Below are 288358 nucleotides of genomic sequence, written 5' to 3' on the forward strand. Positions count from 1 at the left end.
ATGAGCCGCACAATCGCGCTCTGCTGTGACTACAGGATGACTCAAGCACTAATTTGATTTTAATAAGGGTCATTTTGTGGGACGGTGGGTTGCGTCTGTTCACTTTACCATAGCGTGTATTTATCCCGCGATCCATTGAGATAATGCGTGTCTTACAGTAATGCGTCCCTATGCGGTGTAATGCGCTCTGGCACAGAGCGGGCGCAATACAGCAAGAGTTGGGATTTAAAAGCCCCTGTGTGATCGTCAGTGATGGCAAAAACATTTTTCATATTTCTTCCAGAAACTTAAGAAATGTTCTCAAGACTGATAATCACTTTTAGCACTGTCTTCTTAGAATTAGATGCGCAAAATAACCGATACAAACATCACAATGAACAAAACACTAACCGATATATTATTATCTGAATATTACGCACACCAGATGATGGTTAAGTTGCGTTATTAAAGATATCTTAACTGTTTTGCACAGAGCACAAACCAACGCGTTCAGACACCAGCTCCAGCTCCAGCGCAGTGGCGGGCGTCATGGAGAGAAAAATGGTTTTCGCCAAACTTACCAGAACAAGAAATGATGAAGAGTCCGATAATGAGCTTGTAAATCCACATCGCCACGTCACGCACAACAACACTTTCAAAGAACCAAGTGTGGGAAAACAAACGCTGCTTGCTGTGCTGTCAGACTGCGACCAGGAGATGTTGCTTCCACCACTGCACAGATGATGCGTCTCCTCTCTAAGTACTTCCTCGCTTCCCTCCCTCCCTCCCTCCCTCTCTCCCTCCCTCTCTCCTTCTCTCCTTCCCTCCCTCCCTCTCTGTGCGTACGACTTTATCTCCCTCTCCCTCTCTCTCGCCTCATCTCTTTCTCCTTGCAATTAAGTGTTTTTGGATTGGCCTGAATGGCACAAACAATACAGCAGTGACAGTGCTGAATATGTCAGGTTTCATGCCCTGATCTTTATGTCACTGTGTGAGTGTGTGTGTGTGTGTGTGTGTGTGTGTGTGTGTGTGTGTGTGTGTGTCATTAGGGTATAACCACGTGTTACCATTTGTTCCCACTCAATAATCAAGACTTCCTATTTTTTAAAAAAATATGACATTATCAGCATATTTTGGTTCTTTTTCTTTCAGTTTCTTTGCTGAACTTTGTCCCCCACCATCCTGTCTTCTCATTTAAAGCAGTGGTTCCCAACTGGTGGGTTGTGGTCCAAAAGTCGGTCGCAGGTCCTTTCCGATTGGACCGCAAGTTACTTGCAAATGTGTAGTTTGTAAAAACATTTTACTTTCCAGCACAGAGCCTTTATTTTAAAATGCCATTTCCTGCTGTAGAGGTAGCGACTAATGGACAGCTACTTACAAAAGGACAGTGAACTAGCGTGACGACACAACACATGCTCACTCCGACCTTGACATTTATTGACATTTGGGTCATGGACTTTCCACGCCTGCTTATAATGTGCAAGGTACCCCGGGTGTGTTGGTTGTTAGCATTCGGGAACACCATGTCAAGTTCCGCCTGTTACGTGCATTGTCTTCTTTCAAGATACACTTCCGTTTTTAGAGGAAATTTAACGTTTACATACAGTTCCTTTCAAAATAAAAGCAGTACATTGGTACAGCACCCCAAATTGAAGTTTTATTCCTTCAACAACAAACACACATGGTTGGGTCTAGGAAAAAAAAGAACAGGGTTTGGCTTTAGAATCTTACGTGAACTCCGCCCTCTCAGGTGGAAGTCGTGGTTTGTTGGACCCATCCACTTCTTGCGGTGTTTCCACCTGACGCAGCTGGGCGCCGGTAGACCATAATGGCAACCGGCTGGGTATCACGCTGACGTTAAAGGATGCCTTTTTCCGTTGGTTTCTGACGCCGCAAGTCACTGCCCAAGCACCGGATTTCGACGACAGGACAGCAAACTAGCTTGACGACATGGCCAAAAGCAAGTATGTCACCGAATGTGGAATGTGGACCCTGTGACTGGACCAGCTGGGAACCACTGACTTGGAGAACCTATAAAACAGCATGCCATGTAAATATACAAATAAAGGTCCTCCTCAGAATGTGCAGGAATGTGTATTTATTGAGTAAATTCCTCAGTGAGATTTAAAACTCCCATGAAGCATGATGATGTCTGACAGAAACACACTATAAATCCCTGCTGAAAAACTGAAGCAATATAATAATAATTGTATTTATTCAACAGATTCTGTGTCCGTCCCTCCCTGTCACACAGCAGCATCAATCATCTTCTTGTATCTTGTTTTTCCCCCCCAAGATAACCGAGCAGCACAGTGTGCACAATGTAACAGATATTGGCAGGCACTTGTCAGCGCAGGGAAACTCAGTGGGGATGTAAAAAGAGGAGGGGGAGGAGTGTGTGTGTGTGTGTGTGTGTGTGTGTGTGTGTGGTTGTTTATGCTACTTTCCTTCTTCCCCCCTGTGTCAGATAAGAAGTGAAGTTACTGGTGGGAGGTTGATGAGGACAAGACATCCCAATCCATCTCCTGAGTGTCATCTCTATTCGCAGCGATGACAGCAGGAGATAGGAGATGTGACACTTAGCCGGCCTTTTGCGTTTTCTCTAAACACACGGCAGCAGCAGCAGAGCAGCGCTCCCGTCCTCTGGTGACAGTCCGATGAGGGTGCACGGTAAATAGGAATCACATTAGTTATCACGGTGCAGATTGAGAGTTAATGCATTGTGGGAATTCCCGGTATTTTCTTTAAACAGAGGGATAGATGGGTAAATCTGTAGGAGGAGACAGACTCCATCTCTATCTCCTCTCTGGTTCAATGAGTAATACTCCTGCGGCTTCCTGAGAGGACCACAGAGCCATTCGCAATAATAAACAATCAGCCATGAGTCAGATACTTTCACTGGAGCGGAGCACAAGTCTCATTTTCTCTCTCTTCCTCTACCTTCCTCTCCATACGTACACATGCAACGCAACCACACATGCTCTCTGTTGCAGGCAAACATGCATTCAGTCTGTCTTTTCTTGTGTTACACTCACAAACACGCATGCTCGTACATAACCAGCAGCAGATGACTGCTCAAACCTTCGACCAGTTTGAGCCCTCATCACCACAATCTCATTACTGACTCTCCTAGCAAGAATCCAGTGGGTGTTTTCGCTGCGTCTGCACTAGAGGATGGAAATTAGAGAGACCCGGTAGCCCACTGCTCACCATTCAAGACGCCTCACATCTGTGGCTGGTTATTGCCAGAAACTTCATATCTCCATGCAGCTGGTAATGGAGGGAGGAAGTTCAGTGGGAGATGGAGATGATATGGAGAATGAAGAAGTTGATACTGAGATAGTGTAGATGAAGAGCAATGTGAGTAGAATGGATGGACTGTAGCGGGGAGGTACAATGCAGACCAGTGTGCTGATGGCTGGGCTGTCGGAGTGCATATTTGTGGAGTGTGTGGAGTATTAATAGACTTCCTGCAGATTTGTTTGGAAGTTTTTGTGTGCATTGTGTGAGTCAGATGTTGTATACCGGTATTCCTTATGTGTCTATGTATGTGTCCATGTGTGTTTTCATCTGCAGCAAATTAGTCAGACCTCATTGTGACCTCTAAACGCCCCAGCCTCTGTTCAAGATTTCAGCCGTGTGACCTTATGTACAAAAAATGGAGTGGGATGGAAAACTGAAAGAAGGGATGACAGGGGACGGACAGTGTGATAGTTTGAGTGAGACGGGGACAGATAAGAAAGTGGAGAGAGACTCAGACAGAGGAAGTGTGGGAGTGCGGAGCAGTTGTGGCTCAGGTATTTCACTCTAATGAGAAACCAAAGACGTTTAGGGGTTGTGTGTGTGTGTGTTGGGGGTTAGTGATGACAGTGGTGGGCCTAGATGCTGTAAACACAGATACTCTGTCAAGACATCCTCCTTTAAACAAACACACACTTCCTGTTGTCAGTACATGCGACTGTAGTCACTGCTTGTAATTGAGGTCTGCTGACAGTTCGGGTAACACAAATAAACTACGCACACGCATCTGTCCACACAAACAGTTAAAAAATATGGCTTCTCAGATGTGTAACACAGCACTTTTTTTTTTCATTCAGCCCTGTGGTCTGCCTTCAAGTTGCATTTCCATTTGATTTTTTAGATTGCGACGACGAACAAAAGGCTGGAGAGTGGGCAGCAGACAAATGCAAAACCGGAGTTTTAACACATCAGTTCATTATAATGCACATTAGCAGAGTGAGTCACCAACACATCCCCCAAAATAGCTTGAAAGAGGATCAGAGGACTATAACAGATATACAGTAAAACACTCAATATGCCATTGATTTTTCTTCACTCTCTAACACAGAACAACTGCTTTTGTCATTGTCACCGACACACTGAAACTTACACTATCAATCACGGAAAGTGGAGCGCAAAGTTTTGCAAATGACTCATGATGCGCTGAATCATTCAAAATTTGACAGCGATGTCATGTCTGCAGATGTGCCTTGGAAATTGCATGGATTTTTCTTCTTTTTTTGGCAGAAGCGATTTTACTGTCAGCAAAAGAACCTTTTGTGAGTAAAATTTACAAGTTTCTCATGAGACAGCAACCTTTGAAACCCACAAACTTATGTTGAGAGATACAGAGTCTTAAGACACTATTCAACCCTGTCTCCTAGAAATTACATTTGTATGTTACTAAACTACCTTCTAATTACGCTGTTTTGGCAACGTATTCGCCTCCTGGATTATGTTCAGACACAATGTTTCTGTCAAGTAATGAAACACTACATTCATAGGCCTTGCAAGGAGGTGGTTGTCGAGGATGGCGGGCCTACAAAGTGCAGAACCTTGACACCAGAACCCCGAGTTTGCATCCAGACTCCTGTCTTCAGTTTAGACAGGAAATGCACTCTGGTTCAAGTTAGGGAAAGATCGTGATTTCAGTTAAATGTCAAAAAAAAAAGATGCTGGATTGCATGATTGCCTATTTTAGAGGAAAACAAAACACCTTTTCATTGAACATTTAGCTAATATGGTCAATTACAACATTTTTACAACCGCAACATTACCTCATTATGTTAATACAGAACTTAATACGCTTGGCATTTCTTTTCCTCAAAACCTATTTTCTGCTTTGAATTAATCATACATAAACAGAATATCTAGGGGACAGAGCTGAACCATTTCAACTCAACAGAACACGTCCCGCTCACAGTGCACAGTCCTTATTCAGTCTTTTGTCTGTCCCTCCTCCTGTGTTTATGGGTGTTGATGTGAATGCTTGAGACACGGCCTCGAAACAATTCATCAGCAAAATGGCCTTGTGAGTTTGTATATCCACGCAAGCCATAACTGTTTAAATGACACATCCTTTAGCATCGTACACACGAAGCTTGTCGCACAAACACATCAACATCCCACACACACCCTTTTGTGCCCTTTGACAGCAGATGTCACTCAAAAGTGCCCAGCGCTGACAGAAACTGGAAAACACACAAATAGGTCACGTTTACATACACTAGCTGTATGGTAAAGGAAGGACTATTTGGCGCTATTGTCCTGCTTTAAGATATAAATGTTTATTTTTCAAACCACATTCATGGATTCAGTGGTTTATACCTATACTTTCTCTTAGGATCTGTTAATTAGAGCTGGATATTTAAGTAGAATTACTAAAAATCTATGTTAATACCATAAAACCAGTGTGACCACAGGAGATATTTAGAACAGTGACATTTTTTAACATGTCACTTGCACACAAAGAGGCCTATTGTAATTATCCAAAACCTATTATTTAGCTTCAAGTGAAAGACTTTGCAAAATTCCAAACATCTATCCCTTCAAAAGAATAACTACTACTACTAACTACTAACAGCCAAGATAGGAAACCAAACACAGCCTGAGGACAAGGGGAAAGGGGAGAGCAGGTCTTAAAATAGAGGCTAAACCTGTGTTTCCTCATTTCTTACACATCTGCTAACAGTCAGCTTGTCTTGTCTGCTGCTTACTGCTAATTTACCCCCGCATGACTCATGTAGAACTGGAGACACACATGGGAGGGAGGGTGGTCGGCAAAATTAAAGAACAGAGGAGAAAAAAAAGCAGCTCTGGGGCGGCAGGTACATTTCATCCCACATGTGTCTGTGTCAGACCTCATATGTGTAATTAACATGTTGATGGTGAACATGGCGCGAGGCAAGCGGGGCAGCGTGCAGCCTGGGTCTTCAGAGCCCACCTGAGTGATTCACCAGACATGCACACAGGTAACTTGAAGCATGAAAACACATAAATATGTTCTGTGGGGTCTTTAGAAGCCAGCTGCAAAAGTTTTACCACTCCACTTTCTCTTAGTGGAGCAAAGATGCCAGTGCCACAACACGATAACAACCATGTGACCTTTTGCCCCCCCCATCCAACCTATGCTGCTGCAGCAGAGAGGCAAGGGGCCCAGCCAACCCAGGTGGTATGCAACCAAACTGGGTGGAACTATGGCCTAACCCTGCAGGCGTTGAGAGACAAGCAATAGACACCCTGCATACCACATCTACCGGGTCATCAAAGAGCAAGGGAACACGTAGGTGTATTATGCCCAGAGGGAAGTCAGGTGCAACACAACTGGCACACACCCAACCCTTTTTTAACCATCCCTGTGACATTTTCAGCGAGCACCACCCTGGAAAGAAGGCTGGCATTTCCAAGAGTCTAAACTTGGGCATTGTTTGGCAGGCCTTGCAGGCTGTGTAGCTGTTGAACACCAGTCTCTGCATGGTCTGCGCCAGGACACTGATGAGGCTCCTGAAGCGGTGACTTCATCCCTGGAGGACTCTGAGCAGTGGGCAGATCATTGCTTAAGAGGAAAGAGACAGTGTCATGGAAATCCTTTCTATCCTGTATGATTGACCAGCTCATTTATGCAAATCACAAGCACGCATTCACTTACCGGAGATTGGAGGTGTGTATAACCTTTAGAGTCCAGCAGTGGGCGGAGCCTGTGTGAGGTAGACCTAACAAGAACAGGTTTGGCCCAAGTATCTCTTGTTTTTATTAAGGCATACTTAATGGTCCCTTTATTATTCAATAAAACGTTATTTGTTTTGCACATAAGCAGCAAAGTGCTTTACAGATGACTGACAAGCTTATATTTATGTTAATAAATACATTTTTAATGCTATATGACTCAGTAATAATACATTAACAGCAGCATTTTAGTTTCCAGGTGTCAAAAATCCCTTTGATTTGTGAATATCCTACTCCAGTACAACTTTAATATTGGAGCCTGCAATATAACTTTATGAAATATTATAGCAATACCAAGACATCTACCAGATGCACTAGGTTAAAGGTGGAACATTCATTTGCCCGAGAGGATGAATCTTTGGTGATGCTTTGACTTTTAATCCAGCACCATCACGGTGCTCAGAGGTAGAGCGAGCCACCCACTAATTAGAAGATCTGTGGTTCGATCCCTGGCTCCTCCCGTCCGCATGTTGAAGGATCCTTGGGTAAGATTCTGAACCCCAAATTGCTCCTGATGGCTGTTCCATCAGTGTGAAAGCGAGTGTGAATGGTTACTGCGTAGCAGGTGGCACCATGTGTGGTAGCTTCGGCCACCAGTGTTTGAATGGATGAATGTGGCCGGTAGTGTAAAAGTGCTTTGAGCGATCGGAAGGCTAGAAAAGCGCTCTACAAGTGCAGTCCATTTTCCATCACCAGGTCACTGTTTCAATTGTGGTCAATTTGTCCAGTACTTCAGTTTATGACCAAAACCTTCAAATATAATGACATTCCCATCAGTGTTTGTTGTGCTTTGTGTTAAGTGCTAGCTGACAAAAATTAGCATGTTAGCATGGATGTATTAAGGAAAAGTAAAGCCTCACAGGTTTAATAGTATAGCTGTAGACTCTTAAGACTCTTAAGTCCTTTGAACACTAAGTCCATATTTTTTCGTAGACGTATTTGTACTCAATCATCCGATAAAAATCCATCCGCACAGAAACCTTGCACACGGAGTCTGACGCATTTTATTGTTCAATGAAATAATACTGCGCAGCTGCTTAATTGCACTCTGCTCATTGTGTATTTCTGGATAATGTTACATTCTCTTTGTCATGGAAGATTTCAAGAAGGACATTGCTTATATATATTTTTACTTGTAGAACTTGCTGACTCGCTGTCCACTTCTGCCCCGTTCCTCTCTCATATTGCGGATGCATATATCGTGCAGGTTATGCCACAATTTCTTGACTGCTTCTTGGTCAAATAACTCTCTAAAGGCTGTCGCTGGATGCAAAAAACGCAAAACTTAACAATATGGGCATTGTGAAAATATACCTTTGTTGACACTTTTGACCAATAACAATGGATTACTTTGAAGTTTATATGTTTTTATGACATATAAAAACATCATTGCTGTAGATGTACAGTGTGTGCTATCCTGGTTTACATTATTTTTAGAATCTGAGAAGTGCATTGGGTCCAGTACTTATCCTGATACTATAGGTTTGTGTTGTACTGAATGGAACATAAACTATCTGAAGCACTATTGTTATCCATGGAATGTGACACATTAAATAAAGTATGCATCCTCAAGTGTGCGCACAATACAAACAACACAGTAACCCAGTTGTAAGAGCATTACTACATAGCGCTACTATGGTATGTTTAAAACACCTTACAGTTTGAATGTAATGTACACACAAAAAGTACTAATAAAGAGACTTAACAAAATACCTGACCCCATAGGGAGTGACATATACCCTCTAACCTTGGTGGATGTGCGTGCCCCCTGCAAATCTAACACCTCATGTTACCGGTTAATGTATGTTAGGCCCCACTCTAAACACAGAGAAAATCCACAAATCAATCTCCAATCTGCGCTGGAATGGAATGTGTCCCGTTGAGACTGTTCACCTGGACAGAGTTTTCCAGTGTTATGCCTGCCAATCACTTCGAGCGCGCACACTCAGACACACGCAAAGCATGCTTACAATCTGAGAGAAGAGGAAAAGAGAGGGAAAAAAAAGAAACCAAGGTAGTGAGAACAGACAAGTGTGTGGTCATGTTTATGGGTTTGGAAAAAGCCTGTGGCATTTCCTGATAATCCATGCCAAGTGTGTGTTTGGTGTTCTTTCCAACTTCAGTTTGTCTAACACCAGTCCTTCTCTCCCTCCCCATTTTGCAAATATATTTTAAGGTTTTCTTTGGCTTGCGTTGTTGCCAGATAATGTGGAGGTTTGTAAGAACAGGTGCCAAAAAGTTTGAACAATCGCAGGAAAATATCTGAAGCCTATTTAGGATCCTTTTCTATGATTAAGAACTTATTTGACACTATCTGTATTTTCCTTTTGCGACAAACAAAACCCATTTGGAGTTCCATAATAGTTAGTAAAAACATTAAGATTTATCTGCTGACACTGTTTGATCCAAGTCTGGGGAGAAAGAGTTTGTCTCATACAGGAAAACACCCAGCATAAGTCAGGTAGAAGTCACTGACAATACTGGAGGACTTCAATGCACAGTAAAGGATAAGTTTAGCTTTTTTATGGGATGTCAGGGCTGCAGAACCTGAGTGACCCTGATGCCCTTTCCCCGTTGTGTTTTATTGTGATGGAAAAACTGTGACCTTTCAGTTGCTGCTTACAGGAAGTGTACTCTTTTTCAGTATTAGAAAAAAACAAATGGTGCCAATTAAAAATTTCTCAGCTGATGTAAACCACATTATAGCTGCCAGATTGAGGGAAGTTTATTCTGACTTGGGTTGATTGCCCCGGGGGTGTCATGACCCAGAGCCTGCTGAGAGTGTTGAGACTAAATTTAATGCTAATGGTACAATCAGAGTGTCATTGAGCCGCAAAACGCTTCCAAAAATAGCATTCGCTGGTAGAACTCTACGCAAATGGATGTTGTATTACTATCAAATGAACTTTAGAGGGGCTTACTAATGACATGCTGATCCTTGGAGCTCCAGTCACGGGTCATGTTGTTGATGCAGCATCAATCTCATGTGTCACTTCCTGCAATTAGTGGAACAAACTCAAAAAGGCACTCTCCGACTTTAACGTAACCACCAGTGAGTCATGCAGTCTCAGCTCTGAAATGGCCCTTTCTTAAGGAACCAAACACTGCTGGTGTTCTGCAGAAATATCTGTGTTGAATCAGCGGGTAAAAAGGAAAAGCTGATGGGTAGAAAAACAGCAAAACTATTCTTGAGAAGAGGGTATTTGGTAATGAAGGGGGGAAAATGAAAGGAAAATACCCATTACTCAAATTAAAATATGTCTGTTGTATGAATCATTGTTCTGTTTGACATCATAACAATACCAGAACAATTGCATCAATATCTTTATGGAAAAGAACAAGTCAGAATGGAGTTTTCTGATCAGGGAAGATTTAAACAAATCCCCCAATTTGCCCCAGCTTTCGAAACCATTTATTTGAACAAGTGTGCATTATAATCATCTTTGAATTGTAAATCCACATGTGCACATATTTACTACACTGCAAGTACAGTGGGCCAAAGTTAAATCAGAAAATAAAGACTTTTACAGACAGATAAGGTCACTATTTTAATGCTCAACTCTATTTTCTCTCCAAACAAACAGTTAAAATACCACGGTAAAAATATGGACTTGTTTTGTGTTTGGCCAGCGGTCTAAGACTCATGCCATAACTGCGATCCCACGGTTTGATTCTGGCCTGCAATCTTTATTGCATTTCATCCCCATTTGCTCTCTTACCACGACTCTGGTCACATTAGACCATCAACCATCCAATAAAAGAAAAAATAAGAGGTAGAACAGAGAGAAAGGGAAGCTGCTGCATGTACAGAATTGACTCAGTTAAGCAGTGATTAGCACAGTCACTTTGATACCATATGTCAGCAGTGAAGTTGGGAAGTTGTCACAATGAAAAGGATCCATGCCCAGAGCCACAAATAAACAGACACAAGTTCTAAGAAATCAACAGCAAAAAACATCCGTTGATTCACTCTCTTATTGTGGGTTTTTGATTTGAATTTGAGTTACAAATTACAAATTGAAAAGAGATGTCGAGCTTGTCCCTGCCTTCCCTGCGTCTGTAACTTCTTAAGCCAGGCATGTTAAAGGCTACGACCTCGTCCCCACTTACAAGAGTATCCTGTTACAACCTCCCTTCTACATATCGCTGTATAGCACACATACAGAGACCTCCCAGTCCGACACATCTCCAAGAAAAACAAACGCCTTTATACTTCTCCGCTCCAAACTGCGGCCGTATTGATTCTTAGATTACCATCAGATAAACACAAATACCATCAAGTGAAGCGTTTGTAATTTACAACTACTTTGTAACGCTGGTGTTAGCATCTGGCTTTCTGCTGCAGCTCTAGGCAGGAGATGGCTGAGCTGTCTGTGTCAGTAATGTTGGCAGAGGCGTCATAAAATTAGAAACACAGATATAAGACCTCAGTCGGAGCTCATGGGGACACACTCTGCTATCCTGTGTCATTATGCATACAGTCAAGCTTTTCATTTGGAGGGAGCTTCTGTCGTCCTGTTCAGTGTGGTGTTCATGTGGAAATGCACGTGTGTGTGTGTCTGGGTTTGTACCGCTTTGTACTCGGGGATGGAGGAGGAAGAACTCAGTAAACAGGAAATAACTAGTTCATGCAATTTTTTTTCTTTTTTTTTTCCTTTTTTTTTTTTTCAAAAGAGCAATTAGGTAATTTCTGGGTCGGTCATTTCTACTTAAAATTGATGATCTCTACCAAGTGTGTTTTTATGCTGAAATAAACAACTTTATTAAGTAAGATCAAATCAATAAATACATTTTAATAATTTTTTATTATGTGAGGTTGAGCTTTTTTGATGCCGCAAACATGTCTACCAGTCCATTTAATTTAACTAGCCTTCAGTTGTTAGCACATTAAGTATATGAATACTTCACTTGTATTTTGGATTTCTATAAGAACATTGTTTTTCCATACTGTCTGCACTGAACACCTGTTATCGTGCTCTGTCTAAAATGCTCCAATTTAGCGACTATCTCTTTAAGCCTGATCTGCTTTGATTGGTCAGCACCTGCACTCTTAGTGTCTCTGCACCATCACTGCTGATGGGCAATGACTGTGAGCGACACTTAAATCTTCAGAACCAGACATGCTCCAACACGAACATCATTTGAAATCAAGGATTAACGATGAAGAACATCAGCAACCAAGATTACATGTTTCCCTGACATTAGCGTGTAGCTACATGTAGCATTGTATGTAACATAAACACTTGCAGTTGTATGCCCGGAACAGATGAACATATAAAAAAATATATCATAAGGGTTGCCTCTAGCTCACTGACAGAGTGTGTGCCCCATATAGGCTGAGTCCTTTGCAGTGGCCTGGGTTCGAGTCCAACCTGTGGCCTTTTACTGTGTGTCATCCCCCCGTCTCATGTTTCCTGTCTATCTTTAGCTATCGTCAAACTATCAATACTACCAAAAGCAAAAATGCCCCCCCCCCTTCCAAAAAATATATATGTAGACCCTTTTAGTGTAACAGTATGACATTTTTTTGGTGGGCAAGGCTTAGCTGGAGGCAAAACAACTCTCCACAGACATTAGTTAGCCGAATCTAACAAGTTCTGTCGGCTTTTTTTAGACAATGGAAGAAGATGATGCTAGTGGTGCATTCAGAAATACTCATTCTGAGTGCTGTAGCACACTCTGGCACAAACTTTTTTTAAATTCAGAGTGCTCTCAAAATGTACTGTTCAGTTTTCCAGAGCACCGCACTGTGGGCACTTTGTCTGAGGAGTGCCCACAGAGTTAGCATTATGGAGAAATCCAGTATTCCTCTCTATACCTCCCCAGTTTCTGATTAGGTGGACATGATAACCCTTAATACACATAACATTACAACAACCCTTTCCCTAACCTGGTATAGTGTGCTCTGCACACATTAGGATTTTTAATGATCGTCTCGGTGCAGTCCTTTCGTCTCATTTAACCAGAAATGTCTTTGTTTTTGTTGAGGGGCAGTCCTTCTCCTATTCTGGCATCCAATAACAAAACAAGATGCCATTTTAAGACTCCTGTGCAGCCTACAGCCATGTGGTGGTGAGTCAAGTTTTGCCTCCAGCTAATAAAATGACCTCATTGTGACATCGTCCTCAAAAGGGTCTATAAAAAAAAAAAAAGAATTTTGTCACAAGATGACATCAGCTCATCTCAAAAGTGCAAAAAAACAGTTGGAAATAGTATAGTAGAGCTTGAGGTATTCAATCACACAGACTTTTACACAAGTTTACCTAATTATTTGAAACTTTGGCCAAGTTTCATATGAGCAATTGACACTGTAACATTATATACATGACAGAAAATAATCAAAAGCGTAATAGGCCGTCTTTAACAGCCACTGAAAATCTTGTTTTTGCTGACTCTCACTGAAATAGCTGACACCGTATGTACACCATTACATCACTGTTTGTTGGCCGTAATTACAAGTGCAACATAGCACTGTTCTGACTACACCCAGCGACCAATCTCACCCATCAGTCACGCTCTGTCAGAGATAAAACAGACTTGAGACTTTCAACCAGAGAGGTCAGTGAAACATTGTTTTTCAGTCTGGTGTTTAATTATTCCTTTATCCTAGTTTCTTAAAATTATTTGACATTGCTAAGTTTAGAAATTATCTGCAGAGGGCGATTTGACAAAGCAGCAATCACCGACATGTGCCTCACACACAGACAGAGACAGTGAAACACAGATGCGGATGCGTTTCCCTTTTTCAGCAGCTGTCTCTTTTTCCAGGAAGTATGACATGTTTGGTCTTCTCCTCGCGGAGCCAAAGCACCCCGCCAGATGTGACAATAAAAAAAGAAGCACATCGGGTCATAACAATACAACACTTTTATTGTGAATATATTATATTTGCACAATAATTAACACCATATTATAAACATTTTTTCTTCTCTTTCATTTTCTCTTTTATACAGTAAATAGTATTAGTGTACAAATGTATACAAAATTTATTCAGGCTAGTCAAGTTCCACAAAAGAGTAATTCATGTACAGTATTAAAGCACAATCAGATATCGGAGGGACACGCACATGCCTGCACATAGACACCCCCGGGGTAAAACACAAGTCAACACGCGACTTTGATAGACAGGCATAACCTGAACACTCAACAAGGTCAGCATGAAGGCTAGCTGGAGAGAACTTTAATTGTTCAAATAGCTAAAAAAAGGAAAACTTAAATACCTAAGTGATCTTCATGACTTATGGTAATGTAAGGCAATGCAAAATTACCACTGGTAGTAGTGTACTCGCAAAGTTCTCTCCAACAGGCCCTGATGCTGACCGTAGGCATAGACAGCGTTCAAACACAGAACAAGCTCATCCCATGACATTGCAGCGTTTCGACACTGAGCCCTCAGCGTCTGCTTCACAGCACTTATAGAGCAAAAAACAAAGAGGAAACAAGCATAAGGAGAAGAACAGCAAGGAGAAGAAAACAAAGAAACAGTCATTTTGATATGCTGATCTCATTCACAAGTCATCTTGGCTCCTGAGTCTGGTGATCCAGAAAGGGAACAGAAACAGGACTAATAAAGAGAGGTGCTGGAACGCTAAACTCAAGTCTGGTTTAGGTTTGTTTTGACCATGAAGGAAAACGATATTCCTCTCCCATAATCAAAATCACGGGTTGTTTCTGCTGCTGTCGGGGCCAAATAAATTAGTACAACTGCAGCAGATCTGGCCCATTTCACGACATATTACTGCAAGGGCTCCCCTCTCTGCTGTACCGCAGCAAGCATTAGCATAGAAGCATACATGGTGAGAATACAACTCTGATCCCTTGTTTCATTCAGATAACAGACTGTCTGAGCTACTATGTAGGCACTGGGAATTTGATGCATCAAATTGAAGACAACCAGAGCTGTCAGACCAAGTACAAACATATCTGAAATCGTAATATCCTAGCAGATTTTCACATGATCTCACTTATCTCTCAAAGAGGCATCTAAGATATCTATCTATCTATCTATCTAGCTAACTTGAATACTGATCTACACCCACGTCTGAGGAATCTCTTAAAATAAACCAGCCTGCAGATTCTCTGTAGTAGGTTTTTGTATATCTGTGGTCCTGTGTGGAGCTTTGGTGTCAGAGTACTGGTGTTGTCTTTAGCTCTGTACTGAGCACATGCTGCTACAATACAACACCTAGCTAGTCACGAAATGCGAGTTGATTCTGAGTGCAAAAAAAAGGAAATGGAACAGATAAATAGATAGGTACAGTACATTTAAAAAACACTCAAACAAAAGGGATATTCTTCATAGTTGCACTGGTTGCCGGAAATAAACAATCATTACAGCATAATGATTCATACGCAATAAGTAGAATAAGCAACAAACAATATCGACGACTACACAAATCAACGCTGTCAGTGAACATACAGTCTTTGAATGATATTCAGTTGGCATAGTGGGACTCTTCAACCTCCGCTAAATAAATCAGAGAAACAAATGAGGCAGAATTAAAGGGTTTGGTTAGCTCTTACTCTTGCACCATAGGAGAGTATTAAGGAGTATATCATGGACGTGAGTGCAGCCGAGCACAGTAAATGTGTCTCTATTTTTGAAAATGACTTGGAGGAAATGAATGAGCACCCTTTGGCATTGGAGAATGGAAATGCTGATACTGCCGTCAGAAAACAAGATGTCTTGCTGCGGATTTTCCGCACACATCCCGGATGGTGTAACTGGAGTGTCCTCTGAACTCGTGTGGGATGAGATGATAATCAGTGTGTAAGTGTGTGAGTGTGTGTGTAGGGGTCATGAGTGTTGTAAAGATGTAATGAGCCACAGCAGCAGTAGTTGGAGCCCAAGCATCGGCCAAAGACACGGGCTTAGGCAGGTCCCTCCTCCACAGTCAGAGTCATCTTCCTATGGGACAAAGCAGTTGTAAATCAATCAGATAAACAGTCTTCTTCTACATCCAGTAGCTCAACTACGACTACCAACAACATTACTACGTCTGCTACTGATAATAATGAGTTCATAATTGAATTGTATCTTGTCCTATGGAATTCTATCATATTATATCCTACTGTGTTGCATCGTATCGTATAACGAAGCCTAACTTTGCTATTAAAGGCACAGTTACACATTTTAGGAAACATGTTTATTGGCTTTTTTTTTTTTTTTTTTATCCGAGCAACTGCTGGAGAAAAAAGTGTGAGAAAGTCCTAACACAGTGTGTGGGAGGGGTGGTGGACGGGTCAAATAAACTCCAGACTGTCACCCGGGACAGTGTAGTTGGCTGGTTTTGAGGCTCATGTAACCTCTGTTCATACTGTGGAGTTTTAAATACATTAGTAAACTGTAACTATGAAATGAAAGGATGTTTTGCTGCCTCTTGCAGCAGCTGGAGTCTGAGAAAAAATAAGTTAATTCACTGGGCCGACTGCTGGCAACTTTTAAGATGGAACGTTGACTAGTTATGTTACTCAATGTACGAGTTGATGACATAAATCAATCAGCACACCTTAAATTTCACTGTGACAACTCGGACAAAAAAAGGAGAATTATAAAGTAAAAAAAACTGGCTTATGCACACCTTTGAAGAGTCTCCTGAACAGGTGCGTAGGAAAAAACTTCAGCAGGTCAAGAAAGAAAAAAGATTCCCGCACACTGTTGCCAAACTTGCAAAATATTTAATGGGACAAGGCAGCTACGTTTCGGTCATTACAACCTTCGTCAGGCAGAGTCCTGTGACAACTCAGACCATTACTTTAGTTTTTATTGTCTCTCTTGGATGACATACAGTTTTAGTAATGAGTGGATCTTCAAGTGTTTAGAAATATATATTAATTTCGACCAAATTATGTGAACTGCATATATCCCAATCCTCACTCTGAGAGAAAAAAAAAGCATCATGGAGTGTTGTTCCTATGGGCTCCAGCAACACTAAACCCCTGAACTTGCCTGAGAAGGACTGAATGCACAAACCAGCTGTTTTTTTTTTAATATCCCATGGAGAGAGACTCTCACTGCAGCCTGTTCCATTTTGTTCTGAAAATTTCAGTGAGCAACCTCATTCTGTGGACGATAAACGAGGTGCTGGACGAAGCAGTGAGTGACAATAACCCCGCCCACATGAGAGAGTACCATTTTCGGTGGAAAAGCTAGGCGGACCTAGGGTCTAGGTACCATGTCTGAAGGGTTACTTTTGGTCCCAAATGTACCATGCCGAAAGTGTTTGGTGGAAATGGGGCTTTAGATGCACTGAGTACTCCGTTCAAAAACAACAGCTTTTTATCTATTTTTACCTATGTACCAAGTTTATGTTTAAAAGAGACTATATTTAAAAGCTGACACTGTATATTTCCTGTGAAAATTGAAGTTTATTTGAAAAGAACAAATGCATGTAGAGAGGGTACATTGACACACTCCCCCTAAGCAACCAAAACTGATGCTGGAGGGGTAGGCAGAGCATCCTTAGTTTGATGTATACGGCTACTGACCAAGCATCAGTATTTGATGGGTTGGGAGTGAGAATGTGTTGTTCTTGCTAAGAGTTAGTTGAGGAGATCGGTATCACTGTCTTTGCAGATAGTGGTATTAATCTTCTCATCTAACTCTGCAAGAAAGCAAACTAACATGTTTCCTTGAACTTTTCATTTAAAAGCTGTGCTGCAGTTACAGAGGTGTTCCGCACCTCACTCTGCTTTTTGTGCATGTGTGTGTAGGTGCATGCCCCTGCCTGTGACAGTGTGTGGCTTTTTTTGTATTTGATGGGAGTATTCAGGATATCCGTGCATGCCAAAGACCTGGGAGAAAGAGGTGGGAGTAGTCTGTATTCAAAGGGCAGGAAAGCCACGTGGAGCTTCCTCTGTTTACTCCAGTGGCAAATGGACTGGCCTAGACATAAACTGTCTTCCTATGAGAAGCTGAGCCAAACCTAATGGGACTGATGGAAAGAGGAAAAGGGTCGCAGCCTACTTTTACTCTGTTCATCTACTTCCTCAGCCATTCCTACCCTTCCCTTTGCTTCCCAGCACAGCCTCGCCACAATACAAAAATGCAGACACATGAATTAGTGGCCCGTTATGTATGTGATCTACGCCTTCACAACACAATGAAAGGCTGAGTTCACAAAGATATGGGAAATATTTTTTCCAAATATTTAGACGTCTTATAAACTGTTGAAAGTTGGGTGAGGATGCAGTGATCTCACACATGAGTTACCCACCTTGCTCCTTTGTTTCACTGATTTACTTCAAACGGTACAATACATGAACTTCCATCACATCTCTTCAAGGGTATCTATAGTCTGAATATTGCATTGCATTCTCTGAAACCCTTTAATGCAGACAAAATGCATCCAAAGGTACTTACACCTATTTAGTTGACAAAGCGTTTACCAATGCTAAATACAAGTGTAATTGCTGCGGATATATTTAAACATAGTTTAGTGCTGCTATTATCGTATAGTGGTTGTGTGATGCTATTATATAGAGTTAATCAACACTTTTAACTGCCAAGATTCAATCTGCTCTCCATCTGTTGAGGTAAAAAACAGCGGAAAAAAGCAAGATGCCAAAGAAAGATGTAGCATTCTGTTAGGGAGTGAGGCATGCAACAAAGAAATAAATGTATCTGCTGCAGTTTGTAAGAGTTGATTCTAATGGATTGTGTCCCTTACAAATTATTTATAGTGTGTACAAAAAACAAAAATGCTAAATGCAAATAAAATATATGGTAACACTTTACTTGAAAGTATCTACATAGGGGGGTGTGACACTGTCATAACTATGACATGACACTGTCATGAACATTATGTACATGTCATAAACGTTTATGACGGCTGTCATTAAGTGTCATTCGTTTTTTTAAATAACAAGTTGACATTGTTTGGGTTGTCTTGATTATGACAACTTGACATTAACCAGGATGACATTACCGGAAGATGTGTTTGTATCAATCATTATGTCAACTTGTCATAAACATAAAAAGAGGTGCATTTCTTGTTAATGTCAAGTTGTCATGACAAAGACATCTTCTGGTAATGTCATCCTGGTTATTGTCAAATTGTCATTATAAGGACATCCCAAACAAATTTAATGTCAACTTGTCATGACAAAGACAACTTCTGGTAATGTTGCTTTAATTAACAACCCAAACAATGTCAACTTGTTATTAGAAAAACCGAATGACACTTAATGACAGCAGTCATAAACGTTTATGACATTTACATAATGTTTATGACAAGTTCATGACAGTGTCACGTCATAGTTATGACAGTGTCATGTCACCCTTATGTAGATACCTTCAGGTAAAGTGTTACCAAATATATATAAACAATAACGAAATAATGTATAAATGTACATATTGTTGAGAGAGAGTTGTCTAGGTGATTAAACAACCATAACATTGGTATGTTTTAAGTTGGTTAGAGTCTGGAATCCATGTTACTGGGATGGGTAGTACTTGAATGGTTGTAAACAGGAGCGTAAATTCAGACAGTGCAGGTAGTGAGGTTGCACTAGGGCCCGTCGGGTGGGGGGACCCAGAGAGAGTGGGCCCTCCAGCAATGTGTTGAGTATGGGCCCTTATTAGTGACTGCCACCTTTAAAATATGCCTATGTTCGAAGAAGAACTCTGATTAAATTAAAAAATATTTCCTATATACACCATAAAAAAAGGCAAACCCACCTCCGTCATGTTTATTTTTCTTTTTTTTTTATAAAATCGTCAGTAACATCTATACCAAAATTACATGCTTATTCTATAACTATAAATAAACTATTAAAAAATGTTTAAAAAAATATATATTTAAAAAAGAAAAAATTAAATTAATAATTTGTTATTTTCTTTGGTAGTTTTTGTTATATACAGATGAGTCATGATGATTAGGACTGGGAAATATGTTGACATTATTTAACATCAAGTCTCTGATCATGTGACGAGACGATATATGCACAATAGCATGCACTAGTGCCCGTCATAATAGCGTGCACTGGGGCTCACTGTAACTACCTTACGCCACTGGTTGTAAAATAGGTTAAACCAGTAATGACCCAGCAAATACTACATAAAAATATTTTAAAAATAAAGTTTAGATTTAAGTGACATCAAACCAATCACTGTAGTGTCTGATTTGTCCTTGCCAAGCACTTTGGGATGGCCCGTAAAACAATAAAAATCATAGTGGTTAATAAGTCTGCAAGACGCTTTGTGAGGACACTGACCCTGAACAAGAACCAGAAACAACAAGAGAGGTGCGGGGCTCAATGAAGAACCTCTGCTGATTGGACACAAGGGCTCATCCTACCAGACAGGAGCAGCAGCCATCAGAATGCAGAATGATAAAACAAAAATGACAGATGATGAGTGAAAAGATCATATGAAGCAAGATAAATAAAACTAAGAGTGAAAATGGCATGCAAAGCTCACACAATAAAAACACGTATAAACAGATGAATATAAAAGAATTAACTGAATGAATAAATCAAGCATGGATCAGAGGGAAAGAGCAGGCAGTGCTTTGAATCTCTGCAGAACTCTGATGAAAACCAGACAAAATTGACAGAGGCCAACTGTGAAGCCGAGCAAATAGAGCTGTTTCCGGCAGTGTTCCCTGCACGGAGACACGTGTGTGATTGTGTCTTACGTTTTCATTGTTGTCGAAACACACGTCCGGCCCTTTGCGGTGTCTGGGGTTCTGAGCCAGCTCGCATGGATCTGGACCTTCAGCTGAACACGCTCTCTCTCAGGAAAAAGTGATTTACCGTCAGCAGTACCCATTTACCACTTTAAACAGCAACAATTAAATGATGTGCTGACTCTTAATTTGTCTGCCAAAAAGCCTCGTGCAGTTCCAACTCATCAGCCTTGGCTGGAGACGCCCTGATTTATTCCCCCAGATATTTGCTGATCTTCTATTTAATGAAGCATCGAAGAGAGATTAAAATAAGAGAAGTCAGAATTCAACCTTATCATGATGTCATGCCACATGTATGTGTGTTACGGCAGCATGTGTGTGTCACGTGCATGTCAGTGAGTTCTTATTAGCAACTGGAGGCCCTTGTTGTGACCCCATGGTGGTGACCCCTGACGACATCTGCACTGACACAGCCAGTAGGAAGCTCCATTCAAGAGACAAATATACACACTTATATTGTACATACACATACACACTCCTGCTCTTAACCTTAATTCATCCTGATGGCAGCGTGCACCCCAGATGAATTAAAACAAAGAATCTGGGGGTAACGTGAGACAGGCTTTCATATGCTGTGCATCTGGTTTACTGTTCACCCGTGAACACTCAGAGGGGACCTACTGCAAACTCCTTAGGTGTGTGTCCTTGTATTGAGAGTTTAAAGCCCCCCCTGTCATATGGGTGATGGATAGAGGGGGCTGGAGAGTAAAAAGGAAGTGTAATTCTGTGTTCGATTTTTACGAGTTGAGTGAGTGAAAGGATACAGGGTTGTTCAGCCTGTCGTAGCGGCCTGGGGTCACAGGACAAACACGTTGCCTTGGCATCGGTGATCAGGAACACTAGGTTGGTGTTTGGCAGCTTCTCAGCGCGATACATCCTAGAAAGCACACACAGTGTATACAGCATTTATACAGTAATATACCTGTGGTGTAAGGACATCATGCACCAATTTACATGCAGTGACTTCTCTACTGCATTTGCATAGAGTTTACACTGCATACACACACATATGTTGCGCACATACACACCCATACCTCTTCTCTCCTCTTGGGATTGCCTTTTTATGGCCGTCATGAAAGTTTCTGTGTCTACAGTCGTTAACGTTGGGGGGTAAAGCACCAGACACGTGGGACTCATAACACCCAGTAATTACAGCCATATTTAACCCCCTCCGACAGCCCAAATTGACAAAAAAAAGGAGGTGAGAGCAAAGTGGATGTGCAGTGGTCCGCGAATGTGTGTCTTAGCCAGTTTGAAGTATCGCCAGAGAGCGAAGGAAGAAAAACAGATAAAAGAGCTTTTGTGCTTCCCTCTGCAATTCCGGTCACTGACAGATCAAGGTAATCTGCGTATGATCAGAACTCATCAGAAAACAGCTGCCTGAAATCAGGCTGGAAAACAGAGAGAGAGAGAGAGAGAGAGAGAGAGAGAGAGAGAGAGAGAGAGAGAGACACCAGGGAACTAACACCATCCTACGTAGACTCATCCCTGCAGACCATTAAACAGAAGGATGTCCAGGAAGAAGATAGAGCAAGAAGTGGAAAATCTTTTGCAGAATGAACATCGGAGCACATGCAGATTTGTACACACATGACGAAAACACCCACATACCTGGAGCAGTTTCCACAGTCCAGGACACCTGAGTAGGATCTTTCATCATTGTCAAAGAAGTACTGAGTCTGCTCTGTGATGCAGCTTTCCTTAAACATGGCATCTGGTATTTCATCATCTGCTGACTCCGCTGGAAACAAGAGGCAGGTTTAATAAAGAAAAACACCAGGAAGGATTAGTGAGAAAGTGGAGGGGATTAGAGTATCGCAAATGAAGATCGGTTGCCAAATATCTCATCTACACAACGCTGACAGTCACTTTTTACACAAACACAGCTTTTGTTGCTCACCTGCTTCTAGAAGGTCGGGGAACATGAGACTAAAGAAGAGCTGCTGGAGTATCGACCTAGGCGTGGAGAATGAAAAAAACAAAGTGAGTCACACGGATGAGTCAAGACACCATCTTTAACTTATTTACATTTAACAACCAAACACTGTTTAATAACAGCCACACATCTGTTCAACACCGGAGTCACGGCTGATGTAAATGTCAAGGGAAGTATCACTCATACCATTTTAAAAGCTGGTTATATTGCAGTTGGACAGTCATACAGATTGCGGTGCAGTGTAATGTTGTGTAACTGCCCTTGTCCTACACTGACCTAGCCAGCTTCATCCCTCAGCAACATACAAGCCCTCTCCCATACAAACTCCTACCCTACAGTACAAATGTACTCCCACTCTAACACGCACACAAACACAGAAGGTGGAAAGAAACAAAACACAGAAACACAAACACAACCTGTGCACTCACCAGGCAGCACTGGAGGCCCACCAGCCAATACTGAGTAGGTCTGCAATGGTAGGCTGGAGGACGACAGGAAAAGAAAGTCATGCAGAGTAAATTCCAAAATAAAGCAGGTAAGGATGAAGAAGAAAAACTATTTAGTTATGTGTAAGAGCCACTTAAGCACATATTTCTTACATAAATCTGATATTATTTAAGTTTGCACAACCGTTTATGTATATATTCTGGATATATAGAAACAGGACATCAAGTCGGTAGTGGACTATACAGGATGTCATTTTGGGAGGACTTGGCCTGCCATTTTGTTTTCTTTTTTTGTGTGTGTTCTCAGTAAACCTCATTCAACTTTTTCCCTGCCTCATGAGGGTACTGTGGATCTCCATTAAAGGAACAGGAACACAAGTCAAAACTGAGACACCTCACAGAGTAAGTGGCCTATGAACTTTGGCATGTTGAAACAGCCACTATATTTTTTCATTTGGCTGTTTTATATCAGTGCTTGTCCTGTTGATGCGCCAGAGTCAGGTGTTTTAGGATCATAGACTGTATAAAATAATTGCTACTGTGATGTCACCCATTGGTTTGTAGACTGCTGTTTTGAAGCCTCTGGTTTGGCATGTTGGCCGTCACCATCTTGTTTCTTGGAGCCAGAAGTGACCATATTTGGAGGAGAGGGCGCAGCTGTGGATGATTAAGAGGTGGATCTGACTCATAGGCTGTAGCGACACCTCACAGAGAGCCTGTTACTCAGTTGGCCCAACCCTTCAATATGCATAACTTTGGGACTTGATAAAATGTAAATGAGTGAGTTATAAAAAACATCACCACCCATACAGCTGTCATAAATGTTTAAATTAGCTATAGAAATCAAAACTGTTTTGCACCAGGCTCTAAACATGTTTATTTCTACTGTACAGTTGGGCATTTTAACATTAGCATCTATTAGGATTGACTCTGTTTTGGAGCCAGCCTCAAGTGGCCACTCAATGAACTGCAGTTTCTGGCACTTCCGCACCGTCTTTTATTTTTCAGCCTGGGAGTTTGCCGCTTGGTAAGGATAAGGGCAAAGAGGTCATAGTAAGGTCTAGCACTAGCCAAAACCTTAGATATTTATGAGAATAAAGTGGTAAATGTATGTGAGAAAATTCACAAATGTACTTTTTGAAAGTCAGGTGATGAAGCAAAAATAGCAACACAGTCCATGGAGGGATTAAAATGTTATGGGTGATTTGGTCAAGCACAGAGCTTTTACAAAGGAGACTAGGGTTTGAGTCCTGTGTGAGTCAGTGTTGACTTCGCTGACATATTATTTCCAGTTTTTGGGATGTATTAAGCTGGTGAATGCACACTTTATACATACACTTTATCAGAATAGCTGAATAGTGGGAGCATACACCTCAGGTCTACATGGCAATCTTGGCTACGGACACCTGGGTGCAAGTAGTATCGGCTTTTATATTAGTATGATCAAGAATCACTATAGTTTTGTATCAACAAACAGTACCTACCAGCATGTCAGAATAAGGCTGTAAATGCATAGATGTGTACACTGTAATTAGCTAAGAGAGTGACTGCTGACTGACAGCTCGTGTGAGTGAGTATCTAACCACAAAGACGGAGCGTGGTCCTGCTGCAGCCTTGCTGTCTTTTTCTGGGTCACAGACTGACTGGTAGTCATAGGTCTTGTTGAAGGAGTACAGGGAGGTGTTGACCAGGTTGATCATCAGCACGGGATCCACCTCGCCAAAGAACTGACCTATCTAGACGAGTTCACACACACACACACACACACACACAAATACAGTCAATAAAAGTGTAGTGTAAGACTCTGCTTGTACAAACATAATCTCTCAAGACAGATTCTGCAAGTTACATTGTAGACGTGCAGGTGTATCCAGGAAATGTGTAGCTACAGAAACAACAAGTTCCGCATCCATAGCGACCACTCCACCCAAAACGCCGTCTCGTCAACGTGAAAAAAAAATTTTTTTCAAGTGGATGTCTGAGTTACAACATGATTGAGCTAACTGGAGTAGTTCCATGTCATATCCGACAACGGGAGGCTTTAACAGATGACGTCCTGATGTTGGCTTTGCTAACTGTCCCTGTCAGCTGCAGCCACTAATGCTTTCTAGACATTGTGATTTCCCATAACTGAATAAATACCACACATAGCAACACAAAACTGCTTTGCTAGCTCAAGATATCCGCTGGAAAAAATATTTTATTCACGGACCGTTTATTGAGTTATTACCTTATTTTTATACAGTCTGTGGTTATTACAGACACTGCTAATGGCTAACGTTAACAGCTAACGGTTAGCCCAGCTAATCTACGATAACCATGTTATTATTTACAAAATGTGGACACAGAAAACGTTTGTTCAATCATTGTGTTTATAGACTTTACAAACATCAGATTAGTCTACACGGTGATAAAGTGACGTGAAAAATGTGATATATAGCTAAACTCTGCTGGTTTTCTACCCAAAGTATTTGTAAACAACACGGCGATTCCCTGGGGGCACCGCCGGAAGTGAAGGGCATGAGCGATCACCGAGGCCCCTGCACTTCCATTAGTCGAAAAACTCCGGGCTGTGCCTCCAGAGGTAAAGGAAGAAAAAAAAAAAGGGTTTTTTTTGTTGTTTTTTGGTTTTTTTTGGTACAAACACAACATACAGCTGTGAACTATCTCCTCTGACAGGTCTTTGCCATTCACAGCTGCGCGTCAGTGCGCTGAAAATGTGCATTTACGTGCTCAGCCAATCAGGATGAGCCATTCAACCGCTCTAGGGTAGCTCAAGTAAACAGATGGCAGTCAACCTGTCACTCTTCCACTTTGCTTCTAATGCCATGCCCTTTCACCCTCTGATAACGCAGTCTGAATAGGTGGAGAGTGGCGGTACTCTCCAGTAACAGTGCAACAGTAGTTAGAATTTCCACCCTGAACCATGTTTTAAAGGCAAATCATGTGTAACATAAAATGAAGATTATTTGTAATCCTATGATTATAGTCAGAACTCCATAGTTTCAGGAGTAGCTCAACACACCTGGTGAATGAGCAATCATCAGGAGCAGACAAAGACAAGTGAAGGGCTGAGGCACATAAGACAGTCAAAAAAATTATACATCCCTGTGGACACTAAATGTATCACAAGATGAGAAGAAGAGATCGGAGGGTGCTTATTCAAATGCTTGAAGACCATAAACTATATGCCAGACACTGTGATGGTAATGGATCAAAGACAGCAGATGTCCTGTCTTAGCTGACATGAAATGTTTCCAGACCCACTGCATGTCCTACCACGGACACACAGGGGCTTTAAGAGTGGAGTTAACACAGCAGAGCTGACTCCTTGCATACACAGGAGACTCACTTCACTACGGCTTCCATGACAGACTAAAACCCATCAGAACCTTCCCTTTGATCCTCCTCCAGTGGCCAGTGCTTTACTTTACTGAAGACGTGGATGTACTGCTGTCCTACAGGAGCTTTCAAACAGCTCACAGCTAACAGGCCATTCTCATAACTTAGCTGAGTCATGAACCCTTTATTTGACCTCAATATGAGATTGATGGATCCCTGTGACAAAGAGGAGCTAGGTTTGTCTAGAGTAAGAGTAACATAAGAAATATGAATCCTGACAGTCTTTGATTAAAACCTTTCTGACTATGTGACTACAGATGGTTTTTTTTTTTTGTTGTGTGACGGATCATTTGAAGAAAGACAGCAGCTAAGTGAAGCATACATGGTCATGACAATGTGAAGAAGCTGGTTGTAACTCACCAGGGTGAGATACTCTTCTTGGTTGGACATGAGAAGAAATCCGCCATCGTCAAGGATCACACAGTCTACATGCTGCAGGGTAAAAAGATAAACACAATAAACACATATATATAGCAATGTAAAATGTACGCAAATATAAAACAGAATAACACCGGTAAGAACAATTCCATCCATAATTTTTTTTTATAAAATACTAAAATATTAAAACCACTACAAACAACCAAAGACCATTGAAAACATGTATGTTTTAAGATTTGTCTTAAAACTGTCAGTGGAGGGGGAGCATTTGATTGAGAGCTAAGGCTATTCCAAAGCTTTGGAGCAGCTACCACAAACGCACAATCTCCCCACCAGCCTCGATTGTGGGACAGTTAAAAGACATTGCTCTGAGGGGGTAAGAGGTCAGGAGTTGGAGAAGGGGCAGAGAAGTTCAGCAATACACTGGGGTGCTAGCCCATGTGTGGCTTTAAAAACAAACAACAGAACCTTAAATTCAATTCTGTATTTGATCAGTAGCCAGTGCAGGGATATTACCACTGGTGTAATGCTGTCTTGGCACCAGTGAGGAATCTCACTTCAGGCGAGACAAAGATGACTGGCCGACACCCAGGTACAAAGTGTTGCAATAGTAGCCTGGGGGAGATTAATGCAGTGGTTACAGTTTTCATATCATTGTTAGAGACGATGGGCTTGTGTTTTGCAATGTTTCGTAGTTGAAAATAACAGCCTTTCACCACAGAGTCGATTTGTTTGTCAAATTTGAGAGCGGAGTCAAAATGACACCAAGGTTCCTGGCATGGGTACGAACTTATGATGTGAGTGGCCCTAAGTGGCTGACTGCTGTCTGTGGTGTTGGGGGGGGGGGGGGGCAAAAACAATAGCCTCTGTTTTGTTATCATTTAACTGAAGATAGTTTTTTGCCCTCCAAGATTTCACATCCGGGAGGCAGTTCAGGATGGATGTGATGGAGCTGGAACGTAAATTTGTGTGTCGTCGGCATAACGGTGAAAGGAGACGCTGTGCTGGTGGAAAATGGAGCCTAATGGAAGCATGTACAGCGTACCTTGTCGTTCCTCAGACAGCCACAGATCTCGTCCTTACACTAAAAGCACAAAAAGTGAGCCAGACAAAAAGTTTGTGCTGTACATCCACAGATAAAGCTGTCAAAGATTATGTATACAATGCAAATAAACCTTTATTTTAAAACACAACTTACGTTGAGTTTAAGTGTAGCATTTATGAAACTGTTCATCCAGAATGAGACATTCAGTTTCACTCCCACCACTATACAAAACAGACCACAAAACAGGCAGATGCAAAACAACTGAGTCTTTTTATTCATGTTGCATCACAGGACAGAATCAATCTGGGATTAGCGAGACTGACCTGCTGGTTTGAGCGTGACTTCATCAATCGTGAGGTCCACTGCTTTGCTCACTAGAATCCCTGACTCAGAAACAGGCTCCCTGCCCTCTGCTGCAATCGAGAAGTGATACACAAGGGAAGAGAAACAATAATCATGGCAATTTAACTTAAATCACATTTAAAAAAGCTTGGCAGGGAGTATTTCAGAACGGGAATCACGGCAAAATGGGAGTAATTGCTGTCCATTGAGGGGAATTCCATACATTTTTAGCTGCTTGTAATTTATGTGAGTGGAGTGGAGTCTGTGAGGCCAGTACATGTGTTAATCCAGTCAAGTGTAGCTGAAAGCGCAGCTACATTACACTGACGTTTGCCTGTCCTGATGTCTGTTAGAGAGATCAGTGGAGATAACAGGAAGTATACAGGGCAGGAGGGAGGGAGGGTATGAGCGCTGAAAGACACAGCGGGAAAAGGAGAAGGATAAAGAGAGTGATATCAGAGGCCCGAGAGTGTGATCTTTGCCAGTAGGATTGGGATGATGTCCAAAGGCAGAGAGCAGGATAGGCTCAGTGCCAGACCACATTGAAGATCCTCATACACACTCATACACATATCCCAACCACTCAGCAAACTTACGGTTGAAATATGGAGCTGTGAAAATATAAATTTCATTGTCCAGGGTCCTTTTGTAGAAGCTGGACTCGTATGTCTCAAGATTCTCAGTCCACTCTTCCCCAGCACTGAAAACATTAATAAAGTCACATGATATTATATATGGACCATTACAGGCACAGAATACCAAGGAAATGTGTTTGATCTATCAGAGAAATGTCTATTTTATTCTATAGCCAAATGTTTGTCATCGAAATAAGAGTCACACCCAGTGCACTTGATATATGTCAAGGGCATGATCCTGTAAAAGCAATAACTGATTGTATTTCATGTTTTATAGGCAGGAGAAATATGCATTCATCTTTGGCTGGATATTATATTCTGACCAAGCGCAGCCCCCAAATTTAGTTCAGACAAAAGTAGCAGCAAGGAAATTGAGGGAAATGAGCTGCATTTGGCTGCTGGATGTGCAGATTTGACCCATGTCCTGCACTGGCTTGGCGAGCTTTGGGAGTTCAGCTGAAAAGTGTCTAATCCTCTGTGTTCTGGAAAAGAACCCAGTGGAGCAGGTGAGTAAAGCAGCCAAAAGCGCTCAACCTAAGAGCATTACAGTCTGTATCCATTTTCATCTCTCACATTTACACCACCAGATTTTTGGACAAAGCCTGCCGTGCTGTTACAACGACGCCAGCGCTGATGCTTCGAAGTGAAACTGAGAAGAAAGAGGGGAGAGTACCTTCTTGGGAGGACTCTTGTGATTCCTCCATCTGTGGCTACAAACCTGGCCACTATCCCATCCCTGAGAACATGGAAAACAACAGCTCCGTCAAACATCAAAGCCAATTGCACTGACAAATATTAGAGAAAGTATTTGTGAATTGTAAAACCAAGCTGCAGACATGACACAAATTGTTTTACAGCCGCAGTCACTTGTCTCTATATGCCCTAATGTTAAACAGATACCCTACAGTGTGTGTGTAAGTGTGTGTCCAGATTATTTCAGACAAGTGGGCATACCATGAAAGCAAACACAGTGATGTAATTATTTTATTTTCCTCTGAAAACAGCATGTCTTGGCAGAACTTAATATGGCTGGGTGTGATGTGCATTTTGCACTTTGCTTTCATCATGTTTCACTAGTTAGACGTGATCAAATCAGAGTAGAGAAGAAAGAAAGAAAACTGGCTCAGTTGGTCAGTAAATTGCGCATGAAATAAGTGTCAGCTTTGGTAGTAGAGAGCAATAGTGTGCACACGCAATGCAGATTTCCACATAAGAAGAAACACTTATTTTTAACAAGTACACATAAATACTGCAAGGTAAAAAAAAAACCCAGCAGAAATATTTGGCACTCACACTGTCTGCTCGTTCCAAAGTTTAACCAGTTCAGCTGTCAGACCTGCATCCAGGATTAGTCGATTCACCAGGGACACATTACCTGTGGATGAAAGACAAGATATATTCCACATATTGCGGACATTACATCTCCACAATAACAGTGCTTAGTAGGGAAATACGGCAGTGGAAGCAATGCCAGCCTATTGTTTACGAATCTTGGCAGGGGAGATGAATATATTATGATTTTGGCTCGAGCAACAGTCACTTCTGATGTGCCACTGAGCAAAACACTTGGCCCAGCATTTTTTTTTTGAGGAGATCTGTTTACTGGCTAACAGTAAGAATACTGAGAAGACATGCGATTAAGTGTCTGAAGGTGGAAGTCAGGCTGAAAAAGAGCAGGTGTGTTCAGCCAAATCTTCTCCCTGGATAAATGAAGGGAAAAATATTGATCTCATGGCACTTGTTAGGAAATCATCCAGCAGGGAGACGTGTTTTCGTCGGTTTTCTCTGAGTGATTATTAGACAGTCAGACAGCAGGAAGTAACTTTGTGAAGGATTAGCTGTTGCAGCTTTAGGAGAGAGATGGTGCCAAGGTATTGAGTTTGAACCCTGTTGTCTAGAAAAGTTCTTTCAGAAAACGTTCCACTTCCTTCGAGTGTTGTTTTAAATCTTGTCCATAACTTTTTATATATACTCAAGAATACATTGTGAGATCATACTGCGCCAACAGCAACAATAAAGGCAGTAATGCATATTTATATGGCTTGACCTTGGGTTGAAATGGATCAAGGATACCTCGATCCATTAGCTGGATGATGGTGGTAAGCCATACCAGGGGGGTAGATCCATTAGATGATGACAAATCAAACATCATGAGTCACTGTGAAGCATGACAACATCAGGCTTCTAGGAAACTCAGTCGATCAGGCTGATGTCACTCTGCTTAGTCCACACTAATCTAATGACCACAGTTAAGCTCTGACCTTCAGATGCTGACCACCGTGATATCGGAGTGGAAAGTTACACCACGACTAACAGCAAAACACACCACGCATGTATACATACGCACAAACTTCTACTCTCTTCACTGCCCACATAGCGATGCAACTCTGTATATTGATTTAGGTGACATGAATGTGGGTCAGCGGTATCATAATACTCAAGAATACAAACAATGCAGCACAATGACATCACCGCCAGAACAAATGTGTCGAGTAATAACAGTGGAAAAAGATGCATGACTTACATGCATCTGGAGCATTCCTATCAAGATACTGGCTGAAGTCGAGGGCAAACTGGGTGTTGTTGAGTGACAGCTTCAGGTCTTTGCAGTAATCCCTGAAGGAACAGTATTGATCAGTTTCAATCTCAGCCCTGCATTTGTTCCTGTGAAGTGAAAATGGGTTGTGCAGTGGTGTCGAGATCACTCACCTTGGAGCGATGAAGGTGTAACCAAACTCATCAAACCTCTCCTGCTGTAGGGTTTCCATGGCTTTTGAAAACAGAAAAACAACTGATTTACACAGATTAAAGCTGTGGTGCAGAATTTATGTCCCCCCCCTCTGGTAATGAGAGTAATAACACAAACAATGCAGACATGCTTATGATGTAAGCCTGCAGGTGAGCTTGCTGCATCTGCCCCACCCCCAAAAGCACTATCTGTTAGTCTTTTTTTTTTTTAAACCCTCTCTCTGAATGGCGTGTTTCATTTTTATCCGGAACGTCCTCTCCAGAAACTTTTCTTGGACATTTCTTAAGACGTGTTCTCTCCATGCTTCCCCCTTTAGCTCTGGCTATTTGATGTTAAATGCATCAACTCCATTGTGTGGACGCTTATGCCTCATTTCCACCAATCCATGTGACTGCCGTCCATAGATCCATAAATATACAGATGATGCCTGTAGTGTCCAAGGCAAGGAAGTGCATTTCTTCACAGATTGATAGAAACCTGATAGAAACTACCTGTAGCCGTGTCAGAGAGGCCAATTTTGTCCATTTTTCACCGTTCACTTGTTTGGAAAATGTGCTTGGAACATTACCAGGATAAAAACAGGACCTGCCAGGTACGTGGCATGTTTTGTGAAATATTTAATTAAAAAGGCGTATGAATGGCTGAACCAGTCATAATCACAATCAGACTGTAGATACTGTATAAGCATATTTTAGCAGAATAACATTACTCAGATTTGCAATGAGTTAAAACCAAATTAACAAGTTCTTTTTAATCATACAAACTCACTTGACAATCAACATAAGCAACTGAATTCAAGGAAATAGCCTGTTAGCTTGTTAGCAGCCTGTTAGCTAAGCTAGTGCACTGTTATACGGTCTCTCTGAAATCCACCACAAAAATGCTTTTTAACATACTCACAGCAAATTCGGGATCAAATTATTACAGAGGGGAGTTTCGCAGGCACATTGGATATCACAGAGATTCCCATAGGAATGAATGGACTTCCAGTTGCCTTGTCTCTGTACGCATACGCATCCATGTAGGTGGAAACGAAGCATAAGGGGTGGTGGGTCAATTTATGCTTGATATATACATTATTTCTTTTAAAAAATAAATAAATAAAAAAATTAAAACTAAAAACTACAGTTTTTGATCACTAATTATGTACAGTCTGTTTTCAAAATGAACTTCATTTTTGGGTTTACTTCCTTAGGGATTAGGCAACAAAAGGACGTGGTTAAGTTTAGACAAAAATACTTCTCATCACTAGCATTGTGAGCTATATACGATATACTGGCATACAATGTTTTTATTAAAATGACTCAATTGAATTTTTTTGGTTTCACACAGGAAACGAACAACAGACTCCTGGGTGAAAGTCTGTAGTTTGATTGACCCACCCTCCTCCCTTCCCTCCCACCCTATCCAGACTTTCGCACTCATTATACTTCGGTAGTTACCGGGAGCGTAAAAATATGGTGCGTCTTGTGCATCTCATACATCTGCTTTGGTGCAATGGTGTCTGATGCTGAGCACCACTGACCAAGTGTCTGTATTTAACAATTTGGGATTACAGAGAGCTTTCTCTGGCAGTGATGGGCTTAATTAGCATTGCACAAACTTGTTGGGCAAGGGCTTGAATGTAAAGGACATCATTTATATGTAAAAGACCTGTATTGCGGCTTTCAAATTGTGAACTCAGTTTATAAAATGTACTGGTATTTGTAGTGTGCGATGACTGCATTAATCCAGAAACTCCTGACAAGCGGATGGTCATAACATACTTTAAGAAATGGACACAGAAGTGCACATACTCAAGCTGAAAGCCCCCCATCCACACACACATACATACACACACACAGACACATAAAATATTGGACAGATATGAGGTGATGGATTAAGGTAGAGAGCGTGGATGGAGGTACAGTGGGGAGGCATGAGAGAATAACTGAGTGAGAAATACTTGCCTTCTTGCCCTGCAGTGACCCCAGAGAGACGGAGATGAGGAGAGGAGAACGTAGGGAAGACAAAAGGTGAAACAAAAATACATTCATCATCTGACAAATGAAGTCATACCTTGGAAAATATGCTAAAAAATTGCGAATATTTCCCACAGTAGGTAATAAAATACTACAGTGAAAGTATCTTGGATCTAATAGGCAAACACGAGATGGACTGAGTGGACTTTCTACAAACAGAACAGTAAATGAACAAAAGAGGGATTACAGCGAGAGAACAACATGTAAACATACAGTAGTAATAAAGACAATTGCTTCCACTCTGTGCTTTGTCTGCCCTGGCTCTGGATTTCATTTAAAATAGTGTCTGGTAATTCTTATCTCATAAATGACATGACAGGCATGGATGGCCATCATTCACTGGTCTCTTAAAATGAAGACATTTTGGACATTGCCTTTAAAATATATTGAGTCGTGTGGTGCAGTCTGCGAAAAAAATTACTGAGGCGCTGAGTTTCCTCTGGGTCATGGAAATCTGGTGCAGGATGAAACAATGTCCTTCACATAAAACATAACAGGCAGATTCATTGTCCCTCTGTCTCTATAGGCTGAGCAGGGTGTCGCTATGTCCAATTTCTTTCCACATCATGCATTCTTCCTCATCTTGCTCTTTACTCCTCTGTCACCATCTCTTCAACCCCAGCATTAGGTCATGTGCTCAATGCATGCAGCGTTTTGCTATACGGATGAAAAATTTTCATCTATCGCACCCTTGACTGGGATAATGTATTAGGAGGACAAGTGGCTGCAGGAACCACCTACTGCAGCCACCGCGGTAAGATGGATCGAGGTATTGGTGGTCTGGCTCCAGCGTGAAACTCTATATGGCTGTACAGAGAACTTTAGAGTCCCAGGCTCCCTATTGGAGTGGTCTGTGGCAGCAAGGCATGGTGTGTTACTTTCTTTAACAGGCCTGTAAACGTTCTGACAGTCTTTATGGCACAGTGACAGACTCGTTATGGCAGAGAGGGAGTGATACAGAGGCCGAAACACTCAGTCAAAATCTCATCTGTTGGAATAACTGCACCATTAGCCGTTTATGCTTTGTGGTGTCACATCAAAGTTCTGAAAAATCCACTAAAGCCAGATGGTTATGTGCTGATTCTGGTGTTTTTCCTTCTAATCATATCCCTTGATCAAAGCGACTATCCGCTCATGCATCTATAAAGTCATGATTAAGCTTTCATACTTCAGAGTCCATCTATTGATCCATCCATCCGTGTAAACATGTGAATATATAGTGGAAAAACATGGAAGAGCATCACATGGCAAGAGGAAAACATATCTCACAGTATAGAGCACGGGTGTCAAACATATGGCTCATGGGCTAGAACCAGCCCGCCAAACGGCCCAATCCGGCCCACTAGATGACTATAGATGACTACATTAAGGGTACTTTCACACCTGCTCTGTTTGGTTCCGCTCAGTCGAACTCAAATTCGTTGCCCCCTAAGTGTGGTTCGTTTGGGCAGGTGTGAACACAGCAATCACACTCTGGTGCGCACCAAAACAACCGGACCAAGACCTTCTTGAAGAGGTGGTCTCGGTCTGTTTACAAACCGACTTGTGGTGAGAACGTGTTCGGACCTCGGTCAGAACCAACTGCAGTCCCATTACGCATTGTTTAGGTTAAACATGAGCATGTTACTGTCCCAGAGGATTATTAATGTGCACTGTACTGCCTTAATATGCACATTCAGTACATCCAATGCATCAAAACATTGTTTTCTAGTTGGAGCTGCGCCTCGTTTTCAAACTATATGGTTTGACTAAAATGAGCAATGCAAGCAATAAAAGTTGCACAATGTCCAGCACTAAAATCAACCCACATAGTTGTCCCTCCATTGTGACATTAGAAAGTGTTGTATTTATCTTGCAAGTGTACTCTTCTTCAACGTCCTGTTTACTTCCTGGATTTTTCCTGCATGGAAATTCTGACCAACTTTCTCATGCAAGACATTTGATCTGGTCCGCTTGTAAATGTTGCACGAACCAACTCTAGGAAATTAGGCAGCTTTGAAACAAGATTAGTCCCTGATTCAGACCAAAGCAAGCAAACTCTAGGTCTGAAAGCACCCTAAGAGGTGCCAGGTTGCAAAATATTGTCAATCAGCAGCTTCAGTTCAAAAGAATCTGTTACAGGAAATGTGTGACTAAATGCACATGTAATGACAGTGAGAAGTAGACTGACTGAATGTGGAAAAACTGAGGCATACTGTTTAAACTGCACTTATTTTTCTTAAGACATCTCAGACTGTTCAACTGTTATGTAAACGGATGAACGTCTACAGAATGTACTTGCAATTCTTTACAAAAAAAGGGAAATATTGGAGCTGATTGTACTTATAATTATTGTGGGATGGTTTTATTGGTCCTGCCATCTGAGATCAAATTGGGCTGCAAGTGGCCCATGAACTAAAAAGAGTTTGACACCCCTGGTATAGAGAATACTTGCCCCAAGAAGAAGCTGTACGATTCCAGTGTAGATGCAGGTCAGGAGAGGACACAGGAGAGAAAAACTTGCATTAGAATCAAATGCAAAAACTTGTATCAAGAGTGACAGTTGCACATACAGTATGCGTGAAAGAGATTCAAAGAGTAAAAGCATGAAAGAGCTTTGTCCTTGTGATTATTAGCTATATTCTGAGCTGTTGGGAGAAGCAGCCAGAGTGTATCATACAGCAAGACGGCCTTGAGAGCGCAAACAGAGCAAAAGAAAAAAAAAAGAAAAGGGAGGAGGGGAGAGGGATGTAGGAGGAATAAAGAGAACGAGGTGAGGACAGGTTTACAGATTAGATAGAGAGACAGATGAAAACAGAGAGACAGACAGTAAAAAAGTCTGTCTGCTTGGGTAGCCTGTTACCCCTTGAAACATTTAAGAAAGAATAGATGGGCTTAAGCACAGTGAGGTAAAGAGATGGGTTTGAAACATAGCAAAAAAGGGTGGAGTGCAGAAAAAAGAAAAAAAAGCTTGGAGGAGAGGCGGTGATGAGCAGGGAGAAGAGGTGAGGGAGGTTTGTCTCCTCCTAAGACAGGAGGAGGGCCAACGGAGGGGAGAAAAGAGCAAAATGTAGACAAGATCAAAAGAGCTGGTGCTTGGTCTGGGTGTGGGAGAAGGAAAGCATGTGGACGAGTGTGTGTGGGAGTGCGGTGCGACTGACCAGTGGGTTACACTACAAAAGAAAAGCACCATGGGGATCCGCTGATCTGAGCAGCACATACAAAGGAGTGGTTGTGGTCTCAGCCAGGAGCGAGTCATACAGAGCCAGAGGAGATACTCAAGAGTACGCCCCATAGAAAGTATGCATGGGAGTTGGTTGTGAGGCACCAGCATAATCAGATATGACTGATTTGTTTGCACACTATTTATCATGTGATATACTTACACATAGCTTTCTGAATGTCATCCCCCAGTTTAGCCTGAATGAAGTGTTCACTGTATTTCGGCAGAACAAGAGCCAGGCTGCAGAAAAGACAATGGCAGTCACACTGATGATAACATTTTGTAGCTGGAGATCATTTTAGTGAGTTATTTGTTTTAGGAAAGGTCATTCAAACATAAAATGTTTTCCAAAATGCTCTGTAAAGTGCTTTTAAATGTCTGATTTGCATGTGATTACAGGGAATTCATATCGATTAGGCAAAAAATTCACAACTACTTAAGGTTTACGTGTTTTATTTATTTATTTTTTAAATGAGGTGCTTTTCTGCATGTTCACTAAAAAGCAAAAACACTCTCCTAAATGTATCCCCCATCAACTAAGCAGAGCCAGCTGTTAGAAACAAGAGAGTGACCCCTGTTGGCTTGAGTAGTGTCCTCCATCAGCTGGAGTGCTCTCAGCAGTTAGTGGCAGTGAATTGTCTTAAGTGACACACAGACAGCTTAATGAACCGTAAAGAAATATTACAGAATTGCTGAGACGGCTCACCTGTAATCTGTTCCATTGACCAGCGCGAAAGTGTAGGTCCTGACTCCTCTGTCGATGTACCTCTGCCAAAGATGATTTACACAGGAAGTGGCATTCAGAACTGCTTCATAATGCAAATGTAAGTACTTCACATTTTTTTTTAAAGTGTTCAAAAATACGCCAGGACACAATCAATATGTAAAAACCACATCTGCATGACCTGAAGGTACAAATGAGATTTTTTGTTTTCGCTCAAACAAGGAAGTCTGGCAGCTCATTTGTGCTTCCTCTCTTCACTTTATATTAGCGGATGAATATTCTGGGTTAACCTCAGCGCAAGATGATGTTAATGACTGCGAACAATAGTGAACAATGTCTTCTTTTAGCTGAGTACATGACAACTTTGATGATGTAGGAGCATAAATTGCAATTAAAAAGTGTAAGGTTTGCATCTTTTAGAAATGTTTTAATAAAATCTGTGAAAACAAAAGCAATGAGCCTGAAAAATGACAAAAAATAAAAACTCAAACTAACTGCTGCCGTAATATCTGAATAAATTAGCTGAAATAATTATAGTGACAACAGTTTGTTTGTATTCATTATAAAAGTCTCACATTTTCATCTGGATAATGGATAAAATGTTCTGAAAACGTATTGTTAGTATATCAGTTTTACAATGTCTGTCCTGCAGACTGTGCAGCTGCGGAGCAGAAGCATGATAGGAACCCTCTACAAAAGCATCCAAACAAATTTAAAGCTCGCCAGCATACTCCTGTGTAACATATTAAGGACCTTTCAGTATTTTCTCTCACCTCATCCTGAGTTTTCACCAGAGTGTTGATGGTGCGTTCGCCTGTCTCACCATCGATCATCATTCTCCTGATCTATGGGGAGAGACGAAGAAACAGTGCGTGTAGTTCCAGAGTCACCAGTTGTGTTTCGATGAGTTGGAAACACTCTGTCTCACATCCTCATGCTAACGAGTTAGGGACACTGGGTAAATCACTTGCTCATGATGGCTTTATGAGGAGACAAGAGACATCTGGCACCTGCCTGGATGCATATCCACCTCTGAGCCTTTGCTTGAGTGTGTGTGAGGATGTGTGTGTGTGTATGGCGGTGGGGATTTCCATGTATCTGCACACTCTACTGTACCTCCACTTTGATGTCATTCTCCAGCTCAGCATCCAGGAAGTCTAGCGTCACAGGTTCCTGGAATTTAGGATTCTGTGGAAAGGGATATTTCAGTATGAGGTGTGACATAATTTACGAAAACTACACACACACACACACGCCTAATGGGATGAAACAAAAAAAGAACTTTTACATTTGGCTGGAAGCAAAGTTTATTACATAAGAACCCACTTTGATATCAGTCTATCTAAAGCTTGCTGAGTAGATAGAACCAAATGTTATAAAATCAAGTGGACCACTTTACAACTGTTATTCAGAGATTGGCTCTTACTATGGCAATCAGCCACAGAGAGGAATGTTCCTGTGCATTTTAGTACTGGAATTACACTGAATAACATATAGCGGACTTTAATTATGTGAGCCACAGTGTTCTTTTGTACTCAATTCAGGAGCAATGCCAACCATTAACCCTAACACATGATTCCAATCAAATCCATGGGATAAAAAAAAATAGAAAGTACCATATGGCATCGTTTTGACAACATATCTGTGACACCAGACACAGCTGAGTCAGATTTGATACAAAGTGACAGTGGACCCTATTAATGTCCTCTCTTAAAAACCCTATACGTCTGAGTGGCTTTATGGTGGTATAAAATAGTAGCAGTAATCTAGTGCTTCTCTATAAAACAGCAGTACATGGAATCTGATACCAGTCTGTCCTGCGCAGCTTTTGTTCACTCTGTGACTCAAAATGTGGGGTGATGGGGTCTTGTTTTTATGTTGGAATATGCATGGTGAAACCGAAAATAAAAAATAAACTGCTATTAGAGAAAGTGTGAATCAGTACATGGAGAAGAAAGCAATAAATGAAACAAACAATTAAAAAGCAAACCGAGTTCCTTACATTTGATGGAAAGTTAAATGAAATGAAGCAGCAAAGGAAGATGATGAAGACGAAGCATCTCGACATGAAAATGAGAAAAGAAAGAATAAAAGATCAAGAGGTACAACGCTGGGCGATACAGAATGAAACATCAAACATACACAAGAAAGACAGGAGAGGATATGAAAAGGGCGGAAATGGGAGCGCTGGATGGTGTGAACAGCAACAGTGAAGAAGATCAAATGGGAAATGAGTGAGAAAAGAAGAGCGATAAGATTAAAAGGCAGAATGAAAGAAGGACAGAATATTGTTAATGTCAGCAAGAGATTTGTCGAGGTGAGCTGGGGTGTGAGATCAAAATAAAATCGCTACTGCGATTGGGGAAGGTTTGTGTGATGAATATGAAGTATGTACAAATATAATCAAATACAGAGAAAGCCACTGCTGAGACAGAGAGGGAGACGAGGGAAATGTTCAAAGGGCCAAAGGTCACCATCTGTATTCACACGTTCTCCCATTTGGCTGATTCAATGAGACAATGGGTGATTGACAGGCAGCCCTCCAAGCTTTACACACACACACAAAATGTCAAAGAGTTGAAGTGAAAAAGTAATAATAACAATGCTGTCTTGTTTGAATGTTACATTGAATTGACCTTTGACTAAGCCCCGCCTGTTTGTGAGGGTCCATCAAACTGTCAGAGTAAGCTTGGAGCCCACACTGTAACTAACTGCACTACCTGAAGAAATATTATCATATTTTTGGAGGAATGAAACAGTGATTCCAGAGAGAAGCAGACAGAGGGGTCTACAGTCTGTGTTTGAAGGATATATCCAGGATATCAAACTGACTCAGCAGCAACAACAGGTTAAAAAGACAAAGATAGTTAGAAGCTAAAGCCGAACTATAGGCTACAGATCACAGTGTAAAAGTGAGCCACCACATCACTACTGATCGTCACAGAAGACAATGAATATAAAGGGAAACTTTGCTGATATTGAACCAGCTGTGTGGCATCACAGTGTGTGCAGATGAACAGTGTTTGGCTTCTCCCTCGTGCTGCTCCAGGGAAAGTCAAACAACGTTCATCTGCACACACTGTGATGACACACAGCTGGTTCAATATCAGCAAAGTTTCCCTGCTTCCCTTCACTGGTTCCTGTACAGCAGGGTCGGTCTTTTTGCCACTTATAATCATTAAAAAGCAAAAGCAGCATGTGTATACATTCAGTAGGCTATATCTTCAGTAGCTAGCTAGCTAGCCCTACACTTTTTTAGGGTTTGTTTTGCTACGTTATGATTGGCCAGTCTGCATCCGGGGGTGGGATTTAGCGAGGGGTAATAATTGATATCATTCTGACAGAGACAGTGCCTTTGTGTTTTATAACAGTAAGGTTGCTCTCAGTGGACACTGCTTCGGCCACAAATCACAATCTCAATACCACCCAGTCCTCTTTCCACTGTGTTTTCGTTTGTACTCATATTTGCAAGCTGAACTTCGAAAATGAAAACTGCAACAGAGAAGGTGTCCATGGAAAAGGAAGTGAATGCTAAGCTAAATAGCCAACAACACTACTGAACAACTTTTGTGAAAACCAACAAAAACCTCTTGATTTGCCAAAAGTTGCTCTCTCCAAACTGCACCTACAAACAAGTACTTTTTTTTTAGGTTGGTCACATCCTTTCTATTAACGTAACCATTTCTAGTTACGTAATGCTCAATCATTCAGTGTCACAGACCATTGAGAACAATTTTCCCCCTCATTTAGGTACGACGAGGACAGATATATCAACAGAATTGATGCTTGTATAAACATGAGCACGATTACAAAACATACTTGCTCATTTGTGAAATGATTTCCATGACCAAAGCGATCATTATAAGCGACAATAGAATGTACCATCCCTCCACTTAGGGGGAGTTCATACATAGGGTTGTAGATCACATAACAGAGAACATAATATCCCCTGCAAAAAGAAATGACAACAACTGCTACTGCATCTACTGAAAGCCCTATCTATGGGATTACAGTACAGAAAACTCTACTGCTGCAACCTAGGGTACTTCTACTTCGTCTCACCTCATGAAAAGTGACAGCGTACTTATTAGTGAGCCTGAGCTTCCTGTTACGAATCCTTTTCTAGGAAAGTGATGAAAAGATGCACAGTGATGCATTTTGGTGTTTCAAACATGTCACAGTAAAGGGAGGAGGGGGTTTTCAAAGTCCAAAAAACAAACAACCTAATGTCAGATACATAGACTGTGTCACTCCCAGCTGCAACTCAGTAACCATTTTGAAAAAGTATTCCTACACACACGCAGCTTTGACCAGAGTTAAGTGTTTCAGTCTGGGTGAAATAATTGTGAGGGGACAAAAAACAGAGGGAAATCCCCTTTATACCAGACAGAGAGAGACAAAATGCAGTCCTGCAGTACCTCTCATCACTGCATTAAAAGGAAAAATCAGAGGGATATAAACATATAAACATATAGACATTTATAAATATCCTGCATGCCTAGTTACCATCAAACTACTTTTGTTTTTTCCCGTTGTTTACTCCTAGTATGTGGGCTTAACATCTGTTTTCTTATTGTACTTTGAAAACATGTGAACCACCCCCTCAATAAAATCTATGAAACTCTAGAAATAAAGGTATACTACGCAGGAAAGTAGTAGGAAGAAGTAATACCTTCCAATTTGATCCAGTAAAGGTGTGGTATTATCTGTACAGACTCTGCTCTCTGCCTGTATCGTCTAATTTTGCGTTGTTCAGCCAAAAGCAGTGCACATGTGAGGTCGGGACGTTATAAAAAGGTAGCAACCATGTTGCAGACTGTAGGCAGCCTGCATCCAAGAGACAAGCTACCAAAATCACAGACACAGTACTGAAAAATGTACATATAGTGAGGCAAAAAGCCAAGCAAACAAAGCTCGTAGCAAACTTAGAGTGAATCGGGATTGGTTTTCAGTTTGACTATCACTACAGAGCACTGAAGGAGAGGATGGGCATGAAGAGCGATGCAGTGTTGGCCTCTTTTCTTCTGACCAGGTTAGCTTGCTAAAGTATCGGACTTTCCATTACAACAAATGTAACTTTCCTTGTAGCTTGCAGGGAATGTACAAGTAGTGTATGGAGGAGGGGCCAAGTTTGCTGTATTTGCAACGTATACCTTAAAAAAACTGATGCACAGCTGTTTGTCTTGATGGATTAGATTGTTGAGAGTTGTGGATTGATCGACAGGATGTAAAAGTGTCCCCTCAAGGATCCACTTTTTCAGATCCAGGAAGGGGCCCCTCTGAACATCGTGACCCTAAATACAGAACTCAGTTTTGGGCAACTACTATGCAGCCTGTCAGAAAATGCTTACCTCAGGCTCCTCTTTTGGGGTCATGGCTAATTTCTACCATGTTGCATCTTAATACCTGCCAGTGGCTACAAGTTCAGCTGCATATTTTTTGAGGACTTGTCAGACTCCTGGAAGACTAGAGGCATGTTCATGTGCTGCTAATAGGGATCCTTGAATAAACAACAACAATAAACTACTTAGGGCCTTTGGCTGGTCAAGTCAGGCAGCATAAAACTGATATGGTGAGTGACATTTTACCACTTGAACTTTTGTTGGAATGGCTGGATTCATTCATTCATTTTCAGTAACCAATAATTCTGTTAGGGGTTGCAGGTGTGCTGGAGCCTATTCCAGCTGACAGTGAGTACGCCCTGGACAGGTCACCAGACTATCACAGGGCTGACACATAGAGACAGACAACCATTCACGCTCACATTCACACCTACAGTCAATTTAGAGTCACCAATTAACCTGCATGTCTGGACTGTGGGAGGAAGCCGGAGTAGCCAGAGAAAACCCACGCCGACATGCGGGTAACATGCAAACTCCACAATCCTCTTGCTAACCACTGCACCACTATGCCCGGACTGGCTGGATATTTCTTTCACAATCTAGCAAAAGATTGTAAAAGTAAGCTAAAAGTACAGTAACTTAATCTACATAAATAAGAAAATACAAACAGAAGTAGCTTAATATATTCCCACAGTGGAGCAAATTAAATTATATTCTGGGCTGTACTACTCTCGCACATTATCTCTATTATACGCCACACAGCCTCTTTTCATCCTTCATTTTTAAACATATATGCCAGTTCACTGCCAAGTCCACATATCTATTTTATCTCCCATGGTAATGAGTGACCTTCTAGCTGACATCTGAGAACTGATGATGTTAAGCCATACTCTAACTGGAGAATGAGTTCCCTTTATGAAGATTGATGAGGTGACGGCACACGAAAAAGTTTGAAAGGAACCCGCACCATCTGCTAGCCTGCGTATTATTCACTGAGTGCAAGCACTTACTATGTAACCATGTGGAATAGTCAGAATATAATGTAATGCTTGGAGACATGGGCCTGCTGAGCCACATGAAGTGAAGCATAGGCCCAGATGTCGTACCTTTGGTTGGAGATTGGGGTGCAGCAGGACGTAGCCATTGGGATCAATGGCAAAGTAGTATCCATTTGGACCGATCTGATGGGAAAAATGAAAAGAGGATGGGAAAATTAAATAGTTGTGTGTCCAGAAAAGCACATAAAGTTAGTACATGTACAGTGTAATGACAAAACAACTGGTACTGGCTGTTAGGAAGTGTGTAAAAGAAGGGCCTCGGTGAGTACAACATGCAACAGAGGGGCTGTAATTAAAGACGGTAACATTTTTCATTTGTGGATGATTTTATTAGAGGCTACAAAAGAACAACACATCTAATAGAATCACATCATTTACTAATTGCACCAGAGGGAAAACTGTGCAAATTCAACCCCACAAGAGTCGGCTTGATAAATGTGTTAGTCCGCGTGCATGTGATCACATATGGGTGTTACACTCACTGTGAAGCGTGGTGTGAGCTTCTTGATGTCATCCAGAGACACGTCGATCCCCATTACGCCAAGAATCAACTGATTCTGGTGCTGAGAGACAGTGTGACAGAGAAAAGGATGAGAAAAGGAAAACTGTATTCATCAGGTCCTGCTACTGCTGACTCCACTCATCATTTATTTACCGCACCTCGCCATTCCTGTCATCTTTGGTCTTCGTTTTATTGAATACAGGTAGGGTTCCAGTGATGACCAGACCCAGTTCCTGGTGGGAAAGTCGAGCAAACACACTGTTCAATTCAGAATCTTATCATGTTAGAGTTATCACAGCAGGGACGATATTTATGAACTTTTAAACTGAATTATAGGACAAAAAAAGTGTCATACCAGAGCATCAAGGTAGACGTTAGTCCACTGGACTTGTTTGGCCTGCTTGTCTGCCAGAACCATCGGTCTTCCCAGAACATCCAGATACTCCTACATTGGACAAACAACACATTTTCCACATTAATGCTTCTATAAATATGAAGTGCTTTATGAATTGTACAATAATATATAAGATGCTCTAACCTGTGTGTTTATTCTGATGGCTCCAATGGACGGAATCTCATAGAAGTAACCTGGATAAAACAGCAGACACAATTGTTTGACGATTGTGATAGTGCTGTTTATGAATCTGGATTATTTTGATGCGAGTTGCCAAGTGTTGGAGATATCGGCCGTAGAGATGTTTGCTTTCTCTCAAACTTCATAGAGCTAGATAGCACTTGGCTTGTGCGGTTCAAAGCACCAAAAAAAAAAAAAAAAAAAAAAAATACATTTGACGATCTCAACAGCAATGTCTCTTTCTAGAAATCATGATCAGGTTACTCAAGATAATCCACAGACCTTGTTATGTGCAGTGTCATGTAGGAACTATTTTCCTTCTACCAAACTACACCTGTCAGCCATATCACTATGCAGAAGGAAGCGTGCATCCACTCATGGACAAGAGGTTCTTGACAGTGTGAGATGTAAACATTTATGATGTCCTACCTAGCTCAGTGGTGCTAGGTGAGCTGGCAGTAAATGCACACTTTCTTCTGACTGTCACACAGTTGGCAGATTTAGTTTGGTAAAAAGAAAAAAAAGTTCCTACATGAAACTGCTCACAACAAGGTCTGTGGATTATCTTGAGTAACTAGTCATGATTTTTGGAAAGAGACATTGCTGCTGAGTTTTTTTTTTTTTTAATTTTTAAAGTTTTTTTTGGCACATTGAGCACCACAGGCTGAGTGCCATCTAGTTCCAATATATTCGAGGGAAGGCAGACGTCTCTATGACTGATATCTCCAACACATGACAACTTACACCAAAACAATCTAGTTTGATAAATAGCACTACAGGAAAGAGGAAATATATGTGTTTTTGATTTTGGTGTGAACTGTCCCTTTAATGCCACCATCACACAGCAACAGGACAAACAGACACTAACTGTACATAACAGTAACCCCAAAAGAAGGAGCACAGTAAACAGTGCACAGTGTAGTCTATTACAAAATGTTTTGCTTAATGTCAGGTGAGTTATCAGACCCAGAAATACAAAGTAATCCAGATTTTCGCTTCTGTGCTGTGTGATGGGATTATTTGCTGATTCCCTTATGAAACGTTTCCATCCGGTTGCATTGCCTACGGCAGCTCCTCTGTTTCTGAAATGATGTTCATTATCGCTTTACCACCTCGTCTTCTTTAGACATTACATTACCTTTATATCACCCAAAGATCACCTGAGCAGGTTGAATGAGAGCATAACATGTATTTTAAATCACTACCAAGAGCTGGTGTACTATTGAGTGCAACTTAATCTAACACCAGGATTGTAATAATTTCATAACAGTACTCAGTACTGATATGTCTTATGATCTGTGCTGTACCTTTGTTGGAACAGGCCATCCACTGAATGGGTCCTTTATCATAGTTGTGCTGTCCGACTGAGAAGGTGAAGATCCTCACCTGCAGCACAAGATTCACACAATGTTAAGAAAAGTCTTTAAATATCAGATTTTCTTTCTAATTTCTTATCATGTAATGTAAATATTTAATTGATTGTTTTGTCCATAATATAATTATACTGTGTTGAGCAGACAAATACTTTAAAGGTGTTAGATTATTTACATATCATTCACATAAAAACAAAGCGCAATACAGAATATATGCAATCTATTTCCTTAGAAAGGATTTCAGCATGTTTTAAGATGTTACCTTGCTGTCATAATTCTTCAGCTCAACTAGAATTAATATCAAGTCATAAATGAAATATGAGACACACTTCTAGACTGAAAAATAGCTGAACTGTATGTGCTGTTTTGACAGTGATGTTGAAGCGTGTGTGCAACCTGCTCTTATCTTTAACCTTGTGCATGTGCACATCTGTGGGTGTTTATGCGCATGAGTGTGTATATGTGTGATTTTGTGTATGTGTGTGTGCGCATGTGTGTGAGAAGATTTTTTTTTTTTTTTTTTACACAATATGCAGAGAAACCTCGTCTGCCTCTTGCATAAACTTTTGGGTAGGAAGGATGTGCACACGGAAGTTTGGACCCAAAGGGAGCTCCAAAAAGCTGAGTCTAATAAAAACAACAACGGGAGCACATCCACACAGATAAAAGCAAACAATTCACACTGCAGTATCATACGCCCAGTGTGTGTGTGTGTGTGTGTGTGTGTGTGCAATGTACCTTTTTGTCAGCATTGTACTTCTCCAGTATGGCCTGAGCTCTTTCCTCTCCTCCGTCAGTAAACAGCATGATGATCTTGTTGCAGTTTGCTCTGCTCACATTAGTCTAGTCAAAGGAAAACATAACAGGTTAATTATTTTTTACCCCGATAGTAGCAAGGTTCGATCAGTCCGCTTATCCATCTCATTCTGGCCAGAGAAAAATATCTGTTCACACTGTAACATCGGAGTATAAACTCCACTTAATCAACACCCAGTGTATCTTAAAAAAAATAATGATGCACAGCAATATTCTGCTGTGAATATGCAGCACCTCTGATCCCCAGAGGATAAATCCAATCATCTTTGCTGACCTCAAGAACTTACCTTTCTATTTTAGACACATTCCCATGGGATACAACCTTTTGATTTGGTTGAGCCAATGGTCTTTCCCCTTGTGCCACCCTTGTTTGTTCAACCCAAAACAATCAAACTGTGCTCTGCTTCTAGGAACTGCTGACAGAGGCTTCAGACTTGTTAACAGTTCTTATAAAATCGTCATTAAGCCACATATTAACCTAGTGTATCTGTGTAATTGTGTGGAAGACTGAGTTCAGAGTTGATCATACGTTATACTTTAGGCAGTTATGTTGATTAACACCATGTGAGGATAATGCTTTGCTATTTCAGGACTGTCATCCATCTGTAATAATCTAATATTTTATTGTTGCACAGTTGAGTCGAGGTAACGCTTTCATCCAGCAGATGGCAGTGAAAGACAATGCTCTGCTGCTGCTGATACCATGGTTTCATCACAGGTAACCTTCATTCAAATCATTCAGTTTTGTGCTTCCAGTTACACTTAAATGAGACAAAATGACGTTTTTTTTTCCCCCAGAACAAACAGAAAAACTTGAAAGCCTTACCGCAGAGAGCTGCTTGAAAGCAAACTCAAAGCCTTTTGTGTAGTTTGTGATTCCTTTAGCTGTGATGTTCTGAACAGCATCCTTCAGCAGCTTCTTGTTCCTCACGTTGGCTTGAACCAGATGGTCAAAGCAGGCCGTCTTCTTCACTCGGGTGTTAAACTAGGAAGCAAAGACAAGGAGTTATGACCTGCAAATTATTCACACAATTACAACATGTGTGCGTAATGTAATAAATGATACAAATGCAACACACACACGCGTGCACACACACAAAGACTCCCACCTGGCCTTGGCTGTTATCAGGCAGTGGTAAACAGACACATTCATCAAGCCCCACTAATTGCTTCACATCCTCGGAGCTCAAAGATTTGGTACCCATGGAAACAAGATTCTGCTACATAAGAACGAGGTTAGGCAGCAACACCATCTCCTCTTTTTTTTTGTAAGGTGAGACCTTCTCATTCACACCCCACAGCACACATATGCACACACTCCACCCAACACTAACCACAAGTCTGCCTCCTTCTGCACTGAGCTGTGCTCCAAGTCTAACTGATGGTCTATATTTTCATTGTTAAATATCTGAACAGATTGTCCACCAGGGAACAGAGAGGACGGATTCAAAGAGCTCACAATGACTATAAGTACAGATGACAGAATAAATTATACAATAGAATATATAATGGTGTTGTATGAAGGACACGGGACAGCAGCGTGGTAAACCAGCACATCTATTGTGTTGCAGAACTCTTCTAAAACAATACTGCACCCCATCGATCTTAACTAATCAATGTGTCTCTGTGAGATGGCCAACAGGGAGGCTGGAAACACTGATCTACACAGACAAGCAAGGAGGCAAAAAGAGCCCTGACCGTATGGGTGCGTGGGTGTGTATGAGTGTGTTTCCAATGAGCCTGACAGCCTTGAAGTTCCTTTTAGATTGACAATAACAGAAGAACACATCTCCATTGGACTGAAAGGCAATATCACGACGGCTGCGGTTTGACAAAAAGGACTGAATCAAGGCGACAGCACATAAACACGCGCGGACTCGTGCGCGCACACAAACACAATGCGAGTTCACATAATTGCCCCCATGGAGCAGACAGGGATCTTTTATCACATAATCTATTAAAAGGAGAAGTGAGGAAGGTGAGATGGGAATGTGGGAGGGTGAGGAGCAGGAAGTGACAGGAAGAGGACATAAAAAGAGAAGGGGGAGGGTGTGAATATGGGATTTTAAAAGCTGGAAAGTGAGACGGTGTGTCTCGTATAGAAAATAATGAGCTCGCGTAGTGTTTGTGACACATCAATCATTATCTGATTAGAAAGATATTATTTTTGTCGAGAGGAAAACGATGTCAAAAAACGCAGAAAAGACCCATTGTGCGTTTATTGAAAAACTCATCCCTGCTTTGTGAGATAGTGTTATTGGCCTCGCACACAAATGTGAACACCATCTACTACAAATTCCTCTGTTCCCTTGTGATCCTATTACAACAGCTCTTGTGTGTGTGTGTGATGGTTCAGGCCTTGGGAATGGATTAGTGATGACACAAGAGAGAAAGCTAATCTTCAAGCCCTAATCCCGCTGGACTCTCTGCTACTCCGGTTTGGTAGTCTGGCTTGCCCACTGGACTGACGCTGGCTAACAGCGTTGACACCAGCTAACACGGCTGAACAAGCCGGATGAAAGTAACGGAGGCTCGCTGAGGTGGGAGGGCGAGGGAAAGCGAGAACATAAGCGTGAAAAAAGAAACGCAGAGGATGTGGACAAAGAGGGAAAGAATGAGCGGAGAGGAAGAGCCATCAGCATTCTTCTGACCTACTGCAGCTGTTCAGGAAGTGTGTGAGCATCTTTCATGACCAAATGCCAACTTAGTCCCTGGGCTAATGTTAATGAGGAGGGATTTATGGATAATATCAGAGATTAATGATTTAGTGTCAGGTTACAACACCCCAAGGGCCAGGCACAGGGCGCTGTGCATGTGTAGGTGTGTATGAGTCAATGACAGAGAGAAACAGATAGAGAAAGGAGGTGGCAGAGAGAAAGAATAATGAGTTTTGGCAAAGCAATTAAGGGATGACTCTGGTTTATTATAATGTATTGTTGTCTTATTTTTGTAGCCCTGGAAAGGCCTCCTATTGGTAATAATAATGTTGCGCTTATTGAGTTACATTGCTGGAATCTGGAAACTTGGCACCGAAGTGGCAACCTCCAGGGCTGGGAAATGAAGCCAATACAGATCCTTGAATGGCCACTTGAGGCTGGCTCCAGAAGACAGTCAGTCCCCATAGAGCCCCATGTTAAAATGACCAACTGTAAGGCAGAAATAAACATGTTCACAGCCTGGTACAGAAAACAGTTTTGATGTCTGCAGCTGATTTCAACATTCATGACAACTGCACAGGGGTTGAATTTTTATCGACATAATTTCATTTACATTTAATTGAGGTTTGAAATGGCCACTTTGAGTGTTAGGAAGTCTGCAAGGTCTCCAACATCCGAATGAAGCTTGCAAGTTTTTTTTTTCCTTGGATGGCGAAGGCCTTACTCTGCCTCCGACTGACTTACCCTGACATTCTAACACTAACCCAAACCAATCTCATTCCTCATGCCTACACCTAACCAATCCAGCCAAAAAAGGCAATGACTACTAGCCAATCAGAGGGAGAGTAGGGTGAGCCATGCCTTTGCCATCCTAGGAAAAAAAAATTGTATGAAGCTCAGGATAAGTTCAGTCAGGAAGACTTCCTTTATCCTATATCCATTCACAATTCTCTCCCCATCCCACTCCCACCTTAGCTGACTGTGGGTGTTCCCTCTCCTAGTTAGCCAATCAAATTTTGCCACAGTCTCCTTGAGCCATTCATGTTGCTGCTGCCAGACTTTAAATCTGTCCTCCTTTCTGCTCCTGTCACCTGTAATTTTAGGTGAAATCACTGCGCCCTCCTCCACCCCATTCACCTCCATTCACCTTATCCAGAGCCCAGGACAAGCTCATCAAAAGCCCATTCCTCTTCACACACATACACATCCTCAGCTCACTCTTTATATCATCTCAACACCACCATTACCACAACCAGCATCTAGACCCCATAGGGAGGGTTCTTTAATCTACTACATCTTTACCACCTTCCTGGAATAGATGGCATCACTAATCACCGAAGACTTTTCACATTTCTCATACTCATGCGCACAAGTACATAAATATTCTTTTCTCTCAGCATGAGTCTCTCCTGAGATTGCAACAGCAGAAGTGACAAACTTGAGGTTTCAAAATGGGACTCCACAAGTGAGTGGGTGTCAAGGTGGCTGCATACATTGTTTTTTACAGTCTGCGGTGGTACATTGCAAAAAGTAAAGTCAAGCTGGAGCAAGACTGTAAACAAACCCCCGTGTAAACCAAAGTTATCCGAAGAAAACAAACAAGTGAACATTTCAGTCAGGATCCAATATGTCTGTTGTGAAAATCCATTACAGTTTAAAGACCTCCTTGGATAAACTGTGACCTTCTGTTGCCGTAGTTGTGCACACATGTAGTTTTCCTAGTTTTCTAGTGCAGTAAAAGATCAACATTTCAGGTGCACTCACTCTCAGCTTTACCTCCAGCTAAAGCACTTTGGATAATCTTGCTTAAAGGTATACCATGCAGGATTGTTGGTTACTGTTTGGGAACATGCTCGCCAGCAACCCCAGGTTCACTCTCCTTTGGCGTTTTGCCTCACTGTGTTTGCTTTTTCCAACACTGTGTCTCTTGGATGCCTGCTGCTTACAGTCTGGCATCTGGTCGCTACCTTTTTATAAAGCTCTGACCTCACCTGAGCGCTGTGGGGGTACACACTCTAAACACCCTGAACAGACAACATAAGAAAAAAAAAATACAAGCAGAGGGTTGAGTTCCTGCAGAAAAATACACTGCCACACTCTTCTAGTGGGTTATAATTGATGATTGAGAGGGTTTACTTGTGTATGAGTCGGTGCATTGTTTTTTGGGAAAATCCTGCATAGTATATCTTTAACTATTGTTTTTTTTTTGACTTACTCTTCAGAAACTGCCTGGGTAAGGTCAGGGTTATTGCAACCAATAGAAATGCTTGCCAAAGCTAAACATAAAGGGCCCAAACTGTAAAAATGATCCTTTTACCACCTTAAATCATCTATGGGTGCCTTCCATCTTCCTCTGACCACTAACAGTAGTTGCTGTAGTGTACTTTTAGAAGCTAGTAGGAAATCAATTGAAACCCAAAAAGTTCTAAGTCAAAACTGAGTTGGGCTTCACTCTTTGAACCAATCTCTGTCATTCTGTCTCACTTTCTTGGACGCACGCAGACACACACACGTACGCGCGCACTGAGCTCCCCGACAGATTCCGATAATTGCACATCTTTGCAGAATCACAAGTCCACCGTGAAACAGAATACATTGTGTCCAAGACAAAGGGTCCCTGGAGAGAGGAAACAGAGTCTGAATGGCTGTCTTTGTGCAAGGAGAAAGAAGACAGCTCCAATCTCTATAAAGACCCATCTCAATAAACACCTCCACAGGCACCCATCTAAGCATCACACAGTCTTCTGATTGGCTCTTTCGGAGTGTAATCACAACCATGGAAAGGCCTAGAATAGATGGTCAGAGAATGAAAGGGGGGGGGGGGGGGGGCTATGGAAGTGATTGGTGGGTGAGAAAAGTAAAAATGAAGGAAAAGAAAGTGGAGGCAGAGAAAGGAGGAAAGTTGTGATATTGTATATAGAAAAGGAGGCGCGTACATTGTACAAGGGAGATCATTGACACAAAGAGATGAATGGAGGTGTATGGTGAAATGCTGAGAGGAATTGCATGACTCCATGATGAAAGGAAAGAGAGATGGAGAGATCAAGAAGGTGATGAATGAGTGTTTCCTAGGGTTCACTCCTGTCAGAGGTGCAGCTTTAATTCCTTTAGGAGAAGTGGGACTGTACACACACACACACACACACACACACACACACACACACACACACACACACACACACACGGTTAAAGAGGTGGGGCAGGGGCATGTAGTGCAGAGTTTTAATCCTGTACACCAAATAGAGCAGTGGGTATTTCATTAAAGGTCTGTTTCAGGGTGGCCAGACCTGAGAGAAATCCATATTTCATTACTTGTCATCCATCTTTCTGTCTCTCTTGTGTGTGTGTGTGCGGGCATGTGTTGTGTATGTGTGGACATGGTCTCAATGTCTCCATGTGTGTAACTCCATTCAAATGTGCAGTAGCCCATTCCTGTCACTCTGCCCCTTTTCTCAGCGTGCAGCGCGCACCCCGTCGCCTCGAACAAACAGACCACCCAGCGCTCAGCGAGTGATGGGGGTATTAATACTCACATAAACTACATTGACGTAGTCGTCATCAGACAGAGTCTCCAGCATCTCGCTGACAGAGGTCCTGATCAGTTTGAGAGTCAAGCCAGACACACTCCCACTTCTGCAAAAACAACAACAACAACAAAATACCTGACAGATCCTCACTGCAATCTGTCTGCTCGGTTCTTAGTGAGATTCCACTCAATATAATTAGAAATGCGTCTGCCTTGGGAAATGCATCACAATATGTGGTAAATCCAGGAAGGCATGCATTATAATCAGGGGAAATCATGAGTGATGTGAGAAGGTTATGGATCAATGAGGTTATAAAGTAACTCACGCATCCACGAGGATTAGCATATCTTTGGGTGAGGCAGCTCCTTGAATGTACCTAGATGGATATCAATAAATGAGAGATGAGCTGGTCTGAGACACACACACTCTGAGCAGCTTAAAATATGCCAAAGGCCAACAATGCATACTCTATAATACTTTACTTTAAACAAAACTGGTCTCATTCATGAAATGTCAGTAAATCTGTGCATAGATTTGATAGAAAACCTTGGTGCTCAAAATCTACACTATGAACGCTGCGGAAAACTTGGATTTAATCATGTGTATGTTCATGCATGCCAATCAACTGTAAATTGACAGTGCGCTCCCGCTAGTCAGCAATTAGCATACATTTGTGACAGTTTACAAAACAGCTCACATATAACACTAGACACTAGACAATAAGATTAGACTAAACATTGACATAGACAAACAAGACAGCTCCTGGTAAAACAATAATTAAGATAAATGCTTTTCCGTGACTTCATTTGGAAAGTAACCGCCATTTTGGGGCTTAATTTTTCTCTGATTACCTGATGATGCTCCATTATTGTAATAGTATGCAACACAATACTATACGTTCACATTTGAATGTTTCCATACACATGTTACATGACATTAAAAGGAATAATTCCCAGGAAAAAACATATTTTATCCTGCATGAAGTTCATTACAGTGAATGAATCATATTATATAGGTCACCCTGTAGTCCATATGATAAGAATAGCAACAGAAAACAATCACTAATTAAATGTCCCTGCACCACAAACAAAGACTAATAGCCAGCATATTATACCACCATATATAGAGGTGATAATTACTATGGATAGGTGCATCCTGTTGATCTGCAAACACGGAGCAAACAAAGATAGAGCAAGAGAGAAGAAAGAAAAAGAGAGAAAGAAAACGCTTTCAGGTGGTTAGACTTAAGTCATTTTGGGTCAAGTGGATGTGCATATACACATCTCATTATTTTATTAGCAGTGGTGTGACAGGGACAGGTAGATCAAAGGCTTAAAAGGAGGTAACTGATGCCATTAACTGTGTGTCCTCTGTTGATATGAAACTTGATCCCAAAAAATGCATAAGTACACATTCGGAGAGACTTCAGTGTCAGGATTTTTTTCTGACAAAGACAGCGACATGCCTCCACTGGAGCAGTCAATAGCCATCTCAGATGGTACAGTAATATATGTGTTATGTTAAGTGTTAAAGCCCTATACATTCTGACAGCTTAGTGTTCAGTATGAGTCAGTAAGGTGGGTCTCACAGTCTTGGTACTCAAACAGAAGATACATTTATGGAGTTCTCTCTCCTGATTGTTTCAAGTGGGAACAGGATGCCAGAAATGTAGAAAACACATGAATTAAGTCGATTTAATTAACCCATTCATATTTTTAAGAAACTTAATTTGAAGTTTAAATCTGCAAATTGCCAACTAATTTAGCTAAATGTGTTACATTATCTAATATCATGTTTAACCTACTTTTTTCAAAGGCATCTGCACATAACAGAGTACAATACCAATTAAAATTGTAATTTCTAAAAATGACAAAGAATATTTATTTGCATTTCTTATTTAGACAAGCACTACGGGCAGTCAAAAGCAGGTGTAGATTTTGTTAGTACATGCAAAAACATTGGAGCAACTAACACTGATGAATGGTGAAATACACACAAATTCATTCTGCTCACGTTTCATGAATGAGACCAAATCTGTCTTATATATACTTTGAGTCATATGAGTGTTACATATATTTAGGGCTAGGGAATATTGATGAAATTAACATACCCATGTTAACAAGAATACTTTTCAGACACTGATGCATATTATGATATATGATATATGTTATATATATGTAATGATATGCATTACATCACAACAAACTGTCAACTCAAGCCCATTTGGTATCTTCATCAGAGCTTTAAACCAAATTTTATAAACATTACAATTTACTTGTTTCACTACAAATTAAACAACAGCATTTTGTAAAGGAAGTACACAATATAATTCATTATTTATTTCTGATCACCTACCTCCAAAAATGACACTACATAAAAGTAAACAATCATATCTACACCTGAAAACATACAATCAGACATTTCAAGCTTGAATTCTGGCCAACATTGATTAAAGGAGCAGAGTATGAGATTTAAGAGGATTTAGTGACATCTAGTGGTGAGGACTGCAGACTGCAATCAGCTGAAACTTTTCCTGTTTAGAATTCCTTCAGTGTTCATTGTTCATGAGGTCTTTACCAGGAGCTGAATTATGCACAGAGGTCTGTTCCTCTCAAAAACAAACAGACCAGGTGTATAAAACTGGTAAAAATGCTGAATAAAGTAGTTTTATGTTACAAATCACTGTTTCTCTGTTGCTGTTTGGCTCATTGTAGAAGGTAGCCCAGGACCTGCTAATGTGTGCTCACTTTTTTTCTCTGATAACTTCAGATCCAGAAGTTCAGGAGGTTTTTACCATGGGCCGAGTTATCTGCACAGGTCTCTTCTTCTCCAAAATAAACACACTCTGTGATTTATAACACTAAATAAAGCAGTTTAACATTTAAAGAATCTCTGTTTTTCTGATGCTGCTCGTAGCGGACTGGCTGCTAGCTACAGTGGCTGATGCGAAAATGTGAACATGGCCCTGTCCAGAGCCAGTGTTTGGTTTGTCCATTCTGGGCTATTGTACTGTAGAAACATGGCAGCGCAACATGTCGTACTCTGTACTTTTGTGTCTAAATTATATTCTATTTCTGCCAGTATATCCAGCTAAATCCTACACACTGGACCTTTAAACATTTTGCTTCTTTTAAGTTTTCTACCAAGTTTCTTACCACGGCCTCCTGCGGACATCATACAGGTCAATTTTACTGGGGGTCTTGCGAGCATCCATCCAGGGGGAAGCTGTCAGGGAGATTAGATACATGATGATTAACTCTTCCTAATAGCAGGAATAAAACACTAATTGCTATTTTGGTTCTATTCCTGACACCTCTGACTATCAGAGTGAAGTGTTAATCTGCAAATATCTGGCAATATGCAGTGTCACAATCAGCCCAGCAGTGTCTACATTCTGTCAGTCATTTAATGGAGGATATAAAAAAAATGTACATTTGTGCCATAATGACAGTTGGCTCGTTGGATGGAATCCTACTTGTTTTTTTGTTTTTTTTTTATACAATCGACATAATAACATGTTTTATGCTCCCTAAATTTTTCCACAAAGCGGTAAACAGCAGGGAAATAAGATAAAATATTCATCTTTGATGCAAAACGCGGAGCACTGAATCCACTTGCTTTGACAGTAATCAGCTGCTTTCTATCTGAATGCTATTAGTGAGGAGCACCATGAAAACAAGCCAGAATGAGAGAGTGTGACTGCCTATCATGCATGCTAAGAGGTAAAAGAAAAAAAAAGAAATAGAACAAAGACGAATAAATTCAGGGCCAATGGAAATTCATGAATATTAGACATAAACTTTTCCCATAAAGCTATATAGTGTCTATGATGACAGGGAATCTCATGAATAGAAATAGCTTGGTGATAGCGGGCAGCTTTATACTAATGCAGTTAAAGATAGTATGACACTCTCTATGGCACCACGTATAAAATCAATGCAAGTTGAGCAGTAGAGATTATTTATTGAGCTTATTTGCCCAGTGATGTGTGAACAAAGCAAACTCATGAATATATTCCCTGGCTGTTTGTAGTTATGATGAAAAGCCACATGCTGCACTTTACTGTAGGTCAACCAAATAATCATCGGCTGATGAGTGCACCACAGCTTCAGCGTCATATGAACAGATAAACAATTTAGGGGGCCAAATAATCCAAAAGGGTGTTTCATCTGTATTAAATGTCAGCCAAAGACAATGGCACGTTTCTTTTTGTGTTGTTGTTTGTTGTTGTTTTTACCTGGATAGTAGCGAGCCAGTCCCGTAGCGCTACCAAACACCTGCCACAGAAGGGTCGGGTCATCCTCTCTGTTCTTTCTAAACACGTCCTCCAGCGCCTCCGACCAGTTTAGCTCATTCAGCACAATGGTGGCTAGAAATTCACACAGAAACACAGATTTCAAAAAGCAGCAGATGCCAGAAAGATGGACATGCTAACACAAAATATACAAGACTGTATTCAGATTTGAGTGTGCATATCTGTGTGTGTGTTTGTATGCTACAATAACGACCAGCAGACATAGCTGTGCACGTGAGCTTTCCATTGTAGACGATCCAAGACATGGACATCCCAGAGATTAACACATTCATTAAAATTCACACACACAGGCCTGCTCACTGTCTGCCCACTCGCTCAGCAGGACGCATGAGCAAATATTAGGCCAGCACACCCAGACGGTGCCGGCATTTAGTAACAGATACTGAGGACTGGTTTTCTAGTAAGTGATGATTTTGCGGTGAACTTTGTTTAATTCTACCCGAAACACCCGGTAACCGGTGCATGTGTGTGATTGATAGTGTGTGCTGTGAGAGGCAACAGGCATTATGGATGTAATGACACAGCACCCAGACAGCTCAGAGCCACATAGCACTCACTATGATGGATGGAGACACAGCACATGCTGCCCCAACTCCATGTTTGCACTGTCTGTCTCTCCACTGCTCTTCTTTATTTCCTTCCCTCCTTCCATCTTTTTTCTTTCTTTCTGCTTATGTGGTTCATGTACATGTGCTTTTATGTGGCTCTGTGCATTTCTACATGTACGTGAGTGTGTGTGTGTGTGATAGATTGGTACCCCGTATTGAGTGTGACGTGGCTCATTGATGTGCAAAGCAAACACTGTTCATTTGCATGCATGCCTCTAGAGGGGAGAGTTAATGAAGCCTCGGTTGCCAGGAGTGCATGTTTTTTATTATAGAAGGAGAGAGAGGGAGCATGCAGTGTGTGTGCTCAGTAATGTATCCCCCTCATTAAGGGTCGAATTTTGAAGAGGAAACTAGAAAATGCATTTCTTGCAGAAAATGCATTGTGTATTCTGACACCTCAAATGCTTGTAATTGCTGGAAATGCAGAAATGCTGAATGAATTGTTTGAGAAAATAGTAATCTGTGTTACTACTCTGCCACTGAACATCCTGCTGGTGTTGAAAGCCACTTTACCACTGTCATAGTAAAGCAAAGTAGATATAACCAAGTAACATTTAAGACCTTTTAAGACCTTTGTAATACCACCTGTTCAACTTGTTAACACAAATAGCTAACCAGCCAATCAAGTGGCAGCGACTCAATGCAGTTAGACATGTAGACATGATCAAGACGACCAGCTGAAGTTCAAACTGAGCATCAGAATGGAGAAGAAAGGTGATTTAAGTGACTCTGAACGTGGCATGGTTGTTGGTGCCAGATGGGCTGGTCTGTCAGAAACTGCTGATTTACTGGGATTTTCACACACAACCATCTCTAGGGTTTACAGAGGATGGTCCCAAAAAGAGAAAGTACCCAGTGAGCAGCAGTTCTCTGGGTGAAAATGCCTTGTTGATGCCAGAGGTCAGAGGAGAATGGCCAGACTAGTTCAAGATGATAGAAAGGCAACAGTAACTCAAATAACCACTCGTTATAACCAAGGTCTGCAGAAGACCACATCGGGTGCCACTCCTGTCAGCTAAGAGCAAGAAACTGAGGTTACAGTTTGCACAGGCTCACCGAAATTGGACAATAGAAGACTGGAAAATGTTGCCTGGTCTGATGAGTCTGGATTTCTGCTGCCACATTCAGATGGTAGGGTCAGAATTTGGCGTAAACAACATGAAAGCATGGATCCATCCTGCCTTGTATCAACGGTTCAGGCTGGTGGTGGTGGTGTAATGGTGTGGGGGATATTTTCTTGGCACACTTTGGGCCCCTTAGTACCAACTGAGCATGGTTTAAACACCACAGCCTACCTGAGTATTGTTGCTGACCGTGTCCATCCCTTTATGACCACAGTGTACCCATCTTCTGATGGCTACTTCCAGCAGGATAACGCACCATGTCACAACACTCAGATCATCAAACTGGTTTCTTGAGCATGACAATGAGTTCACCGTACTCCAACGGCCTCCACAGTCACCAGATCTCAATCCAATAGAGCACCTTTGGGATGTGTAGCCGACAAATCTGCCACATGGCAATATGGACCAAAATCTCTGAGAAATGTTTCCAGCACCTTGTTTAATCTATGCTACAAAGAATTAAGGCAGTTCTGAAGGTATAAGCAGTCCAACCAGGTACAAGCAAGGTGTACCTAATAAAGTGGCCAATGAGTGTATATATAAGGTATATAGTAAGGCACTTTAAGACATTTTAAGGACCTGTAGACACCCTGTAAAAGCTGTAGCAGAACTACTTTTAGCGACCTACACACAGGCCCGCCAAATAGTAAAATACACACAGGAGATATTCACATAAGTACTTACTCTATGCAAACAAACCAAAACATAGTGCTAAACAAGCAAACCAAAAATATCTCACCCAGTGGTAATATGTTGCTTTTTAATGCTGCCATTGGTTTTGAGTATTCCTGAGTTAGTCATAATATTTAATAATCTAAACTCCACTGCTGCTTCATAAGGGATACAGTATCCTCCAGTCGCCCATATTGCCACTGACACTAATGAATTCCCTGGCTGCACTCGGCATGGCTTTGATGCCACACTGAATCTGCACCCTATGATGACTTCATCCCAGTGATCGGGGGTGCAATATAATTCCCTAACATAACATGGATTTGTTTATTTTGAACATAAAAGGGGACATTATTTTTCACAGCTTTAAATAAGGTCGTCCCTCCCCCATACACTCATTATATACTTGATGTCTAGAAGACTGCTCCACTGAGGTAAAACTCTGATACAGTGATGTTTCTTACAGAGGTGACGGTGAGTTCAACAACAGGAGGTGTCAGTTAATAGATCATTGAAATTCAATGTATAAAGGAGTAGCTGACATGTTGGGAAATACCTTTTATCCCTTTTTTGTTGAGTGTTAGATGATAAGCTTGATGCTACTCTTACAGAGACAGTGCTGTTAGCTTAGCTTAGCACAAAGACTGGAAACAGGGGGAAACAGCTAGCCTGGCTTTTTCTAAATGTAACAAAATCTGCCTGACAGCACCTCCTAAAGCTGTAGTTTGTAGCGTTTCTAAAAATAACTTAGTGTCATATTTCCTGAAACTGTCATATATCCACACAGCAGCACATGACACAGATAATCTGTGAAAAAAAATCACATTCCTCTGTCTTCTCTGTTGCCGTGTTGTGCTTCTATAATGGCCTTACCGCAAGTGAACAAAAACAACCAATCAGCGCAGAGGAGTCTCTAATGCAGCTGTCAATCATGTCAATTACTGCTCCTGAACTGCGGTCAAACTGTCAAAGCAGACAGCGCTCATCAAATACGAGTCAAGATTCTGTTACCGCGTCGCCTATTTCTCGCCTCAAATGTTTTAGAAACTTTTTTGTTTATTTTTCAGCTGCGAAATGAAAAAGTTTGTGAACCTGCCACCATGCTGGAGACAGTCACAACAAAACAAAACACCAACATAGTTGATCAGCGCTGTCTAGTTTGACAGTTTGACCACAGTTCACAAGCAGTGATTGACATGATGAGCAGCTGCGGTGGGGACTCCTCTGCTCTGATTGGTTGTTTTCTGTGAGCCGCTGCATGCTCTACAGGGAGGAGGGAACCTCTTTTTTTTTTTTTACAGACAATCTGTGACATATACATGCGTGTGGATGAATCTGAGGCGGCACTAGTACATTTGGTGCCCTATAGGTGAGTTGTTTGCTGCAGCTCAGCAGTCAGACAAACTGCATGCTCATTACCAAAATGCAAATAAACAACCTAGCTAACAATAAAAAAAAAGCTTAAAAATATTTGCTTTTAGTAACATGTTGTACACGTGTCACACGAATTAATAATCCATAAAAAAAATACTAATTAACTTTAAGAATAAACAATAAAATAATATATGACATTGTTAAATTATAATAAAATGTACAAATTAACTTTCTAATTGAACCAGGGATGCACCAATTTTGAAATTCTGGGCCGATACTGATACCAATGTTTGAAATAATTTAAAAATAATCAAATAAAAATTAAAGATTAAAATATATATATATGTATATATATATATAGATAGATAGATAGATAGATAGATAGATAGATAGATAGATAGATAGATATTTATTCATTTTTTGTTGTAGTGAAACACAGAAATCTACACTGACAAAAAGTGAACAGTTTTGAAGTCATTCAGTCCTTCATTACACTACCTTTGTCACCAAAAGCTACATTTTACAAGATTACATTGAACGCATCATGAGAACGTTATAATTTACCTTCGTCCAATGCTCATTTTTATGAATGCCTCTGTGAGCTGTTTGTTGCAGCCATAGACTGTAAAAATAATAACATGCAGAAATTTAAGACTTAGTAACATTTAAAGGGGATTGTTCTAAAAAATAATTCAACCCCCCATACAGTTACAGAATGATGAAATAAGCCAAAGAGACAAAAAACGTTTTTTTTGACGCAGGCTGTAAACATGTTTATTTTAGCTGTAAAGTTGGGCATTGTAACGTGAGAGTCTATGGGGATTTGCTCTGTTTTGCAGCCAGCCTCAAGTGGCCAGTCGATGAATTGCAGTTTTTGGCGCTTCCGCATTGGCTTCACTCACTCGCCCTGGAGGTTGTGACATTTTAACATGGGAGTCTATGGGGATTTGTTGTGGCCACCGGCTGCTGAGAGGTCACTATTACTAGCTCTCCTCCTGCTGATTTCAACATGGATTTGTTGGTTATTTATTTATTGATTTCTCTCTATATCCACTCCTCTCAGTAGTGTAGTAGTAGCTGAGTGGGCACCAGAGAGCTTTTGTCGTTTTGACATGATGACGATACAGCATGCTTCAGGGTTTATGTGACGCCGAATAACCCGCCCATCTCCTCCAGAGAGCAGGTGAAGGAGGGGGCGGCAGGAGCCAAGAAAAAATAGGCCTGCGCTGGGATGAAACGACAGTTCTAGCAAATATGACAAGAAGTTATTTTTATAGAAGTTATCAACTACAGCTTTAAGCTCACAATAAATATCTTTAAATATAATCTCATTTGTTGAAAACACCAAAGTGTAAGATGATTGTGGAAACCAAAGAGGAGTGGAGCCTGGGTGATGTGATGTTACAGGCAATGTAGTAGTGGTAGAATGTAGGACTGGGCCCCAGACTGGAGGTGAAGGGCTGTCAATAATGGGGGAAGATATGAAAGAGAAAAGATTAGATTAAAAAAAAGGAAAGTATGGGGGAATGTCCAAGTGTATTTGCATTTCAGGATCCATGTATGTATCCGTGTCCATCTTTTCGCTCTCTGTTGTCTCCTTTTTGGTTTGTTCTCCTCAAAGAGAAGAAACTGCTAGCTTGCATGCCATATCCTGAAGGTTAGGAATTTAATATACACTCTTCAAAATGATTTTTCCACTAGCCTTAGGGTGTCATATATATTGTATACCTACATTTTCTGCTTGTGCATCTAAAAGCCAGACCTCTGAATTCAACCTTTTCCTTTTCTTCTCTGTCACACCGTGACCATGTCCTGACCTGGACCAACAGAAGTGGCTTTTGTGATCTTTCTGTCATCTGAACACCTGCTTCCTATCGTACACTCGTCTCACACATGTGACACGCCGCTGCCTATAGAAGGCGATTTCATAAACTTGCCTCCCACTTTACCCAGAAAATCCAATTTTCTCCAGCTGAGCAAAGGCTATTCCTGGAACATTTATAGGGTGGAGATCAAATTGGAGAGTTGAAACCTCAATAACGTATGAATCCGCTGTCTCTTTTTTCTCTAGGCATACAACATACATATGATATAGCGTATGAGTGTGTCCGCATTGACACACACACTTTCCTTGCTACTCATGTGGGGGCTCTTCTTTGAATATAACCCATTCCTATCCCATTTTTTATCAGCATACCATGCCCAATATTAACCCTTACTCTTGGGCTTTTTTGGCCTTTATTTGACAGGGCAGATATGTGAATAGGGGAGAAAGAGAGGGGATGACATGCAGCAAAGGGCTATGGCATGGCATTGAACCCACAGCCACTGTGGCAAGGACACAGCCTTTGTACATGGGGTACCAGGTGACCTAGTGGGCACCCCAAGCCTGACTAATTCTAACCTAAATCCTAAAATCTTGTCTCAACCACAAAATAAAGTTGTGGAGACTGGCTTTTTAGTCCACAGAATGGAAATTGTTCCCCACTACGCAAGTGTGCCACCAGCTTTGGGTCCCCACACTCACATATAGTTTCTTTCATCTCACTAAAATCTGACTTCAGCCCTGGATAGGTCCCAGCAGCTCAGCGAATCTATGCATACTCATTACAGGCTACCAATAAACAGCATCCTTGAAAGAGAAAGAGTGTGAGGAGTCATGGCACCCGGCCCAGATTACGGCCAGAGAGATGTCTCGGGAAAAAATGACAAAGTCACATCGAGTTCAAAAGCATGTTAATAAACCCAGCTTGCACTTTTGCTGATAACAGACACGGACAACACTGTGTGCCCATCCCTATCCCTCACTCCTGCCCCTGTGTTTGGGGTCAGCGGAAAGGTGAAGTGTGTAACCTTGGGGCCAGACGGTTCCCCAGCAGGCTGAGGGCCATGCTGAGGAAGTCACTCCATTCTGCTGTCCCTCCAAGTCACTGCTGACGCAACACATCCCACTGCACACTAATTACTGAATATCTAAACACATACACACGGGTGCACGGACGCTTGAGTCTCACACAGCCGCAGATAAAAATACACACGCACAGGCCAAGCAGCAACAGTGCAGCCTGGTGTTTAGAGAAATTCTCCTTTAATTGGATTCATGTTCAAACTCATCATGAACCGTGTGTCCTGGTGGAGTATCCTTGTGCAAGGCACCCAGCACTTTATTGCTCATTGTGAGTGACACTATGATAAGAGCACCACCCAGGTGCTGAAAATGTAAAAATAGAAGAAAAGAAAGTTGTTCAAATATAATGCATAATTCAGACCACAGTTAAGATATTCAACAGACCAACCTTAAGTCATTGACATTCAACTTGAGCTGTGCTAATGTCACAGGGACTCTGGAGAATCAAATTACTCTGAACCACTCAAGGTAAATGTCACCACATGATGATGAAATGATCAGCAATGTACTTTTTTTCACAAACAGGGCAAATGCACTCTGTAACAGATGCACATGTGTTACATTGTAATCTGAAATTGTTTCACACAGAACATGAATTACAACACCAGGCAACATCAAATGCAACTGACAACAAGAAGCACACACAGGGCTGTCAAACAGATCCTGGCCCAGAGTTTGTAAAGGCACACTGAGTAGATGCTTTCTTGGTTGTAAAAATGCTAATGAAGCAAGCACGCTGATTTATTTCAGCATTAATATTACTGATATTATCACAAGAAGGGATGTAAAATAGAGAAAACGTTCAGCCACCTTGTCTGATTTCACAGTGTAAAGTCTAAGCAGTAAGTATAACTAATTAGACAATTATAAAGCAGCAGCCAACAATGGAAGACGACACAAAAGGACTAAATTACAGTGCACACGTTAAAGGAGCTGATGGAATCATATTTGACTGGAGTTGTACCTTGTGTAATTCCATATGACAAATAAATAATTGAACGATTGATCGATATGTACAGGTAACAAGTACGTACGGATACACTTTGCAGCACTCAGGTGAGGTCAGGGCTTCATAAGAAGGACGTGACCTGGTGCCAGACTGTAAGCAGCAGGCATCCAAGAGACACACTGTGCATTCCAATCCCCATACTGCCACACTATATAGTATGCCAGAAAAAGATTTAGTATGTCCAAATCCATAGTGTGTCAAATGCAGTATGCCAAAAATACCGATTTTGCAGTGTACAAGCCAGCATGCTCCTCTGGCCATTCTGACCCACCCGCAGCAGAAGCTACGTCACATTGTTTGAACCATGGAGAGATGACAGCTGATTGACAGCTGTTAATAGTTGCCTTGATGGATGACAGCGCATTCAAGTTGCTGATGACCAGTTGAATAGTAATAATAGGAATATTGATTGTTAGGTGAACCAAAATAATCATGAATATTAAAAACAATAATAGGACATAACTATAAAAATGTAATGTATTTTCATTGTTGCGGCACGGTGGTGCAGTGGTTAGCATTGTCGCCTCATAGCAAGAGGGTTCTTTGATCGAACTGGGGTGAGGGAGTCCCTGTATGTGGAGTTTGCATGTTCTCCCCGTGCCAGTGTGGTTTTTTCTCTGGGTGCTCCGGCTTCCTGTCAGGTTAATTGGTGACTCTAAACTGGCCGTAGGTGTGAATGTGAGTGTGAATGGTTGTCTGTCTCTATTAGTGTGTCTCAAATCACATACTTCCGTTAGTACACGCCCATGTAGTATACTATATGCACTGTGTACTCATTGGCATAGTGCGCAAATTCTGACAGGGTAGTGTTGTTTCAAACCAAACACGGCCGTTGTTTACTTACCGGGAATGACGACCGCAAATTAGCTTGTTAGCAAACTAGCATTTGCATTTGCGTTATCATTCGCGGTACTAAATCATTACAGACTGCTACATTAACCCAATAAACATACTGCTGGCTTATATCCGACAACAGTATAATGGTACTTAGTGCAAAAAACACATGTATAATCTATATATTGTTGCTGTCCGATGGAAAGCATGTATCTCCACTTTTGACGATTTTGGCTTTCTATGCGCTTTGATGGACACTTCTGACACCCAATAAAGTAACAAGTAATAAGTAATAAAACGTCTTTCCATTGGTCATCTCGATACCCAGCGCTAACGGTTGCTAGGGAATATTATGGACACTCCATGCACTGTAGAAATGCAGCGACGTTCACGGTCGCACAGTCCTCGGCCGCCATTCCCAGTTTGAAAAGTGGTCCCTCCTCTTCCGCTATGTGGCCAAGATGGCGACCATTGAGGATGAGAAATGTCCATAGTTCCACACTCAACCTCTTGACCGTTTTGGGTGCACCATCCGGGTACTCATAGTGCACTGCATTTTTCCATACTTCTCAGTGTGAACTCACTCATGCACTCAAAATATTAAGTGTAAGTACAGAAGTACGCAATTTGAGACAGCATATGTGTCAGCCCTGCAATAGTCTGGCGACCTGTCCAGGGTGTACCCCACCTCTCGCCCAATGTCAGCTGGGATAGACTCCAGCAACCCCGCTACCCCTAACAGGATAAGCGGTTACAGAAAATGAATTAAATTACATAAATTGCGAAGTAACAAGAGCTGTCTCCGGGTTGATCTCCCTGTCTGGCAAACTTGGTAAGCGACATTTGTTTTATCTCCAAGGTAACGGATATAGAAGGAAGAGGGTCAGGGATTCATGTTATGAGACAGTGGTATGGTACCTTGGTCGGCGAGCATGTTTACAGATAGTAACTGACAATCCTGAATAGTATACCTTTGATAATTATCATACTGTGAAAAGACACATTTCCAAATAAACCTTCCAATTTGGTAAGATACACAACAGCTAGAGATATAAAGTAAATCCATGTGTAATGCATATTAAGTAGGATCCCTCAGTCAGACTTTTACATTAATGATTATACTTCAAAGCTATTAATTCGGAGCCTTGGGACACATGAACTGGTTAAATCAAAAGACTGATTATCAAAACCTTGATAGGTTTGTTCAGACATAAAAAGAAAAGCATCAATTCATTTCATTTAGAGGTCCCTCTATTCATTTACATCCCAAGGACACATGGCTCAGCCAAGGGACAGTAGACTACAGGACTAGAGCCCATTATTCTGTATCCATCTTTTTTTAAAACCCATCATTTAACCATGGGCAAATTTGCTGGAGGCACAATCTGTAAACAACATTTCATAATGGGTTGGTGTGTCACTTGTATCCATGGTTACCACTTGGGTTTGTGTGTTGGTGTGTGTGTGTGTGTGTGTGTGTGTGTACTCACAGCCATCATAGATGTCAGTGGGGATGTGGACAGCCGTGTGGTTGTGATCAGTCAAACGTTTAAATGACAGGTCCTCTTTAAAGTCTGGTCGAATCCTGTATTTCCTTCCTTCTGTCTCATTTGCATCCAGCTGAGGGGGAAAACAATCAGGATGCAGACAGTAATGCTGATTGTAAGATACCATACAAAGCCCCTTTAATCAATCTGCTGAAGCATCGTTGCATGCAAGAAAGTGTTTGAAAGGGTTTGTTTAAAGGCACGTGATAATGTCATCGCTGCACTTTTTCACAGCGTCCCAGCTCGTTTAAGAATATATGGCATCATCAAATGTATCCGTAATGATATCCTGCTTTTTCTCCGTCTTATCATCTTCACTTGGGAGGAGTAGCAGGAGACAGCCAAACAGTCTATACCCCTTGTGATTTATAACTCTTAGCTTGCATTCAGCAATTTACATCAATGAGAGCAGTACAGTCAGTTGGATATATGAAGAAAAGCATGATGAGATATGGAGGGAAGAACGCAGGGTAGGGAAGGAGTGAGGTGGTGGCGTGGAGGGAGGGAGGGAGGGAGGGAGAAAACGCAAGGGGGGGGGGAGGGAGAGAGAATGCGAACAGTTGCTTCCTAATAAAGCAACAGTGTAGCCAGCTCATACATCTCATCTGTCAATTAGAGGAGAAACATGGCAGAAACCTCTTCACCTGAGAGAGGGTGGGAGGAGGGATGACGGAGAGGAAGCTACGCTGGAAGAAAAGCCTGGAGAAGAGGCAAAAGAGGGGAGGGATTGCAGTAAAAGGCTGAGGCAATGATAGAAAGCGAGGGTGAAAAAATAAGATAGGAATGTGGTGAATAGGAGAGCGAAAATGGAGGAGAGGAGGGACGATAAGGAGGTGAAAGGGAGGACAAAAGAGAGACGGTGTGGCGTAGCAAAACCGTATTACCGGCCCATGTCTGAGTGTGACCTGTGTGTTTACAGGGGCTAAAATGGAAGGAGAGCAAATAGGCGGAAGGGAGAAAAAGCACTCTCACATTGTCCTTCGCGTTGTAGTAGGAGATTTCATCACCCTGTAAACAAGTCACACAGAAGCACAAATATCACTTTGTGGCTGCTTTAGGATGTTGCACAAAGAAGCGTAACATTTACGCAATCATGAAACGCCTAATCCATTTCTAAACAGTCTTTATTTTGTAGGCAGGCAACTCCATTAGTAAAATCATCCAGTTTTATGTTAATGAAGACTCCAGACTGTGCTACCAATCAAATGAATACTGTATGAGTTAAGCTGAGTATGCAGTGTTTCTCTTTTTACATCTGTGTCTGTGTGCCTACAGCCATTTGCAATGCTCCAGGGAAGCATTTTCCTGCCATTGAGAAAGCAATATGGTAATTCACATCTTAGACACATCTATAACTGTCTCTGTGACAAGTATTTTTTCCTGACCACCGCTTCACTCTGCGTTATAATTGCGTGCCACTGTGGTTCTTAGAAAGCCGAGTATCTGTCATCTAAAATGAGAGGCATGATGCGTCACAGCACAGTGTATAAAATGCAATAAACCAATTTAGTAATGGAGCTGTAATCACTGCTAACGACACACAGATGCAAACAGATAAAACCTATTCAGACAATGAAAGGAAGTTAAGGCCAGTAAATCCAGACTAAGTGTATGACCATTAATGTTTGTGTGTCTCCCTGTGTTTTACCCACATACAATAATGGTATACACACATACACAGGTATTCCTATAAGCGTGCGTGTTTGTATTGTTGTGTCCCTCCGTTACCTCAAACTCGTCTTTCCACTGATGCGCCATCTGGAAGTTCTCAGCAGCTGTGGCCAGTTTCTGGGGAGTGAAATATGACAAGGATTTAGATTGGAAACTGCACAAGGTATGCCTCCTTCACAGCGTCAGTCTAATTATAGAAAACCTGAGCAAAAGAGAGCACGTTCGAAAAGCACGATGGAGACCATCCCAGAGACAGAGAGGTGATTATGATCTCACTCTCGCGGAGCTCAAACCACAGGGCTATCACGGTCTTACAGCACTGTCCGCTAAAGGCCACACCACGGAGTGTCGTACTGTCAGAATGAAAAGGTTGTACTGTAAGGGAGCGGTGTGTTTGTGTGTGTGTGTGAGGGAGACAGGGAGCGTGGAAGAGAGAGAAATGTAGAGAAAGGGGAGGTCAGCAGTGTGAGAAACAGCAGATCACTGCATAAAGTCAAGTACAAATGGATAACCAACCCAGAGGCTGTCAATCACATTGAACAGTCCTGAATAACAGCAGGATATAAATGTAATTAACCTCACCTTTGCTCCACACATCTCTCTCACATGCACACGCGCTCACAACGAGAAGTGATAGAGAAAAAGAGAATAGTGGTAAGAGTAGTTCATTTATCGTACTAAATCATGTCTTACACAGTACAAGCAATAAAAAGGGCAAACTAAACAGCACATATTTATCACTCTGGGAACAAACGACTGCCTTAAGTGCTCTGAAAGCATCCAGGGAAGTATTTATTCATAACGCAGACATCATGAGTTTGGAATTGCACTTAAAATCATGCGAGGATGCTGCGATATTGAGACATATGGAGACATTGCTTTGCAATTGCATGATGCATTCAACGCTTTAACTGGCTTTTTTTTTATGATCTTTCACAGTTTGATTCTGTCTTCATCTCTTGCTTTGAAGGGGAATGAGGGCAAAACCGAGAACACTAACAAGAAAACAATGACACATAAAAGGAGGGAAGCAAGAGATCTGATTTCTGCATTTTATAGTTGATGTGTGAAGTAATTTCACTTTTATTGCGTGTATTTTTAAAGATTTTTTCGAAATGTCACTACTAATGCCCGGCTCATTGAAATGCACTGCAAAAATGCCCCATCAAAATGAAGTGAACATTCAAGATGTGAGCTTTCTTTTGCTTGTTTGACAGTTTTCAGGAAGTGATTGACATGACTGACAGCTGTGTTAGAGACTCCTCAGCTCTGACTGGTTGTTTTTGGTGTGCTGTCATTGAGCATATGCCAATAGAGGCAGTATGAAGAGGAAGGACATGATTTTTTTTTTTTTGGCTTTTTCTTATTTGATATGATAGGTTCAGAGTGAAAGGGGGGGAAGGAGGTGATGACATACAGCAAAGGGCTGCTGCGGCAAGGACAAAGCCTTAATACACGGGGTGCCTGCTCTACCAGGTGAGCTACTGGGTACCCAGGACATGATTTTTTTAACAGATGATCTGTCATGTACTCATAAAAGGTACCAGCTGTAGCTTTAAGTGATTTTCACTTGACACAGTTTCTTAAAATAAGCCAGGATGTCCAACAACCAGAAGTCTTAAAACAAGACCAAGTTGCCTGAAATACAAGTAGTACCTGTACATAGCCTTGAACAGCCAGGATTTTTACCTACAATCTTTAGGCTGCAAGACATGTGCTAACCAATGAGCCACTATGCCAAAAGCCAACTGGTGCTGTGGCTCTAACCATAGCAATGTCCATCAACGGGTCCACCATCAGATTGCTCAGAAATTTTGTACATGTCATTGTTCCATAATGATGTATCCGAACGACTTCAGTGATCCCCTGGATTTTCCTCTAAAGCCACCATCGGGTTGGCCTTTTCATTTTGGACTGGATAGATTGCCATCAAGTCTGGTAAAGATTTGACCCTCAGAGGATGAGTCTTACAACTGTTGTGAGCTGGCTGACTTTTCTTCCAGTGTTGCTAGCAGGACAAAGTTTTGACATATACCATAAACTTTCTCAACATGCGCTGCATGGGTTGGGACTAAATTTGGTACAGACATCCATGATCCTAAGATACATTGTAATGATTTAGTTATTTTTCCTCTAGCGCCAGCAGCTGGCCAAATTTTTCACTTAACCAAGAGCAAATTGCCCTAAAAAAAAGTTAAGTGCTAATCTTGTCTTAATAACTAAACTTAAAAAAGGCAGCACCTGTACAGAGCCTTGCCCAGCTAGGTTTTGGATATGGGTGTAACAATCCATCGATCTGGATATCAATTCATTGATCAACTATCCAATATCATCGATATTTTGAAAACCGGTGTCACCGTCCAACACCAGCAGGCAGATGGCAAGCAGTCAAGTGAGAGATGATGAGGATAACGTTATTTACTTGGGAATAAATCAGCAGTGTGGAAATATTTTGGATTTTGGAGAAAAGGTCAACAGACAAAGTACATTGTGTTATATGGGCATATAATATCGTCTCATATCAATCGCAGGCTCCTGAATCGCATCGAATCAAAATTGTATTCTAGCAGACTTTGTGATATCTGCAAATATCGTATCGTTGTCCAAAGAATCAATATAATATAGTATCATGATGAAACTGGTGATTTATACCCCTATAGCTTTGGACCTACAATCTTTAGGTTAAAAGAGTGTGCTAACAAACTAGCTAACATGCCACCACATGTTACCACAACTGGTGCTGTGACTCTAACCACGGCAATGTCAATCAGTGGGCCCACCATGTTGGTCAGACTGAAATATCTTAAGTCTAATATCGAAAAAATGCTTGCATCTTAAGGGTGCTAACATAGCATTTAGCTCAAAGCAACACTGGACCTACATCCTCACAGGTCTGCTAGCAAGGCTGTGAGCTCTTAGTCTGATTTAGTAACAATGAGTGTTGTGAAAAGTCATCTTTGACAACATATGTGACCAATAATGATGCAGTTAATTCAAAGTTAGTATGCTGTCATGAAGTGATATAATTTACATGTCTCATGATTGCTGTAAATATACAATACATGCTGGTTTCTGTTATTTTGATCATAAGAGAAAGATCGAATGAATATTCTGAGACTATAGGCTTGTATAATATTTAATGGGATGTAAACCATCTGACACAAAACTTCAAGTGAACTAATGCCTAAACCTCGAAAGCAGATATGTTGTCCTAAGATAAAGTTGACAGTAAACCGTCATGCAAACCAAAACGCTACAACTTGATGATGGTTTTGTCTTGAGAATAAGTGTCAAAGCATACCTAAGATCCTGCAACAGATATGTCACATGTAGTTAAACATAATCCCAAATAAGACAGAGCTATAGTTCGGTCAGGACATGTGACATTTACTTGAATGAAGCCAAACAGCCTTGCTTAGTGAGCGCTTAATAATCCAATCCACAATTAAAATAAGTCGTATTAGATTTTGAATCTAAAAATCAGACTACCTCACTAAGAGACAGAGTTTTTGCAGTGTGGAAGAGTTAAATGGTTTCCATAAAAGAACAGTGAGAACACAGAGCAGACAGCAGGCAAGGAAACAAACAGAAACTGACACTATTGCACAAGGCTGTGTAAGTTCACCCAGGCAAATCCACACAGATCAAACCTTTGCCTGACTCCAGTCTGCCCTTCTCCAACTGTACAAGGTAATGACAACCCTGTGGAGGAAAGCATTACCCTTAAATAAACCCACCTGTCTGACACACTAACTTCCTTCACAACAGCAAAGTTATCATAGCCTCAGAGAAAATCCACTCTTGGATGTATTTTTAGTTAATAGACGCAATTAGAACTGATGACGGTAAATTGTATTTATAGCTGAATCTCTGTCTGACACCCATCTGCTGGACTCTGCAAGCAGGAGAGTTTAACAAAGGCCATGTCTGATCTGTGCGTGAGCAATAACTGGACGAGATGCTTATAGTATATGTCACTCTGTGCTTTTACTGAGTGTGGGTATGAATGTGTATATGTGTGTCTGTGGCCATGTGTCTGCTGTCGGCAATGATTCCATTCTTGATCAACAGTCCCATCCCTTTGGCCTCCAGTCCTGGGCTCTGTTCCAGACCTGTCTCCACCTCCTCTGCACTGGCTGTCAGCGGCTAAATATACACCCCGTTCGAGCCATAAACACACATACACACACACACATGCACACACACACACACACACACACACTAGTGATCATGAAGTTATTACGCACCATCTTCACCATGTACAGAATTAGCAGCTTCGTCACTGAAGTACCAAAGCATGTTTTCAATTTATAAATTGTGCCCATCAAATACTTAGAGTTGACATTTGCTTTCACCAGATTTTGACTGTGTTTCAACTCTTCCAGTGATTCCATCTGCAGACTTGCATCTGAATCAATAGCTCTTATTAAAGAATAACAATTTTTATGAGTAAGCTGAAAACAGATGAGATTCAAAGCCATTAAATGCCAACAGATATTTGGTGTCTTGTTATCCACTCTAAGAATCTCCACATGGTGACGGGACAGGAGCTCATTTCTACTTTAAACTGTGTGAGCCTGATCCAAACCCATACAAGCTGCCTGTACCTTCATACATACATGATCTATCTTGCTGCTTACTTGCTTTAAACTGTATTAAGAGGTTTTAACAAGATAATATGTAAAGAAAACACAGGTAGAACTAGGTGGGTGTATATCTTGACTATATCGTTATATGAGACTAGATATTGATACTTCAAAATTGGCCCTAGCCCTTGTTTTTGCGCGTTCCCGTGAAGGCCTAGGGTGTCCCAAACTTTAGGGAAGTGCTTTTCAGTCCTTAAAATGTCCACTTAATTTGAAGGGCCCTTACGAACCCATCTCAGCTGAGGGGAAGATTGAATTTCCCAGGATGCATTGTGAAACTATCCAGCCAGACAAGTTTTCCAAGAAGATGGCAGCCTCCATGAGAAAGCCATCGCACAACTGTAAGTACTATTTTCGCAAATAAGCATGCAAAATTCCAAAATATGTGAGAATGTGTTATGGCTTACTATATAATGACAAAAACTCTGTGGGTGTGTCTGTGTCTCTGTTCCAAGTTTTTCTCCTCACTGACTTGGTCAATCCATGTGAAATTTGGCACAGTGGTAGAGGGTCATGGGAGGATGTGAATGAAGCAATGTTACATCAAATGGCCAAAGGGGGGCGCTATAGCAACCGATTGAAATTGCAAACTTTGAATGGGCATATCTCATGCCCCGTATGTCATAGAGACATGAAACTTTGCACAGAGATGCCTCTCCTCATGAGGAACAAATTTGCCTCAAGAACCCATAACTTCCGCTTATATAGATTTTCCACCATTTTGAATTTTTTGAAAAACACTTAAAATCGATCTCTTTCTAGGAAGTTTGACCGATCTGCATGAAACTCTGTGACCATAATCTAGGGACCAATATCTAAAGTTCCCTCTTGGCAAAAGTTGGAAAACTTAATAAAACTGAGCTTCTATAAGGCAATGAATATTGCGGAGGGCGTGGCCTAATCGCCATATCGATTTTTACTAAACTTGGTAGATATGTAGAACAGGATGCCTCAAGGTGACTGGAGGAATTTAACTCTAATTGGCAACTGGGTGGCGCTATAACAACATATTTTTGATATGACTAAAGGCCCAAACATACTCAGGCGGAACGTACGCGGAACAGACTCCGCGGAGGTCCGCACGGACTCAAAGCGGACGTCCGCAAGCCCTGTGCGCGCAAAGCTCAGATTTTACGACCGCATGGATTCCGCTCCGCGCACCAGTGACTGCTCGGCATGTATTTTTCACATCACAGGGATTTTTCACGGACATTTTTACAGGAAACTACAACGCGGAAGTGCGCTTGACTACGAAAGCCCGAATGACTGCGGACATTCCTCGCGGAGTCCGTTCAGCATACGTTCCGCCCGAGTATGTTCGGGCCTTAAGTCATGGTATGGTATGCTGTACATAATCACGGAAACTGTCAGTGTGTCATTCTGTCAGTCAGTCATTCTGTCTGTCCCACGTTTTTCTACTCACTGACGTGGTCAATCTATGTGAAACTGCACATAGGGATTGAGGACTGGCATAGGTAGAAGGTGACAAAGCTACCAGTGACTATGGACTAGTTTCTGCATAATGTATTGTTATCTGTAAGCGTTGAGCTAAATTATGAATGCTTGAAAACTGCTAATTCACAATGTAGCCGACATGAACGTCTACAGAGTTCTCTGTGCAAGAAGCCTACGTCGACGATACACCTTATGTTGGTGAACACGTCTGTTACCCCAATTTGCATGAAGTGGCGTCCCAGTTCGTAGGTAAAATTCCCTACCCCTCAACACTACCCTTTGGTCGCTGAGGGGACTCTATCTGGCGAGTGCACTTGAAACCGAGGGGTAAGGTTAAGGGAAGAGAATTGGGATTGGCCCTTACTAGTCTTCAGCTGTGGATATCCGAAGTGTTGTCCTTTCCTGGCTTCTTATAGGGATCTAGCTGTTCTAATATATGCCTTTAGTCACTTAGTCATCATATCCTACATTATTGATGATTATCTATCAAAAACCTTATTGTGTAAGAAAAAATAGTCAACAATACGATACCATCACAATATCAATATGAAGGTATTTGGTCAAAAATATTGTGACATTTGATTTTCTCCATATCACCCAGCCCTAGGTGGTCATATAAAATCCCATTTGTTTCTCATTAATAGTTAAAATCAGAGACACTCGCTGCAAAAACATCCAAGCTTTGACAACATTCAAAACAAAAATCTGCTTCTCCATATTTTCATTGTATAAGTGTCTCAGGAACAAAAAGAAAAGCCAAGATTTAAGACTGTAATAATGTGCCACCTGAGAGAAAGCGGGGGCAGCAGTTCATATCCATGCTGAAAAGGCCAAGTGCAAAACGCCTTATTAGGTTAATGTCAGCTAATGTCAATGTAACATCACATCATGTTAATGTCACACCATTGAGCTAACGGAGTATCATCACTTAGGCAGCGTTCCAGACTAAAATATGTTTCATAATGCATACACATAGTTACCAAACCGATGCAAATGCATGCAGAAACACACACATACATCAGTGCATGAACATCTGGATATTGATTACCGATCACTTCATGATGTTGTATGTGATATGATACATGAGAATGACCAACAGATGGTCAATACTTGATACATTATGAGTCATGCTGTTGCAATTTGTTCTGCATTAATGGAGAATATATAGTAGGACCACAGGATTATGGGTCAATATACCCCTCTCCCTCACACACATGAACATGCAAATCTACACACACATATACACACACACACCTCCTAAGAGAGCAGACCGACAGGGTTGTTAAAAATTCATGACAGGGCTTTGACGAGGCTCCTCTCCCCTCTGGGAGATATGGGGGAGGGCGAGGAGGGTTGTGTGAGGAAAGATACCTAATTACCCTTCTCTTTTTTTGCTCTCTTTCTCTCTGTATCCTCTCCTATCTCTTGCTCTTTGTCAAACACGTACACACAGCGAGGTTATCAGGCTACCCAAAGAAAGCAAAGCCACAATCAAATGCGCTCTAAACTACAGACCCTTGATTTGATGAGACCGCTCCCTGAGTGACAGCTAACCTCTCTAAACTGGCATAACAGTTCATTACAGAGCCACTGCAAGTTGCCGTCTTGCCAATTGATTAGAAGCCGGCGTTTCTCTCTTGAAACACACAAATTTAGCACTACAACGGTTCAGTTAATGGGAGTGAATAACACACTCCCTGTAGCGTGCTTGATCTAACCGCTCATTAGTCTCCCTCTCACTTATTGTGGTATAGATATCCCAGCTCCACACCGTAATGAGTCCACTCTGTCACTGGATGACCACTGGAGACCGGAGGAGACTCGCCGCTCCCCTGCAGCTTTAATGGGGGGAGGAGGAATACGTGGATACGAGGACACTGGGAATTGGATCCATGGATGCAGGGAAGTGGAGTCGTTTAAGGAATGAGGTGCTTCAGTGAGAAAAGAGAGCAAAGAAGAGAAGGAATTAATAAGAATCATGACACCTAATACTAAGAGGCGAAAACATCCACTACTACCTGCAGGCAGAATTGCTGATACATGTTGTTTGGCTATATTTTGCTCCCAGATGAACATAGGAATGGTCTAATGATGACCGCAACAACTGTTGTGCCTATCTATGCTCTAACAGTCTAATAGGGCACATAATATTTCTCATTTCATACACCTTCCAGTGTTCATGCACGCTGATGTATGAGATCATTACACCGCAGCCACAGAGAGCACAGAAATGTTTGGAGCTGGAGTGTTGGATGGCACTGGACTCGTACCTGCTAGCCCCACTGAGGGATATTTCTGCCCTGCTCTCACCAGTCTTAGTTGTCATTCTGCCAGGGCAGCACAGCAGCCCACCATGCATTTAGTGAGAAAGCAGAGCACAGCTTAAAGGATAGACAGGGAAGATGAGACAGGCTCTGCTAAACCTCACAGAGCCTCCCAGACTCCCCGTATGTGTGTGTGTATATGCACGTGTGTGTGCGCGCGTGTGTCTAAAGTCTCCACACGCCTGAAATCAATGGGCCATTCAGAGCACACTGCCTTCTCCCCCACACAACAAAGCAATACTCACAAGAGTAGTAACAGTCTAAAAGATCATTAACACCCACATCCAGACTCATCTTTCCCATCCTCGTATCTGACAATGTGTCCACATTCATGAAAGCTGGTTATCTCTCCAACATAATGAGTCCCAGCTCAAAGGGATGACAAGAAAGTAAAAATGTGGGAGATGTGAAGGGTCAGTGGGAGAAGCAGAAAAAAGAGAGAAGTCTGAAAATGGAAGAGGAAAAGACATAAATTATGAGCAGATGGATTAACGGAAAGGACAGTCCAAAGAGAGGAAAACAATACTCCGACTCAGCATGATCACAGTGGTCGTACTTCTCATTAAAATTTAGCTTATGAGAGTGAACAGTGGGGTGATAAAGAGAGAGATATATACAAGGGTGGGTGGAGGTTGTTCAGTAAAGAATGATGGGAGCTTTTTCCAGCAATGCTTTAGTTTGTTTCCTGGGAAAAGTGTGTGTGCAAGGAGTAATAAGAGAAGAGTGGGAGATTAAAAGAAAGAGTAGGAAACAAGAGGAGACTTGGGAGAAACAAGAGTTGGAGAATAAGGGAGATGGATAGACATGGTCGAATGGAAGAAACAGAGGTGAAAGAGAAGAATGACACAAAAAAGTAAAGAGGAGAGTTGGATGGAGAGAGAAGAGATATGCAGAGGGAGCATGATGAAAGAGAGACAAAGGCCAGAAGTGATAAAGAAAAGGTTGATTTCATGTATTTCATGAATTCCAGTTTGACAGAGGACTGTGGCAAAAGGCCAGGAGCTGGACACAGGAGAGATACAGTAGACTGGAGAAAGAGAGGGATGCAAGAATCCAAGAGAAAGGAGGGGAGATGACTAAAAGGAGAAAAGGAGCGTGAGACTGAACAAAAGTGCAGAGGAATCTGCAGCTGTGAGAGCCCATGGGGAGAGCCGTGCTGCTCCACATGACTTCTCTCAGAGGCCAAAGCCTCCGATGGGAACAGTAAATCTACAGCTGCCTCCAGTCTCATTGGCTCTCTTTGGCTCTTTGGCTCTCGTCTCAAAGATGCGTGTGTCTCTTCTGTCCACTTCAGAGAATTTATTTATTGTTTGTCACCTGATCACAGATGCAAAATTTACGGTGTGGGGGGAGACAGGGGACACATCCCCCTGCACTTTATCAGAAGGCAGTATTGGACGCTTCCACTTTTTACAGTCCAAAACTATATTTTATATTACATGATATTATATATTTTTACATTAAATACTATTATGTTATATTAAAAAAAAGCATGGAAGTTGGAATGATGTTTTTGTCTTATAAGTTGTCAGAAATGACATCATGAATGAATGGAGGGAAGGAAAATGACAGTAACTTAAAAACTAAAAAGAATTTCATAAGTTGAATCTTCAAACGTATGACAGTATCTATAGATGTTCTGATACTGCTATCAGTGTCAGAAATGCCTTCCAATACTGCATAAAATGCTGGATTACCATGTAATTTATCAATAAACTTTAAAGCATTTTTACATGAATCAAGTCTCCCTTGCCGCTCTACAACAGTAGCCTACGCAGGACACGCATACAGTGCCTCTGACCTCTTGACAGCTACAGCTGCAACTGAGAATTCAACCCTAGTCATCAGAGTAAGCTTGCTAGTATTACTGTTAACATTAGAAGTCAGCTAACGTGAGGCTGTTTGTTGTTAATGTTAACGAGTCAGCAGCCAACATTTGCATGAATGAGCTGACAATATGTTAACATTAACTATGAGGAGTCAAAACTCTACAACAAATCATGTCCCTAATATTGACCACTTACTTACTCCTCTTCACCCCCCTGTGGGACTTGAGTCTGCAATGAGATCTCTCCATCACATTTTATCCTTGGCATCATGCTGCACCGCTCCCCATGACTGCTGCATCTCGTCCTGTAGATACATCAGCTAGCAGGGCCGTTTCTAGCTTTGTGGGGCCCTTTTTCAATCACTCATGAATAGGCCTACACACCAAATCTGCATCATATTCCATATGCACAAAACAAAGTGTGTCACTGGCCCCCATCAAGAAATGCTTGGCCGCGGGCCTGTGCTGTGCTTCTGGCCCCATGAGATACTTGCCACCTGGCCTAACAGACCTATATATATATTAACATGAAAAAATGCCTTTTACTACTCACTCACAGCTTTACTTTTTTTATGCAAAATTTCTTAATCCATGTAATGGACTGAGCTGTGCCAACATACCATCATATACTGTATTACCTTAAATAAAAACAACTTTCTTTGAAAAGTTTTCTGTATGAGACTGACACTTTTGACAACTTTGTATATAACAGTCTCTCGGCTCTAGTTTTATAATAAATGCATATTTTGATAATTATACTGCTGTGAAGTGTAGGGCAGATATCAGGGCACTATTAGTGCAAATGTGAAATAAATTCTAGCAATAGGAGAAAAATTACATGAGATTGTAGATAATTATAGATAATAATATCATTTGAAATGTTGGTAATCCATTAAAATGCTTATTGGTTTTTCACCTTTATTAGTAATAATTTTTAAAGCCATTATTAAAAAAAATAAAACTCCTTTACACTGAGTGCCCTTTCAGAAAGTGGTATCAAGGCAAATTGATAATAAAAGTGGAACTAATAAATTCTAAAAAGCTGCAATTTCCTGTGAGGTCAAAAGTCAAAAAAATGTAGTGGCAACAGTGTCAGAGAGCAACAATGTGCACGTGGACTGTGGATGAGAAGAATCATCTCACAGAGTGAGAGAGAGGCCACTAATTATCTTGTCACATCTCGATTACTGCAATTACAACAAAATATTAACATTTTTATTCTGAAAAATACTTCATGTCACATTTAATCACTGTTGATTTTTATTGGATTTGAAACAACTCTATCTCTTGACAGTGGAAGGTTGTAACTGTGTCCAAATCACGTACTCAAATGTAACCTCGAGCATGTTGTGATCCACCAACGCAGTTTGGATTTCTTCTCGACGAATGCATTAGACACTTGTCCCTGGCCTACCATAAGTCTAGTTAGAATTCCCCATCTGCACGGTTCCCTCCCACTCCCTCTCTCTCGCTTTCTGTCTATCACACTCACACATAAACACAACTGCGAGCGCACAGACAGACACGCATGCAGACACCTCTTGTCTGCTTAATATGATCAGCGCAGAGCGGAGATGGGAGGTTGAGTAACATCTGCTCTGGAGACTGGAATATCTCTGATCGTATCATAGCCTCTGTTCATTACTGCGTTACGTTGGCACACACGCATTTACACACACATTCACACACACGAAAACATCATAATGTCACATCTTGTGCTCATTATTATAACATTGTGACAGCAGGCAACAGATTAATAAAAATATGGTCCAACACCTGGGGCCCAAAGACTCAAACACATCCACAAAGAACACACACAAATAAAAACACTTAACACACACTTCTAAATGAGGGAAACTGGATAACTGAACTGAACTACATTACATAAGGAACCTTGAGAACATTATATATGCATCAATTAGAGGATCTAGTTGTATACTTTGTTATATTTTTGTTATCTTGTTTACAATATTGCTCTGATCTGCAGACATGAAAGAGTTGCCATATTTTCTTTTGTTTTTTAACATAAAACCACAAAACAACTTTTTTTTCATGTAAATGTTTGCAAAATGCTGGGAGCACATTTCCCACCATATGTTCCTCTTTAATGCAGACTTCAAGGTGAAATTATAAATAGAAAGCCCAGTACTTGTACAGTCCAATGAATACTTTCATTGCTGCTGCTACTATATCTCAGAAAATGAAGTATAATCACATTGTTAACATCGTAAGATTGAATGTTAATAGGGGTATTTGGCATTGAGATTATCTGTACCAATAGGTAATTTGATGGACCAACTTTTATTGACTCATTCATTAAGAACAAATCTTTGTAATGAAATGGAGGACTTTAATGTAGATATTTCAGACACTAATTGTTTTTGTATGCTATTTTTGAGTCATAATAATATGTCCCTATCCAGTGAAATGATGCCTGTAAACAGATTTACATTCAGTATATTACCAAAGCCTGTAAGACATATCAAGGTTTTATCATTGTATCTGTACAACATACATGAATATATTATACCAATTACGATTGCATCTACTGAACGTGACTATATCAACAGGGGTTGATGTAAGCAATGTAATAATAGCAAAAGAGAGTATGCCATCCATACCGACCTTTTGAATAGCACGGATATTCATAGAGATGTCATCTAATATGAATATGTAATATAAATATGTATGTATATAAATATTTAACATACGATTTCAAGGTCAGTGGATTCATATGTGACTATAACCACACATCATCTCAGAGAGGACTGATGACTGCTGTCTCACGCACACCAGAGCAGTGCATGGAAGTCACATTGCAGACCTCCTGCAAAATGCAGCACAAGAATGAGGGATTATTAACCTGGAAATCGAGATGCCCCGCCCCTAGCAAATTCACATTTGCACTGCAAGGGAATCTGGCCCCGACGAGCAGAGCCCGTTGAATCGCCAGTCGGACCAATCAGATCAGTCTATCTGACAGAGGCGGGCACTGGGCAGGCGTAACATGACAACGACAGCGCTGCGCTGTAGGCGTCAAAAAGTAAACAGCCAAGATGGCAGCTGCCGAAGGCCCGCGTCCATTCAATTTAATTTTGGAAGAAACGCTAAACCAACTACACTTGTCTTTTAACTTGAGAGAGAAACAGAAGACTGCCCTAGAAGCCTTCAATTACAGGAAGGACATTTTTGCTGTTTTGCCGACAGGATACGACAAAAGCATAATATATCAGTTAGCCCCACTGGTCGGCAAACAAATGGGGCTTAGTGCAATGAATACGCCACCTTGTTTTTTTCTCCGATTGGCCATCGTGCTATCCAGTTGCGTGCGGCGGCATTTGAAATGCCTCAGTTAGTACCGCCCCTTGGGTAGGAAGGGTGTATCAGTGAGGGCCAGACTCAAAATCTTTCTAGATTTGAGTCTGGATTTCCAGGCTAAGGGATTATGGTTGTTACAGTAAATGCTGTTGCAGGTATCCCACTAACTGAATGGCAACACCCATGTTGCCATTCAGTTATAGCGGGATACCTGCATGTGAAGCCATTTGCTCAATCTTAATGTGGCCTAGCGGAGGGCGTTAAATCTGCCAACAGTTCAATTTGTCAGGTGTAAGCAGCATTTCTGACAGGTTTTATGACAGAGTTGGTCAGTCTGTTTGATTTGCGTCACATTTTGCCACACTAAAATGATTAAAGTCAGATGAACAGACTGAAAACTTTATTTACTTAATTAGCAGTTGGGAAAAAAAGGTAATAAATCACAATATATCACAATATATTGTATCGCAATACTCAGCAAATCGCAATATTGTGATAATATCGTATCGTGAGTCTTCTGGTGATTCCCACCCCCATTTTTTAAATGTAAAACCAATATTATTATACTGTAAAGATATAATATACTATAATATTCATTCATTCATTCATTCATTTTCCATAACCACTTATCCTGGTAGGGGTTGTGGAGGGACTGGAGCCTATCCCAGCTGACGTTGGGTGAGAGGCGGGGTAGACCCTGGACAGGTCGTCAGAGTATCACAGGGCTGACACATAGAGACAGACAACTATTTATGCTCACATTCACACCTACAGCCAATTTAGAGTCACCAATTAAACGGTATGTAACAGGTTTAAATATGCTCCCTGCTTCAGTTCAATAAATGAAAGGACAATCAATTTTGGAAAGAGGTCAAACATATGACTGGTTGAGCCATCTATCACTCATGGATACACTACGTACTGTATAGAAGAGCATCACGGAAAGCAGCACAGATGCTGTGTATTTAGCCCTGTTCAGGTGACTACTGTAAGAGTGTTTGATACATACTGATTTCATCAAGAGCAGAGAAATAGACTCCGCTGCAGCTCAGGTTTGAGAATTTCAATGGACATTTTGAAATATTTATTCTGCAGTGAAAAGGGATCATCTTTGGAGGCATGAATTCAAGCTACGCACGATGCAAACTGACAACGTACAAATTCAACAGTAACAATTACCAAGATATTGCTGCTGAAGCCTGGCATTATTAAATAATAGTAATCACTTCACGCCCATTTTTAATATGCGGATGATTGAATCCAGTAAAATGTTCCCAGTTCATAAATGACAGCTTGAAGCCCATCATTCCAATGCTTTTCAATAATGAACTAAACTTGCATGCCAGTAATCGTGATGCCAGCACTGGAAAGGAAGATTTCATTTTGAAAACACACACTAATGCTCACACTCTTGCACACACACAGTGCTGGGCCACCTGTGTCCTGTTGAGTTTTAGTGGTGCTGGTTGAGGTATTACTCTAAGTAATGTTGTAGACTGGCTCATTAGTCACCGGACAGAGCCCTTCACCCCAGGAGAAGGGAGGAAATTGCACAGACACACACATACTGTATACACACACGCACGCACACCTCATGCGGATTGTTCCAACAAAAGCAAACACATGGCTGCTGGTTGTTAGCAAGAGAGAGTGGTGGACTGTGGACAACAGCTTGATGTGTGTGCGTGGATGTCTGTCTTCAGTGTTTTATCAGTTTGCCTTTCGCCATAACAGTTCTGCAGCATCAATAATTAAGTGTTTAATTACAGTGCACTTAGACAGCAAGACCAAGAGAGAACAGGCTGTGGATGGAGGAGGGAGAGATGTGTTGAAGTAATTGGATCTTGCCTCCGGCACATCACAGATTTTCACTGTGTGGTCAACAGCTTTTGACAAACCTTTCCAGAGTGGTAGATGTAAGCTTGACTCAAATGACCCCTGTGAACTTTCATACTTTTTAAAGTAAATATATCTTTGTTAATGTATTCATGCGTATGTGTGCAGGGGTGTCTGCTGTCAGTGCCTACTGACATGGTATTTTACTTTAATAGCAGTTGCAACACTGGCCTTTCAAAATGTGGAGTGAGTTGACAGATGTAAATGTGACGCTGATCTGAGAGGACACTCAATGGACTTCATTTCAGGAAGGTAGAGTAGATATGCATATACCTTATGTGGCCTACAATGAAAATTACTCAATATGCAAACTAATTTTCTAACTGCTTATCCTCTTGAGGGTCGCGGGGGGGCTGGAGCCTATCCCAGCTGACATTGGGCGAGAGGCAGGGTACACCTTGGACAGGTCGCCAGACTATCGCAGGGCTGACACATAGAGACAAATAACCATTCACACTCACATTCACACCTACGGACAATTTAGTGTCACCAATTAACTGTCCCCAGTCTACATGTCTTTGGACTGTGGGAGCAAGCTGGAGTACCCGGAAAATCCCACACTGACACGGGGAGAACATGCAAACTCCGCACAGAAGGGCTCCCACACCCGGGATCAAACCAGGAACCCTTTTGCTGTGAGGCGACAGTGCTAACCACCACAATACCGTGCCGCTCCTGTCCTAATACTCAATCTTGCTTAACCTAGAACTAAGTAGTTTAAAACTTATGCCTAAAACGATACCTGCATCTGATCATTTTTGTACCCAGATCTGGACAAGAAAGTCTCTATATGTCTTTTTATGCAGCCAATCACCACAAGCATCCTTTGTTTCAGTACGATGTGTGATTGACCCCTACCACAGCAGCTAGAACCCATATAGTCTCAAGTGTAGTGAAGTTGAGTGCAGTGTACTTGATGAGTTGGCAGTTCAGGGTGGAGAGATACCACCAGAACATTTGATAGTATGGCTATACTACACGCCTGTGGCATCTTGTAGAATATACACAACTGAAAGCTTTCATTTACAAGATGGGTATCGGATGAGGTAGACCAATAGGTGTCAAAGGTACTCTGTCGGTATTGGTATCACTTTAAGGGCCCTGATACACCAAGCCAACAATCAGCCACTGGTCAACATTAATGCCACTGGTGAGCATCTGTCATGCTAGTTCTTGTGGTGTGTCCAGCACATTGGAACTAGTCGGCCCTTGTCGATTTTTTTTCGGCTGATTGAGTATGCTGAATTGGCATCAGAGACCGTGGAGCCTGTTAGTGAATGAAATTTACTCTGATTGGCAGTTCAGCCAAGTGCACGAGAAGAGAAACAGAAGTAAGGAAAGCAAACAATGGCTAAAGTCAAGAGGGCTTGCAATCAAAACAAATGTGTTAATTTCAGGTAAGATCATGTTTTAAGCCATTAAGCTCTTTAGCAGAAACAGTTCATATTTGTTCGTGCTGTTGTTCGGTATTGCATGGTATATATCAATTGTTCTTTCAACATGTGTGCTAACTGGCTAACTAGCAACTTGAGTTTGTTACATTGGTCTTCGAGTTTCCCATTTTGAATGTCGAATACAGACTATTGCCGCCGGCTGGTATGGAGAGTTTTTTACTCTCACACGGGCACAAGCATGTACATCCTAGTTGGCCGTTGGCTGTAGTCTTTGCAGTGTGTTCAGTACAACTTTTTGGCTGAGACAAAGGTGATGTGAGGCGATGCAACAGTCAGCCTTCATCGCCGCTAGTTCTTTGATGCTGGTTTGGTGTGTCTGGCCCTTGAGGGTACTGGTATTGGTACTAGTATTGGAATTTTCTAACAATACCCAGCCCTGGAAGCAACAGAGCTATTTGAACCCTTACACCTTTTTTGAACCACTCTATAAATCGTCACTCTCCTTACCATAAAGTCATATTAACCTTAGCTTACCACAGGCAACAGTCAAGTGATTATACTGATTATTTGGTCAGGAAGGGCAAGTCAGAGAGGGAAAATGGGAATTGGCTCGAGCCACTCTTGCTGCTATGTGTGTACTTCCTAGTAGGTGTGAGTGCTTGTGTGTAGGTGTGTGAGTGTTTCCTGTTGAGATCAAACCCCAGTATACATTGTAAAACCTTTGATAAAGCGATCTCTCCTAACAGTGTGCAGCCGAGTACTCATTAATAATGCATGCTACACTCTGCCACACACTTATTTATGGAAGCACGAGCAGACACACTTCGACACACACTTGTTTCACACACACCTGTGGCTAGGTAAACTGTGGCCTTTCAAAGGTCATCCATCATGCAGAGTTAGAGATCAGAGACGGAAAGACAGGGAGGAAGAGGGAGAGAAAGATGGAGAGGCAAAGTGAGGATGAAAGTTTGAAAGCAGTTGACAACTAAGCGAAAGTGGCTCAAGTGCCTTGGGCTATCTCCAATTATATTGACACTGAGAGTCACTCCCAACCTTATATCAAAGGAACTCAACAAGAAAGGATCTCCCAACTGCAACGAAGAATCTCTTCCTGTATTCTGTCTGATAAACAGCCAAATCCCTTCATTTAACTTGGATGATTGGTCAGCAAATTCAGCTCAAAGCACAAGTGTGAAATCTACAGGGACTCTGTCTATAGAAGTTCTGACTGGAGCTTAGTGTCACTACTATGTTATGTACTCTAGAAGTCTTGGAAAGACTCCAAAAAAACACCCAAAATAGACAACCCCCTCTCAATCTGACTCTTCCCTCACTTTACCACCCATCCTCTTTTGTTTAGTCTATCCGTCCATCACACCATACATCCATCACATTCATGTATTTGCTCCTCGCTCACATCATCCCGTCATCCGTTTATCCCCCCCATCCATACATTTCAAGACAGAGAATTCAATATCAGTGTGCCTTGAGGTTACTCGTCGGAGAGGATGAGACACAAAGATGCAATAAAGAGTGAGAACTGATCGATGTCCGGAGGTTGGACGGACTGTCAGCATCAGGCGAGTTGACCCTCCCACCCACCATCGACCACCTACCCTCGACACACACAAACACACACCCAACCCTCGCAACCATCTCTCGGATAATACACTGAAGCCAGTTTTCTCTTTGCTGCTTACACATCTTATGGCACCAGCACTCGGAAAAATGATAAGGACACCAGGGTGTTTACTTAACATACACAAGACAGACACTTGGCAGGAGATGTGTTTATGGACATTCATAAATACTCTCTCTCTCCATTACTAATAAGACAACAATGGTGATGCCTTATAAAGGCAGAGTAAAGGTTCAGTGAACTCCTCCTGAATGTATGAAAAACAGTTCAGACTCCTGATATGGATGAGAATCTCTGACCCACTTCTAAGCAAAAAGAAAAAGAAAAAGGAGGGAAAAGAGGGGGAGAAAGAGAGAACATCCCCAGGGTCAAAGCTCTCATTATCACGTTGGATAGTGCAGAGGAAAGATCTCAGTCCTTGCTTTCTACTCTTTTGTGGTTATGCTTTGCCCACTGTTGTTACTGCATACAGTCTATCATCCACTAAGTCACACAATTACATGATCTGTACCACACATATCACCTTGCCACTGAAGTATTAATGTGCTTGACCAAAATATTAAGGCACAGAATTGTTAACTAGGTTGTTGCCTGTTCTTATTTACCTCACAAGAAGCCTTTAGTTATGGAAAAGGTTCAGGGATGCTGCCTCCATGTGATCACTAATCAGCTCAAAAATTGCTGTATCTGAATATAGCAATGATTAGTCCAAAGGGGTGGTAAATTTCCCATCTAAATACAAATTAAAAAACAGAGGTATGAAATAGAAAACATGTTGTATAGAATCTTCATGTTTTGACTAGATTTCAGGATTTCAGCATTTCTTCCACTAGATGTTCTCACCAACACTGCACCATCAGAGCTGTGGTGCTCTGCAGCTGAAGCCCTCAGGCTCAGTGTTGTGGGTTCAGTCCAGGTCAGTTCTTTTTTTTTTTTTTTTTTGAAGTCAAACTGCCAAGAACAACAGGAACATTTTCCAGTGGAAAGTTTAAACATTGAAATCTCTTTTCTCAGTTTGCCCTATCTGTCCAGGATTCTGGTGGGTGTACTGTCACATGTAAGCCAAAGGCACTCGGCTTGTTTATTTAAATGAAGAATTTGCCTTGGTGAATTATAATAGTTTATTTTGATTATTATATTTGTATAATTAAATGTCACAAACGTTACCATGTCACAAAAACCTACATCACAACATTTCCCCCCTTATTTTTTTTTGCCTTTTTAGTATGATTACAAACAGTGATGGCTGCCCCCTGATAGTCGACCAAACATATCGACCAGAAAGGTCATTAGTTGGCAAGATTTCATTGGTCGCGTAGTCGCAGAAAAAAAAAAGTGACACTTCATAAGGAGCTGTGCCTTGTCATAATAAATCAAACCTATAAGACTGGACCATGTGGGAATTCAATTTGAAAGGACAGACGCAGGAAGAGGCCACGCCCAGCAGTCAGATAGGAATCACGTTACAAACCAATCACAGCCAACAGATATCTTTCCCTTCTTCTGTAAATATTCAGTCTGTGATAAATATAGAAGAGCTTTACATCTGTCCCACGGACAACAGGCCTACACACTTATAAACAGCGCCTGAAAGAAGATCAGCTCTGCACTCAGGATTTCAGGTAAACAGACAATACGATGCCCGATAAGGTTGCTTAGCAACCTTAGACACAACCTGCCACCGCATTAATTTCCAGGGTTGGTACCTGTGGTTATTCCACAGGCTAGTTAATAACATGTCGGGCAGGAAATCCAAAGTGTGGGATCATTTTGAGAAGGTGAAGGACGAACCCAAGGTGATATGTAAACTCATCTTCATTGGTTGACTACAAACATGACGTATCATGTGAAACATGTCAGCAGCTACATGCCCGTTAGCCACTTAGCACAATCATTACTGCTTTGATGACAGTGTCATTAACAGGCGGCTTGCTCAGTGTGTGACGTGCACTTGTAGATAAAATATAGGCCTATATTAATGAAGGTTCATTAGTACGGTTTTGTATTTCTCTGTAATGTAGCACAGTGTTAACAATGTTACTGATACTATTCTTTCTCACACCTTCAACTCAAACCATTGTGTTGCCCCGCCCAAAATATATATCATTTAATAATCAAAATAATATCGGAAACACGTGGGCGACTAGTCAACTAATGGCCCTATATGACGATTGGTCGATTAGGAAAGTTCTTAGCCTGGGGCAGCCCTACCAAAGTGGATTAAATATATGCTTCCTTTCATTGGGGGTGTAGGAAAATATTAATACACTTGAGTATTGGTTATAACCTCTAGATCCTTTTATTTTGTAATCTATCTTCAGCCATTTGACACGTCCACAACATAACAACTTAAGCAAGCATAAACACAAAGAACACGGGGCTGTGAAACAGGCACAGTCAAAAAGGGCACACCGCTACATCCTTAAATTAGATATTAAAAAGTATCGAAATATATCACCTGTATTGAATTGTAATCCCATATTGTGATGTGAATCGTATCTCCAGATTCTTGCCAGTACACAGCTGTATCTAATATACATATTCAAGTCTACAACGTCTTGACAAGAAGCAGATGGAAAACATCTTATCTTAGCAATGCTTAATGAAGATCTCATCCTGTACAGCCTTCAAACCAAAGTAAAATTGCAAACTGACAGTTGGTTCCTCTAAGTAGAGTGAGTCTTACCTCCAAGGCAGCAGACCTCTTCCGCAGCAGCTGTTCAATTTTCCTGGCTGCTCTGGCCACAAGCTCCTCTGCGTCGTTTTGCTCCACAGAGTACAGGTGTTGGTTTCTCAGAAAAATCTAGACACAAAGAGAAAGCAGTGGGCGTGTAAAATCACACATATAATTGATGATTTAACAAATACTCTGTCAGAAATGTTATAGTCAACAAAAAGTAGGACAGAACTTTTGAACAAGAACTCTGCAACTTCACTGATAAATGTGGTAAGACCATGGCAGTATTACATTTGGTTTCTGTACTCTCTTTATGCTCTGTGTGTGTGTGTATAGTGTGTGGATGTTTATACCTGAGTGAGGCTTTTCCCAGCTGTGGCCGTGTCTGCCAGGGTGACAAGCTCTTTCTGCATCTGATCAACCCATTCTTTAATCCTACGGGACAAAGCAATGCACACAGCCAATCTTAATCGTGACTCAGAAGTAACCAGTTTAGAAGAGACATCACAGACATTTCACAGCGCAATTAAACTGTCAGTCAAGTGATCTTACATCTATCATCTAACAAGACCATCTGGACACACACCCTAAAAACAAACAAGGCCAAAGAGAGACACCCTGACGGGTCAAGCAAAATGTCAACCAATCAAACTCGAATCACTGGGAACAAATCCAATGTCATCTAATCAAACACGTGTCATTGGGTGTCAACCAATACGATTACTTTTTTAAAGTTCAAACATGAAGTCAACCAATCAGATAAGTGTCAGCCAGTGTTGTGACCGGTGACAGTGATGTTAGCGGACAGGCGAGAAGCGGGAGGTGGGATGTGGCCAGGACCGACGTGCTTCTCTGTATATCAAAGAGCTCCGGGGACATCAGATCCAGCCTGCTGGTGCCCCACACTGGATTATGCCTTCCTCTCATCCTCCTCCAATCATCTTGTCAAACCACAATAAGCTCACAGCATGCATTATAATATACTGACATAGTAAATCACTCCGTGCCTCCTGAGCAGAGTGGCCACGGATTGAGATGGGTGAGAGAAGAATGTCAAAGACCTACCACATTGTGCATTAAGACACGGTGACTTGTTAGAATTATTGGACTCATCTAGAGGTGCACCTGGTGTGAGAGGTTTGCAGGAGCAAAATACTTGTGTGCATGTGGACGCATTAATTCACCATATATACTGCCATGCACACACACACACACACACACACACACACACACACATACAGGCACACTGAGACAATGCCATTAATATTGTATGAGAATGATAACAAGTTGGCATGGGATACAGATGCTCTCATTGCAATGCATTCACACTAACACAGACTCAGCTGCGATCATGGCAAAGAGACATATCATGGCCTACTCACATGTACACACTGAGATACACATAGAAAAGCAGACATGCATACCCAGAAAATATTCCCCCAAATCTGTCATTGCAGCAGAATAATGAGAGTCATCTAGGTTACTGTATGTGCGCAAAACATCTACACTGACGCACAATACAGAGGTGATGAGGTGCAAACAAAGACAGAAAGGTACAGAAGATCAAGAAGCCAGAAAAGAAAGGGGATGATGCATCAGGGACACAGAATCCACAATGGATGGGGAAAATTCTGAGCGAGTACGCTGGTGGAGAAAGATGAGACACTTTGCAAGAGCAGGAATACCAGGGGGGATAGCACTGTGTGAAATTGTTAAGGAAAAGGAGAGGGCAGGTGGAGATATTAGAGCAGGGTCAGCCATAATTCAGATGCTATCCCTTAATTCCCAAAGCCAGATGGTTTAGGGTTTGTGGACAACACTGCAGGCTGAGGCTTGGCAGAGCTTTATGGCGACATGAAGGAGAGCTGACATCGATGTCCAGCTACTGTACTGTGTTAGGGTGATTTAGAGCTGTATGTGAGGGTGTTAAGAGCCACCAAATGGTGTTTGGGTACTCATCTTTCTGCTGTCAACAGGTGCAAAGGGACCAGTGGTGCTGGATACAGTCAGGTGATCCGCAACCACAAAAGAAGCATAAAATATGTTTTTCATTCTGTTTGTCAGTTCTAAGACACTAAAAAAAAAACAAGAGTGGAGAATATTGTTTGATGATGCTGTATCTTTGAATGAATTCAGTCTTGACCTTGGAAACAGTTGAGAAACCCTCAGTTTTACTAAACAGATTTAGAAGCAGTTCTGGAGCTTTTGAGTATACCCATAGATTGTATAAAATAACAGACACAGCCACTGGGCTGTCACCCATTGGTTTGTTGACTCTTGAGGTTGGAGCTCACTCTGATGCTAGCTGCTAGCTTGGCTAGCATGGTGAAGTATGGTTAACTTTGACAATGCTAATGGTTATTTTCACTAGCAAAAAACAAACAAACAAACAAACAAACAAAAAACAGGCTGCTTAAAACTATTAAAAAGGAAGGTCTGCTTACCAGAAAAAAATGAACATCTGACTCCTTACAGGTTTTTTTTTTCTCTGTGTTTTAGGCCAGTGTTTCTTAGATGGTGCCATGGAATTTTGTGATAATCACACATTATTACTGCAATATTTGAGTGGGCCTATACAAAAAGTTATGACTGAATTTTTAATTGACTGTATCAGTATATTGTGCACATCCATTTCCCAAAAAAGAGGTAAAGTCTGGCTAAAAAATGTAATTTAATTTAATTAAAAAAAAAAAAAAAACCTTCACAGGGAACCCATTTGTCGCCATTCACACGTGGAAATGATAAATGTGTGACTCATTAAAAGCTCTGATTGGCAGCCAGTGTGAGGGATGATAACAAGACAGCCTACCACCAAAAGAAAAGAAGAAAAACTATCAGTAGACTATCAAAAGCTACCTGTCTTATTTTTTGTTATATTTATTGTCTTATGTCGTGATAAGAGTGAAAACACACATTATAGAAGCTGTTGTGCACAGATATAAATACAGGCGAACCTTAAGATTTTGGCTTGCCCTACGGTTTGCCTTGGGCACAAAAAGTTTTAAAACCACTGTTATAGGTGACCAAAACACTACAATTAACTGTCATGAACTGAACACACATACTCCGTGAATGTGGGGTTACACTGGTTACATTACCCAACCAGTGTTGTCATCATGGAAGTGTCCTGTCAATTAACGCACCCATCTGTTACTCAAAATGGCCACACACTTAATTATGTGTAACTTTAAGCCTTATTATTATTTAAATGCCTGAGTCATATAGAAATTCATCCCATTGTTATGAAGGGGGGAAATTAGCTACAAAGACCTTAACTATTTTTTGTATCAGGCTGTAAACTCCTGCTAAGTTTGGCATTTTAACATTGGTTTCTTTGGGGATTGACTTGCTTTGGAGGCCAGCCTCAAGTGGCCATTTGAGGAACTGCAGTTTTTTAAGCTTGTGCACTGGCTGACTTTTTTAGCCCTGCAGGTTGCAGCTTTATCATATGACATGACCATCATCAGTGGATGATAGGATGTATAGATTTTCAACGTTCTACTTCTTCAAATGCATGTTGGCATGCAAAGTCCATTATGGGAACTTTTATCTGCTAATGAACATGATTTGATATGATCAAACGCTCCACAACAGACCAAGTAGACCTTGTGGCTGGATTGTTTTCTCGTGTGTCACCGGCTAAGTTGCACTACTTATACTTACACTCTAATAATGCTAAAACTTGCATTTATTTTACTTTATCTTTCATCTTTTTTATATGATATATTAACCTTGTGTTTAATCTGTTGATTTACTGTTTTCTCTTATACCCCTGGGGATACAGGTACTGTATGTGAATATGCAATGTTTTTTAAGAGCGGCACAAGTCAGGTTCCTCATATGTGAATATTTATAATAAATAGAATTCTTTATGATTCTTGCTCCATATAGTAGTCATGCTTACAACAACTGTGCATCAGATGTTAAGAAATTGCCACTCCCTGTTTCTCCTCTTCTCACCTCTGTTTCACTCTCTTCTCACCACCTCAGTTCTCTTCTCCTGATCCGCCTCGCTCCTCTCCTCTGCCCCACCCTTCCTTGTCCCCAAATCTACTAACAGCAAACTGATTGTAAGGTATTTTAGTGGACCTTGGACCCCTAAGCTCTTAAAGCCTGAAGCATTGACAAGTCAATTGTGAGTTAGAGTTTATGTGTGTGTCTGTGCATCAGTGCGTGCGTGTGTTTGTTGGTGTGTGTGTGTGTGTGTGTGTGTGTGTGTGTGTGTGTGTATGTTTGTGCTTCCAGGGACTTGACATTCAGAGAAGCAGAGGGCCGTCTCTCCAGAGTTTAGCTTCTGTGAAATCTACTGCTACCAGTGCAAATCTCTATAACAAAAACTCCCAGGTGCTGACAAATGGATGAGACAACCCAGGCTGTGGTGCAGAATGTGGACAGTGTGTTCCTCTGCACGTCCAATATGGATGACATGGACTCTTTCTTCCTCAAAATCTATTAAGAATATTTTGGAATAGCTCATCCCAATGCTCACGACACCAAATCCCTTGTATGTGTATTTGCTTTGTCTGTGTGTGTGTGTGTGTGTGTGTGTGTAAATACCAGACACTGCAGTGTGCACACAAATAAGTCCTGACTGTAAAGCACTTGCTTGGCTCATTATATACAGTAACGGACCATAAAATAGAAAGTTATGCTACCACTCCCCAAAGCCTTTTGCCTGTTGCTTTATATGAATATTTGCAGTCAAATCCCCTGGTTAAATTGGCCTTAAACATTCAGATGTGTTATCCGTAGGCATGGAAAATCTCTGCACATTATCTCCTCATCCTTAAATCATGCATTTGCAGCCATCACTTGAGGTCCCAACCTAGTTTAATGGCGATGCTCCATAAATGCCATAAGGTGGGGCCTGCTCTCAGCCCGTCATGGCTGATCTATGTGAAGAGATCACTGCCTGAATGTAATCAATCTCATTCCAGCTCCAACAGGGCGAAGCCATTATCCTATCGTCATCGCGCTGTTAGCACACGCATAACGTCAGCTCATTTAAATGGCTAAAATAACATGGTGATTCAGAGAAGCCTTAACGCTAATAAAGTCGTTGTTGTTGAGCTGAGGTGGCTAAATTTTTTCTGCTCTGGTTGCTGGGCTTTGATTACTGCAGCCTCTGGTACAACGCTGGATAATTAAACACGCACACACTAACGCACATACAAATGGCAACTGGGTCAGACACTGCCCTACATTGTTTTTCAGACACAGGAAGAGCAAATGAGAGCGAACCAGAAAGAGAGGCGGAGAGACAATACAAGAAAGAGAGAGGCAGATGTTGTGATGCCATCACTTTGGCACTGGATAGAGTAATGAGCTGGCCCATAGTGTGTATCTCAGTGGGAGGCTGTGTTAAACTACAGTCTAATTACACATCATTACAGAGGCAAAGACAGAAGTCTGGACAGCAAAGCAGACTGAGGCATGGAAACACTGCAAACACTGGAAACAATGTTGCACCAAAACAACCCGCTGTGCACTGCTCACTCTCTGTAGCCTATACCCCAACACTCAAGTGGCCAATTCAGCCGTTCTCCAGCCCAAAAAGTACGTTGATATAAAGTGGAGGGATTTTTGGATCAAGCTCTGACCAGCCCAGCACCCCCTGTCTTTCTCACAATTACCAGTGTAGATTTGCAATGCCCGTGGGCTTGTTGGTGATCTGATTTTGAAATACTGGCACAGTCAACATGTGTTTATTGGAACAAACTCTAAAAAAAAAAAAAAAAAATCCCTCATGATGTGGTATTTGTCCCCGTCTTGTTTTTATTCACTTTGAAATGTTGCTCTTGACGTCTAAGGCAGTGCAAAATGTTCAGTCTCCAGAGTGGTTACTTGAACAACACAGCTATGTACTGTGGGATCATAAAGAGGCACCGAACCAGCTGGTTACAGCTTGGAAAACTACCTTTACATGATCAGTGTTCTTCTCTCCATCCATGTGATCAGTGTAATCCAGGAGAGTACACTTGATGAATAGAGCTACTTTAATATCTTTTGGCTCATTCTGCCGATGTTCAAGAACTCTATTGCATCTTATCATCATGCAATCTCCAAAAAACACCTCTTCATGCAGACATGAATTGATATCTTCCTCTGATATCCCTATAGTGGTACCTCGCCATCAGATAGACTTGATCATACATATTTACTGATTCCATTCATATTTACTTAGTTACAGTTTCCTTGTTTTGTTTCATTGATGAGCTTAACAGCAGGCTATGCAAAAATAGCCTTTCTTTTTTATTTCTTTATTTTAGACTGCAGCAGTGAAGATAGAAAAAGGACTATGTGGTAGATGATCCAGGCTGTGTATTTTCCTCTGCAGGGGATTCAAAAGAAGAGCCCTTCACAACCTCCTCTGCTTCTAATAGAAATTGAATTTAGCAACCATTCAAAACAAGACGGAAGGTCACGGAAATGTAAAGATTGTGATATTGAATGGTCACCATCACCATGGCAAACTCAGGGCCGACTGTCAGCTTCCAGTGAAATGTGCATTTAGAAAAGATGCTCAGTGTTTTTTGCACTTTAATCAGAAATATGCATTTGAGGTCTTTAGGCTAGAACCTTTTACGAACATGACACCAGGCATGAGCGAAGTGGGTGAAAGGAACATTTGAATGTTGTTTTTTTAACTGTATATATATCTTTTACGAATCAATTTTACCTGCAAGATGATGGAGGCGTTTTGTAAATACAAAGCACCTTATGGAATCCACTCTGACACTTGGTAACACCAAGCATCCAACACACAAAATACAGCTATTTTTGCTGACTCTAACTGTGAATTACGAATGCCAAAGGGTTGCCAAAAAAATGTATATTTCAGCTACAGCAGTCGAATCTGACTCTAATTGGTGACATTGTGGTTCAAATGAGTGCTGTCAGGACACTGGAAGTTCAATCCTCTGTGCAATTTTTGATACCGGAGGGAAAATTTGACACTGCAGGCACACAAGGTAAACATTTGATTTAAAGATAAATATAACAAGGTCATATAACATGACAACAACAACAACAACAACAACAACAACAACTATACTTTAGCAGCAGAGAACAGCAAAACAACTGTAGTAACAATAACAGTAAGAGAGCGAGTGAGCACAGCGGGTGTATCGGTATTATGGAAAGTGAGTATTGATCAAAGTGTATCAAAAAAATCCATATTTGTGACAACACCAGTTCACATATAAGCAAGAGTGTTGTGTAACTTTCTGTTGGTGCTGAAGAATTGTATGATACTAAGAGGCAATTCTAATATTTACACGATTTTGGCATACATAGGATGAACAGATGCCGAAATTCTGGTCTAGTCTGGTGACCAAACTTCTAATTCAAGTAAATAAGATAAAAGAAAAAAGCTGTGGTATATTGTGTTAAATGTAATTCATTCTGAACACTTACATGTGAATTTTCACTATTTTACTCTGCTACTGTCTCTTGTGAAAGAAATAATGCATCTAAAGTAATGTCTTAAATACTTAAAAACAAAGTAAGTATCGATTTGTGGTAATCTGCATTAACCCCACCAAAACTATTAACATAGTGTGCAAGTTAAACATTTTTACTAAAAGATAAATATAACAAGGCTATGGCATGACAGCAACAACTATTCTGATGCCTCCTGCTGCTGCTGTTATTGTCAGTCACACTTCTACTGTTATTATTCACATATGATTATTGGCACATATGTAAACTATCAGATATTAAAATATACTTTCAACGTGTTGTACCACAGTAGCCAGAATTATTATTAGAATATTATTACTTTCATTAATGTTGTTGTAAGCTACTGTCATTACCGTCTGTCCTGCATCTGTCTCTGTCTCTCTTTCTGTCTCATTGTGTTATATGGATTACTGTTAATTTATTATGCTGATCTGTTCTGTACAACATCTATTGCATGTCTGTCCGTCCTGGAAGAGGGATCCCTCCTCAGTTGCTCTTCCTTTGGTTTCTACTGTTTTTTCCCCCCGTTAAAGGGGTTTTTTGGGGAGTTTTTCCTTATCCGCTGTGAGGGTCCTAGGGACAGAGGGATGTCGTATGCTGTAAAGCCCTGTGAGGCAAATTGTGATTTGTGATATTAGGCTTTATAAATAAAATTGATTGATTGATTGATTGATTGATTGATATTATTTTCTTGGTTAGTAGCAAAGAACAGCAAGATGACTGACAGTAACTATGTAAAAGCAAAACAGTACAGCTGGTGTAGCTGTATTATGGATAGTGAGTATTAAAACCTTTCAAGTACTCCCAATCAAAATGTATGAATTAATTGATATGTTTGACATCACTAGTTAAAATACAAGCAAGAGTGCCTCTGTAACTTCCTGTTGGTGATGTAGAATTGTAATGTATCAAACAGAGAGGCAATTCTAACATTTAGTCAACCTTAATACTAATAGGGTGAACAGATGCTGCTGGTCTGGTCTGGCGACCAAACTTTGAATTCAAATAGAATAAATGAAAAAGAATTATAGGTATATTGTGTTAAATGTGATTCACGCAGACTCAAATTCAAAGATTCAAAGTAATGTCCTACATAAAAAAATAAGTATTTATTTGTGGTTATCTGCATTAAATCCCACCAAAACTATTAACACAGAATTCAAATCTGCAACCCGCCCCCCCAACAGGCTAATGAATCTTAAAAGACAGTCAGATCTGTTCTGATGCTGTTAAAGTTTTGTTAATAGTTGTAAACACAGCAAGCTCATCTGCCATCAATCTCTTAAATGATGACTGAATTTGATGTGGCCATATATTCAGTTATATGGCCACGCAATGGCTGATTGGGTGGCTCTTAATGAGGTGAATAATGCAAACATCCTGACTGAAGATTGTATGGAGGGACCCATCTAAATGCAAGCCAATATATAAAAGTCCAATCTCTCTGGTTTGTGAATAAATAATAGGACTGTTATTTGTGCAGAACAGTTTTATTATAACAGAGCACTGAATAAACTATAAGACTAGATGAAGTCGTGAGGGCCACAGACAAGGACCAACTTTTGTCATTTTGCATAAAGGCACCAGGACCAGGCGACGCCACTGTAACTCCTCCACAACTTCATAGAGGAGCTGTCACGGAGCTCCGTGGGTACAGACATCCACCGGCGACAAACTGCTGATTACGGTCACCAACATTAATCACAGCCCGGAGGCGAGCAGCCAGAGGAGAGCTGAAATATTGTCTCCCTCCAAGAAGACCACTGGTGCATGAATGAAACGACCTGCCCAGCCTACTCTCACACCCCCCAGCGCCAACACACCGTGAGTGGCTCATTAAATGTAATACTTGTCCCCAAACGACGAGCACTTGAACCAAAGCGAGTCTGCAAACCAGAACAGGGGATTATAGAAGCTGTACTTACATGAGCTGTGTCGGAAACTGCGATGCCAAAGACCCGTCCTGCCATAACAGGACCAGAAACAGCCAGACTCGTACCCTGCAGGTATCCATTGTAAAAAATAAAAAAAGCGGTGGGGGAAATTCCCCGACGCGCGTCAACACCAAATGTGCTCCGGCTCCCCGTCACCGCCGATGAATGGTTAACGGTGTTGAGAGGCAGCGTGAGTGGCAGACTGTCGCTCCCTCACAGATTAACGAACCCTGACACCTCTAATCTGATCACCCGGCCATCCGGCGCTCTAACAGGTACAGAAACTGGAGCTCTCTCTGTCTCTCTCCGTCTCTCCCTCCCTTTCTCTCTTTCTCCCACACACACACACTCACACACACACACACACACACGCTTGTCCCCCCACTCCCTTTCAATCTAGCGAAAAAATCACATATGGTGCTTTTTCTCTTCTCATATATATTTTTAGAAGTGACACTTTGCTGTGACTTCACCTAATTCAGTTTACACATGCACCCATTTTTTTTTTTTGTATATTAGAAAATCTAACAGTTTCAAAAAATAACCAAAACATTAATATCATCAATATTTCAAAACAAATTCGTTTTGATCTTAAAAGCATCTCCCTCCCCTCCCATGCTGTGCAGCAATCCTCATCTGGAGCAACAAATTGTTCTTGCTTTGCACACCCTTTTGCACAGAAACACCTGCTAAAAGGAGGGTCTGACCACAGGTACCACACACATGCAAGGGACGCACACTGAATACAGATGCAGCTTTGCCTCTTTAAAATGCCCTACAACCTTTCAGTCCCTACAACCTGAAGGGGATGGAGGGGATTTACAGGCTTTGATAACACAATCTTAGCCAGTTTCGCCATCAGTCACCCTGGTTACATGAGTGGCAGCGAGCACAGAAACTGTCCCACATGGGAATCAGTTGCTCGTGTGACAGATGTATTGATTTCACACATATAGTGTAAAATCTTATGTACAGTAGGAGCACAGTAAATCTCAGTGCCATCAATCATACCTGGTTTATAAGATTGGATTCGAGGCTGTGTGCTGTGCTGCACATCCTGACACGTGTGTGTGTGTGTGTGTGTGTGTATGTGCATGTGTGTGTATAAATTACAGAATATATAAAATATATAAAAGCTCCAGCACAGCCGCGGTATATAAAATCACACTGTCTGTCATGCTTTTAAATAAAGAGGGCATCAAGGCTTTGATTAAATTATTCAATAAAAAGCAAGAACATAAACCTAGTGTGTGTGTGTGTGTGTGTGTGTGTGTGTGCGTGTGTGAGTGAGCGAGAGAGAGATTCAGGCCTGGAGGGAGGGCAGGGCAGCACAAGCAGGATGCTTGGGGATTTGGTTATCAATCGTTGCTTGGCAACCACACACCATCTCTGGTGTCCTCTCACCCTCCCCTCCTCCCTTCCCCCCCTTTCTCTCTCTTTGTCTCTCCATCCCAACCTCTCCCATCTCCCCCTGCTCTCACTGTACTGCACTGTTGCCCCCCACCACCACCTCCCCACCTCCCCACCCTGTCTCTCTCTCTCTCTCTCTCTCTCTCTCTCTCTCTCTCTCTCTCTCTCTCTCTCTCTCACACACACTCATTTCTCCCAGCAGAGGAACAGATGCACCTGCTGATGGGATGGAGGAAAGTCAGTGAATGGGGAGCACTGGAGAGGTAGGGTGGAGTGGACGAACATAATAGGAAAGAGCACCGTGGAGAGGATGGAGGCCTCCTCTGCAGACATCCCCATTCAATAATTTTTTTTTTTTTTTTATCAACAAAGAACATCTCACACTACATCCTGAATAGGAAGAGGTGTCAGATTGGCGCTGCTACACCTCTCCTCATGTCTAGTCTAAGAAATAGATATTAGAAGAAAGACCTTAATAAAAACTAATGGCATCATTACAGACAGTGTATCCAAGTCTAAAGCCTCCACTCGACAACACCAGTATATTCCTGTATGGAGTCTGTACAGCTACATAACTCAAATCACCAACTATTTTAATTTCACCTGTATAAACCAATGCAACAGTTTTGCATTACATGTAAGGCTAATAAACTGGTTTGCCTCATGGTCCTGTATTTCCTTTACTCCACACAAAGTCTAAATTCCTAAATTACATAAAATTACTGTTTGTTAATATAGAGTTCACACTGAATAAGCGCGTGATATCATTTTTAATAACTGCCTAATAGGCTAATCCTGACTTCAGAAGAGTGAACCACCTGTAGAAGTAGACTTCTCTTGTAATGATGCAAGCATGACTTGTGAGAGCACCACTGGTAAGGGATCAGTTACACTGCACAGTGAGGGTTGTATTTACTTGGTAGAGGATACTGCTCTCTGGTGGTCATTTATCAAAATCACAAGAGTCAGTTGTAGAGATATGTTCTAAACCAGGTGCTCTATGACAGTAAATTGGAACAAAATAGCTTTACCTTGTTCTGTCCCTTTTCTCTCTCTCTGTATATATGTGTTTATACACTCACTGGCCACTTTATTAGGTACACCTTGCTAGTACCAGGTTGGACCCCTTTTGCCTTCAGAAATGCTTTAATTCTTGGTGGCACAGATTCAACAAGGTGCTGGAAACACTCTTCAGAGATTTTGGTCCATATCGACATGATAGCATCACACAGTCGCTGCAGATTTGTCGGCTGCACATCCCAAAGGTGCTCTATTGGATTGAGATCTGGTGACTGTGGAGGCCATTGGAGTACAGTGAACTCATTGTCATGCTCAAGAAACCAGTTTGAGATGAGCTTTGTGACATGGTGCGTTATCCTGCTGGAAGTAGCCATCAGAAGATGGGTACACCGTGGTCATAAAGGGATGGACATGGTCAGCAACAATACTCAGGTAGGCTGTGGGGTTTAAACCATGCTCAGTTGGTACTAAGGGGCCCAAAGTGTGCCAAGAAAATATCCCCACACCATTACACCACCACCACCAGCCTGAACTGTTGATACAAGGCAGAATGGATCCATGCTTTATGTTGTTTACGCCAAATTCTGACCCTACCACTCTGGCCATTCTCCTCTGACCTCTGGCATCAACAAGGCATTTTCACTGAGAGAACTGCTGCTCACGGGATACTTTCTCTTTTTCGGACCATCCTCTGTAAACCCTAGAGATGGTTGTGCGTGAAAATCCCAGTAGATCAGCAGTTTCTGACAGACCAGCCCATCTGGCACCAACAACCATGCCACGTTCAGAGTCACATAAATTATCGGTTTATACTTCAGCAGGTCGTCTTGACCATGTCTACGTGCCTAAATGCATTGAGACGCTGCCATGTGGTCAGACAGACTCAGCTAAATTAATATAAATAAATAAGTTAATACAATTTAGTCTAAAATAACAGGATCTATAGCCTCCTGTATAAATCAAAGCTAAAAACAATGCAATTTTTATAAATGAAAATTATTACCAGACACCTGCTAGTTTATTCCTCTGTATCTATTTAACCAGGATAGTGTTTATGATACATGTAATAATTAATTGCATTTAAAGATGTCCAATATTTGATAGCAGAAAGCAGGATGTCAAGATTAATTGGTGTGATCTTGTAACAGATAATATATTAAGAGGTAGCATGTCTGCATTAAATAAAATTGAGCCCACCTGTCACAGGCCAACACTACATGAGCAGGAGAAGAGACATCCTCACCAACAGACACACTGGACAGCCTATTTGACGAATATAAGGAATCCAATTCAGGGCGGTTTCATTAACGCAGAATCAATTTTCTGTGAGTCGTTCCTGTAAGATGAATGATAGATAGTATCGAAGGTGGCAGTCATGTTGAACAATACTACAAGAGACGACTAAAGTCAACACTTACCTTAGAATACCAGTTATTATCCTCAGATCACTTGTGGACAGTTGGAAAAAGTCAGACTGATGGGACAGCTTTATAAATTACCCTTGATTATAGCAGTTAGTTGTTTTGCAATAAGAGTTTTAATAAATTCTGAAGCTAAGGTTAAGTAAGTATTCAAGAAATTGGTGGCTTACCCCTGTAGCATAACATATGTTTCTGAAATGTATTCAGAAACAAATTTTGACTTACTGTTTAACTGTAATTATTACCAGCAGGCCGCCAAATTGTTTCCAGATGAGGAACCAAACTCGCATTATGTAATCCACCAACCCCCTGGTGCAGCGCATTGCATTCTGGTAGGTGTAGGTTTTCTACCTCTTGAGCAATACCAAATCCATTTCCTGTATTTTCACTGGTTAGTTAACACCAGTTACTGTATAGGCAGCCCAGTTTTGCGAAACGACCATCTTTCCAGCGGTGAAATACTTTTCTAATGAAAATACAATTTTACATTGACCTGTGCAGGGACAGAGGCTTTGGATTTAGTTTCAGCGCTGACAAAAGTTAACATTAAAAGTTCAGTGTGTAGGATTTAGGGGGCTATATTGGCAGAAATTGAACATAATATAATAAATACGTTTTCTTTAGTGTATATCCACCTGAAAATAATACTTGTTTCAGTGTTTTCTTTATGCTAGAATGAGTAGTTTATATCTACTTAAGGAGCTGGTCCTCATTCATGGAGATCGCCATGCTGTACCGCCATGTTTCTACAATAGCCCAGAATGGACAAACCTAACACTCACTCGAGACAGGGCCATTGACATTTTTATGTTTTCACATTAGCCCTCATAGTTAGATGACCATCTGCAATCAGCAGCATCGGAGTTACACTAGTTTGTGGCGTAAAACTGCTTTATTCCGTGCCTTTAGTGGATTAAATCTGTTTGCTTTGGAGAAGAAGAAGCATCTGCAGATAATTCGGCTCCAAATAAAAACCCTCTCAACATCTGGATCTTAAGTTATTGGGTGAGGATACGTCAGCAGTTGGTTAACAAGCCGCCCACACCAACATGCCAAACAGCATGAGAGAAACACTGATTTGCAACATGAAACTGATTTATTCAGTGTTTTTACCAGTTTAATTCACTGGTTATATTTGTTTTGGAGAGGAAGAGACCTCTGCAGATAATGCAGCTCATGGTAACTCCTGAATGTCTGTGTCAGATAAAGTGCGCACACATTTGGTTATCAGAGAAAAAGGGTGAGCACAAAACAGCCTGTGGTGGGTGAGCAGTCTGTCTCTGAGATGCCAAACAGCATCAGAGAACTGGTTTTAATCACCTGGTGTGTTTGTTTTGGAGAGGAAGAGACGTCTGTGGATAATTGGGCTTGTGGTAAACACCTCCTGAACAATGAACACACATGGAATTCTAGGTGGGAGAAGTTTTAATTGGTTGCAATCTGCAATTCACCACTAGATGCCACCAAATCCCCCTAAATCTTACACACATTGCCTTTATGCTCTTTATTGGTTGCATGGCCTTAGCATCCTTAGAAACACTGATGTTAGAGTAAGTTTAAAAAGACTTACACATATCCTTTGTTGGCCTTCAGCTCATACTTGGATCAAATATATCCATTCTTCAGCTGTCACATCAAGATGACAAATAAAAACTTGAACTTTTAACTTTTACTTAATGATGTTGACTAAACCAATCCTTACTCCATCGGTCCATGTGCTGTTGTATAACACAAAAGTTACTGCGTGAAAATATGTTTTGGTGGTATATCCCGATTAAAGAAGCCCTGAGATTCATATAAGTGTTATTTTGTGATCTGTGTTGCTCCAACACCATCAGCTTCTTTTAGAGCCTGGAGGCTCTGCTACAGTCTAACATTTTAGCTTGAGTCAACTCTGCCCCAGAGTGGCCATGTCTTCACATTACAGCTAAATATAAAGCATAATAGGCATGACCAAGCATGGATATGTTGTTGTATAAATGAAGTCGGTGGCATTTTAGTTCCAGCTTCTGATTTACAGTTGTAAATGAACTGATTTAAAGTCAATAAAAATAAAGGCAAACCCAGATTGTTCATTCTGTGTAATTAAACTTAAAGCTGATAGAGATGGTGCTGTGAATGATAAACCCCAAAAAAGATAATTCGATGAGAAAATGGGCCATTTAATAATTAAATAAATACAATCACTGATTGTATAAATAAAATAAATCATATTACAATGTTTAATTTTAAGTGTCTTAGAGTGCTCCCCAAAATGGCAGTGAGGTCATGGGTGTGCCGCTCTGTTGATGCATTTTCGTAGCTGCTGGCATTTAATTGTCAACATTTGCATACCTCATTTAAATGGCTATTTGCAAAACAAGAGGGCAGAGGATCCAAATATAAGTGCACCTGCCCTTGAGCAGACCTAATTAAATTAAACTACTCAACAAAAAAATGGAATAAAGTGCTGTGGAAGGGTTACTTTCTTAAATGCATATGGTGGATAATTGTAATTAAAAACCTCAATGGGCATTGCTTTGGCGCCATCAGGTGGTGACATTAAGAATGACACTGTGTTAGACAGTGCAGACTGCCTTGTTCAGTCTACTCCAATAATCATTATTAACACATGGTAAATTGACTGCACTTGTACAGCACTTTTCTAGTCTTCTGACCACTCAAAGCGCTTTAACACTGCATGTCACGTTCACCCACGCACACAGTCACACACTAATGGCTGAGGATACTGTGCTGTACATGGGGCCACCTGCTACTCAGTAACCATTCACACACACTCACACACTGAAGGAGCAGCCATCAGCAGATTGGGGTTCAGTATCTTGCCCAAGGATACCTGACATGGAGGAGCTGAGAATCGGACGACCGGCTCTACCAAAAAGAAGTTTGGTCTTTATGTGAGAATAAAAATGTTGCTTTACATTCTTCAAAATTCATTTTCACAATTCACAACAAAGCAAGCTCCACTCTGTGTGTGTAATATAGCTCTTCTTAATATTTATTCTTTAGACTCAGGGGAAACAGCTGATTTTTTACAGCACAATTTGCATAATATCTCAACACATCCTGTGTACAACCACAAAACCATAACATGTTAGATTCTTTGTTTTTGCACTGAGTGAAAAACAAGACAATTTTACAAGCATATTTCTTTACAGTCAGCATACAGATAAATCTATACATATTCTGTCTCTTTTTAAACATAATCTGTAGGCAAAATATACAGACAAACCATCAACAAAACATGCAACATCCAAAACATAAAGTCTCAGACAACTATTGAAGTTGAATAGATTTTTTTACCCTTTGTGTTGTTTCAGCCGTTTACGGGACGTGGTTGCACAGATAGTCATTGGTTGACAGCACATGTTTTGATTACACAGTCAACTCCCCTTATACAACTATAGACACGCATTGCTGTACAGTTATAAGTCTTTTGTGTTTTTTTTTTTTCTCAACACTCACATGCTCAAACTTCGGACAATATAAACATTCAATCTTTGTAGAAAATAAACACTTTATGTACACATGTCAAAGGACTTGAGTCACATTCACACCCCTCAGAACAACAACACATGGATGGTTTCACAATTACAGGCAACAGCTGATCTGAACAAACAGTAATTAGCTTGGGGGAAGTCTAATGAAACACGAGGGGTTAAACAGTCATGACGGAGCATTTAGGGAATATGTCTTATTTACTGTACTTTGTACACAGACTGGTAAGTAGACTATGAGCGTGATGTAGTGAGGGTGATTTCTCCCCGGATTGTGCATCGTTTTCAGGAACCCCAACGTGTCTGCGTGTTTTTCTTTTTTGCCACATAGATACAAAATGCACACCACGATATTTTCTGCCACCACGTACACCATGTTTCAGTTCATTTCAGTGCAGAAACACAAAACACATAACCTTGTATGTCATGACAGTTAAAACTGAGACGAGAAAATAAACAATGTCATAATAAAGTGCACAAGCTCCATGTAGACGTTAACGGCTGTTAACATCAATTCATATTAAAATCAGTAAAAAATCAATATATTTAATATTTTCTGTCAGTGATGTACAAATTAAAGATATTTTCCTATAAGACATTTTTTATGTTCACAGATATAACATTTAGTTCAAAAAAACAAATGCATTCAAACACATCTATGTTGCATAGAATTAAGAACCAATGGGTCTGGAATTAAAAAAAAAAAAAGGTTGGCACAGCAAAATAATAATCTGAGAAATCAACCACATTCCCTTCCTTATTATATTCTCTTTTTTTACCATTTGCTATAAGATTTAAGTGACATCTTGCTCTAAGTGTGTCTGTCGTTTCCTCTGGTATATTTAATTCTTTAAAAAATTGCATCAGCCCTGTGATATGCCTAAATACACCGACAGTAGGTCTGAGTGTCACTTGATAGATTTTTTTTTTTTTTAAATTCTGTAGATATGGTGGCAAAACATTACAAGATAAATGCATGGGTCACCTGCTCCACGTTCATTCTGAGACTTGGCCCCATCGGACTTGTGTATGACTGAACCCCAGCGGGCCTGAGTGAGTGTTTTGGTCACAGGCAGTGAAAGAGGCTGGTTCACTGTGTTGCAACGGGAGTCACTGACACAAAACAGCATAGTGAGTTTTACAGCACAGCCGGACACACAGAGGAACCTTGACATATGACTGGTAAGAATTTTTTTTTTTTTGGTCATTTTGAAGTTATTTTCAGGTAAAACTCAGACTGGGAGGGAGCAGAGAGCAGAGAGCAGAGAGCAGAGCTGTCACACTGAGGTGGTGACAGTTGCAGATCTACGTATGGTTTTGACACAGTGTAATTACATGATGGGTTACAGGGAAAGAAATATTAGCATACTATGAGCAACTACGACAGCCTTAAATTAAAACGTCGTACAGATGACACAGATGTGATCTTGTCATCCTTTACAGTTGGCTTGTAACTTTCCACTTGGTATTATTGTAACTCTGCCTGGCAAGAAAGCATGCCAGTGAAATAGCAATGCCACTGCATGTTGACCTTGAACTTTAAAATCTATCACAGCCCTGTTGAATGGTGCATCAGTGTGATCAGAGGACCGGCGGAGCTATTATTCATAAACATCCTTGAGCTCGCATAGGTCCACATTCACGTTACAGCTAGTTAGACTGCCTACACCATAGACTAAAGTAGCCTACTGGATTGTCAGTGCGTCACCCACAGCCTCAACCTAACAGATCATATGTCTATAGTTTATTATATATACTCTAATGACAAGAGAACAGCTCTTTTACTGTATATTGTATTTAGATATATTCTGCATCTGATATCTTTGTATATTATATAAACATCACGCTGTACAATGTGGTTCTCTGATATGCTCTGTAATCTGCATGTGATATCTACAGTCTGTAGTGCTGTACATTTTTATCTTCAACCCATAGCAAAACTGTCTGGCTCTTTTTTTTTCTTTTTACATGAAACTGAATCATAGAAAACATTTAGCATTCCTTCATTGTTAAACATTTCAAGACCACTGATGTCCACACACATTACAACCATCATTTCAGCATCACAACAATGACTCTCGTATGAAGAATACACTAATTCAGCTGATGTCTTTTTTTTTTTTTCATCTTCCCCCCTCTCATAGATATGTTAGCTCAGTTGCGCAGCACCAAAACAAGAAAGTCTCATGTGGATGATGGAATCGGGGACTATGGTAAGAAAGACGTCGCTGCTCTCAAAGCCATATTGCTGCTGAGTGTGTTTCAGTGCCTGCTGTGGTATTTGCATGTTTGCATCCTTACAAGCAAAGTCCACAGCCAGCACAGACTCGATGTGGGAAGAGGTGGACATGTGTGCTGGCAGTGTTGGACTGATAAAGTTGTCATGGTATTAGCACGTAATTCCCTCCTTCTTATAACGTATGAACTGAGGAAGTGAATTAAATGGATCTTTTTCATTCCTCTATTTGATTTTATTTTTTTTTTGGTCTCGTATTCGTCTTTTTGTCAAATCAGATCTCCAAACTACTACATTCTGGCTTCACCTGTCGTCAGTCTATCGCATCTCCGTCTTGTTTGACGTGGCGCTCAGGGGTTGGTCTGAGTGGAGCTGACGAATAACTTGTGCCAGCTGACCACTCTCTTCCTCATGTCCACCTTGTCCAGCCAGATGTAGGCTTCACCGATCAGAGTCTTCTTCATGAACTTGCCTCCGTTGGACACCAAGAAAAGCTGGAAACACATTACAGAGAGAAACAGATTTGTCACGGCTGTTGTTGTTCTGTCTTGGAAAGTGCACGAGTAAAAGCATGTTATTCGGCATGAATAATGCAAACACCATTTGGCAAAGTGGTTACAAGACGACAAACCTGATCTGGCGATCAATACTTACTTATGCAAGTGTAACCTTTAAATCAGGATGCAAAATGGACATAATGGGATTATCCTTTTCTTTTTAAAGATTATTTTGCGGGTGTTTTTTGCCTTTAATGACAGTACAGCTAGAAACAGACAGGAAAGGTTAGAGGGGGGGGGGGGGGGGGGTTACATGCAGAAAAGGGCTGCAAGTTGGTGTTAAACCCAGGCCACTAGGAACACACTCTCTACCAGGTGAGCAAGCGGTCATCCCTCATATTTGTTGTGTAGGACTAGATGTTGATATCCCTTTCTGCACACTTGAGACACTGCTAGACTCTGTGGGATGGTCAAGTGAGAGATGGTATCCTCTAGGTTATCAAGTGGGCGCCCTACTTCCTGGGTGTTTCACTGATTGGTCCACGACACCTCCAGAAGGTTCAGCAGTGAATCCCAGCGTCCCAGGTTCACCCCCTAGATGCCTAGATGCCTTGGGTGAGGCTAGTCTTGCAGCCCACCAAGATGTGCTTAAGTGTTGCTGGACTTGGACAGAATGGGCATGTGGGGTCTTCACCATACCACTGGCTGAGGTTTTTGGGAGATGGAAGGACATCGTAGGCAGCCCTGATGTTAAAGCTTGCCCTGAATGCCTCCATCTCCCACAGCTCTTGCCAGGAGATCTTCCTCTTCTCCACTCCTTCCCATGTCATCCACTGCCCTTGCTTTGCCTGTGCCACGGCCTTTGTGCACCTTCGTGCTTCCTCTTCCCGACGCACCTCCTGAACCACGAGCTTGTGTCTCTGGGACGGAGTGGCCTTGTTCCAGGCTGGTGTGCTGTCCCCAAGACCAAGACCACTCCTCCCATGCTGCACTCGGCCAACGATGTCTTTGTGTTTTAGTGCTGCCTTTGCCTGCTCAGTTGCAGCCAGTAGAGTCCACTTCCTCCTCCATATTAGTATTGTAAGATCCTGTTATGCCTGTTTCACGCTACACAAGATTTTTGTCCGTTCCGACGGTCACTATGTCAGATTACACGATTGTGGAGTCATAAAATCGTGCTGTGACTTGGCTGGCAGACATGACAGACTACACCATCACACCAATCGTCCCCGGTCGTCTTTCAAAATGTATGTGATGTCATCGGGTCGTTCTTGTCCTACTTTTATTATTATTACGAGTATTTCAGTCACACTGTCTGTTCATGTCCCAGCTGAAATATTACTGTAGTAACACAAAAATGGCCAATTTGCAACTCACTAAATCCTCCACAAGTTCCTGCAAATGTTTCACAACAATATTACTTTATATCCTCCAGTCTGATGCTAATGGCAGTACTCAGTGGGTTGCTAAAGTGCCTCTGCTGTTTCAACCCATCATTTTTCCCTTTTTACTCAATTGTGGTAACATCCCTCAAGACATATCCAAAAGGCTGGGGTGTTGTTGTCATACAGTTCTACGGCAGCAGATTGTCTTTGTATGGGTCAAAGTGACGGCTGTGACGGGAGCAGTTGTGAACAACAAAAAGAAAATTAAACATGCTAGACTTTCTGTAGGAAAGTTGTGAGGTGTCCCAGTTGTGGCATTGGATAAAGTATTTCTGATTCTGACTGTCGTCTACTATGACACACTACACGAGATGAAACCTTGGAATATCTCGTTCGACACTCGTTGTCATTCACGATCCATGCCAACACTGTACGTTGCTGCATCAGGCTATAATCGGGCTGATATTGTGTGGTGTGAACCAGGCATTATTTTCATCTTATCTGATGAACAGGAGGTTCTGTGTCTCTGTCAACACACACTTCTCATCAGTTTTCACCTCTTAAGTATGGTGTGCCTCAAGGGTCGGTCCCGGGACCTGTTTTATTCTCTATATAAATGCTTCCCCTTGGGCACATTATTCAGAGACATGGTGTCTCTTTTCATTTTTATGCTGATGATACACAGATGTACCTGATCCACAGACCCTGGAATGATGTGTTCACTCAGTGAGTACCTTACTGATGTTAAAAGCTGGATATCAAAAATTTTTTTCTTCAGCTGAACTCAGACTAAACAGACATTGTTGTCATCGGGCCCCAGCATGTTACTCAGCAAATTCTGCCTTTGGCTGGTCCCCTGTTGGATAACATCAATCTTGGTGCAACAAATCTTAGAGTCTGGTTTGACAGTAATTTAAGTTTTGAGCCGATGTTTTTGCCATCTCAGAAATATTTCAAAAATGCAATCCATTTTAACTCACTTAAGACACTGAGACAATTTTACATGCCTTCATCTGTTCACGCCTGGAATACTGCAACAGCCTCTTCTCTTGCCTGAATCAAAAATCTATTAATCGACTCCAGACTATTATTATTGTAACGTGAGGGTTCAATGTGTAGTGGTTGGATCACATGCCCCTTAGTTAACCAGTGAGAAGCTAGAAGGACTTAGACTGAGGTAAATTTGTGTGAGAATTACTGTGGCAGATTCAGCAAATAAAGTCAATAATAATTGTGAACATAAATGTGTGAACAGTTAACTGTACAAACACTGTAAATGTAATTTTTTAGCAAATTACTGTAACACATGAATTAACATAACGTGTAAACCTTACAGTATTATCCTTAAATTCAGAGCAAAAGAAGACTATAAATGAATGTGTTTATAATTTCCATCCATTTCCATTCATCTTCCTTAAGGGCATGCACGCTCCCCTAAATCTACTCCTATGTTTTTCCTTTATTTTCTCAGAGTCAGTGAGCATGAGATCTGTCAGTTTTTATTAAACTGCACCAGTCTGTGCAGAATTTACCTTTTATAGTTTACCAGCTACTTTTAGATGCTCATATCCTGCAGCCCACCAGGAGGAGGTTCATTCTCCCAGCTGCTGCATGAGGCAGCAGACCACTTTATAAAACTTCCCATAATGAAGTTTAAGACTTGTATTGTCAGACGTTACGAGCCTCCAGTTTTAATTAGCTGCAATAAAGCATTTTGGAGATGCTACATGCAAACTGAACTGGAACAATTGGATGAGTACACCACAAATTACTGCAAATCTATACATGGAATTCATTTTCTATGATTATTCAGCCAACCAGGCATGGACAAATGTATTACACCTGATATAACTGGAGCAGTATTGTGTGACACATCATGCTTGAACGGTAGAGAGAGCCTGATCTGTATCTGTCAGTCTGCAGTGTCTCATTATGTGGCATGTTGTACCTGTATGGAGTGTCCTGTTGGGTTCAGAGGGAATCTGAAGGTCTCGTTGAAAGAGGGCTCTCTGTCGTGTCGGCAAACTCTGGTTTTCTTCTTGATGATCCTCTTCTGAGTGGCTACATTGACCACATACAGCTTCACATACAGGTCTGAAGGCAAATAGGATAAAACATGAATATGTATTAGTCCCCTGCCAAAAAACTGTGAGCATTTAACATTTAATTTCCTGTGTGCTGGGGATTTTTTTTGCACCAATTTGTGCCTTTTCTGTATCAATTTATGGTGTAAAAGTGCTTAATTTTGTCAAAATAAAAGTCATCTGCTTGTGCACAAATACACACTACTTCCTGACCTGGTAGGTGGTCGGGGCTTTTGAACTTGTAAGTGATGTTTCTGCATTGAAGGATCTCCAAGACCAGTTGATCCCCTTCTGTCTTCACCTCCTTCTTGAGAGCAACCTTGATCTCTCCCATCACTTGTGTTTTGCCGCCTGAAAATAAGAATGAAAAAGAGATGTGGGTTATCAGTTTTCAGAATAAAATCGAGATAACTATATGTCTTTATTTGAATAGCCCTGGCTGAACCCTAGACTAAGAAACTGCAGGCAGATTCCTACAGCTGCACAGAAAATTGTGTTCTCCTAGTGTCACTAAGGATTATTTAAATTATTTAATAATTCTGCATCACTAAACCTGGGCTCACAGCAGAATGAAAGCGGGTCAGGGAACATCCTCGCAGTATCACATGGGTCTTATCACTGTCATGTATCTCCACTGATACCTGAGGGTTTCACCAAGACGGAGTTAACTGTGTTAAATGAATCATCAGGCGCCATGGAAATGACCGCCTGACCCTCATCTGTGTAACAGCTGCCAGGCTACAGCCTAAGATGACCTTGGGCTCTTTGTTACAAATTGAAACGAGAGATGGAAGGGAGGCACCATGACACCCGAGCTACATGAAACGTAGATATAGTTATGACAGTGGGTAGGATAGTGTGACATCCATTTCTCTACCGCCATCCCAAGCCATGCATTAAGTCATTAGGCTGGGTAAATATTGTTTCATGACAATGAGCACTTAACTGAGCTTTTGACTCCACAATTAAATGGAGTCATCATTAAAAGACAATTTAGAGGTGGCTAAAAGTGTCTGGGTAAATAAATAAATAAATAAAATAAAGTGTTGTTATACAAAATAACCAGCAGGTGGAGACCTATATCCAAAAAACAACCAAACAGAGGCCATTTCTGGAACTTGCCTTCATTTTCTGGGGTCCCTAGTTGGTTTTTGTCGGTGCCGTTAGGAATAGTCTTACCGCTGTGGGGAGAAAAAAATCAGACATATTATGACAGTGCAAAACTTGGCATTAGTGTCAGCTGTGAGCATTATGGTGCTGAATGTGCTGAAAAACACTGAGTCACAAATGGTCTTACATGCGTGGCACTTGAAAAATGGCACTGTCCACTCCAGTGTCCGCCCCCTCTTCACCTTCCAGACCTCCATAGGCGTCTCCAACAAGACTCGGGGCAGACAACACCACTGACCCTGAGACATCTGCCAGTCGGTGTCCTGGTCCTGAGGGTGGAAAGTGCAAGCATGATGGTGAGGAACTGATCTACCTCTCTATCTATTTCTGGTTTTCTTAACAGGAAGTCATTTGTACACAGAGCGTCTTCACTGACTCAGATTTTACCACACATGCATGTCCAACAGAAACACTTCACGCCCCCAGCTATAGCTCACTGACAGGGATGCTGTCTGTCACATACAACTTTAAGTGAGCATCACAGAACAGCTTATGCAGGGAGGGACACATCAGCAGAGACGACAGCTTGTCCTTGTATTTAGCAGTGCAGCGTGAATTACCTCGCTTCACTCATCGAGATCACAGCACTAGAAATAAATGAAGGTTGCAAAGTTTAACTCACACATGAAAATGAATTTTGCGTGAGAAAATGTGGATGTTCTTTCATAGTTGTAATCATTTGCTCGTGGCAGCTGGCTGCTGCTGAGTTACATGCTCATACAGTACGACAGACTGTGATTAGTTCGGGGAATATGTCAAGTGTTTCTGTCTAGACAAGGGGTGGATACATCCTTGGCCTTTGTGATCTCTTTGCTTTAAAGCGATGACTAATAGAAGTTAGATTATGTTTGAAACACAATCTGTGGTACAAAGGCAATAGCTGGAAGTCACTTTCTCAATGAAAAAACATATTAGCAAAATTACAACAGCAAAAAAAGACACGCGCATGCACACTCACACAGTCACAAAGATACATGAAAATCATTAAATGAGACTTATGTTGTTACTTTAATTATTCAGACATTTGGTTATATGGATTTATTTTGTTTATTTTCTTTAGGTTTAGTGTTGTTATGGTTAAGGTTATGTTAGGCTTAATAATATTTAGCAGTACATTTTTCCTATGTTGTCTCACCTTCCCTTGACACTCATGGTTCCTCTCATGGTTAGCTGACCGCTTTACTCTCATTGGCCGGTGAGTGAGCCTCCTGATGCCTTTTGAACCTCTTGGTGTGTCTGTTTCCTGGTTTGACTGCTTCAGTCTCACATTTGTGTCCACTTAGTTTTAGGAGCGGCAGGTTTGGGGAGAGGAACGGGAAGGGAGGGGAGCCTTGTGGGCCATACCTGTGTGTGTGTCTGTGTGTGTGTGTGTGTGTGTGTGTGTGTGTGTGTTTTGTGACTAAGGGTTCATTCATATGGTACACGCATGCACACACACAGAGAGGCTGCAGCATCACAAAGTCCTCAGTGGCCGGAGAACAGTAGCCAGGGAAGCTGCAACTGCATGCGTAAATCGTTCTGACACTGGGCTAACTTATCTCAGAGAGGGGTGACAACATACAGTAGTTCGTCATTTTAAGGACATCACACTTAAGACTATGCATGAACATGAATGGATATTGTTGTTCATTAAGTTGTGTTAATATGGTACAAGACATGTGAGGGATTGCAATCCCAGTTTGGTTTCTATACTGGGGTTGGAGATCTCCACACTGGGGTTCTGTAGAAACCATATACTTGGGATTGGCACATGCACAATTCACGTAGAAACAGAGGGGTCTGGGCTCTTATTTTGAAGCTAATAAATATTCTTCTTTGGGTTTTCTTTTTATAAGTTGTTAAAACTCCTCTACTGTTTTAATAACTCATAGTAAAATATCAACTTTATGTCCTACTTAAGAGACCAAAATATGCAGCAAAATATTAAAAAGGTGGGAAATGTCAAATACTGTATTTGGAATATTTAGTGCACTAACTGTGCCAGATTTATAAATATTTAATTTCAGATTTAAAGGTTTAATAAAATAAGATTTTTACAGCAAGTTTAGGTTTCGCTATATCTCAGTTATTTGTCTTTTTTATCTGCCTCGGATTTTGTTTGGTGACTATAATTTTATCTAACTCAAAAGAGTCAGAGATGAATTAAGATTATTGATCAAAGCAAATCACTTTGTGTTCAGAGAAAATAGATAAGAAGAACAGACGGCAAAGGTCAAATGTTAAGGAGGTGAACGCACAGCGGTTCAGGTTCTAATCAAACGTTCTCGACAAAGCTTGCATGCGCAGGAAAAAAGGAAGCATGTCACAGGAAGTGTATCACGGGTAGGGAAGGGAATTACTTGGTTGCAGGCGGGACTGTTGCACGGCAGCCTCGGCGGCAGCGATGGCTATCCCAGCATCCTCAAGGTGGGCCTGAGTGACGCTGCTCTTGCTTTGGCTGCGGGAGGGGCCGTGGGAGCGCAGTTGGCCATCGGAGGAAGACTTGGAGCTGCCCGGGCTGCTGTGTGACTTTTCCAAAGGTAGCATCTGCATGTCTGGAGGAAGGTGAGACAAAGTGTTGTCACTGCTAACAGGACGTGAGACATGAGATGAATAGACGGATCCATGCTGTTAACAGTATTTAATATTTCCCGCTCTGCTGTGTGTGTCATGTAGCAGTTGTCAAGCACATGTGTAATTACAGCTGTCAAGAAACTATTAGCATTTTTGTTTCTATGGTAACAGCCTCTATCTCTATGACAACTGAGGGAGCACTTTATGAATTATAGCTTTTGTCGTAAACGGACACCTGCCAAGGATTCTTTTACCTTTGGATGGATCAGGGAAGATTCCATGGCTTCTGCTCTTGATTACAGAGTTTTTAGGTGAGTCATGACCCCCGTCTGGTCCTTGACCCTGTCCCATACCATGCCCAGGCCCCAACCCAGGCCCTGACATATGGCCAAGGCTGTGTCCGTGACCATGACCCTGACCTGGCCCAGACCCTGGCGGTCCTTGAGCAGCGTGGTGGGCTTTGCTGTGCTCGATGCTCTCGCTCTGCTCCTTCAGAGGCAGCCAGCGAGGAGTGTTGTCCAGCTGGGCTGTGTTCGACAAGTCAATCAACACCTGAGACACAATTAACACACATACACACAGTGACAGTTTGAGAAAGACAATCTTAAACAAGCCGAACATATAGAAAAACTGATACAATAAGGAGAGGAATTTGCATGAGGGTAGATAACAACGTAGTGTGTGGAAACAGTCTATTTGCAAAAGCATTGAAATGCACACTGCATTTAGCACGAGATGAATAGCACCACTCACTATACAGATTTACAGGCATGAAGCAAAGCTTGACTTGGGAGCTTGTGAGAGGAGGGAGATAAGGCTAATAATATTAGGTTGTTTAAAAAAAGCTGGTCCATCGCAACAAAAAATAAATAAATAAATAAAGCAACAGAAACCTTTTGTGTGAGGTAAACACTAAATGCATTTGACATTTTCAGACATTTTTATTCAGATTCCAAAAGCACTCACTTCTCCAAGGAAGTCATTGGAGGAGGATCTGTCATAGTCCCACACTGTCACCTCCAGCGTCTTCTTCTTTAACTGGATAGAAAGAGTGAAGGAGAGGAGACAGGGGTAAAGATTATGACGAGGGATCTTGTGTGCATATGTATGTGTGCGGGAGAGGAATGTGTCTGAGCGCCTGTGTTTGTGTGCATGTGGGTGGTGGGAGCGTGAAAGAAAACAGGAACACTGTATGTGCTGCGCATGAATGAATGCACTGCGTTTACTGTAATAAGCAAAGAAGCGGGGAGTTAGATTAGATTTGGTTTGTTTCAGTATACGTACATGCATGTGTGCATAGACTGGTGCATGTGCATGTGTAGAAAGGAACATGTGGGAGGAGATGGAAACATATCTCAGAGGAGGAGGAGGAGGAGGAGGAGGAGGAGGAGTGGGCGAACGAGAGATGCAGCAGCATTTTTAGGGCCGGCAGGCTCCGGCCAGCAATGAGACGTGATTAACAGAAGGCAGCCCCGGAGGAGCCGGTGGAGGCCTCTATTCTCTGACCACTAAAGCTACCGCATCTGCACTCATCCCTCACTGTTGTTGTTGTTGTTATTACAGTCTGGGTGGTGTCTGTGTCGCAAACAACACATGCTCCTAGCAAACACAGATATCCAAGAATAAACAGCCATACACACAGCGACACTTGCCCGGTGACAGACAAGCACACAAGCGCACAGTTACCAAGTTTCTATACTCTTTTTGTTAAAATGACACGCGGCTAGGCTGCCTGTGTCGAGGCTGCGTGAGAGCAGAAATGATGGTTGTTAACTTGAGTCTTGGGAGTGCTGATAAGAGGTTGCACAGGGATACGGAGGACAGCCCTGGGGACAAGGCATGAGGACAGAATCCTAATAAGAGTGTAAGACATCCACTTCACCTAAAGTGGCCCACAGCACATACAGTAACTGCACTGAGTGAAGGCTTTGTGTGTGTGTGTGTGTGTGTGTGTGTGTGTGTGTGTGTGTGTGTGTGTGTGTGTGTGTGTAGGTGTGTAGGTGTAAGTGTGTGTGCGTGTTATTGTCATTCTGCACAGTACCTGCTCCAAATGAATGTTCTTGTAGATGACAGTCTGGTTCCATTCTGGGTTCATGGTCTTCTGAGCATACTTGGTCCTTCTCTTGTTATCAGCACTGATAAGTCATGATATTCAGAATGATAGGTTGTCAGTTAATAATTAAAAAAAGTTTTCCCCTGCCTGAACCCATGGCAAACATTCACCAAACTGTGATATACTCAGTAAATGTGGATTCAATAGACGCTTGTAAAATAGTCAATCTCCTGCCGTGGAGACATGAGAAACAAACCCAGATATAAATGCTCTTTAAATTACCTAAGATGCTTTTAAAAAAATCACAGAGTACTTCAGAGATAGGAGCTGAGGAGAGTTAAAAGTGAGAGGCATGGAGAGAAAAAAGCAATGACAGGAGTGCTCTTAAACACCATGAAATAGAGCAGATAATTGGACGAACAACAGAGGCCACAACAAAAGGATGGAGAACCACTTTGGAGACGTAATTTACAGAAAGAGAGGACATAACACCAAACGAAAAAGCAAAGATCAGCACCACGCTACCTTGCATTCTGGACAACCATGACTTGGCTGAGGCAGTCCAGAAGAGGAAGAGGAGGGCAGATATCACAAACAAGAAAAGCAAAAACACAAAAAACAGTCAGAGAAGCCCAGAGAGCTCAAAGAAAAGGCAGTAAAGGATAGAGAGCTGAGGCAATCAATATTCACTGCAGGGTGTATCGCTGTTTTTGTGCCCGAGCCATGTTTGTGACGCGAGACAAAAAAAAAAACTCACAATGATTACATCTGGCTCATGGGTGACTGACTAATTCACTCTTCTGAACTGTTGTTGTTGTACCACGGTTGTGCACTCTGCCGCTAATGTCTGACAAATACATTTGAAAATACTCTTCAAATGAAACAGCAGGGGAACAAAAGTGCTGTCCTACAGAGCTTTCAGTTGTAACCTATACAGCGTGTAGTAGAGAGGGCTTATAATCTCATAAACAGGTCTGATGGGGTCATTATCTAAGAGCAGATACTGTTACAGAGCAGATAAAGGCTGGATCGATCCTTTCTCCTGCTATCCACAGGCTCTTGGGAAAGACAGTGGATCAGGCAGGAGGAGGAAACCTGGGCATAATACTGAGGGACAATACTAAAATTCTGATTCAGTAAAAAGAAGGCAGAGTAAGAATTCAACATAGAGTATGTTTGCACACATGTATGCTGCCTACGCTTAGATAATTGAACATATTGTAATCTTGTAGTGTGCCAAATGACCTCACCTCGTGGATTTGTTTCAATTCTAAAACACCCATCCATTGATTCACAAAATCTGAATCAAATTGAATCGAATTGCACTGCAAATGACTGCCTCATATCATCATGTCCAGGCTCATTCTCTCACACAAACTCAAGTAGTTAGTCAATTCCGTACAGGACATCCAATATAAAAGTCAGAAAGAAATAGGGGGAGAGAAAACAAGACAGACACAGAAGCAGAAAGGCAGACACAGACCAGACACTCGTGAGCACTCAAACACACGCGCAGAGCTCACCCTCTCCCCGGCAAGAGGTAGACCTTGACAAAAGGGTCAGAGTAGCCGTCGTTGTCCCTCGGGGCCAGGTTTCTAGCCTGCAGGACGTGGACGATCAGGTTTCCCAAGTTCCTGTCATAGTTGATCTGGAGCTGAAGGGAAAACAGAGGCTGTGTGAGAAAGACCAAACAGCTGAAAGACACCGATTTTCACCGACACAGTGATTTTTATAAGTGTTTTAGTACCTGAATGTCTCCAGTGATGGCATGAGGTGTCCTCATTGCCTCCATTGGCTACACAAAAAAGTGGGGAAATGCACACAGTGGTTGTAAAACAATTGTCTCATGATCTGACCCACAAAGAAAAGTTCATGCCAGATTTAAGCCTTTACCCTGGTGTTAGGTTGCAGTAAACGGTGCTCTGACTTCACTCTCGAAATATATATTGTCAGCTTACAGATGAATGGGCTGTCCTTGTAGAAAAGATGCAGAGTAAAGATTTCTCACTGAATCTATAGGCCTCAGGAGGGATTTGACCATCTGAGCTGTGTAATTGACTGGAAAAGTCCTCCAGTGAAGTTTGGGAAGGTTAATCAATTATTTGAGGTACTTAGACATTAATGAAAAAATCTGTTTCAGTGCAGACGATTTCTAAATATATTTCTACTCTTTGTTTTATATTCTGTTCCTAATAATGCCTTTATATATTTAAACATCTGCTTATAATGAAGCACTTATGCTTATATTGCCCATTTCATGTGTAAAGGCCACCCGCAGCCAGGGTCATGCACTGTGCCACACTATTTCTTGTTCCGCTATAATTGGCCTGTCACAGTGATGAACACAGTCACACTCTTTGACCTTCACATGCAAGCTCCCCTTTGTAGTGTTATGTACATATGATGTAATACTAATGGAGGTGCATGATGGATCGCACAGGGGACCCAGAGTCTGCGGCTTAAAACGGATTCACACACTATTATAAATTCAAACTAGATTTATATTTTGCAGCATGTTTCAGGCGCTGATATATTGTTCACTGTCTATATTCTGCCTCGTCATCACATTGTGAGCTGAACTCTTCACAACTGAAGAGCGTGTCTGAGACGAGGCAGCAGAAAGCGTGCTAACAAGTCAAATCCACAACCTTGTGTCGTTGTTTCTTGTTTATGGCTGGGGATGCGGGCTGGCCGGGGCTTGGCACACCACTGGAGGCAGCCGATCCAGGACCTGAGTGGAGGAGGGCTGAGCGCTCAAGTGCAGAGAGGACCCCCAAACCCCCGGGCCCGAGCCCTGTTCCAGCCATACCAGGAGCCAGCTGCTGGGACACTTTCTGCAGCTCGGCAGCCAACTGCTTAGGATCCACACCAGGGGAACGCTGCCCACCTACTGAGACAAATGCATATAGTAATTCACTTTGTATTTATGTGAAATAGGTACACAGATACATGCATGCATGCAGACATATCAACAAATCCTTGTACATACCAGCCTTAAGCTGGACATGGTGCTCCAGGGCTTGTGGGTGCTCAGGGTCAGACAGCATATTAAGGTCGCTGTTTGGATCCATACAGGAAATTTATAATGGAATATCAACCGGTGTATCTTAGCAGTAATCAGTCATAGAGTGAGTATTTGTCAGATGAAGGGGTGTGGGATGAAGAGGAGGGAAAGGAGGGAGGAGAGAAGGTGTACATGGGTGCAGAGCTGCCATATTGCGACTAAACATGTCGGAGTCTTAGTGGGATAGATGGGTAAATGATGACAGATGTAACTCACAGTCTCACACAGAGCTCCGCCTCTGCACATGGCTGGCCCATGATGCACTGTACTTCTTCATAAGTCTTTCCCGTCAGAGGGACTCCATTCCACTCCAACACCTGCATTCCTGTGGTGTGATAAAGGCAAGCAGGCGGAGTCAGAGACAAAAAGGTGCTATCAATTCCCACACAAGATGTTATAGCCTGTCGGCAAATGCACTGCACCCCCACTCCGTATATGAAACATGATTCAGTGTGGGTAGTGCAGCCTACATGCTCACACAGCAGAAGTAAGGCTTTTATTTGTAGTATACCCAGTGGAAAAGTTTAATAATTTCATTTTCAATTTGTGTTTTTGTGTTGACTTTGACATTGCATCACTATAGCATTACACACACACAGCACAGCGAGAGGAAACAGAAGTTTTGCACACAATCTCATTTGTTTAAACTCAAGAGAATGGCATGTCAGATGCAAGAGCAGTGGGAAGTCAGGGCACAGCAAACTCAAACTTCCAACTCAATGCCAGAGCTGCAGAAGGCCTCACTTACACAACTGAAATCTGGTCCTCAGATTAGACTTCTGCTTACGAGGCAACTTACCAGCTGCTGTGACAATAAAGACTTGAATTAATATTCCCACATCCTTCTGCATGAGCCAGTGCTCATTTCGATTATTCCCTCTGCTCCCTCTATATATAATCCACCGTATCCTCCCCCACCTTATTTCTCTTTGCACCTGAAGGCATGTTGCGCTGCCATTCTCTTTCAGTGGAACACAAACATCACATTTGCATAGTTACAATTCAGCATACGCTACAAAGTAAACATTGCCATTCTGACCACTATTCCTATTTCGTTATTACAACGGATAATGCCATGAAAATGGGAGCCCAGTCTAACCTTTTCAATCTCATTATTTCCAAAGCAAAACAATGAATGAAAGCATTAGACCAAGCAGAAATCCACTAGCTGATCCGTCCTTCACCCTCTCTCTTGTGTAATAGCAAAGTCGTGGCAGTCCCCATGGCAGAGCTCTCTTCAAAAGGAGAAACTAGAACCAATTTTGTCCTAAAATATCTTCAAACGTCAGAAATGACCATTAATATCCAGGCTCCTCTCTGTCCAAACAATAAACATTAAGATCAACCATTTGAAAAATCCTAATGACTTAATGAACAAATTGAGTAGGGATTTCGGAAGGTTTATAAAGCTAATTATTGTGTGTGTGTGTGTGTGTGTGTGTGTGTGTGTGTGTGTGTGTATGCCTGGGTGTGTGTATTTGTGTGTCTATAATGATGCTAAATATAGCCTAATGACTAACACAGCCCAGTGCTGTGGAGGGTGAGTTGACAGGCTCTTTCTGTGTTTGGATGTGATGTGTCGGGGAATGAGACATGACAGACCACAACACAGAAGGCTACAGCAGCCTCTCACATCTCCATCTGGAATTCACTGATTCAGGCAGGGATTTTTTTTGGCTGAGGGCTTATAGACTGCCCTAAAAATAATAACACTTGGAAGATTTGCATTTACACTGTTTATCTCTTGGGTCCCAGAAATGATGTTTTTTTTTTTTTTTTTTACCATGTATAAAGTCAAATGAATGCACAGGAAATACCTTAATTTCAGCAGCACATCTTCTCTTGTGGGATGGAAATATGTGTATGAGTTTTTCTTACTATTCAAAACTTAACAAAACTTAGTGCCACCTCCTTACTCAATCTCCTCTTACCTTCTACAACTTTTCCTGTTTGCTCTGCCACACCACCAGGGATAACCTTGGCAATGTATGCTCCAATCTCTCCTCGGCTCCCCGGAATCTCCTTCCCACCTACCACGCGGATCCCTAGTCCGTTACCTGAGGGAAAAATAAACATGCAAATTCTAGTGAGCAAAGAGAGATAGAAAATGATTGTATGCACAATGCTTTGTTCTATGTTCGCCTTGTACCTGACACACTGGTATCCTTGGGGTCTCTCTTAAGCTTGATGCGAGTGTGAGGGAAAGCATAAGGGACCAGTTTCATCTGAAAGTAATTTTTGAGAAATTACAGCATGAAAAATAGGCCTCCTCACAGAAAACATGCCAGGTTTACAGACTGAAATTTAACCAAGGAAACAGCACAATGTGAAGCTGAATGTTGGCCCTCACCTGTCTCCTGTCTGACATGCTTCCGCTCTGCGGATGCCCTTCTCTTGGCTTATCAAACCAATCTGTGTCCTCTCTCCTCAGGTGGTAGGCTAGGCAGGGAGAGATATTGGTCAACAGCCATGTACACACAAACACAAGCCCACTGTATCCCCAATAGCTTTAAAAAATATCTGCTGTAAACATGGTTACGACTACTTTGGGCAGAGATAAATCTTGCAATCATGCTTTGGAAACAGTTTCTAGCCTGCATCACAAAATTTGAAACACATCCATCCCCATTTGTACAAATGCAGGAAGATCTCTGATCTGTCCTGACCGGATAGGTGAAAGCAAAGAAGTATAAACTCTGGTCCATCCTATCCATGCCAACTGTGAGTTCAGATGATTACTGCAAGCACTGAATGAAGGATGAATACATTTCAAGAGCATTATACATTTCGCATGCTTTTGATACCATGCAGTGCTCCCCGTCTCAGTGTGAGGGCACATTCTTGTCCACATTTTCATAGCTGCTGTATATGAAACATTGTTGTTGAAAGAAGCCCTTGGACATGATGTATTGTATTTAATAATTTCAGACAAAACACTGTGGGTTGGAGTTGTCCCATTGTGTGTTTTAATTCTAATAATAATAATGATAATAACATATCTTGTTTATAGAAATTATGTTAAGAGCATTGTTGTTTGCATGAAGGGGGAGAAGTATCTACGCAGTCTGTAAGTCACAACCTCCAGCTGTAGCTTACATATAGGATCAATAACCATATACCTGTCAAGTGGTACTGTACAATGCTAATGTATGTATGATGTATTTTAAGTTCTGTGTGCTGTGAAACCAGCCAGAGATCATCACACAGGCATCTACCACCTTTTAAGCATGATATGTAACATCTGAAAGACTTCAGATGCCTCATGTTACATTTAGCATCGTTACTGCAGAGCTCACAATTCATCTAAAGCCATGGTAACGAGACAGATTGGTGGAGAACGTTCTACATAAGAAATGTGAGTCATCATTTTGGTGCTCGATGCTGTACATGGTCACTAAGGATAGAATGTGCACACATCTGCCAAATGTCTCTTTGTATTATCAGTGATCTAATTCCACCAAGGAGATGCACCAATAATGATGAAGAGTATGGCCTGATGACTGTATTTGCTGAAGGTAAATGTTGCCTGTTAGCTAAATCTCTTGGATTAGACAGCACTAATCAGTTCTTATCGCTACAGGAGTTTTCTGATCTACAATGAGAACACAGCGGCAACATCGACCTTCAGAATTCTATAAAGCAACTGGATAAAATGCACTGCCATAGCAATTCGGATTTTGTTGGCAACACTTATGCATGATCACACAATATACACGTGATTTTATTTGCAGAAGTGCATGAACATGAATACTGGAAATGGGTCTGATATGCTTACAGAAGCACCGTGATGTTCAATCATTCCAGAATGATGTATAGCTAAAGTCACTTTGGGTAAAACATTATCTAGTGCCATTACGATGGGGTTCATTGCAGAATGGATTTGACATGTCAGCTACTACAGATCTGCTACATGACATGTATTGTATACTACTGAGATGTGGGTCATTCCAGAATGAGTCTGGTATGTTTGCAAAATCAACCAGAGAAGTGGATCATTCAGAACCATGATGTGCGGCATGGAGGCAAACAGTCTCTATGTATCTACATGGAATTGTGATGCTGTCTCACCTTCTATATTCCAGTTTGGGCCTCCAGCTGGGGTACAAAGTTATATGTTTTTTTCAGAAATGCGTCCAACACATGTTCAGTAATCTTAACAAACTACAGGAACTGTGCTAACACTACTTAGATATGTATTGTGAGTATACTTCAGCACATGAAATCAGTAGTCAATGTAAGATGCATGCTTGAAATTAGCCTGGCAAAGAGTTTACAAATTTAAGCAGTAGCATTAAGGAAAACATAAAATACATTTTAGGGAAAAAGTCATCCATCAATGAATGTAAGATTGAGCTATAGCAGTACCAGGAAAGTAAGGGTTTTTAACTAATACTGTAAGATACTCTACCGTGTCTGATACTTTCATGAAAGATTCTGGCATCATCTCTGTTCAGAGCCAGCATGGACTCACTTAGTGCTGTAATCAAGGCAGATGGACACTCTTATGTGGGGTCAGGACAAATATCACCTTCTTATCAAGAATTTAATCATACAGACTCTTTGCAAATGGTCCAGAAACAAAGCTAAAGTTGCTAAACATATTTATTACTCATAATCTCATAATTAATATGGACATTAAACCCTCTTAACCTTAACTCTAATCAGGCAAGTGTTTTTAAAAGTCATTGGCCTTTTTTTTGCAATGTCTAATTATACTTGTATCTAATAAATGCATAACATACTGTGTCTAATTAAATCTCAAAAATAACTTTACATATCATACAGTATGATATGTTGACATCTACAGAAATTGATTTTACCTAACCTAATGGAACACTACCAATCCCACACTTAGGAAAATGGAGATAGCACATGTCAATATTTTGCTGTCAATAGGGGACATGGACATCTCACATTGCAATGAGACATCCACAGCAACAACCGACAAGCAGAAAACATTCACTTTATTAAAATGGAAATGGAAAACATATATTATTGCACAACATGCAAGGATGCAAAATCAGATACAGATAGAAAATTAAAGACATAGAAACATAGACGTACAGTTACATACAAGAAAAATGAGACAGAATACTATTGTGCTTAATGTATTATGTTTTAACAATACACATAACTGCATGGTAGTCCTTGAGAGAAAGTCATTGCATCGCAGTATAGGTTTACGAGTACAAAAACTCGGATTACTCTTGGTAACTACACAAAGTGAATGCCTCGACTGCACCTGCAGAACACTTGAGTGCATCTAGACACTGTGATTCATCAGTATTCCTTCAACCTCACTGCTGCTAGTTGTTTTCCAAAATAGCTGAAAGGGTGTCTAAGAAAAGTAAATATACTTTTTTTCTGAGGCGATGACCTACTTTTCACAAAGACACTATTTTGCTCTGCAGATTGGTGGGGGAGGGCTGGGAAAAAGACAGAGAGAATCCCTAGACACTCCTTGTCATACCTTCATGTGAAAGTCCTCTACAACAGGTTTCTGCAGCTTCCAGGTGGTCTGAACAGCATTTCAAACACTCTTAATGCCATTCAGCGAACATTTTTTAACACACCGATCAGGCAAAACATTAAAACACTTGCAGGTGAAGTGAATAACATTGATCACCTCGTTAAAATGCAGTGTTCTGATGGGAAACTATTGGTCCCGTTAAGTAAAAGGGACAAGGGAATTTGGAGGTTAGGTCAATGCCTTGAGCTCTTTGTCGTGTTCCTTGGGCCAGTCCTGAACAGTGTTGTGACATGGTGCTTTGTCCTGCTGGGGAGGGGGGCACTGCTATCAGGGTGTGCTGGTGCCATAAGGGAGGTTGCATGGTTTGTAATTACGTTTGGTTAGAGCATGTTAAGTGGCATCCACATGCTAGGACCAAAAGTTTCCCAGCAAATATAGCATTGTAACCGGATGATCAAGGTTATTCATTTCATCTGTCACTGGTTTTAATGTTTTGGCTGATCGATGTCTGTATAGATATAAATATAGACATAGGTCATGTATAAGTTAGCATTATTAACATTTATGAGGCACTTTACACATGAGAAAATGATGATTACATTGTTCTATTCAAACATACTTTTTGTTGTTTAAAAAGGACTTGCACATTACACATTTTAGAACTTTTTCATACCACAAAGCTTACTACTACTACAATTGTTTCGTGGTACCTCACTTTTAAAGATTAAAAAAATACTCTGTCCCTATCAGTACAATTCTGAACAGCCACTCATGTCTGCCATTATGTGTCACACCCTCTCTTAACATAAGTATTTATGCAGGAATGAATTCTCAGTAGCTGCATTATATCCACCATGCATTCACTGAATGTGCCCCAAGCAGATACCTAGTTAGGGTGACTGTAAAATATGTCATGCTTGGTATAACAATAACAAAGTTTAGGCTTTCACTAAGAATAAGGATAAGGCAGCCGTAATGTGGACAACATGTATGAATAACTTCAAGCCTATAGATTTTTGTGCAGTTGCGTTACCACTGAGTTTTAGGAGTAAGGATGATCATTAAACTGTGAAGAAGTAAAGCTGTTGAAAAATAAAAAGCCAAAGCATGCTAATGAAATCACAGAACAAACATGGATAGAACTGATTAGTGACATACATAAACTCATGCCAAGAGTGTTATGTATCGGTGAGTGAGATAATAAAAAGAAAGGAAACAGCATGCACACATCTATTGTGACATTTACTGTGACAGAGGAAAATATAGTAACAAACAAACAACACTAATTAACTGGAGCACTGATGATTGAGAAAGAACCAGTTAATGCACAAACTCAGTAAGACCACTCAGCATTAGCATGCATGACAAGCAAGTCCACACAGTCGAGTTGCTGCAACAGTCTCAGGCTCCATTTACCTTCGCTGTCAGACATGGCGCCTTGCAAATCATCCATGATGAATGCGATGTCTCGATCATAGCCTCGCGTACGAGATTCCTCCCTCATGTGTTGCTGTACCTCTGGCAGGGAATGGCTGGAACCAAATTGGTCCCTGGAGTCAGCAGAGATGGGAGGGAGAGGTCCAGCTGAGGCCCTAGCCATACCCATAGGCTGCCCCACTGGGCTTAGAGGGCTCTCTTCCTCTGAGTTCTGAGCCACAATGGGGATACGGCCCCTACTTTGGCTGATAGGTAGACTGGTGGGCTTTGCTCTTGCCACCCCAGGAGCAAATGCTGCATCCAGGACTTCTCCCTCTGTTTTAAGTCTGAGTGAGGAGCTGGATAGGTCCCTTTTGATAGATAGATCCAAACCATAGACAGATGAGGGACGGGAAGAGGGGCGTGATGAGGGGCGGGAACGGGTGCCACTTGGGTAGGTGCCATCATCGTGGGCAGTGGCCCTGATAGTAGATCCAAGTCCGAGGGACTGCCCAATATTTAGAGAACCAGCTAAGTTGGCCCCCAAGGAGGAGCCTAAATATTTTTGCTGCTCAGACAAGTTCTTTCTTAGCCCAAATGTAATCTCATCCTGAAGCAACCTAGCTGTAGCAGCCAGATTGGTCACAGAGGAGGCCCCAGATCCCATGTAGCTGCCAAAGTCAGGCTCCAAGTCCCTACTCTCCTGAATTGGGGAGAATTTCGTGATGGCCTTAGGGTCTATTAGGGCCTTTTTGTTCTTCATCTGTTTCTGGTAAAGCACAGCTGCTGGGAGTTGCTTTGCAGCCTGTTTTTCAAGGGTGAGCCTGCCGATGCTATATTTCTCTCCTTTAGGGAAGTGGCGAAAACTACCATCACTGGGGAGATACTGGGGCAGGCCCAAGCCTGTTAAATGTTCTAGTCCCTCAGTTCCTCGCCTGAACTCCTGCTTGATCTGCTGCTTCAGTAGCTTCAGCTCATAAGGCTCCTCCATGGTGTCATCTTCTCCTTTACCATAACCCTGAAGTCGAGATGAGCCTAAAAATTCTGCCACCTAAAAGGAGAAAATAATATGCCACACATTAGATGCTTTCTCAGCAGCACTGTGAATAAGACTTGCACACGAACAAATGCATTTTATGTGTGTTACATATACCTCAAAAATAATTGATCAATGACATAAATAGAGAAGTGGCTAGACTGATACATTGTGGATACTGTCTAGTCCATTGTGGCTACTTATCTAGTCAATCTCCCCTAAATGTGTGTCCCCATTGACATATACAAGGTTGAACCTTCAGGAACAGACAGATACTTTTCACAGACATTGACATATGTTTGGCCAAGACACTGTAGTATCAGCCCAACAGCTAAAGCCTTGTTTTGCTGACATGTGTTTTGCTGCATCTTGAACAACGGCAGCCAACAAGGGCAAACGTGCTGCAACGGTCCAAAACATATCCATTAGGAGAAACATGCTGCAGCTTCAGAAACGATGCCAATTCTAAAACATACACAAAAATCCACAACAGATACAACAATGGAAACTTGCTGCAAAAAGCAGCTGCAGAAAGCCAAAGCAGATACATTAACAGCAAATACAAATGCAGGAACAATGGTGCCAAAAACACACACGCCAGGGAAAAAACTGCATATTAAGTCAACACAATTGAGGCATTCAAGGCCTCTAGGTGGAGCACCAAATGTACAAGAGAATACGTACCATTTTATGTCCCCTCTTAACTCCACTTTAACAGTCTCACCCCTGGTCTCCCTTTCTCTTTTGGGTCAAAACTCAAGCTGTTCCATTTAGCGCTCCCCCTAGAGGCCTGAAGAACTTCCATTGTGTTGACTGGACATGAAACATTTTTTTATTGCACTTGTTTCCGGAGGTTGTGTCTTTTTGACTTTGCATCATATCTGTATTTGCTGTTAATACAATAGATTGTTTTCTGCCGCACCTTTTCTTATTTTGCAGCACATTCCTGTTGTTGTATTTGTTTTGGATTATCATATATGTTTTTGACTTGGCATAATTTCTGAAGCTGCAGCAAGTTTCTCCTAAAAGAAATGTTTTGGGCTGTTGTAGCATTTTTGCCCTTTTCAGCCATCATATTAAACAGGCTATAAAAATTGCATGATAGGAATAAAAGAAAGATATTGCAATACTGTCAAATTTCAAAAGTATGTTTATCCAGAGATGGATTGGTAAAACTACACCCTAAAAAGCAAATTAAAAATATAGCTATGTACATGAAGAGATGAAAAAGGTGAAAATGAGGATAATAAAAGACTGTGCATTTACCTCTGCTGTTCGCCTGACTTCTGCTGCCCTGAGGAGTCTGTCTGCCTTGGACAACTCCTTATCAGGCATGTTGAATCCAGAGCCCAAGCCGGTGTTGCTCAGCCCTGTTGAGGCCTTGGTGAGCTCTCCTATGTCCTCTATCAGTACATAGTTCCTGGCATTGTGGTGGTCAATATCGGCATAGAAGGAATCAGCAGAAATGCTAGACATGGGACTAGAGGCCATGCTCCTTTCCTCCAGCCCTAGCCTCAAGTCCAGGCTGCCATACTTGCCTCCGAGGTGAGCAACCCCATAACCACTTTCTGTGGAGGTTGGCACAATGAGCAAAGGCTGGTTGCGTATCACTTCATAGTTGGTGGAGATCTTAGGCTCTAAATCAGACAGGGTGGTTTGCCGCTGCTTTCCCTGCTGCAGGAGCAAAGCATGTTGGTAGTTGCTAGACTGTGCCTGGGCATGGGAGAGGGATAGGGTTGGGTAAGGAGACACCTGTTGGTGGTAGAGGGACTGCTGCTGATATAGGTTCTGTTGGGTGTAGTGGCTGGTGGTTTGGGTCTGGGGAACATACTGGGCATAGTGAGAGTAGGGACTAGTTAGTGTGTTGTACTGGGAATCAGCTTCCGTCTGTGGGGGGATGAATTGGTCAAACTCTGACTGGGGTGCTGTCCGTGGTCTCTCCAGGCCGTCACCCCTGGCCTCTCTGATGTTGCTAACTTCACTGTCAGACATGTAGTCTCTTTCCTCTGCCACCCCCTGGAGATAGGCCCTCTCTCTCTTCTCTCTCTCCTTCAGCAAGGCCTCCTTCCGCCGGTTGATACCCATCTCCAGGTACCTACAGTAATGGGCACATACTGTTTTACAATTTGAGCACAAAAAATTCTATTATCATTACAACCAAAGAGGCAAATATTGTTCTGGGTTCTCACACAGTAGTACCTTTCGTACGAGTGTGACATGTGTGAGTGTGGAGAGGTCTCACTGAGTGGTGTCAAGGCAGCCTTTTAGCCCATAAGCTATCAAGGTAAGAGGGGAATCATGCAGATGAATTAGGAATGATGATTGGATGAGAGGGACACACGCAGTGATATTAGTTTACAATCAACACAACTTACTCAGTGGTTAGTAACATTATTTGTTAATGATGTAATGTTACAGGGTCTGACAAAAAGTGCAAGCCCATATCCTAAATTGTGTTGATGTTACATCTGTGGTATCTCACCGTAGCTTGGCGTCAATCTCCTTTTCCTCTTCGTCTAGCTCAGCTTGTTTCTTGCGAAGTTTAGAAGATTCTCTCTCCACAAGATCAAGCTCCTTGTCAATGTCCTGAAGGATCTTTGCCCGGGCCATTGTTGTACTGCGGGCAAGACGGCGACGAGCAGAGTTGGTGCTGTAGCCTGTCCGTCCTGTCAGAGTGTCATCCTCAGGAGGAGGGTCTGGTAGCGTACGCTTCACCTTCTTACCTGTACCAGAGGGAGAGCTTCGGCTCTAGGACACAAAAACAAATGAAACATCACACAATTGTAATTCACTGCATGCTTCACTAAAATGTCATCATTCTGACACAATCATGAGTATGGTCTTATTTTTGCCAATTATATTTTTGCTTTGACTTACATTATAGCTGTCTGCATAGTATCCACCCACTCTGTCTTCTGCGGCAGGACTAAGGGATTTCGGATCAGACAGAGACTTCTGACCAGCCTTCAATATTCGAGGACCAGAGGAAAACCTGGTTGGGTCAGCAGTCAGCATTCTCTGCCCTCCAAGTGACTTTTCCGGGGACAGCGGGGAGACTGAGGTGTAGAAGACTTTAGACTTAGAGGGGACATCTGCTGTTAAGTGTGTGCTGTAACCAACCTCTATGGGTGTGTGTCTTCTGTCTGTGTCTGTCTGACAGCTCAGACTGCCACCTCTCTGAGAGTTCTCTGGAGCTGAGATATGCTTGATGATTTCCACCTTCGTGTCCATCTGGACATTGGGACGTTTGATAGTTCCAGAGTGGTCAGTCTGGACAGATATCTCGGCCACTGTCTGGATAGCAATGCTAGAGACCTTGGAGCCATGTTTCCCCTCACTGCTATGTTTTCGAGACCGTCGCCGAGCTTTTGTAGGAGCATCCCATTCGTCTTGGTCCTCATCATCAGTCTGAGCTGAGCTATCAATATTTCTCTTATTCTTCTTTCTCCTTCCTACATGCTGCTTCTCTGCTGAATCTTCATCATCTGTCTGCACTCCACTATCAATTATTTTTTTCCCTGTGTCCTGATCAGCTTGAAGCTTCTTTACTAAATTAAGTTGATCCTGACTTTCCTCTAACTGTGTCCCAATAGATGGAGTTGAAGACTCATCTTTGACAGGCCAGTACTGGCCACTGTCCCCTACCCCTGCATATTTAGCATCTAGGAGGTTTCCTGTGGTGCCAGTGCTACCATAGTGCTCATCAAGCTGGCGCTGGAGTTGCAATTGCAGTTGTTGAATTTGTTGCAACTGCTCTTTTTGCTGGGCATATGTCTCCTGCTGGGCCACCATGTGGGCATGGTGCTCTTCCTCTTGCTGCAAGAGAAGCTGCTGTTTCAGTGCCTGAAGCTCCTCAAGCTCCCTTTGGACCATAAGCTGCTCCTGTTCACGGTAACGCTGGATCTCCTGCCTCTCCCACTCCAGCTCCTCTGCAAGACATAGCTGCTTAAGCTTCTCTAGCTCTAGAAACTCCCTCTCCATCTGATATTGGGCCATCTTGGTGTTGTCTAAGCCAGGGAATATTGGGGAAGAGGCTAAGGCATCCAGAGATGCAGCAATTGCTTCCAGGGTGGTGTCTGAGTACATGTCTGGATAGCCTGTTATGATGTCAGCCAAAGCTGTGGGTAGAAGCTCCTTAGGTAGCCCTGTGTCATAAGGAATTATCTGTCCTGGGTCTGTACTGGGAATGAAGCCATACGGATGCGGCAATGACTGGTTCTGGACTGTTGATGTAGGTGTTAAGGTAGTGCTAAAGACGGAGCCTGGTTGAGTTGTAATTGCATATGTGGACGGAACTGGGGCAGCAACAGAAGAGTAAACTATTCCATCTGAAGTTTTTAGAACACCGGTTACACCAAACCCAGCTGCAGGAACCTGGGAGTATGGAGCAGTAGTCATCCCAGGGTAGACTCCAGTTTTGCTAGTGTAGTCTAGAGCTTTACCTGCCATAATAAGCCCAAAGATGTAGGTTTTACTTCATCAAATATATTATTATTTTGGAAACAAACACACTGTTCTCTACACTAAATGAAGGTCATGCAATTTGTATTTACAAGGATTTTCATTTCACATGCATATCTGCAGTCATTTTGGCTAGCAAGATGCAAAACCAAAATATTGAGGGAGCACACGCAGGCAAACACATGCATCTGTATGAAGACAAAAGAAAACAAAAACAAGCAGGTGTTAATATTTAATGAAAGCATGCATATAAAACCAAAGCAAATTGAAGGATAATCAAAAGCACGAGTTACTAAACTTAAAGGGGACACAACCACAAATGCCTCAAGTAAGCAAAGTATTGAACTGTACAATCCACGTTAAAGAGCAAAAGGGCTTTGTAAATAAAAGTTTCAAGTTTAATAAAGCAATCAAATGCAAGCCCATAAAGCAAGCACAGAGCATGGTAATAAAACCTGCATGCATGCAGAAAAAAAACCCATACTCACCAGCAGAAAGTTTAGCAGCAGTGAGGTCTATAGCGCCATCTGCAGATCCACTGAGATAGTCATAGTCATTCTTGCTGTCATAAGGGAACAGTCCTGCCTCTGTCAGGTTGGTCTCAGACATTGAAGCTTTAATGCCATTCATGCCTTTGATACCATACAGTCCAGCATTATCATATTGGTAGTGGTCATCCCTATAGCCAAAGCGGTTGTCAGGCTGGGTTGTAACCGGGGGCTGTGTTCTGCAGCTTCCTGTAAATGGTAGCTTGTAAAGGACATCACAGCACACGCTCCTCCTGCCAGCTGTAAGGTCGACTGGAGTCCCATCATCCTCTACAACAGTGGTCACCACTCCTGGGCTTGTGTCAGACAAAGCTACCATAGCTCTCACTGGTCTGTAGTTTGACAGATCCATGGCCCCTGTGGCCTCTAGAGAAAGAACAGGACCTCCATTGCTGATAGCTGTTGGGGAAGTCATTGGCTGTTTCCCTCCTGGGGTGACTAGAGCTCCAAAGGAAAGATTAATGGGTATGTCTTGAGCTGTGGATGCTACAGCACTTACAATGGGCTGGGAATTCACAGGTCTGTATACAATCTGAGCAAGTGGTTCAAATGGTTTGTATGTAGTGAGCGCCAGAGGCAATGAAGTAACAGGGCCCTGCAAATCCAGTGGTTTTTCTGCTGGAGTGTTGTTATATGAGGCAATGGTGGCTGTGCATGTGACTATTGTGATGCTGTCTGTGACCACAGACAATGTGGTCGTAGGAGTGATCTCCACACTAAGATTTACAATTTCAGGCTGCACAGCTGTGATTTGACGCCCACTAGAGTCACTTGAAAAAGACTGTCGACATGACTCAGGTGGTGTTAGGTCCATGCCTTGTTCAGTCATCTTTACGCCAACCTTCATTGTACGTAAATCGATAACATCACCAGGGTAGATTATTTTGCCATTCTGTTTTGGCAGAGATTGGACTTTAGCTATGTCTGGTTGAATAGTGATTGCTACACTTGGCTGAGGGACTTGTGGAAGTCTTTCATGGACAACAGAGACAGTGGTCCTTTGGACCTCCGTGGTAACCACCTGAGTGACCAGGTTAGGCAGGTTTTCAGGAGGCTGGCCTGAGGTGGAAATTGAAGAAGAATACATGTGACTCATACTGGAGACCACCTTTTCTGGTCCTCGAATCTCTTGGCTCTCAATAGACTCTTGCTGAATTTTAGTGATGGTGACTGGGGCCACAGGTACACCTTGTGGAATGTCCTGTGCTGTAGGAATTGAGGTTCTCCTGGTGTATGCCTCAGTGGTTATTATCTCTAGAGGGTGATCATATTCTGAAGAATATGTTAATACCTGGGGTCTTTGTTCTATTGAATGAATAGATCCTCTTCTGTAGGGGTCCTGAACATTATAACCATCAATAGAAACATCTTTTTCAGCAGGCATATTTACTATATGTGCCATTGGTATTGGCTGCTGCATGGTTATGGATTCTCTCCTGGTGGTAGCAAAGGCCTCAGTTGTAACCACCTGTGTGGGTGTTTCATACTCTGCAGGATAAATAAATGTCTCATTTGTTGTGTATGTTGGCTGTACTATTGAAGATATAGATGTTCTCCTCCTACTGGTGGTTTCCTCAGTTGAAATAACTCCAACTGGCATCCCAGCCAGTGCCTGGGGCTGCAACACTGATGATGGTATTGAAGCTCTTACATCAACTTCCTTTGTTGTAATCTCTGTGGGTGTCTCACGTTCAGGCTGCAATGCTATGACTTCCAGTGGTGGCATTGAATGTGGCATGACTGAGGAAGTAATCATGTCATAGACCTGTGGAATGTAGGGGACTTCTGGCTGCACTGCCATTGGTTGGACTTCCATGACAGGAGGTGATGGTGTTACTTTACCAATTGTAGGAGTTATCTCAGCAACTGTAGTTGGTATAAACTTAGGTACTTCTGGTGTTGGAGTTACTTCAGCAACTAGAGGTAAAGGATAAGGTACTGGAGATATGGTTGCTACTCCTGGCAATCTAACAGCAGTATCAGTTGTAATAACTTCTGTAGGCATTTCAAACTCTGTCCGGAGGGTCGACACTTCAGCTACAAGAGATGGCTGCTGCGAAGACAGCTGCTCTGTCATGAAAGGCTGAACAGCGTGTGGCACTGATGGGAGTTCAGCAGAGTAAGTCACTGCTTCAACTACGGTAATTTGCTGTTGAGCAGGAATTTGCTGGATCTCTCCCTGTACCATATCTGTCTCGGTGACTGTGACATGAGAAGGTATATCCTGTTGTTTCTGCAGCATTTCTATTTGAGCTGTAACTAGTGGATAAGAGACATCAGGGGACACTGTAGCTGGTCTAACTTGGGGAACTAGTGCATCTAAAGGTATCTCAGGCTGCAGAGGTACAGCAACAACTTCTGTTAGAGCCTGTGGCTGTACAGGTACAATTGGTATTGGGGCCTGAGGAACTAATGCTTCAGCTGAAACCTCTGATGGAACTGTTATGACCTCTGTGGCTGTGCTTGGTTGTTGAGCAAGTGGTACAGACGGGGCTCTTGCTGTGGCTTGGATTGTTTGTGGTTGAATAACAACCATTGGCTCTGGGGGCATTGTGATAACCTCAAAGCTTGTTTTAGGTGGTGGCAGTGGCTGAGTAATTGGTTGTTGCTGTTGCATATATGGTTTCTTAATTGGAGGAGGTACACTAATTGCCTGAATAGATGTTTCCTGAGCTGATGACACTACCATGACATCAGCTACAGGTGGTGGTGTTGGTGGTGGTAACACTTCAGAAGGCACAGAGTCTCTCCTGGCTTGCATTGTGGCAACCACTTCCTCAGAAGATGTCACTTGCTCTATTGCCACAGTTGGAGCTATGGCTATTGGAGGTGGGTGCCTTACAGTGGGGACAGAGGCTCTCCTAACTGTAGCCTGTGCTGAGAATGCCTCAGTAGGTGTTTTCTGTTCTAAGGGCGTGGTCCGTACACCTGACACTTTTGTAGATGGGATGGAGCCTCGTCTTACAGGCGCTTGGACTGTTATGGCCTCTGTTGGTGAGCCAGGCTCAGATGGAAGGGTTATCACTACATAGGTTTGCAAACATTTGGCATGCTTAGGAGACAAAGGTGACTTAGGAGATGTTGCACCCAACTTAGATTCCACGGGTCGTGTCAGGCTAAGTGACAGAGCATTTGGAGGTTCTTTGGTCCTGGGTAGTGTTGCAGCTTTGGGCATCACATGAGGGGGAGGTGGTTTGACACTCTCTCCTGGCTTGTGGCTGAAAACCAGTCCAGCAGGAATTGATATAGGCTTAGGTGGTATGGGTGGAGGAGGCTTTGTGGTTTGACTGGGGCCAGTTGTTGTGTCAGAAACTTGTGTTACTGCTGCTGTAGCAATAGTGACTGCAATGGGAGCCGCTGTTTTTGAATAAACTGTTGGCTTTGGTGAAGTAGTTGAGGGTGGCGGAGGTGTATCTGCTACAGGTATTTCTACTGTGTCTACAACTGTTGTACCTGCCATAGGTTTAGGGGGAAGTGGTGGAGCTGAAGCTACTGGCACTGCTGACACCTTTGTGGATAGTGAAGTTGTAACTGTGCTGGGTATATCTGAGGCTATTGGACCACTTAGTGGCAGAGAAGCGGTGGAAGCTATTGACCCTGTGCTAGCTTTATCTTGTGGGGTTTGTCCATGCAGAGACATGTTTTCCACACTTGGCACTATAATTACAACATGTCCTTGTCTGGTTGGGGTCACTACTTGAGGAACAGCCATGTTATCAGGTTGCATGTCTTCCATTCTTGGCTGTATATCCACAACTACAGACTGCATTTGCTGGCCAGCCGCTGTGGTTCCCCTAGCTACAGTGGTGGTCATAATTGGGGTGACCTGCTGAATAGTTCTTACAGGCTGCAGCTCTGTGTTAGGCTCAGGTAATGACACTGAAGTAGACCGAGGGGGAGGAGGTGGTGGAACCTTCTTTTTGATTATAGTAGTTGATGCTGGAGTAGGCACGTGGGCTGTTTGAGCTGGGATTGGTCCTGGGCTCACTGATGGGACTGTTGCTTGTACAGGGACTGCATGCACCACTTTGGCTTGGGCTTGAGCTGGGGTAGTTATGAGTGATGAGATTGGTAGTGGGGCTTGTGCAGAGATTGGAGACGTTGTTGAAACCAAGTCAGGCATTTGTACTATGACTGGCCCAGGGCATGAATCCAGAGTGAAAGGAGCAACATGGGCTGAAGCTGGAGTGGAGACTGCAGCAGGTGTAGCAACTGCAGCAGGTGTAGCTGTAACTAAAGTTTTAGGTTGAGCTGACACAACAGCAGGTGCTGGACTCTGTGCTGAGACAAGTATAACAGCTGGAGCCTCAATAGGCACCTGAGATGGAGATGAAACCAAGTCTGGCATTTGAACTATAACAGGTACAGGAGTAGATGTCCCATGTGGGGCTGGAGTTGAAGCTTCAGCTGTAGGAGCCTTAACTTGAATTACTGCAGTTGTTTGAGCTTTGGAAGGATCAGACACCACATCTGGTATTGTAACTATGACTGTGGCTGGAGCAGGGTGAGAGACTGAGCCCTGACTAGACGGTCCTACTGCAATTGTGGCAGCTGATGGTGGTGAAATCTCTGGAGGTGACTGTGTTACAAATGAAGTTGGAGGTGTTGGTGTAGACAGTGGAGTTGAATCTGCTGAAAGTGGTGTTTGAGCTTGGAATGAGGATGAAGATGTAGCATTAGAAGCCAAACTGGAATCTGGAGTGGCTGGTGAAGTTGGAGGTGACATTGGTGATACAGGCGAGGGTGTAGTGGTTAGTTCTGGGGCCGATATTGGTGTTGGAATAGGTTTTGGCTCTGGGATTTCACAGACCACACAGATGGGTTCCATCTCAGCGGTTTCAGACAAAGGTGGGCTTATGGATTGATCTTCTTTAGTGTCAGATTCATCACTGGGGGTAATGTCAGAGGAAATACCAACACCATACTCATCTGCAAGACTGTCATCCTCTTCCTCCCCAGATGAACACTGGGTAATCTTAAGGTCTGGTATGGGGAACAATGCCTTCATGAGTACAGGATCTTGAGGAACCATAGGCCTAACAAAACCTATAGATCCACCAGTAGTGCTAGGAACAACAGTCCCCTCTGAGCGCTTAGGAGGTTCAGAGGGGCGTGGTGGAGCTGGCCTTTTCTTTTTCTTCACTGGCACTTCACCAGAATTTTCAGTGCCTGTAAGAGGCATATCAGTTTGCTCAGTGAGGGATGTCTCTTCCATCGGTATGGTCACCACACAGGTCTCAGCAACTGAGGGAGGCTCAGTGACTGAAGCCACTAATAAAGAAGATTCCATGGCAGTCTGAGCCTGTTGAAACTCTTGCTCTATCATCATCAGTTCTCTCTTTTTTTGCATCATCTCCTCATAAACTTCCTCCGGAGACCTGAGTTTTTTGAGACTCTCTGCGCTAGTATCCTGTTTGAGTTCTTCCTCTGGAGATTCACCTATCCTAAATTCAGGCTCCTCTACTAAGGATTCATAAAGGTAGTCCTCTATTGCCATTCCTCCATAGAGAGGCTCAATATCAGGGGGGCTCTCCCCTGGAATAGCTTTTGTCTTCTGAATAATTTCCTCATATGCTTCTTCGGCACTCTTCAATGATTTTGTCACAGTATCCTTCTCTTTAAATGGATCAGAAGAAAGGTATGGTATCACTGTCGACGAAGGCTTGCGTCCTCTCTGGACAGCTCGCCTAGCCTCTGATTCTGAGTCTATACTTACAGAGGGCTCAGAGCCAGATGTTCTACTGGTTTCAGTCGTTACCTGTTTCAGATTCTCTGTAGATGAAGCATCTTCAGTTGGAGACAGTGGTTGGCCATGGGCTCTAAATTCATCTTTGTCTTTCCTAGACTTCTCTTCTCCCCTCATCTTCTCTTCCTCAGAGGAGTCTTCAATAGTGGGGAGAGGCTGGGTTGGCTGCCTGTGCCTACCTTTGCGATGCTGTTTGTCCCCACTGACTTTCCTGTGACTGGGGCTGCTATCACTGTCCTCCTCCAGAGATGAGGCAGATGTGGGCGAAGATCCTGGGGTAAAGCTTGATACCTGAACACTAGACGATCCCTTTGACAGGGATTCTGTGATGCTCTCTACTTCTTCATCAGTGCTTTGCCTCTGTCTCATGGCTGGAATAGCTTTCTTGAAAGTACTGCTGGGCATTGTTTCAGGAACATCTTGAGTGGTTTCAGTTTCAGTTTTTGGGAGGGATTTTTTCCTGGCTGGGCTTTCTTCATTCTCTGTGCTACTTTTTGTGGCTGTCATTGAAGCATTATCAAGCTCAATCTCTTTGATAGCATCCTCATCTGCCAAATTATTGTCTTTCTCATCTTCTGAAACAGACATTTCTTCTTCATCACCCATACCCATTATCTGCTTGCGGATGAATTCTTCATCTTCCATAGAGGAGTCAGCGCTTTCAGTTTTAATGTCCTCACTGCTGGATGAAAGATTGCTGACCTTCAGCCTTCTCCTCTGGACTTGAGGTGAGGGTGTGAGTTCACTTTCGCTGCTCTCATCCATTGCTTGGAAACTTAGGCGCCTTCTTTCAGCCTTGACCTCCTCCTTTACTGGAGTGGATATATCTGTATTTATTTCATTTTTATTTGTATCATCAACCACCTGCCCATCCTTCAATTCCTGTGTTATGGGTAAAATCTGTGGTTGATCTTCTTCAAGCTCCTCTGCTTTGGATTCAGGCGTTTTAGCTGTCGTAGCAGCAACTGTGCTTTCCAGTTTAGCCTGCCCAGTAGGTAGGGAGACCTCTCTCTCTTTCACTGGCTCTGCTTTGATTTCATCCTGCTTCTAAAAATTGAAAAAACAAGATAACAGTAAATACATTTCCTTGATAAAAGAACCAGACATTCTGGGACAAACATGACCAGATATATTGCCTGATTTTTACTTCTAACTGCAGCGTGTTAGTAAGAGTTGTTCTGAAAATGGTCCAATGCAGTGGAACGATGCATTATTCACCCAAGTTTTGTCCATTTTAGACAAGCAGTAAGAAATAACAGCAGAAGTTGCAGAAGTTACAAACAAGCTAAGCAGAATTTAGGCACCTCTTGAGTTAATCAGTGTAATTGGAACCCCAGAGTGTAGTTGTAAAATGCATCTTTCCAAAACAGTCATAAAAAGTTCATCCCTAGTTTTTGGTGTCACATTAGTCATAATAAAAATGAAAAATGAGGGACAAAGTATACTAACAAATGAGAGGTGAGCAAATAAAGTGACTTGCAGTAAGAACGCAGTAAGATGGTAATGACCAAAACAATGCTTGATGCACAACTTACTAACCTGCTGTTAGGGAAAACATTTTATAGGCTGCACATAGGTTGTCAGTATTGTCCCCAAACGTGGAATTTTGAAGCCAACATTTTTGTTTAATCTCAATAATTAATATTGAACAGTAGCTCTCCACAGTATGTAATTATTTGCTTTAATACAATGTTGATGTTATTATGTTTAATTGAACATTTGTCAATAGAGTTAATTATCTTAAAATCAAGGGAACCCATTCTTACTTTTGTGGTGATCTTTGTAGAGACTGGTTGTGTCTCTGGAGTTGAGGTGACGTCAGTAGTCTTTTTAACTGTCTTATCAGCCACTTCCTTGCTGTCAGCTGCTACGTCTGGTTCTACTTTCAGTGCCAGCTGTGGTTCTTGTGACTTTGGTTGCACCTCAACTTGCTGTAATGGTTTTGTTGGCTCTGTCAGTTTGATATGATCATCAGGCTGCACTTCCTTAATAATCCTCTCTGGAGTAGAGAATTCTGGCCTTGTTTCAGTCCTTGGAACAGCTCCAGCCACAGCAACCTCTGCAGCAATAGGGGGAGTGGGTGCAACTGTAGCTTCAGTCACTGGCAAAGAGAAAGCTGCAGCTACACCTGCTTCTGCCTTGACTTTTGGAAGGTCAGGTTTAGACTCCTCAGCTTTTGGACGTTCTGCTTCACCAGGCTCCACTTTCAATACCTCTTCTTTAGCTTCCACTGTCACAGTCTTTGGAACATCTTCAACCTTTGCTGTTACTGCTTTCTGTTGCACAGCGGCCATAGCAGGTAGAATGGCTTCTGCTGTGGATGCTGTTAAAGGCTGTTTTTCTGCTGTAACAGGTGAAATCTTTGCTGTTGAAGGTATGCGTGTGGTCTCTATCTCGATTTTTGCAGAAACTGCTGTAGCTGTGGGTTCCATTTTGACAGATGGAGGTTCCACCTTTGCTTTTAGGGTTGGAACTGCTGGCACTGCCGCAATGGAGGCAGGTGAAGGCTGTGATTTTGTAGCCGTAGGAGCAGGCTCTGCCTTTGTAGGGGAAATTTTGGGCTCTGCCTTTTTGGCTGTAGGTGTGGCCAGGTTCTCTGGTTTGGCAGATACAGGTGAAGGCTGGGGCATTTTTCCTGAGTCTCCCAGCTGCCCAGACAAAGCCCTCTGAGTCTGGCAGTTCAGACACAGCCATTCCTTCTGTAATCAAACAAACACAAAACAAACATATGATTAGGAGAGACACTATACCAAGATTTACATAAAAAAAAAACCCTAAAGGCCCAATTAGTTAGGTTTTCTTTTCACCCATGGTACATCACATATGTAATTAAAGCGTTTTAGTTCTTTATTCAGTCGATGTTAAAGCAGCATTTTGTAGGGATGGGCATTTAAAGTAAATTCTAGAATGTTAGAATGGTTATGTAAATTAGCCAACAACGGAAAACAAGTGCTATTTGAAATTCATTTATTGAACAACCAGGCCTCAATTTGCCTAATAAACCATAAATTGAAAGTTAACATGAGAAAAATCAATGTTACATAGGTTAGACATAGTGCTAAGGACCACCTCTCCAGCCGCTCCCCCCGTGGTCAGTTCAACTTCTGCCCATTAGGCATGAGCTAGCACAGCAGCAGTGGCTAACATCCTACACTAAGCCGTTTAATGTCCCAACAAACTCAAACAGACACTGCAACGGCTCAACTTTATCGTTAAGCTGGTTAATAACCATAAAGTAAAATTAGCGATGTTGCTAATAGTTCGCCCCATCACTATGTGTGTGTGTGTATGTGTGTGCACATACATATAAAACATGTAACATAATGTAAATGTAAATGTAAAAGTCATGTTCATATGCAGGAGAGGCAGCATCGAGTACTCTATATGTTGAACCAATGCTGAGGTCCAAAAAGTACTCGATTACTCATGCCCATCCCTAGCATTTTCCAGATTTCTCATCAAATCACCATTCAAGGTGTAGGCCTAGAGGGGTATTTTATAAAGAAAGATAAGAGAAGGAGGGTTACTGTGAAATATCTGACTTGGGTGAAGCTAACAGATGAGTGAACAACACGGCTGCAGCTTTTGCAACCTGCTACCTTTCACTATTACTCACTATTACTAATGACTCCTGCCAGTGCTGTTTTCGGCTGCAACTCTCACCACCACTACAACTTCTTCCTCTTATGCTAAGTTTTGTTTTGTATTGTTGACTTCAACCTGATGTTCTGATATGTGTTTATTAAGGATGGATTAGTTATCGCAAAAGCACAGCCTTTTTTTTTTTTTTTTTTTTTGCCAAATCCAACAGTAAAATGCATTTGCCATTAATGGTAATCTCCTTGATGTAAGCTCTGACTGAATTAGCGTTTCTAAAAACTAACAAAAACAAGCAGTATGCTGTTTGGTTTGTGGTGGTAAATCTGTCTACACGGTGCAACTGTATGTACTTTCTTTTGCACATTTTTTAAAAAACTGAAATACATAAAAGCAACGCTGTGTATTTTTTCCAATGCATTAAATGCACGTGTTTTGTGCAGAGACATTACAATAATGCAGGGCTGGCATTCTATATTTAAAAAAAAAGGTAAGAAAGAAAAGTAACAACAAGCAGCTACATATTTTGATTGAATCCTGTTTCTAACTTTCTTCAGATTTATGGGCACAATGACTAGCTTTTTGGTCATTTTTTGTTACAATGCTTTAGTCTGAGTTAAAGTAAACCCTGAAAAGTAGCCTGGCCAGGAGCTGAATTACACTGTGTTTCTTCCATTGTAACATATAGCTCCAGAGACTTTGCTGAAAAGTAGCCTAATTTGCATATGAATGAGACTGCCTCAACTCTTTACTTTGTGAAAGACCTTTACATTTTACTCCAGTTTTTAATAAGCCAAACAAAACAAATATGCAACAGATAAACAGATAATTAAAGAATAATGCAAAATGTATAGCACGTTGTCTGGTGTCTAGTCTTAGTATTGATATACCTGTTACTGAACTGATACTGATAGCAGTTTCAAATAGGGATACATTTAGCTTTTAGACTGTACCTTTAAAGTTTAATCATATGAAAGCTAAATACTTGTTAAAAATAACACACTAACTGTTTAATATCATATCTACCTAGGCTATCTAGGCAATCAGTTATTTCGGCATTATAGCATCTTACTTGTTATCGATATGAACGCGATACAGTACAACACAGTCTCTTATGCTGAGTAATACCCTGACACTCAAAGTAATATAAATTCAATCTTCCCCCGGCACTCGTTTTGCTTTACAATTCAAACAACCAAAGCATCCACACAGACTAATCACCAATAAATAACATGTTCAATAGAAGCTTGCGCTCCCCAGTATGAATATACTTGCTGCTATTACACTAAAACTTACGACACTTGTAAGACAGCAATAAAAATGCTTACCTTGCAAAAGAGCTAATCACATTTTATAAGCAATGCTATTACTTTGAAAATATAATCCTCTGAAGACACATTTCTTATCACATCTAAGCTCCATTAATGGGCAGCTGAGGAGGAGAGGAAGGCTTAAGCTGTCAATAGATAAAGCAGTGTGTCTGTAGCAACCTAGCAGACCAAATCACAGCAATGCGCCTGCCTCTGCAGAGCCAGGCAGAGCAGTCCTGATACACAGGACAGAGGAGGAGATTACATCACACACACATCCTGTTTGTGGAACACCATTAAGTTTTAATTGCTCTATCCACAAGATAACATATTAGAATCTATCCACTTTTCACACATCTTAATTAAGGAACCACAACGGCCACATGTGCACACTAATGCCCATGCACTTCAGAAATCTGGAGAAGGATCTGGATGTGTCTTTAAACACACACATTCTGTCTTGGAGATTAGCACTGGTTCAGGATGCAGTGAATTAATAACATAGTTCACAGGCTCATGTGCCGAGTTGGGCTTTAGTAAGTGATGTAATCTACCCTCTGTCATACCCTGGCTTAGGCCTGCTCTTACACTCCAGCTGTGTTGGGCATTTCATCTGTGTTCCCATAAACAAGCCGAAAATATCACACTGCTAAGACCTTACTCCTAAACAGAAAGACAAGTCTGGAGGGATCATTTAAAAATGATTGGTCAACGCTGGCAAAATATCACTTGGAGTCATTTTTTGTCCTACTTAGGGTTATTATTATTGTTCCACTGAATACAATAAATCCACTGCGACTAGAGCATAGCTGAAAACATAAATGCACATATTCTACCCTGAGACTGTGTGCAGCAGCAACACTGCAAGAAAAGCATGATTAGCTGCATTGCTGTAAAATGCTTGCTCCGACTAAAGACATTCATGGCAAACAGAATTACAGCTAATATACCGTATAATATATACAGTCTGTGATAAATAAAATCATAATGCAAAACACTGCTTGCCTCAGGAGAAACCTGATATCGATGCATCCACTTTGATTGATACTGGGATGCTTTTGTTCTGTCAGTTGTGGCTCAGTGAGGAATATGATAATCCTATTGGCCCCCAACAGTCACAAACAAAGCCTCATCAGCATATTGCATGATGCTCATAATCGTGTTAACCAATAAATCATTTCAACCTCTATTTCATGTGATTCGATGCGAGCTCAGCCTCACTAATGTTTACCTTTGAAGTTGGACAAACACTAGGGTTCACAAAAAAGCTAAATCCTACCAAAGGTAATTTATTTTTCTTTGTAAACTGTTGCACACATTGCAGTTTGTTCATGTACAATACAGAGTAGCTCATGAATCAGTGCTTTTTAAACAGAGTTCATTATTAAAACCTATCTTTTGTTAAATGTTAAAGATATGTTATATATGATATGATTCCCACACATCCCTCCACGTCTCCTCCTCCTCCTCTATCACATTTGCAGGATGTAATCACAGCTAACAAGGAGTGTGCTCCTGTCACATACATACGCTAATCAGCAAAATCATGTCCCTACTAAGGTCATTCACATGATTAGCAATCATGAACTCCAGCTCTTCCTACATTTCTGATCATCTTACAGATCCACCATAATGGCCTTATCAGAGGCAGCTCATATGCACTGATGCTATCCTTATAGCTACGGAAATGAATGTAATTATATCAATATATAACTGCCATTTTGGAAGAAAATATATATCAAAATCTATTCTTTCTTTGTAGATCAAATCCTGAGCTGTTAAAATACATAATTTTAGACAATATGATATACACAAAAGCACAAAAAGAATAACTCATTGTTCAATTTTAGATAGAGGTGCACTTGGATGAAAAATCAGATCAATTTCATAATTCCTCGAGAGAGACTTATGAGTAAATAGACAGCTCATTCACGTTCCCAGCTCGTCAAATATCATCACTTTGTCACTGATCTCAGCGTAAGATACTGACACAAAAGGCACCTTTCGCACAATATAAAAAAGAATCCACTGGTTCAACTTAAAAAAAAATGAAGGTAACAATTGGCATTCATCTTTTAAGTAGTTCCAACTCTGGCATTATTGAGTCAGTTCTTTGAGACTTTTATAGTCTGACAAACTCAATTAGTTTAGGGTTTGCTTTGACCTCAAAAAGCTTAATGAAGTTGACTCAACTTAACATGTATTCAAAATTCTGTTGATATTTAGTGGTGACATCATTTTATTTAAGATATTCTAACTTATTTATTTTAATTACATCCTACTCAAATGTCAAAATTGTTTTGATTTTGACTAACTTCTTAATAACAGTCATTTTTTAATGCTAAAAACTTCTTTATGTTAAGCATTATCCACTAACCCCATGGAGTGCAGCAGTGAACTGCACACTGGGTGGTGGCAGTCATTGACGCAGCAGGCAGCAAATGAATTTGTCAAATGCGGTAGCTATGTCAGTGGACATCTGCATGAGTTACCGACACACAAAGGCACCTTACATACTGTTATGAAACACACTGGCAGCAACAGTATGTAATGCTGCAAGCAACTACATAGTATTAAGAGTTAAAAGTCCTTACAGGGCAGACAGGAGGGGTAGTGGGTGGGTCAAACAAACACTGAACTTTCACCCGTGAGTCCACTGCTCATTTCCCATGTGAAACCAAAAGGCGATGATGTTATTTTTAATAACAGTAAGTAAGTAAGTAAGTTGGGTGCTAATATCTATAGCATGCTAAGACACTGACGGATCTACCCATCCATCCATTTTCAACCACTTATCCGAAGTCGGGTTGTGGGGGCTGCAGGCCGAGCAAAGTATACCAGTCATTCCTCTCCCCATCAGCACTTTCCAGCTCCTCCTGGGGGACCCCGAGGCGTTCCCAGGCCAGACAAAATATGTAATCCCTCCAGCATGTTCTAGGTCTGCCCTGGGGCCTCCTACCAGTGAGACATGCCCAGAACACCCCCAATGGGAGATGCCCAGGAGGCATCCTGATCAGACGCCTGTACCACCTCAACTGACCCCTTTTGACGCGAAGGAGTGGTGGCTCTGTTCTGAGCTCCCTGCGGATGTCCAAGCTCCCTACCCTATCTGAGGAAACTCAGTGGTGACATATGTCAAGTGATATCACATGATGTTAGTAACAACCGTACTTATTTTAAGCCAAACCATGATGTTTTTTTTTCTAACTATATGTTTTTGTTGCCTAAACTTAAGGAAATAAACATAAAATCAAGGTGTTTTAGCAGCATGGTAAATTCATTTGTTAAAGACCGTATGCTTCTAACGAGCAGAAACTGTACGTGTCCTGTGAAAACGGAAATGTATTTTAAAAAGAAACAATACATTAAACAACCGTAAACTTACATGTTGTCCCAGAACATCCATAACTGACACAGGAGGGTATCTAGTGCATCATATTTTGACTGTTATGTCCACTGACAAAGTGGCAGTACTTAACAAGATGGGACAGCAACACACTGAAAAGACATAATTACTGTAGATTGTGACTTTCTTAACATCTATCATTGATCAGCATCTATCACTGCCATTCCACTGATTGGTTGCGTCATTGCACTGACTTTATGGAAAACTGGGTAACCTAAATTCAGCCACTGAGGATAATTGCACACTGGAATTAACACATATTAACAATACACAGGTTGTTAAGAAGCCGCAGGATTGTCAAAACCCACATTTGCATAACTCATTAAAATCCTACATTGTGGCCTATTCCCCATTCTGCCTCTGCCTCCCTGTAACAGGACAAACTTGAAAAGAGCTATCAGGAAAGACTGATAGAGAAGGATCAAACAGCAGTGTTCGCAGATGGCTGAGCCATGGCCGTGCATTCCTGAGTCTTTCTGCTGGTCTACTGTATTCTCCCTCTTCTGCAAGCTAAATAAGGCCCTGCCTCTCACACCTCTCCAGGTGCTGGTATTGCAAAGGTCCAAGCCTCAGCATGATCGCTGACCTCTGTGGTGAACAGATGGACAGCGCAGTTACAAAAAAATTCAAATGAATTTGCATTATGTGTCATATACCAAATTAATATTAAACCAATCAGCAAAGATAAGCATTTACACACCACCACTGCACCAACCTTGCATCTGATAACTCATTTAACCTTACCCTAATTCTAAAACACCCTGCAATAATAATAATAATAAAAAACATCCCAGTCAACAAAAAGACCTAATCCCATCACATTCCCCTCCAGCGCCAGTCACTGCCTCACAGCCACACAGTCTCAGAGCCATGCATCAGAGCCACAGGCTTTGGAAAGTCGCCATCATCCTTTTGTCTAATTAAATCTGTTTTATGAGTAAAGAGCAGGAGCCCCAAGCAGAGAGCTGTGGGAGAGGCTGCTCCCCACGATTAGCCTGTGAGCTGGATTACCAAACCTTCACAATGACAGCAGTCAGGAAATTATGCTCTTGACACACAGGCGTGCTGCATTAGGCTGGATCTGCTGAGCTTTATAAAGAAATGCCCACTTCACTTTATCCACAGCAAGAGACACTCTGCATTTATGCAACACCTCAGGAAAACATATTACCTTTAAACTGTGATATTTTAACACACCGAAATATTTTATACCTTCACACAAACAATAACAGTGTGTTAATTGATATTCAAATCCTGCATACACATTCGGCACATTCCATCATGCAGTATGGATAAATGGATCACTAACAAGGGAAATAAATCTTGTTCGCTACCAGCGTCGGGAAAGACACGTGTGGTTCAACAAAGACACTGTAAATCAAATGTAAAATTCAAATGCCCAAACATCTATCAGACTGCTCTTAACAGGAAAGCCTGCCACTCTTTTCCAAACTAATAAATCAATCCCATAGTTTGAGTCTGTACCCACTGCTCCCTATGGCACACCAGTCACCAAGTATCAAAGTGCTCCTGAAATTTACATTTTATAATAGCCAGACTGAAGGGATGGCCTTTGGGCTGTGGACTACACCACTATTTCTCAGCCTCTCTTGATGTTGATTCTGGAGCTGGTAAGTTTCTTATTGATTTTCTGGCAGAGGCCTTTGGCACAAGCTGTAGCTGGCTAATATACTTGGCTTTCAGCAGCCCCCGCAGAGCAGAACTCCTCATAAATCAAGCCCTCTGATAATAGAGAACGTTGACCTACTAATCTGTAATAAGCAGAGTGCTTCAATCTAAAGACAAGGAAATACACCCCCTGCTTTTTCCAATCTGACAAATGGCGCATCAGCAGACTTCCTGTTGGTGGCAGGATGCAATGAGGTGAAGATTAAAAGAGGGTAAAAGGGGGAGTGAGAGGGTGTGGCATAAATAGAATGTATGCACCGATTGATCGGCCGAAGATCGGCATTAGCCGATATTCACCTTGTTGACTCCTATGGATCTATCAGCAAACAAAATGCGATTTACCAGTGGCAGTGGTTGATGTTTTTCTGTTGTGTCATCTATTTTGTGCAGACTAAAAAGAAGGGCTTGAGAAAACGGTACCCTGTCGAAAAATAGAAAACGTGTTTGGGACGAAGAGAGATCTACCTTCGGATGCTTTCGGAATGACAGGATGCAGTAAACTTAATACTGACGTGTCAAGACACACACCCTACTTTCCTTTGATAATGCTGCAGTGTGATCAGTAAATCCCTGTTGAAATTGGCAGAAGAGAAGGAGGACTAATTAACATTAGCTGTTAGCAGCCTGCAACCCCAACAAACAGTTACAGAGGTTGCAGTGAGTTACATTGTGATACCATAGTGGGTGAGTCCTTCCCTTTAAGATTCCCCCTTCTTGTAATCACTCTGATTGGGAACCGTTGACAATTCCACTCTAGCATGCCCCTTTAAAGGTAGCTGTGTGCAGCTAACTGCACACTTGCCATACTCTTCCCTCCCTGTTACCGCTGTTGTGGGCTATGAAAGTGAGACTAAGGTGCCGTTTGTAGTCAGGCTGGAGCTAACCAAAGGTGGCATTAGCTTCCCCTGCTACACCTGCACAGCACTATGTGATGAGCATAGAGTACAGCAGTGTTGTCTCCCTGCCTGACCTAGCTCAGCTACACTTTGTGAAGGAGGAGCACCTTTGCCACTGCTATTTGTGTTTCCTAGTCTGCTCCCCTATCTAATTTCTTACCCTTTTGACTGCTATGTGTTTTGTTTTTTGTTAACTAGATCTTTTTTATTTCCACTAACTGATGATTTTCTTTGGTTCCTTTCTTTTTTGGTTAAAGTGGCTTAAATGAGGTCATTGGGTAGAGGTTCTTTTCTTCTTTTCCTTGGGGATGTACTGCATGTTCTCTCGTTGTTTGTGCCTTTCCTGTAGCTAACTGTATTTAAGTGAGTCCTTAATTGCATGTGACTTTGCTGTGGTATTAACTCCTGTGTGGTTCTTTGTTCTTGCAGTGAGTATAGACAACCTGTGCAGGGTATTTTGGTGGTGAAGCACTCTGGAGCATCCCCCTCACTTTCCTCCCCCTGTGGGTTCCCTGGCACCTTTCCCCCCGTGTACTGGTAGTACTGTTGTAGAAGTATTTTTAGACTTTTGAATTGAGTGTTGCAATAAAGGCATCTGTTTTTCTATCCTGGTCTCTTTTGCAGCTTTTAGCAAAGCAATAATTACTCTTTTAGATTTAAATAAAATGTATGCGGTTTAAACTTGAAAGTCACATCTCTGCTTCCTCTCTGTGTAAAAGAACTTGTGTATTCTGTCAGTATTCTCTGGGTGAAACTCCCAGAGTGGCTTTGTCAGACCTTGGTATTCAGGGGCCTTTTAGTGCCCAGATTACAATACGCTCAAACTCTATTCAGTAAAAATGAGTATTGGGTGAAAGTAACTTATTTTGTTATCATATTATCAAATGTAATCTTGTAACGTTGAGTTTTTGCGAGAAGCTTGAAAAAAATAGCTGTTTGAAGGAGAAATTTGTTGATGTTTTCACAGCAATCTAAAAAAGATAAAAGGGAATTTTATATACCGGTCTTATAAAATGGCTTTTGAAGCACTTACATATTTCAAGCACATTTTTCATGTGAAAAGAGACCATATTAAAGGTTGTTTCATAAATTTGTATGATTGAATTTAAGCTCTTTCAAAGGTAGTGTAATGAAGGGCTCAATTACTTTAAAGCATTCAAGTTATTTTATATAATGAGGATTTTTTGTTTACCTGGCACAAAAGGGGGAATAAATAACAACAAAAACACAAACCAACAATGACAGCAAAACATTGCTATCAGCTATTAGCTAAAATGTTATTTTATACATCGGCATTGGCCCAGATTTTTACCATTGGTGCATCCCCAAAAGACACTACCAAAACATTAAGAAAGCCTAAACCTCTTAGGTGAGGTCCTGTTCCTTCTCCTCTGGCAAAAAGCCACAGCATGTCTTTTAATAGCAACATCTTTTTCCCTTATTCAGGGAAATCATTGCAGCTTGAGGGGTAAGTGTCACAGCCTCCAAAATGTCATGAAACGTCAAACATACGCCGTCCTCTAAAAAGCAAATAGAGTAATACAGTAATCTGAATTGAAAAACATCCGAGAGCATTGGGAATAAATAAATACTACAATAATTTCAATGTTCACATTGATATAAGATTATTTCAATAATGTTCTAAAGCAGCATCACGTTTAAAGCATGAGTCCATGCAATTCTAGGATCGATTTTTGCCTAAGTGCACCTTCCAAAAAAGGCTGTAAAAAGGAGTGAGGATGCAGCAGGTAAACCGTGCTTGGTTTCTCTTCAGAGTGACTATTTTTAACGCTGTCACTAGGTGCATCACGGGTGTCTTCTCCTTATCATGGGGCCAAGGTGTCTGGCCTACAGCAGCAAACATCTTGCAAATAGACATGTGTGAAAATATAAAAACTTTGGCACTAATAAAAAGACTTTAGAAGTGTTACCTTAAGGGTGCTGGGCCTGTGCGTCAGAGATATTGTCACGAATCAGTCTCTCATGGAAGCTTTTACCTTTGATGGCACAATTCCTTTAAAGGATCTTACAATATATTCATATTTATATGCAATATAAGGTGAAGACTTTGTTTTGGAAACTAAACAAAACAAATCTATTTCAAGTGAGAGTTGAGAAACTATCATTCATGCTGTCTCATCTGTCACACACAAAGCTTTAGCTGGCAGAGCGCGACACACGTGTGTCCTACTTATCAGACAACAGTTACTCCCAGGCTTTTGATGGCATCAGCTGAAGCAGAAAAGGCAAAAGGAAAAATGGATAGTCTCGCTGCCAGCACTCACTTTGCCTCTCATCTTTCCAACCCTACAAGTCCTTTTCATATTTTAAAAGGAGGCATTTCTACGAAAAAGCCACACACATCCATGATAGAGAACTGGCAGGGACAGCCCCCTTCGGATGAAGCAGGTCATAGGACAGCAATAAGTATGGCAGCTCATCCTGTCCAGTGGCGTTAAGGCCAAGCTATTTCTGTTTTCCACAGCTATTAAGAGGAATGAATCTATGTTGTACACACAGCAGCAATCATCCACACTTGTCCCTTCCCCCCGTCCAACCTCTACCCTCAGGCTCTTCCCCCTCTCTGGTGTCCACGAAATATGTGAGAAGTGGCCATTACATAAGAGGCACATCACTCCTATGTCTATTTGTATTCTATTTTCCTACAATAACGCACCATTTGGGCCGAGCGTGTGGTAATCTGTGTCTGGGAGACCAAATTGAGGGGAGAAATAAAGAGAAAGAGAAAAAAATAATGCCCACAGCCACTCAATCACGACAGAGATGAGTTGTGTTGTTTACTGAGAGTCAACAGAACGCATAAACACTGTCCCCATTCTCATGCAAACAACTGTCAGCCGGAAACACTTTGTCTTTCATAGAGAGTAGGAATTCACTATTGACAAAAATTGAATAAAAGGTCACATTATTTAAATAAATGTCCTGTTACGTATTTTTCAGATTCAATGTAACTGACTCCTGTTTAATAGGACCTCACATTATGAAATATCAGCATCAAACATGGCCTGTGTGAAAGCCTCAGGTAAAATGACAAGCATGACTGACATGGCACATTACTAATTTGTACCCACATTGTAAATATTAGCACGGCGTTGTATCATTTGAGCCCCATTTAACTGAAGTAACTACGAGAGAAGAATAGAAAGCCTCTCTAGTTTTCACCATATCACAGATGGGTCTAACAAAACCCTTCGAACAAATTATTAAAGGCATTAACAGCTCAAACTGTTTGCCAGAAAACCACACCAACCACACAGGGGAATGCGAGCTGCTCAGAGAGACAAGTGTTACTGCACCTAACATATAGAAAATGAAAAGGCTACACAGGGTATGCAGCCACGCATTCAGCTATGACCTGCAGGGCTGCACAGAGCACACACAGACGTGCTGCTGCCACCCACATAAAATAAAGGGGGAATTGTTGAATTATATGGAGCCACAGATCTGTGAGAGAGCAGATGGCCTGAAAGGAAATGTCTGCTGCTCTAATGTACTGCACCGTGTTGTGTTGGACTTAATCCGTTTCACCTCTGCTTATTGGCATATCACAGGGCTTTGCCATCTCAGATCTCTCACGGGGGCTGGAGATTCCCTGGTCCCTGTTCTGTTATGGCAGCAGATCCCATCTCACTAATGCTGTTGCACAACCCTCAATCACGTTAATACATTTTCAGTGCTGCCGGTCTGCTGAAGCCGACTTCTCATGAGGCGTTATGTAATAACTCAGGCCACTCCGGTGGACGGATAGCAGCCACCACAAAGCTTGCGTTTGAGCATGTTTTTAATTTTGTGTGAGACCTCTCAAAGTAGGTCAATAATTCAAATAGATTACATTAATTAACAGCACAAAGACCTCTCTTAAGAGTCACAGTTTAAAAAACCAATTCGAGCAAGCTGCCCGTATATATTTTTTCTTCTGTGGGCACCTTCATCCATTATTCCACCACACTTTTAACTCATGTTCTTTGCCAAGAAATTAAATCAACAATGGAGTAAAAATTCAGCCTTTTGTGTACCACATTATTAATCGAAATAAAAGGAGAGATGACAGCCTATTTTAAAAGCGAGATGACAGCCAATCTCCAAGTTTTCTCCACCCTGGAACACTACACAAGAATATTCCACAAAGCAAAAACACAAGAAAGTACTAAAAATCAATGGCATTGCTTGCACACTCCAAGCCAAAAAGGTGCCCTTGACTGTGCAAGAATTAACAACAAACAGCAAGGACAAGTACATTAACTTTATAACACAAATAAAAGTGATTTCCAATAAACAATGACAGGCAAATAAACTGTTTCATAAACTATAATACTACAATGTCATCGATATGCTCAGATGTCCATGTGGCATCGCTAACTGAAGGGCAAACAAAGACATTTCTGACATGTATGTTACATATTACAGAATATAAGGCAGCTATTTATAATACATAGAGCTATGCTGTGCTCTACAATTAACATAAAAGCAAACCATGTACCAACCTTTACTAAAAAAACAAAAGCAGTGTGGAGCATATTAAACACTATGAAACCTTGATTCATTAACCTCAAGTCCCATATTTTTCTTCAGCTGCATTTTTATAAATTTGCCCATTCATTTTACTCTACTTTGACTGCACCACCAATCACCATATCTACATAATTTGTGCGGTCTGCTCTCTGCCCTGTGTATTTCATTACAGTTTCAAGTTTGTTACACATGATTAATGTACAATACAGCGTATTTTGCGATACTTAAGCTCTAAATGGTGTTGAAACATGTGCACGTGGATTAAAGAGTGCTGCCTCTCTGTCATTCTGAAGTGCCCTTACAAGTATTTTGCTGCTCAGTATCAGACATGAATAATAAAAACTGGCGCGCCCTCATCGCGGTCCAGCAAAACATAAAACACCAAGTCATAATAATCACTCCTGTCAATTGAACATGAGGCAACCCAGTGGATAAAATTGCAAGACTTGAGCTGGAAATCATAAGGGAAAACGTTTCAAGGCCATAACTAAAAAATCTCATTACAACTGATGTGAAAATGACATGTAAAATGAAACTGATTGCACTTACCGCTCCTGTGTGAGGCATGGGATTAAATCCACAAAGGTTGCAGACAGTGTTCTTGCATTCAGTGCAGGTGTTGTAATTGGGAGGATCCTTGGAGCCCACGTTGAGTTCGACCTTACATAGTGGACAGGTGGACGGGCCTGCTTTAGGAGCAACTGGGGTCACCTCTTTGGGTTTTGGAGGCTCTGGTGGAGCTGCTTTGGCCTGTGCTGATGGAGCTGGCTTGGCCTGTTGAGGTGGCTCAGCTTTCTGTGCAGCAGCAGGGGGTTTGGTGTCCTTTGGAAGAGGCATCTTAGGAGAGACTGGAGGTGTAGCTTTAGGAGAGACTGTAGTGGACATCTTACGTGGAGTAGGTGGTGTAGTTTTAGGTTCATCCTGGACAGCTGATGTTATCAAAGTTGATGCAGAGCTTAAGAAGGATGACCCAAAGCCAAACATCTTCCCAGTCACTGACTCAGCAGGCTTTGCAGCAGCAGGCTGTGTTTTTGGACCACCAAAACCAAAGAAGCCTCCTGACTCCTGTTTAGCAGGCTGAGCTGGTGGTGGTGCAGATTTGGCAGGAGGGGGCGCAGCTTTTGCAGGCTGTTGTGGTGGCTTTCCAGCTTCTTGTTTTGGAGGACCTGCCTTGACGTCTGGCTTTGTAGCTTGAGAAGGCTGCACTTGTGGGGTTTTTCCAACAGGCTGCTGCACACCAGCCAAATCCTGGTCTTGTCCTTTTTCGGTACCCGGAGGGACCTGTGTCTTTTGAACAGAACCTCGTCGTGGTGCCTCTGTCTGTGGCGTTGCTTGAGTGACTTCTTTTTTGACTGCTGCTGATTCTGTGGACTTGTCCTTCTGGACTAATGTCTGTACATCCTTCTTTTCAGAGCCAGGAGGTGCAGTGACCTTGCTTGGGGAGGGCTGAGGTTTTACTACAGGAGGTCCAGTTGGCTCGGATGCTCCAAGGGCTCTCTGCATCTGGCAGTTCAGACAAAGCCATTCCTTTACCTGGAAAAAGTGCAATAGAATGTGTAAGTCATTGCTGAAAAACAGGGAACAGCACCTTGTTTTGACAAATTACAGAGCAAATTTCAAGTGATTTCATCACACACAATACATTATTACTTCAAACAAACATCTTCATGTCACGTGTATTGATTCACAGATCTATCAACTATAATCACGCCTTTTGGAAAGATTAATTCTGTTGAAATTAAATTAAGTCCTGTGTGTCCGGCATTTATACTGTAATTACTGACAGGATGAACCTCTTAAACAAACCATGAGGTTACCAAACCAATGAATGTCCAGGAGTTATAATCAGTGGCGATGAGCAATTATGTGGCACTAGCCGTTAAAAGGCTCCTATAAACATCAACATCAAATGAACATCAACCATTTAAACCTTGCAACCTATTGATCATTAAACAATGTTAAAATGTTATATCAAATCATGAATTACCACTACCAGGGCCATAAACATTGTTGAACAAATCAGTTAAATGCTCATTTAAATAAATCAATAAATAAAATGAGATTAAAGCGAAGACAACACTTTGGGGAATAGTGATTTACCTCTGCCACCGTTGGCATTGTACTAAATCCACACTGGTTGCAGACGGTAGTCTTGCACTCTGTGCAAGTATTGTAGTTGGGCGGTTCTTTGGAGCCCATGTTGAGGTTGGCCTTACAGAGTGGACAGATGGATGGAACCGCCTTTGGAGCACCTTGGATGTCTGATGGTGCCTTGGGGGTCTCTGATGGAGCTTTGTCCACTTTGGCTTGAATTGTTGAAGGAGTCTTTTCCTGCTGTGGTTTGTCTGGTTTCTTTTCCTCTGTTTTCTGGACAGCAGGTGGCTTGGTGTCCTTTGCAGATACAGTTTTAGGAGAGGCTGGTGGTGTAGTTCTAGGAGAGACATTGGCTGTAGTGGACATCTTTCGTGGAGTTGGTGGTGTAGGGGTAGGTGATGGAGCTGGCTTGGCCTGTTGAGATGGCTCAGCTTTCTGTGCAGCAGCAGGGGGTTTGGTGTCCTTTGGAAGAGGCATCTTAGGAGAGACTGGTGGTGTAGCTTTAGGAGAGACTGTGGCGGACATCTTGCGTGGAGTAGGTGGTGTAGTTTTAGGTTCATCCTGGACAGCTGAGGTTATCAAAGTTGATGCAGAGCTTAAGAAAGATGACCCAAAGCCAAACATCTTCCCAGTCACTGACTCAGCAGGCTTTGCAGCAGCAGGCTGGGTTTTAGGTCCACCAAAACCAAAGAAGCCTCCTGATGCCTGTTTAGCAGGCTGAGCTGCTGGCGGTGCAGATTTGGCTGGGGAGGTACCAGCTTTTGGAGGCTGTTGTGGGGGTGGCTTTCCCACTTCTTGACCTGGTGGAGGAGCAGACTTAACAGTAGAAGTCGCAGTTTTTGGAGGCTGTTGTTGGGGTGACATTCCTGCTTCTCGGTCTGATAGAGGAGCAGACTTAGCAACAGAAGTCACGGTTTTTGGAGGCTGCTCTAAAGGTGGCTTCCCTGCCTCTGGGCCTGGTGGAGGAGCAGGCTTAGGGGTAGATGTCACAGCTTTTGGAGGCTGTGGTGGGGATGGCTTTCCTGCCTCTGAGCCTGGTGGAGGAGCAGACACTGGAGGCTGTTGTGGAGGTGTATTTGGTTGTCCTTTAGGTGTCTCTCCAGAAGGCTTTGGTGAAGTGGATGGAACAGTTTTGTCAGGCAATGAAGCAGCTGCAGGGGTAACTTTCTTCACTGGTGCACCAACAGCTGGGGATTCAGTTTCTTTGGTTGTGGCAACATCAACAAGCTCATTTTTGGGTGCGGCTGGTTTAGGGATGTCTTCCTGAGAAGTTGACAACGGGGTCTCTTTATTTTTCTGTATGGTAGCAGGGACCTCTTTGCTTGGAGAAGGTGTGGGTTTTATCATGGGAAGGCCCAGAGGTTCAGAAGCTCCAAGTGCTCTTTGCATCTGGCAACTGAGACAAAGCCATTCCTTTGTCTGAAAACAAAAACAGAATATGAGTAACATTATTTGCATCTCTTAACTCTCAAAACAGCAATTGACTTGGTCCAATTAATTACTTTGTTTTCCTGGAAATGACAACAGAGATTGGAAAAACAAATTTCAATTTCCACTAAAGCTAATTAAAAGGATGTGGGGACAAGAAAAAGTCAGCTTACAACCAACAATTTTACAGTGAAAATTATCATCTAAAAATAAACCTGGGACTCAATTGCTGATGTATGGAGATAAAGCAAAACAATTTACTAAACTCTCAGCTGACCAAAACTGCTGAATGAGGAAATTCATTCTACATGAAGTTAGACATTCACCTCCTTTAGACTTGGCATAGGACTAAATCCACATTTGTTGCAGACAGTGGTTTTGCATTCAGTGCAGGTGTTGTAGTTGGGAGGATCTTTGGAGCCCATATTAAGTTCCATCTTACAGAGTGGACAAGTAGACTGGACCACTTTGGGAGCAGCTTGAGGGGCTTCTGGTTTTGCAGGCTCTGATAGACCTTTGTCCACTTTGTTCTGTTCTGATGGAGGAGCCTTGGCCTGTTGAGGTTGGTCTGGTATCTTTTCCGCAAGTGGTGTCTGAGCAGCAGGTGGTTTGGCCTCCTTTGCTGAAGTCATCTTTGGAGAAACTGGGGGGCTGGACTTTGGAGAAATCTTGCCAGAGACTTGTGCTGGGGCAGACATTTTGCGAGAACTTGGTGGTGTTGTGCGGGACTCCTCCTTAGCTGCAGATGATATCAAGGTGGATGCTGAGCTGAAGAGGGATGAACCAAATCCCATCATCTTCCCAGTGACAGCTTCGGGTGTTATTGAGGCAGCACGCTGTGATTTAGGACTACCAAAGCTGAAGAAACCTCCTGATTCTTTACTTGTTTGCTGTGCTGCTGGAGGAACAGATTTGGCAGGCGATGTTTCAACAGCGTTTGAGTCTTTGTTTAAAGCTGTTGGTGGCTGTACTTTATCAGAGGGTTTCACTGGCTCGTCAGCTGGTTTCATAACTATTTCTGCCTTCTCCTCTTTCTTTTCTGATACTTCTTTAGGTTTAGGAGAACTTGGTGGAGTTATAACTTTTTTCTGCTGGAGAGAAGTTGCAACATCGGTGTTGACAGGAGGAGCTTGAGCAGGAAGTGGTTTGTTGAGGTCTGAAACTACAGCTGTCTTCTCTTTGGCTGGAGGTGCAGTGGGGATGGGAGCCTTCTTGGTGGGTGGTGAAGCAGTTTTCTCCTCTTCTCCTGTTGGGGCTGAAACAGGACCCATGATCTCTTTTGCAGATGGTGTGGCAGTGGTTGATGTTTTGGTAATGTCCATTTGTAATGAGGGTTTAGCATCTTCTTTCTTTTGTGGTGCACCTGGTGATGGAATGCCCTTCTGATCTTTTTCTGGCACTTCTGCCTTTTCTGTGGAAACAATGTCTTTCTTTTGATTGGCAGCAGCATCTTTCTGGGCAGCAGCAGGTGTGGGCACTTTGCTGGGTGATGCCTGGGGTTTCTTCAGTGGAGGCTCTACTGATTCAGCAGCTTTGAGAGCTCTTTGCATCTGACAAGTCAGACACAACCACTCCTTCATCTAAGAGGAAAAACATATTTGTTTTACGTGTGTAAGCACAACAAAAGGCAGTATGTATGAATTTCTATATTTTGTTAAGGTACACCACATCATCATTTTTAAAGTGTCATTATATATTTTAAATGTAAATGTAACCAACATAATATTGTCAATATCATATGGGCTACGCATCATTAATACACGACTTTACTTACTTCTGACACATTTGGCATGGGGTTAAATCCACACTGGTTACAGACAGTGCTATTGCATTCAGTGCAGGTGTTGTAGTTCGGTGGATCTTTGGATCCCATGTTGAGTTCCACCTTACAGAGTGGACAGGTAGACTGGCCTGGTTTGACAGCAGCTTGGGAGACTGTTGCAGCCTTTGGAGGCTCTGATGGAGCTTTGTCCACTTTTGCCTGTACCGAAGGAGATGTCTTGGTCTGTTGGGGTTGATCTGGCTTTGTCTGCAGTTCTTTCTTCTGGGCAGCAGGGGACTTAATCTCTTTTGCTGGGGACAACTTGGGAGAAACTGGTGGAGTAGCCTTGGGCTGGTCCTGAACAGCTGAGGTAATCAAAGTGGATGCAGAACTGAAGATGGAAGAACCAAAGCCGAACATTTTCCCAGCTGCTGAATCTGCCGGCTTTGCAGCATCGGGTTGAGTTTTACCACCTCCAAAACCAAAGAAGCCTCCTGACTGTTGCTGTGTTGCTGCTGTGGCATTACTCTGCTTACGTTCAGTTTGCCTCGTCTGGTCTGGTGTTTTAGGACCTGGTGATTTCTGCGGTTCCTGTGGCTTCTTCTGAGCAGGAACTGGGCTGGGTTGCTTTTGACCTTCTGGCTTAGTAGAAGCCTCAGCTGTAGCTGGCTGTGCTGTTACAGATGGTTTCCTCTGGGGTGAGACTGTCTTTTCAGGTTCAGCTGGGCTGATGATGTCTTTCTTTTGAGGCTTTGCAGGTATCTGAGAGTTGACAGAGGCCACTCCTTGGGGCTGTGTTGCTCCTAGAGCCCGCTGCATCTGGCAGGTGAGACACAGCCACTCTTTCACCTAAAAAAACAAAAAACAAACATAAGAAAAGGTTAAATTATAAATTGTTTAGTAATTAGCATACTGTAATTATATTTTAATTTATGTAAGGCAATGAGTATTTTTCTGTTATATTTGAGCAATTGTTATAAATCTAGTAACAAAGAGTAAATGGGGATTTCAGTGTTTAATGTTCCAAGAAAATAATGAATGTAGACATGCATAATTTCAGCGCAATGAAGAGCCAGCAAGGGACACTTTCAAATAAAAGTGAATGTGCTGTAATTCTTTACAGTCTATCTGCAGTCAACTGTGAAAGAAACTGTTGTAAGTAATATATGTTTTCTGAAGTCTTACCGCTGTTTCATTTGGCATAGGGTTAAATCCACACTGGTTACAGACAGTGTTCTTGCATTCAGTGCAGGTATTGTGGTTAGGTGGATCCTTTGAACCCACATTGAGTTCAACCTTACAGAGTGGACAGGTAGACTGGCCTGGTTTGACAGTGGCTTGGGAGACTGCTGCAGCCTTTGGAGGCTCTGATGGGGGTTTGTCAATTTTGGCCTGTCCTGGTGGAGGTGTCTTGGTCTGCTGGGATGGCTCTGTTTTCTTCTGCTGTTCCAGCTGTTGTGCACTAGGCGACTTGACCGTTTTTGCAGGAGACATCTTGGGAGAAACTGGTGGAGTAGTCTTGGGCTGGTCCTGAACAGCTGAGGTAATCAAAGTTGATGCAGAACTGAAGATGGAGGAACCAAAGCCAAACATTTTCCCAGCCGCTGAATCTGCCGGCTTTGCAGCATCGGGTTGAGTTTTACCACCTCCAAAACCAAAGAAGCCTCCTGACTGTTGCTGTGTTGCTGCTGTGGCATTACTCTGCTTACGTTCAGTTTGCCTATTTGTCACGGACACTGCAGGCTTTGCAGTATCGGGTTGCTTATCTCCAGGTTGGCCTGCCTGATCTGGTGGCTTCTTTGGAACTGCCTTCTGTCCTTCCTGTGGAGTTTTACGATCAGGTGCTGGACTGGCCTGTTTCAATGGTGCAGTAGCAGCTTCAGGTTTGCCTGACTGCACAGATGGTGCTGATGGTTTTCTCTGTGGTGAGGCTGCTCCTGGGGGCTCCTTCTTTTGTACAGCAGGGCTTGGACTGTCCTTGCTTTGTGGTGTAGTTGGTTTGGAAGAATCCTTCAACTGGGCTGCAGCAGGTGAAGGAACTTTACTTGGTGATGTTTGGGACTTAAGTTTAGGAGGCCCTGGTGGCTCAGATGCTCCAACTGCTCTTTTCATCTGGCAGTTAAGACATAGCCACTCTTTTACCTAAAATACAGTAGACACCGGTTATGTGCTGCTTTGGAATTAGGAATTGCAGTAATTCACAACAACCTGTTTAGACAAACAGACTCCTCAAAACTGCACTACAGCTCAATGAGGTTTTGTAAAAAGGTCACAGATCATAGATCAATAAACAAATGTAATTTCAAATATGCTGACTGCAAATACAGTGTAAATGCATACAATGTGTAAGAAATAATTTCTTGGTTGTGTATTCCTTTGCTTACCTCTCCAATAGGCATTGGGTTAAATCCACATTGGGTACAGACGGTGGTCTTGCACTCAGTGCAGGTGTTGTAGTTTGGAACATCCTTAGAGCCAATGTTAAGCTCGACCTTACACAGGGGGCAGGTGGTCTGGCCTGCATTAGGAGATGTTTGGGGGACTGATGCTGCCTTAGGAGGCTGTGATGGAGCTTTGTCCTCTTTGCTCTGGCGGGATTCTTCTGGTTTCTTCTCCTGCTCTGGTTTCTGAACAGGAGTTTTGGGCTCTCTTGCTGGCGACATTTTGGGAGAAACTGTCGGTGTACTTTTTGGAGAAACCTTGGGAGCAGCAGACATCTTGGGAGAGACTTGTGCTGGCGCAGACATCTTACGAGAGCTTGGTGGGGTAGTACGTGATTCATCCTGAACAGCAGATGATATCAACGTGGATGCTGAGCTGAAAATGGAGGAACCAAAGCCAAACATCTTCCCAGTGACGGACTCTGTTGTTTTGGACTCATCAGGCCCTTTTTTAGAACCACTCGAGCCAAATAGATTTCCTGACTCCTGCTTTGTATCTGGGGTGACCTTACTCTGTTTTAGTCCAGGTTGACTTGCCTGGTCAGTTGGTTTCTGAGAACCTGGTGCCTCCTGGATATCCAGAGGAGTTTTCTGACCAGGAGTTGGGCTAGCCTGTGTGTTAGGTTCTGGTCCTTTAGCAGCCTTAGTTGCCTGTGTCTTCTGAGGAGAACCCGGTGTAGGACTCCCCTTCTTTTGAAGTGTATCAGGCACTGGAGTCTCCTTCTTTAAAGGTGCATCAGATTTCAATGACTCCTTCTTTTGAGTTTCCACTTGGTTCGGACCTGTTAACTTCTGATGTACAGCAGATGGGGACATTTTGTTAGCTGCATTTTGAGGTTTCATTGAAGGTCCTGTGAGTTCAGATGCACTAAGAGCTCTCTTCATCTGACAGTTCAGGCATAACCATTCTTTAACCTGCAAAAAGAAAATTCATCAAATTAAAATATGAAACATTAACAACACCTCCACACAATCACATTACATTTCAAAATATGTAATTTATAGAGTTAATGGTGTATTCCTGTTCAATTATTGGCTGTCATATGTTACTTTTACCCTTTATAAGTTTGCATCAAATTGTAATTTGATCATCTTTGCTCTTATTACCTCTGATACGTTTGGCATTGGATTAAATCCACATTGGTTACAGACAGTGTTCTTGCATTCAGTGCAGCTGTTGTAGTTGGGAGGTTCCTTGGAGCCAATGTTGAGATCCACCTTACAGAGTGGACAGGTAGATTTGCCTGCCTTGTGAACAGCTGGGGAAGGATGTGATGGAGAGGTCTTGGGCTCTAGTTTCTTCTCTTGCTCTTGTTTCTGAGAAACTGGAGATTTAGGTGCCTTTGCGGCTGCCATCTTGGGAGAAACTGGTGGTGTCATTTTGGACTCATCTTGCACAGCTGTGTTTATTAAATTGGATGCAGAACTGAAGATGGAGGAACCAAAGCCAAACATTTTTCCACCCAGGGATTCAGCAGGCTTTGCAGCATCAGGCTGAGGTTTAGTACCACCAAATCCAAAGAACCCCCCAGATTCCTCTTGTGTAGTTGAGGTAGTATTACTCTGCTTACGTCCAGTTTGACTTGTCTGGTCTGGTGGTTTCTGAGGACCTGTCTTTCGACTCTCCTGTGGAGTTTTCTGACCAGGAGCTGGGCTGACCTGTTTCTGACTTTCTGGTCCTTTCACGACTTCAGCCTTTGCTGGCTGCCCTGCTGCTGGTGTTGATGGTTTTCTCTGAGGAGATCCTGGTACAGATGTCTCCTTTGCTTTAGATTCAGCAGGTGTTTGAATGTCTTTCTTTTGGGGTTTATCTAGTGGGGGAGTTTCCTTATTTATGGCATTGGCAGGAACAGGGACTTTATTTGGTGAGGCCTGTAGTTTCATCATGGGAGTTCCCGGAGGCTCAGATGCTCCTAGTGCTCTCTGCATCTGGCAGTTAAGACATAACCACTCGTTTACCTATAATAGAGCAAACAGATCATTAGTGACATTTAGATTGGTGTTGTTTTATCGTGAAGGTGTTTTAACTCTAACAATATATTACGTTGATGCAAAAATCATTGTTAAAGTAATGTTTCTGTAATCTACAGTGTTCTTTTCTTACCTCTTTAACATTTGGCATGGGGTTAAATCCACATTGTTTGCAGACAGTGTTTTTGCACTCTGTACAGGTGTTGTAGTTGGGAGGATCTTTAGAGCCCACATTGAGTTTGAGTTTACAGAGAGGACAGGTAGACTGGCCTGCTTTGGAAACTACTGGGGAAGCTGATGCTTTCTTTGGCGGCTCTGATGGAGGACCCTTGGCCTGCTGGGGTTGTTCTGGTTTCTTCTCCTGTTCTGGTTTTTTGGCAGTGGGTGGTGTGGAGTCCTTTGCAGCAGGCATTTTCGGAGAAACTGGTGGTGTAGTTTTGGGTTCAACTGAGGTGATCAAAGTAGATGCAGAACTCAAGATGGAAGAACCGAAACCAAACATTTTCCCAGCTGCTGATTCTGCAGGCTTTGCAGCATCGGGCTGACTTTTAGGACCCCCGAAACCAAAGAACCCTCCTGACTCTTGCTTTGTAGCTGTTGTGGCATTTCCCTGCTTTTGTGCAGTTTGGCTTGTCTGGTCTGGTGGTTTCTGAGGACCTGTCTTCCGGGTCTCCTGAGGTGTTTTCTGACCCGGAGCTGGGCTGGCCTGTTTACTGTCTGGTCCTTTAGCAGCTCCAGCCTTGGCTGGTTGTGCTGCAGGTGTAGATACTTTCCTCTGAGGCGAACCTGGTGCAGAAGTCTTTTGTAGCACATTAAACGCAGACGTGTCCTTTTGAGGTTCAATTCCACCAGCAGCTCGTTTCACCTGACAGTTTAGGCAAAGCCACTCCTTTCCCTAAAAAAACACAACAAAGAAACAAATTATGCAGGTACATATTTTAATAATAACAAATCACAATGAAAGCACTAAACTTAAAAATGCTAGGAGCTCAGGTGCCCTATTCTGAACAGAAACACACACAAACAACACACACAAAATCATGGGATACAAAAACCAGATTCTGTGGGTGACTACAGCAATTTAGATGAAAACAGGACTGGGTAACTCCAAATACTGGGACTAATGAGGCATGTGTAATCTTGATAAGCTGTATGATGTGAGAAACACACCACACACTCCTTGTTTATGCTTTTGGTAACACCCACTCTTTACTACAGTATTTAAGAAAAGTGCATATCCGATGTTTGTATTTAATTAAATGTCTTTAATTTAATCAACTAATTCATTCACCACAAAAATGCCAGCTTATAAAAAAGTAAGCCAAGTGACAGCCCTGCCAATGTTTTAGTGGTTCAGACTACACATGTTAAAACATCCACTTTCACAGAGTGCTCGCAATATGCACAAAAGCATCTCTCCATCCTGATCTTGGTTCACTACTATTTTAGCCATTAGTTTAAGCAGTATCACAAGATCAAGTAGCCTTGGAATGTCCTTGGCAAGGTAGCCTACTAACTGTGCATTGAATTACAGAGTCATGTGTTAAGTTCTCGGGTCTGCATACAGCCTGCATACAGCTTTTAAACTGATGCTCTTCTGTCACTAATCTCCAGAAACAGTATTTAACATGGTCAACAAAAGCTGATAAACTCTTTTCTAAGAATCATGGATCAGTTCTCTAAAAACCAACCAAGCCCCCCACCCCCAATAGAACATGTGATTCACAGCACTCCTTTTTTACAATGAGCTATAAGACTATAGGGGAAAAACAGGTGTGTGAAGTTACTTTTGTATGCGAGTGTGGCCCTCATCTGCCAAAGGGTCTGACACATAGCCGTGTCACTGTTTAGTGACTAGAGGCACTGTGTGTGCAGAATATAGGGGTGGGAATCACCAGAGGCTACACAATACGGTATTATCATGATACTTTAGTCACCATACAATATTATTGAGTTTTTAAATATGTTGCGATATTCTGAGTGTTGCTATAAAATATATTGTGATATATTGTGATTAGGGCTGGGCGGTATGACCTAAAATTCATATCACGGTATAAATCGAATCCCTTCATGGTAATGGTATATATCGCGGTATAAATTTAAGTGTAAAAGTTATAATAGAAGTGTTTCTGAATGGGTTTTGTAGTCCCTTAGCAAAGCTAAATTGATAAAAAAAAAAACAACAACAACAACAACAAAAGCAAAGATATAATGTATTTTTTAGAGCATTTATTGTGCAGAATGCAGATCTCAAAACTCAAAATTAAAACCCAGCACTCTATGGTGCAAAATGTCCCCTGGGATCTATATCAAAAGGTAATTTCCTTCTTTTAGCAAAATCCTAAATGACTGAGTTGTGTTTTTACCACCTGGACCTTTATGCTCTGCCATTTCTCCTCTAATCATCACGCTGTAACCTGTAACAGGCTGTTAAGATACCACAACTATCACACATTCACATATGGAGTTTTTTGTGGAGCCACTAGCGTCACATAGGTTTACATTACCGAAGGTTTATGACAAACTCTCTTGCCGAAAACCAACTCCCGTGTGCGCACGGCGAGAGAGGAGAGGGAGAGATGCTGTGCTGCTGCCAGAGGAGACACTAAATGAGTTCCCTCTGAGCGGTAAGTCGCTAAAAGAGTCTGAGAAGTCCGGGGCTGTTCATAAAACATTAACTCACTCACTCACAAGTTCTCCAGCAACACATGTTGCACGTGCTACGCTAAATCACGGGCGTGAACCAGCTCCTCTTGCTTCCCTGTCTCTGTGCTCGCAGCCATTTTCACACTGAGGCAGGTGCGATGACGTCATCGACGATAGGACAGTAGAGCGCAAATCTCTACCGTGGGCCAAATTTATATCATTTCTACTGTCTACCGCATATACCGTGCAGCCCTAATTGTGATTTATTACCTGTTTTCGACTGCAAATAATGTCCCCAAAGTAAAACTTTGTCAACATCTGGTTTATCTAATAAGACAACATTTCAGTCCGTCTATCTCACTTAAGTCATTTTGCAGCAAAATGTATCTAGTGGACTAAAAAAGCAACTGATATTATTATCAAATTAGGCTACCTAAAGTTTAATTTGTAAAATTAAGAATTTATATAATAAAAAAAATCGATACTTGGCACTGTGTCACAATATTGCCACACAAAAATATCGCAATACTTTGCTGTATTGATTTTTTCCCCACCCCTAGTAGGATATGAAATTAAAATAGCTTCACAGCTTTGCCAATTTAGTCTGAGGATTGGACATTCACAGCATTAACAGGTCTGACCAGACAGGCAAATACAACTCTTATTTCATGAGAAATGTTTTTTTTTTTTTTTTACTACATGCCTCCGCCATTAGCTAGACTTGAACTCTGTAACCTTAAAATGACTGCTGCCGTGTCGTCTGTTCATGTAAATGAGTTATGACATTGGGGAATAACACTCCAAACAACCACTCTAAACATCAAAAGGAAACTTAACAGCTTCAAGGAGCTTAAGTCACAAATATTATGAACAGACTGCAGTTCTGAATCTAAGTAATGAACACAGATATTTTTGGCCATACTGTAACTGAACTGAATCAGGGAACAGGAACTATATCAGGAAACAGAAGCACTTGGCTTCCAAATTTATAAATTGGTATGGTGGTGTATTTAATCACTGAGATCTCTTCTTTATTCATTCATTACTTAATTCAATCAATATAACGTGTGTCTTACCTCATTGACATTTGGCATGGGGTTAAATCCACATTGGTTGCAGACAATGCTTTTGCATTCAGTACAGGTGTTGTAGTTGGGAGGATCCTTTGAGCCCATATTGAGCGCCACCTTACACAGCGGACAAGTGGATTGACCTCCTTTAGGAACGTTGTGGGAGGCTGTTGCTGCCTTTTGAGTTTCCGATGGTGCTTTGTCCACTTTGACCTGTCCTGGTGGATTCGCCTTTGCCTGCTGGGGTTGCTCTTGTTTCTTGTCTTGCGCTGGCTTTTGGACAGGAGCTGGTTTGGTCTCCTTTGCAGACTGCATTTTGGGAGAAACTGGTGGTGTGGTTTTAGGCTCATTCTGAACAGCTGAAGCCATTAAAGTAGATGCAGAACTGAAAATGGAAGAGCCAAAACCAAACATCTTCCCAGTCACCGAATCTTCGGGCTTCGCAGGTTCAGTTTTAGCACCACCAAAGCCAAATAATCCCCCTGACTCCTGCTGGGCGCTGCTTTGCTTGCGTCCACTTTGACTAGTCTGGTCTGGTTTTTGAGACCCTGATGTTTGCTGGGTCACGGGTGTCATTTTCTGAACAGGAGCTGGACTGGCCTGTTTTTGACTTTCTGGTCCTTTGGCAGCTTCACCCGTGGCTGGCACTTTTGCTGATGTAGACTGCATTTTCTGAGGTGAACCTGGCGCTGACGTCTCTTTTTTGACAGGTGCAGCAGGAGATGGTGTCCGGTTTTGAGGAGCAGGAGCTTTGTTGGGTGTCGGCTTCTTCATGGAAGGTCCCGATGGTTCAGGGGCTCCTTGGGCTCTGTGTATCTGGCAGGTGAGACAAAGCCACTCACGCCCCTGTTCAAAAATAAAAAGATACAGACATTTTCACAATGATTACATATTAATGCACAAAATTAGTTGTGTGGCATTGCAAATAAATTTTATAACCTATAACAATGAACTTCAAGGTATACTATGCAGGATTTTCCCTACAAACCAATGTCTATACAACATTTATTCATACAAAAGTCACTTGCAACCCACTAGAAGCGTGTGATGGGGTGTGTAGCCCCACAGTGCGCAGGTGAGGTCGGAGTGAATTTGGGATTTGTTTTTACTTTCACTTTCACTTTGGCTAATGTGTCCTACATAGTATGACTTTAAACACAAATCTAGCCATGCCAATGCAAAACAACCATTGTTATTTTATCTTAATTCAAGACAGCCTGAGCGAGATGATGCTATTGTATAATTTGCATATATCTTAGATAATATGCAGTGCGTAATTGCAAATCTAAATTATATATGCAGTAAAGCGTCATGGATAATGAACTTTCATCAGTTAAGACTGCACTACTGTGACTGCGCTGAATAGCAAAATAATTTTCAGTTGTCAAAGAGAACTGTAGTAATAGCATTCATACTTCATAGACTTATAATAGCATAAGAATACATAAGAGAAATGATACATTGGCAAAATTCTAAGCCACTACTTACGTCAGAATCTGGCGGACTGAAGCCACACAAGCTGCACACTTGGGTTTTACACTGTGTGCAGGTTTTATGATTCGGTGGTTCCTTGGTGTGCATATTAAGTTCTGTTGTTTTACACACTGGGCAAAGGGACTTAGCTGCTGCTTTTGCCTGAGATCCAGCTTTAGTTGGTCCCGGTGATGAGGACCCCGCCCGTGACAGGTCAGGTGTACCAGGTCCCTTAGGCCCTTGTTTCTGAGGTGCAGGTTTATCAGACGACTGCTGCTGGGGTGCAGTCCTGATGCCTTGCTGTTGTTGCCCCACCTTAGATGAGCCCTGTTGTTGCTGTGAAAGTTTTGGTGAGCCCTGTTGTTGCTGTTGCTGTCCAATTCTTGGTGACCCCTGTTGTTGCTGTCCTAATTTAGGTGACCCTTGCTGTGAGCCTTGCAATCCAGTCTTTGCAGGTTGTTGCTGCTGTGCACCAGTCTTAGCAGGCCCTTGTTGTTGCATCCCTGTCTTAGGTGGAGCCTGTTGTTGTGACGCTGCCTTTGGAGACCCTGGCTGTGCTCCACTCTTGGTCACAGTCGGTTGTTGAGCTCCAGGTTTAGGTGAGCCTTGTTGTGGTGGGCCCTTAGGTTGATTTTTCTGTGGCTCTCCTTTAAGCTGGCCTCCAGGCTGTGTCCCTGCCTTTGGAGCAGCTTGTTGCCCACCAGGTTTGTTTGGGGGTCCAGCCTGTCCATTCCCTTGCAGCTGTGGTGATCCTTGTTTCGGGGGAGGCTGGCCCTTTTGCACAGGGGGGCCCTGGCCTGATTTCTGGGCTCCCTGCTGCTGTTGGGGGCCCTTGCCAAGGCCTGCTCCTGGCTGCTGTTCTCCAGATGGCTTCACCCCCTGCTGGGAAGGTGCTTTCTTATCCCCCTCGCCTTCATCTCCGAATAACCCAAACTTATTCACAGCAGAGGACACAGCATTGAGGGGGTTGGCCCCGCTAAGGAATTTGGAGGAGAACATAGTGGGGTCTTCGTCCTCCTCCTCTTCCTCCTCCTCCTCGTCCTCCTCGTCCTCCTCGCAGGAGCTGGATTCTACAGGACTGTCGGAGTCAGAGCAGGAGCTGTCTCCTCTCTGTCCTGGCTCTCCCGCAGAGGCCTGGAGAGGGGCTGGGGCCGGAGCTGTGGAGAGGGCATCTACAGCCCCGATGCTGCTACTGCTGCTGCTGCTGCTGCTGCTCCCTGGGCTCTCCTCTGGCTCAGCATCTACATCAGACTTCCTAAATGCACAAGAAACAGACAAAAGAGGAAGTGTGAGATAACAGGGAACAAGAAAAGAGGGAGGGATAATGAAAGAGAGCATGAGAATCTGTGAAGCACATTCGCAGTCGTGTCTGAGCTAACATGCTGTCTGGTACACAAAATAAAAACCTGCTGCTGCAACACTGTGCTAAAGTGTAATGGTTGCAGAGGAATCATGATATCACTCAGCCACTATGGTGGGGTTTGGATGGAGGAACTTACATTAGAAAACACTGTAAATGTTAATAAACTGCGTCTTTGACACAGCACGGTGCTTGATAAATAAAATTTATTCCCACCCCGGATGAAACGATGATCATTTGCATAGCAATCGTCACCTCTATATGGAGAAAGCCATTAATGATTCAGCCACACTTTGATTTACTCCGCTCCGACTGTTGCTTTCAGGACCATGGAGAGGGTCAGAGCCGCTCTGTTGATCACAGCGTACACAAACCTCACAGATCCCTTTCAGCAGGCAATACAATACAGAGCAATGTGCAACACAGGAGGCGGATATCGCTCTCAATGCACCCGGCTACTATAAATCCCAATTCAAATGACCATTCAAGGTGGACTTACTATTTTTCTTCCACAGTAAAAGAATTCGACTTTCTCTGCTAACCGCATCCTCGGGGTTTCCGTGTCATTCATCACCCAAATGGCACCGAGTGTCGGGGAGTGGGAAATCTCATGCAGGACATGTTTTACAGCAGCGAGACGAGTAAACACAGGAAATCTAGCGCGCTCTCTGGAGAAACTGCAGGCACATCCGGGTAGGGGCCCATCAAATAACGCATGGGAAGTGAATACTGATACTTTTCCTTTATAAAAAGCAACATAAAGGGCTGTGCAGCTCTGTGATCAGCTGTTATTTTTATACATAACAGATGAAGGATACTACGCTCAGCCCACTGGCAGCACCCATAGGCGGTTAAGTGGGATGTATCCACAGCGGGTTTTTTTTTTTTTTTTACCGTAATGAAAAAGCAGCATGCATTACCACTGTAACACGTTAGTCCGCAAAGGGTACGAGGTGATGACAGCTCCGTGCACACTGGTGAGCGGAGATAGACAACAGATTAACACCTATTTGTGTGCCCTTGACCAGGAGTCTGTTCAGAAATCGCAAAAGTCTAAATGTTGTACGATCCGGAATGATTTGAACGCATCATAAATCAGCTTGGACACCCGTCAAAAGCCATGTCATCAGTGGCATCTCCCGAAATACCATCTGTTCTCCGCGCCGTGTCCCCCCTTACTCATCTCCTCCCATCCTGCAGCCGAGCATCCTTCACCCTCCACGGTCACAATGTCAAACGCCGAGGCGCGGCATTCCAGTGAAAGCGAATGGGGAAACCGTACCTTCAACAACAGCAGATCTGCCTCCCTGTCCTCGCCCCAAAGCTCCCTCGGATATCCCCCTCTCGTCCGTGACTGTCTGATCGCCGAGGGATGGAGGGCACAGGGCAGCAGATAGAGAGCGATCAGCATCCACTCCGCCTCCCGCAGCAGTGCGCAGGCGCCGCATCTGACAGGTGATCACAATATATATCACGCACGGAAATTGAAATTAAAGGGGACAGGGCGATTTATTAACCCCGGAGTCACGTGTTATCGGCGTCGAGGACCTTAAGATTTACCATCCTGCGTGATAGGTTGCACATTTTCTCAGCGTCGGTGACATATTTGAAATGTCACCGCAGTGATCATAAGGAGTATAGAGGGCTAATGTGAGTTTAGCCCCAAGTGTGCTGAGCCATAAGAGGGATATCACTTTGAATTCCATTTCACATGATAGCCTATAAAACACCACAATCTATTGTGATTTTTTCTGTTCTATAATGTACACTGGAAATACACTCTCTGGCCACTTTATTAGGTACACCTGTTCAAGACGACCTGCTGAAGTTCAAACTGAGCATCAGAATGGGGGAGAAAGGTGATTTAAGTGACCTTGAACGTGGCATGGTTGTTGGTGCCAGATGGGCTGGTCTGTCAGAAACTGCTGATCTACTGGGATTTTCACACACAACCATCTCTAGGGTTTACAGAGGATGGTCCCAAAAAGAGAAAATATTCAGTGAGCAGCAGTTCTCTGGGTGAAAATGCCTTGTTGATGCCAGAGGTCAGAGGAGAATGGCCAGACTGGTTCAAGAGGATAAGCAACTGTAACCTCTCGTTACAACCAAGGTATGCAGAAGACCATCTCTGAACCAACAACATGTCAAACCATGAAGCAGATGGGCTACAGCAGCAGAAGACCACACCAGGTGCCACTCCTGTCAGCTGAGAACAGGAAACTGAGGCTACAGTTCACACTGGCTCATCAAAACTGGACAATAGAAGATTAGAAAACGTTGCCTGGTCTGATGAGTCTCGTTTTCTGCTGCGACATTCAGATGGTAGGGTCAGAATTTGGTGTAAACAGCATGAAAGCTTTGGGCCCCTTAGTACCAATTGAGCATGGTTTAAACACCACAGCCTACCTGAGTATTGTTGCTGACCGTGTCCATCCCTTTATGACCACAGTGTACCCATCTTCTGATGGCTACTTCCAGCAGGATAATGCACCATGTCACAAGGCTCAGATCATCTCAAACTGGTTTCTTGAGCATGACAATGAGTTCACTGTACTCCAATGGCCTCCACAGTCACCAGATCTCAATCCAATAGAGCACCTTTGGGATGTGCAGCCGACAAATCTGCAGCAATTGTGTGATGCTATCATGTCGATATGGACCAAAATCTCTGAAGAGTGTTTCCAGCACCTTGTTGAATCTGTGCCACCAAGAATTAAAGCATTTCTGAAGGCAAAAGGGGTCCAACCTGGTACTAGCAAGGTGTACCTAATAAAGTGGCCAGTGAGGCATATATTGACACATTGCACAAGTAAGGAAAAAATTCATCATGGATTGTTTGCAGGCACTTCTGTCTTTTTATAGTGTATTCCAAATTAGAGCTGCAGCGATTAATTGATTTGTCGAGTCATTGTCAACTATTAAAATATCAGCAACTAATTTGATTATCCATTATCTATCAGTTTGAATCATTTTTTGAAAGAAAAACAGCCAAAATTCTCTGATTCCAGCTTTTAAATGTGGATGGATTCTTCATTCCTCTATGACAGTTAACTAACTATCATTGGGGCATTTGAGGACGTCATTTTGCACTTTGGGAAACAGTGATGAACATTTCTCACCATTTTCTGACATTTCATAGACCAAACAAATAATCTAATAATCAAGGAAACAAGCGACAAATCAATCAAAAGTAAAAAATTATCATTAGTTGCAGCTCTATTCCAAATACACACCCATATGCGTATGTGTGTGTGTTCATTTCATCTCTCAGAATGAGCTGGCCATGTGCCCGCTTTGTCTTTATGAATACATTCGTCTATACCTGATACGATCGAACAAGAAATATTGTCATCCAGACAATGGTAGATCATCCATCTCCATTTTACATATCTTAAACATCATCCATCTGTCAACCCTGTCTAAGTGCGAGCGCGCACAGTAACACAACCCATTTCAGCAGAAATCAATACATCTCAGAACTATCACTGAAATTCCCTTTTCATATTTCTTTCTCTTTGTCAGTTTAGCAAACCTAATTGCTCCCTCCACACAGACTTGCCTCCAGATCTGCTCCGCCTGGCACACAATGCTGGATTTAATCCACACAGCTCCCAGATTTGGATATCAGTTGATAGGATTGTAAAGCAAAATGTCTACAGGTAATGCCATAATTTATTTACTTTACTCAGCATAAACACATTTTGGGCCAGACACCTTTCTCCAGCAATTCCCTCACTTTGCATACACCGTCTAGACATGTCCTCTTGGGCCGGAGTTAATTGTTGCTGTTGGTTGCATTTTAGTTTATAGAAAACCTAATAGAGATGTACGTAATAGGAAGTGAACACCCATGGGCACAGAGCACCTCTTTAGTCCGTGTAACCTGTCTCTTCTTCCTGTGCTGGCCTCCTTATCCTGGCATTGCTCCCACAAGAGTTTTTCTACAAAGCAGATGTGATGTGAAGAGACAATCTGGGCAATCTTATCCTGTGCCGCTGTCAGAGTGATAAAAAACTAGCTGGCTCTCTTCTCTCCTTCTTCAAGCTCAAGGCCAGATGAATAGACATGCTGGGACTTCTGTCCAACCGTTAACTGACCACGATCTCTGCAAAGCATTTGTCTGTGTTTATGCAACTTTGTAAAATATCACAAAAAAACTTTAAACAGGACAAAGTGAAAGTTTGCTGTTGCAGAATACAATCTGGAGGTTTAGAAAACTTGATTTTATAGCAAGAAGAAGGAGGAGAATGGGAAAAAAAAAAACACCTCCATAGATGTCACCCTCCTGTTATAAAAAAAGATAATTCACGAGCTGTGATTACTAATCATCGAAGGAAAGGCTTTATCTAGAATTTCTTAATGGACACATGGCCTCCCACAACCCACCCCGCCCCCACATTCGCATGCAAATCCACACACATGACATACAGTAGATGAAGCCCTATTCAGTATGTGGTAAGCGTGAGTGTGGGAAGGATGGAGAGCAAGTGGTGTGTGGGCGTGTGGAAGAGTTACGTCATGCGTGATGTGTGAGCGGCATGAATCGCCATGGTCTCTCTTTGGAAAGCGCCAGATTTGGCTTCACTGCAGACACACACATACACACACACACACACACACAGGAAACATTCATCAGCACAATCTCCATCTGGGGATATAGGCTGTAGCTTTGCAGTGGGCTCATACGTGATCCGGAAATCCTTTAAGTAATGTTAGACTGCTTATATCTACCTCATCCTCACAATCTGGTGCTTGGAAATGTTTTTTGGTAGACATAATACGCGACGATCCTCTTCCTGTTTCTGTGGTGTATCAAAAAAGAACGAAAGTCAAAGCAGGCCTTGTGTCCTTACAGTACATGCCACTTCTTATTACGCAGTGGGAGATGTAATTGTATGTTTTCTCTAACACAAACAAGCACTATTTATCCTGAGAGGAATGAGTAAGTGCTGTTTCTTTGGCCTGTTATTTTAAAGCACATGACAGTAAACAAACAGCTGCCTTAAAAAAATCTGAGTTTATCACTAATGTTTTTGGTGTTGTTTAACTGCTTTCATCCTGCTCCACAAGTGAGTCGTGTTTGTCAGTCAACAATATTATGTAAGACTGTAAGACAGCAGGCAATCACCAGATGCGGCACCATCATGTTCTTTTCTTTTGATCTCCCCCCCCGCTTGTCAGTTTAAATGCAATAACTACAATCTCCTCTGTCACCATCCTTTTTCTCCCACGCACACTCTGATAACGCCAGGACAGACTTAAATCCCGCGCTCACACAGCTGAAGCATCATAGACTTTAACAACACCGCTCAGTCGTACAGAGGGACCCCAACATGAATTGTGTGCTCTCGTGTGTATTGAGGGGTGAAAAGAATTCAACCTGCTCATGGGGAACAATTTAAAAAGCTTGGATATTAAAACATGTTTCACCTGCAGATTCCTTTTGTCTGTCTTTACCACGTGTGAGTAAATTCACTTCAAGAGACTGAGATAAAATTCCCATCAAAGGCCTTTTTAATATCAGGTTTTTCAATTCCTTTCCAGGCAGATTCCCTCAGGTGACAGACAGAATTCCCCACAGGAACCTCGAGAGATGATTAGCATCAGCCACTCTGCTTTCTTCTCTCTGGTGTGAGTTAACAGTTCACATAGAGACACGAAGCCTATATTAATCTACCAGAAGCTTTTAGTTTCTTAGTCTCCACATTCAAACCTTCAAGTGACAAGATTTCTGAAGCTACGGTGCCGGTATACAATCTAACATCTACATCTAGAAAAGGCTAGGCTAATATTTGATATAAACTTTTATGGTAAAGAGCATTTAAAAAGACTTTTACCTCATTGTTGAGAGGCCTTAAAGTGATACTTCGTCTATTTCAATCAGATTTCTATCATAACAATGTGGATAGTATGTGTAAATGAATTGTGGCAAACTTCCCTCCTTCTTACCAGTGCCCAGATCCCCCTGCTCATCTCCCAGCTAAAACCTACCAGATATTCGCTGGCTCTGGGGCTGTTACTTGAGGTACAGATTGTACTTCCACATTTTTGTATGCCCACAACCTTGGACACAAAGGGTACAGTCCGAAATACTAACTCCTAGTGAGCAGAGAACACTCTGGCACAAACTGGACTGTTTGTTAATTTGGACTGTTTGGACACACTGTGCAGCAGAGCACCAAACGGAGTGAATGTGTGAGTAACTTCAATGGTCGTTCATTTATGAAGAAACTGAATGTTCTGTTTTGTTGAACCACGCTCTCTTTTAAGTGTAGACTGTCAGTTTGGATTTATGAGCGCGCCCAAAGTGAAGAGAAATGGATTGAGAAAGTGGTTTGCCCCGCTTGCTTGCCTTCTTTCCCTCTCAAACACAAACAAAATTCAAATCAAACTGTAAAACTATGCAGTGGTGATCAAATACAAACAAAGATTCTGTTACTGTATTGCCTATTTCAAGCCTAAAATGTTTCCAGAAACATATTTTAGTGCTGACAAAAGTGATCAAATATGAATCAAGATTCTGTAACTGTGCGGCCTAGTCCTTACAAAAAATGTTTTCAGAAACATATTTTAGCTTGCCGTTTAACTATAATTTGAGATTGTTTATTAGCAGCCAGCCACCATTTTGTGTCCTACTTCAAAACGGACATGCTTGCGTTATGTCACCTCAACGTGTTCTGATCCCAACTCATCAAATATTGCCTTCTGTCAGTGGACTTTCATGTCTACATATGATGTGCTTGGTATCTTCCTGTGTTGTAGTTGACATTCTGGGATGCCATGTAAATTCAGACTTGTAACATGCACTGGGTCTTTTCAAAATACACTTCTCTAATCACAGGAAATGTACAGTTTCTACTTGTTAGATGCATACAGTCTTTTTTCTAAATAAACCTTCAAAGTTGGTAAAACACCTTGTTTATTTCCTTGAGCAGCAAAAGCATGTGGTTAGATTTAGAAAAAAAACACCATGAGTTGGCTCAATATTCACACAGGGAAGCAAACAACAGGCTCCTGGGTGAAAGTCCATGGTTTGTTGGACCCAAATACACCACCCCTCCCGCCAACCCTATGGGCACCTTTCAGCTCTTTATGTAACATTCAGTACGTTTACATGGACAGTTTAATTCCACTTTTAATCAGAATGAACGGCCATTCCGATTAAAAGTGGTCATGTAAACGGTCATTCCGATTGAAAATTAAATCCAATTAAAGGGGGTGGTTTATTCCGTTTGTCACTGAAAGAGTTTTGTGTGCATGTATATACTCATTCCTCTTTGAGTTCATTCCGGTCTTTCTGCGCATGCTCGTTTCCTTGCCCCTCTGATGCGATGACGTATATAGCGCGCATAGCAACGGGCTGCATAGCAACGGGCTGAGCTAGAGCAGTCAGACTCGTTGGACTCACCGGTTTCCATTCGCCACAGCACGGTCTTCTGCCTCCCTTCTCCTGCTCAACAGATGAAGCATTAGCAGAACAAGGTTGTTGTCGTACTGCTGCTTCAAGAATATAAGCAAAACACGCCCGAAAAAGGCACTAATAATGGCGTCGTCAAGCATCTTGTTATCCGGAGCGAGGACTACAGTGTTTTCTTCCGGTAAACGTAAACACGTAACATCCGCCCCGCCCCCTATTCAATCAGAAACCTTCCCTGCCCCAAACCTTGCGCAGACCTGAATAAAGGCGATTGAACTGATCTCCCATGTAAACCCTTATTCGGAATTAATATTTCCCATGTAAACTACCTGGAAACACTTTAATTCCGAATGATTTCATTCAGATTCATTTCATTCCGAATGAGAAGACATCATGTAACCGTAGCCATTGTTACCAGCAGTGTTTCAAGCTGATGCTGTCCGGTGGCATTATAATCTGTTACACTTTTCCCTGCAGTAGACCTTTGATAAACTGTCACCGCCTGGCAGCGTATCATACAGCAGCAAAAGGTGCCTTTTCACATTGGTGTCTGATGCCAAAATCACAAACAAAGCTGCGGTATTTATCAAGTTCTGGATGAGAACAGGCTGGACACCCACCAGTAAGAACGTTCATTGGTCCGTTGTGATGCAGTGTATTTTGGTAGTTGTAGGCTTTCTACGTCTTGAGCAAAAGCAAATGCCGCAGCCCTTATCCTCTGTTTTCCTGTCTGCATAGACAGCCCAGTGTTATAAACAAGATCATCTTTTCAGCAGTGGAATATTTCTCTAAGGCTGGTCTAAAACTTTGTGTGCTTCTAGTTTACATTTAAAAGAAGCACAAACTCACTCCAGTAGCCCACATACTGTACACCTGAAACTTAAAGCCGATCTCCATGAGAAGAAACCTCAAGGTTCAGGTGTCTGAATCCTCGGGAGAGAGGTGGGCTACATCCTGAACAGGTCACCGGTCCATCACAGGGCCCTAAAGACAAATAGATTCACGCCTACAAGCCTTTTAGTAGTTGAGTTTGTACTGCACCTAACCTGGAAGTCTTTCGTCCGTGGGAGGAAACCCACGCGGGTTTGAATTCAGGACCTGCTTACTAAGAGGCAACAGCGCATACCATCAAAAGCCACCTGGGAAAAACCCAGACTCCATTAATGCTAACTATTAATGTACTTATCCTCGAATTCCATTTTCCGAACATTAATATAGACATGAGGGCATGTCCCACCTGACAGCTGACCAGGTGCCTCTGTGGTTTTCCTTTCTGCAGCATTGCTTTTCTGCTCACTCAGGCGTACACCATTAGAAATACATCACATTTAGAAAGCATTTGTATTCTTCTCTGCACGGTCGAGCCCGTTCCCACACACCCGTCTTTCTCTCTCTCCCTCTCTCTTTCTCTATCCAGCTCTCTCATACACAAACACACTCAAACAAACAGAGCTCAGAAGCAGTACTTATCTCTCTCTCTCATTTTAATTAAGCCGACACACTGGAGCATAATGCTGCCCAGCAGTTTCAAACTCCCTGAGCTGTAATTCTCATGGATGAGACTGCAACTTCCACATCAACATGACAGTCACTTACAAATGCCTTTTTTTTCTTTTTTTTTCTTTTTTTAAGTAAAAGCAAAAAAAATAACCCACACACCTCTGACGTTGACCCTTGAGGAAGGCAAAGCAGTTTTTTCCCGGCATGGTTTTCTCTGGAGCAGAGCCGGAGTGGTGTGGAGCAGTAACCTGCATGGAGGTGTATTGTTGTCCTCTCTAGGTCTCTAGGTCTCTGTGCCTGTGTGTTTTGCAGGGTCACCATGTAATCTATACAGTAACCTGATCACACACACTTTGCCAGTGTCATTAAATTTACATATCTGCCCCGAGGAGGGGAAAATATGCACTCACGATACTACGCTTTAGATGGAACCAAAAGACCGGTGGAATGCACCAAAACGACCAGTAGAAAATTAAAGCTGACAGCTCATGAATTGGTTTTCAAGTATGTTATTTAAAACTATTTATAATTTGTGTCATGTGAGCAAGTATGCTGTTTGTATCATAATTATAAGCCAATGAAGCCAATAATTGAGCCAATAATTTGTAATAATAAACATATTTATATCAGTAAAATGGACAAGAAAATGGAGTTGGTTCATGTAGGTTTCTTTTCCTCTTGAGCACCTTGTTATTCATGGACGCATTGAAGCCAGGACTGTCACACATTATAAACGTTCTAACAATGTAATTGACTGACTGATAACTTGATTGTGTTAGAATGCTCATGATACGCAGGTTGGGTTACCACGCCTTGGCAGTCTGCTGTGTGTCACTAGGGAGCATGGTCTGTGCTCTGCCTTCTCCCTTCCTCCCACTGCATCATGCCAGAACACTGCACAAGTCTCTAAAGCCACCCAGTCCTTTTTCCTGACGAGTGACCACTGCTATCTGCCATACTAAAAATACTCTTAAAGGAGCAGCGTCCGCAAGGCATCGGTGCACCGTTATCGCCACTTCCCCTTTTCTTATCTCGCTTTTCCCACCAGCCCCTCCCTCAGCTGCCATGTCATGGGAGAATTCTCAGGATAACACAGTTCACGCCCCCAAATCCTACAAATCAGTGAGCAGGAAATCACTGCTGATCAGATTCAGACTGGCAAAGGAGAGAAGGGTGGGAGAGAATGAAAATGAGGGGGGGAAGACTGGGTAGGATAAAAATACATCTGATAAAGGAAATGAAGATGCTAAATTGATAAATACCATAAAGATAAGGAGAAAAAGTCATTGGTGGATGTGAGGACAGGAACTGAGTGGAGAAGGAGTCTCAGTGATGCTTTAAATAGAAAAGGAAGGAAGATGTGACAGAGCTGCAGATGCTTCAGTGCTAATGTAGGGCTTTATTGAAACTGGCAAATGCCTTGAGTTGGACGTCCTTCTTGGATCAGACATATCTTGTAGCCATTAGTAATCTCTAATCTAACAAGCCGATGGAAAGTGCATACATCTGCATTGTGCTCTTCCCTTGTAATGTCAGAGGAGACAAGCCTTTGAAATACAAATTTCAGCCACGTAACAGAAAAAGTATTCATCCTACTGCTGAAAAGGCAAAGCTGTGATGGTTATGCACTCTGAGATATATTGTAGCTTGGTGAACGGTGTTGTTTGCTGTTCAGCAGATGGACATCAGAATGTTTGTAGAGGTGCTGTGATAAGGTCTAGACAGCAGGCTGTATATAATTGACGAGGTGTAAAAGAAGATGGGGTTTTAGACTACCTGAAGACTCCTGCCTCCAGTGTACAGTGTCAGAGGCAAACCTTGCTCAGTTAACAGGCAGGGACTGTACCGATGATAAGAAATCCAAAATGATTCAAAAGCGTTGATACTAAAGCTCTACAGGAGTTCACTTTATAAATATTCAAATATGAAGCTCTGTCTCATCGTACATATGATTTATGAATCAGTTCGTTTAGGCTTTCCATCATATTTCATATTGTTCATGCCTCTCAAGTCTATTTAACACAGGGGTGTAAGAATATATCAGTACACTTGAGTATTGCAGTATTATGTTTTGTAATACTGTATCGAACCCTCGAGTGTCCTGCTCAACCGTTTGGTCAAGCACATTTTGAGTCATTCATTCATTCATTCATTCATTTTCTGTGACTGTTTGTCCTGGCTGATGTTGTCACTTTTTGTTAATGAAAAGTTCACCTCCTACAAAACAATAAAACAACAACAAAAAAAGACACTCCAGACATGAGGGCTGTGTGTGGTGGAATTTTCAAAGGTCGGCATATTTTTCAACATATTATAGTTACAGATTTATGTAACTTAATACAAAAATATAGTATATATACTATACTATACTATATATATATATATACTTATATATAAGTATGATACGGGTCAAATAATTTTTTAAAAACATGCGCTACCAAAAGGTTCATTTGTCCTCCCATGGTAAAGGTAGTGATGCTAAGCTAATGTAATTAAATTCGACTATTTGCTTAGAAATGATAACGTCTTCTGATTATTCATCGTTGTTAAATGATACATTTAATGATATCCAATACAAATATGCTGAAATAATTTCATAAGTATGATTTTTTATTGTCTGAAGCCACATTCAACCAAATGGTTGAATTTTTATGAAATAAAAAATGATGACTAATCACTGTTATTAATAACATAGCCTATATTTAATGTTATTCCATAAAATACTTGGGAAAAAGAATAATATCAATATGATTTTTCCCCATCTCTAAGATGTTTTTAAAGTACTGTAATGGTAAATATTTAGAATAAATACATGGAAATAATACTAGTCCTTTTAATACAACTTATTCCATGGTAACAAATTGATACATACTGGTATACTAAAGCATGCAAAGGAAAAAGTGTTTCCACTGATTTTCTCTTAGTGTAGAAATGAATGGTTTTCATGCAAAGATTTGCGGCAATGCTTCATTTTGTGTCATTTTTAAACTCCCAACTGCTAGATCTTCAGCCTTTAGCTGTGGTGTGGTTTCATTTCTTCTCTTATTGTAAGGCAGTAATACTTGTGCAGCTCCTGAGTCCAAGACAAATTTCCCTATGGAGACAATAAAGTATATCGTATCGTATCGTATCGTATCGTATCGTATTGTGTTTTGACTCTTCTAATCCAGTGGAAAAACTTTTCCTGAAATTGCCTTGCTTACAATATGGCAGTATATTGCAATATAATGAATTGTAATCCCTGTATCATGATTCATATTGTATCAGCAGATTTTTGCCAATACACAACCCTAATTTAACATTTAGGAAATACACATCACACACACTTGACGTTACTGCTCACCACTTTTTAATGTAAGCTATGGTGTTTCAGATTTTTGACTTGTGTTTGGGGTCAGGCTGCTTTTCATTCCTTTCACAACAGTATGAAAAACAACTTGAAACGTGCTTGTTTAGTCCATCAGAGTGAGCACCATGTTGGATTGTTTTGTTGTCAGAGATGCATTAACCTCTCTATGCTAAACTATGCTAATGCAGTTATAAGTGCACATCTATTTGAAAAGTCTGCAGTGCAGTGCCACACAGAGAAAAAAACAACAATCAAGCCTCTAAAAAGGCCTGTAATGCACGGGCTAAAACATTCAGATATACTGGTGTGATCCTCTCAGAGCAGAATGGTACAAACAGTGGCAACGTTGAATATGAAGCAATGAATGAGTGCACTTATGATTGCTCGATTTCTAGGCATCCTTGTCTTTGACTCTCTCTTAGTATTCCTCTCTTGCCACTTGAAAGCTACTGGTGAAAAGGGGAGGATGACCTTGCATTTGTGCGTGAGCGTGTGCCCCAATGATTTCTAAGATGGAGACCATGGAGAATAAGAGGCATCACTTTCTGGTGTGCTTTTCATCAGCAGTTATGCGGCGTACTCTAATATCACCTTCACTGGCACCTGCTTGGCGTAAGACTGTGGAACAGCAGAGAAACCGTACCACCCCATGTGTGCGTACACATGTGTATGCCTTTGTGTGCGTTTGTGCGTGTGTGTCTGTGTGTGCTCATGTGTGCGATTGAGTATGCACACTGTACTCAACCTGCCCAGGGAGAGGATCCATTCTCTCATCAAATATTCACCAGCAACCACAGGCTCCCAGCTGCCTGCTGCTGTAATGCACACACATTGCTGTGTTATTGGTTCCTGATGTATTCACTAGGAAAAAGTGCCTTATAAAATGTTCCAACAGTCCATTTCGAGGATCATTTTTCAAGTTTATGCAGCTCAGCTTCAGATGTAACTGCCATACACCTACACCTGGATACAGCAAATCCCCTACTTGAATGCAAGCTGGCTGGTTCACTAGATTGTGAGTAAAATTTCAATTCACACTCAAAAACATGTGCTCATTGCTTCCAGACACCTTGCAACTGTTTGTTTAACATCCCGCCTCAATGCGGATGCTGTGTTTGTCTAATACTATCGATCAACGCTAATGAAGCCAAGGTAGATGTAAGATTTAGAGAGCTAAACTAGGGAGGAACATACACATCTTTGCATTTACCACTCTGCCTGTGTTGCCTTATTTATTTACATTGCTGGTATGTATTCAGCACCGTGACATGATCTACTCCCATCTAATTCATGCATTTATACATGACAGCCTTTGAAAGGAAAAAAAAATATTCTGTGACTGGAAACTGATAAGACTCAAATGTGAAGCTATAAATTATAAATGTCTAGAACTCCATAACCAAAACTGGAGACTTGTGCTGGAGTGAGAAAAGATAGACAGGTAGTGTGGATTTGGGCGGACATATTTGGAACATGTGAATTTGCACCTCCTCCTCAAATTACTTATTTTGTCTGTCAAACACTCCATCAACCAAATTTATTTAGATCACGGTCACATAAGACAAAAAAGTGTCAAATCCTCACACTGAGAAGCTAAACTGATTTGAGGAAGATTTGGCTTGAAAAATCACTCAAATTATTATTATGTAATATTTTTCTTTTCCTCATTGATCAACTAATCATTTCAGTTTTGAAGTTGAATATCGTTGGTCTGTTCCTTAAGCATGTAAAGATGTCGCCTTAGGCTGTTTTTGCATAGTCACTAATGGAGTGACGTCTGTGAGCTGGTTGAAGCAGTCAGCTGGAGCTGCACTGATTCATACACCTACGTCATATGGAATCAGTGCTGCCGCTTGCTCTTTCAGCCCCATCTCCACCCCAGCATCCACCTGCAGGCTCTGGCTAAGGGGGAAATATTTTATCATCATTCCCCAATATCTTACATAGACATATCTGCGTGGAGCAATGAGACCAGTCTGGACACCAAACTCTCAGTATGTTCTGCTGTTGAAATAAACATTTAAACTTGAGTTGTCTGACTGAACTGTCTATGAAAGGAGGTTTTCACATCCAAAGGATCTGGTTGCAAAGCTCATATGCTCCCATAGCTGTAGATTTTGGGGAACACAGGGGACACGTCAACCCCCACTCCCCCAGTTAAACCTAAAAGTAGCAAAGGACTATTATTTTGACAAAATTAAAAACATTCACACCATAAACTGATGCAGAAAAGGTACAAATTGGTGCATACAAATTCACCAGACTGCATAAAATTCAGTGTTTCATGCTCAATTTTTTTTTTTTGCCGGAGGACCCCTACATCCTGTTTCATATGTGTCCCCTCCCCAATGTTGAAACAAAAGCTATGCCTTGATCTTGTAAATGACCAATACAGATACTGTGGATCACATTCAAAATTTAAATATATTTCCAAAATTACGCCCTAAGATCCTAGTTCCAATAAAACACCCAGTCTCTTTTACTAGCCTGATGTGGCTACATATTTTGACTAATAAACACCTGTCTCAATTTGACGCCTGCTTCTTCAGATGTGTAAAACAGTTGGCTACCTCAAAGTATGTATCCATTCCTCGATTACCTATTAAGTATTCATATTTCTTTAGTCCGTAAGGGTCCTCAGATCAAAAGAATCAAAAGTGTTTTTCATGAAAATGAATCCAAGTTGTGAGCATTGTTTTAACAGGACAAAGTGGTGTTGTGTCGGTATGCTGGGGGCAGTAATCCATGAGTGCCGTAAGTCAGTAACTTAACCGACTTAAACAAATAATATGCATACTGGTTTGAATAAACTATTTGACTATATTTCCTCATCTTTGCTAAGAAACAGTTTTGTGTGAAAGGAATTAAAGGTCTGTCTCAAATATTCAGTTGATTCAGTGATTTAAGCAGATAATAGCCCAGGCTACTGATTGAAGTTTTACAGTCTTAGATTGGTCAGAATGATTCCCTCACAACAAATGATGTGGTTGCAAAGCTCAAATGCTCCCATAGCCGTAGACTGACTAAGATGATTTTTTTGGCGGATGACCCCTACACCCTGTTTCATATGTGTCCCCTCCCCAGTGTTGAAATGTAACCTATGCTTTGATCTTGTATATGAATAATACAGACAACAGTCATGCCTGAGTGTAATAAACATACCATGGGTCACATTCTAAATTTAAATATTTCCAAAATTATAAATACATTGTCTAAGATTGGTCAGAATTATTCCCTCAGAATAATTTTTAGTCTTTTCTGACTATATAATGACAAAAACTCTGTCTGTGTCTCTGTTCCACGTTTTTCTCCTCACTGACTTGGTCAATCCATGTGAAATTTGGCACAGTGGTAGAGGGTCATGGGAGGATGCGAATGAAGCAATATTACATCAGTTGGCCAAAGGGGGGCGCTATAGCAACCGATTGACATAGCAAACTTTGAATGGGCATATCTCGTGCCACGTATGATGTAGAGACATGAAACTTTGCACGGAGATGCCTCTCCTCACGAGGAACAAATTTGCCTCAAGAACCCATAACTTGCGGTTATATAGATTTTCTGCCATTTTGAATTTTTTGAAAAACACTTAAAATCGATCTCTTCCTAGAAAGTTTGACCGATCTAAATGAAACTCGGTGAACATAATCTAGGGACCAATATCTAAAGTTCCCTCTTGGCAGAAGTTGAAAAACTTAATAAAACTGAGCTTCTATAAGGCAATGAATATTGTGGAGGGCGTGGCTCATCACATAAAGGTGTATAACATCTCAAGGGTTTCATCGATCACCACGCAACTTTGTAGGCATATGACCACACATAATCTGAGGGGACCCCTCCTTTATTGACCCCATCAAACAAAATGGGGGCGCTAGAGAGATAATTTCTTATCTAGGCCTAACCGCCATATCAATTTTTACTAAACTTGGTAGATATGTAGAACAGGACGCCTCAAGATGACTGGAGGAATTTAACTCTAATTGGCAACTGGGTGGAAACTGTCAGTGTGTCATTCTGTCTGTCCCACGTTTTTCAAACTCTGTCTGAATACATTGCTCTTCTTAATAGGTTCAGCTGACTATTTAATCTGCAATTTACTATGACCTGTATCCCAAACATTCACCATGTGAAACTCTGCGTGGGCAACTGTGCACTCAATGGGTATGGGCTAGTAGTATAATAATACTGAGAGAACACAGAAATCATATCCTCCTGTACAGACACTGAGCCATAATTCATAATTCAATCCAGATATAAAAAAGCATGCAGCCGCACTGAAAGTCTGTTTATTGTCAGTGTCAAATGATTCTGTAATAGGCCACAGATAAAGACACACAGTACGGTACCTTTGTAATAGTCATATTCTATTGGGGGGAATTAGTTTCATAGCTGACTTGTTTCTTGTTATCTTGAAACGCTGTCAGCTCAGACTGGCGCTGCAAATACAGCTGCTTTGGTTGAGGGACAGTGTGAGAAATTAATTCAAGCGAATCTCCAACACACTTTAATACATACCAGTGTTACCAATTTGCGAGGATATTATATGCAAATATGGATATTTGATAAAGCGACTGTTGAAGCAAATTTGCAAAATTAGATTGCCAATCTTTTCTACTGTATGAGTCCAAGTAGGTGGCAGAAGTAAGGTAGAGCTGAGAGTTAATCAGTGATGTATTACATTTGAGACTAATCTCATTAATCACTTACAAAGTGTAAGTGTACTGCAAGAAGCTTTGATAAATGTTTCTGAAAATGTCATACGGGGAGGGCAATCTGCTTAATACTTTTAATTAGATCACTCATATAAATCCGTTTTTCTGTTGGTACCTTCCAGCCTAAAGCAGCATCTCTAAATGCAGCTATGAGTAAAACATCGTCCTTAGCTTTGTTTCCCTTGTCTCTTATCTCCTTGTGACAGTGAGGGACAGCTACACGTTTCGTCTTCATCAAAATATCACAGTTGTTTTCCTCTGACTAAGCTATTTGTCATTTAGAAAGAGTGATTCAGGGATTATATCAGAGAAAAGCGATGAGTTTTTGTCGTGCGGCAGACTCGGGCGATTCTTATTTCAAATCGATTTTGATTTTCTGAGGTTAACTTTATAAAGCGTGACCTTTTTGAGGATAGGCAGACACACTTTATAAACACATCCAAACATTTTTTGATATTCTCTTTGGCTTTCTCATGGTTAGTTATGTTTATTGACTTTGAAAAATACAGACAGGCAAAGACAAAGATGAGAGATCAGGGTAGTCATATTGATTAGACAAGCAGAGCAGTTCAGTCAACACCCAACTCGCTCCACTGCAAGGTTGCCTGCAATGTACTGTATGCTTACTTAATCACATACAAGGCCTTGAATATTCAGTACATGCATTTCTTCAGCTATACAAATCTATTGGGATTCCTAGCATTAACTATAAAGAAATTCCCAGCATTCACATTTAATATCTCTGTATTTATAGTACAGCCTTTGTAACTGATCCTCGAGTTGAAACCACAGTGTCTTACTGTATGTGTGTGGTGGTATAGCTTTCACTTTCTGACTTCCTCAGAGTCAATATGGTGTGTTGATTGACTGCGCGTGTTGTTTGTTGTTTAACAGCCTTGGCCAGCTGTTGGGGCTGCCACAGTGCAGAGGTCAGAGTGATGTAATGAGAGAGATGCAGGGATAAAGAGATGGATTAGAGGAGAGAGCAGCCCCCACAGGGACACAGATGTAGTGATTACACCCAGATTAATGACACAGCACTCACTGCGTCACACACATGCACACACATCCGCGGCATGTGCCTCGCTTTCACTGAACATAATGTACTCCGGTGCGTGCAGACACGCGCCCAAACAAAGTTGCACAGATGGGTTTATATATGCAGACATTCTGCTGGAGATGCGTTCCAAAAATAAAAAACGCATGAGAAAGAATTGTTATTTTTCAGCAGTGCTAACCAGCATTACTAATTTATACCTGTCAGACGTGTTCACTTTAGTTTTAGGGCATCTGTGTTTCTTACTTGCATCAGGTACACGTCCCACTTCTCTTGGCAGCCTTAAAGTTCAGGTTGCCAGATCAGGCAGCAGTATAATTCAAAAACTTGTTGGTCTCATGAGAGGGAAAGCCCCAAGGTGTGGAGAGCACAGAGCTTCGCATCACACACCTCCCCAAGTGCACGTCTCCTCTGTTTTCTCTTTTCTTTTCCTCTCCTTTTTTCCTTTTCACCACTCCGCTCACTTCACACTTCCTCTCACTGATTCACTCTCCCTTCTCTGCTTTCCCTTGGCTATCAGCAGTAGGAAAAAGCCAGATGATCCACGCCTCCCATCTTTCTCACTCCCTCGGCTCTCCTCTCTGGGGTATGCGAGCTGTGGGAAACATCGCAGGTTTATGGGTGGTAGGCATCTTTTATACATAGGAACTCCTCCTGGGCTTCATGGAGAGGCACACCTCGGCCCAGTGAATCACTTTGAATAAATGGATTCAATTTTTTATTAGCCTGTATGTTGCACATGCTTTTGGACGCAGTGTTTGGAGGAGAAAAACAAAGCACATGGACACAGACAGATTTCTAAATGCAAAAAATAAATTCAGCAGGGTCAGTCCAACCTCTCCTGGTGCTGGTTATTTAATGTACTAACTGCTGAGGGGGAATACTGTTCCCTGAGACAGCTGTGTCAGCGAGATAACACACAGTACATGTTGACACGCTGCTTGTGTGTACAGCGTGCTCATGTCTATGTTATTTCAGATTCAGTTTATGTATTCCGTGTGCTGCCATCGCATCTGCTGGTGACAAATATACACCTTACTTCAAAACTGGAGTATCTTCTGTCCTAACCTGATACGCAGGGCAAGTTAGTGCTTGTGCGTCTACTGATAGTAGTCCTCCTTCGCTTATCTGATCCCTTATCGATGCGGAGAGTATTGTATTTGATGTTTAACCTTCACTTTGTGCACCAATGTGCCGAGAACATCTAGAGATAAAACAAAGGCCTGCTTTGTCTGGAGTCTAAACACGTAAACAAATACTAAAAAAATGATAATATAATGGCCATAGATGGGAGCATTCCAACCAGGTAGATCTTTTGGAAATATCAAATGTGCTGTGGTGCGACGGAGCGCTGTAATAAGAACCTAAATGAAGGCTGAGGAACTAGATCCAGGATGTGAACAACTGTTTAGTTCTCAGAGGCTTTAATCTGTAGCTTACAGGTCAGGATGAAAGAGACTTCATGACGTGAACAGTATGAAAGTGAGAGACATTTTTTCCATGGTGGTGTGAGGTTTGCCTTGCATATTACTGATAACACCGAATCAAAGGAAGGAGAGACCGGGAGGAGAGAGACATCTATCTGTTCATATCTGCTGGGCTTTCATTCCTACACAGACGCCAAAAAAACATTCCACATATATACAATATACTGTACACACTGACTGTGTCGAGTGTTACTGGCTGTAGAGGCCTCATTTACTGTTTGTCCTCCAGTTTTCATTTCCCGCTGCCTCATAACCTCTTCTTCCCTCTGACATTTTCACTTGTAATAAAGCGTTCTGGTGCATTGGCTCCTGATAGAAACAGCACTGCGTGGGGACAACAAAGACGACAGGAAAAACGGGTGCCAACAGAGGAACAGGATAAGCACTGTCATCTTCACACAGTGACAGAAACATGTACAGCAGTCTGATTATTGTAGCGGCCTTTGACCTTTTGATCCCTCCGTAGATCAATAAATGGATTTATGCCACAGCATTTCATTACATGAAATTGGCCTCTTCATCCTTGAAATGCACGATGTCTAGAAGAAGCTACACACAGCTCCAGATTCAAGATCTATTTTCTGCATCTGGTCCCAGCTGTCATCTATCTATGGGGTCAGAAGCTCCATCCAGCAGGCAAATGCCAGCCTCAGTCCCGGAAGAAAAGACAGCACTTTTAAGTTTAACTAAGGGGACCGGTCTCATACATTAGAGTGTGATCTATAAGTGGCTACAGGGAAGGGAGCATTGGCTAGAGGGTGCCCAGGGGCCAGGGTAACAGTGTTAAAACTTGACAGAGGGAGAGCACAGAGCTTTGATGAGGAGGGGAGCTGAACTGGTTCAGAGCCTGTTGCTATGGTAGCCATGTGGAATAAATCAGCAGCATGAATTCCATTCTCAAATGCCTTCAGCACCCCACCGACTCAGGTACTGTAGACCCAGACAGAATTTGAATGAGTGCGGTGTCCTAGTGCACAGCTTACCATGAGAAAAAAAAAATCATATACCAGTCCTTATCGTCATGGAACATGTAACACGTTGTGATCTATTTCACCATTTTATGGGACATTTAACATTAATTAGGAAACGTGACGCTTGAGCTACTTGAGCGATCACATAAAATATAGCATTGCATAAAGATGAAATGTATATTTTAATTTAAATATCCAGTGTCTACTATTATGGGGGATATACTTGCAGAAATGGAATATGACACCTTAGAATGAGCCGTTTATATCTACACAGAAGCAGGTCCTCGTCTACAGAGATCGCCATGTTGCACTGCCATGTTTCTATAGTAGCTCTGGATGGACAAACCAAATGCTGGCTCTAGATAAGGCCATTTGTGTTTTTGTGTCAGCCACTGTAGTTAGCGGCCTCTGCGCAGCAAGAGTGTTGGTTTTGGAGAGGAAAAGACATCTGCAGATATAAAACTTCCAGGAGTCTGGATCCTATTTATCAGAGGAAAAAGGTAAGCACACATTAGCAGGTGCTAAGCTAACAGCCATCTCTAACATGCCAAATAGCATCAGAGAAACACTGATTTGCAATTCATTCATTTATTCATTTTCCATAACCGCTTGTTAGAGGTCGTGGGTGTGCTGGATTCTATCCCAGCTGACACTGGGTGAGAGGCAGGGTACACCCTGGACAGGTCACCAGACTATCACAGGGTTGACACATAGAGACAGACAACCATTGATTCCCATGGACAATTTGGAGTCACCAGTTAATCTAACCTGCATGTCTTTGGACCGTTGGAGGAAGCCGGAGCAGATGGAGAAAACCCACGCTGACACGTGGAGAACATGCAAACTCCGCACTGAAGGGCTCCAGAAACCCTCTTGCTGTGAGGCGACAATGCTACTGCAGCACTGTGCTGCCTGATTTACAATGTGATGTTTTAATCACTGGGTCCGGTTGTTTTGGAGGGGAAGAGACATCTGCAGATAATTTGGCTCCTGATAAAAATCTCCTGAACAATGAACACTGAAGGAATTATGATCTGGTAAAAATTTCAGATGGTTGCAATTTGCAGTCCTCGTCATCAGATGCCACTAAGGGTGCTTTCACACCTGCCCTGTTTGGTTTGGTTCAATCGCACTCAAGTTCATTTGCCCTCTAAGTGTGGTTTGTTTAGGCAGGTGTGAGCACAACAATCCCACTTGGGTTTGCACCAAAACAACCGCACCAAGACCTTCTTGAAGAGGTGGTCTCAGTCTGATTACAAATGAACTCTGGTGCGGTTCATTTGTAGTGAGAACGTGTTCCGACCACGATCCGAACCAACTGCAGTCACATGACACATTGTTTGGGTTAAACATGAGCATGTTACAGTCCCAGAGGATTATTAATGTGCACCTCCTGCTGTACTGCCTTTATATGCACATTTGGCGCATGCAATGCATCAAAACATTGTTTTCTAGTTGGAGCCGCGCCTTGTTTTCAAACTGTATGCTTTGCCTCTAGTGAACAATGCAAGCAATATAGTACATGATGACCAGCGCTAAAATAAACCCATGTAGTTGTCCCTCCATTGTGACATTAGAAAGTGTCACATTTATCTTGCAAGTGTACTCTTCTTCAATGTTTTGTTTACTTCCTGGATTTTTCCTACATGGAAATTCTGACCAATCAAGAGCAGCTTTCTCGTGCAAGGCATTTGATCTGGTCCGCTTGTAAATGCTGCCATGAGAGCATGAATGCAAATTTGTAACAAAATTAGTCCCTGATTCGGACCAAAGCGAGTGAACTCTAGGTCTGAAAGCACCCTAAATCTTGCTAAATCTTACACACTGCTCCTTTAAGTGACTACTGCACACATCTCTCTCTCTCTCTACCACTGTCTTTATGCTTCATTGGCTGCAGTCTCTTAATGTGTGTGTGTGAGTGTGTGTGTGTGTGCGGATGTGGACTCAGTATATTTCGTCATTATTGATGGCTAAAGCACAGAGGTGACACCAAGGGAAGGATGGTCCATCTTTTTTTAATGGCAGGTATTTATAAGGGGTATAGCAGACACATCATTTTCAATCTACGTCAAACTCTTAGTTGAGGAATATTCAAGGAGAATGATGAGTGACGATATAAGGCCTTGACATAGACCAAGCGTTTGTTTTTACCCCGTCATGAATACGGGGTAATACAGCAAGGTCAAAACTCTAAAGTGACAAAATTAAGAGATAAATAAGGCACGACATGGAAAAAGAGGTGATCCTCCAGACTCTGTTGTTAGCACAGCCCACTACAATGCATTTCCCTGGTACATTAGATTGTTCGATGTCATCTCAGGATGAAGTGAATATTCATGAGGCTGATTCATCAGTTTTGCTAATGGCATACTTGGATGGTCACCCTAACATTTATTTGTCTTTTTTTGTTTTTGCTTCTGAAGGAAATGTAGTGTTCTACATTGTTGTTTCATGGTGGTAATTATGAATCCCATCTGCACCATCGTTACAGATGAACACATGGGGGGAGATGAAGGGGTGATGGAGGGAAAGAGGAGGGAACAGCCAGCAGAGAAGGATGACTTTTTGAATACACAGTTAGTTACCAGATGTGCACACAAAGACCACCCTGAATGTTCGATAAATACAATATACAATACACACAATACTGTTGGTACATTTGATCACAAATGTACATGTAAATGTAGACACTTAGAATAACAATAACATCCAACGATAGGACCACTTTTATCGACTGTAACAGTTTCCACAAGTGCTTAAATAGGAATTATTTCCATTGAAGGCATAATTATAACTGAAACATGCCTCAAATATTCATAATAGTGGCATTGCAACATCTTTGTCAACATCTGTGTTTTTTTTTTCACTGTACAAAAACAACAACACTACATATGTTCCAGTTTATGACATCTAAAAACAACTACAGAACTCAAAGTAGAAAGGAAATAAGTTATCATAGTACAAAAAAAGATTAGAAGGCCATTACCTTTTACATAGTTTTCTCTTATAATAGATACAGTTACAGTTTGTCATAGTGATTTTCTGAATGAGAGGCGGGGCAGAGGTTTTAGTGTAGCAGTCTCTGTGTGCGTTTGGATTGACAGCTGGGTTGGGCTGGGTCAGTCCGCAGGAGCTGAAATATTATGTTCTGTCTCTCCAGATCAGAGGCAACGCCGCCAAATCAGTCGTCCATCTCCTCCAAGGGCCTCGCTCTGCTCCGACACTGCCGTTTGTAGTATTAACCCAGGGTCTGCACCGCATAATCAGTTTACACCACACACACACACAAAAAAGGCAAAAAAGTTGCTTTTTAAAATCAGAGTCAAACTACTGGGTGATAAATGTAGCTACAGCAGCTAGACAGCCTGCTACTGTTGTTTTTTCTGGTACTGCTCTTGTCGAAAGCAAAGTGGAAACCTTTTACATGGTGCAAACACTGAGTGAGTCTGACCTTTAGACTGTGTATGTGTGTGTGTGTGTGCGTGTGTGTGTATGTGCAGTCAGTCTCTGTTCTCCTCAGGTGTCCAAGGTGTGCCTGGGCGCTCGGTGGGAGTTCTCCTCTCCTCTCCCTTTCCCTCGCTTCTCGCCACCTGAAGGAACATACCTCCTTTTGGTCTTTTTGCGTTTTTTATCAGAGCACCACACTCTCTCGCAGTACTCCTCCACTCTCTGGGCATCCCCGTAGCCAATCAGCTGGAGAAACTCCTTGTACCACAGCCTGGAGTGGGGGCCTGGGACTGAGGATGGTAACAGAGCTCTGGGAGTGATGCTGGGGCCTGGTGGGGGGCCAATGGAAGAGTGGCATGGAGGCGCAGCTTTCTCCCCGTTCCCATCATTAGCCCTGTGGATCGCTGACTCCACCCTCTCCCCTCTGAGCACGTGTAGAGTGGTACGTAATAACGTGTGCACGTATCCGTGCTCCACAGTCTGGCACACGTACACACCAGCATCTGAGCTTCTCACTCGTAAAAACAGCAGCCCGTGGGAGGTCATGACAACCCGCTCATCACCTCGAACCTTTATGGAGACAATTACAGGGGAAAAAAATCTAGTCATTAATTCAGCCATTACCTGAGTCTAGAAATTCAGACATTTACAGCAGTACTGCTGCTGCTGCTGCATTTGTTCTTCTCCCTAGACACATTTTAATTAAACAAACCTACAGAGCTAAAAGATAAATTAAGGAATGGTAAGACTTAAATAGTGCACTCAATACACTGACTAATGTACTTAAGGTTCTGTAAGGTACATAGGTGTAGATTTCAGCCAGGATGCAGAAGACATGCCCCTTTCAATATTTTTCTTGCATGCCTCCATAGAAAACTGCAAATATATTGATTTATACTGACTGACATATTGACTGTTTGGGACCAGTTTAACAACAGCAAAACTATATCAAAGGATTTGTGTACAAACTCTCACACAACTCATGTAGTTTAATCCAAGTCTCATTTATCCAGTCGTATGCTCAGTACTTCCCAAACACATGCACACATTTTCCCTTAAAAACCTTAGTACTGAGGATAGATATGTTTTATTTTCAGCTCAGTTTTAAATAATGAGTTTTTAGCAAAAAATGTACAGTATGTGTTTGGGAAGTTCAGAGCATCCAGCTGGACAAATAAGACTTGGATTATATTGCATAAGTTGTGTGTGTATTTGTAGATAGATGTTAAACGGATGTGGCACTATATTTGACAGTGCTGTATGCAGGAAGGCCAAACACCCTCACATCCATTACACTCAGAGTTTGAGCTGCTCTCGTCTGGGTGTCGATTTGGGGTTCAAAGAACGAGTCAGAACATATATAAGAATGACTGTATCAGGGAACACTACTATTTTTACAAGATGTGCTCTCTTTTACTGTTTATATAACTTATTGTCCCTACCTGCCTACTTGCACTATTGTATCATATACATTGTTAAATTGTATGTTTTTAATGGCGTGTTATGTGTCTGTATGCACCTTTGATTTCTGAGAGAAGCCAAAGACAAAATTTCCACTGAGGTGGACAATACAGATATCTATATTATCTTATCTATCTAGTTTTTCTGTTGCTAAATGCGTCCTCAATCAGTCAAGAAATCAGTATGTTTGGTGATTTCCATGGCGGCACATGAGAATACCAAAGTTTTCCTCATGAATTCAAGGTAACAGGCAACGAGTAATTGACATACAAATGGTCATTATGTCGGTGAAGTGTTACTTGAAAGAGATTTACACCATAAATTGATACAGAAAAGGCACAAATTGGTGCATAAAAAATCATCAGAATGCAGGAAGTTAAGTGTTTTATGCCCCAAATTTTTCGTTAAATGTCCTCACACACCCCCCACCTCAGTGTTGAAACAAAATCAATGCTCTTGGTGAGCTATATAACCATCCCAGGTTTTTGTTTGCAGAAGTATACACTGCAATAATGTAAGATATATGAATAATGTAACACTATAAAGTGAAATGTTGTGACTTAAGTCAATGAAGAGGAATGAAATCTGCTTTGTGGCGCTCTACTTATTGATAAAGTGAATATAAATACCCAACAACAGCATCTCTTTTCAAAAACAATGTCCCACTTACTCAGGACAGTCCACAAACTTCACTAAATGTAACTGAGTCACCCTACTCGCACTGAAGTAGCAATTTCAGTCAGCACATCCAGACAGATTTACATTTTGTTCTTGGAAGTGGTACACACTATAGGAGTAAGTGGGAAAATATGATTTAAGATACCTGACCCTTACGCATCACCTCCACTGTGCTACTTTTTTAGTGTACTGTATGTAGCCTGCTTTTCATATCTGTGTTTGTAGTGTAATATATGTTTGTCTCCATTCTCATTTTTTTCACATTTGGATCCATCAGACTCACCTCGTGTTTCTCTCCGCCTCTCTGTAAGAACCAGAGGACTTTGGCTTGCAGTGACCGAGGGACACACTCGAGTAAAGTGCTGTTGCTCTCCACACCGTACACCAATCTCTCCTCCGCTCTGTGCCATTGTTCATCTGCGCACAAACACACAGGCATCATAAAAAGATAGCGAGGCAAGAGAGACTGCAATGAACTGACGTGACCTTTCATCATCTGACAAATGTAGAGTGGATTGTTCTTCCCCCAATCTGTCGCCTCACTGGAAGCACTAACCTCTTACCTCCGACTGCAATGACACGTGAAGAGTTCGTATTTTGTCACATTCAGTCGAGTGCTTTTGAAGAACTGCACCACTTCCCGGCTTGTATACAGTATTTGTTTGACAATTTATTTATTTTTTGATACCAGTAAATACACACAGGCAGGCCCATGCACACACACACACACACACACACACACACACACACACACACACATCACACAGTCATTTTATACACTAACCATCAATTTGCAGCCCATTGCACAGCTGGACGGCGTTGCCATGGCGAACATCCTGCCGCCTGAATCGTCTGCTGATATGGGAGCGAGGGAAGTACAGAGAGAGAGTAATTTTGAACATGATGAAGATGGGTGAAAGGAAAGAGACGGAATCAAAGAGGGAGAAATAGAGAGGAGAGATAAAAAGAGGGGCGATGATCAAGTGCATACTGATGGGCATTACACAGCACCTGGCAGTCAGACTGTGTGATAATGACTTGGCAAAGCAGCCTCAGAGCATTGTGACATCCAGGGCAAGATGCTATGATGGAACAGAACCACTGGTAAAGGTGTGAACACCTGGTATCACACCGACACCTCTGCAGGGGAGAAAGGTGTGTGTGTTGTTACCTTTTGGTGTAGACTCCAGCAGGGTAGTATCTGGAGCAGGTTAATCCATCCCAGGCGCAGTAGGGGTCTCTGGCCAGGCAGCAATCAGCACATTCTGACCCATAGAGGTCACACTGATGCAGTCTGACCTGGGCCACGCCCACCTCTGACCCCACGTACAGCTGTTGCTGTGGAGCCGACAGTATGGATCATTATTAGAAAAGACAGTTTAATTGGAATTCATTTCTTCACCTAATGCCACATGTAGGCAACAGTATATATAAATTATGTTATTACAAAGTAATGAAAAGTGTTGCAATGTTAACATCTTGTGGCTAAACACCAGAATTACATGAATGAGCATCAGTATATGGATTCAGATGTTCCTCTTACCCTTTTAGGTGATATTATGATCTCTTTTATCGGTGCTGGCAACTGCAAACAGGAAATATTTGACTGTTATTCAAAAAGAAAGCTGATCAGTGCTCTTCATCATGCTCTAAGAATAAAGTAACAAGAGCTGACTTTAAGTTCCTTGTCACTAGAGGCCTCCCGTCATGCTTCTATCCCCTCTAAATCAGGCCTTAATTAAAATGGCAGCAGCCCTTGCTCGCAGACTAGTTTTAAAACATAACCGATCTGAGTAGAACTGATATATTCAGATCATTCTGAAGATCTCTCCCAGCAGGCCGGCTGCTCAATCATACGCGAGCCCCTCTGATGATGGAAGGGAGGCAAATCAGCAATCAGTGGTGTCAAACTGCTCCCTCTTAACTGCAGCAATAATGGACTGTGATATGCATGTGGTGAAACGCAGGATTTGCTTGGTTACAAAGTCTACTTTGCTCTCACATTGTGAAGCTAAAAATAGAGTACCTTGAATACTTGCAGTTCTTCCAGCAGCACCTCCTCCATAGTGTCTGTGTCTTTGTTGTAGATGGTGATAACTTTCAACACCACTGAGTCATCTAATAAAAGGAGACATTAATGTTGCTGACACGAGTTTTACAAGCAATGGCATAATTTTTGTCTTCATAATTTCAGGTTTAAAACTGTCTCAAGATATGCAACAACCATTTATTATAACCGTATTAATATATTTTGTAATATCTGACTTTATACCATCACAAGGACATATAGGACTATATCCTGTTTCATTGTGCCAACAGTAACATGCATACAGCATTCTTTATTCTTCACAGTGTGTGTACCAGTGCCGATGTAGAGGACATGGTAGTGTCCATCCTGGGCTTGAACTCTGTCCACAGCAATCTGGGTCAGCTTTCTCCTGCCTGGCTCTGTCTGCAGCAGGACAGGTCTACGGTGCTGAGGGAGGACCGGACGATACATCACAGGATGGGAACGCACAAACCGCAGAACCTCGTCAGGAAACTCCTTCGAGCTGGAGAAGCCACCGCCGTTCACTTTACTGGCACACTGTCAAAGAGATTGTGCGACAGAAAGAGAGGGAGTAAAGGAGGGAGCGGGTACAGAGACAGAGGAGAGCCATTAAATGCATTGGCCCTTAATGCAGTGTAGGGAAAAAAAAGCTGACATGCTTTTGTCTGGCGCAGACTGTCCCTGCATGACCTGCTGAGGTAGCTACAACAGTGCTGACATTCACCACAGCTGTCCTACATGTTCTCAACACTGTCCCTCCCAAAGGACGGCTGTCATGGACACAAACTAATGGAGAGTGCTGTGAATGCATAATGTCGGTGCATCGGGAATGAAAACCTTTAAACATAACTTTATTCAAACTTTCGGACTTACAGATCCAGGTCGAGGGTAGGGGACTCTGTCCTCATAGGGAGTCCAGTGATGCTCAGGTCTCTCTCGGTAGGCAAATGGACCGTTAAAGGCTGCTCTGATATCATCCATGTGATAGACACACACTGCATAGCCCTTGAACACAGCGCTAGAAGAGAAGGTTTTATTAGTGATTTCATGGATGATAAAAATGGGAATGTATAATGAAATGATGATGTCACACTCCACTCACCTTGTTGTGCTAAAGAGGCCAAAGATCTCTGGGTTTTTTCCATCCTTGTTCTTGAGCACAAACACATCCTCTGAAACACAAGTTTAGAAATTAAAAGTTGTGTGTTAACCATACTGGGTTGATATTTTTGTGTTTTAGTGACATGTCTCATCAACTTTGACATGTCGAACATGGCAAACTTTAAAGGGTGCTGCAAGAGTCAGTCCAATAACGTGAAAATGAGTTAGCATTTTAGCGCTCCTAATTCACTCATCTTGAAGTCACTGGGTTTTTTGAATGAGTTTTTATTTACACGCCTGAGATAAGGTCTGTGGTCAACACAAGTTTAAGAGATTTGTGTGACTTGTGAAGCTTTTATGTGTCTTAAAAAGGGCGGTTTGCTAACAAGTGGCTAACTTAGACTACAGAACGTCATCATGCCAAACATGGCATTACAGCCTCAATGTGGAGGCAATGTTGAAGTCATGTGATCGTGGTGAAGATTATCTTGCTGAACAAAACACGTCAGTATCATAAACCTTTGTTTGCCACAGAGCTTATTTCCAGCAGTTACCCAAAACCAATGGAAAAATCCATTGAGTTTTGTTGAGGGAACCAGGGCTATGTTTACTTCCTGGTTGCCATCATCCACCATTCTATACCTGCTAAGCACCAGCATGTTAGCACTATCACTGTGAGCATGTTAGCATGCTAACAATAGCATTTAGCTCAAAGCACTGCTGGGCTAAGTACAGCTTCACACAGCATGGTTGAGACAGTTTGATTAAACCACAGCCTTTTGGGAACTTTGTGAATAAAGGTCTTGAGATTACTTCTCAAAGGTTTAGAAAGAGGTTAAAATCTTTCTTATCCTGCAGTAGACAGAATATGTTTTTCATTCAGATTCATAGAAGAGTTTCTTGGATCTTGAAAATACCATCAGAACAGTAGTAAGCCGTGTTAAATGAGTTTCTGGGTTTTTCAAAGATCACCGCTTCTTTAGTTTTCCATCAGTTGAATGCTTAGCTCTGTGACTCAAATGTAATGCTAATGCATGAGAAGCACTCACTGGGGCTTTAGCCACACTGCACTTGACTGAGCATCTTATGGAAACAATCCCAAGTGTTGAAATGTGTTGCTTTACTATGCTGGGCCTACAAAATACTGGTTACCACTACTGCAGAATGTAGGAAGCATTTTTACCTAGACAACAGTTGTATGTGGGGTCCTTGTGGGTAGTAAATGGGCTGGAAAATGGGTTCCATATTGGCCCCATGACATTTGCCCACATGGGTGTGTTTATGAAAGTGGGCCCCAGTTAAGATGCCCATTCTGAACCCATACCCACTTTGAACCCAGGTAGCCCCAGCATGGCCCATGTGGGCAGTTGGCATGGGCCAATATGGAACAGGTGGACAATCCAATACAGGGCCCATTTTTCAGCCCATTATCCACCCACATGGGCCCCTCATACAAATGTTGGCTGGGTGATACCATATTGACTCTCCAGCTCTTGGGTTATATAGATAAAGGTGTGTGCATTACTCTAAAGCATAAAGACCTTAAAGTTTAATAGTAAATAAACAAGATGGTGTGTCCTTGTATCCCCACCGAGCTCATCGAAGTGTGTATCAATGCCATTGGGTCCAGCCACAGAGCAGATGAGGCGAGTTTTCAGGAAGGAGCTCCATCTATTCACCAGCATTCTCTGCCCTCCTTGGTCATTCTGAGGGATGAAGGCAGATATAGAATGTGAGTGCGGTACTTTGCCTTCGGCTGGAGAACGGCCAGGAATCTATCGACGGCATTTGCATTCTCACCGCACAGACTCGCCCCACGCGAGTGTACACAGCCTTGTTCACTCCCTCGGCATCCATCTCTCGCTCAGTGAAGAAGAAGTAAACTTTATCATCGTCCCTGTCATCGTTGTCGGGAATAACTGCTGACCCGACAAATTTAGGTTCTGCAGGAAGAGGAATTTGTCACAAAAGACTTGAGATGAAACATAAAAACAATAAGGTGGTGGAGGTATGTGCAAACAGTATGCCTGTTAGAGGCTATTCATTTTAACTCGTTTATAGGGGCAAGAGACAAGTTTTTCTGCTTTCATTACGAAGACAATTAATGGCTATAGAATTATGACACCATCGTTGTCAAGACTGGTTCTCTACATGCCTCACTTAACAAGGATGGTGTCATAATTCTATAGCCATTAATTGTGGCACCATCGTTGTTAAGATTGGTTCTCTACATGCCTCACTTTCACTATGTGATTTCATCTGCTACCAGGTATAATCTCCCAGGAAAATGAAGGCTCAATTTACGGCACAAATGGGCATGAACCACTGCACCAAAACAGGAAGAGGATAGTGCTTGTATTATCCTCGGTAGCTCTTGGTAGCCATCCCCAGTTACCAGTGAGTATCATTTATGTTTTTTGCAGTTACTATCTCCACTAGTGGAAATGGCGGAAAGATGAACAGCCGAAGGACTGTGTAAACTCTACCAGGCAAAAGAAAAAGAACAGCAAGTGATCCAGTTGTCTTGGCAATAGTAGCATCAAATATATTATCACTTGGGAACACTAGGGAGGAAAAAGCTGATTTTTTTGTATTTTTTATGGTAGGAATCTTTTCAAAATAATTCTATATTTGTCAAGCCAGGTCTTAAAAACATCCATGCATATGAATAGTCTGTTTAATTATTTAAAAATTAAGTTACAAAACACAAGCTCATGTATCCTCAAACAAAAGCAGTCCTGATAAGAACAGTTATGTTGCCATCATGTGGAAGGCACACAGTATCTACAGTACATCTTGGCCAGTGTCACATTTTCTTTATCATTTAATAACCAACTTATTTAATTTGATTATCAATCATAAAACTACCAGCTTCAGGAAGGAACACATGAACAAAACATTTACACTATGAATAATTGCATCTCACTATCTGAACTGTCACACTGTATTAATATATTTTTGAAAAAGAGCTTGTGATGTGTTACCACACATATTATATCTGATTATCTGATTGCACTCTGTTGCATTTCAAGGGAGATCATGTACACCAACCATTGAGTTGCTGCCTGTCATCTCTCTCAGTGCGTGTGTAGGTCTGGTTGTTAAGTCGACAGAACGCACCATCGTTCTCCCAGTAGTCTGTGTACAGGCCAATGTACAGCTCTCCTCCTAACACACACATTAACACAGACAAAATCTCAATTAACAATATATTATTAAATGTGAAGTCCCCTTTATGACCACAAGATGGCAGCATTGGCTGGTTAGAGGTCAAGAAAGTGAGCACATCTCTACAATGTGGACCTGCACAGTACAAATACAAGCATGCATTGTAGTCTAACAGCTGTGCTCAGCGAATGGTGAGGTGATGAGTGATAGAATGAGCAGTGTCTTACTGGAGAGCGTAGATGTGCAGGGACTGTTGGGGTCATATGGACAGCGTCCTCTGCCACTCATGATGCTGTCCTCGTCAAGAGCAAACAGCCTGTCCTAAGAACAACACAAAGTATACACATGTATATTAATTCCCACACAAAAATCCATGAATATAAATGCTGCAGCCACACACTGAAAAGCAATACCCTTGCAGAGGCTTTAACGATATCTAGACAAACTCCAGCAGGAGGTGGTATGTTGGGAGAAGTGAATTAGAGAGGAGGGATCAGAAAGTGATGGATGAGTCTGAGGAAGAAAGATAGATGAGACAAGGAGTGATGGATGACCAGACGAAGGATTTCTGTCTGGATGTGTATAACCAACAATGTTCTGCTCTTATATCTGGTGAGTTCACTACTTCTGCTCTTCTGATCTTATTGCCCTGCACAGCAGGTGGCAGAAACACACACAAACACACACACATAGACCTGAGCTCCCTATAGAACCACAGCTCATATCTTGCGGGCCACCACAGTGTTTATGACTGTCACCAGCAGATCAGAGGGGATGTCATACACTGATTTATGAGTAGCTGCGGAACCCAACTGTGCTGGGACCACCGCCCGACATGTGACTGTAACAGAAGTCCATTTCTGGGTTAAAGTCATCCATCATAATATTGAAATGGAAAATAGAAAAATAGGCCGATACAATCAAACTCTATATGCAGGACTCTGAAATGTGTGTGGTTTTTTAAATGTCTGGACCAGTGTTGCATTAATACTTGATTTGATACTCACTGACTGGCTTGATAAATGGCAATGACATTTTATATCTCAGTTTATAGTTATGTAAATATTATTCAGCTCAGGTTTAATGGTCATCATAGACTAGATGTAATTGCATACACTAGGTATGAAATTTATGTGAGGAAACCTCGTAGAGAGATTAAGTTGCTTATACGGACCCAGTGTTGCTCACTCTATGAGCATTCCAATGATATGAGTGATGGTTAAGAGTGGTTCCTGTTTGGATGGTGTGGCTGGCCTGGTCGACCTACTGGACCAGTGCTGGAATGCAGGGTGGAAACCTTCTCCCCTCCTCGCTCTCTAAATACACCCCAAGCACACACACACACACACACACACACACACACACACACACACACACTGAAGACTGCTCCATGTTTGACATCTGGGAGATATGTGTCATACTGTAGACAAACATGCTCCCACAGATGGATGCAGGCAATTTTGCATGGACACCAGTACGCAGGCAAAACCCTCCCGTGCAGCTCACACACACACATTTGAACTGACCCTGACTGAGACAGAGCATTAGTCTTCCCTAACCTTGAAGCAGGCTCATTCAGACAGCAGCATGTGGTCTGCTCTCCCTGTTTACCTGGACAGTAGTGGTGTCTTTTTTCAATATAGATGAGAACTGTGTGCAAACCAATTCTCTCCCTCTGAGAAAAACAAAAACACTCTACCATCTCTTATCCACTGTCTTTTCCAATTTAACCTCACATCACTTCTTGTTGCTCGGAGGATAAACTGAACTACTATAGCTTGAGTTCAGTAAACACTTCTAAGAGCTTCTGGTTAAAACATCAAGGCAGTGCGAAGAAGGTTTTGGCTACTTCTTCTAAAGAGGGAAGAGGGGCACAAAAGGAAATTTGCCTTACTGTCAAGTAAAGAAATTAGCAGCATTTTTATTGGATTAATCATCTGTTTCATCTGTGAAAAAAGCAGCCAAATTAGAAACTTCCACCATGAATTAAGAGACCCACCAACCGTTGCAGATCTCGGCAGATATTACTGTCTGTCAAAGTTTTGAAGCTAACCTAAGGAACCCACTGCTTCCAACCACATCATGCTAGCTTGTCTCTTAAGGCAGTAAATACCGCTCCATGATTAGGCTACATTTTGGCAAGGGTAAACCTGGAATGGCCATTTTACAGGGTTCCCTTGATCTTTCACATCAAGATGTCTGACTGAAAATGGGTTTGATGGGTACCCATGAGTCTCCCCTTTACAGACATGCCCATTTTATGCTAACCCCATGCAGTTTTTTGGCAAAAACCATAATCTTTTTTGCCTGCAGTACAGATATTCCTGCATGCTGGGGTCCCCAAAGAGTCTTGGAATTGCATAAATTGGGTTTTACTGGAAAGCTGAGATTCACTGACCAAGATTTTATTCTTGTGTGATGATGTTAGCCCCCATAGGAGCCATTTCATTGTAGTGAGACCATTTCTTTTTAACGGACATCACTGTATAAAATGACCTATTGTGACCTGTAGGATTATCACAGCCTCATGAAATGTTACAACTACAAGCTCCAGACCTTGAGCATTTTATAGGTATATGGACAATACGGGGGTTTCAGAGCAGTTTCCAGAACAAAAGTGCTCCACATCCATTTGCTGAAAATGCAGTTCTTACAAAAGGTTTTTTAAATCAAATCACCATGGAATTTTCTATGGTGTTTCTCAAGGTCTTGGTGTGTAAATGTGGTATTTTGGAAATATTTTCGACCTTTTATTTGTCAATCCTAAAGTAGTTAAAAAAAAGGGTTAAATTATAGCACCAAATCCTTATAACAACCTAACCCAAAAATTGCTGCAACAACTTATACGACATAACTGAGCATGGGAATGGCCATCATATACTTCCATCATAATGTTCCAAGTCCCTATGGGCTATAACCAAAACAGGTTTTCTCCATATTCATTGCTAAAAAAAAAACTGCGAGATACATAGTGCTGACCTGCATCTCTAATTAATATTCAGGTGCTTTCAGATGATGCATACCACTTCTATGTGGCACATACTGTTGACTTGCCAAGATTCCCTTCATAGAAAAAGACAAAATTGGATCTTTGGTGGGTCTCAGGGCGTTAACAGGCAAGTGGTGTCAGAGAGCTGTTTGACTATGAAAAGATCCCTGGCAGGAGAAACCCTTTGAATACCACTTGAATACCTTGTTGTGAACATTTTTTTGACTCACCTGCCCTGTGTGTCCCACTCCGACCAAGGCACAGATGGGATTGAAGGCTCCAGTCCCACAGACCAGCAGATGGGTCTGGTTGTACTGTTGCAAGACCTTGATGTAGTTAGCACACTCCGACTGTTGGAAGAGATGCAGAGATGAGGCAATGAGTAGGGGGGAGGGTGGTTGGGTGAGGGGTCATGAGGGCAGATTGAGGCCAAGCAAGAGAAAATGGTGTACTGGAAAAATGCCAGGCCTTTTACGGCATCATCAATAACATCCATACTTCAGGTTGGACAAAGGTTAATGAGCACAGTGAGATATGTAAATCAATTCATACATGCTGACGGTGTCTGTCTCTAAGATGGATCAATGTACTTACATGACAAATTAATTACACTGTGTATATATAAATGCCATAAAATGCACATTATAAACTGGGCATTTGTGCTTTTCACCTGATAATCAATCTCAGGCAAACAACCACCGGCCAAATGTGAACATATGCAGTCACGTAGAAGGTGTCCTTACCTTTTCCCTCCCCTTCATCAAACACTCCTCGATCTGAGATTCTGTGCTGGCCCACTGGATCTGAGAGAAAACACAATTACACTCATATTTACAATAGAGTTGTTTCACCAAAAAAATAAATAAAAAAAGAAATTAGTTTGGTTTCCATCCAAATTTAGCGCCATTTTTAACCAAATTTTTAGAAAATATGTAAAAGAAAATATTAATTCATGGGTCTTGTATCCACTCCTATATTGGGAGTTGGTTCACTGAGATAAGCAGTAGGTGGTGCTAGTTCTCAAGTCAAGATCCACTGCCGAAGAGGAGCGCAACGAGATGATGAAAATAAAAGCAGCGCCAGTAAAACTTCAAACAAACCTCACATTTTTGGTGGATGGAAAAATTTTGGTGGATGGAAACATACCCATTGTGAGGTATTTCGTACATACACAGTTAGGTGTAGAGTTGAAAATGTGACCACAACAACTTCTATCTTTTATCCAATGATGAACGCACACTACGTTCGGCTAACCTATTGCCCAATGGATGGGTGAGTTCAACCTGTCTCACCACTTAACAGGCGGGGAGAGATGAAAACAAGCATACCTCTCTGTGGTGTGTGTTGACCCGATCCAGGCTAAGGGAGAACAAAGTATTCTTGGCCCCAACATAAAGCCTCTCGTGGCCCTCGTCCAGCAGCATGGTCTGGGGCTGAAGAGACGCTCCATGTCCTTGGAACACCCAGGTCCTGTTCAGCTGCCAAAGTTCTGCATACAACAACACGCACACACAAAGAGATTAAGACTGGAAACTGATAGAAACAATGATAGAAAGAAGTCTGCAGTTTAGGTGGGGAGATCTAGCTAGCTAGCAAGATAGCTATAGGCAGAAAATAGTTTTCATTTCACTTCAAACATGAATCCTCATCTTGCTTCTTGTCTATACTAAACAGCATGATCAAATTTGACCAAACCTCATCCTCAAGGGATTTCTAACTGATCCAGTAACCTGCGTCTGAGTCCCCTCTGCTCCCATGGCCAAGGGCACATTGCAACATGTGTGTCTCATTTATCGCTTCCCCAAGAGAATGTCAAAGAGCAACAGCAGGGTTATCTTTCCATCTCATCTCTCCATCTCATGTGGCACCTATGCCTTCATTCACTCAATTCAGCCACGCTTTTAAGTGTCATTGCTCGGTCATAGAGGAACTACAAAGCATCTTGCTTTTAATCATCAGTAAAAGTTGTCATGGCATCAAAGAGTGCACGCAGCCCACAGCCGACCTCCCGGGCACCAGTACAGAGTAATAAATTGCTTTAAGAACTTCTGAGAAGCATTCTTAGAGGACATTTTGGCAACCATAAGGGCATTTTGCAGAAGCAGAGATGGAAGAATGAGTCCTGGGAAAGATGTTGTGATTAATGGGAGGGACATTTGATGTTCTACGGTCTCTTTTACCAGGAGGAAGCAGTTTTATCAGACAGGAAACGGAACCTCTTTATCAGCCATTAAGCTGGAGATCAGCTGCCACTCCCCGTCAGTCTCACTTTAGGTGATTTGAAATCCTACTTTAAAAAGGAAGCAGCGGACCATGGCAGATATGTCATTAAATATAAACACACGCTCATCAGAATAATCACAGACCGAGTAGACACAGATAGTTTGCCTGCACACATGCAACACACCCAGTCGTATCTACCTGATTGAACCTGACAGATTGCTCCTCTATACCTGCTCTCTGTGAGCTTCTGGAGAGGATGAGGGTGAAGGATTTCAGCAAAGCACTGAAGCCCCAGAGGTGTGCACTTCCTCTGGCCTGAAAAACCTTTCATTAACACATGAATGGGTTGGTGTCCTTGTAAAAGACGAGATGGGGATCTGGTGTGTGTTAGCACAGCTTTTGAAACCTGAGACAGATTCAAGCAAGCAAACCAGGGTTTTTGTTTAGATTTATGGCACTGCACAGGCTGTATTCTTTCCATTTGTTTTATGTTCATGCACAAATTAGGCCACCCATGAACTAGTCTTTAGAAAAACTCCCTTGTCTTTAAAAAAAAAACTCCCTTTAGAAGAGCAGTGTATAAGATTTATGGGGATTTAGTGGCATCTAGTGGTGAGGATTGCACATTGCAACCAGCTGAAACTTTTCCTGGTTATAATTCATTCAGTGTTCATTGTTCAGGAGGTCTTTATCAGGAGCCAAAATATCTGCAGAGGGCTCCTCCTCTCCAAAACAAACAGACCAGATGATTTAAACAAGAAAAAATATTGCATTGATCAGTTTCACGTTATAAATCAATGTTTCTCCAATGCTGTTTGGCATGTTGGAGACGGGCCACTAGCCCAGCACCTGCTGATGTGTGCTCACCTTTGTTCTCTGATCTAGAGCCAGACATTCATGAGGTTTTTACCAGGGGCTGTATTATCCTCAGAGGTTGCATCCTCTCTAAAAGACACAACAAGACTAGCCCCAGGTAGAGCCAGTGTTTCCACTTGTGGAGGCGTGTCACTTTCAAAATGGCTTCTTGCAATCCATTGCTGTCACCCACATGTGCTCACTTATTAATCAAGATTGAGTGATACCCCCTACCAAGCTTCTGAAAATGTTTTGCTTGACTCCTGTCCACCCTTTTGCACCCTGATGAAGACCTTAGGGTCAAAACCAGTCTGCATTTTAATGTAAGAAGCCATGTTTTCAAATAAAGGCTTTTCAATTTCATTCAAATGCATCTGTTCCTGCTCCATGCATGAGTGCCTGATGTTCTTTTCTTCCCATGTGCTAACCCTTTTCTGTAAGAGCACCTGCGTTTTGTTCTTGAGTATGATATGATAAAGACGGTCCTTGAGCACACTACTATCTGTCCATTTTGGGCTACTGTAGAAAAATGGCAATGCAACATGGGGATCTCCATGGACAAGGACCCACTCCCTATATAGATATAAACCACTCATTCTAAGATAACTAAATCACAAGGACTCTTATTTATCAGGCTATTATACACTAAAGAAAACATGTTAAGGGTCATGGGGGGCTGGAGCACATCCCAGCTGACACTGAGTTAGGGTTAGGGTTAGACTATCACAACACCGACACATTGAGACAGACAACCATTCACGCTCACATTCACACCTACGGGCAATTTAGAGTCACCAGTTAACTACAGTCTTTGGACTGTGAGAGGAAGCCCACGGTGACACGAAGAGAGCATGAAAACTCCACACAGAAGGGCTCCAGCTGGTTGCCAGATTTGAATCCTGAAGCCTTTTGCTGTGAGGCGACAGCGCTAAACACTGCACCACCATGCTGCCATTTTTTCCCCAATATATCCACCTAAATCCTACACACTGGACCTTTAAATGATAAAAGGGGGGAAAATAGCAACAACCCATTATTCAAGCATGACTGTAATACTATGCGAACCTTTCAGCTACCTTAAATACAACTGAGATGTCTCTACACGCTGGGGGTTCAGGGGGTAATTGTATGATTTGTTTTCCTAGCATGTGTGTATTTTGAGTGATACTTGATCTCCAAGATGGAAGGAGAAAGAGTGTTTATCCCATTTCTGTAGATTACTCATAGCAACAGCGAACACTCCGTAGAAGGTTTTATTTGTTTAACTTGGGATTAGGTATCCACAGAGGAGTGTATACTTTGTTGCTATTAAGATTTCTACGTTGGAGACAAGTGACTGTTTGTTTGAGCAGCATTAGATCTCGGGTGGCTAGGTGGCAGAGACTGAGGGGATGTGGCAGTGGTGTTCTGCCAGGGCGCAGACATGCTTCCTGTAATTATCTAATCCACACATACTTGGAGCTCTTTCTCGCTCACACACACACGCACACACAAACACACACACACACACACTGTCTCTATCTCCTCACAGTCCCCTCTGAGTTAAGCTGAACTTGGATCAAGGACAGTTCTCCAACATTCCACTCCAACTTTTCTACAAGTGTTAGGCCGGGCTCTCAAACAATCGGCTCCTTCTTTATTTCAAGGCAAATCTGCTACCACTTATTTAGATGACAGACATAGACGGCTATTTAAAGTGATGGAGTAAACAGTCCATAAGCCAAACCCTTTTTCCGTCTACTTTTCACTTGTCTTTGTTAATAATCATGAGTGGCAGTTGATCCATATGGACAGACATGGCCAGATGCATAGACATGCCCAAGCTGTCTCGCTCTGTCTCGCACAAACAAACACGCACACAGATACATTTCGTTCTATAATGTTGATTACATGTGCAGAAATGTAAATTTTACATGTATACTGTTCAACTCGGAGCTGGAATGTTTCCATGCCATGCTCATGTGATTAAAGAAACGGAGGAAAGTCTAACAATCATCAGCTTGAAACGTGAAACTGAAAGAAAAATGGAAAGAAAGACAGAAAAAAAACATCCTTTCCCGACCACTGTGCAAGTACAAGCAATAAGAAACTATAATCACATTTATAATAAAGAAGGTGTTGATTAATCTGCTTAATTACACATGATTACAGAGCTGCTATACAACACAACTGGTGGATGTGATTACACACTGACACCCAGAGTGACGCTTCAGAGCTCACAGTGCTGTTCTGAAGGTTTCTCCTCTGTCATTATGTGCACCGGTTACAGACAGTCGCTGGCACTGCTCAGACAGAGGAGGGGAAGAGGGGGATTTCCGCAGTTCCCCTTTCCTCTCTCTCTCTCTCTCTCTCTCTCTCTCTCTCTCTCTCTCTCTCCTTTCCAAGATTTTCTCGCCATCTGCAGCCAGTGAGGGCTCCTTAGCCATCAGCTAAGGATCTGTGAAGCGGAGGGTGAGGGGGAGGAGGAGGAGGAGGAGGAGGGTGTTTCTCCATCGGCAACTGAGCCAGGGAGACACATGGCCCTGGTGTTATCCCACTTCAAATGGAAAGCACAGGGAGAGAGGACTCCCTCAAGACAGACACTTTCATCGGCTGTCTGAGGAGTGCTGAGAGATGCCCGACGAGATTTGGTGAAGTGAAATCAAAATAAACTTTGCAATCTCCTCTTTGTCCATGTATGGAAACACTGCTTTGCTTCACCAGGGGATAACAAGACATGTGTGTGTGTGTGTGTGTGTGTGTGTGTGTGTGTGTGTGTGTACGTGTGCAGTAGCAACCTACTGTACTTCTGGTTTGTCTCTTAGCAGGGAGGTAATATGTTTAGTGTTCAGGTTTAGTCAAACATAAATGCACACAGGAGTTTATACAGAACATTCCTCAGGAAACTTAAAAACACAAATTAAATTTGCCGTCATAATTTAATCTATCGCCAATACCAGGCACACATTTCATGTCAGAAATAAAACTTGCGGTAGGCATGCAGTCTCATATTTCCACTTAAATCAGTCTATGTAGGTTCACTTATTGAGTTATGGGACTGGTGCTGGAACAGAAACAAAGAGAGTGATTGGAGTGGGCTGGAGTTAAAGGGGACAAAAATAAGGAGGGAGTTTGTTCTCCTCGTGCCGTCGGGGCCTGAGACTGGGGAGCCCCTGGGGGTGGGGTCAGGAGCTGGAGAACTGGGGTGTTATGCCATTATTGGTATACAGCCGTGTGTTCCCGTATCCTCCTGTGTGTGAGGGGGGTGATGTCACAGAGCAAAATGAAAGCCACATGGAGTGTCTGAGAGAGAGAGAGAGAGAGAGAGAGAAAGACAGCAACGTATGTTTGTCTGTAATAAAGTCTGAGTGTCGGCCTGTGACCTGATTGATGTTATAAATCAGGGGAACACATTGACAACTGACAGTTCATGTTGTTATTGGCCCGAGCAGATGTATATACCTCTTAATTAAACCATGCAGGTATTCACATACAGGACATGTGTGCTGCGTTTGACTGACATTTAATCAAAGTTTATCCCCATCAGCTCCAAACTGCACTGCCTCAGCAGCACATGTATGATGTTGGAGCCCAGATGTATTAGTTATTGATGTGAGTTACTGTGTGTCAATGCGTAATTGTATTGTATGGCAAAAAACCCATAAAGTGCAAACTGATTTTCATGTGATGCGTGTGGAATATCAACACGTTTCCACAGAGTTTTGTTTGTGTCCATATTTCCTTCAAGTCAACACATTCTCACATATCGACGCTTGGTCATGGACCTTCCATGTCCAGATACAACGTGAAAGGTAACAGTACTGACCTAATCAGATCAAAGTCACTTCCAAAAAACTCTTTACTGCTGCATAGTTTGATATATTGACTAACACAGCACTTACCTGTGAAGGTGAGGGTGTGTTGGACTTTGATTTCCTGCTGCTGTCAAGTCAGTTCATTTCAATTCAGCAGTGTTTCCGGGCAAATCAGGAGAATGCATTCCTTATTTAGTGAAGCTTAAAATATCACCGCACCCACTTCATAGATACCTGTCCAAAACTGCTCTGGTAACGTGCACTAAGAACCCTTATCTGATCAACTAAATAGAAAAAACAGCGATATGAAGACTCTGTCTATATGCAGAGAAATATTTTTAAAAGGAAATTATCGCCTTCCGTTTTAAAGAAAAAACTGATCAACACATTCTCACTCCGACCTTGTCACATATTGACGTTTGGTCATGGACTTTCCATGTCCACATATGATGTGCATTACATTCTCTTCTTTCAAAATACACTTCTGTTCTCACAGAAAATGTAATGTTTACATTCAGTCTCAAAATAAAGGCAATACGTCGGTACAACGCCACTTTGACATTTTTTTCCTTCAACAACAAACGCAGTTGGTTGGGTTTAGGAAAAAAGAACAGGGTTTGGCTTTAGAATCTCACTGGACACGAACACTGCTCCCCTGGGTGATAGTCTGTGTTTGTTGGACCCATCCACTGCCCCTTCCGCACACAATACTTGGACTTTTGCTGCCTTAACTTTCATTCCTGTCCCATGTCATTTCCCTCTGACGCTGCCTAGCGCCGACATTAAAGGACGGCTTTTTCGTCTGTGTCTGACACCGCAAATCACTGCCCAAGCACTGGATTTTGACGACTTCGGAGTACGGTCCTACTGTTCAACACAAGAAAATGCATCTCTTTACAGATGGATAAAAATGAATTGCAAAGAAGTTTATCTTGAGGTTTTTTTTTTCCGTCCAGTGCAATATGTGCATGGATCATTACAGATACAAAAAAGGGACCAATAATGCATGGTGACAAATAAGTGAGCACGTTGGCATGTAACCAAAGAGGTTTAAACCACTATGCATGCATTCAATATACGTATGTTACCCAGCTAGCATGCTACCAATGTTACCTAGCTAAGGATGCTGTCAAAATTCTCACTTTGACAAAACTTAAAAATAGGAGCCGAAGTCCCTAGGTCTTCAACAGCCAGCATTTGTATATGAGGCCCATATGGGTAGTAAATAGGTTGAAACATGGGCCTCATATAGGATTGTTCCTCGGTTCAATTGGCTCCCATGCCAATTGCCCACATCGATGGCTTTACCCAAGTGGGCCACACATGGTCGTGTCAGGGCTACTGGATACCAAGTGGGTATGAGCCCAAGATGGGCATCTTATCTGGGGCCCACTTGGGTAAACTCACCTATGTGGGCAATTGGTATGGGGCAAAAATGTAACCCATGAACAGTCCCATATATGGCCCATTTTCCAGCCTGTTCGCAACCCACATGGGCCCCACATACAAAAGTTTGCAGTGGGTCTTGAGAACTATTTTAACAGGCCGCCAAATTACTGTTTGATAGTTTAATTTAAGTTGTTGTTAAGTGTGTCTGAAAATATACATTCATATGAATCCAACATATGATTAGCAAAGATAAATCAGCCTCTTCATTTAGCTTACGTTAAATCACTGTGCGGCACCTTTCCATAGCTGCAGTTCTGTGGAAACTAGACGTAAAGCAACGTCAGCACAGAAAAAGTTTGCTCAAGTGTTTAAGTAGCAGAAGACACTGAACAAAGTCAGACTTTTTAAATACATGTCTTTGCTGGATTTGTTTATTCACATTTTATTGTTATAATAAGTTTAACCAAAAGCTTGTGTAGCCATTTTCCAAATGAACAGTTTGTTTCTTCTATGTGTCCCACAGGTTGGCAGTGCAAAACAACACTTGACTTTTAACTGCCAGCCTATAATAAGCAATATCCGCATGGCATTTCTGTGTCTTGAAGCGCTCACCTCAGTCATCATCCTTCATTCTGTTTCTCCCCTCTCTCTCTTATATCATTGAAAAATAATCTCCTAGGACTACAATACTCTTTGTGCCTTCTCTTCTTTTCCCATGTCACAAACTTAACTCATCTCCTCTTCCTGATCCCGTCGCCGCGAAAAGGTCAGAAAGGATATTAGAGTTTCACCAGCTGCCTTCCCCTCTGGACATCTCATTAATGAACTGCAGAGCACACACATAACACAATGGGAGAACACAGGCAAAATGAGAAAGCTGGAGAGAGATGGAGAGGTGAGTGTGCAGGGGAGGGGTTTAAGAAAATATCCCTTTTCCTCTGCTGACCTAAAAGGTGTGATTTATGTAATCATCACCATAACCTGCATTTTCCAGTGGTTTGATGTAAGACCTGTGACTGCCCCATGGCCACGATCCAATGTGGTAAATGTTAATTATAGGGTGCACATGCAGGCGGAAGAAAGTTAATAGGACTCCTCACTCTGCACATTAACTTTATATAGAAAGTATAAAAAAAATAAAAATCCCCCCATTCATTTCAGAACTTTGGGCCATACTGGTATTCCCCATCTCCCCCTCAGAAGACAGTCACCTACAGCCACATCATTTCAAGGTTGTTAAATATATAGAGAGAGCCTTTTCTTGTCTGGAGAGGAAGGTTTAAAATTACAGCTCAAAGGGGACTTTCATACAGTACGTACAGTAATTGCTACCTGAGTAATCCCTGTGAGCTCTTTCTGCTCAAATCTCGCAATTTAACAGTAAGTGCTGGAGAAAATAAATGGGTTTAGCATTTGTTGACCGATGCATTTGGTGCTCACCTACATTCTCATTGATTAAGTTTTAGAAGAGTATATACACACACGTATGAGTAAATCCAGCTGCTTTAAAACCAACTTTTGTTTACATTCTCTATGAAGTAAATGTCGGGTTGAAATAGGGAAAGCACATGCGTTTATTTATTTAAACGAACATATACAGCGTGATGGTAACCCTGTCAGAACAGCTTAGCATCACCGGACAAGTTAATTCACCTTCACAGACTCATTTGAAGAAAAATATTTATATCTTGCTTCACGATTACGACTTTTACGTAAACACACGTTTGGCAGACATGTTGAAGGTATGCCTGCTTAATTTAATTATTGTGAAATGGTCCAGTTTTTTTTCCATGTGACTGTCACACGACTGCTCTCATGAACACGTTTACCAAACTCAGACATGTTTTTAGTAGACACAAGCTTGACTGCAATAATAACCCACCAGCTTGTGTTATTTTTTAGGACTTTGAGAATGTGACAATTTGGAAATCATCAAGATTTTTTTTTTCTTTTTTTTCTTGTGGCTAAAAACAGCAGCAAGAGCTCACAGGCTCTCTCCATGACGGTTTTAGGCCCTGTCTAAAACTGATATTTTCCTACATGTTTTAAATGCCTTCTACAGTGCAGGTTTCTCAAACCTCCTGTTACTGTGTATCCGTGCGGACACGTAAAATGGAGCGTTTGGAAAACAATGTCGTCATCTGTCGTCTCCTCAATTCACGTACGTTAGCACTACTCGGTCTACTAACTACCTACTCAAAACTTTAAAATGTAGTACCGCTCCATGGATGAACCGAGCCGAATGCTGCACCCAGTGTTATTTGATCTGCCAGAAATGACGGCTTGAGATCAGGCAGGGTCGAACAAGCAGATGGTGGGGCAATTCCAAAAGTGGGATTGCTGTCAATGAGGAGTGAAAGGAAAACTTGTCCATGTCCAGAGCATCACTTGTACTGTTGAGTGAGCTTCTTCCTCCTGTTATCAAAAGGGGAATCAGCAGCATGGGTGCAGATCCCAGGGGGGATGGGGGGGACATGCCCCCCCCAAATTCTGAAAAATACAAATTGTCCCCCCCAATTCTAAATAGCCTAAATGATTGAAATTGAACAAATGTATACAGTAGTCCTATATACTGGGAGAAAGGGAAGATGATGAGGAGAATTGGGAATCCATGAGAGGCGAGAGATGAGAACGTGAGTGGACATAACATGCCTGAGACCCTGAAACTAGAAGTAGCATTAACTAACAGCGAAGCAGTGAAAAGGAGGGGGATGGCTGGTTCCATGTACTACTGGCTGTTTAAGAGAAATAAACAGTAAAGGTAAGCATATGATTCTCTGTGTAGTGCTTTTTGAATGACTTGGTGATGGTGGTGAGCCTCTATGAAATCATGAAATATGCTGGCAATTTCAAGCGCTCTGTGGGCATGATTTGCACGTGTGCAATTAAAAAAAATCACAAATTGTGTTCCCCCCCAAACTTGTCATCAGATCTGCACCCATGATCAGCAGTGATGAAATCTCCAGTGGTCAGACTGTCAACGTTAGCCTGTATCTTCCCAATGAGAGGAGACTGCAGAGGACAGCTAACGCTTTTTGCGTTTTGCGTTTTGGGTAATTTTTGTGCTGTAGTGTGTACTGAGATATTTTAACAACGGTCATGTCAACGGGGTCTCACTCCAAAGTCGTTGAAATCTAGCGCTTGGGTAGCGACCTTCGACATCAGACACCAACAAAAAAAGGCGTCAGAGGGAAACACGGTGGGACAAGAAGGAAAGCTAAGGCGGCTAAAGTCCTAGTGGGATGGGCGGGATGGATGCTGGATGGGTCTCACCCGGGAGAGCAGCGTTCGCGAGACATTATAAAGCCAAACCCTGTTTTGTTTTCCTAAACCTAGCCGCATGTTTTTGTTGCCTAAAACCAATCACATGCGTTTGTTGTTGAAGGAAAAAAAAAACATCAAATCGCGGTGTTGTACCAAGGTTGTGCATTTATTTTGAAAGAGACTGTATGTAAACAGTAAACTTCCTGTGAAAACAGAAGTGTATTTTGAAAGAAGACAATGCATGTAACAGGCAGAGCTTGAAACAGTGTCCCAGAGCATCAACAACCAACACACACAGGGTACCTTGCATGCCATATCTAGACAGGTCCATGTCATTGGTTTGACAGCCCACTGGTTCGACATCCTATTAGTCCGACTGTCCGCGGTGCTGAACGGCTCGCGGCGGGTGTATGGTATGGTGTGCCGCAACCGGCTTGAGGCGGAGCAGGCTCACGGCTTATGTGTTTGTCACTTTCTTTTTCATTTTAACCCACACCATGATCTTTTCCTAACCCTAACCAAGTGGTTTTTGTGCCTAAACCTAACCAGACCTTGACCACAGGGCATCATGATGATTTCGGAACAGACTTAGGAACAATGAGTTTAATATGGTCGGAACAATGGGCTGTCAATGGGCAGTTCCCATCTAGACGCGGAAAGTCCATGACAAATCATCAATTAAAAATATTTCTATGTGTATAGACAGGGCCCTTTCCATGTCGTTGGTCAGGTAAGGTTTCTCAGTGCACATTTCCACAGCTGTTCTGGACAGGTATCTATTAAGTGGGTGGGGTAATATTTTAAGCCTCATTAAGGAATGCATTCTCCTGATTTGCCCAGAAACACCGCTGAATTAAAATGATCTGACATGACTGAATCAGTAGGAAGTGAAAGTCCATCACACCCTCACCTTCACAGGTAAGTGCAGTGTTAGCCAACGTATCAAACTAAGCAGAAGTAAAGAGTTTGTTGGAAGTGACTTTGATCTGATTAGGTCATTAGTGTTACGAAAACTGCTGCATCACGCTCTCTGCAGCTCGAGCCAGGCATGATGACAGGGCTGTAGAGGCAGCAAAATAAGTCAAAGCCTGACCACCTACCTGCAGCCTGTCAAAATTCTGACACATGGTAGCTGCGCAACAGCTTCATTAGCAGCAGAATTGATGGTTGTCCTAAAAGAAGGCCCGGAGATCTGAAGCTGCTGCCAAGAGGCTTGGACGACGCAGATCCAAATTTCATGGATCTGCGTCCAAAGGCACAAAAAAAATTCTAGAAAACAAACTTTGTGTTCTATAGTGAGTACATCTCCCCGCAGGGTATTTCTCTGTATAATAAGCCAGGATTTGGAGAGTTTGATTGGCCAAAAGTCGAAGAAAATGAGGTCTTTAGTGTGTGTTTAAGGACTTTGGAAGCTGTGCAGTCAAAGATTAAGGGCTATTCTCCCTTAACGCAGCAGAGACTCTGTGAGCGTAACTCAATACTCCATGTAATTTAGATAACAACCTATTGGAACTGAAGTTAACTGGGGGTGTAAGCAAATGAAAGGATGACCGGGATGAAAGTGAATCGAATACATTTGGAAAAATTTTCACTGGACCAGAAGTCTAGACAAGAAGATGGGGAATAGATGAAAGAGAGACTGAATAATAATTCCACACCATGTGAGGTGTGGCTGACATCAAAGCCTGCACAGATCCATACCCGATGGTAGTAAGGTCGTCCTCGGAACACAAGATAATGTGCCCGAAGGAATTCATTCCCAGAAACAGGGAGAAAGTTGATCCGATATTTTATCAGGATTTCTATTGATCCAACACTTGGTATCTGCCCATGTGACCAGAGGCAGGTTAAAAATATTTCCGTGCTATATTTATTTCTCATTATCAATCTTTTTGTCAAAGAGAGTGTAGTTTTGATACCAGATGTTACGGTAATATTTTCTTAATCCTGAGGGTGAACAGTTAAAACCACATCCCTCTCCATCTCCCTGAACTGCATCCAAGTCATTGACGTGTGTGGAATTCACACTATTCCTGTGCATGTGTGTGTCTGTCTATTTGTGTGTACATGTGTGTATGAGTTTGTGTGATTTTTAAGGGTGTGTGCAAAAATCACTGGCAGAGCCCATGAGGCATATATTAAGGCTTAGATGTTTTTCATTCCATAATGATAGGATCCAACTGCAGCCCTTCATGGCGCTGCGTGCTAGCCAGAACATGTATCAAAGGAGAGGGAGAGGTGGGATGTCAATCACTGCAGCAGCTTCCCCCTCAGGCGGTTAATGAATTGGGTGATATTCATCAGTTCCTAAGTTCCAGATAGATCACATATTGATGTGGCATTTATGACTAAGCACATCAACACCGGTCTGCTTTCTTTTGTTGATATATGAGCTTTGAATTACTGTAGATAAAAGTGCTCCAATTTCTGCTCGACCTCCATTATTTCTCTGTACTTTACTGTATTTATTCATGGGGGTTTATAGCCAATATATTCCACTATGCAGAAAGTGTATAGCATATATAATACAGCACACCCTCCTCACAGATGTAACTGACAAGCCAGACTTGTTAACTGTCATATTGGACCCACAGCACCGTATTTTTGTATGACTTATTGACCATCCGAATTCCACACCTATATTCAACCATGACTAACAGGCTTACGTGGAATCATCACCTTCTGTTGGTGCAGAGATCAAAGAAACTGTGTGAAAGAGCCAGTGTTTACTCAAGAGTTTTATCTACAGAGATAAAACCCCCATTATTGTCCGAGAGATACACAACGCTCGGGCCGCATACCAATGCGTGCACATCCGTTTCACACACTCCCACACACACGTAAACAGGCGCACACAAGCACGTTTCTCCACGCAGCCTCATCCATGCACCCCCCCCCAAAACAACACCTCCATCGCTATGGCATGAGAGAAAGCCACATTGTAGATTCTCAGCCCGCATGGCTGAGGAATCAAAACAAGCTTCACGGAGGCTCCTTGATCATCAACAGTGAGTGGGAAAAAAAAGAAAAAAGTCTGGACTTCACAAAGTCAGAGAGGAAGTCAGATCCAAACCCCTGCGTGGTGACTGTTGATCTCAGGCTAAGACATAAATCTTCAATGACCATCTCATTACATGGTAATGATAACCTGCGGCTTCTTTTACTCACTCACAGAGAATGCTGCCCCTCTGACTTCTTTATTTACAGCACATTTTCTACATTTTTGGTTGTTGTTTTTTAAAATTGTACATATATTTTAAAGAGAATGATGCCATAAACTTTTTCAATGAGTGCAGATGGGCAAAAGTAGCATTCTTTATCATTTATTTAGCTAGTTTTAGTGATACCTGCAAAAATGCTGCATTGAATACTGCTATAAATTAGGAGCATAGATGTGTTTGAGTGAAATGCACTGTTCTGTAACACCTGTCTTATTCTCAATCTGCACTGAAAGCACTGAATGGAGGATGCCAGTTTCCGTTTTGGGCTGCTAAGACTGTTCCTGACAGTTTGACACACTATGCTGCATCAACCTAAAATTGGTGCAACACAACAGAGCATTTGAATTTGTTGCCAAAGTAGATTAAACCTAACAAAAGAATCACACACTACATATTCCTTACCTTTGTGTGAGCCGTATCCTTGGGTAGATGCTGTGCGCGTGCGAGCCGTGCCCAGCAGAACAAGATACAGCAGCATCAGTGACAGATACACAGTCCTTATGCGCTCTGCCATCCTCATTGAGACACACACTCCACGTTCATCTACACAGAAATCCTGCAGGTCCACTCAGCATGGGCTGCAAAGTCCATGAAAAGAAAGAAAGTCTTTGCTCTGCAAGTTCCTGCAAACAGTGTCTAAATAGAGATAGCAATCCAGCAAAAGTCCACCTGGAGGTAACAGTCCATTTTCTGATCTATCAACTAGATCTATATCTGCAGCTTCTATACAGTCTCTGCTTTCCCCTATAGCAGTGTGATGAAAGCTGCATCCACCCACTACCTCAGTGGACAGGATAGTGCTCTGGCTGTTATCCGTGTTTGGTCTTAGTAACCAGGGAGAAGAGAAGTCCAGTTGCTACATTCACGCCGCAGTGCCCACTGCTCTCTGTCCATATGTCAGTCCGTCTGTTTGTTTGTCTGTCTGTACGCCCAGCTTAGATCCAGTCTTTCTGATGTGATGACAGGAAAAATAAATAAATAAATAAATAAAAAATAATAAGTCTATGAATCCCACAAAGGTGTTGGAGCTGATTTGTAAAACCTCAATGCATTTGTGTGTCCCAGCAGGCAGGCAAGCAAGCAGGCAGGCAGGAGCTGCTGTACTGTATCCTCAGGCTGCGTTCCTCCTCTTGGGTCCACTGGAGCCAGTCATTCTCTGGACGGGAGCCCAGGAAAAGGCAGAGTGGGAGAGGGGAGGAGTGGGGAGCCTCGTGCCTGGCGTGCGGTCTCTCAGCACTGGGAAAGAAAGTGAAGCTCCAGCTCTCCTAACTCTGCTCACGCTCGAATGGTCAGGGAGGATCCAAACCTCAGCTCAAACCTCAGTTAAGATGGCTTCTACCACAGCTACTGATCTGGGCAGAGGCCACCTGCCACGGTTGTGGTCTGTCTGAGGAAAAGCCTGTGTGTGTGTGTGTGTGTGTGTGTGTGTGTGTGTGTGTCTGTCTGTCTGTGTGTGTGTGTGGCTGGTAATGAGGGGAGTGTGTATCAGCTTGAAGGGCTGGAAATTGCCTGCTCCTTCTTCTAGATTGTCTTGGGATCTCTCTTTCTCTCTCTCAGGCAGCTGGATTAAGTGCGCTGTGTCTCCCAGGCAGGCTCTGTAAAGACTCCCCGGCTGCCTCATGTCACTCCACAGACCACCCCTTGCTTCTCCTCTCTCCTTGACCACCTCCTTTTTGCTCCTACCTCCACTGCGTTAACATAGACCCGAGCCAAGGTTTTCAGCCTCTTTACTCTGGCAAGTCTTTCATTTTCAGTTATTACTATCTTTGTGTTTGTTTCCATGTGGATAGTCATTATCACTGTTACCATGGATTTTCATGTACAAGGTTCCTTTCATGCCCTGCCCATTTAGTCTCTCCTCCTGTTTATCTATCCACCCATCTCTCACACCTCTGTAAAAACCTAGTCATTAGTTTCTGCCTCCTTAATGTCTCATAATATGCCTGGCTTTTCACTTTTTCTGCTACTGTATTCTGCCTAAATGAATTACCTCTGTTTGAGTGTGTGTACCTGTGCGTGAGGAAAATATTAACATTGAACTCATTGACATGCAGTCGTATATTTTGTCCTTGTGGTTTTTTGTTTTGTCTCAAGGTCCGCAGCTTTCTGAATCTGATTAGCAGCCACACACACTCAAAAAGAGGAAAAAAAGCAATGTACGCTACATGATGTGACTCGAGTCACTATTGAATTTGCACATATCCCATAGGAAAGTCCCACAGGCGTCCAGTTACTGGAGCAGAGCGTTGTCTGTCTCCCGTAAAGCCCTCTGCGATACATCTGTTTCTCTCTGTCTCTTTCTCATGGCTGTGTGGTGACACTAACATTAAGTCATGCTGATCCCTAACATGGGAGCATTCCACATGTCTGGTTCATTTTGTTGTGTGAATGTTTTTTATTTTGCAAAACGTGGAGTTTATGAGAACACTTCCTCATGGTAGTACTCATAATTTGGATCGACGGTGATTAACGGCAAAAATAAAACTGCACCAACTCATGCAGAGACAAAGCAAGCACATATTTCTGAATAAACAAGAGACCGGCACAGTGTGAACGTGCACCCAAGCCTTTATATTAAGACACATACAGTAATGCAGAATTTGACATGATTCCATTAGGCTGTAGCAGCTGCAACCCCACCCCCTTTGCACCACCCTGAGATCTGATGACTCCAACTCCCACGTTGCACCTGTTCCCTGCCAGAACAGAAGGACTTTGTGCTTTGTGGAGGTCTCATAACATACACTATCTCTGTTATTCCACTGCCTGGTGCAATTATAGACCCTCATCTGTCGTCGAGGCTGAGACAACTGTTCAACGTCATCTTCCCATGGAGCTGACACTATCTGACCCACTGTGACACACAGTTTCATCAGTGTGGACTTAATAGCGTATTTTAGCCGCGCGTCCCGGTGAAAGGTGCGCCGGAAGATGTTCATTTCCGATCTCTTAAGCCACTACCTCAGATTGATAGCCATTTAAAGAGGCTAATGCACACAGGCCAGTGGGCACAGCATCCACTTACTCACATCGGCCCCTCGGTGACTCAATGGGTCTCTCCTTCCTTCGCCCAGCCTAATAGCAGTAATCAGTCAGAAATCTGCCTCAGACCAGAAACAGCAACAGCTCAATCCCCCAGATCCCCAACCTTTATAACTGTCCCTGCCTCCCTCCCCTTTTCTTGATTTGTGTTGTACTTTCAGCCCTTGATGTTTCCATTAGTATGAGTCTGACTGTAGTAGCTTGCACCAAGGGCCTGCCATGCAGCACTCCCACACAGCAGCCGTACATCCACTTTCTTTCCACCTCCATTGAAATTCTGTCCTCTTACATGCGTCCCTGGGATTCCAACAATACCTAGAATATTTATTCAGCGTGTACTGCACTGCAGAGATTTTCCTCCGCACTATCTGAGTCCTGTGAATGCGTCAAGTTTCAAAGACTTCATGGTCGGACCTGCAGCCCGTCATGTCGCTAAATGGCACTTTCCTTTAGCGGCTGTTTTAGGAAGCCGCCGTGTGTGTGAAAAGACTGCTTGATTGAGTGCTGATGTCTAGCGTTTGTTTGAATAGGCCATGTCCAAACGTCTGGCGGTGTTCCTTTCATGCTCTCTGAACACAGAAAATATTTTCATTCATGTTAATGCTGTGTCAATATCCGCCCCTGTTCAACAGAAGCCTCCTTGCCTCCTGTGTTGACCTGCAGAGACAGACACTCCTCCCGCCCCAACATACACACTGTTAATGCCCATGCAAGTGTCTCACAGCTTCTGCACTGAACTGCACAGTTACAGTGCTGGAGGAAAAGGAAATAACGAGATAAAAACATGATAAAGTTAACCGGGTGAAAATGTGTACATGCATTTATGCATGAAACTGTGTAAGTTTGTGTATGTCTACCACCGGCGCCTGCTGGGCTTCCTCACTATAGAGAGGTCAGGCCCCTTGTCTCCCGGCAACAGAAGCAGCACTCTGAGGATCCAGTGTTTCAGAGCCACTAGATACTCCAGCCCGTTTACACAGGTGGCTATCATATGGCCGGTGAGGTTTGCCCCCGCGGCACACATCGGCCACGGACACATCAGTCAGACTTTGACGGCAGGTAGCACTCTTCGCTTGCTCTTTTCCTTAAGAGGCCACTATTTTATCAGTAGACTGACAACCACTGACAGAGTGATGTATTTTATGGATATTTAATTGTATTTTCAGTGCATGACAGTAACAGTACAGAACTACTGATGAACTGTACAATAAACCCACATAGTTAACGCAATAACTGCAGGAAGTTTGTTTAAAATGAGCAATTTGGATAAACTTTGAGCAGATTATTTCCTGTGAATATTGCATCTGATATTTTTAGAAACTTTTTATAAATTTTCTCTATGTGTTTTGTTTATTTTTAATTTATTTTTGACAATAAGGTAAATATGCCTTATTGTCAAAAATAAATAAAAAAGTTTTAGACTTCTTTTTTTTTTTGGAAGAATCAGTGTTTTCTACTCCCTGACGCACAGCGTTCGCCACCAATGTGTTTTGGCCTTGATGCTTGGCCATTGTTCTATTTCCGTATTGGTTGTTAGAACTAGGTACTTTTCTAATGCAGGATGAGGCTGTTTAGCCGAGTGAATGCTCTGTCAGTACAGCTTGTGTTCAGGTCTTCACCCTGCCCTTACCCTGTGAGATTTCAGTTCATAATTATTAGTCTAAACTTTAAAAATCAGTTCATTTATTTTTCCTCACAGAGATAAATGCAGAGATATAGGCCTACTGTATATTAAAACATGACCCCCCTTAAATTCAAGAAGTCCCTGTGACCCCCTGTGAAGCTTTGAGGACCCCTAAGTGGGGTCGGCACCTCCATCTTGGGAGCCAGTGGTCTGCGATATAGCTTATGTGGCCAGGTAACAAAACCTCACCAACTCACACAAATGTTTATCATGTTTGTGGTTTGGAGATACTATCAGGAAGCTCGTGTTGCATTGTGTACAGTACCCAGCAGCGAGGAGCCAGTATTAGCCACAAATGAACGAAGTGGAGAGAGGAAGCAGAGAAGAAGTGTGGGCCCTCTGACTAAGAAGCCAGGTGTGTTATGGTTGGCTTGGCTGTATCTGCTGAGTGCGAACATTATGGTATAAAACCCAGAGTGCACACCTTCACGCGTATGAAATCATACATAACCACATTTAACATATGTTTATGGAGGAGTGGAAAGAGGTCTGCATATATTCTGTTACACCCCATTATTTCCTAACATGACTCCCACTGAGTGCTGCTAACCCTCAGGTGAGGCCCTAAGTAGGTGCACGTTTGAATGTCCCTGGCACCAAAGCGTGGTAAATACATTCTGTCTTTGCCAAATATAATGCCAGAAACCACAATGCATCATCCAGCCTTTAGATAGTTACAAAACCACAACCTAGTCTCTATGTGGCCACCATTTTGGCTTCCTTTGCTTCCTGTGATTCAGCGCTCAGGGCATATTTCTCAGTTATAGAGTAAGTAATGGGAAACACAGCCCAGGCCAGCACTCTGTAGTCACAGATGCTGAAGAGGAGGAATGGATTACGCCTCTGGAGTGATATGTGGAAGTGACCATCTGGCCTCATGTGTATTCTCATTCATCATCATGGTAACCGACACATAATCTACAGGTGTTTGTGCAGGTTTGTCCTTTTGAATGAGCATTGTGTGCCCTCAGGTGAATTATGTCATGTTTTTGCATATGTGCACAGGACGAAAAAGTTCAGACATGTGGAAGCTCCCCGTATATCCTCCTGTGCATTGTTATCCGTCATGCCTGACATAGTGACATGAGCGTATTTATGTAGAAAAGTCTAAGATTGAAAAACCAGGCTTGACAAGATTTTTTTTTTTTTTGTTGATGTTGTCCACTTTTTGTCTGGACCATTTGTCTTAATCACTCTCAGCTCTGATTGCTGTTAGCGGACCAAATGAAGATAGATATAATAATAATGGTGACAAGTACAGACTAAACATCTGCCTTCAATGTGCACTTACGGCTGCTTTTTCTAGCTCACTGGTTTGTGATTTGTTCCCACACAGAAATGTCAAACACATTTCATTCAGGACAACACAAAGGCGGATATGCGAGAAAAAAAAACAGCAGTTTGGAATCACTGTGGGGAAACACAGTGTTGTACATTGCATCAATTCAGACAACATGTTGGAGAACCTCACCGCATAAAATTAACCAAACTGGCAAAACAACTTTTCTCAGTGTGACTTCGGGTGTAAATGCACGACTTGCCTGTTGGTGTGTGTGAGCGCATGATGTCTGCGTGTGTGAGACGCCTAGATATGTTTATGCGTACCCCGCGGTGTTTATGAAATATGAATAGTGACACATAAATTGAATCAGAGGGTTCCCATCCTGCTGCAGGGCAGGACCACCGTGTGCTGCTGCAGCAAGAGGAAAACTGTGGTGCTTTCTTTCTCCCTCCATTTTATGACAGATTGCTTTGAAGTGGCTCAGAAGCAGTACGAGCTCCTCAGAGTCCCGTATGGATTGATTGCCTGTGACCACTAACAGCCCGATTCCGTGTTCAAGCCCTGACATTAATTGCTCAAGCAATCTGACAAATAAACATTCAACCATACAAAAAAAGAAACCCCAGCTTGATGTAGAAAGACACAAACTGAAAACAAAATTAGTTTAATGGAGACCAAATGCTTGAAAAAGCAGCACATACAGTATCCACATCTGTGAATTAAGAGCATGAGTCATACTTTGGGTGTATCTGTTGATCTGTTGGCTGGTATTTGCCTCTTGGTAAATTATGGGCTTGTGTCTGTTGTTCCCTGCATTTCTTCCTCTTACAAATGCTAGACACGTCACATCAACACCTTGTTCTTGTTTGAACTCAGGCCTTGATTATCAAGAGGACAAAGGTGTGAGACGACCTTCAATACTAAGTTTCCCTTCAGCTGCATCCGATGCTTACACACTGACATGCGGTGTGTGTTTGTCATCGTCAAACATGAGTAAGAATGTGAGTGGGAAGATGAGGATTGGGTGGAGGCTACCGGGGCTAATGCTTGTTACAGATGTGCTTTTGTGTCTGGCAGAACTATCAGTTAACCTGTTAACCTACAATATATCACTCTGACTGCTTTGAATGACACTATCAGTGACCCGTGTCAAATCCCGTGTTAATCCATCTGCAGATGTCACTGAGTTTACATGTCTCCCTAACTGTGATTAATAACCTTTAGTAATTGTTTAGATCACAAGGAGACATATTCCAGAGAAACAAAAGATACAGTATGCGTACAGTTGTGTGTGCATGTGCATACAGAAGAATATGGTAGGCAGTATCAACCTTTTAATGACCTTTGGATCATGCTTATCAACTTTCTCGCACTCGCACTCTGTACAATAAATATGAAGTTACAGCCAGTAGACGGTTCATTTTACTTGGCACAAAGACCGGAAACAGGCAGAAAAGCTAACCTGGCTCCATGCAAATGTAACTAAACCACCTTTCAAGATCCCTAATTGACCCATTAGTAGGGCTGCCCCCTAATAATCGACCAAAGGTTAGTCGACCATTGGTTCATTGGTTGCTTAGTTGCAGAGAAAAAAACAAAAACAAATGTGAAACTCTATCAGGAGCTGCGCCTTGTCAAAATAAATCAAAACCTATATGACTGGTGCATGTGGGAATTCAGTTTCAAAGGACACAGGAAGAGGCCACACTCAGCAGTCAGACGGACCAAACTAATCACAGCCGACAGATATCTTTCCCTTCTTCCGTAAATATTCAGTCTGATAAACACGGAAAAGTTGATCATGTTAGTGCAGGGTTACTCAGAGCTTTTCATCTGTCCCACAGATGACAGGCCTATGCACTTATAAACAGCACCTGGTTGCTCAGGATTTCAGGTAAATAGGCTATACAATGCTTGTTAAGGTTGCTTAGCAACCTCAGACTCAACCTGCTGCTGCACTCCTCAAAGCTGGTACAAAAAAGGTACAAGAGTAGTGTCCAGTGTCCAGTGCCCAACCTCGCGTTTCCAGGTGGTTAAAGACGCGGCATGTGTACGGCCCCTAATTTCCAGGGCTGGTACCGGTGGTTATTCCACAGGCTAGTTAATAGCATGTTGGGCAGGAAATCCAAAGTGTGGGGTCATTGTGAGAAGGTGAAGGACGGACCCAAGGTGATATGTAAACACATCTTCATTGGTCGACTACAAACATGACGTATCATGTGAAACATGGAAGTAGCTACATGCCCATTAGCCACTTAGCACATTCATTACTGCTTTGCCGACAGCGTCATTAACAGGCGGCTCGCTCAGTGTGTGACGTGCACTTGTAGATAAAATATAGGCCTATATTAATGAAGGTTCATTAGTACGGTTTTGTATTTCTCTGTCATGTAGCACAGTGTTAACAATGTTACTGATACTATTCTTTCTCACACCTTCAACTCAAACCATTGTGTTGCCCCGCCCAAAATATATATCATTTAATAATTAGATTAATATCATAAACATACCGGTGACTAGCTGACTAATGGCCCTAAATGACGACTATTGGTCGGCAAGGAAAATTCTTGGTCGGGAACAGCCCTACCCATTACCACGACAAAAACAGAAGTGTAAAAAGGACATATTGGGGTTTTACAAAGGGATATATTCCTCCTGTTTCCACTTGTTTTGGTAAGCTACATTTACTGGCTTCCAGCAGCAGCTTTATATTCACCATAGAGACACAGGAATGGTAACAATCTTGCAGCCCCTGTTCACCAACCACATATGTCAACTGTGCAAATATCTTATTACAACCCATGTTTATGTTTTTTGTAAGGTGGCATCGTCTAGTGGCCGTGGTAATTAGTACAGGAGCAGAGAAGGAAGTGATGTGACGTAGCATAAAAAGTGACAAAGTTTGTGCAATGTTGTACAAATATCAAAGAAGCCTCCACAGAGTGTGGGAGAGTTTGGTGGACTGATCCAACAAACACAGAACTTTCAGTGACTGTGACTGGTGCACATGTCCCGAAGTCCACGTTGACATTTTTTAATAGCAATATTACTGAGTATGCTTGCACGTGTAGCATGCAAACCATGATGTTTTTCTTAAACCTTACGATGTAGTTCAGTTGCCTGAACCTAACCAGGTAGTTTTGGAGGGTAACTGTGACGTTTCATGACATTAAAGACGTGTTTTAAACTGAGACCATTAGAACAGTAATAAATATCATTTCTGGGCCGATTGTACAAGTTTTTTTGAAAGTCAGTGGAAATTGACCTTTTCTGTTGTTTAGGTATGAGAGACCATCGCAATGTCTTGACCATCCTTAAGAAAGGGGTTAAGAGGATTTCCCATAATATCGCACTACTCCTTTAACTTCAACATGTGTCTCTCTTCAACTAAAACAAGTTCCAAACAAATGAATTCATACAAATAAAAAAAAGAGAATCCCGTAAGCTGTAAACCCATTAATAAGCTCTAGTTTCAGACTGACGCCAGTGTGGCACCAATCAGAGCAGTGCCGGTCAGGCTGGTGTCTGCATTGTCTAACTGTTTCATGCCCGTCACCTCCACCGCCTTTGTTTGTCACTTCATGTGTCCGTAATTACTGGACTAACAATGCCACAGAAACCATGGCAAGATCCCCTCTGAGTGTGTGAGGAGGACTGGAGGTAAACACTGGGGTTTTCAAAGTCAATAAAATCATCACTTTATGTCAACCGACAAACACTTTTCCTGGAACAAAACACACTTGTTTGGGGTCACATATTTTCATCCGCCAGTGTGTACTCATCAACGTAGTCTCGCACTGTCGGCATGAACTGTGAAGAAAGCAGAATGTGCGGTGGCTGAGAAATTTTCTTTCCTCGACCACTAATTGGATAATGTGGCAACAGTGCAAAACAGATGTGCTATTTTTATGTGTTCACCACATGAAAAGGTTTGCTAACGGTTAAATTTAGACAAAAAACACCTTGAAGCTAACACCTGCAATCAAAGCTCCTGTTAGACAACACTTTTGCTGCCAAATGATCTGCACATACTGACAGCTATCGAGGCCACAGCAATATAGGTCAGTTAACCATCTGAGAAGTTCACAGCAGCTGTTTTTTAACTACCTGTCAAATCTGTGTGAGATGGAGTGTCAAATTTATTTCTTACTGTACTTTGTGCCTTAAGCATCTCTTGTTTGTCTTGACTGACACGACTTGGCTACTGTAACAAGACACTTTCCCACTGGGCCTAATTAAGTACTCTGTTGATCTATTAACCTGTCAATAACATCATGTTCCAGTCCTTCTGCTTCTGTGATGGAAACTGCAGAGAGAAAACAATTATGTTCAAGAGCTTGCAGGATAAATTTAGACATACAACTAGTTTTTACTGTGAAACAATAAAGAACAACCCGAGCTATGTAACTTTTTGGAGCGTGTTCTGCATCAGCAGCAGCTAGACTGAGCATGCACAATGCTGTTTTGCATAAAATGTATGGAATTTGTTTGCTCAGCACAAAGGAAGATCACTAATAGTCTTGTATCCTGTATGTTGTTTTTCTTATTCCAGCTTGAAAGGAAACTGACAGAAGAAACCACAAAGAAAATTAATTACAAATGTACATTTATTTGTATCGTTAGCACATTAGTGCTGCTTAGTAGCCACATAAACTTCTGTGTGCAGTAGATTCAGAAGGGTTTAATTACATCTAGACTGAGATCATATATATAGTTTGTTTGGTGCACGTTTTCCCCATATGGCTGCAATGCTAGTCCATGCTGACGAAGATGAATTTCGGTGTTGAATGTTTAAGTTTCGATGTTTCTAATTTATCATAAATTATATCAACACATTTTTACCATTAAGCAAGGGAGGGAGAGAGGAGATGGAGATGGTGATGGAGACGGGATTTATTTGTTTATACATCCAAGTTCATGCAAAGTTTTAGCAATTTTAAAAACTGGTTAAGTTAAGGGAAAGTCTTTGCTCATGGTTATATTAACATGCATAACTCAAAACAGACCTTATACAGTTCAGTTTGGCTCCGTCTGCTTTTAAATGCGGAGTCACTGATTCTTTATCCTCCTAATATTCTGAAAGCAGGGCTGAGCCGGGATGACACACAGCTAAGCCTTCCACTGGGTGATGTGTTCCAGGAGCTGCAGCCAAAAACCTCGCTTAAGCAGACCTCAATCAGTTACAGATTAGACATGTGGAGGGGAGCAGCCAGGCAACACTCAGACACACGGCAGGCTACCTAGACACATTTTTCTGCATACATTGACCTCTGCTCTGTGGTGCTCAGACCTTTGACCCATGTCAGGGTCAGCTAAGGTCAGGTCAGAGGCCGCAGTCATCCATTGTCTCAGCCCATCTCATCAGCTCCTTTGAGCAGCGTTCATGCTTTTCCTCTAAAACTCTAATACCCCCTTTAGCCAGCACCATAACAATCAGATATCTTTTCTTTTATTCTACTTTTTTCTTGCATTTTGTGGAGTCCAACAACATATTTTATGAAAAACATAAAAAGATGTATAAACAAATATTGAAAACTGTGCGGTTTCTTTTCTTGCATCATCTTTAAAGGTACAGTGTGGAGGACTTAGTGGCATCTAGTGGTGAGGTTGCAGAACTGAAACTTTTGCCAACAGACAGGACAAACGGTGGTCAATGTGAAAATGGCCCTATCTAGACCCAACATTTTGTTTGTCCATTTTGGGCTTCTGTAGAAAAACATGGCAGGCTACATGGTGAAGAACCCGTTCTGTGTGTAAACGGCTCATTCTAAGGTAAAGAAAACACAGTGATTTTTAGTTTCAGGTGATTATACACTAACGAAAACATAGTTATGAATATTATGTTCCATTCCTGCCAATATATCCCCCTAAATCCTACAACCTGGACTTTTAATATAAACTCTTTTAACATTCTCCTCCATAAATGCGACTTTGATGTGGGAGATAAACACTTAAAATCACCCAGACTTACATTCCCGCCGGTGCTAATACTGGACTGTCTAGACAATTACATTACAGAGCGCTGTGCACATGAACTGATTTACTGGGCTTGTACATCATTGCCACTGGATAAACAATTCAAGGAGCTTACAAACAGACTAAGAGTAATTGACCATTCATCGTGAAGCTTATTCCAGTGTAATTGCATGTTTATAAGTGAGCTCCATCAGTCAAGTGTGAGCCAGCAAAGGTGAGGGAAGAAAAGACTTCCCTTTTCTTGTGTTTACTCCGTCTGTGAGATGTGCCAAAACTGCCTCGAGTCATCAAATGTCTGATGGGATTAAAAACTGACAGATCATTTGATTGAATACCAAGTTTTATTCTTGTGAAGTGTCAAAACTGTGACAGAAACACTTCCCTTTGACAGCCCACAAATTATAGTGTATGTTTGTATGCAAGGGAAGCCAATTAAATACTTATCATATTAACAGTGATTGTACATGATTCTACATGATTTCAAGATGAAGTCTGGCATTGCCCCTGTGATTTATACAAGGTTTAGATATGTGTTTGTGTGTGTGTGTGTGTGTGTGTGTGTGTGTGTGTGTGTGTGTGTGTGTGTGTGCTCAGCTTGTGGGTCCTTTTCATATATTTTGAAGAATTTCTGCATATTCCCTATTAAATTATTATCAATCCCAACTCGTCAAATATCAACACTTAGTCAGTGGCCCTACACATCAATATATGATATGCTAGGTACCCCTCTTGCATCAGTTTTAAACATATAGTGACAGTGTGTAAATTTACACTTGTTACATGCATGATCTCTTTTCAAAAACAACTTCTGTTTTCAGAGTAAATGTACAGTTTCTGCTCATTAAATGCATCCTTCTGATGTGCACTTATAGACAGATAGCTAAACAGTAAGTCTAAGAGGCTTGAATGATGACTAGTAAAGTAAAGTTGACCTTGACAGCAAAATAATATACACAAAGCATTGAAAGGTAATCATCCACGTGTAAAAATCAAATGATTTCAATCAATAATGTCACATGGTACAAATGATTGGTTCACTTCACCAATGATGCTTCTCCAAGGCTTTACATGAACAGATGGAGGTAGATTCCAAAGGTCATGCTCAGCAGAGCCTCTCCAGCATGCATTCAAAACAAAGATGGCCGAAATGAACCATGACCCAAGTCATATGTTTGTTTTGACCAATTAAAACAAGGAAGAGGCAGTTTCTGAAGTGCCTTTACTCTAAAGTCATACCAGAAATAGTCAGCAGGGGGTGCTAAACATAAAACGAACAAATGTTACATGACAGTAGTCCTTTTTAGACCGGAATTGTGCAAATTTGCAGGAAAGCCCAATCAGTCTTTTTTCAGCATTGGCAGTATAACAACAAAATCGGGTAGTGTGACAGAATGCTGCCTGCCTACTTTTGTTCATACAGAATGCTCCTTTTTCAGGGCAATGGGGGGCGTGAGCAAGTAACAAAACATGTAGCTCAACGTGTGACATAACCAGTGACGTGAGAGGGAAGCCGCGGCTAGTCAGTCCTTCAGCGATTCTCTGGTAAGTTGTCTCATAACTGTTCCTCACTGTTCCCACCATCTGACAGTTAATGGCCTCCTCGTTTGCAAGGGCAAGGAGGGTGCACAATTCCTTGTCTCCTCAGTTGCTCATCTTTACAGTGTCTGCCAGGTTTGCGTTTTCCTCTTGCTACTAGCTGCTTGCTAATTCCTGCTATCAGCTGTTTCATGTTTATCCACCGCCAGTGGCTCGCACGTACAGTGTCATTAATAGCTCCTACCACAAGTCATCAACAAGTCATCAACAGCCCCGGTGGAAAATTGAGCACCTCCGTTCAACTCGCCAATCCAGCTCTGTGTGTCTAAACGCTCGCAGCCTGCTGGCAAAACGGCCCAACACTCACGGAAAATCTGGCAGTGTAAAAGGGGCCACTTAGAGCATGGGTACAGAACTTTGATTATAGATTTACTTCCTTAGGTTCAGGCAACAAAAGTATGTGGTTGGGTTTATCAAAAGACTGTCAAGGTTTGGCTAAAAATAAGTAGGTTTGTTACTAACGTAATGTAACATCACGTGACATGCCTCACTATACTAACACACTATGCTGCTGACTGACTTTTGGTTTCACACGAGACATGAACAGCAGCCTCCCGGGCAAAAGTCCAGAGTTTGTTTGACCAATCCACTTCCACTCCTGCCGGTCTTACATGGATTTTATTGCTCTTTATACTATGGTAGTTGCCCAAAGCATTAAAAAATGCTGCCACCCAGTGTGTCTCATAATGCCACTAAAGGGTGCCTCTTTGCGTCAGTGTCTGACATCAAGGGCCACCAACTAAGCATCTATATTTAACAAGTTGGGAGTGGAAGTTGAAAGTGAAAGTAACGCCAACCCCAGATTCACTTTGGTTTGGCATTTCACCTCACTATATTTGCATTTTTGGCACTGCCTGCTGCTGATGGTCTGACACCTGGTCACTACGTTTTTATAAAGCCTCAACCTCACCTGAGCACAATGGGGGTACACGCCCATAAAGGCGCTGAACCACAAAGAAAAAGAAAATATGAGAATACAGGCAGAGGGCTGAGTTTTTGCAGAAGGAAATAAGTGGTGACTGAAAGGGACTACATCTGTATGAGTCTTGAAAATCCTGCATGGTATACCTTTTATGTGAAATACTGTATACGCATGGAAGAAAACAGGTTCTTATGTTTCCTTTATAAGTTATGATACACTGGCATGCATTGTAAAATAAATCTAAAGTCTGTAATGTGTATTAAAATACATGCTTGTTCCATAAGAGTAAGTAGACTACACAATGAGTATGTGACAGCCATAAAAAAACATCAGAGCGGGTCTGTTCCACAAAGGAAATGAGCTAAAGTTGTTGTCATACCACCAGTCTAAACCTCTTGTGCCATGCAGTCACTCATAGCAGAAAGACACTGGAGGTTCCTGCCAACTGCACAGCACACCACCAGCACTAACGCTGCCAAGCTGCCACGGTTAAATACTCCGTCCTCTGTTTTACCCCAGGCAGGGATGTGCCCTGCTTGCAGACACACTAACACGCTACCAAACTCTGATGGAGAGCAGCTCACACAGACACACACAAACCTGATCATGCTTCAAAGCATTATCCTTCGCTGATCTAGTAACCCCCACCTCTCAAACTGCAAAATTAAGTTTTCCAGAAAATAACTTCAGATCACACACACTCACATACTCACATACACACTTCCACCATCAGTGTTGACTCAATGACGCAGACAGGGACACTGCCAGAAATCTACAAGCCTCTGATAAGTGACAGCTGGAGGGAAAGGAATAGATAGATCATTACCTCACTCTGAGAGCCGTGATACACCACGCTCTGCTATAAGGTGGCAGAGCAGGGGAATGACATACGAATGTTATTTCTCGCCTGGCTAATGGGCTGCACACTGTCAGGGGTCCCTTCTTAAGTTGAGTAAATGTCAGACATGTTGTCGCTGAGTGGGTCATGTTTGGCTGTACTGGGGCTCTGAGGGAGACGCAGCTCCCTCCACAGCTTGCAGCTGTGTGGCGTTTCCTCCTTTAGGAAAGAGTTCAGATGTTGGGAGTATCCATGTCTGCTGTTTGCATTATGATCCAAACATCAACAAATATGTGGATGAGCATGCTAAAACTTGGTGCTGAATCTTCTGCTTTTGGAATTTTCCATCAATCTTCCAGATAAACCAGCGTGTCATCTCTCAAGGTGCCCCAGAACAGACCGTCTGGAACGCACCGCTGATATGTGCATGTGTGTACATGTCTCCAGCAGAACCCCACTGGGCCTCGTGAAGCATCAACCCGGTGTATTGTCACCAGTGTAAGATTAAATGACTCCATCTCTGCTCCATTTCACTTTTTCCAAGCCTCGTGATAGGAGGGAATACACCGATGCCTCTTCCCCACAGCGGCAGTTAAAGCATGCAGCGGCAGTAAAAAAGATGATGAGTGTCTGAGGAAAAGAGTCAGATGCATTGTGTGTGTCTGCATGCAAACATGCGATCTTATATATTCGCTCAGCTGCCTGCCAGATGACTCCTAATCCTCACCTTTCTGTGGAAGAGTGTTCCTGGGAAAGACGAGTTTCACATGATGAATCAGACAAGATGACTTATTGCACTCAAGTTTCATTGAAACTCTCTTCAGTTATTCTGCATCCACATTACATGCAATCAATGCAGTCAGATTTTCTTTCCCATACCCACTGAATGTACTTTATCTTATGTTTTGTATCAGCCCCACAAAAAAGAAAAGCTCTTTGAGTTTAATTGAACACAGGTTAATTAAATTGAACTGTAATAACTAAAAGTCAAATGCTTATAGATGTGTTCAAAACTTCTGATAAAAAAAATAACTTCACAAACAAACAGTCCCCGAGGTAACAGAGCAGTTTCAGTGCAATAAAAGCAGCAAGAAGGTCATTAACTTCTCCCTAATCTCTGTATTCTTGCTCTCCCACTGTGTCACTCATGTGTCAGTTTTTCCATTGAGTCTAGTGGTCCTTTGTGTGAGTGTCAGGGCGGTCCTTCTCACTCATCCATAGCTTTGGCTCTGAGTCAAGGAGGGGGAGCAGCTATTTTCCATCAGACAGAGTGGGATGCAGGAATTGAACTGGATCGAAAGAAGTCCCCTTCAGCCACCGGAGGGCAGTCATGCTCTGTGTTACAGACTTGAATGCCAAAGCACAATTCTATCAAGGATTTTAGTGTTAGAGACAGACGGGGTAAAGCTCTGAAAAAGCTCTACTTTGCTTTGATGATGACATGATCAGAGTGTGTACTGTATGCTGCAATTTAGCATCCATCCATCTGTCTCTGTTTCTACTTAAGCACTGTCTGCATTTTTGCTTTATGGGGCTAAATGTTACTGCCAAAATCTATTATGATGTCATAGTCATCAAAACTAAATATTGCTATAGCATATGTTATAGTACACATACTTGTGTCCACCCTGTGATGTTAGGAGTTTGACTTCAGATCACTAATTACCGGTGCCAGACCATGGTCAAGAGCAGGGTCACAAAGGGCACATGTGTGAGGGTATGGCTACCTTGGGGACACATTTCAGACAAAAGACCAGCAAACTAGGGACAGCTTGTCCAATTGGGGACAAAAGCTGTGTCCCCCCAGTTCATAAAAAGCTGAGTTTTGGGTCAGTGGTTAGTGTTTGTGTTTGGCAAGTAGTGGTTAGGGTAAGTCTCCAGGAAATGAATGTAAGTCTATGTGTTTTCCCCAAAAGTGACCAAAGTAAACATGTGCGGGTGTGCCTGTGTGGGTGTGTGCACTTGTACATGCTATTCAGTGAGGACCAAAAAACATATTTTGGCAACAGAGTGAGGACATTTTTGCAAAGTGAGGACATTGTTGGCTGGTCCTCCCATTTTCAAAGGCCTGTTTGAGGGTTAAGACTTGGTTTTAGGACTCAGGTTAGAATTAGGTTTAGGTTAGGGTAAGGGTTGGGGTTAGGCATTTAGGGTAGGGGAAGGGGCTAGGGAATGCATTATGTCAATGAGGGTCCTAGCAAAGATAGAAGTACAAAAATGTGTGTGTGTGTGTGTGTTCTCCGAGCCGACACCATCAGCACTTGAACCTCTCAGTAATGTTCCCTTTGAAGCGTATGAGGAAGTTAGGACTGAAACTCATGAGCTCCCACAGCAGCAGTTGAAGTGACTACAGAGGTCAAGGTCAAAGCCCAGGTGAGACATATGCTCACTGATCTCTGACCTTAGATCAAAGGTCACCAAATGTGTCAACAGAGGCTTTATTGTGATAAAGCGCGTCTGTTGTGTTTTCAACTGCAGCCTCAGCACTGCTGTATCTGTCCCAAGCACCTATAGCTATCACTATACAGTGGCGTGCAAAAGTTTGAGCACCCCTGGTCAAGATTTCGTTTACTGTGAGTAGTTAAGTAAGTGGAAGATGAACTGATTTCCAAAAGGCATGAAGTTAAAGATGAAACATTTCTTCAACATTAAGAAAAAATACTTTTTAATTTAAATCTTTAACAGTTTCAAAATCAGAAAATGAAACTGCCTGAAGCAAAAGTTTGGGCACCCTGCATGGTCAGTGCTTAGTAGCAGCCCCTTTAGCAAGTATCACAGCTTCTAAACACTTTCTTGTATCCAGCTAAGAGTCTTTCAGTTCTTGTTTGGGGGATTTTCACCCAGTCTTCATTGCAGAAGGCTGTTAATTCTGTGAGTCTTTTGAGGTTTGTCCACAGATCTTTAATTATGTTTATGTTGAGGAACTGTAAGGGCAAAACCTTCACTTTGTGCCTCTTGAGGAAGTCCGTTATGGATTTCGAGGTGTGTTTAGGATCATTGTCCTGTTGTAGAAGCCATCCTCTCCTCATCTTCAGCTTTTTTCACAGATGCTGTGATGTTTGCTTCCAGAATTTAACTGAATCCGTTCTTCCTCTACCAGTGAAACATTCCTTTTGCCAGTGGCTGCAACACAAGCCCAAAGCATGATCGATCCACCTCCGTGTTTAACAGTTGGACAGGTGTTCTTTTCATGAAATTCTGCACCGTTTTTTTCTCCAAACATCCCTTTGCTTACTGCCTCCAAAAGTCCTATTTTAACTTCATTCCTCCACAGGACTCATTTCCAAAAAGCATCAGGCTTGTTTAGATCTCCCTTTGCAAACTTCTGACACTGAATTTTGTGGTGAGGACACAGGAAAGGTTTTCTTCTAATGACTCTTTAATGGAGGTCATATTTGTGCAGGTGTCACAGCACAGTAGAATAGTTCACCACCACTCCAGAGTCTGCTTAATCTTCCTGCATGTGCTTTGAAGTCAAACGATGCTTTTAATTTGCCTTTCTAACAATCATACAAGCAGCTCTCCAGGAGTGTTCTTGGTCTTCCAGACCTCATCTTGACCCTCACAGTTCTTAACTGCCATGTCTTAATTACATTACCAACTAAGGAAACAGCTACCTGAGAACACTTTGCTATTGCCTTATAGTGTTCTACAGCTTAATGGGCATCAGTTATTTTAGTTTTCAGAGAGCAAGGCAGCTGTTTAGAGGAGCCCATGACTGCTGATTGTCAGAACAAGGGTTCAGGAGTCAGAGCATTTATAAAGCTTTGAAATTTGCATCACCTGGCCTTTCCTTACGATGAATATGGATAAGCCAAAACTCTGACATACTAATTAAGGTCTGAGACCCTGGTTAAAGTTGTCTGAGAGCTCCAATGTATTGGGGTGCCTGAACTTTTGCATGGTACGCCTTTCCTTTTTTCACTCTACAATTGTACATAACAAAAATAATGATAATAAGAATGTTTCATCTTTAACTCCATGCTTTTGGGAGATCCATTCATCTTCATTTGACCAGGGGTGCCCAAACTTTTGCATGCCACTGTATGCTATACAGATGGGGTATACGTGTGCTTTCCTATTGAAACCACCAGAGGGCAGTAGTAAAACACAGTTCATATTTTGTAGCAGGAGCTATTGACATGAAGTTCTGTCAGGCCCTCGAGAGGAGATATTTGATTTCAAGATGTTGGTTTTCTGTTGTTGTTTTCAGCTTCAGTTGTAGACACTGAGAGCCAAAGTTGTGCTGTATCTTTAACCACCAACTCCTTTTAGGTATGCAAATACAACAGTTGGGCTCCAGTGAGAGACTGTAGGGGACCTCATGTTTTATTCACATCACATCACACATCAAGGTCTTCATAATAACTTACAGTAATTCCTCCACTGCCTGAGGCATGCCATAGCACACAGCTCCGCTTTGCAATACACATAAGGAGCTCTTGAGCTGAGTGATATTCTTCCTTACCTACTTAGATTTTTAATATATTATCGGTTATGTTAATGACTTGTTAATTCAATCACTAATTAGCCCATTCTCTGACGTCAGTAAAGTTTATTTGTTCTGATATAACAGCTAATTAAATAAACATCAATATTAAGGACAAGTTTGTAAAAGTTTTCTCATTAATATGGAAATGTATGCAGCAAGGTGCTCCGCCATCTAATCTGATCATCTACACTACGTGAAATTTTCTTTCCACTAACCACATACCATGATAGCAGCAGGACACAGCACATTAAAAATAGATTTAATGAAACCAACACTTCATGAAGAGACATTTATTAGATCAGTAGAATACATCACCACCATCATCATCATGCCAAAAAGCAGCAGCAGCAGCAGCAGCACTTCATTTCCTCACGTCCACTGTATGTATGTCCAAGACAGACATAGTGAGGCACCCTATACTTTCTCTTGATCATGATGATGTTATCATATGCCCATCTCTACTGAAAGTTCCACAGCTCTGGTGTTGATCTTGTCCTGTTAGCCTTAAATCGCTCTCTCACGGGTGGCTCCAGCTGTTTCTCATCTTCCTCCATCATGGCTTCCAAAAAAGCAGATGAGGTTTGCAAACACTTACAAGACAAGGTCATCTGACATACTGATGTGTTGCAATGCTCAACTGGCATTGTTCAATGTTGTTCGCGGGTCTGTGGATGTTAAAATCCACAACGAGATCCTGTTTAGATCTTGTTTATATTATTTTTTATGAATACCTACCTCAGGAATGATCAATTATACAGTTTAGAGTCCTAACAGAAATAGTATGTACATCTTTGAAATAGTTAATATTGTGTACTGCATAAGCAAACAACAGAATAACAGTGACAACACCAGACTAGTATATCATTGCTATAGCAAAACAGGAACACTACAATAGTATTCACATGCACTAGTACACAGTGTCATACTTGTCAAACATAGACCATAGTATTTATATTTACATAATGTTCACAGCTACATTCCAGGTTTGTGTTTGTGCATTGTATAATAAAGGATTGTTATAATCAGACAAAATTTGTTTTTTATGTAACATGCAGTGAGATGAAATTGTTACACTGCGCTGCCTGTGAAGAATATGAATATGAGGCAATAAATGTGAAAGAAAAATACAGTATGGATACTGGGTTATTGCTCAGTGCATTTGATATGTAGGTAATGCATGTGATATTGACTGATATTGATAAATAACCTCCAGTCTTACTACAGTATTTGTGATAATACAGTTATTTTAAAGGAATACTTCACCCACAAAATGACTATTTGTATATTCATTGGTAATGCAGTGCTAATTTCTCACATGCCTCCATGGAAAAAGGCAAACATATATTTATTGACTGACTGGGCACCACGTAAAACTATATCAAAACATCAGTTTACAAACCACACAACATAGTCGTATGCTCAGTACTTCACACATATACTTTTGCTCGACCCTTATTATTTAAAAGTGAACTGAACGTGATGTATGCTCTCTTCAAAGCCAGACTCTAATACTCCAAATTTTTAGTCAATGCATGTGTTTTGGAAGCAAATACATCAACACATAATCACGCCTAACTGATCAGATATCAATGCTTTCTAAGTGGCTGTATACATCAACATATGATGTAATAGGTACCCCTCCTGCGTCAGCTTTGAACAGTCAGGGACAGCATGCCAATTTACACTCTGTTCCAGCTTCTGTTGTCAGAGCAAATGTACAGTTTCTGCTCATACAGTGTCATTCAAAATGAATTTAGAACATAGGTACAAACTTTGTTTTTAGATTTACTTCCTTAAGTTTGGGCGACAAAAGTACGTGGTTAGGTTTTGAAAAAATGTCATGGTTTGGCTTAAAATAAGTATGTTTACGTAACTTAATGTCATGTCGCTAGCATAGTATGCTACACATGCTAGCACACTAAGTTGTTATTATAATAATTAAACCGATTTTTGATTTCACACAAGACATGAACAGCGGCCTCCCAAGCAAAAGTCCAGAGTTTGTTTGACCAATCCACCTGCACTCCTGTGTGTCTTATATGGACTTACTTGCTCTTTATACTATGGTAGTTGCCCAGAGCATCAAAAAATGCCTTTGTGCATCAGTATCTAATACCATTGGTCATGCTGTGCTACCTTAAATTTGTGAAGAAGATGTTGTTTTTCTTGCATTCCTCCATGGAAAAAGGCAAACATATAGCTTTATTGATAGATTGGGCACCATGTTTAGCAGCAAAACTATATCAAAACATCTGTTTACGAGCTCCTGCACAACTCGCAGGATAAATCAAGTCTCATTTATCTGGTCATATGCTCAGTATTTCCCAAACACAAACACGCACTTTGCTAGAACCTTACTATTTAAAACTGAAGCTAAAGTAAAACGTATGTATGCTCTCTCAAAGCCAGACTCCAATACTAAGGTTTATTTTAGTGAAAATGCATGTGTGAAGTATTGAGCATACAACTGAATAAATGAGGCTTGGATTTTAACAGCCTGAGTTGTGCAAGTGTGTGTAAATGGGTGTTTTGATATAGTTTTGCTGTTATATGTGGTCTCCAGTCAATCAATACATCAATATGTTGGACTTTTTCAGTGGAGGCATGCAAGAAAAATAAAGTTTTCTTTGCTTCATGACTAATACTTATACAAATGGTAATTTTGTGGGTAAAGTATTCTTTCAAAAGATTGGTCCTGTAAATCAGATTAATCAAACCAAGCAGGAAAAAAACCCCTGCACATTGAAAAATATTTTCACAATGTACATGATTGTTTATCAATAAATACACATATAGAGGAAACAAAGTGAATACAAATCAAATGAACATGGAAGAACTCAGTATGACATTTCATGCACTGAGATGATGCAGTTGGCAGACGTCCCTATGGAGTGACAGTCAACTTTACGACTGTTGACATTGGAAGGAATCTGATGATTCAAAAAAAAGTAGATGAACAAAACAGAATAATAAAACCTGACTTTGTTTGGGAAGCTTATCTAGGGCGTAGACACACAGGCTAGTACAAAATCTCCTGTTTACAACGGCTTTCCAAAGACTTTTTCTTAAATAAATTTCTATCTGGGGGAAACAACATAAAGCAACAAGACGACTGCAAGCCATTCCCTTTAGTATGAGGAGACGTCATAGAATACAGTATTTACACATCTTAGCTACATAGTTGTATTTGTTGACAAATGGTGACCGTTGCTCTCAGTTTCTTGCAGTGTTTGGGCATTTTTCTTTCTTGTGTCGACTGATTTACCATCTATAATACCAAAAATAACCAAATATCCCATTTGTGCTTTTCATGAGCTTCACTTATTTTGTGCTTGTAATTCCACTGTAAGTCCATTTACTGTTTTTAATACAACCCCACCTCCTCTTCTTTCATATTTGTGAAGTAAAAAAAGAAATTATCTGGTATTTTTTTTTAGGTATCTACTTAGTTTCACACTGATAAAGACACCTAACTAGCATGCCATGAGACAATGCCATTGACATCTCAACGTGGAGTCAGTCATGTCTGTAGGGTGGGTATATGTATCCAGTTCTTGTGCTGGTTTGACATTGTCCCTCTGCAGTGTCCAGGCCACAGAGGCCAGCTGAGATAATATGCTCAAATGGTCTGGCGTGATACAACATCCCGTTCCCCGCGGTCCTCTGTGCTGTCGTACTGTAAACATGGCTGCCCACGCACAGGACACACCAGCCAGCAGATCAGGATAGTGTTAGCTTTTTTTTCCAGTTTAACTTTTCTACCCAGTCTTTGTGGAAGATGTCTGTATCTCAGTATGAAGGAGAAACGTGGGTATGTTAATCGAGGTTACAGAATGAGGGTGTGGTTTCAGGTTTGGGTGTTAAAAGTCAAAGGGTTATGGGTCAGACACTGCGGGGAGCCCTCTCCAGTTCATGGGTCCTGCGGTTGCGTCCCTTCTGCCTCTCTTGCAGGTGTTTCCACTTGGCCGCCAGCCCTTGAGCGTGCATGTGGCTGCGAGGGTTCGCAACCTTCTGCTGCTGTTGGTGCTGGTGTATTTGTACTTGCTGCACCAGGTGAGCTTTCTGCTTCCTGTGCTTTCTCTCCCTTTTCCATACCTGCTCGCAGAACTCGTCCACACTGTTCAGAGTCGGGTGGTTGACCAAAGACAGGAAGTCTCTGTACCACAACTTTTGATTGGGAGTTTCTTGAGGTGGGGTAAGATCCGGGGCAGGGACGTTGGCTGTGGCCTCTTCATCCCGGTGTAGCAGATCCTCCAGGCGCTCGGTGTCAATGACCTCCAATGTCACCTTCAGAAGTGTCTGCATGAAGCCGTGCTCCACCGCCTGGCACAGGTAGATCCCAGAATCCTTCTTGCTAAGTGTGCGAATCAGCAGGCCCTGGTCTGTGCGGATGAAACGTTCCTCTGATTTGATCTGCAGAATGAGAAGATTGAAAGCAACAGAGACACAGAGATAAAGATGGGAATGATTAGGAGATTCAACAGTTCCCAAATATCTAATCAGCTCTGCCTCATGGCTGTTTTGATTACACAAAATTTATCTGTCTTTAATCAACTATGGCATCAAATATTATTAAAATATGATACTGTCTACTTTCTACAATCATCTTCATAATGAAATACCATCAGTCATTATTTATCTGCTTTGCAGACTAAGTGCATCAGAGTCTATTTCAATAAAAAAGATGAAGTTCAGCCGAGGTAAACCCAACCTCTTGTTTGCGGTCATCAGTCGAGCGCTGATACTGCCAATACGTCAGGGCTCTCTGGGACTTGGGACTGCACTCAAGGAAAGTGCTGCTGTTCTCCACACCATACACAGTTTTGTCCAGGAGAGTTGTCTGCCCACTTAGTTCATCTGGTGTAAGACAAAAGCCCAAAACAGAACATATTACTCAAAGGAGTATAGGGGGCACGCACAAAACGAGGAGGTTGGAGGCTCACCAAGAAGAAATGTTTGAGCTAATTTTTTAACTTCCTGTGTTCTGGTAATTTTTATGCATCAATTTGGGGTACTTTTGCTGCTGGAAAATGGTATAAGGGGGGTTGCATTGGATTGGGTAAAAACCTATATGGGACACAGGCAGCAGTTTGTGCAAATGAGTGATTATATATCATCATGCCTAGATATAACTGTTGGGGTTCCACAGGGGTCAGTATTAGGTCCCAAACTATTTATTTTGAATATAAATAATGTATGTATGGTGTCCAGAAAATCAATATGTGTTTTATTGGCAGACAACACCAGCAGCTTTTGGAGAACGTCACGACAGAAAGAGTAAATTAAAACAATGGTTTAAAATAAATGAATTGTCTTTAAATTTGTTTGGAAACCGCAGTACAGACACAGAAGTACAGATGATGGCTGATAATGTTAATGTGGAAAGAGTCTATTAAACTAAATTTCTGGGTGTGATTTTAAAAGCCAAAATCTGTTGGAAACCTAAGATCAATTATGTAAGAACAAAGCTGGCAAAGAGCATTGTTAAAAGAAGAAATGTAAGGAGTAGGGACATAAAAGTTTTACTTCTACCTACTCCTTTTTGGACATTTTTTCTTTGTCTTGTTTGTTTTTAATTTATTTTGGTATGATATAAAGTCGTTCATTCATTCATTCTGTCATGTATATGGGGGATGCACATGTTCTAGTATGAGTGGCCCAAGTTTGTTAAACTAAACGATTTTTGTAAACTGTCCCTGCTTTTCTGCCTTTCTGTAACTGAAATGTAAAAATCATTACCTTACATGTACTGCCTAAGAAAGGGGCCTGGGTTTAGTTTTTTCAGTGACTGCATTTTAGATTATTTCCTCACGTTATCCTGTCTCTTGTCTTATCACACTCAATCATGTGCCGAACAGGCAGCCCCACCACAGAGGCAGTCGTTGGAGGAAATGGGCTGTAGCTAAAATCTGGGTTTTTTACAGTCAAGTAGGTGCAATGCTATTCAGTCGGGGAGTTTTTGCTCTTTAAAATCAGTGTTCTTCTGATTGATCTCCTAAAGCCTGTTGTAAATTTAACAACTCTGACTCCAGTAAAGCCTGCTACACTATATTGTTATTCCGTCCTCATTTTTTCAAAACACTTTTTTCATTTAGTCTTTTCTTTATTGAGTTCTGCGGCTGGTTTAAAACATATAACCAAAATTGTTGCTGCCTGCTGAATCAACAGGTAACAATATTTTTCATGTGTCTGAATTCATCCTCCCGAAATCAGCAGCTTTCGATAACACTTTTTTCCTTTTGTTCTTCTCAGTTAACTGAAAGAAACATATAATCACAGCGTATTAGACACCAGTGTGAGTCCTGCTTTTGCACTAAGACCACTAACAGGGCAGTCGTGGAGGGCTTGGCGACAGACAGGAGGCTCGGTGGAATCCTGACCATGTTAATTATAAGCTTCACATGGACCGACTCAAATCTTCACACCACCAGAGACACATACAACGCACACATTCTCTACTGGTTTGATCGCTTCAATAAAGGCCAGCGGCTGCTTTTTTATGTTCAAAGAAAAAATAAATCCATAAAACAAAAGCTCTTCTCCATATATCATTTAGAAGTTAAAAGACATATATATTATTAGTCATAGCAATAATTTCTGTACTAAAACCAACACAAACATGTGTTATTACACATTGTTTTGACTATTCCATAGTTTAAAATGTCTTCTCATTTATGTACCATGGTGTTGCAGATCTGAGCACTGTGTGAGTGGGTCTCCATTCCTGATGTCTTGCCTCCTTGTTCTCCTGCAGAAACACAAATATAAACACCTTCATGAGTCAGCAGACACACCAGCTTCTTTGTATGTGTGTGAGAGAACATGTGAGCACAGGGAGTTTGTGTGTGTAGGTGTGTGTTTGAACGTGGAGGCCAACACAAACAAATAAACTAACAGCAGGCAGCCCATAGCATTGTTAAGACGCTTTAATTATAGGTGTGTATGACAGAGGAATTCAAACCTAATCAATCATTTCAGCTTGACGTCTCTCTGGGCTGCAGACGCAAAGAGATGGGGCTTCAAGTGAAGTGTGAGACATAACCCCAACGATATTTTCTGTAAACAATAACTGTAGAAGCTGTGGAGATGCCAGAGCAAACTGGTAACTTCACTCCCTTTGCTTCCCATTGTTCTAACCCAGTGCTGGTGTGTTGGTAATTGGAGGTAAGAGCTTGCTCTGGCTGTGTTATGTTTGAATGTAGGACTCTGGAGTCCAACTAACAGCGAGAACAGGATACTGTGCGCAGCTAGCATTCAAATCAATAAGCCCCATGGAGCTGTGAGTGGGAGGCAGCACACAGAGCACACACATGAGCACACACATCGGTCCACTACTACGTACAACCACGCTACCGCTGAACCTCCAACACCTACCTCACCCCTGGATCACCCAGACAGCCTCCAGACATCACTGACACTGGGTCTCATTTACAGTAAACACATGAGGCAGGTTATATTTCTAGCTCTCTGGTAGAAATACGACCCTCTACCTTTAGGGGTTTTTGGCAAATATACAAAGCCTGCACTATAAGCGTGCCCTAGCTCCAGCCCTCAATCGCAGTCTGACTGCATATGTCCTCAATCACGATGTGAAAAGCCTTCTATATGATCTGGTTTTACATCTGTAAAATAAAGTCAATATGTTAAACAAAAGTAATTCTTAAACAAGCATGATTCAAACATGTGGTGTACATTTAGTATGTTTAAATCTAAAGCAGGTTGCTCTCATGCAAAACACAAACACACCTTTCTGTTGAGGTTGTTCTTTTCATAAGACACGCACTTGCAGCGTGTTACAGTTGGCCAATCAAATTGAATGCGTATGGACCGAATTCTGACAATTTGCAAATGCACTGTATTAAGATTCTTTAAATAGTCATTTTTAGCCTTAATGATAACATTTAAAGACAGGGTGGTCTGACCTATCTGAGATTTTTGCTTTGGTGATGTACCCACAGAAGAGCAAACTCCAAAGCTGTTCTCCCTGCGTCAGCATGGGTTTTCTCAGGGTATTCCGGCTTCCTCCCACAGTCCAAAGACATGCAGGTTAACTGGTGACTCTAAATTGCCTGTTGGTGTCAATGTGAACGTGAATGGTTGTCTGTCTCTATGTGTCAGCCCTGTGATAGTCTGGCGACCTGTCCACGGTGTACCCTGCCTCTCTCCTAATGTCAGCTGGGATAGTCTGGTGGTGGCAAGGTAAAGTGGTGAAATATATTCTAAATATAATGTAGACCCCAGGTAGTGTTTTATGTGTGTGACACAGGGATTTTCTACCTAAAAATTACTGTAAACAAACATTATGCTTCAATCTATACTGAGCCAGATATGTTAAAGTGTCTGCTTCTGTTTCATGTTGGAACTATCATACTGCATTTGGGGCAAACTTCAAAAATACCCACTCGGTGTTTTGAGCACTGATTAGTCACTGTGTACAAAGTGTCAGGCAGCTTGTAAAACACAATGGCACAGTGGTGCCTTGACATGAATGTGGAAGTATGTGTTCAGTACCTCTTAGCCATGGGAAAGTATCTGGAACACTCGGCGCCATCCCATGCACAGTAAGGGTCCCTTGCGAGGCAGCATTCAGCGCAGGCCTTCCCATAGACCTCACACCGATGCAAAGGCATCTGGGACACACCGATGTCTGAACCGAGGTACAGTTGTTGCTGTGAAGGTAAAGAGAGAGAAAGGTTTCATTCTCAAGATCATATACTTTCTGCCTTAGGGAGCTGTGATTTAGGTTTTACTTCTGGATGAGCGATGTGCTTTGAGAAATACCCCTATGTTTGTCTCGGCTTGTGTGTGTCAGTGAAGTGAAAACACAAGTAAGGAATGTGGTCAGACCATTTTTACTACAAGTGCTCAGGTACCGTCCTACCTGTCAATTAGCTGTCTCGTTTTGTCTCTCCCTGCCATTTAAGTTGACAAGCTAACTGTTGCCTGAAAGCCAACAATTGAGATCTTTGTGCGATAAAATCTTTCATCTTAAACTGTTTTAGACAAGCGCTTTATTTTGTATTTCAGCGAGGCGTGTCACCTGTGAGGTGAAGCTCTCACTCTCTAACAGACAGGTTTGTCAGGCACATGCAAAAACAGCTCGCTTGTAACATTTTTCGTTATGTATCAAATCTCCACAGGTTCTCTCCCCAATGCAATCTCAGAGGCTTATCTGCAGCCTCCACTGAACTCATTTACCGAGGTAATATTCTCTATCAGAGTTATCTTGATATAGCTTGAGATCTCCTCTTTGTCTACACAGCTCTGTTCTGCTACACGTGTTGCTATAGCTTCATTTTACATGCAATAAAAAGGACAATAAATACCTGTTTTGTCGAAAGTTCCATCGCTGTTATTGGCTGTTGGCTCCTGAAAGAAAAAAATGATAGAGAAATTATACAAACTTTCCTTTCTTTTCCACTTTCAATCCTTTCATACGACTGATAAGAAAATAACCTACTCTGAAGACAGTCATTTCTTCCAGTAGGACTTCCTCCAGGTCATGCCAGGAGCCTCTGGGGATGGATACCACTTTCAGTATCGTCCCCATGTCTACCACACAAATCAAACACACGCATCTTGAGTTAATATCCACTCTGTAGCACACGTGTATCCATCTATCAGTCAATAAACCACTTGCAGTTTACACTATACAGTATCTGTAAGTGTGTACCTGTTCCTATGAACATGACGTCATACTGGCCATCTTCTGCTTCTACTTTATCCACCACTATCTGGGTGAACTGGTAGTCCACATCTGTTTTGACTATGATTGGTCGATTGTTAATGGGGTATACAGGGTTGAACATGGCCGGGTGGCTTCTAGCAAAAGTTACGACTTCATCAGGAAGGTCCTTAGTTGTATCGAATCCTCCAAACGTCTTGCTTGGGCACTATAGAGAGAAAAAAGTTATCTGCTTTGTAGGACATGGCGGGGAATTAACTTTCAAGCTCAGCTCATAAGAGACACATCCCAGTTAAGAGTGCACTGTACTCACTGTGCCGGGCCGTGGGTATGGAACACGTCCCTGGAAGGGCACCCACTGATAGTTTGGTCCGTCTCTATGAGCGTAAGGACCCAGGAACACTCTCCTGATGTCTGTCATGCTGTACATACACACAGCTGAGCCTTTGAAGATGTTGCTAATGGGCAGAAAGAATGAGTCGGTTACAGAAAGGTCGGGTTTTTGTTGAAAACGCAGGTCATGCATTCAGTGATTACAGATAAAACTATTACCATGTCAGCCACAGTACCTGGAAGTGGTAAATACTGCATAGATGATTGGGCTCTTAGGATCCTTTGTGCTCATGAGAAAAACATCCTCTGAAAGCCAAAGGGAAGACACTGAATATTACAGACGTATTCTCCACTGAAGAGATAGTATTTCCTCTTCAGGAAATATTGTGTGAAAGAGTGGTGGAGCAATTACTCACGTAGTTCATCAAAGTGTGTGTCTATTCCATTACTGCCGGGCACAGAGCAAATGAGTCGAGCCTTCAAGAAGGTGGTCCACTTATTCACCAGACTCCTGTGACCTCCCAGGTCATTCTGTTGGGCGGATCACATGGAGAAGCTCAGCAAGGAAATTAATTACTTGGAAGTTACATAAAAATCAAGACATTACTGTTTTATTTTCCACAGTTCTCCTCCTTCTTTTACCATAGCATATACCAATATATTATCATACTCCTAAATTACTTTTCCGGCTATTTACATGCAGCTTTGTGTCTGTAAAATGAAAAAAAAAAAAAGTCATTGGCTATAATGTTGATGGAGGACTTGCATTGCCTAATTTCATACTCTACTGCTGAGCTGAGAATATATGGCTCATTACCTTCTGGCTGAATGAGGTGTGGTGTTTGCTTGATGGCTGGATATACAGAGCATGAGAACTGCCTACCCTATGCAACTGATTCTGTCTTCCCCCCTCTTATTCACATTAGAGCATACTATAGATACAATATTGTCATTCATATTATCAAACAGACATGGAGAACTGGTAATAAATAAAGATTGGACTATTAGTATATTCCAAAGCTTATGAAGAACCTTTTTAAAGACCTCCAGATTAGAGGTCATGAAAGCATAAATCTTCCTTACAAAGCTACAGCAGACAGTTTTTAAGATGGTTTACAAGGTCAGATCATGAGGGAATACATCTATGATAACACCAAAGGTGTGGACTCAAGTCACATGACTTGGACTCGAGTCAGACTCAGACTTAAAGGGGCAATAAGCGAAATTCATCATTTCTAGATTGAAGGAATTAAAAAATTGCTATGTGAAGAACTAGAGGTGTAATTTCATCTGGAGTATAGCATGACCTCACACACCCTCTCCCTGTGTTGATCTCCAGCCCATTGTTTACAAGCTGGTCCGGCTGCGCGTTCATGTGAACCCCTCCTCCTCCTCCTCCTCCTCCTCTCCCTCTCGGAGCCCTTGGCCCTCCCTCCCTATAAAACGCTACAGCCAGTGAGCAATGGCAGCGGTTATTTTTGAAATGAAATGGCAGAGAGCAGAACGTCCACCTGAAGAAGACCAGGATCTGACATTACCTCTAAAGAAACAACGGTTGTTGGCAAAGAAGTTGTCGGATGAAGAAAGGGACAGAACTCGGATTAACATTGGCCTTGCCTTTCCAAGGTGGGGAGCACTGCAAGAGCTAAAGGGGCTACAATCTGACTCGGAGCTAGCTCTTCTTCTCCTGGACAGGTACAACATAGAGTCAAATGTCTGTTTTAATTAGTGTTACAGTAACGTTAGGCACATGTCGCTATGTCGATTCAATTAAATTTAATGTTACAATCGTAGCATGGGTTAATGTCCAGAGCTTCGGTCCCAGCAATGGGTCAGGCGTTTCGGTTGTGTTACGTGAGTAGCCCGGCAGCCCAGCTAATTTGCAATTAGCACTGTGAAATGTAGCCCAGCGGGCAGTCTGGCGGCTGTGTTTAGCTATTCCCCTGCCTACTTCAATGATGATGGTACCTGTAATAAATGTAATATATTTGCTGAAATGGAGGCGAGGCTCAGTGACTAGAAGAAATGGTAGAAGTGCTCCATAGCTGCAAGCTACTCCAGTAGCCGTAGTAGCTCTAGTGCTAACTGTGGGAACTAAAGCTAACATTCCTCTCTTCTCCGGGAGCCGGGAGCCCTATGGGCTCACGGTGAAGAGTTGGAACATTAGCATAGCAGCCGACTAGTGCTAAGGCTAACATCCCCACGCCAGAGCTCGCTGGACCCGAGAAGCAGGCTCCTGGAACGTTAGCATAGCAGCCGGCTAACGCTAACGTCCCCACGCTTTTCGGCTCCGACTCACTGAGCCTGGCAGAGAAGCGTGAGCCCTCGGCTCAGTTGGACTGTTAGCGTGGCAGCCGAGTAAGTGCTAATGCTAACAGGAAAGCAGGGAAATAGCTAAACACAGCAGAGACCGAGAGTGAGTGAAAGATATTGCTAACTGCTAAACTAAGTTGGCTGTTTAGGTTTTATTTCCTTGCCCCTGTGGTGAGTGAATCTGCCTACAGTGAAAGCGGGGGCTAACCGGCGCTTCCTCCTCAGGCTCCACTTCACTCAGCTACTAACACAGCCAGTTAGCCTCCGCTAGCTTTCCAGTTTGCGGCTCTCCGTATGGATCCAACCGGAGCACCAAGCCCTGGTTTGTTATTCAGGTTAATGTGGGAAGAAGCAGCGGGTATATCGGGCAGCTGAGTGAAGTGGAGCCTGTGGAAGAAACACCGGGACCGTCTGGATGTGATAGTCCGTGGAGAGGCTGCGGTACTCGCCGGCACAGACGAGGCGAGTGTGCCTGCTCTATAGGCAGTGCACAACAGCGAACCTAGCGGTGAAACGATTTCACTTATTGCCCCTTTAAGTCACAAAATCAAAACAGACTTGCAACTTGACCTGGACTTCAACACCAATAACTTATGACTTCACTTGTACTTGAGCCTTTGACTTGATAGTTCTTACTTCTAAGCCCAAATAATTAAAACTATGTTACTTAAAAAGTGTGCAACTAATAATTTGCTGAATAAGTCAACGGTAACTCTATTCATTCCTTGTGATTGGACACTTAATTCCCCAGATCCACTTTGTTTAAACCAATCAGAAAACATCCAGTCAAGTTGCAAGAGAGATCCATGAAGAACTAATGTTTTGTTACTGGGCGCCAGTTGGAAAAAATGATACTAAAGATAATTTTGTGTGGGTAGAAAAATTATGCAGTGATCAACAAAACCAAACTGCAGTTCTTGGTCAAAAACTTCTGATAGATATAAATACAGACAGATACAACTTCCTGCAAACTTGTTATAACAAACAAATATAAATTTTAAAAAGCATTCTTGATTTTTGTAGATGTAATAATGTTACTACTCTGCTGTTAAAATGTCACTACAATTGGTGAAGAGTGTATTATGGCTTGTTTAGGACTTTACACTCAACAAAGACTTTGGACTTGACTTGGGACTTGAGTGGAAAGACTTACTCACGACATGCACAACAATTACTTGTTCCCACCTCTGGGTAGTACACACACTTAACACTTCAACTGTCTTCAGAAGTCTTTACATTAACTGATTCTTTCTACTAATAGACACCCGGACAGCTAAAGGCAAAAACACACCAGCACCGAACGGCACACGTCAAAAAATTTGCCTGTTATTTTCAATGTGTAACCCCACAGTGGTGGCAGCAACATGCACATTACCACTCTGCAGCAACTTAAGCCACTGTCCTTTTCCCAGCCTCACCGCTCATGAACTAAATGCATTTGTTCCTTACTCACTCTCCACTTATACATACCAGCTCTTTTTCTCTGCTCCTATGGCTGCTCGAGTCCTCTCCTCACCACTGACATATAAAGAGAACTCTGTAGCTCTCTCATGTGTGACAAAGAGTGGATGAGGAGACACTTGTTGTTGAGGTCGACAAATATCCCGAGCTAAAAGACCCACAATCCTGTCCACATAAAGACAACGGCAAAAAGATATTGCCTGGCGAGTCATGGCTCTGGAGATCGACTCTTCAGGTGAGAAATCAAGTTTAATTAGGGGCCGTCCACACATGATTTTAAGCTAATTCATAGGCTGCAAATGCAACACATGACGTGCCATGGCGGTACCGGTGTGTTTTCAGCTTTAGTGGGAAAAATATATTCCAGAAAGCTGATTTAAAACAGATTCAACAGACTATATGAAACATACACTTTTTATTAATGGTGATTTAAAAATTTCAGTGTGGGATGTGTTCCTTTTAATTACTAAAAAAGCCTGTCATGAACCAAACATCCACTTTAAATGCATTTCCCCTCATCAATAATGGGTTTCTAGATGGTGTAAAGAAAGACAGCTGTCTCTAAAGTACTGTATGTTCCATTACACACCCTAATAATATGTGCCTGTGTGCTTCACAGTATAGTGTTTGTTTTCTAGCACATAGCACACAAACACAGAGGCACAAAGTGCTGGCTCATAAAAACTTATTGATTTATGACAGTAAATTAGAATGTGTCCAAATATGCATAGGCCCAAATTAATACCACATCTTGCATAATGGATGGCTTGTCTTTCGTTGAGTGTAGCAGATTCCTGACATACTGGGTAATTACGCTGTTATGACAGAGGCACAACATGCAGCTAAATGGGAGACTGAGGCTGGACATTACTCGCTGATCTGCAGTCAGCCTGGTGGATTCCTGCTTAATGAATAAGAAGAGGATTTTGGAACGTGAAAGCTGATACAAGGCCAGTGATTTAACATGACCATCCCCTGGAGCTAGAGCGTGTAGCAGGCCCAATGAGTGCCAAAGCCTGGCATTAGGATAACAGTGCCGCCATTGACAGCATCTTTGCCTCTCAGGTTCTGGTGACATTTAACATTTCTCTCAGGTTTCTGTCTTCGGGGGCTGATTGTACCACACACAACAAAGCCCACTCTTCTCCAGGCTAAAAATAATCACAGATAACAGCCCCTGAAACCTGCCATCATAAAAGCCACTCAGACACCCGTCAAGTGTTTTTCCAGATACAGAAGCTATTTCATATAATGTCGGTGTGAGAGTGTGTGTGTCTTTGTCTATCTCACATTGTGTGCGTCTGAATTTCCTTTGTGAGAGCCAGCTTGTGTGAGTCTGTTTGAATGGACATGTGGCTGTGTGTTAATGTGCGTATGCGTACTTTGCAGAGCTGTCCAATGCGAGCGTGTGTGGCTTTCCCAGCATGCTCTCCATCGATAGCGTTTTCTTTGAAGAGCAGGTAGATTTTGTCGTCTTCTGGGTTGTCACTCTCTGGAATCAGATGAACGCCCACAAACCTGGGATCTGCAACACACACAGCGACGCACATTTGAAATGATGAAAATCAAGGAAAGTATTATTTAGTGATATGTTTTACCTCAAGGCGTTTAATTATTTTGCACTTTTCACAGAAAAATTACAGTGCTTTGCAATAATACCATTTAGTAATAAATATCAAACAGACAGGACAGTAAACACAAGAGCAATAACAAAATCAAATAATGGGTATCCCTTCATTTTTAGAGAGATGCTTTAGGGGCTTCCCTCTTGTAGAGCCTGATAAGTAATAACAGAAGTTTTATATTAAATTCTAAACTTCAAATGCAGCCGGTGGAGAGAATCAGACACTAATGTGCAAGGAGCGTTCCTTGCTCTTCATCTTTGCAAGACAAGCAGCAATAGTTTGAGACAGGCAGAAAAGCTGCAGCTTCTGGGTGGGTAGCCTCTGTGGGGAGTTTACATGTTCTCCCCGTGTCAGTGTGGGTTTTCTCCGGGTACTCCAGCCTCCTCCCACCATCCAAAGACATGCAGGTTAATTGGTGACTCTAAATTGGCTGTAGGTGTGAATGTGAGCATGAATGATTGTGTGTCTCTATGTGTCTGCCCTGTGATAGTCTAGCGACCTGTCCAGTGTCAGCTGGGATAGGCTCCAGCCCCCCGTGACCCCTAACAGGATAAGCAGTTACGGAGAATGAATGAATGAATCATGGTTTGGCTTAAAATAAGTACTCACTTACTAATGTAATGTTTTGTCACGGGGCATATGCCACATACATCATTTGTCATATGTCTATAGTCTCTAGTATACTGCACATATGAGCACACTGAGTTGACATTAAAATACCTCAATTTTAGTTTCACATGGGCCATGACCAGCAATCTCCTGGGTCAAAGTCCAAGGTTTGTTTGCCCTAAGCGTCTCCTACTGCCGCTAAAAGGCACCTCTTTGCATCTGTGTCTGATGTCAAGGGCCACTGACCAAGTGCCAATGAAGAAAACACAAAACCCAGAGACTGCTGCAGGGCCGTTTTTCTCTGAGACAGTAACAAGGACCTTAGTTTCATCTGTATTTAAACTGAGAAAAGTTTAGGACAATGTCTCTCATAGTCCGTAGAGACCAGGCAATCCTTTGGGTTAGGAAGTTTTCTAGTTCAGCTGAGTGTCATTCACACAAAAATGGAACGCTATATTAAAACTACTGAGTTAAAGGCCTAAGGGTAATTTACAGATAGAAAATAAAAGAGGCAAGAGTTGATGCAAAATCAAGGACTCAAAATATACTGCATATTTGAAACTACTTATGAATACAATCCCGGAGTCGGCCGGTGATTTTTCTTGTCTCACCATTTAGCCATCGGGAGTCGTGTTGCTCCGTCCTGATTGGGTGATGCTTTCCAAGAGTGCGAAATATGGCAAAGTCTCGCCCCATGAAGTCAGCTGATGTCCCAGCATACAGCTCTCCATCTGAGAGTAAGAGGAATGAAGTGTGTTAGTTTAGTGACGCCAGAAGAGAAAACAGCGTGAGGTGATTTCTCCCTGGTGATGCACATGTAAAAGTCTGTGGAATTGTTCAGGGGCTTAGCAGTACAGGTAGACACGGCATCCTGAGAGAACACAGACAGTGATGGACGTGATGAACATCAGGAGTGTGAAATTGACATTAACACAGTAGGCAGGGCTGAGAAGGGAGGCGGGTAGGGGTGAATGAATGGAGGGACACATGAGGAGGGACAGGACAGAGGTGTGAGACAGGGGGAGTACATAATAACGCTGGTGAGAGGGGAGAGAGAAAGGGGAGAGGCGATGAGGGGTGATGGGCTGGAAAATAGCCATCTGCTAGGTTAAACGGTGTGATATAACACAATGTGACTGGCAATAATTGGGGGTAGAGAGAAAAGACATGCTCACACAGTCCTGCTTTATTTGCCAAAAATTGAGATTGAGCACAAAGAAAACTCAATAAAGTGTCATCTGCAATGCACGCCCAGCACTTAAAGGAGGCATATTCAGATTGAAATAGAGTTAACAGACCTGCCAATGAGGGGTTCCCAGTGTGTAAATACAAACTACAGAGCAGACCCACTTGTAATGAATGACAGGAGCACCCTGTTCTGTTATTCACATTTACTTTCATACCCTATATATCTGTGGAAATGACAGAGTGAGGCAGAGGGTGTTTTCAGGACTCCCACGTTTTTATATGACCTTGCTCTAACACACAGAAGAACAGCACAGTGCGTCCGGTCTTACACTCACCAATTAGCATGGAGGCTGTGAGTAACTTGGGATCATAGGGACTCTTCCCGACCATTTTCTATGAGAGGCTCCAGCCTGAATACGCTGTCCTGGACACGAGACAGAAAGTTACAAGAGTCGAGTGAGCTTTCAAATACAGGGGTTCATGGTATTTTCAGGCCACACTTGTGCAAATTACACAGGAAAAAATGCTGGGATTCTCTCTTGGGAACCAGTTTTTGCTGTGACATCACAGGTTGGGAGAACATTGTAGTGTTTTCTGAAAATGAGCACAGTCACGGCCCATAGAACTGAATTTTTGAGTCCAAACGATTGCCTAATATTTCACAGTGAATCACAGAAAATGAGTGCAGCCATCAACAAATGACATTTTGGTTTTCCATATAAACCTCAATATGTTTTTTTTTTTTTGCTTGAATTAGTTTAGGAATGAAGCAAATAAAGAACACATTATGTGTCTCATGCAGCATGGAACATGTTTTAAAAACTAGAAAAGTGCACTCAGTAGAGCGCATATCTCCACCAGGTGGCCAAGTTCAAGGTCCACACAGTTTAATACATTCAGCATCAAACTTGTCTGCGGCCATGTCGTCAAGCTAGTTTGCTGTCTTGAGGAGCCACTGGAGATGGCACTTCAAAATAAAAGCTCTGTGCCGTGTACTTAAAAATAAAGTGTGTTTTTCATAAACTTGACACATACGAAAGTCACTTGTGGCCCATTCAGAGTGGACCCACAACCCACATTCGGACCACAACTCACTAGTTGGGAACCACTGTTTTAGAATCATTCCAGAAGCTAAAAGAAATGCACACCTTAGGCTGCAGCGGGTCGCAAAGAGTAGATTGAGTCTTGCTAACAGGCATTGTACCTGAAATACAGGTACGATGCAGTTAAGAGGATGGATATGTTTTAATGTAATGAGCCCAGTTGTGCCTGATGGAATTGTCCCTCCCGGTACTCTTACAGTCAAGATGGCAGCAACGATAACAAAAACAGCACTAATTTATCTCGTAACACGCCTAACTTTAGTGGATCACATCATACCAGCTATGGGATTAATCTGCAAATGCTCCGGTTCAAAGTGAGACCAGACTTTTGAATGTCTATACCAGACCATGGATGTCATTTTTGAGTCATGACAAAAGCCAAAATGTGGCCTGCGACAGACGGTATGTCCTGTTTTTTGCCGAGCCAATTTCCGGAAAACTTGTGGTGTCTACCAGCTGGTTAAGAGGGGTGAGGATTCAATGTCGGTATAAAACAGTTAAAAAAAGTTTTCTTAACAACTGTGAATCACTGCAACCAAGAGAGATCCTTAAGGATACAGTCAAAAATGTGTACACAAAATATTAGGCTGATTGGTCCAGTAGTTGCATGAATAGCTGCGGACAGACAGATACGCACACTCACACACACACATCCAAACACATAAATCCCTCTAGGCTTACGCCTGGCAGAGATGAGCAAAGGATAATAGAGAATTTGAGAGACTGGTGTAGTTAAATATTCCGTTTCCACCGTCATACTCTAAGACGAAAGGATTGTGAATAAAAACAATAAATCCCATCACTCTCTCTGACTCGTTAACCTCGGCCCATCAGATGAATTACACTTCTAGCTCAAGATCTATATACAGTAGATGGCTTTTGTCAGAGATATTTCCCGTCTCTAATTGTCTGTAAATAGCCATCTAATGAATAGGAAACGCACATTTATAAGTCTGACGTAGTGACATTTGGAGGATAGGAGAGCAATTTCCTTCACTCATACTGAAATGAACACACACACATACACACACAGCGGGCTCCATATTAGAGTGATGAATTGGAAATCCCGCAGACTCTGAAACCCTGTGTGTAATTTTCCACCTCATTTTGCTGAATGAAACCATTTTTATGTACTTAGCAAATCATGAGAGAATGCACTCACACCCGACTACACACGGCGCTTCACAACTTTAAATACTTGACTATGAAATGAAACTCTGGATAGCTTCTAATGCTAAGGTGCATCATAGTGTTTGACAGCAGGGAGAGAGGGTGAAGAAAATGTAACGTGTGCCTGTACCTCTGGTTTCTTCCCCACCTCCAGGTAGGAACACACAGGGTGGAAGGCTCCTGTCCCACACACATAGAGATGGGTCTGGTTGAACGGCTGCAACACCTTGATGAAGTTTGAGCACTCCCTCTGATGGGCCAGAGACAGAGGACAAATTAAGCAGGATGAAATATCGACCTTTGACACAAAACTATTAAAGTCACAGGACAGTCTTTAATTCCGTGGTTGTCCAAAAGCTTGCTGTGATAGCAGCTGACATTTAGGTCAGAGAAAAAGTGGTAAAACAGCTGGAAAAATAAACAGGTCAGACCTCACTAAGAGAACAGGTCATAGAGCAAAATCCAATACTCAAACAGAGAGATCTGTAATGATAACAGAGAGCAAATCCTACTGTAATCTACTGTAATTCCCCACAGAATGGCCTCTGGACTGGAACACTGTGCTGAGTAATAATTCTGATATTAATATTATGACCAGACTAAGCTTTATCATCCATGACTCTGTTTTTTTCATACTGCACCCCCACCTCCATCTCCATCTTCACTGACACATACATACACACACACACACACACACACACACACACACAAAAACAATGTACAGACACTCAAGCACAAACACACACATGCTCCACTCTCCCTCTCTCTGAACTCAGTGACATCTTTCACTGCAGGCCTCAGAGACTTTATGCACATGAGCTGTGTCATTTCCCATGGAATAATTGTGAAATCCATACAGGAGGGAATCAGACCGTAGAATAACAAAAGAGGCAGTCGACAAACGTCAACCATAATAATCCCACCACACACCAATCACAGTAATGCAGGCCAACGTTGGCTTACTGTCATTTTGTCAGTAGAGAATACAAGTGATATATATTTATCATTATTGTAGAAATATAACAATATTTATCACAAGTATTTTTGTAGTTTCTCAGCTGGAACGACAGTATGGCGGCTGCTTCCTGTTCACAAATTCTCATATTACAGCCAAACAGAGCACTAAAATATGTTTCTGGAAACGTTTTAGGCAAGAAAAAAGCAATACAGTGACATAATCTTGGTTTATATTTGATCAGCGCTGCCTAGTTTTACCGTTTCATTTGAGAGAGAAAGAGAGGGGCAGGTCTCTCTGTTGATCAGCTTCTATACTCTTTGTGTCTGGGGTGGCGGGCGCACAAAAATGCAGAAGTATGACCTGTAGTTCAAGCAACCAACCCGGTCTCACTTCGAAGTTGTCGAAATCAGGCGCTTGGGAAATGACTTGCAGCGCCAGACACCAACAAAACAGAAACATTATAGTTTAACAGCACCCAGCGGCTTCAGGGGCAGCAGGACCAGAATGAAAGTTAAGGCGGTGAAGGGAGTGGTAGTGGATGGGTCCAACATACACCGACTTTCGCCTGGGAGAGCGGTGTTTGTGTCCTGCAAGATTCTAAAGCCAAACCGTTATTTTTTCCTGAACCTAACCACGTGCTTTTGTTGTTGAAGGGGGAAAAAAAAAGTCAATTTGCAAGGGCTGTACCGATGTAGGAGATTTAATTTTAAAGAGACTGTATGTACACTGTAAATTTCCTGTGAAAATAATGTATTTTAAAAAAAGACAATGCACATAACAGGCAGAAGTTGACACAGTGTCCCAGAACGTCATCAACACACCCAGGGTACCTTCCTCGTCATATCTGGATGTGGAAAGTCTATGACCATACATCGATACGTGACTAGGAATGTGTTCAAGCAACAGCAAAAATCTGTTGAATGTTGTAAAACTGGTCATCCAGTGTATCTGAGCTGAGAGATGAGCAGGGAAAACTGGTCACTGGCAGGATGGAGGGAAGTTTACCACAGTTCATTTACACACACTAACCACATTTTTATGACACAAAGCTGGTTGAAAATCCTCAAAGTATCCCTTTAATTAATAATTTCTTCATGTGTGTGTGAGAGTGTGTGTGTGTGTGTGTGTGCTTGTATTCCTATCTTGGTGGGGACATTTTACTGTTTACACAGTCACGCCGTGGGGACCTCTGACATCGTGGGGACCAAAATCAAGGTCCCCACAAGGCAAAGCCTTTTAAATGAATGCGGGAGCCATTTTGAAGGTGCCTGTGAAATTTTAAGCTTTGGCCCATAAGTGATGTTTTTCCATCAGGACACACACACACTGATTCTTCACTATCGCCCCCTAAAGGTCCTCATCTAGTATTGCAGTCAATTGTCTCACACACACATCTTCCAAATATGGTAAGTACTGCCCCTTCCTGGTCCCCATAAAGAATGTTAAGAATATTCATAGTGTTATCATTATACATACATATATGTATATGTATATATATATATATATATATATATATATATATATACACTAATTGTCATTGTCTGATATAGGGTGAAATGAAGGAAAGGTACTATGAGTTGTATTGTATGGTATCAACAGAACTCATAAGAGGTGAGAGGCCTGTGGTCCTGTATGGAACTGATGATTTACTGGAATGTGTAGGTGAAATGGAAAGGATGAGAAATATTGCTGTGACTTGTGTGAACAGAACACCAGGGTCAAATGTGGAATTACTTGGAAGTAATTAACTATGATTCTACCTCATAAGAGTAAAATGTAATGGGGTGTATGTAGAAGACCTAAATGCTGCACATGAAACATTTTTAAACAGCTAATTGTTATTGTATGATAAACATGTAAGGAATAATGTAGAGTGGGCAGGTAACTATAGAGAAATAAACCCTCTCGGGGTGATTCAGGACTCTAACATGCAGCCTTCAAAACCATGAAAAGACAACACCCAGTCCATATCACAATATAACGATATCCAAAATCTGTCATCTGTCATATCACCATAACATATAATATTGATATATTGCCTAGCTCTCATTTTACAATAAGGCCTCTAAAATCATGAGGGGCTTACATTTTTCAGTCCTATTCTTTTATATCAGCCTGCATCAGTGTCACATGACTGTCAAGTTTCTCTCTGTGAAAACAAACAATATGGCTGACATTCCTTTCATTCTCAGTGGAAAATGCTATAAGATAGACTGTACATTAAAATGCATTTTAATGACATTTTAGTGAGAAATGTACTGTTTATTTTGTTGATTGTTGTTCTGATAATGTATATGGTATTTAGTTCATTAGTTATTATAAAGATTCTTCCAGGTTTCGCAGGAAAGTATAGGAATGCAGTTTTAGATTACCTTTTAACCCTTTTCCCTTATTTATTTTTTTCAGTTCTAGAAGGAATTTAGATACCAAAATCACACCAGGTCATCCCTAGTCTCGCGATACCAGATAATCAGAGATCTCAGCCTACTGATAGTATGGGAACATCTAAATGCAAAATACCTGTTAAGCCAGCGGCAAGAACGGCCGATAATAAAGCAACGTCCTTACATTTTTGAAAAGGTGATGCCTTCCTGGAAATAGTGTGCTCCCCCTTTTCTCCTCCGTAAGAAAACAAGCTAGAGATATAGTGAATCACTTCGTTACGTGGTGAGAGCTTTAAAAAACAGCAAAAATGGATGCCCAGAGCACAGAAAAGAAGCATGAAAGAGAGAGAGAGAGAGAGAGAGAGAGAGAGAGCCGTGAGAGAGCCAGAGTTTTTCCACCACATGAGCGGATTTTGTTGAGCAGGTATTAGAGACTCTTGGTCTCACATGGACATCTCCTTTTGAAGCAGCAGACTGCTGTTCTGTTGTCGATTTTCAGCAGTGATGCTGTGACTCTCGGACTTAACCTGTCCCTGACCCCGTCAGTACAGCGGCCAGGCACTCGTGCCCACTCACACACGCACAGCAGCGTTTATGTCCAATAAACTTAAAAAAGATTTTAAAAAATCCAGATATCAAAAACTGAATTGATGGAATGGGCATGACGCCACTGATAAGTATATCAAGGGACAGTTTACTTCTCCCCATTAAATTGCCTGCAATCACTTCCGCTGGTGGAGTTTTAATGTGAAATTGAAGAGGAAGTGGTCTCTACATTCAACAAGACGGGTATGGCTGCAGCCTGAGTCTCTCGTCTCATGGCTCGTCTCATGACCTCTCGTGTCATGACATGGGCGTTTACAACAGCAAGCCTACAGGGTCAAAAATGCAAATTCGACTCAAACCGAGAGGAGAAGAAGAAGAAGATGGCAGCAGCGTTACTGGTAAATTCCTAAAGAGGCCTTTTTACGGTTAAACTCTTAACTTTACAATTTTAACCATCCGGATAGTTTTTAACATTGCATTTGAAACATACCATGATATAACGTGTCCCTTTGGTTAACACATACATCTTTATTATTATGATAAAGGCAGAAAGGCCCTGCAGATTCTGAGGGACCATTACGCTGGTAAGGGGAAGCCACGAGTGATCATCTTATACACGGAGCTGAAGTCCCTCCAGAAAGCTGTTAATGAGAGCGTCACTGACTATGTTATCCATGCAGAGACTGCGATCACAGCACTCAGGAATGCAGGAGAAACTTTAAGTGATGGCTTGTTAACTGCAATGGTCCTGAAGGGCCTGCCGGACTCATTTATTTTCCATCCACGTAACACAAAGTGATGAGAAATTAAGTTTCACAGAGTTTAAAACAAAGTTGAGGAGCTACGAGCACGGAAAAATTTAATGCCGTTTGCTCGGATGACAGCGTGATGAAGATGAGAGGAAGAGACAGCGGGAAGGTGAGATTGTCCTGTTATAACTGCAGCCAGAGGGGTCATAAAGCTGTGGAGTAGAGCCCTGCGCTGGACCCCAAGGCCCAAGGGGCCCGACAGCCCGACAATTTAAATGGCAACACTTGAACGCAGCAGCCGCTGTGCCCTCCCTCTCTGCTGCACGTCACTCATCATATTGTAGCGCCTGCCAGGACGTGTGGAAAGGATGGCGCGGTTATTTGGCAAACCACCGCTTTATTACTCCACAGTACAGGTTACTGTTGGCTGTAACCAGTGGTCGAATTGTTAATTTTTAACAAGGGGATGCAATGTAGCTTTGATTTTTTTGCGTACACATCATAAAATATGACAGCACAGATGTGCAAAATTAATCAAGATAAAGAAAATGGCATGACCTATACCTGCTGCCTTTAAAAACACAAATAATGCAGTAGTATTGCTATCGGTCTTTGTCAGTCACGTGTCCTAACTGGCAGACACGCCCCCAGGCGCCATTTTGGTTGTACCGCGGATGTAAACACAGAACTGGAGTAGCTGTCCGGGGAAGTCGTAGTTAGTAACGTTAGCAGTTAGTAGTGAGTTTTTAAACTGTTACCCAGTTGCCGAGCTGGAGAAGAATAAGAAGGATGAGAGGATACCATACAGGGACAAACTTATCAAGGTGGCCAGGGACCGGTATTTGGCTAAATTGTCGACAATCAATAACATAGATCCGCAACCTCACAGCTAAAGACTGAAGCTCCGACGCCACATTACTGCCTCCAACTTCATCGCTGGATATAACAAACTACCTCGTTTAAGGTATATATTACACATATGAACAGTTCAGAAGCTATAAATCTCTCAAGCTCACGGACATTTCACGAATGGCTGGGTGCAACAACTGTTCACATTTCGACCGCAGGACTGCGACAACACACTCGTCACTGCAAAGGTAAGCTAACTTGGCTATAATCAAGTAAAGTTATGGTTGGTGGTTACGGTTAGTTTGCTTGTTTTGTCTGATTTGCTTTACTTATTTTAATTGTGGGCATAAAAGATTCATGTGTATTATATTATTGTGAAAAAATGACCTCATTCACATCACAGGAGCTAGAAAAAGTGAAAATGATCTAATAATCCTACCCTTTTTCATACAACATAATTACTCAAGCATCAAGCAGTTATTAATCATCTGGTTTAACAGACATCAGCTTGTCTAACCACAGAAATAAACCTGTCAGCCTGTCATCGGCCTGTAAATCAGAAACTGTAATAATGTAGACAACCTTACAAATTAAGCAAAATATAGGAAATGATTGAACACTGTTGTAAACTGTTGTTGTCTGTCTGCCTATGTGTTGTCTACAGGTCTTGCACTCCTGACACACCACTCAAGGCCTGGGCCATCATCAAGCCATCAGGAGCCATATCATCAGGTCACTGCACATGTATGGCTGGGATAGCGGAGACATGTACACATGTTGCAGCTGTGCTGTTTAAGCTGGAGGCGGTTGTCAGATGCAGAGAGACAACAACAGTAACTGGACAACCTGCATACTGGATGATACCAAGCAGCATCAGTAAAGTGGGAGCAGAAGCAGGACACAAAATCGACTTCACCACCGCAAAGCTAAAAGAAAATGCCTTGATAAACTCCTGGATGGTGAGGAAGGAAACATGCCTGTTCTAAGGACTACGATGAACAACTGTACATTTGGCATTTCCACACAGGATCAGTGGGCTTCATATCTTACAGAACTGCAAAAGCATCCCCAAAAGCCGCAATTCTGTCGAATCTCCCAGCACTTTGTGATGCATTTGCAGACCCAGTGCAGCCATTTTCAGCACCAGATTCACTGCGCCATCTACGTGATGAGAAAATGGATGGCAGTGATTTATCTGCTTTCGCCTACACTGCAAAACCTTGTCAAGAAAGGCAGACATTTCACCTGAGCAGGCACACTACATTGAAAAAAACAGCAGACCACAGTACAGATCTTCAGCTTGGTATCACTTCCGCATTGGAAGGATTACAGCATCAAATATGCATGCAGTCTATGTGTCGGACTTGGACAAGCCTGCACTGTCCACAGTGAAAGCAGTTTGTTGTCCCAACAACAGTGCAACAAACCGATGTGCTGCTACTGCATGGGGAAGACAAAATGAAGAGAGAGGGCAAACACAGTACAGGCTGCAGACTGACAAACATCACTGTGGCTTTGAGATGAGTCAGTGTGGGTTTAACATAAACCCAAACTTTCCTCAGGTTGGAGCATTGCCGGATGGGATTGTGCAGTGCACTTGCTGTGGAAAAGGCTGCGTCGAAATAAAATGCCCTTACAAGTATCGTGACAGTACTGTTGAGGAGGCATGCAACAGTGGAGACAAAAACTTCTGTTTGGAAATAGTGGATGGAGACCTGCAGCTTAAGAAGGATCATCCATATTACAAACAAGTACAGACGCAAATTTTTGTCACAGATGCTGACCCACAACTCCGGAGTGCTCTCTTGAAAAAGGCACAGCAATTTTTTGAGTGTGTGTGTCTCCCTGAGCTGGTGAGCTGCTACTTCACTTGGAGTGCAAGACGGGCACCACTCGCATTGATTTCTGTTCCACAAAGGAAAAGACCATGCAAAACTTCAAAAACAGTAACAGAGAAGTCCAGGAAGAAGGAAAGAGCTGTCAAGTTTTGGTGCTTTTGTCTGGACCAGAGAGCAAAGATGACATGGTGGCCTGTGACAATCAAAACTGCCCCATTGTGTGGTTTCATTTAAGCTGTGTTGGTCTACAGCATGCAACAGCTAAAGAAGATTTTTGGATCCGCTCTTGTTCCTCTCAGAAACATGATTGAACATGAAAACTCTGATTTAAACATTGTTGAACAGTGTGCAAAAGGACCTATTTTTTGTACTTCTGTATCTGTTCTTCTGTCCAGCACCCAGTATTCAAAGTTTTTGGATGTGCGTGCTGTTTTTTGAATCTGCAATATTTGAATGTACAAGTATCTGTGAATTGTTGACAAATTTGCACATATTTTGCACTAATGTTTTTAGCACAATTGTTATCGCACAATATATTGTTTCAGTGTTGAAATTGCCATGCAAAGATGTGCAATTCTCTCACTACAGGACTTGTCATGTGAAGTGGGACAAATTTACTTGAATTTACTTGAATACTTTATGCTACAACTGTTATTTATATTACTTGGCATGCACATATTTTGTATTTTCTTGTATTGCTATTTTATCTGTTTACCATTGTGCTGCTGCTGTGTTTTGTTTAGAAATAAATTACATATCTAAAAAAGTAAAACTGTCAAGATTCTCATTTTGTTAGCAAACATCATATTTCCTATTCACTGTTTATCTCCACAGGATTTTTAAAATGTAATTAGTAATGAAGAGTAATTTTCATTATCAAAACTAACACTAGTTATTTATGTGCTTAAGAGAGGCAAAGAGTCAAGAAGACTTCAAAATGTAATTGACATACTTTATTATTCATGTTTAAGTCATGTACAAAATGTATAAAAACTTTGCTTGCACAAATAGTACGAAAAGAAAAGAAAACTTCCAAGTGTCTAACTCAAGTGTTGAACTTTTGTTGGCTTCCGAAAGGGGGGCATACTGGAAAAAGTTTGGGAATCACTGGTCTAACTGTACACATACATACTTCATCATGATATCTTTGTTCATCATCCATGTTTCTGAACTATTGTTGGGCAATGGTTTGTCAGGGCACAGCACACAGTGACTACCTTATCCAACATTGTGGCTTCTTCACCTTCACATGGAAGAATCATGTTTATGGGTATGGTTCCTGTTAAGATCTTATAGTTCTGACAAACATTTCCAATGACCCTTTCAACATGGATTCTCAAATGTGCTATTTTTCTAGTTTCCTCCACATCTCTAGCTGCTAACTGACAGCGGCCTTTTGTAAATGCTAGGAGTTTGACCTCTGCACACAACATGCCCACACATTCCTGTATGTCAAAACCTCTGTCAGCCAAGACAATGTCCCCAGGCAACAAATTATCAAGAAAACCACTGTTCAGGGTTATATGTTTGTCACTTGTACGACCTCCCCAGCCTTTTGATAAGAAACAAATGGCTCCCTTGGGTGTAATACCTATTAAGTACTTCATAATGTGGTTGTGCTTGTAGCTGGAAAACATTTGGGCACGTGCTTTCAGATTTGATGGTTTCTCTGTGAAAATTTCAAAACAGTCAATAATCACTGCCACTCTGTGTCCAAAGGCCTCCACAAACTGGTGAGGCATGATTTTGTGCAGAGTGTCTCTATCTGGCCATACAATGGAACGCCTCAAGTTTGCATATAAAAAAGACATCATTTCATTGAATGTTCTGTACACTGTCTTTGGGGAAACGCGAAACAGATGAGCTAGGTGTTGCGCAGGCAGATCCAATCGAAGCCGCATGAAGGTTAACAGAAGCATTTGAAAGGGAGTGAGAATTTTCTTTTGACTGGGCATGAGAGGCATCAAAAATGGAATAATGCCATAAAGGTTCCCAGGTTTGGCAGACCTGTATAGTACTTTACTTTTCATCATCCTCTCCAAAGAAACCATCAGACATCCTGCGCTCATTAAATTCACACCGCAGCTCTCTGTTTTCTTCCAACAGGCGGTTTACTTCTGCACGCCTGAGCACACACAGGTCACATTCAGTCTGTGTCACATCCTGACTGGTGTTGTGTGTCTCATCCTCCGTGATTAGCTGATCACTTTCTTCACCAGCATCAGGTGTCCCCTCCTCACTCTGTTGCTCACTGCTTTTTTCACCAGGCTCAGATGTCCCCTCCTTGGTCTGTAGCTCTCCAATGTCTGCATCCTGGTGGACCCCACCTCTGGTGCTTGCAGTGTCTCTTTCCGTAGCTGCTCCCGTCTACTTCTCTTGCAGAGTGTGCAGTGTTTGTCGGTGTAACAGATGTGTGTCCCAGATGTAGGGATGGTGCCCAGTCTGGGTCAGCCTCCATCATTTCATAAGCTGGTTGACCTGCAATCACGTTGGGTTTTATTTAGAAAGCTAGTTAACATTGGATGCTTCCATGACATTTCACAATCGTAACCACTTAATCAGACATGCTACCAGTTAACCATCCCATCAGATCTCTCAGATCACAAGAGGAAATCTCATGCATTGATAAATATTTCTGTGTTATTATGCATTTTTGCTGTTTACCTTTATCTTTAAAATCATTCACTTTGTAATGTTTTGAAATAAGATGATAAAATAAAATACATACTGATTTAACACGAACAGATTAGCCCAGACTACCCTCCCTCTTTGTCTGTATTTTACAAGTGATGCTAGCTAGCTAGCTAAGGTTAGCCAATGTGAAAATCGCGACTTTAGAAAACAAAAACCAGCATATTCAGTAACATTACTTAAACAAAAAAACAACTCTCTTACTTGCTTTTATGAAAATGCCGAGAGCAAACACGCATGAAGGGAGATATGGTGTCGAAAGTGATGCCCTTCTGTCTCACCGCTGCGACCCAGGCCATCCGACACCTCTTCGTTATTTCCTCAACCTGCTGTCCATAACCTCTTTCCAAGTGGGAAACCGAAAAAATCTCACGTTGTGGTCAACTTTTCTGCCATTTCTTTCGTGTGACTTAGGATGACAGCCTTGCACCCAACACGAGCGGCCCATTTTATCAAAGATAATGCCACACGCAAAGACGATGTTCACTGTTGAGTTGTTTACAATGAGTGACCCTCGACCCACAATACACTGCGGCTGTCGCAAGCATTACGTCACCTGACAAAGACCGATTGCAGTACACACAAAAAACATTTTAGAGTATTCATAAGAGTAGTTCTGAAATAGCTGTGAAAATTAATCTTAGAGTCACTCTTATCCTATAGACATTTCCTTAGCCATTTATAATTTCTCCTTACCTGTGAAGCCTTGGGCTGATAATTGGTGATGCTGTCAGGTGCCTGTCCTGATACCTGCCTGGTTTCTCCCTGTCCCTCTTCTATCTGTTGCAATAATATAGATAATAAATGTGCAAAGCAAAATTTAGAAATAGAATTAAGAATAGTAGTGGTGACATAGCTGGAAATTAATCGCACAGTCACTTTTGTGCTCTAGATATTTTCTCTCAGCCAATTATAATCTCTCCGTGAAGACTCTGCATGATCATCCTTGCTGGCCTCTGGTCCACTGTCTCCTCCTGACCCTGCTATTTATTGTGGCAATAAAGATTAAAATAAAATACGTGCAAAGCAATAGTGAGCACAAGTTCTTATTAAGGAGGAGTGGGTTTATTTCTAGCATGAAACTAGCTAGCAAGGTATTTAACATAGGTAACAATAACATTAACGTTAGTGTTCTTGTTAACTAGCTTAACTTGATATATTGGTATTAATTAGTCATCATTTAGCTAACATTATCTACAAGCAACAGCATTACTCAACTTACACGGTTTGTTTGGAAGAAACTGTGCAAGGTTTTGCTTCTTCCTGGCTGCTTTGCTGAACATAGTTAACACTCACCAGCACTGCCCAGCAGCACACGTCTTGTCTGTGTGGATTGACTCTGATCACAACATGACAGCGTGTGTATGCGCCTTCTCATGGTGCGTTTAAAGACGGCTCGGAAAAACACGTTACCACATGTTAAAAAAACGAATTGGACGGTGGTAACGGCTGTAAAAAGTGCGTGGGACGGAGGGCAGAGATACGGGAAGTGCGGTGGACATGTCCCCTGTGTCACCTCTCTCAAATTACGTCCGTGCACACACAGATTCTAGATTAACAAGGGGGATGCTTTTGGTCAATTTTCTAACAAAGGGATGGCATCCCCCCTTACCCCCCCTCAATTCGACCACTGGCCGTAACCATGCCAAAACAACCATAAAACAAGGACTTAGCTGTAACGTTAACTCCAACTGTGCACTCCTGCTCTCTCCTCCAGCTTGCTTATACAGACACCAGCACGCGCACTCACACATTGTCCCCATCCCGTCACACTCGCCCCGCCCCCTACCTATACTCATTCAATTCCAAACATGCCATCAACTCACAGAATATTGACATTACAACAGAACATTTACTACAGGGTCGCTACAATATTTTACTGATCTCATTCATAAACACTGTGATAAGGTTTAAGTGTTTTGTTGGTGTTTGTAGCTTAGGCTTGGATAGACGTGTTTATTTGTTAATAGACCTGCCGCCTACAATTGTCGCGATATCAGGTCAACTGCAGCGCTGCAGTTGCATAGCGCACAGTCACTTCAAGAAACAAAATAATCAATTAAACAACCCCCAAAATGCTTCAAACACTTTTCTAAATAATCTTAATATTGAAATGAAACGAAATATACCCACTTATGCCATTAAAAGTGCTTAGATAAGGTCGGAGGTCTATAACTGCACATATACTGTATGGGCTGAAAAGCTCAAATGTCACTGTGACCGCAGTCTCAATCATGTGTGCAGATTCTGGCGTCCGTGCATTCTTCAGAAGGGTCAGGGTCAGCCCAGAGAAACCCTTACAGCAGAACATGGGAAACTAAATATTAATATTTCTACATGCTTTTCAGATATGTTGCTCATCTCTAAGAGCTCTACAAGAATATCTTTGCCCCATCTCGAGTGAACTTCTCGAAGCTACTTGGCTTTCCCATTGGCCCACTGAATTGATACTTGGGATTCACGATCAGGGCCCAAAGATAGGCCCAGACACCAATTTTCATGTAATTTGGACAATTTTTGTGGCCGTGGCAAGCCTTAATTGGTTCAAAATGCTAACCTTTCAAGGCCCACCCTCGGATCTACCAGGCTGATCAGAACCTAACTGATGTCTACCGGCTGCCTTGGGCCCCCAACATGTAAAGAAATCAGACTCCTGTGACTTTTAGAAAAACATTTCCTCCAAAACCTCCTCTCTGGTCAAAGGGTGTAAGAGGGCACAAGTCTGACAGCTCCTGATTTTGAGTTTCTGAAACAGGCAAAAAAAAATCTACAGGACTTTGGGGTTTTTTGTTCCGGATTATTGTTTAGTAGCTCCGGGGGATCATCTGTACCGAATCTGGGGCCCCTGGGGTCAAAGGTCGCTGTGCAGTGGCCAAAGAGACACGTTTTTTTAAAAAATCACTGTCTTGAGATGGTGACATCTTATAAGTACCTGGGTATTCATTTTAACAATAAACTTGACTGGACTGATCACATAACAGCACTGTACAGGAAAGGCCAAAGCAGACTCTACCTGCCGAGTTGGCTCAGGTCTTTGGAGTGCAGGGGGCACTCCTGAAGACCTTCTTTGACACTGTGGTGGCATCAGCCATCTTTTACGGAGTGGTCTGCTGGGGCAGCAGTGTCTCGGCTGCAGATAGGAAGAGACTGGACAAGCTGATCAAGAGGGCCAGCTCTGTCCTGGGATGCTCTCTGGACTCTGTGCAGATGGTGGCAGAAAGGAGGATGACAGCGCTGTCATCTCTGAGGACTAATGACTCCCATTCTCTGCAGGAGGAGATAAAAGCTCTGGAGAGCTCCTTCAGCGATAGACTGATTCACCCAGAGTGTGTGAAGGAACGCTATCACAGGTCCTTCCTGCCTGCTGCTGTCAGGCTACATAACCAGCACTGCTCACAGTAAACTGCACCATGGACACTTTATTGACACTATGGACACTTTATGGACACCACAGCAGTCTGCTGTTTTTGCACATACAATCACTTGCACCTTATCCACTGGCTATTTTTATTCACTGCTGCTCCTTATTATCCACTTCCCGTTATTATTTTTATTGTTATTGTTATTATTATTTATCGTCTCTTGTATTTTTTGTACTTATTTGCATGCCTAGTTATTTAAGTTTTTAAGTTTAAATTTGAAATCTTTAATCTGACTCTTTGACTTAATCTGACTGCTGTAACACTGGAATTTCTCAATTATGGGATCAGTAAAGGTGTATCTTATCTTATCTTATCTTATCTTATCTTATCTTTTCCTTAATGATTCATCAACGCTTTGAGGTAGGGGCTGACATTAGAGTATGTGTATCAGGAGGTCAGGGGCATCGACTGTGCCAAGTTTCAGACCCATGCAACCTTCAGAAGTGTCAAAGGTCACCATTCGGGGTGTGATCTGGCCCGTGAGGCCTGCATTTTTTAAATAATTCACAAATGCTTTTGATGCCAAAATAACTATTGAATATTGTCCAACAGCAGACATGGTGGTAGATATTTTAACTAAATCTGGAACTAAAACCATGCTTGATATATTTGCCTGTTTCATTTTTGGTGAAAAGGTTAAACATGAAATGAAAATGAATTGTGTAAATGTATGTGACACTATATCTTGTTATTCAGTATAAGAGCAAGTGGGGGTGTTGAATATTGTTTTTGTGCTCCTACACTGACTAGGTTGTCTGGAGAGGGGGCGTGGTGATTAGGTAGCAGGTGTCACAAATCAATAAATTGCCGCTTGCCCCTGGTCCAGGTGTGTGCATACCTGTCAAACAGAACCGATGGCTGTGTATGTTTGTTCCTCTGTTAATTTAACATTTAAGTCGCGTTCCAGCCCTTTTTATGATGGTAGCTTCTGCTCCAACACAAAATGAAACTCAAAGTGCTTTACATAAAAATAAAATGATTATTAGAAAGGACAACATGTAAAAGTAACACAAAGCAACAGTACTTGAGGAGGATTTAATACTATGTATAAAACAACTTTTCAACTAGGATTCCTAAAAGACAATAGATGTGTCATGAGACAAGAGGTTCCAGGCTGCAGTCAGATGTTAAAAACCTTTTCTACCAGGATTCCTAAAATACATTACAAAATACAATATTATGTTTAAAACAACTATAGTGTCACGCGCGAGCTTCCTAAAATACCTTACAAAATACAATATTACGTTTAAAACCACTATAGTGTCAGGCGCGAGCTTTTATTCTGAAATTTAGAAAGTCGGGGCGTGGCTTCTGTATCACCGGACGAGAGGTCATGTCAGGAGAGCCGTGAGACGGAGACTCCAGGCCGCACATCCATACAGTCTTGCATTCAACCTGCGTCTGATGAGGCATTGAGAGTGTGGCCAGCGGCATTTTTCGGTATGTATTAATCATTTTATTGAAATATAGCATTTTATATTTTATTTATTTATTCAAACTGTCGTTTGTTTGTTGTTTGAAGGCTATTAACGATAACGTTAGCCAAGTAACGTTAACTAGCATTAATGAGCAACCTGGCCCAAGTCAGTTAGCAGTTGTTGAAGTTTTCGGAACCAGGATGGATTTATTCAGTTAATACACATGTAGAAAGGTAAACGTATAATGTTAGAAGCCATAAGAGAGTGAAGTTGACGTTACACCGTGTCAAATGCTCTGTTTAGTCAACATCTAGCATGTAACATGTAGCATGTAACAGTGTCAAAGGTCACCATTCGGGGTGTGATCTGGCCCGTGAGGCCTGCATTTTTAAATAATTCACAAATGCTTTTGATGCCAAAATAACTATTGAATATTGTTAGTTAACATATGTTAGTTAACGAGAAAATGTCCTAGCCGTGATGCTAACGTGGGGTGCACATGTTATATCTGAAGCATGTCTGCCTCGCTAAACTGCTGCAGTTAGCAGGCCTTCTGTGTCCACACAGACAACAGTAAATATTATGCGAGGTGATGTTGCAATGTTAACAATAACAACGTGCTGTGACTTTATGCTTTTGGGGGCTACAATAATCTTCTGAGACCAGCTGCAGTTTTTAGAGTCAGTTTCTCCGTAGACTGTAGGTTTCTTCAAGTTGAAGTGCGCCTTGCCTGGTGAGCGGCAGAGCGCAATATTGATTTATTAAAATGGCTATTTTTTTCACTGTGTTCTATTATTAATCTGCACAAGTAATCAGTCTGTTAATTTCTGTTAAATGATCAACTTTCATTGTGCATACATTTTCATGTAAATAAACTTAATAATAATATCAATATTCAACAGAATAGCCTAAGCCTTCAAAATCAGGAGAAGAATCTAGCAGAAGTAAAGTTTCTAAAAACCCCAAAATAATTTATTCTCTTAATGATTAGTTAATTTGTCTGATTTTAAAGTGGACATGTAACTAGATAATGCCAGTGGAAATGAGATCCCAAATGTTTTTGTGCAAGAATATATCATAGAAGACCAGTGCTTGAGAAGGCTGCAATTAGTTTCCTCATATTTAAAGTGCACAGAGTTAATTGATTATTTCTTAAGTTTGTCTTAATTTATTTCACAAATTAACAAAACTTAACATTTCATATGTTCAATTTAGACTGGACTTAACCGAAATTGAGTTGGAATAGCGCAGTTTAAAATACAGTTTATGCATTTTACCATAACTGAAGCCATAACTGTCCTTTTTTATTCATTTCTCTTCAGTTTGAAATGCCGCCCAGGCTCAGTCCTTTTAAAGATGCCTGTCACCATGTTGGTTTAAAGACCGACAAAACATGGAAACTGGAGGTGAAATTCATCAATGCAGTGAAAGGTAAGATGATTTCTTATGTCTAGATAATAATAATACTAATTATAATAACTGGAATGTATACAGCACCTTTCAAGAAACCCAAAGATGCTTTACACAGATACGAATAGACACAGTAGAGATGACAATATGAAATTTCATTTAAGCCTTTAGATGATGTTATTTTGAGTGTGGATGAAGCAGCTAAAATGATAGCCCTGATCGATCTGAGCTCCATTCAGAAAACAAGCATTTTAAAAGTTTTTGCTTTTCGTCATGCTGACAGGACTGACAAAACATTAATTCAGAGTTTTTACAAAGCGGCATCATGATGTAGTTATTTCAGCATCCATTTGATCAGTTTATTGTAATTAAATCACTGTAAAATCTAAGTTTAATTTGGGTTTATTCCGTTTTAAGGTCTATAATTGTCACCTGGGATGTGTATAAATCAACAGGTTTTGGGGTCACAATAGCAGGCAGGCTGAGCTTCAGTAACATCACCGTTTGGCTCCCATTGTCCACGTCGGAACTGGTTGGTGCTGCTCATGTTATTCATTGCTGTAAAAACAAATACTCCGCGGTCAAACTTGGGCAAGTAAAGCAAGGCAAAATTCACCTCCTAAACACTGTCTGTGTGGGTGCTCATGCAGGGCTTAACAATAAGGATTGCCCGATTGCCCGGGCAAGTAAAACTCACGGTCGGGCATGTAAACTAACTCACTTGCCCGATTGGGCAAGTTGCTAAAAATAGTAAAAGTTAATAACTAATTGATAAAATAAATGTATTATTGTGTTATAATGTCCTGCCCACAGCCCCCATTGATATTATTTTGCGCGACGGACGCTTCATATAATAACATAACAATATACTATTTATGGTGTTATGCCATCGTGTCATTTCTGTCTCTACATGGTCACGCGTTAACAATTCTCCTCTGCTCTCTGTATTGTGCACGTTGGAGTTCCTCCACACACACAGGTGAGCACACTAGAGCAGCTCGGGCTGCATTTTCCTGACTAAACCTGACCCGAGCCCGGTGCAGTTTGTCAGCTGACAAAGTTATTGTTATGGACACTGTGTAAATAACCAACAGACTGCTGTTACGCACAGACAAACACGCTGCTCGCACAGCTGCTCAGCATGGCACTCATACTGAGCTTGTGTTATGCTCAGGCGTTGTCACGTAAATAACAGCTTCCAGCACTTAAATAGGTCATAGCACAGAACAGCAGCATGTCAAGTGACTTTTTACTTTATTATATTCAATAAAATTGTATGTTCCTAAATCTTGAGACACCTCATATGTAAGCTAGACAGACATTTCACCTGCTCATTACTGTGCACACATGTACTGTATGTACTTAGTCCTAAAGAGCCCTTCTGGTGCCAGTAGATACATAGAAACATCCCAGCAGGCTGTGCTTTGCAAGCAAACAAAAAGTTTCACGCATGTGAAAATTATTTTTGCGTGTGCTTCACCTGTTAATACAGCAGAACTGGAGAGGGATGAACAATAAATAGAGGTGGGCATGGCTCAAGTAGGGCAAAATTATAGACAGAGAATGATTGACAAATTTTTCACTTTAAGCCCTGACACTGTCATATTTGTGTAGGAATTAAGCTACAATACATGACATATGTTGTTTTAATTAATAAATACAGTGTGAATAAAGATTACTGAACATAAAAATAACTGCAGTCTTTGTTAATTGATAGCCGCTTAAATTAAACAATTTTTTAGGGCAAGTACAAACTGACTTCGGGCAAGTAGATCTCTGACCAACTTGCCCAACCGGCAAGTGAAAAAAAACCTTAGCGTTGAACCCTGTCATGCCTTCCACCATGTTTTCAGTGGGGCCAAACATTGCATACTATGCATGCGCGTCTGTGTCTGAAGGACTGCTACTGCTTTGGTGAGCAGTATCACTATGAGTTTTTCAACAGTGCCATAATCAAACACAGCTTTAATAATAATTAAAATTTGAAACAGTAATACTAACCGAATTTTACCACGGTTTATCACTTAACTGGTAATCGTTACATCCCTAAGACACCTTGAACTTGAACCGGAAGTGGTTCAAGCTCCGCCATCTTTCCAGCCGTCCGATGTCTCTTATTTGTCCATCGAGGAGAGAGGAGCAAGGAATGAGGAGCGATGAGTGAGGATACACGAGAGCTTCCTTTACGGAAGTCTTTTTACCAGCCGACACTCCTCTTTACTGTTCCATCAGTTATTGACTGGATGCTGCTCCAACAGACTGATATGTTTGTGCCATCACTGATTATAACGGCCGCATCGGCTGCAGTAGCTCATTGCATTACCTTATCAAGTTACAGGTTTACAGAGTTTATTGTAAGTGTTTGTGCGCTGTTTTTCCTGTTGTTTAATACATTTGGCCAAAATCTATTATAAAATTTAAGTGCTATTAACAGGTAAATGATGGACTAAACTGCACTTCAACCTTCCATTTTTCACCAGCACTTCTTCTCCACTTCCGCATCTCAGGCCTCAAAATAAATCATTATCCTTTACAGCCTTTGTGTAAATTAAGGATTGTATGTATTTAAAAAGTTATTTATTTAATCTAACATTGCAAACACCAGCAGAGTGTCTCCAATCGACAGCTTGCGTTATAATAAAACATTGGTAAATTATCATACAAAAAATGAATACAGTATAAACAAAATTCGAATAGATTTATTTTGTAAATAATTACTGGTTTTTGTAAGTAACTTCCTGGATAATGAACATCATGAACAGCTAATAAAACAAGGTCAAGGGTCAGAGCTTCTCAGTGGCCAGCAGCAGTAGACTTTGGTTGGGTTGCAGCTGCCTAATGTGAACGTACAACCTGTGAAGCAGGGCTCATATGAGTGCAGAGACACTGCAAAAATAAATCTGTCTCAGAGCATTTTGATCAGATAAATAACAATGACAATAAAACATGTGGATACCACTGACATTTAATGACAGTGGGACAGTATGGAGTGACTGTAGAGTAGCTCGTGCAGTACAGTGTCATTCTAGTGTTTCAGATTGTCATAAAAGCTGTGGAAGTCTTTGGGTATGACCTCTTTGAGTTCTTGGAGGTGTTTGTATTTCGTCTCTTTGATCTTCAGGCTGTTTGTGTAGAGTGGTGTGACTGCAGGTGAGTCTGAGGAGGTGTGTCGGAGCTGCTGCTTTGGCAATGGTCTCCAGTCATTGGAGTGCTGGGTTTTGAAGTCCATTGTCCCACTGATGTTGTACCTATCAACATGCAAAAAAATACCAGTGTTTCCCATGCATTCATTTATCTGTGGCGGTGCGTCACGAATAAATTATCTCCGCCACATATAGATTTTTCTGCTTTTGGCGCTAACTGTTCGTCCTCACTCATAAACATTGTGAATATAGCTTGTCGTTACAATTCTGGTGCAATAGGTGGCGGTATGCATCATTAAGACGCACTTAACGCACCTGGTCCGCCAGAAGAAGAAGCAGACGTAGTAGAACGGATCCAAAGACCTCTTGGTACAAATATGTGGGCAAACAAGTCCAAAAGTGGTCCGAACAACTCTAACTCATCATGTTATATTAGCCTGTGTCTGTATTAACATAGCTGGAAGCTCAACATGTGCAGAGACATTAACTCACGCTGTTAGTAGTGTTAACTGCAGCGCGAGTCCCGTAGCAGCTCGCCCCCGTTAATCAATTACAGCGGCTCCACCGGCAACGGAGCGGTGTGACAACCACCGCCTGTCGCGTGACAACTCTCTATTTTACGCAGCTCTTCTATTTTTGTCGTATACGCTCCATACGTGACCCTCCAGCAGATAAAAACTGCATGAAATAGTGTGTTAAACGAGTACAATGTGTTTTTAAATGAATAAACCATTATCAGAGGTGATATGTGATGATTTTTTTCATGCATTTACCCATGTTTATCCGTGACATTGTGTAAATGTCCGTATGGACATTTGAAAGCGAGTAGATGACAAACAGTACAGTTAACTTGTAGATAACTCAAATATATGTAATAACTTAGGTGGGAAATGCTTTAACATTTCATGCAGCCTCTCGGCTTGGCAAACGGTAAACAACCCCGCTGGCTTCTCTACGTGTTGCTTCCGTACGCAGTCAGTGTAGCCCAAATGAATACGCTGCTATGCTGATGTGGACGCTTACGTTTGCAGCTGGCGGAGCCTGGCCGTAACCACAAATAGATTCCTGTCCTGTGGGAAACATTGAATACACATCAAAAGTTAAAAATACAAATTATAATTTTACATAGATTATAACGCCTCATTTAAATTCTACCTCAGCACACTGCACTTTATATTATCCTGAAATACATCCTACTAGGGTTGTGCCAATGGGCGATCCGATCGCCCATCGGCGATGGAAGGGTTGTTTCACGATGTCTTTTTAAATGACGATGCAATTGCGAGTTGTGGGGGGGAGACAGCGCATGTGTGGAGCATGCTGACGAGATCGAGGCTGATTTTTCGCTAGGCGAAGTCGCAAAAATGCTTAGGTTCCGTGCCTAAGCTGTATAATGGCAGGGAAAACCCTGGAGAGGAAGTCCAATGTCTCTTAATTCATATTTCCTCATCCTCTCTCCTTGCATGATTTCCTCACGTTTCTCCTCGTTGAGAGGGACTAAGACGCAAGGAGAGGAGAGTAGGAAGGGAAACAATCCTGAAATTAAGGACTTTCGATGCACCCATAGACAGAGCAGAAGTTAGAGGCCATTTTTTTACTTTAAATGCATCACTGTGTTTCTAGAAATTTCAGAAAAAAGTAAATTACTTGAATTAAATCACTATACCACTAGTTGGCATCTCAACTTAGTCGTGCTGCCATTGAATAAAAAAAAAAAAAAGGTTTTTGTCACTCTTAAGCTGCAATGTGTGTGTTTAAATACATGTTGCCACAGAAGAAATATCCATTGTAGTGTATGATTTGCTTTCTTGTTTTGATCAAAATTTCCTTTTATTTTTTCTTGCAGGACGTGGTTTGTTCGCACGAGGTTCATTCTGCAAAGGAGATTTTGTCGTTGAATACAGGGGTGATTTGATAGATGATGCTGAAGCCGAGAGGAGGAGAAAGGTTTACCATCCCTCATGTGCTGCATTTTCTTTCTCTTCAAGTGGAGAGGGAAAACATGGTGGTAAGATTTAAAATTGCATCTTTATCTCTGGTACATTCCTTTATATACATTCTATAAATTGTTGAATTTGATATAAGACTGCACAATCAATGTCTGCCATTTAATAATGTGACACTGCAAGGTAAAGGAAATACATTGAATGTTGAATTTTGGATAGGACCTGGGGAGACATTATTTTCAACTAAAATTGTTTTTATTTTCCTCTTTCTCATCTTTTGTCCATTCTAAGTATTGATGCCTCGAGAGAAGACGATTCATTTGGCCGCCTAGTGAATGATGAACACAGACATCCAAATTGCAGGATGAAACAAATTGAGGTGGAGGAAGCCACACTTATGCCTTTTGCTCTAAAAGACATAAAGGAAGGTGAAGAAATAACTTACGACTACGGAGGCGATGACTGCCCATGGCGAATGCAAGTATGTCTCATGACTGCACAGTTTTTAAATGTGTAGGCTTTAAGAACGTCTCAGAATAACATTGTGTGTGAAGGTATCTTCATTAGAAACTACTGAAATTAAATTATCCTGTATTTTTATTAATTAGTGTTTTTACATATTTTAGAAATTTGGGACAGATCTTTAACTGTCTGGACCTTTTCCTTGGCCTAATTATCACTGTAATCTGACACATTCACGATGTCCCCACAGTGCACTTCTTATGATACCATTAGTGTTAAATAAAACCAAGAGATGCTTTGTCCCGTAAAGGATGATAACATGGTGTGTAAAAATGTCCCCATTAAGCTTGTTGTATTGAAGATGTGTGAAAGCGGCACTGCCCATTGGTCAGACATCCAATTGTTCCGACCATATTAAAACAATTGTTCCGATGTCCGTTCCGAAATCATCATGATGCCCTGTGGTTAAGGTCTGGTTAGGTTTAGGCACAAAAACCACTTGGTTAGGGTCAGGAAAAGATCATGGTGTGCGTTAAAATGAAAAAGAAAGAACACATAAGCCGTGAGCCTGCTTTGCCTCAAGCCTTTCCCAGCTGACCCAGAGACGGTTGCGGCGCACCATCAAGGCAGAAATACACCCGCCGGGAGCTGTTCAGCACCGCGGAGAGCTCCCCACACAACCCCGACCCCAGAGTTAATAACAGGAGGTTATGGTGTTTCATTCTCTCCTCTCTATGACACTTGTATCTCGACCAGTAGCCTACTTTTTGCTGTTCTCTATGGTACACAAATACAGTATAGCCTGGTATAATCACATATCGGAACAACGGGACGCCTGACTAATGGGATGTCGGACAAATAACATGGACCCGTGAAAGCAAACAGAGGTTGACTCATTAGTCTGAAATATTACAGTACAGTTTGGTGTTTTCTTTTCTTATGAAGTCTGGTGTTTTGGCATGTACTGAGGTTTACAGATCCTTAAGAACATGTATTTATCTACTTGAGTTTTACATGGTGTTTACATTAAATTGACCTAAAGGTCCTCATATTTTCATTGTTTTCCTTGTCAATCATTGCAGATGACATTGTGTGCCATGGATATTCATCCTGCAAAGAGCTCCCATCCTGCTGCCATGTCTGAGAAACGGATGGAAGAAGCTTTGTGTCTACAGGACACTACTCAAGAGGTACATTCACCTTCATCACTTGATGTTTACTTCAACAGCCTCTGTACGTTTGGTTTAAACAACTAAACAAAGCAAATGAGGTCATTGTGAGGGTAATTTCTTGTCAATCAGGTCTACTAACAGTTAAATCTAATACCTCAATGAGGCAAAAGTTAAAGGGACTTTTAAGATGGATCTGAACCTGTCTGGATATTTTCCTTTGGCCCAATTATCACCTTGATCTGGCACATTTACGATGTCCCCACAGTGCACTTCTTATGATACCATTAGTGTTCAATAAAACCCAGAGATGCTTTGTCACTGTAAAGGATGATAACATGGTGTGTAAAAATGTCCCCATTAAGCTTGTTGTATTGAAGATGTGTGAAAGCAAACAGAGGTTGACTCATTAGTCTGAAATATTACAGTACAGTTTGGTGTTTTCTTTTCTTATGAAGTCTGGTGTTTTGGCATGTACTGAAGTTTACAGATCCTTAAGAACATGTATTTATCTACTTGAGTTTTACATGGTGTTTACATTAAATTGACCTAAAGGTCCTCATATTTTCATTGTTTTCCTTCTAAATCATTGCAGATGACATTGTGTGCCATGGATATTCATCCTGCAAAGAGCTCCCATCCTGCTGCCATGTCTGAGAACGGATGGAAGAAGCTTTGTGTCTACAGGACACTACTCAAGAGGTACATTCACCTTCATCACTTGATGTTTACTTCAACAGCCTCTGTACGTTTGGTTTAAGCAACTAAACAAAGCAAATGAGGTCATTGTGAGGGTAATTTCTTGTCAATCAGGTCTACTAACAGTTAAATCTAATAGGGACTAATGAGGCAAAAGTTAAAACCTGTCTGGATATTTTCCTTTGGCCCCAATTATCACCTTGATCTGGCACATTTACGATGTCCCCACAGTGCACTTCTTATGATACCATTAGTGTTCAATAAAACCCAGAGATGCTTTGTCCCCGTAAAGGATGATAACATGGTGTGTAAAATGTCCCCATTAAGCTTGTTGTATTTTAGATGTGTGAAAGCAAACAGAGGTTGACTCATTAGTCTGAAATATTACAGTACAGTTTGGTGTTTTCTTTTCTTATGAAGTCTGGTGTTTTGGCATGTACTAAAGTTTACAGATCCTTAAGAACATGTATTTATCTACTTGAGTTTTACATGGTGTTTACATTAAATTGACCTAAAGGTCCTCATATTTTCATTGTTTTCCTTGTCAATCATTGCAGATGACATTGTGTGCCATGGATATTCATCCTGCAAAGAGCTCCCATCCTGCTGCCATGTCTGAGAAACGGATGGAAGAAGCTTTGTGTCTACAGGACACTACTCAAGAGGTACATTCACCTTCATCACTTGATGTTTACTTCAACAGCCTCTGTACGTTTGGTTTAAACAACTAAACAAAGCAAATGAGGTCATTGTGAGGGTAATTTCTTGTCAATCAGGTCTACTAACAGTTAAATCTAATACCTCAATGAGGCAAAAGTTAAAGGGACTTTAAGATGGATCTGAACCTGTCTGGATATTTTCCTTTAAATTATCACCTTGATCTGGCAAATTTACGATGTCCCCACAGTGCACTTCTTAAGATACCATTAGTGTTCAATAAAACCCAGAGATGCTTTGTCCACGTAAATGATGATAACATGGTGTGTAAAAATGTCCCCATTAAGCTTGTTGTATTGAAGATGTGTGAAAGCAAACAGAGGTTGACTCATTAGTCTGAAATATTACAGTACAGTTTGGTGTTTTCTTTTCTTATGAAGTCTGGTGTTTTGGCATGTACTAAAGTTTACAGATCCTTAAGAACATGTATTTATCTACTTGAGTTTTACATGGTGTTTACATTAAATTGACCTAAAGGTCCTCATATTTTCATTGTTTTCCTTCTAAATCATTGCAGATGACACTGTGTGCCATGGATATTCATCCTGCAAAGAGCTCCCATCCTGCTGCCATGTCTGAGAAACGGATGGAAGAAGCTTTGTGTCTACAGGACACTACTCAAGAGGTACATTCACCTTCATCACTTGATGTTTACTTCAACAGCCTCTGTACGATTGGTTTAAGCAACTAAACAAAGCAAATGAGGTCATTGTGAGGGTAATTTCTTGTCAATCAGGTCTACTAACAGTTAAATTTAATACCTCAATGAGGCAAAAGTTAAAGGGACTTTGAAGATGGATCTGAACCTGTCTGGATATTTTCCTTTGGCCCAATTATCACCTTGATCTGGCACATTTACGATGTCCCCACAGTGCACTTCTTATGATACCATTAGTGTTCAATAAAACCCAGAGATGCTTTGTCCCGTAAAGGATGATAACATGGTGTGTAAAAATGTCCCCATTAAGCTTGTTGTATTTTAGATGTGTGAAAGCAAACAGAGGTTGACTCATTAGTCTGAAATATTACAGTACAGTTTGGTGTTTTCTTTCTTATGAAGTCTAGTGTTTTGGCATGTACTAAAGTTTACAGATCCTTAAGAACATGTATTTATCTACTTGAGTTTTACATGGTGTTTACATTAAATTGACCTAAAGGTCCTCATATTTTCATTGTTTTCCTTGTAAATCATTGCAGATGACATTGTGTGCCATGGATATTCATCCTGCAAGAGCTTCCATCCTGCTGCCATGTCTGAGAAGCGGATGGAAGAAGCTTTGTGTCTACAGGACACTACTCAAGAGGTACATTCACCTTCATCACTTGATGTTTACTTCAACAGCCTCTGTACGTTTGGTTTAAACAACTAAACAAAGCAAATGAGGTCATTGTGAGGGTAATTTCTTGTCAATCAGGTCTACTAACAGTTAAATCTAATACTGATGGATCTGAACCTGTCTGGATATTTTCCTTTGGCCCAATTATCACCTTGATCTGGCACATTTACGATGTCCCCACAGTGCACTTCTTATGATACCATTAGTGTTCAATAAAACCCAGAGATGCTTTGTCCCCGTAAAGGATGATAACATGGTGTGTAAAATGTCCCCATTAAGCTTGTTGTATTTTAGATGTGTGAAAGCAAACAGAGGTTGACTCATTAGTCTGAAATATTACAGTACAGTTTGGTGTTTTCTTTTCTTATGAAGTCTGGTGTTTTGGCA

The 288358-nt window shown here is 41.9% G+C and overlaps 5 protein-coding genes across 11 annotated transcripts in view; all 5 read right to left on the minus strand.

The window, feature by feature from the left end:
- LOC125887218 (hepatocyte growth factor) overlaps positions 1-734 on the minus strand; it is a 23020-nt gene extending 22286 nt beyond the window's left edge. Inside the window, exon 1 of the mRNA XM_049573881.1 lies at positions 561-734. Within this exon, the coding sequence (XP_049429838.1) occupies positions 561-609 (49 nt within the window). The 5' untranslated portion in view covers positions 610-734. The remainder of the gene's footprint in view (positions 1-560) is intronic.
- A 13099-nt stretch (positions 735-13833) lies between these two features.
- Positions 13834-100366, minus strand: LOC125887227 (voltage-dependent calcium channel subunit alpha-2/delta-1). The gene is made up of 40 exons (XM_049573897.1): positions 100030-100366; positions 90997-91078; positions 90653-90769; positions 69521-69580; positions 68765-68800; positions 67736-67865; positions 57639-57770; positions 56557-56626; positions 53727-53777; positions 53408-53507; positions 48044-48202; positions 47140-47244; positions 46336-46414; positions 44993-45042; positions 44810-44899; positions 44613-44687; positions 44435-44515; positions 44001-44075; positions 38669-38740; positions 38326-38397; positions 37535-37596; positions 36992-37068; positions 36057-36072; positions 31819-31823; positions 31566-31626; positions 31381-31472; positions 30150-30231; positions 29530-29592; positions 28818-28921; positions 28203-28292; positions 28033-28100; positions 27880-27918; positions 26817-26888; positions 24638-24790; positions 23037-23089; positions 22573-22628; positions 22284-22413; positions 21437-21549; positions 20622-20704; positions 13834-15892 (listed from the first exon to the last, which is right to left on the minus strand). Exons 1-40 carry the CDS (start codon positions 100116-100118, stop codon positions 15782-15784), a joined length of 3255 nt encoding a protein of 1084 aa, XP_049429854.1. The 5' UTR covers positions 100119-100366; the 3' UTR covers positions 13834-15781.
- A 9484-nt stretch (positions 100367-109850) lies between these two features.
- On the minus strand, positions 109851-174183 carry pclob (piccolo presynaptic cytomatrix protein b). Of its 6 annotated transcripts, none has more exons than XM_049573863.1 (37): positions 174064-174183; positions 171437-172676; positions 169955-170794; positions 166366-167127; positions 165369-166220; positions 164205-165176; positions 163006-163962; positions 161833-162669; positions 160385-161638; positions 158637-160049; positions 157086-158069; positions 142872-143804; positions 135300-142152; positions 133228-134792; positions 132833-133098; positions 131617-132445; positions 129315-130365; positions 126837-126905; positions 126497-126523; positions 124779-124867; positions 124578-124653; positions 124360-124485; positions 122645-122753; positions 122354-122421; positions 122013-122251; positions 121112-121159; positions 120888-121018; positions 119890-119916; positions 119353-119446; positions 118278-118349; positions 117566-117863; positions 117098-117292; positions 114886-115027; positions 114711-114769; positions 113802-113939; positions 113453-113598; positions 109851-110116 (listed from the first exon to the last, which is right to left on the minus strand). In XM_049573863.1, exons 2-37 carry the CDS (start codon positions 172418-172420, stop codon positions 109973-109975), a joined length of 23649 nt encoding a protein of 7882 aa, XP_049429820.1. In that variant the 5' UTR covers positions 172421-172676; positions 174064-174183; the 3' UTR covers positions 109851-109972. The 6 variants fall into 6 exon arrangements, with proteins under 6 accessions (XP_049429820.1, XP_049429818.1, XP_049429819.1 ...); XM_049573861.1 differs by having other exon boundaries at positions 122013-122254; XM_049573862.1 differs by lacking the exon at positions 174064-174183 and adding an exon at positions 173281-173352 and having other exon boundaries at positions 122013-122254.
- Positions 174184-195283: 21100 nt separating this feature from the next.
- Positions 195284-288358, minus strand: part of sema3e (sema domain, immunoglobulin domain (Ig), short basic domain, secreted, (semaphorin) 3E) — a 100356-nt gene continuing 7281 nt past the window's right edge. Inside the window, exons 2-17 of one of the 2 annotated variants that reach the window (XM_049573879.1) lie at positions 209497-209657; positions 208912-208971; positions 208399-208518; positions 205407-205500; positions 205063-205179; positions 203812-203954; positions 203603-203717; positions 202013-202082; positions 201784-201928; positions 201222-201447; positions 200887-200978; positions 200404-200445; positions 200032-200198; positions 199645-199712; positions 199144-199277; positions 195284-197291 (exon numbers count right to left, since the gene is read on the minus strand). In XM_049573879.1, the coding sequence (XP_049429836.1) occupies positions 196791-197291; positions 199144-199277; positions 199645-199712; positions 200032-200198; positions 200404-200445; positions 200887-200978; positions 201222-201447; positions 201784-201928; positions 202013-202082; positions 203603-203717; positions 203812-203954; positions 205063-205179; positions 205407-205500; positions 208399-208518; positions 208912-208971; positions 209497-209657 (2255 nt within the window). In that variant the 3' untranslated portion in view covers positions 195284-196790. Of the gene's footprint in view, positions 197292-199143; positions 199278-199644; positions 199716-200031; positions 200199-200403; positions 200446-200886; positions 200979-201221; positions 201448-201783; positions 201929-202012; positions 202083-203602; positions 203718-203811; positions 203955-205062; positions 205180-205406; positions 205501-208398; positions 208519-208911; positions 208972-209496; positions 209658-288358 lie in introns of both variants that reach the window. The other variant, XM_049573878.1, reaches the window with a different exon arrangement.
- LOC125887217 (semaphorin-3ab-like) overlaps positions 243405-288358 on the minus strand; it is a 157216-nt gene continuing 112262 nt past the window's right edge. The window contains 16 exon segments of the mRNA XM_049573880.1: positions 243405-247159; positions 247458-247603; positions 249427-249494; positions 251258-251415; positions 252073-252102; positions 252104-252115; positions 252207-252298; positions 252420-252639; positions 252745-252889; positions 253001-253070; positions 253181-253295; positions 257921-258063; positions 259384-259503; positions 260296-260345; positions 260347-260384; positions 262364-262483. Coding sequence (XP_049429837.1) covers positions 246629-247159; positions 247458-247603; positions 249427-249494; positions 251258-251415; positions 252073-252102; positions 252104-252115; positions 252207-252298; positions 252420-252639; positions 252745-252889; positions 253001-253070; positions 253181-253295; positions 257921-258063; positions 259384-259503; positions 260296-260345; positions 260347-260384; positions 262364-262483 — 2058 coding nt within the window. The 3' untranslated portion in view covers positions 243405-246628.

This window comes from Epinephelus fuscoguttatus, linkage group LG4 (assembly GCF_011397635.1).
Source record: "Epinephelus fuscoguttatus linkage group LG4, E.fuscoguttatus.final_Chr_v1".
Taxonomy (NCBI): Eukaryota; Metazoa; Chordata; class Actinopteri; order Perciformes; family Serranidae; genus Epinephelus; species Epinephelus fuscoguttatus.

Bases quoted from the DNA above. Each gene is read 5' to 3' on its own strand.
- LOC125887227 (XM_049573897.1), bottom strand. From the start codon at position 100,118: ATGGATACCTGCAGGGTACGAGTCTGGCTGTTTCTGGTCCTGTTATGG. The intron at 37,069-37,534 runs GTGAGCCGTCTC...TCTTTTCTGCAG, and splicing joins GTCAATGGAACAGATTACAG to CCTGGCTCTTGTTCTGCCGA. The intron at 22,629-23,036 runs GTGAGTGCACAG...CTCCACGCCTAG, and splicing joins TGGGCCTCCAGTGCTGCCTG to GTCGATACTCCAGCAGCTCT.
- pclob (XM_049573861.1), bottom strand. From the start codon at position 172,420: ATGTTCTCCTCCAAATTCCTTAGCGGGGCCAACCCCCTCAATGCTGTG. The intron at 119,917-120,887 runs GTGAGCTCTGCG...GGACTGCCTCAG, and splicing joins TACCTCTTGCCGGGGAGAGG to CCAAGTCATGGTTGTCCAGA. The intron at 115,028-117,097 runs GTAATTCCCTTC...TTCCACCCTCAG, and splicing joins ACAGTCCCGCCTGCAACCAA to GACCAGGACACCGACTGGCA.